Source organism: Arctopsyche grandis, chromosome 3 (genome assembly GCF_051622035.1).
Source record: "Arctopsyche grandis isolate Sample6627 chromosome 3, ASM5162203v2, whole genome shotgun sequence".
NCBI classification, from domain to species: domain Eukaryota; kingdom Metazoa; phylum Arthropoda; class Insecta; order Trichoptera; family Hydropsychidae; genus Arctopsyche; species Arctopsyche grandis.
In genome coordinates this window covers 4,466,326-4,754,683 of record NC_135357.1, presented here as the reverse complement: position 1 = coordinate 4,754,683, position 288,358 = coordinate 4,466,326, and the positions used below count along the sequence as shown (strand labels likewise).

Sequence of the window (288,358 nt, the reverse complement as noted above, 5' to 3'; positions counted from 1 at the left end):
AATTTCTTATCGATCAATTTAAGCTTAATACCAAGTTTTGTATAAAATCACAAAATTTAATAAACCGGAAGTGGGATTTTTTCCCTTCCGGAAGCTTCCGGAAGGAAGGTCAAAAATGTTGTCGCCTGGATCCTGACAACACCCCTGAACGTATTAAGCTGAAAAATTATATTTGTATTCTTTATGTACTAACTTAGATTTGGTAACGTTTTGGTCAGAATTCGTAAACCGGAAGTAGTATTTTTTTTTAAAACAATATTTTATTATTTTTTCATTATTTTATTTTGACCTTTTAAATTATTTTAAGCGTCTTGATATTTATTGTGTATAATAAAGATAGTGATTTTAAGTAAAAAACTAAATAAAATCACCAAATCTAATGAACCGGAAGTGGGATTTTCTCCTCTTAGAAAGGTCAAAAATGTTGTCGCCTGGATCCTGTCCTAACCCCTGAACGTATTAAGCTGAAAAATTATATTTGTGTTGATTATGTACTAACTTAGAGTTGCTAACATTTTAGTCAGAATTCGTAAACCGGAAGTAGTATTTTTTTTTAAAACAATATTTCAATATTTTATTTTGACCTTTTAAATTATTTTTATCCTCTTGATATATAATGTGTATAATAATTATACTGATTTTAAATAATAAAAAAAATTTGAATAAAATCCGACAACCGGAAGTAGAACTTTTATCTTGTGCAAGTTTCCATATATTTGCGCTCAATTTGTATCGCTATCATAGTTCAATATCGAATTTTGTTTTGTAACCTTCTTATATTCCTCAAATACATAGATAAAGTCATGGGTTGGTCACACCCGAATTTTTATTATAGAAACCACCATATATTCCACCAAACATCTATAAATACGCCTCGTTTTTACACCCACGAAAAGAGTCTATCGTGCTAATTTAACGGTTGATTTTTAAAAAAATACGAAGATACAAATATAGAATATATCTTTCTCATACCGATGATGATTTTTTTTTAAATTGTTCCAGTTTCGGAGGAGAAAACTGGAGAATGCGAAACCTCGCTTTTGTCGATTTAAACTATGTAGGTATTATCTGGTCGAGGCGCAAATGTCACATTCACTCAATATATATGTATATCGAAGAAAGGAACGGCAACAAAATTAAGATTTCGGGTATCCAGCCCTCTTAAATCAGATCGAAAACAAATATATGAACTGAATCGACGGATAATGAGCGTGTAATAAAGTAAGAGTCGGCTTACACCTACCGCACTTACGCTCGGACACGATCGATAGACAAACGAGCGCACAAACAAACAAACAACCCACCCACAATAATGTGTTCATATTGTTTATGGAGTAAAAAGTGTGTAGTACTCCCAACCGATCGTTGTTACGCATCTCACGACTCGTACGTAATGTGCGCCCGGACCTAGACAAATGAGAGGTTTCACGTGGTTTTAGTAATGATTAAAGGGCAATGATGCCTGGCTCCAGGGGTGTAACCCCGAAGGGCACACGACCGTCTAGCCGGCGGCGTGTGGGTGGGGCAGTTAATTCCCAAAGGGCAGCCGCTAGCGCCGGCCGCGGGCCGCTAAACACCACCTCTGGCTCTCTGACACACCTACTAAGAAAGCTCCACTCTCAAAACGGTTAAACGAATCTATTGTATGCCTGTTATTATTAGTATTACTGTTTTGGCATCATTCGGTGTCGTTATTTTAATTTAATTTTAAGTTTAAGATAAATTCTTGAAAATATTTCCTTATACTAATCTTATATTAACTTATTAATATCCATTAGCTAGCAGTATGGCCCAGTGGATGCGTTTATGTTTAGCACCGGGAGGCTTACCGGGTTCGATCCCGTGCTAATCTTTAATGCTGCTGGTCAGACTTGGATGTTTGTGACTCCAAGTCGATCGTTTCCTTTCAGAATTTGCTAAATAATAGTCAGAATAAATAATATTACGTTAGTAACACACATTACTAACAAACAAACCAGTAGATTCTATAACAGAATCACTAATAAGTCTAAAGCCCGGACCCAGAGGGTGCCGCGTTTAACAATGCCTTTAACCAAAACCTTTAACAATGCATTTACAACATTTGAATAATGAACAGCGCGCTCTGGGTCCGCTCTTTACTAATAACTAGATAGTCACAGTGCTATCCATTGTTCGGCAAACCTTTAACAATGCATTTACAACCTTTGGACAATATACGGCCCCCTCAGGCTCCGGTGACTACTAATAACTAGTCACCGGAGCCTGAGGGGGCCGTGTATTGTCCAAAGGTTGTAAATGCATTGTTAAGGGTTTGCCGAACAATGGATAGCACTGTGACTATTCTACCTCTACTAATAACCGTACTAACACACTTGTGAAAAGTCTCGGTGATTACAACAAAATGTCTATACCCTTCAGGTTAACAAAATCTGACCTAGATTGTCGACTTTAGAGAATCTTTTATTAATATTATGTGTTAGATGTACATATTATGAGCATTTATAAGAATTGTAAATTGGTTTTTGAGCTCTTTTTCCTATTATGCTGTACATTAACATTATAATAATATAATACGATGATTACTATTTAATAACTACTGATCAGTAGATCAGTAGCTATTAAATAGATATAAGATGTAGTGTGAACATAATTTAGTAATAATAAAAAGCATTTAAAAATCAATCTGATTGTTGAAGCGTTTCTCTATCAAATTGGCAACAATAATCCTACCCTCCACAAATATCTGAATTTTATTTACGTGCAATATGTAAAAATGTACGTACAAGTCTAAAAAAATCTATAGATGTCTATATGGATTAATTAATTAATTGTTAATTTCGTGTTCTTCAGCCTCTCGAAAGACAGTGATTTATGTAATAAAAAATGCTGCAATGTTTGTAATTAATTGTCTAGGAAGGCTCATTGGGTTTACCTGTTAGGCCTTCTTGGTATATATCTTTTTAAAATAAAATAATATGATAGTTGATCAAATGCAAACAAACACCGGTGATTTAACGCTGGATAGAGAGGTGTTATAAAGAGTTAAAATATTTAAATACCTGGGTACTTAGTTAAATGAAGAGAAGGACCCAGATGAAGATCTAAGAAACAGCATTGAGATGGCTAGAACAGCGTTTATGAAAATTAAGGCGGCACTTACAAACAAGCATCTCAATCTCCGTACGCGTTTGACATTCGCGAAGAGCTACGTCTGGACAGTTGCTACATGGATGTGAAATGTGAACTCTGAAGACCAGGATGATCAGCCGCGTCGAAGTTTTTCAAATGTGGGTCTACAGACGTATGCTGAAGATCCCATGGACTAAAAAAGTATCAAATGAAGCTGTCCTCGAAATGATAGGGAGAGGCATGGAACTTGTTTCTGTCATCAAGCGGAGAAAGATGGAGGATCTCTCGTTATGGATGAATTTCGTCGATAAATGGCGTGTTTTCTTTCTCTCTTTGGTATGTCTGAATTTTGGATTCACTTTACAATAAATCTAGATACATACATAAACAAGGTATGTATGTATGTATGTATGTATTTTCGCTCATTCAAAAAAATAACGACCAATAAGTTATTTTGTGAAATTAGATCAAAGAAATTACTCCTAGAATTTTGTACAATTTTAGGTAATGAAGATTATTATTATATACTAAAGTTGATTGTGTATGGAAACTTATATATGTATATCTATTGAGATTTGGGAACACGAGTCATTTATATAACAAAAAAATGTTTTAGAATTGAGTGTATCATCATCATATATATTACATAAATAATAAATAAAACAAAGAAAAACATTCAATTGTCCAAATATTCAGATGTCTTCACGTATACGACGTTTTCATCTACCTTTATGTACATGGGTTCAATTCAATGTCCAAAGCTCTCTATAGGTGGCCGTCGAAAATTTTCTCACGTTTGCCGGCACTTTTCACTGTGAAAATAGAATCGAGAGAAGGGGGGGGAGGAGGAGGAGGAGAAGAGAATCAAATAAAAAAAGGGAAGAAATAATTCGAAGAAACACGGCGACGCTAAACGTTCGGGGTAGGACAGGGTTAGACACGAGCTTCAGATGATTATCGGCCGATTGAAGGTTAATGAGGGACGCGCGAGAACCTTTCCCACCCCAGCTCGTGTCTGGGGGAACCTGGGGTCGTGACTCACAGCGCGTGGATAAGAAAAAACGCCACTAATTTATTTAGATATCGAGCATGTGAAAAAATGCACGAGACGGAATCTCAGACATCCACGTCGCATCATCCGCAGGGTTGTCGAAACGATTACCGCGATTACGTACATTATTATTAGTATAAAAAAGTATTCCAAACTATTATGATATATAAATCGTATTTAAAAGTAATTAAATTTTGGATTAAAAATTGATCATATCATAATTGATATGAGTTTTTGTCTACGCAAGTTTTGAACCTCGAATATTTAATTGAAAATTGACTTTAAATTTAATTAAAAAATAGATTTACACGTCGTCTTTACTGATTGTTCAAAAAAAAATCACTTTTATTTAATAATAATCATTTTTTGAATCATTCGACGATTCAAAAAATGTATGCTGAAAATACGGTACATTTTCATGCATTGTCGTCAAAAATTTATTTTAACATATTTACTTATTTATGTTTTTTCTTTAGATGTAGAATTATTGTTTTATGTAAGTTTCATCTTCAATATAAAAAATAAAATACGGTAAATTATTGTTTAAAATGTTAGAAAACTGCGTTGAAAAAAATGATGTACTTCAGCATGCCTATTTGTATCAAATCAAGTTGTATGTATGAATGTATCGATATGTAGTCAATTATTGTAAAAAAAATTACACTCTACAATATTGATCGATGAATAATACATATTTAAGGCTGCGGTGTACCTTTTCGATGACCTTGAAAATCGTACATATAAATTACCCGCCGTAGAGTTAGGCTTTCGATTATGATAAATGGCTGCCTTTATTATTTACCGATTTAACGAGCTACAAATATTCGAACGGGTAACAAGTTCACCTTCGCGAGCATTCGCATGAGCTAATCGTCAATGTGTAGTGTACGAGATCGGTTTTAAGCATGTATGTATGTACTCTTTGGCCACGTCGGCCGGTGTGAACGCGCCTTAGCCGGGGTTCAATTTCACGTGAATGTTCACGCGTACATTTAAATGACAGTACAAAAAACGCTCGCGCATTAAATTAAACGCGGTTAAATTTATACGCGATCCGAGGACCCGAGAAACCTGTGGTTAAGGCGTGCCGCCGGGTCCATGGGACCCTGGGTCTTTCAGACCCCCAAAAGGACCGCAAAAGGGCGCCGTGGAAAAAAAGGATAAACCGCAACTTGAGCGTGTGTAAATATCGTAGTATTTTTCTCTATATACATATATATATTTTTCGATTTTGTGTCGAGCTTGTTCACTCTTTCTCTTGCTTTGGAAATGTACACTACACATGCTTCATATCAGAATTTTAAATTGATATATTTGACGGTAGATAAGTAAATAAATTCCCACAAAAATTCTTAAACTACGTATATACATAAATACATATGTGCATAAAGTATGAGTAGAGTAACGATTTTTCCATGAGAGATCTAACTCTCTATCAATCTAATGATAGACAAATGGATGACCAAAGGTAAAGGATATTATTTTTGTTTTTATACATACATAACAGAAAGGCCTAACAGGTAAACCCCAATGCGACTTCCTGCCTAATTACAAACAATGCAGCATTTTTTATTACACAAGTCGCTGAATTACGAGACACTGAAAAGCTCGAAATGAAAGAGACATCTATGAATTTTAAGCTTGTAAATATATAAATCATAATCAACGGTTCCCGGAAAGATGCAACAAATTGCACTGAATGGTAGCGCAGTTTCGAAAAGTCCTTATTTTCAAAGGCGCTCAAAAATAACTTACGCAATAGAGTTCCACAAAAAAAGGTTATCACCCTCGGACAACATACAAATACCCCTTGACGCATTTTTGTGTGCGTTTGTTCTCCTTCAGCATCTTTGAAAGTTTGGATGTCTCGAGAGTGCAACTATCTCGAGTTTTCCGGTCATGTCAGTGGTGACATAGCAGGTAGGATGGTTTTTAGCGAATTTAATGGAAGAACCGTTTCAACAATGAAATCAGAAAAATTGGCAAACTTTGATAGGAAACGATCGACTTGGAGTCACAAATATCCAAATCTGACCAGCAGCATTACAGATAATATACTCGGAATAAATTCTTTTCAATCGAGGTCGACTCACGGGATCGAGCCCGGCACCTCTCGGTGTTAGACAAAAGCCCAACCACCAAGCCGTGCTGCTGGCTGATAAAAATATGATCAAAAATACCTAATGGTAAGAATATGATCAAAAGTGCGGCGCAGGACGCGTAGGTGAACTCAGACTGTGATAGGCGAATCTTCATGTCATTATTGATTCGTGCGATCTTATTATTTATACAAGTTTCTCTTACATTTCATAAAATATCAATTGGAATCATTGCATCGATCACTGTCAAACCTAATAAAGAAAATACTTTACATACTAACAAAAAAATTGTAAAATAAAAAATGATCAATAGGTTAGTAACTATTGGAATAAATCTAAGATGTATTGCTAACATAATTATTTTGTGAACAATAAAATTTCTTATCAAAAGTTTCTAGTTTCCCTACAACGATGTAGTTTAATAGGTCACTAGATTTCAGTAGAGTCAGTACTATTAACGAAATAAACAGTTTTTGTGAGTAGTCTGAATATTTCAAAAATATTGTAAGTTGAACTTTGAAGCTTATTCGATCACTGGATAAGCTTTTAGAAAAATTGACGTGTTCAATAAAGAGTACAATTTTGTACATCTGTATTTAAGTATTGTATAATATGTATGTATAAGTATTGTATAACATGTATGTATGTATGTATGTATAATAATTTGGTTGAATTTAGGAGATCATATATGGTATGGATGTATTTATGTTTATGTTTAATTGTTATTTTGTTTTTGTGTTATATTTTTTGACCATTGTGGCGCTTTAGGAATTCCTGTTATGCCACAATGGTCTGTTTAGAATAAATAAATAAATAAATAAATATATGCATATATATTTCGATATGAATACATATATACAGATACATGATTTTTCATACATAGATATATTTATGTATATTATACTTCGAGTGTCATAACGAGCTTAAACAAAGCGATTGATAGTTGATACTTACGACGAAAAAGTGAAAGGAGAAATATTTACATTCCTATCTATAGTTCGATTTTTTTGTTTTGAAATTACTGTGTAGCTGCAAAAATATACTAGTAGTTACAAAATCGAACAGCATTTCCATAATACATAATATTTTATTTTATTTTATTGTCACAAATCAATACACACTCGCCATTACAGATTTGCTCCAATGCGACGGGTGTACGTTAATGAAATACATAAACAATCAGAAATCAGAAATACAGTAATACATACATATACAATCAGAATATATAGAATATAACAATTAATCAGAAATAATAATCATAGTGACATCTATGGATTTCAGATTACTGTGTATAATTAATACAAATTATACACAGGCAGATTTTTGTGACAACAGGATTAGATTTTTTTTAATACCAATTTTCAGGAACCGTTTCAGCAATGATCAGATAAAATTGGCAAACTCTGATAGAGAAACGATCGATTTGGAGTCACAAAACCCCCAAATCTAACCAGCAGTGGCGAGGACACGAACCTATGACCTCAGTGATGCTAAATATATACGCTATCACTAAGCCAAACTGCTAGCTGATATCAATACATGTTACACCGAATCCATTTTCCAAGAACATTTATGCTCAATTATTTAAGTGCATTCAGCAGCTAACTTGCTCATTTGATGAATCAAGCAACGGGTTTGCACTTATCATGAATTCGGCAATTTTTTGCCGATTTCACGGATTCGGTGTAACATACATACAAACATGGATTCATTTTGAAGCTTTGGGCTAAAAATAAAATAGCTAAACTTATATTCTGAAGCAATTCCATCACACGACAGGTGATCATAGCCAGGTGCATTCAAGTATTTCAATTAGTTGGAGCACTTGAATGGAAGAACGGAATGAAAACATTTAACATATCTTATTTAACTACATGTAGTACATAGGTATTCAATTAAATCGAAAAATATTAGAATATCCCACTACTCCATGGGGTCGATAGAGCGTGTCGTCTTTCAGAAGACAAAATATCAAAAGCGTGTAGCACATAATTATTATTGTGTTCACATTTTGGTCATAGTAAACCGATATTGTTAATTCGCGGACCCAAAAGTTCACTCGCATCTCGCTCTAACCAACACAAGCAATCACGAGAAGGACAGAGATGAAGATGATATATTCTGTTGTTTTTTTTTTGGCGAGGCTTCGCGGCCGGGTATCGTTCAAACGTGAACGCGTTTGTCCCACGTTTTCACCTGACCCCGATACTTTACAGTGCCACCAAAGCTAGAACGTACTCTACATAAGTCCATCCATAGTATAAACACCCACTATTGACATTCATCTATGAAAAGTTTGCGATTTATTGAACAATTTTTTTTTTATTTAAAAAGTTTTGTATGAAATTTCATCGAATATTGAAGTTTGGATTTATGATGTCGATGGTCCGTAATCCAGACTGTATTTCGTGCTAATTTATTATATTATAATATTTTTTTGTGCCGAAACAGAGTAACGTTTCGGTGCGGTCCGTGTGAACCGGACCTGACGTGTGTGTGCTCAGATAACTGGGGCTAATCTGTTGGGGTTTGTCGATGTTCTCGAATATGATACATTCTCGTGTGTGTCTCTAGGTTGTTGTCGGTGGTTTTGGCCCTCTAATTTGGGGCTTTACTGAACAGGGGCAAGGCCAAGAGGAAAAAGACCCGAGGCGCCAAGTCGCAGCCAGTGCCGTTCGTGGAAAACGGACAGCGCATCATAAACGTGATGCTATTTTTTTTCTCTTTCGTTTCAGTTTTGATCTTTTTATTACACTTCGTTTGGCCATTTTGCTACAATTCTCACAGTGCCTCGCATGTGGGTTAAAGCTCGTATTTTTTACTTTTGATATTCAGTTCCGTTTTGATACAATTAGAATGCAGTACACGTTTGTATGAGTGATAGTTTTGTTTGAATCTCGATACAATTACGAAATAAAACATTCAATGAATTTTGTTGATATAGGAAATCATTCTTGACTTTTTTTTATTTTATATACATAATAAGATTGAATTGCTAAAACTGTATGAGTTTTTATAATAATATATTCAAGATTAATGTATAAATTTAACATACAAAAATTTTATGTAAATTAATCACAGATAGTCACAATTTTTCATGATACGTATAAATTCGATATATAGTAGGTATATTCCTTTATTGGAGTTTTTTGCACGGCACTGGATTTAGACACCTTGCGGTTTCTCGAAAGATCCCGATTTGTTCCCAGTACTTCTTAGTATTATATTTTACACACAAGTTAAGAAGACGATATAGCGCTAACCGCTTATTAACAATTAATGGGATTTTCTCAAAAAATATACAGTCGAACCTATCAAAATTTTAGCGCTCTTACAGTGACGCCTATTTTTTTTGTTTACCTTTATAACTGAACAGTTTATTAGGCACGATTAAAAAAACCATCCAAACTCTCACACAGATATGTACATGTATGAGATTCGATCAAATTTAATCACACTCTTTTCAGCAACCTCAGTAGGAGGGGAAGGTGAATATTTTTTAAAAGGATACTAATTTATCTTTAATAGATCGTGCCTCGTTTTAAAGGACACGCCAATCCGTCCTAGACGTTTAAACCTAACGACTTTTTACCGAGCGTATAATTAATATGACATTATCCCCTCACTTTTCGATTTTTTCAAGGGGAAGGAAAAGACATCAGGACATAATCTGCCGTCTCGAAAGTCCTGCAAACCCTTCCGAGAACGGACGTTTAATTTAAAATAAAAAATACTGGACAAACGTGTTATTATATTAATATAACTGAAGGCACGGGCTTCTATGTCAGCCATTCGAAAACCACACACATAATGGATAGACATTTGAAGAAGATGAAGTCTTGATGTAAAAATGATGACTTCCTATTACGTGTGTATTATATTTTTTCGTCGTTTAATGCAATAATCGAGTCGTCCATTTTTTGTAAATAAATTTTGTATTATATAATATCTATATATAACGCTGTGGGTACAAACATTATATAAATCGAAGTTTCTTTTTAATTTTTTGAGTCGATTTATATCATCGAAAACCTGTCGATCCATATGAGTAGAAACTGTTTGAAAAAAGGACACGTGGGCGAGATGAGGATCGCGTGATGGTGAAATTATGGTGTTTGAGTACCCCATAGGCACGCGTGCCCAGTAGCTCGCGTGCCCATTGCACGCTACCACTGATCGATAATAATAACATACCATTCGGGATAAAAACCCTCATCGATGGACCATGATCATTTCGAATCGTCTGTATTGAGAATTATTGATTTTCTTGACTGTAATTGCCTCGTCAGTGATCAAAAGCATCAGATTCTGCCATCAATTTACAGTTTTAATGTAAACAATAGACAGTTAAAATGTTGATTTTTATGTTAATTCAATGATTACATGCAATGAGAGAATAGTTGTTGAACGAATCTTTCATTACTTGAATAGAAATGTTAAAAGTGTGGGGAATTTCTTATAAAAATGCGTAAAAACTTTTGGCGTCTACAAAACATGTAAATTTTCAAGACTTAATTCTTCACTGCTTTAAGTCAAATAGTGTTGAATATTGCATTTAATGATCCTGTGGCGTTTTGGTGTTAATTACCCGTCATCTTTGTCGAGCTAGTATGCAAATCAATTGAAAATATGACATTTCGGAAAAGTGCAATATACCCGTACGTCATACGTGTTCTCACTCGAACATTGGTTGCAAATATTGTTCATAATATTTTGCAACGGCGAATGCGCCTCTTTTAATGATGCGATGATTGATGACGAAAAAGTGAAACAAGACACACATACTACATCTGTGGGAACTTCTCCTCGAGTACCGACTTACAATTCACCGTTTCAATAATCTAATTATTCCTCGGCGAGTGATTGATGGTTGTGCGCGACCGTGTTTGACGAGAGCATTTGTCAAAATAAAAAATTACCGTCAATTTTGACGACGTTGACGCTTCAATCGCACAATCAATCGGTTCTACTACTACTAATTTTATTTTTATTTTTTTTTCATTGATCTTCTGACATTTGATGGCCAGAAGTGCGAGTGTATCGGTGTACGTAGTTTTCAGGTGCAGTAAACCTTTGTCAGTAGTCGCGTGACAGGTGGGCGGTTTTTATACGACTTTTTAAATAAATTAACATATTTCTTATGAAGAAATTGATAAATGAACTTTTGTGGTGTTTGCAGGCGTGGTCAACCGTTGGCTTGTCGATTGTGCGAGCTCCCTTTCGATGACTTGCTCATTTTTACATTAGGCATTCAACGAACGCTGACATGAATTGGACAGTTATATTTCAACAATAATGATTCATTTTTTTTTTCGGGCAATTTAATCATGATATATATCTTTACGTATTTTAAAATGACAATAACAATAACACACTTTAAATCAACCATCATTGGGATTTGAAAACTGACATCAAATAATCACATTGGAAATCAAAAACTTACGTACATATGTATATGTAGGTAAGTACTGGTATTCGTACTTTGCATATTATTTTCAATCATTTTTTTCTAATATTCAATTGGATTAATGTTACTTAAAAAAAATACGCAGAAAGTATACGATTTAAATAACGAAAGATTGAAAAGAATGAATCTCACTAAATTGGAGACGAGAAGAACTAGAGGTGACTTAATCGAAGTCTATAAAATACTTAATAATCACTATAATTGTTATATGTCTAATCTTTTTACATTCAATGTAAACACTCACCTCAGAGGTCACTCGCTTAGACTCCAAAATGAAAAATCTAAAAAATTGATCAGACATTCATTCTTTTCAAACAAAGTGGTTTCAGTTTGGAATAGTCTTCCCAATGAAATAGTAACCTCTGATAACGTTAATATAATATTTTTAAAAATAAGCTTGATACTTTTTTTCAAACAAAAGGATTTCTGTAATTCTTCTTTCCCATAATCGTATTTCTGTTTTTTTTTTGTTTATATTTTTTTTCGCTCTCTTATTTTTATTTTAATATTGTTTTTTTTATGTATTTTAACTTTTCACATTTTATTTGCATATACAATGTATAATTTGTTAAAATATGTATGTTTGATCAAACCCCTTGTGTCTATCGGCTTTACCGCCTTCCCCAAGTATATTAAATAAATAATTACTTTTAATATATAGTTATAATATTAAATCATATTTTTAATTTGGGTTTTATTGTGGCATATGTTTTAATCGAATCCAAACAATAGTTGATGCTTGATGTCCCTAATAATTATGTGCGTGGTAGACATCATCATTTGATGATTGTACCTCCTGCTCGCACAGTTCCTTGTCGAATGGCTCCTATTAAAAGAGCTATCCGACTTCTCAATGAAATCGTTGCTACTGAGCCTGAATGTGATATTTTCCACCTCAGTAAGTGTTGGTTATCGGAGATTATTTTAATTGTTATTATTTTATCTGTCTGGTAGACTGCGCTCATCATTATCTTCATAAAATGTGATGTATGAGTGGAATTTTAATTTTCTCTCTTCCATTTGGGCCTCGCACGGATGTTTTGTATATGCGACTAGTTTTTATATGTACATTGGTGCAAAACATTCCCTACTTTGTGTCATATTATTTGATATTTTTACTTTATCTGCTATTATTATAATGCTATTATTTTTATGATCATGTATAAATGTATTTTTTGTCTGTGTATATATGTATATATGTATGTATTTTTATTTTTCTCATCTCTGTGTATTTTTTCAACCATTGTGGCGCATTAGGGACTGCTGTAATGCCACAATGGTCCAAACTTAAACTTAAATTAATTAATAAATAGTTTGTATAAATATAGATTTAACACTAATGAAAGATTTTCCCTAATACGATAACGAGTAAGTTATGTTTTAAAGAATTAAGGGAAATTTAAAAAACATATTGTGGAATTGATTTTTGATAGTGTTATTAATTTTTTTGAAATTTTTAACGAATGTAAAAATATATTAGAACATCTTTAAATGAAAATTCATATGCCAGTTTACACATAATCCTTCTGTCAAATTTTTTTAATTATTATTATTTTTAATTATCTCTCTTAAGAAGCACGTTAATGAATTTGAACTTGAAGTCAATGTTGAAATATTCCATTTTGGATTGAATATTAATACGGGGAGAGATTTTTCTCGTTTCTTTGAACGATGATTTTTCTCGATAATTTATTATATATATTTCACCGGTTTCGGAGAACTTTGGGCGCAAACTGGAACCGACTCGCGTTCAAATTAATATGTTAATAAGGCAATCATTCACTTTAAAACGACTCGAAAATTGTATACCGCGAACGCATTTAACCAAACATCGGTAGCAAAAAGCCTCCCGTCTCTCACTTTAGAAACGGACCGCATATTTTCGAGAGCTTTTGAATATGCATGAGCTTTCGGAATACCCGAGAAAAAATTACAATGCGATGTGCATTCTTGCGGATATCTCACTGTTTGTACTATTGTATGTTGTTTGTGTGTTTGTTCTGGTAATAAATCGTCGAAGGCGAGCCCGTTTGATTGGCAGCTGTCCATCAATCGATCTGACGGTAGACATAATTGGCCAATCATCACTTCAGACCGCAAAAGCTTGGAATTGATCGCGTGATAGACCGATTTTCGGCGGGAAATTGTCTACCGCAAAGGAAGCTTTTCGCCGCGAGCGCAAGACCCCAATTCCTAAAGAGCTTTGCCGATAAAATTTCAACATTTTTTGGTCAGAAGAAGGTCGTTATCGATGAATTTCAAATATTCGTCAGGCACGCGTCCATAAATTTTATGAATATCTTCCATCAATAGGTTGTTCTATTATGTATAGGTACCTACATTGATTTAGATCCAACATAATCGTTTTATACATATGTATGTATATATCTATTATATATTTAATTTGGTTTTTTCATCTACATATACATACATAAGTACCTACATATCATCAGATTTTTAATTTTATTTACACAGTGTTTCGATTTTGTGTCAGACAATCTATGTATGTGTTTGATTGTAAATACATTTCAAATACCTACTTCTATTTATATGCACCATTTTTTTCTACAATTGAACTTTAAGGTTTTCAATATATAAGGTTATCATTTAAATCACTGTCATTGTATATATGTACTGCAAATAATCCAATTAAAATAAAAATAAAATCATTAATACTTACCTACCATTTTCGATCAATTTTGCTGGAATATTCTACAATTTTTGGTATATAAAATTTCTTGGTTTGAATAAAATAATATCAGGCCAACAAAATATACATATGTATGTATGTATGTATATATTTTGATTTTTAAATGCTTTTTATTATTACTAAATTATGTTCACAGTACATCTTATATATATTTTAATAGCTACTGATCTACTGATCATTTTCTATTTATTCTAATGTTAATGTACAGCATAATAGGAAAAAGAGCTCAAAAACCTATATATACATATGTATATATGATTTGTTTGCTTGTTACTTTATTGGATGCATTTTATTTTAATATTTTTTATCAACAAAGTAGAAATGAGCTTTGAAAAATAATGAAAAAAATTCTTCGAAATTCTTTTTTCAGGATTTTTTGTTTCATAATTTATACTTTATTTATTTTTAAGACATTCAGTTACTCGGATATAAAATGAAGTACCTCTTGAATGAATTTTCATCATAAAAGTAACAAAAATCAAATTCAAAATTGATTTATTAATTTCTCTTACACAGAGACGCGATCGTCGCTTCTACTTGTACGCGTTCGATTGATTAATACCACGTCGCGGACCGCGTCGTTTCTCAAAACGGCACAATGAAAGGCACCATCATCATCATTATCATAATCATCGTCGTCGTTGTATTCGTGAACATATCGCAAAAAGGATTCCCGAAGGATATACGTACAATATAATATATAATTGCGGCTCTAATTCAGGAATCGTCGAACGATGATTATGATTTATCGCGCGCTCAGCTTCGGTTATTTACGACTGACGCGCGCTTCAATCGTCTTCTCCGTAAAACCACCACAAATCAACATCATCAACCCACCCGATGAGCACAATCCTCCGAACTTGAAACCTGGAACGTCGGATCTACCACCACTCTCGTCGCTGCAATCATTTTGTACCGTTTTCGCGACGACACAATGGCGTAATGATGCGAGACGCATCGGATCGGACCCATTGTTGATGCGACGTGTGCAAGAGATAATTATCGAAAAATCATTCTGCTGGTAAGGAACAGCATTGTAAGTACAATTCAAAGATCTCACATTGCAATTTTTGAACCTTTCATTATCACAATTTAATAATAATTCAAAAGTTTTCTGTTGCATTCGCATCATCTTTTTTGGCATGTGGAAGAACTCAGATTTGAAACATAATCTTCGACTTTTTTCACTGCACTACCGCGTTGGTCCAATCACAAATCCATATATCAAAATTAATTTTGATTAGAAAATGAGTTCAGATTTGTGGGCAAATCGCGTGATAGTCTCTCTATCTTGAAATGCTTCGACCTCGGATTTTGATCTAATCGTTTTGGGATTTTACTTAATTCGATCCCGAAATCGCATTTAATTGCGACCACTCAGTCGGCGCATCATCATATATCACATGGAAATGTTCTCGTGTGTGAAAATTCTCAATACAGGATCATGCCTAACATTAAATCTACATTAAGATATTCTTAAACGGCGATTCTATTCAAATGAATCCCAGATTTACTGACGAAAACTCAATATAGTCAAATTAAAATAATTATGTATGTGCATATATTTTATGTCAATATAATAATCTCCATTATGTATGTACATACGTAGATGTATACATAGATATTATTAAGAAATTGTAATTGTATTATATATTTTAGATACTATATGTTTTCTTTATGATTATATTAAATTAATTAAAGAAACTTTATGCGTTTAAATTAAATATTATTACCCAATGAAGATTACATATTGTATCATACTTTGCCTTGTGTTTTTTTTTTACTATTGAATTGCATTTTTTCGATGATAAATTGTAAAGAATACTGGTGAATTTTGTGGTTTTTATAATATGAGGCTATTTTCGACATCCCTGTGATTTATTCTATTCAACAATCCGATTCTTGATTTGATATAAATCTTTCAAATTCGTCGAAATAAATTCGACCCGAAACAATTAGAGACGGGCCTGCGTAAAAAAGGCGAGAGTCGAAATTGAGGGTGATTTTCTGCGTTTTTTATCCCCCCTTTAGAACAAATTGTTCGAAATAGCGAACAGGATAATTTCAATCAATCAAATGAATCCAGCTCAAAGCAATAATTTACTGTTTTTATTCTTTTTTTCCAACTTCGAATACGTATTGACGGTGCATGCGTCTAATAAACGCGTCCGTTTTCCCTCTTGTTTCTACAGAACAATATATTTTTCGTCTAATCATTTTATAATTATTTAATTCACCTGAAATTAATACAATAACAAAAACGCGTATTAAATATCGACCTTATCCATATAAAAGAAATACTAAAAAAATCTCCATTGGAAATACAATACTTACGTATTGTAAGTTCGTGTATGTATTTCAATACATTCCCTTCATATTTATTATTGAACGATACCTGTAATTAGGGATAAAATATTTAAATAATTATTCAAAATTTATTATTTACGCATTGGGTTGCGCTAGTGTTTTTATATAAAAAATGTATTATAATAATTATTTTAATATTTTTTTAAACGGCGACATCCTTTGGTGACATTTTCATGATGCGTAATGTCGCCATTAGATGTCACCACTTATCGCAAAAATATTTATATGTATATATAATTTTAAATTTGATAATTCGCGAGGTCAACATTGACGTCAATGTTTAAATAATAACAGTCAAGTAACCTATTATTTAAGCTTTTTTACTTTACTTACTTTTTTATAATTTCATCAAAATTTCTTATACTTCAGCATATTTTTTAAGATCTGTTTACATATATACATGAATATTATATTAACATTAACTGGTTGTTGCCACATCCATTTATTATGAAAAACAATGAATCAAAATATGTATGTACCTCCATAGATAGTTGGTTTCGTATGCGTATGTGTGATGAAAAACGGTTATAAAATTTGTTTCTCACGGCCCTTGAAATTTATAAGTAATGTAATTCATACTAATAACTGTTGATTATACTAAATGAATGTTTTTGTTTCATTTTTTAATATTTATTAATGTAAGGAACGCTTAAAACGCATATGTGTGTATGTAAAGGAATGGGAATAAAACAGCACTGTTATGTATATTTGATTTTTTAATATTTATATTTCTATATTTCAATACTTAATTTTTTGGTTTACCACATCAAATTTAAACTTAATTACTAAATACAATACAATTTATTTAAATATACATTATATACAAGTCTTAATAATTTAATTTATAGAGCATATAATATGATATAATACAATCAAATATAAACTTATCGATATATTACAATAATACTGTTAAATTGTACTCTTTTCGCATTGTTTTATTACAATATAATAATAATTAATATGTTCATCTTATAAATATTCGAATTCGTATCCTAGAGAATAAGGAACCCGTAAGTAGTAAAAATTACCATCTTTTAAATACAAACTATAATTTATAAAATATTTATCTGTATAATTTAAATTGAACTATGTTGAGTTTGTATAATATAATATAATGTTTACAATTAATTATCACAAATCAAAAGTGGTTATTTTCGAGGTTACGGTAACTGTGCATACATTGCATAGGTCGAAATAAGCAAATAAATATTAAAATAACTTTTAAGGAATTCTGCAGTGAAAAATTAATAAGCATAATCAGTCTTTGAGATTAACCCTTCCCTTCAACAATAATACACTTTTGATTCAAGGGTCAACAAAAATAATACTTTCGTTTTGATTTCTTTTCGCAATCAGTCAGTATGTAAGCAAATTTATCTAAACAGTGAATAAATTATAAGACAAGATCTTTGGCTATGATCTTAGGATACGGATATTATTTAAAAAAAAAAATGGAATCATTAAGGAACGTATCTACTATATAATAACATATCGCGTGCGATCATCGTAGGCGAACTTCACATTTTTTTTAGTCCAATAACGTAAATCATTAATAAATTATTACACATACTACCAAAAAAGTATTTTTTCCTCTAATAAATGGTAACCGCCGATTAATAAATAATCCGAATCGTCGTCGCCTATTGTACGGCAACAGTCAATAAATATTCTCAGTTCGCTCATTGTAATTATTATAATTGGGGAGATATCGAAAGAGAGAGAGAGCGCACATCATCTTCGTATATGTGTCCATATTATAAATTATTATTGAATATTTTTGCGTCGGTGGGCGTCGCGACGCCCCTGGTCCGAGGCAGGTGTGCGTAGGTCGGGGTCACTAATTTATGTACGGTGACCTCACAAGCGGACAACGAACGTATGAGGGCCCCGAGGACATGAACCGAGACACGTGGGCAGATGCTGCATCTATCTCCTCATGATGTCCTCTATTGAGAAACCAAGGGCTTTCTTGGGGGTCGCTGAAGTCGTCGTCGGTTTGTGTTCCGATTCAACGTTCGGAGATAAGGTCTTCTGGGACAGGTCCAGGAGCGTCGGTGGCGTCTCTACGCCTTGACTCGTCGAAGTCACCTCAGGGCATCCGTCCATCTGCGCCAGGTGGTGTAGCTGCTTGTTGTGCTCCGTGTGGGTTAAAAGGTGGGTCTTCAGGTTCGACCTCTGGTTGAAGCTCCTGCTGCAGATAGGGCACTTGTGGGGCGATTCTTCCATGTGGAGGATCTTGTGGACGGCCAGTGTCCTAGATTGGCAGAACCCTTTGCCGCATTCGCTGCATTTGAACGGCTTTTCTTTCGAGTGGATGTACCTATAAATGGAATAACTTATTAGTTGACAATTACAACGATTTAATTTGCACTATTATATGAACTTGTTGAAGAAAAGTAATTGGATGGGCAAGATACAAGCATAGAAGACGAACTTATTGCTTCAAAAATGGATACTGTTGTATGATACAATATTATTTGTAAAAAATGTGAGTATTAATATGAGAAATATTCGGTAAAGTGAAACATACATTATTTTTCTTTTCAATGATAATATCTATTCAATATGTATAAGAAAGAAAAAGATTGAGGTAAAAATGTAATAAATTCCAGCTGGAAATTTTAACCGAAGTTGATATAAAATCTTTTGGAAAGTAGACAAGTATAAGAATAATGAAACTTATTAGAAAATAATTAGGCTAGGCTTTCAAAATTACATAATAAAACTAAATGTTGCAAAAATTGTTTTAATTGACGTTTTCTTAACAGAAAACAAAACGTATCTATATATAAAAAAATTGTTTACCACAATAATTATGAATAATGGAAATCAAATTCTTATATAACAGTGACGAAATTTCTAATAAGAATACAAATAACTAACACCCGAAAATCACACGCACGTGTGTGTTAAATTTCGCTTATTGTCGGAAACTCTCCACAGAGCTAATATTGATTCGACAATTCGGCGAAAAACAAAAGTGTTACTCGTTCTCAGTACCTACTCGCTTATTCTTGTCTCGTTGTGTTAACTTGGAAATACTTCAAATAAGAATTATTCCGACGACAAGCTAATTCTAAACCGGAACCGATTAGATATAATACTATCTGCGGTATTGTGCCAATGATTCATTAGGAAAATGATACCTATTATTATATGTACAACTTCCAGTTAAAACGTGCCGCTAAAAATAAACTTCCGAGAATCGATTTAATTCTAGGAAAAAATGTTTTAGAAACCCACCTGTGATCTCTCAGGTGATCTTGTCTTCTGAAGGCTTTGCCGCAAATGTCGCACGAGTACGGCCTCTCATCGGTGTGGGTGCGTTCGTGGATTAGAAGATTGTACGACTTAGTAAACTGTCTGTGGCAGTATTTGCAGATAAACTGCTTCTTTGGTCTCGCGCTGGGACCTCCCGGCGGCTTTCCCGGCTGTCCCGGAAGTCTTCCAGCAGGATGCAGCTTCTGCATGTCCATCGAAGGGTGATATCCAGCTCTGGAAGCCTGATGATACAACGCAGCATTCCTGATCCATTGATTCATCAAGATCGCCGGTAGGCCGTTCGTGTACGTAGCAGTTGGAGGTAGTCCCATCTGAGAGTGCATGTACGCAGCTAGAGATGGATGATTTGGATAGGCTGGATGGGATAATTTGGTTGATTCATATGTCGGGAAGACTGGTAGGTGGTGGTGTTGATGGTGAGTTGATTTGTTGTACATTAGAGGGTGCGGGGGTGGGATGGGATGCTGCGTTGGGTGAATCCAACTGTGGTGTGGTTGGCTAGTGCAATGCTGCTGCGCCAGGTCCATTTCCGGTTCCAGGTCTGAATGCTGGGTTTGGTGACGGGATTCCGGAGTGCGGGGTGGGGTGGGCAAAGCAGGGCTTCGAGGCTCTCTTTTGACGCGACCCACAGTTACTTCCGGTTCGTAATCTACTCAAACAAATAAAAAAATATATGAAACAACTTTTAATTTAAACATCCTTCATAAAAAAAATATTTTAGACCAATTAAAAATACATTTTACTCGAGAGCTAACAGTTTACATATATTGTTACTGATAATTTTAATTAGAATTAATTTTAAACAATTCAAAAACTGCACATTATAATTAGAGGTAGGACCGGAAACGCGCCGTCTATTGTTCCATTATTGCAAATGCTTTGTAAAAAAGGTTCGGCAAACCTTGAATAATACATTTACAACATGTGAATAATGGACGGCGCGCTCTGGGTCCGCTCTTTAATTATAATTAAAAAGGAAATACAGAAAAAAGTGAATATAAAAGCATTCAAAAACTTTACCGATTGAATTACAAGTTGACTGTTATGTTATATTGATAATTAATTTTTTTTATATTATACTAAAAAAAATTAAATTAAAATTATATAAACAATATGAATTGAATATGTCTTTTCCAAATTTGTTTCATTAGACAGAGTATGGCTTGAATACAAAAAAAAATGGATTTCTATAAATTTATAACGTGTTTTTTCAATATGTTCAATATACAATGTTGAATATATATTTAAAATAATGTAATATTATATATTAAAAACGCTTTTTTATTGCATATGTACAACGAAAAAAGGCTTGACAAACGACGGCATGCTAAAATTAGGCCTAAAATTTCGCACAAATTCAAACGAAACAAATGCCGATAACCAAACAACATACCTGTTCTTTTCTCGATCCTCTCCTCGACGTGCAAAAGCTCGGACGCCATCGAAACGTACATCAAAATAAACAAGAGACGTACACCAAAGGCAAACAATGCAATAAAACGAGGAACACACAAAATCACCAACAACAACTCATAGTCCTCGAAGGCGAAAAGACAATGAAAATCAACGGTCTGATAAATTCACACACACGCACACTGCTTCGTGATATATTGTTGATTTGAATGGTCGGATTTGAGAAACATCGACGTGAGAAAACGCGAAAGTGTTGACAATGTACGGAACACAACAACGATAGTCCGTCGGCCGCTGGAGCCAGACTCGAGTGATGTTCTCGAAGCTCGTATCTGGCTCGCTAGACGCAGATGCAGTGGCGGGGGTGAACAAAGCACTCGCCGCACCAATAAGAAGCGAGTCACGCCTCAGAGGTGGTTCTATGGTTTGAGGGGCAACGCCTATTAATGCAGTGCGATATTGTGCTCGAACGGCTATGCAACAACAACGGAGACTGCACTCATTTCCGTTACTTTCATCTGCAATCTCAAATGCATGGCTACAATTCCAATTTTCACCCCGAAAATTGTCTTGTATGTAAGCTATATAATAATCTACTTCTACAGGCGTTAACCGCCCACTGCTGGATGAAGGCCTTTACATACATACATACGACACGCTTGCATTCGTCTCTGTTTTGAGCAACTGTAATTCTTATTTCATCCACACTTGTCCTTTGTGGCCTTTGTTGCACCCTTTAACAAGCTCTCGGTTACCACTCGAGCACTTTTTTCGTCCATCTTTCGTTTCAATCTTATTATTAATGAGATAATGTTATAAATACACATATCAAGGATTTGGGAATTACTTTTTCAAATATCCGGAATTTTAATTCTCATATCCAAGATGTGTGCAATAGGGCTACAAAAACTTTAGGCTTCGTCATCAGAAACTCACGCGCCTTTAATAGCACCAGAGTGTCGCGTTTACTGTATACCTACATTGGTGCGCAGTTTGCTTGAATCTGGTTCGGCCATATGGAGTCCTAATCATTTAAGGTACACGCTAATGTTAGAGAGGGTGCAAAGAAACTATCTCTACATGAGAGAGTTTGGGCGCTATCCCTACTTATTTCCCAGTAAGTTTGTCATGGGCTCCTTGGGCTTTGACTCCTTAGCTTCACGTAGAAACAATCATCTTGGTAAGCTTTTTCTAAAAATTCTAAGGGGTGAATGTCATCTTCCTGAAGTTCTGTGTAATCTTAAACTTAGATTACCTGAGAAACTGAGAGAATCTCGCTCCAGAACTCTATTCCTGCCTATTCGGGCCAGAACGAATGTGCTCGATGACTCACCCCTTTCAAGAGCCATTCGACTATTTAACCTGCTTTCTGGGAGCCTTGATGTTTTTACTTCATCATACAGTTCTGTCAGGCATCATATTTTAAATGACTTCTAGCTACATACATATTTACACATGTTGTTTTCATTTTGTAATTTTATTATTTAGCATAATGTGTATGTATGTTGGTTTTATCTTTATTTATATATGTATGCTATTTTTTATTTATATATATATATATATGAGTAATTTATCTTTGTGTATGTGTATTTATGTGTTTATGTGTATATGCATGTATAATGTTTGTATGTTTATAGATGTATGTAATGTATGTGTATATGTATATGTATATGTGTATGTATGTATATGTGAATATATATATATATATATATATATATATATATATATATATATATATATATATATGTGTGTGTGTGTAGGTGTGTATGTATGTATATGTATATATGTGTATTTTTATATTTATGAATGTATGTATGTGTATTTGTGTATACGTGTAAGAATTTGTGTATATATGGATGGTGTACATATATGTTTATATAATTGTCTTTGGCCAGGGAGGTGCATTGGGTTTACCTGTTAGGGCTTCTTGGTGTAAATTAAATAAAAAAAATAAATAAATAAAGGTTGTGGCTGTTTGCAGGTACTATATCTGGAAATTATTGGGTAAAAGTGAGAACGCTCGACAGGAAAAGCGGGGCTAGATGTTGGTTGCCATTATGCCGGTGCCAGACATGATTTCAAAGAAGTGTTTCAAGTGTTCAAAGAAGAGTTTATTTCTATTTATTTATTACATTTACCAGTAAGGTAAGAAGGCCTTACAAGTAAACCCCAATGCGCTTTCCTGGCCAATTACATACGACACGCTTGCATTCGTCTCTGTTGAGCAACTGTAATTCTAATTTTTCATCCACATTATTGTCCTTCATGGCCTTCGTTGCACCCTTTAACGGTGACCGGAAAATGCACTCGAAATAGTTGCACTCTCGAGACATCCAAACTTTCAAAGATGCTCAAGGAGAACTAACACAATAGAAATCCACAAAAAAACCCACGGGCAGTGGTGTAGTCAGGCCAGGTCGCCGCCCTGGTACTTTGATATAAAAATTGTTTTTTGAGTACAATTAAAAAATATTTTTGCTTATATTTCATATAAAATTTTGTATACCAAATATTGTGAGCAGACTCTCGTTTTGACATTTGGTGATTACCAGAGATAGGCATGAAAATGCGCTGAAACGGGATCCTATTATTAATTTCTATTGTTACGGCAATGCAACGAAGACTGCACTCATTTCCGTTACTTTCTTCTGCAATCTCAAATGCATGGCTACAATTCCAATTTTCACCCCGAAAATTGTCTTGTATAAAGGTTATATAATAATCTACTGCTACAGGCATTAACCACCCACTGTTGGATGAAGGCCTCTACATACGACACGCTTGCATTCGTCTCTGTTTTGAGCAACTGTAATTCTTATTTCATCCACACTTCTCCTTTGTGACATTCCTTGCACCCTTTAGGCAGTGGTGTCACCCCAATTTCGGAACAACGGGTTTCCAATTTTTTTTCGGTATATATGTATAGGTATCTATTAGTGCTTCCAATCCCGGAAGATTACTTCAGCACCGGGATTGCGGTGTTAGGAATTTCCAATCCCGGGATCCCGGTGCTAGCACCGGGAAATCAAATGAATAACAAAAAAAAGGAAAAAAATGTTCAATTGCATATTTCAAAACCGTTCAATTGCATTTTGCAAACTCTTCCGATGTTTCACGCAAAAAATACTCCTCATATTGGCGTTCTTGTTTTGAGAGTTTGGCTACATTCTTTAAATTTTCGGTTCGCATCCATAAATTTCTAAGATTGAATAAAAGACATCCTTTTTAATGTAATCAAATGAAGTAAAAAACAACACTTTGATACATTGATTCGTTTTTTACAAATAGTTTGTACCGTCTAGTAATTATTCATCGAAACAAAAGAGTGTGGATAAGAATCCAAATATTGTCATACGAAAAAATCAAAAGCAAGCTGAAAAGAGATTAGTAAAAAAAGAGCACCTATAATGGGAGGTACCATTTCCGGTGAACTTGAAAATTTGAAAAAAATTTACGTCGTGATAATTGATAATCAATGATAATTTCAATAACCGATACTAAGTTTCAGTTCGATAGGACGAACGGTGTTCAAAAAATCCCCAAAATACACTGACGTACAGACACACATACAGACACTTACACAGATACTCACACAGACACTCACACAGACACTCACACAGCCACTCACACAGTCACTCACACAGACACTCACACAGTCACTCACACAGACACTCACACAGACACACGTGAAAACGTGATCAGTAGAGGTAGGATAGTCACAGTGCTATCCATTGTTCGGCAAACCTTTAACAATGCATTTACAATCTTTGAACAATACACGGCCCCCTCAGGCTCCGGTGACTAGTGATCAGTGATCGATTCTGAGTTCGAATCTGAGTCAAAATATGCTACAAATATCATTGCTGATACCATTTCGTGGGAACGGCAAGCCGGCGTCAAAACGGATCAGAGAAAAAAAATGGACTATGACTGTCATTGCTCATCCCACCATTGTTCATTCTATAATGTTGTTTTATGTTTTTTCTTATTATTTTTATAAAAATAATATTTTTAAAGATATTTTGCCAGCACCGTAATCCCGGTATTCAGACTAGTTTCAGCACCGGGATTCACGGTACCAGAAAACACCGGGATCCCGGGATTGAAAGCCTTAATAGGTATATATACCTATATATATTGTTTTACGTTGCTAATTAAAATTTTTGACACTGTTCTAGTATGTAATTGTTCGCAGTCTTCCAAAGAGCTTGAAATTTTAAAATCTCAAAACTAAAGTAAAATCATACCATGTAGGTATAAAAGAACCTTTAAAATACTCAAAAATATTAATATTTTAAATTAATTAATGAGTCGATTAATTTCAAATATCTACATAATACATAATTTATGAATCTACGTATATTTTTTTATCTAGCTTTTCTTTGACTATTACTAAGAAGGATAATTCCAAATGCAGACTGCAGACAACTTAAGCAGTTCATTTTGTTATCGATCACTGTCAAGCAAGGACAAATACAAGGATAAAATTTTACCTAACACACCCAGGGGGTTTATTCAAGGGATGCCCATTTTTTTCGCACGTTTAAAAGTATCTAAAAAAAACTACGTACCACGTCCCGCGTGTTTATTTGCATAAACTATGTGTATTTTCGCCCTTAAGGGCGAAATCAGACAGCGGCGAATGTGGCACATGGTTTTTTTAGATATGTAGTTTTAAACATATCGAAAAAATATGACGTTCATGACTCATGAGACGCGTGCATGGGATAGTCCTTTCAAGACGACACATTCGACTTATGTCGTTAAATTTTAGGGTAGAATTTATCCTTGCTTGACAGTGATCTATACCAAAACGACCCGTTGGATCATTTTCGGTAAAATTGTATCATTGCTTTACAGTGATCGATAACGGTGCATCCCTGTCGAAAAAAGGGTTAGCTATTGTCAATTACTATTTTCCTACAAAGCTAGAGAACAAAAAAAGAAAGGTTTACCGTTAAATTTGACAATGGTGAACAGCGCCGATCTCTGCATATAACTTTAAGGACAAAATAAAATCATAAGAACAACATTTTTCAACTTAATTATAATTTTGACTTTTTTTGCGAAACAAAACGCTTCTGATACTAAATATATTCGTATTTCTATCAAGATGGTTTCAAGATTTGTAAAATTTTAAAAGATTTAAGATAAATTTCATAACTATACTAACGTGATGATGGCTATGCGTTATCTTGGCTAGTTTTCCTTGACTAGGTTAACTTTAATTATCTTTTACCATAATTTTTTTACCAATTACCGACTTAGAGACCAATAAATTACCGAAATTTTCAATTAAAGAACCTAGCTGTTCTCCATATCCTTTATCTATGAATTAAAATTTGCAGTTGCAATCAAATATTGGCGTTCGGTCAATCCTTTTCACACAAAAAATGGTTTACTATTGTTAATCATGCTGTTTTTTTCGCTTGGAGCGGTCTATTGTTATTACAATCTATTTTGATCTATAAGACTGGTTGTAATCTATAAGACTAGTCTATAAGACTATCTTACAATTTTGTTAGTACCTATATCTTAAATAATGTTTCTGAGAAAAGCTGGTTTTTTAATGAATCCATTGTTAAATAATACTCTATGTATATTAATTATATCAGCAACAGTCGGTGCTCTTGCCGACAATGGTGTTTTATAATTACTGTTATTTCAAGAATTTTACCTTTTTAACTATAAATTTGATAAGTAATGGGCCGCAAATTGTTGCAACATTCAGCTCGGCCTGTCAGGTGCCATTAAATATTTTTTAATTTAATGGCACCTGAACTCCAAAACTCTTGTCATTTCGTGAATGTTTCCTTAGGGTTTGATACAGGTCGATTCATCCTCATACCCATCCCATATATGATATGCTTGCAGACAGAAATTGGGGGCAATTTAGGATGATGATCATTTGAAATCGTAATACTATTCAATCGCCAAAAATTATACCAATAAATAAAATATACACAAGAATTTATAGTGAATAATGAATTATCCTTCATTGGGAGTAATAAAAATGTGAATTATCACCCAATGTCAATGGTAGGCTTGCTGAGTTGAAAAAGTGAAACGCCTGTAAAAATTAATGTTGGTTTTCAAAAGCAAGTCGAGTAATTTTGGTTTACTGTATTGTGAATCTACGCATTAAAATTTAACAATGATAATTTTAACAATGTTATCAAATGTATGTATGTATGTATATTATGAGAATTGAGGGTGTGTATCAACGTATTACGTATGTTTTCCTATCAGCCATGAATTCCGGTTAGGATATGCAATTAATTTACAAGCCGGTATATCTACATACATATGTATATGGAAGTTTCTATAGAATCAAGTAATCGCTCCAAGTAGCAAAAATAAGATGTCTTTCATCAAATATGTAACATTGAGGTCATAAATCCCTATAAATTAACCCCATGATCTTGGAATGTCTTAAGAAAGGTTACTGAAAATAATTCTCTTAGTAATACCAAGTGATTAAATACCAATGGGGTGACCTGGAAAGGGTTGAAAATAACGGATGAGTTCAATCTATGATGCCTCCTTTGAAACTCAAGTGGAAATAGATTTTAATAGCAAGCGGAAAAATTTGAAGATGTTGACAATCCAATCTTGGATAATCATGCTTGATAAACTGCTGTTTTTCATCTTATTTAAACAATTATTCTCAGGGTAAGATATCACCCAGTATAGAAAAAGTTTGACTAACGCGAATTTTAATATAATATATATAATATTTAATATAATATATTTAATTAATATATATAATTTTAATATATATGTACAGCGAGTATTGATCTAAATTTATAATTCTAACCAGAAATTAATCCAAGAGGACAAAAATGGCCTTATTATCTAGCTACAGTGAAAATTGTCAACTTATCGGCCGTTTGAAATTGTTATGCCCATTTGAAATTGGAACATCTACTTTATGACTTATGTAGATAATAGTGTTCAGGTAAAGACTAAAGACAAACAATTGGGTTCTTTAATAATTTCAAATCGATTATATTGTGAGAATCATAAATTTCACAGATACATCTCATATGTAGGTCGTTACTCGAAACAATTTAAGATTGGTTATACATATATACAAATATAGGTATATTTATACATATATGTATACGTATTTAATTTATAAATGTTTAATTAAGTTAATCTATATGTAAGATAGACATCTTAGACCAGAATCATTATTTCCTCGAAATCAATTATACAATCATTAATTTGCTACTTCACATAATTCGTAATTTTCATTTAGAAAAATCTAAGTTATGATATCAGACTTATTTAATACGTTTAATTTAATTTCGACTTTGAATGGTAATCTTATATTTTGAATTTTAACTTCAAAATAATGGTCAGTTATTTCAGAGATTCTCAACGCACAACAGGTACAACAGAAGAGTAAAAAATCTCAATAAAACATTCTTTACAACGAATCTTATAATGGGGATCGTTAATTTTCTTTGAAAGCTCACTGAGCAACTCAAAAAAATAACGTTAAAAGAATCCGTCTTTCTTTGTGTTCATAACAAAAATGCCATTGTATTTTGTAGATACGAACTAAAATGGTTTCAATTTTGAGCCGATCCTTTCAATCTCTTATTTAGAGGGGGATGTAAATTATTTTTCGAACCAATAAACGCGGATCGCTATCGCGCAAAAACGATAGCGTCATCATAATAATTCAAACGACAGACGGACAGACGCGCTAATAGTACCATTACACGTACGTATGTACATATATGTACATACATATATCCGACAAAAAATAAAGTGTAAATTTTGAACAAACCAAACGGGCAAATTTGGTAATTGATTTTATATCTTATCAATTTCGAGATAGCGACGGCTGTTCTTTGATGTCTGGAACCATTATCGGTCCACTGAGGAACGCGAACCTACACCTGTTGACTACTGGAACACGTCCCTAGAATTAGACCCTCCTGACCCCTATTTCCTTGTAATGGGTGGCGATTTTAATTCGCAAGATATGTATACAAATACCGCGAATTAATACTACCCGTGATCGACTGTAAATGGATGATCGATTACATAGCATAGGCACTCACACAGAATGTGTTCCTGCTAATGTTTTAAATGTGTAGTTATTATCGTATGCCGTATTGAATCGAGATTGATGGGAGCGTGCCAAAAATTTCACCTATGTATGTAGGTATCGTTAGATCACGCAATTTTATTATTAAATCTTATCGGCAATTATCTATAGAAGTACTTAAAATATTTTGATGTAGGAATATTCTGAATAGATCGTAAACAAATGCACTATCTACTGTTTAGATAATGTACGTGATAAATATTCTAACGACTCATTTACCATTCATGAGAGAAAATTGTGTAAATTTAAATATTTACAGTAAATTGCAAGGTAAACACAGTATGAAACAAGTTCAATATTTTTTTATGATTATTCCTCACTTGAAACTAAACCTTCAAGATAAAATAAAAATGATATAAAATTACATCTATTAATTGACAACAATCATTTAATGAGAAAGATGTATCAGTTTTATTGAAGTTTTTGTATAATTTTAAGCTAATGTCATGTGTTACAACTTAGTTTAGATTTACTTCTGACATTTAGAGCGAAATCACACAGCGTGGGATGTGGGACGTGGTTTTTTTTTTAGTTAGTTTTAAACATATAGAAAAAAATGTGGTGTACATGGTACCATACATTGTATCTTCTTTTCAAAAAGAAACATTCGAGCTGTATTCTATAGTAGTGTTTATCCTTGCCTAACAGTGATATATACCAAAACGATCCTTTGGATCATTTTCGGTAAAATTTTATCCTTGCTTGACAGTGATCGATAACGGTGTATCGACAAGTTCTTTAAATATGGGATACACCGTTATCGATCACTGTCAAGCAAGGATAAACACTACTATAGAATTTCAACGAAACAGCTCGAATGTTTCCTTTTGGAAAGTCGATACCATGTATGGTACCATGTACACCACATTTTTACTATATGTTTTAAAACTATCTAAAAAAAACCACGTTCCACATCCCACGCTGTGTGATTTCGCCCTTACGGATTCTGCGCGCGCACATTAATACGGGAGGAAAAGCCTGTTCCTCTTGTTCCCGTTGTATCCTGCTCGCGCAAATTACGTGAGTATGTACCGTTTACCATGCAACATTTTATCTTTAGACTTAAGATCTTTCGATTTTCGATCTTTGCCTTGCGATATTTGCGTTTTCTGTCGTTTAACATTCTATATATAATATAATTTCTATATATAATATAATTTATGTCAATTCTATTTTTTTTTTGTCTAATCTGTCTAATAGTAAAAAAACTACTGAAGATTTTGTATTGAAATAATAGATATCTATGTATACTTCAGCATCCTTTATTCTTCTTATCGATAGTTATTTTGCATGTTAACATCTTCCATAGTTGCATGTTTTCAAAACATCTAGTAAACTGTGTAGTAAGTAGCAAAATATTTAATAAAACAATTTCATGCTTTCATCTCTTGGAGACTGAGAAGCTTTAGTTACTTCTTATTACCGTCTGAAACAGTAAAATCTTGTATCTTTCTGTTCATAATTAATAATAGGACATATCATCAAAAATGAAAAATATTTATATAGATCAGATTCTTTCCATTATATGTAACTACTTGTGTAATTGTGAATTTGATCAATAGCGCTCTGTCGTATCCAATCACATAGTCGGTATATTTAAAAAGTTCAAATTTAGTAGCTCGAGTACATAATTAACTACAAAATTCACTACCAAGTATAAAAAATGTAGATGAGTCATCATCATCATCATTTTCTTTTTATTTTTACCAATTTCAATTATTATCAATAAGATACACATTATGCTCCCAAGCTCACATACACATATTCAAAAATCAAAATAAATCGTATCATTATAATAAACGGTATGATCATACACACATACATATGCATGTTAGTTAATTCGTGACGAAGTCGTGCGCACAATATGACTGAATCAATACGCGCAACAATAAACAAGCCCCTCGGGCAGAAATAAACAACCGAATGTTTAACACCTCTGTTTGCTCGGCGGCTCTTTGATGTTCTTCTGCCAGTGACTCTTAACCTTTTCGAGAGACGACTGATTTGCAATGAAATATAAGCGCATACCAATAATACTTCATACACAAGTATAGTACATTAAGTGCCATGCAAATTTTCGGAGTGTTTTACAATATTGCTAAAACTTTAATTTGTAATATGCATATTAAGTTGATGATTGCATTTGAACATGGTTGGCTTTTACTGGTTGCGTCAGCAAATTGTGACAAAACGTGACATGTGTCACCTTTGGCTTCTCTCTCGTTATCCTTTGATGTTTGTTCTCGTTCCACAAAAGCGATGTGCGATAAAAATAAACGGTTTTTAATTAATTTAAAGCTACAAATGGTTGATTTTTATATACTGAACAGATATGTGCTATATTTTCACTAAGACACTGATTAAGTATAGTACATATTTTGTTATGATAACAGCACCCAGCAATTAAAAAATACATACCTTTGGGTACGTATTTTACCGAGTTTTGACTATGAAATATGAATATGAAACATTCAAATGCATACACGATATTTTGAAAAGATGAACAATGTATAATAAATACACTTTGATAACATTGGGCAGCAAAAATAATTAATGGAACGGAGACTGATCAAAACTCACTGATTTTTGTTTGGTTTCTTCTCGTTTATGAGATAAAAGCGATTAAAAATTTCACAATTTTTACATATGTTTGGCTTTTGCAGGCTTTAACTTAAAATCTAGTATTGTTGTGTCAAAGGTGAAAATTAAAATCAATAGTCGAATGTTTTTTCTATTGATTGTGATGTTTTATTGCTTTAAAATAATTAATTATCTAGCGAATTATAAAAGTCAATAGAAAAAACATCTGACTATTGAATACTTACTTTTAGCACAGCAATATCAACTAGATTTTGAGCTAAAGTCTTCAAAAGTCGAATATATGGAAAAATTGCGGATTTTTTTAAACGCTCATATCTTATAAACGAGAAGAAATCAACAAAAATCATTGGCATGTTAAGTGGGTTAAATTTATTAAATATCAATTTGTCTTCGCTTCGGTAAGTAAAAAACGTGATTTTTTATTGCTCAGTGTAATAACTAATAACTAGAGGTCGGAATCTGAAGGGGCCGAAAACGCGCCGCCTATTGTTCCATTGTTGTAAATCCTTTGTAAAAAAGGTTCGGCAAACCTTTAACAATGCATTTACAATCTTTGAACAATAAATAGCCCCTTCAGATTCCGGTCTCTACTAATAACTCAGTGTTATTACTAATAAGTAGAGGTAGGATAGCCAAGGTGCCGCTCATTGTTCCATTGTTGTAAATCCTTTCTAAAAAAGGTTCGGCAAACCTTTACCAATGCATTTACAACAATTGAACAATACGCAGGCACCCTCTGGGTCCGGGCTTTAGTAATAAGGTTAAAAAATATATAGGATTAAAACAAGTTGATCAGTACATACATATGTATATAGTACTATTATATTTTTGAAATGGTATTACATATTTTCCCGATGAAATAGCAAGCTATCGCGTCTTATGTCTAATTAATTTCGTTCAAGGAATTCTAAAATATGATACCCAGTCGAATGTGAGTCGACCGACAAAAAGAAGGTCAATTTTCTTATTATTTTACCATTTGACGGAACAAATAGAATCTTTTGTTTCAAGCCGAGAGAAACACGAAACTGCTGTACGTACTGAGAATAATTATTATTTTCGAAAGTCGAAGACGACAATCCAGTGACTTCAAACAGTTTCACAGCGGGTCCGGTAAACACGCAATAAAAAAGCGGTGAACATGAATCGAGAAAAAGCCGACTGATTTAAGCCGCTATCGGATCATTTTAGTGTCGCAATTCGATACAAATCGAGATCTTGATTACTATACATATGATGATGGGAATACATATTTTCGAAATCCGACACGATCTCTCGTTCCGTTGAAAAGCTTCGTCTGAAAACCGCACATTAATGTGCGGCTCACTTTATCTATCTACGACCACCCTGATGGTTATTTATTTTCTAGCTGGCGATCGTACTGTATCGGTTTCGTTTTCGATGGATTCTCAAGTATGTGGGTCAACTATTTATGACAAAAAAAATGTATGCAAAACCGGCTGAAGTGTGCGCTGGAGATAAATATTGCTACGGCAGCTGTTTCACATCGCAGAAAAAACTCATTCTGCGGTCAATAGGCGTTGCCAATGTGTGGTTTACGAGTTGTATTGTTTATCTTAAGCTTTGATCTTATTTAAAATAACAAGCGAAAGGATTTGAAAATTTCAACTTGCTGCTTGAACTTAAGTTTTGAACAAAATTGGTGGGTTTCAAAAGTAGCTCTAGTTTATAATCCGTTTTGTAGCACTTTAATATGAATAGTCTTCAATTCAAATTATATTTTCATCCATCATTTTACCGGAAAAATGAATGAGCATACACATCCTCAAATACATAGGTACAAATTAGAAGGAAATGTTCGAATGTCAATAAGGAAAATTAAATTTACATAAGAAATTCACTGGAAATATACAGTATGTATATATTTATCTAGATCTGTGTACTATTTACAATGCATCCAATAACTTGAATTAAATTTTGATCAAAGAATATACATATGAATATTTGAAAGTGGCGGAAGTCCAATTTTCAGTTCCAAAAACACTATTTCTATTTGACTTTACTTACAAATTGTTATCACTTATTTCAATATGACCAGAATCTCGGAAAAGCTGAATAAACGTATTAGGCCACCAGTATTTTTAAATATTATTAAACGCAAAACACTATATATGTAGGTATTTCTCGAAATGAAGAAAAGTGTACTAATGCCAATTTCAAATATAACGGCACATATGTATATGTAGTTAATGCAGCTAAGAAATTATTGGGCTCGTAATTCACCAGTGACTAGATGATTGAATGATCTCGCCGGTTACAATAACCAGTAGCTTCCGAGCCAAGTATCGATTGATTCTATTGTGCAAAGGCGTGTGTAGAAAATCACGTATGCGCGTAATTTGAGCACATTGTAGAGTTGTGGGTGGTCTTCGAGGGCTCACGAATGTTTATTGTAATGGCGGTTTTTCAATGTAAACATGGGCCAAAAATCGTCGGGGCGCGCAAAAATGTCGTCGTTGCGTGCAAACAGCACGGATTGCGCGCTCCAACAAACATCCTGGCGTCACTTTCGCAAAACGTTTGTTATTTAGGATACCAACCGTGGAGGATGTTGCCAAATGGTTTGGTAAACACTCGCACAAGTTTGATGTTTTGAGTGTTTCGGAAAAACTGAGGAAATCCCCTGCGAGCTTAATGAAGCACATCATATTACTAATATGATCTAATATCCTTAACACGTCATCTTCTATTAAGGATCTTGGTGTAATACTCAATAATAAACTAGATTTCTCTGAACATATTTCTTTTATTACCAACAAAGCATTTAAATCTCTTGGATTCCTACTCCGCTCAACAAAACCCTTTAATGATCCTTATGTACTAAAATTACTTTATTTTTCCTTTGTAAGGTCTCACCTTGAATTTGCCTCAATTATCTGGTCACCTTTTTATTTATCCCATATTAATTGTATTGAGAAAGTTCAACTTAAATTTATTAAATCCTTACGCTACCTTTTTCCTACCTATACCCATTCTACTGTTTCCGACATTTTAAAAATCCTTTCTTTTAACAATCTTTCTGTCAGGCGACGACATTCTGATGCTATATTCTTCTTTAAGCTCATAAATGGTTTTCTTGATTGTTCTGATTTACTGAATAAGGTTAATTTCAGAATCCCAGTTCGATACTCTAGACGCGTTGCACTCTTTTCACTTGATCCTTTCAATACTAATTCCCAAAAATATTTTTATCTGCAGCGCGTTTATCGTATGTTTAACGGAGAGCTGAATGAGGTTGATCTGTTTGGTATTTCCCTACATCAATTCAGGTCTAACATCAAGAGAATCTTGACCGATTGATTCATTTTTTCTCCTATTCTATTTTTTCAATATTTCCATTATTTTTATACTTTAGTTTAGTTATGTAATGTGCTATTTAATCATATTATAGCTTTCATTCTTTTCCTTTTCATTTGTTTATTTTGTATTTACCTTTTTCATTTGTTTTTTATATTTGTAAATTTCAATTTCTTCTTATATTCTATCTTATAACCTTTTCCAAATATTTTAATACTATAGTTTAATTATGCAATGTACTACATATTTTGTCATGCCTTTATTCTTTACTTTTTAATTTGTTTTCCTTATATTTATCTTTTTCATTTTTGTAAAAATCTATTATTGGACTCGGATGTTACATATATTATTTATTTACTTTTTGTTTTTTTTTATACCTATCTCTGTACATCCTGTCTGTTGATTTTTCAATTAATAAAATAAAATAAATATGATATTAGATTTGTGACGCAAACACTTCCTGTACTGTATGGCAAGATATTGGATTTATAATGATTCAATATTAACATCCTAAATATAATACTTTCCTTAAATAAATGCAATAATATTACTTCCATTAAACACAATGGTAATACTGAAAATTATAATAGTAGATAGTAAATACTTATATTGAAGCAATTTTGTGTTATATAAATAGATAATGATAGTTTTGTACGATTTTCATGAATTCATCTTTGATAAATTTGCTTAAGAAGTTCTGTCAACCACCAAAAATATACAAATATGTACGTATATAATTAAAATTTTATATTACATAGTAATTACGTGGAAAATGAATTCAGATTGAGATGACGCTTCAGATATGATTATACACGTATCTTCACCACACGTTTCGTCGCCAGTTGCCAGGAGCATCAAACTCCTAAACTAGATTTACATTAACTTGGATTTGTTTAATCTAAAATATGCTGATCTGGTTGAGAGATTGTTTAATTTGAGATCGTAACACGTTTTATTTTACATTCATCTTATTGTATACTTTTTATTTTTGTTTAGTCATAGTGACGACTTAAAACTAATTTGTAATGTCACTGTAGTTTAATTGTAATAAATAAATATAATTTTTAACCAATTTGAAGTACTTATTGTATATTTTCAAGTGTTAGAATCGTTTTTCAATCCTTCGTTTATTTTAATTTTTTAATGGTAGAATAATATTTATGTATTTTGCTTAAAATGTACCGCTACGTTTACGCAGAAAATTATCTCACTAAAGACGCTATTATCTATAATTTTTGAGCAAAAATAAAATGCATTCTTTGAGCTTTGAATGCCATCTAACAAAAGCTTTAATGGGGTGTGTTCATTGTTCACACAAAAGACAAGCATTGTTTAGTAACAAATTTGAGCCATTACACCATATTGTTGTACAAAACGGATTCGATACGTTCAAAATTTACAAATCACATTATATTTACTCAAAGGAGATATGGTGTCATATTTCGGAAAATTGGCATTTCTCAAATTTATACTGAAATTCACAAATTGGATCGATTTTCACCTTGGATTTTCATGCAAGATTGAATCCCTTTTGAATGTCTCCAAGGATACTTCGCCCGAAATCGTTAAGCACCTATTCTTTTCAAGGGTACATTGCCTAACTGGATTCCCACAGTTGTGTGTGGTGTTGTTTCGGTTTTTATTGATTGGAAGTCGGTCAAACAATGAGGTTTTGTCCTCACAACATTGAGGATATTTATGCGTTTACGGACAAGTTGCTGACACTTCATTGAAAATTACGCTTTAGTGCTCTACGTTCCAAGAATTTATTAACGATTTCTACCACGTAGGTAAAAACCTGTGACGAATTTTTGTACTGTCATATTTTGAATAAAACTATGCAGAGTATTGCTTGAATACAATACAACACAAACACTGAAAAAAAGTTGGAGTGATCTGTTTAATTTAATCATTAGCTTAATTCACGAGCAAAATTCAATTTTTCTGAAAGATTTTTTCCATTGAATATGAATTTCATAATTAAAAATATATTTATAGTTTCAAACTATTGAGAATACGCCGCTTTTATTTCGTTGTGAAATTCTGCTATTTCTGAAATGAAATTTAATAACTCCGTATAATACGGTGTTTAAAAATATCATCAGATTATATACTTAGGCAGGTATTTTATTTATCAAAATTTCGATATTTTCCATTGAATATGAATTTCATAATTAAAAAAATTATATTTATAGTGCAGTTTTTTAGTAGGTACCTACATATAGGTACCAGTGAGCGTAAATTGTCGGAAATTACTCTAACCTATTTATCTGGTAGTCTGCGCTCATCATTGTTTTCATGATTGATTGTGATTTATGAGTGAAATTTTGATTAACTCTCTTCCATTTGGGCCTTACAGGGATGTTTTGTATTTGTAGATGTTTCTTACATATTTATTGGAACTGGCTGTAGGTGCAAGGCATTCCTTATGCTTTATTTTTTATTTGATATTTTTACTTAATCTGTTATTATTAAATGCTATTTTTTATGTTTATGTATGGATGTATTTATGTTTATGTTCAAATGTATTTTTTTATGTATAATTGATGAGTATATTATTTTCGTTATGTATTAATATATTTATTTATTTTATTTTATTTATTTGGAAAATTTACAGTTTACAGTTTATTAGATTGATAGTAAAAAAAAATATAATTATGTTAAGTAAACCATTAATAATTTTCACATATAGGTAAAAAAAGAAAAGCTCAAACATTTAAAATAAGAAACAAAAATGATAATAGAGTAAGATAGTTAAAGAAAACAAAAAAAGAAAAAAAATAGAAATAACAGTATAATAAAAATATCAGAATAATAAGAATAATAATATGATAAAAATTATGAAATAATATAAAAAATATAATATATAACAAAAAACAAAAAGACAAAATAAATACATCAAAATAAAAATTCATAATCATAATCATAAACTTTCATTAAAATTAATCATCGAAAAACAAATTTGCAATAATTAGTCTAGCTTGTATAGCATTAATATTAAATAAGTCAAACATAGAAATTGTTAAGATTAGTGTGTTGACGGTGGAGCTTGCACGCCAGATGAATGAGCTTCTTCCATAATTAGAAAAAGTATTAGGTATGTAAAGGAGCTCATTACATCTAGTCATTCTATTTGGTACACGCAATGATAGTCTGCTCAATAATTGAGGACAGTCAATCGAGCCGTTAAGGATGTTCAAAATTGTTGAGATGTCAGCTATCTCCCTTCTTTTGACAAGAGGAAGTAGATGCTGACACCTACAAGCATCTTCATAGGAAGTATAGGTTAATCCAAAACGGCTACTGACGTACCTCAGGAATCTCTTCTGAATGCGCTCCAATCTGTCTCTTGCACCAGAGTAATCTGGGTTCCAAACTAGGGATGCAAACTCAATATATGTTTAATTGTTATTTTGTTTTTTTTGTGTTATGTCTTTTGACCATTGTGGCGCTTTAGGAATTCCTGTTATGCCACAATGGTCTGTTTAGAATAAAATAAATAAATAAATATTGAGGAAATGCCTACTTTCTTTTACTATATGACATAGTACGATTTCTGAAATGAAATTTAACAATTCCGTGTAATACGGATGTTTAAAAATATCAACAGATAATATATGTATACTTAGGCAGGTATTTTATGTATCAAACTTTCGATATTTTCCATTGAATATGAATTTCATAATTAAAAAATATATATTAATAGTACATATTCTGAAAATGCCTACTTTTATTACTAAAGCCCGGACCCTGAGGGGGCTGTATATTGTTCAAATGTTGTAAATGCATTGTTAAAGGTTTGCCGAACCTTTTTTACACAGGATTTACAATACACGGCACGCTTCCGGTCCTACCTCTATTTATTACTATGTGACATTGTACGATTTCGGAAGGGAAATTTAACAATTCCATGTAATACGTGTGTTCAAAAAAATTATGAGATTATATAGGCAGGTATTTTATTTATCAAACCTAATTGAAAAAAATAATGAAATACTTAAAATTTTAAACAAATATTCATAATTAGTACCTATATGTCGTTTTTAATTATTTAACACCATTAATTTCTTCATATTGAAGTTCGGTGTTAATTATTTAATACACAAAATCAGTGTACAGGATTGTATTATTTAAATAATCTATAAAAGTTTGAGAAGCTGAATATGTAAACGATTTATGTCCAAAGTTGAGAAAGCGTATGTTTAGCGCATTCGTACGTAGCACGCAGACTTCTTCGGAAGAACCGCAATAAAATAATAAAGGCACAAATGAATGCAATTCCAGAAACGGAAAGCAATTTAAACCTTCAGAACAGTCTCCCTCTCTTTCGTATCCAGCATCTCTGAAATTTTTTTGTACCGGTCGTACGCCATGTCTCAATGCCGTTTTGTTTTTACTGTTACTGCGATAAGTCTTTACGTAAACACATAAATTACAAAACGGATAGACAAAGGGAGCGTCGCTAAATACGTGACAGCACTAGAGTCACTCATTGTCCTTTGCAAATATCGAATGATTCGTAGAACAGTTTTACTGAATCCTTGTATATAGTGAGTGAATATAATAAATATCCTTTCTATTGGAAACAAATTCCAATGTTTTATACAGCCCCCGTATAAAATCGCCATAAAATCGAATGAGACATCTCCCATCGGTTGTTCGGATAATCCGAACGAATTTACTACTGTTTAATTAACGTGTCGTAAAACTCTATATGATATAGCGTCGATTGTGAGTGGGTTTTGTTATTATTATTATTTTCGCATAAGGTTTGTCCGTGTTGTAAAACGAAACTCATTAACATTTATTGATATTGTGTTGGTGAAGTTTGCATGAACCAAAAATGTACAATTTTCCATCAGGATTTTATTCTGAATATAAATGTATTAGTTTTTTAATTGTTTAAATATAGTAATTCAAATTCGAGTAATCTGGGTGTAAAATAATGATTAAAATGCAAGTGAACTTATTAATAAAATCTATATAAACTCGGTGAGCTTTTCGTGTAGATTTTCAGAATAATTTTACTTGTAGGAAATAAAACAAAGAATTTATTTGAAGTCATAATGATAACATATCGTTCTGAATATTTTCTGAAATAGTCTGATACTTCAAATATGTATGTAGTTAATTTTAAATAAACTTCATAGATTCACTTTCCGTTACTTTTACCCATTTGAACTGGGTTAATTAGACGTGTCTAATCTCTCGTTCCACATTTTCGATTTTATTTTGAAATATTTGTACCTCAAAAGGGACGAGCTGTCGACAGTCCATTTTGCACGGCAGCCTCTCGTAATAAACACAAAACAAAATGAGAATTTGTAAAGACCTCGTCTTTTGTACAAAACGGACAGCTTTGTTTAGTCCTTTGTCGGGTGTCCTTCATTTTGTCTTTGGCGCTGCCGAAAACGTTGTTATCGCAATCGACAGTGAATAATAGATTGTACTTTATTGCCAACCATTAAAACGAAAAACTAAAATTATTGTATAAAGCTACGACAGCGTCACGAATTCTACATTTTTGCTCATCATTTCATGAACAATTTCATACATTTTTGAACAAGTCAAAATCAATCGATGTTATTAAAAGTATACATACATCGTTTTTTTACTTATTTATAACCTTAAAAGTCTTTTAAATATGAACTATACCTACTAGTATAGGTAGATATGTACCTAAGTGCATACAAATGAATTAAATACTGAGCAAAGGTTTCATATATTTCTTTGACAAATATTTTATATAAATTTAAGCGAGGAGTACTAAAATTAATTCAACAATTCATAGAATATTTTAATACACATTTTATATATTTTTATATTTTTAACTTACAATTACAAGCGTCTGACGCAGCTATTGTAAATCTTCAAATCTTGCAAAGGGTTGAATTGTCGTCCTTGGGCGAAAGGGTTGTTCTTATCGCCCCTTACAAATACGAACTTCTTTCTAAACGGTAAAATTGAAAGGAGACAGTTATTTGAACGGATCCGTTTGACGAAATATATTGACTGCAATATTTCATCTCGTTTCGATTGTGTCGTCTCGAATGTAACAAAAGGCTTAGAAAGTAAATTTTACCGGAACGAAAACTGTACATGCAAATGAAGGGCGATATTTCGACTAAAGTTTGTCTTTGACTAATATCGGAAGATTTCAAATATTTTACGTTAAGATGTATATATGTATTACTATCAGAAATGTCTTAAATATGCAAAATATTCTAAAGATAATTTTAAAAATTATATATTCATACATACTCGTACGTTTCTAGGTAATTAATCGTACTAATTGACGGCAAAATCATTTTAAAACGTGAATATTTGAAAAAAAAAATTGGAACCATTGGTTATAATATTCTAGACGAGATAACCGAACTAAATGTTTAAGGTTTTGACCACAAATCAAACGAAAACGAACCAATTCAATGTATAACTTTCACCGTTATGTATCCTTGAGCGTTACAGAATGTAGAGGTAATTCTTTGTACCTTTTGCATGTAAGTGAAGCATATAATAGGTAAAATAACTGAAAAGTATTTTTCAACCATTGTATAAACGTATAAAAGCGAAAGCTTCGTATAGAAATTCTACGTTAATAAAGAAACTAACATTAAAATATATTTTCATTTACTTTTGGATTTTATTTGTATTTATCTTTCCAAAAATTCCAATACTGCATACTACATCTTTGAAATTCAATCAGGGGTCGTCCAATAAATTTACATTCGTAGAAACGAGGACTTCTGTAAGTCATCATTCATCGGAAATGATTCTTAAATGAAAACACACTTCTTTGGGGTCGAACGGTTCTTAAGGGTTTCCTGGAATACTTAAGTCCTTTAAATTTTTACAGGTTGCGGAATTTGTACGGTATTATTTTTTTCTCCATTTGACACTGATCGTCAACTATAGAGCGAGCGTGAAACCAGCATACATTGATATTACATACATACATACATTTGTAATTATAAAAAACATAATTCAGTACATTATTATTATAATATTATTTATAAATTTCATACGAAATACATAATAATTATGTAGCACAAATATATATTCTATTTTAAAACTAAAAGGTTGATTACTGCTTTTCCTCTTCCCTACTCAATCTGTTTCGAATTTAGACCATCATTTGAAGGGCTATAAATTGCTCGAAGTTTTCAGCTATTTAGCTAATTATTTGTGAAATAGGATTCGACTTTAGTTTGACAAGTCTGTCCATCTGTCACGCTTCCTTGGAATCGAACGAGACACGTTGAGAGCTTCTGACATTTCCTTGTCTACATTATTGTACAGTGCATTTTTATAAACATATGAAACTGATTTTAAAAAATGCATCATATAAATTCAATGCTATTAAGCAATTATAATATCAATTTAAATTTATAGATGAACGTTCAAACATTCAGTATTGTAATAATACTAATAATCAATTTTTCAACAGTAGAATTTTGATTCGTACGTAATTTTTTGCTATGTATCATTGTGGGAGGCTGAACTTCTCGCGTTACATGCTTCTGGTTATGCGTCAGTTCAACTTGCATAACCAGACGTGGCATTTGATAAATATAAAAATAACATGAAAAAATATCCATGAAAGTATCCAATTTCGTTAACCAAATTTATACTATCGTACGATCTGCACAAGTATCGAATAGACGGTATTGAAAAGGAAGCACCTCTCCCCTCTTTGCAGTAATCGGGGGTGAGAATTAACGAAAGCTCTGTTAATTAAACTCACCGGTTTTGGCACGTGAAGTCTATAAACAAGCAGGAGTCAAATTTGGGCACATTTGGCAACCGCAGACTGGTCCACGTGTGTCGTTTGTTGGCCTGATTTTTTGTAAGCGATTAATCGCAGGAAGGGGCGTCGTCAAACATGTCAAATTGTGTTTATTGGTATCGGCTGTTTAACATTTATGGTGTTTGTGTGTGCATGTTATATTTAAAATGTCATGAATACGCTTAGTAAAAATTGATTAATTTTTTTCACGTGAATAAAATTCATTATGCCAATTTTCGTTGTTTACAGTCATACATGCATAGGTACTCATTTTACGTACATATGTAGTTCCATATTTCTTCAATTGATTTAAAATATTTTAGAAGGAATTGTTCATCGAAATATTTTATTGTACATACCAGTTGCGTGCCGTCATTGGACTAGAAGTCCCCTAAAATCTTTTGCCTAAAATTTAAAAATATCAACAATTCAATTACAATAAATTCAAATCGTTGCCTATATTGATATCGTTTACTCGGATAAGCTAAATTCAGAAACCGGAATTGACCTAACCTGAGGTAATGGTAGTGGATTCTTATGGTATGGTCCACCGCATCGTTCACTTGCACGGACTCGCCTTCTTAATTATGTTCCCTTCGCGGTACTGGCGAATTGTAATGTATATGTTTACCGTCAAAAAAGACAAAATATTTTTTGGAATTTTGACTAAGAATATTCTGATTTGTGTCTAATAAACATCAATCTGATCTTTTTTGGAAAAATAACACATATTTACATCGAACTTTTTGAATAAAAATATGGCAAGGGACTCGGCTCAGGAAACTATTCTTTCTGAAAAAATCAATGCGGAGTGCGCAAAATGGGCATGGAATTTTGCATTCTCCATTGATTGTTCGACAAATCATTCAGAAGATAAAGTTTTGAAGACAAATAAGAAACATAAGCTACTCGAGATATTTCTGTTTATCAAAAATGAAAAAATATACTCATCAGTAGAGGTAGGATAGTCACAGTGCTATCGGCAAACCTTTAACAATGCATTTACAACCTTTGAACAATACACGGCCCCCTCAGGCTCCGGTGACTATTCATCAGTCTCATCAGTCATCACTTCAAAAACAGATTATTATAAATAATTAAAAATATATATTGTCTACACCTAGCTCCACGTTTTAAAAGTCACGGCCCGCCATTGGTACATATGTACGTATGTATGTGTTACTTAATTTGAATATTTGTTACATACGTACATATATTAAGTAAATACGTATGTGTTACTTAATTTGAATATGTTTTTCCAAGTCAAAAACTATAAATAAATGAAATGATGTGTATTTATTATTGAATTTTTTGTTTATTTGTTCTAAATAGGCCGATCCAAGCTAACTCTATGAACTCTAAAATCTACGAACGTTTTTTTAACTGTTTTTTTTTAATGATGATATAATGATAATGATAATTTAAGTCATCTTCGATTGAAATTATTCCATCGTAATAAAAAATAGACTGATTTTATTTTGAAATTAAATAAAATAAGATACCAACGTTGTTACATATTAACATATGTTACATAGGTCAACAACATTGTTACTTACTTTTGATCAGAATTGCATTTTTCGTAAATATTATATTATTATATAATACATGAACATGAGTATGAAATATTATTTTTAATTTAAATATGCATCTACATATGTATAACTTTCCAAACTTACATATTGTACATTCATATGCATATAAATGTTTGTTTAAAATAGATTTTAACCTTCCACAATATAGAAGTTTTTAACCAGTTTTTTAATCTGAAAAAAACTCAAACTGCAAATTTAATTACTATCTAATACTAATAAGAGCCTTGTCAAGAGAATCATAATAAACATTCATCTTGTTCAAATATAAGCAAGTACCTACATATTCAATGTTTTTCTACCAAACATCACTCTTTATCTATCACTGACAAGTTACCGATTCTAATTACACATTTCCTAATATGCACATATTTATTTATACTCACTGAGGATATTTTAAAAAATTCGTAGGTATACGTTCGATACATATTGATGTTTGTCAAACGAAAAAATCCAATTACTCCCCGTCAAAAGATACACACAATCAAAGTGCCGCTGTACAACAAAATTAATTCGACGTTCGGAATTATCTACAGATACGTCCCCTGTTATTATAACCGAGCTACTTAATGCTCAGATATTATTGACATATGCCACGCACGCACGAGGATCCGAATTTTTTCCACAAAAATAATAATTTATATTTTTAAAGTGTGAATTTCATAGAACGAGGCGTCAAGTGGCATTCTAAAATACCTATGCTCAGTTATGCATGTATTATGCACGGTTAAAAGGGGCACACTTGTCAATTTTTGGGAAATACGCAAATGTGTGAGGTCCACGATAAGCGCTTGAGTATAACATGTACATATAGAAAAAAGTGCAAAATATTAACAAGACGTCTGTCGAAGCGTTTATCTTTCGCACATGAGCGCAATAAACGAGACGAGACTGATAAAACTGTCACAAGTGAAAAGTGGGCGTTTCAAGAAAAATACATACACATGCATACGAATTTATCTATGTATGTATGAAATTGAGATATCAATATTTCCGAGACTAAAAATAAAATTGAAAAAAAAACCATTAGAGCGTTATCTTTACGATCACACTACCAATAGTACTGCATCATATTTTAAAATAAATTTACAACTGTATTTCATACAGAATACTGATTAAATAATGCGATTGCCTTATATTTATTAAAATCAACGTTTGTTTTCAAATCTAGAGCATTTTTACATTAAATTCGTGAATTCAAGAAATTTCTAATCTTATAAATAGAGGTAGGATAGTCACAGTGCTATCCATTGTTCGGCAAACCTTTAACAATGCATTTACAACCTTTGAACAATACACAGCCCCCTCAGGCTCCGGTGACTACTTATAAATCTTTCAATGCGTTCGCTCACTTTTCAACGGCAATGATTTCGACTTCCCACGAGATAATATCGAGCGCACTTTAAGCCACACTTTTTATATTTTGGAAGTCGAAAACTGACACTTCCAGTGTCAATTAGACGTTATCTCCCATCTCTGAGATGCGTGCTCACGAGTGGCTACTACTAAACACATGTAGTGTCAGCTGAATGGATTTGTCTCCGCTTAGTGCTTTCCATTACTTAAATGCGTGCATAATTATCGAGATGAATTAGGATCGTTTGCAAAGTAACGCAACCCCCAAATGTAAAGCTCGGAAAAAGGCCGAGAACTTCAGATAAATTTAAATTGGATTTATTTAAAAAGAATATTCCATTATTTTTTCTAAAACTATGTCTATTCCGTGGTTTTGTGAAAATATGTAGCTTTTAAAAACGATATAAATCCTAGATTATCTCGCTCGCATACCAATTATAGTTACATCGTTTGAAATAGCGATAATAACGCTTTTTAAAAATAATAATTATATGATTTGATGACTCAAAATCAGTCCGTATTATTGTTTCAAAATCACTATAATATAAACTAAAATGCACGAAGTTCAATGATGTTCACAAAGTATTATATATATCTAGTATTTTTATTTTTGCAAGAGATCTTAAGCTAGGGCATAAATACATATGTAGTGCTACATTTTATTTTGTATTTACCTTTTTCATTTGTTTTATATTTGTAAATTTCAATTTCTTCTTATATTCTATTTTATAACCTTTTCCAAATATTTTAATACTATAGTTTAATTATGCAATGTTCTACATATTTTGTCATGCCTTTATTCTTTACTTTTTAATTTGTTTTCCTCATATTTATCTTTTTCATTTTTGTAAAAATCTATTATTTGACTCGGATGTTACATATATTATTTATTTACTATTTGTTTTTTTATACATATCTATGTACATCCTGTCTGTTGATTTTTCAATTAATAAAATAAAATAAAATAGGTATTTCAAATTCGGCTTTAATAGTTTTTCTAGGCAAGTACAGGTGTAAATATGTATGTAATTGAGATTTAATTTAGAATTGTTGAAAGGATTCTGTATTAAATTTAAAGCAATAAAGACTATCCACATAACCAAAGATCAGCGTTTGATGGATGCTTTTCGCGCAAAACATGGTTCACTTTTGTCAATTTCTTAGAAAAACCATGCTTTTTCACAAGCTTTTTATTTGCTATCTGGCTTTGAACATTAATTGACCGACCTATTGTTTTTTGAAAGGCATTCATCCAACGCCGATCTCTGCAAATGACAAATAACTATTCATTTCCAATATCGCCATTCTATACTTTTACCATACGAAATCAATAATGAAAACTCAATGATTATAACTATAAGTTAACACAGATTACCTAAACAAAATCTGCTTTAGGTCATCGACTTTAGAGAGTCTATAATTAATATTATGTATTAGATGTATGTATTATGACCATTTATAAGAATTATAAATAGGTTTTTGAGCTTTTTTCCTATTATGCTGTAAATTAACATTATAATAATATAATACTATGATTACTAACAAAATTAAACTAAAATTGTAAAATAGAAAATTATCAGTAAAAATTGTAAAATAGAAAATGTTGCTGGAGCAGTTGGGACTTCATGTCCCTAATCACTATGTGCGTGGTAGACATCATCATTTGCTGGCTGTACCCTCTGCCCGCACAGTTCTTTTTCGAATGGCTCCTATTCCAAGAGCTAATCGACTTCTTAATGAAATCGTTGCTGCCGAGACTGAATGTAATATTTTCCACCTTAGTGAGCGTAAATTGTCGGAAATTACTCTAACCTATTTATCTGGTAGTCTGCGCTCATCATTGTTTTCATGATTGATTGTGATTTATGAGTCAAATTTTGATTAACTCTTTTCCATTTGGGCCTTACAGGGATGTTTTGTATTTGTAGTTGTTTCTTACATATTTATTGGAACTGGCTGTAGGTGCAAGGCATTCCTTATGCTTTATTTTTTATTTGATATTTTTACTTTATCTGTTATTATTAAATGCTATTTTTTATGTTTTTGTATGGATGTATTTATGTTTATGTTCAAATGTATTTTTTTATGTATAATTGATGAGTATAATATTTTCGTTATGTATTAATTTATGTTTAATTGTTATTTTGTTTTTTTTTTGTGTTAAATTTTTTGACCATTGTGGCGCTTTAGGAATTCCTGTTATGCCACAATGGTCTGTTTAGAATAAATAAATAAATCACTAGTTATTAAAATAGATATAAGATGTATTGTGAACATAATTTCGTAATGATAAAAAGCATTTAAAAATCAAAATCAAATGATTATAAGTAGAGGTAGGACCGGAAGCGTGCCGTTCTTTGTTTATTGTTCGTTGTGCATTGTTCATTTTTATGATGAACCTTTGTTAAAGGTTCGCCGAACCTTTTTTTATTGCACTCTAGCTTTGTGAATAGACCCAAAACGCCGTGTTTCCTGGAAAAAGCACGCTCTCTATCCGCCCTTTAATTATAAGTAGAGGTAGGATAGTCACAGTGCTATCCATTTTTCCATTGTTGTAAATCCTTTGTAAAAAGGTTCGGCAAACCTTTAACAATGCATTTACAACCTTTGAACAATACGCGGCACCTTCTGGGTCCGGTGACTAATTATAAGTTACAATTTATAACAAGATTTATATACTCTTCAGGTATACCTACACACAGATCACTCAACCAAAATTTGCTTTAGATCGTCTACTTTGAAGAGTTTTTAGTTCAAAATGATGCACTATGAACATTTATCAAATATAATTTTGAGCTTATTTCCCTTTATACTTTCTTGAAAGCAAAGACAAATCATTATTTAATAGAGATTAATACATATGTTCATCACGATGTAGTACATCGTGATGAATCAAGACTCTGGTAGGTAGGTACATTAAAACAGTACCGAATTTTAATACAAAAAATCAATAAATTCATACATGTAATATAAAAAATTTCTATTTTGCTTTTATAATCCAGCATATACCAATGACCCGTTGGGTTGCGTTTCTTTTCGAACATTACCAAAAAAAAATTTTTTTTGTCATATAGCCGAATCGATCCGATCGGTGGCGGTTATGCCCTTCTGACATCGGTTAACTTTTGTCATTCGGCGTTGTGAGTGGCAGCCTTGTCGGTCGCGGCCTTTGTTTGTCGGATCAAAGGAGCCGCGCCGCGCTTATCTCGCGATAAGCGCGCTTCGACCACAATAAAACTGCTCAAGTCAAGCGCGGCACCCTTTATGTCCCCGCTCGTTTCACTATTCGACACATATTGCACTGGAAATGTGTCGTCGATTTGTTATGGCATTATGACTCATATTATGTATGAGAAGCCAGCGACATCCTTTGGCAGATTGGCCAAGTTTCGTTTTGGCATTATCAATATTTTCAAAAACGCAACAGAAGGTATGGTAATTGGCTTCATTACATTTGCTATTTATTTTTAAACTATCCTACTACTAGTTTGACTATGAAGGAACCGTTCTATGAGGCTCGATCTCAGGTGATTCCCATTGCATTGTATAAATCGTTTCATCTCATTTCCTACTTATTTTTACCTGGAAAGCAGTCTATCCTGTAATACTTTTGGAATCCTTAAGAGCTTTTGACTTTGCTCGGGTCATCTCACGGTACTGTTTTTATTTTATACATGAAATACTGCATAAAGTAACTTTTCAGCAATCTTCAATCAACTATTTTGAAGACTTGTTCTATTCACATTCAATTTAGAAGTATCTTGCCCACCATTTCTGGTAAGAGTCTGGATTCAATTCTATTATTCATAATCCAAAATTGTCTATGTAACGATCAATATTATTTTGCAAATCTGTAGACTGATTTAAATATGGAAGAATTTCCCGTTATCTGACTGCAAAAGATATCCCAAATTTTGATACTTTTTTTAACAACGTGATATAGTGTAAATTGTACCGGATTATCCGGTTTGCGGATTATCCGTACTTGAAACTAGCTATTTTTTCTTTTAATTTAATTATTTTTGAATGAGAATAATGTACGTAAATAAATACGTAATAGTGAGTAAATTTGCAGTATTGGTTGATAAATATGATTTTTTCATTAGATACGTATATTCAGTTATTTGTTTAATTACTTTTTGCATTCTATTATAATCTCTCTTTCCCTCATCTCATCTCGTGTTTGTAACACGCAAAAAAAATGATTTTTGGTCTTACGATGGCTAAATTTTTACCACATAATGTCGAACTCAACTTATGGACCGTGCTGATCTTCTCAAAACTCTTGCTGAGGAAGATGATGACTTGATCAATTTCTGAAAAAAAATTAGTATATTGGATGCTATTCACGGAATAGCAAAATTTTGGTTGAAAATAAAACCAATTACACTGGTTTGATCGTGGATAAAGATTCTTCCTGACGTGGAAATACATTTATGTATCTGAGCATGAAGAGATAAAGGCAAGTGATATATCGGAAATGCGGTTATTAATGGAAAATTTTAAATGATTTGAAAATTTTGCATCGGGAAAACATCGAAGAGTGGTTTGATCGCGATTCAAATGATTTGGGTTTTCAATACAAAGTGATGCAGATTTTGTTTATATTCTATTTGTCACTAAAACACTTACTCAAACAATAGAGATAATATTAAAAATTGGTAGTTCGGATTATCCATATTTTTCAATTAACGAGTCCCGTGCTCCCCAGCATTAGCCCTGATAATCGAGAATACTCTGTATAATAAAAAAACAGATGCTGACAAAAGAGCGGATACACTTAAAATCTATCTCTAAATCGTAGCTTAAATCAAAAAGCATTTGTGTCATAAAATTGTATTCATTTGTTAATAATAATAAGTTGAGAATATAAACATATGAAGCTTTGAGCTCACCAAGTTGAAGTTCGTACGATTGAAAGTATATATTATATTTTGATTTAGATTTAATAAGAGATTTTTAGCAAGCATGAAGACTAATTTAATCATATTTGAATAACTTTATAACTCTAGATATTAAAATAGCGAGAAGTAAAACAACTTTATTATTTATTGAACAACTTTATATGCTGAATGTTTATACACTATGTTTTTCAGAATTACAGTCATTATTCCCGAGTGTAATTGAAATTTTATAGACACAATTTTATCTGTTGCAAAATTTACAGCTGAAGCAAATATCGCAATCTATTCCTAGTTTTCAGAATGAGTAGTAAAATGAAAACGACAGTATTTATCTAGTAACAATATGCGTAACATTCAATTCAAGCGTCAAACAGTTAACCCGCTTACAAATGAATATTTTCTGTAGGAATAAATGAGATTTCGAAATCCTTTGATTTTTATGACACACGGCCACTTAAGATTAGTTCAGTCGTGAAATTTTTCAGCGGAAACCATTATTCCGCTTAATTAATTGCTCGTTTTATTGCTTCTGCTTCTCATAAAGCACGAGAGTGAAAAATTGTATGATATCGAAAGGAGTCAAATTTTCACCGAAAAGGCAACCGTGAAGTCGGGGAAAAAAACTTTACGATTTCAAATATTCAATGTTGTAAAAACGCATTCAGGGGCCTTTTAAATGCTCCCAATTTTATTGCATCGGTAGTGGGTCTGTTTGAATATTTTACGATTCGGGTTCGGATTCATTTTTTCCCCCCATACAAGTATTGGTACATATCGCATGAGAGTGCTTTATATTTGAAACTGAATCCTTTGTCAGTTTCGCACTTTACAATTTCTTGACTCTCAATGTTGTGCGCAATAAATAGATAAAATCGGCGTCCAATGAAAATGCGAGGAAGCTGTCCAGGCGCTGTAAATTATCCTTTCAAGATTTTATTGGGGTTTTTCGGCCATATATTTTGATCAATAGCGAATTTATGTATGTATGTTGGTACATATATTATAAATATAATACATCAACTTAACAGAGTGTTATTAAATGGTCAAAAATGTTGGCAATTAGATCAAATTGTAAAATTTTAATCGAGGTCGATGCTTATTGACATACTGTAGAGGAGTTTAAATCAATTTTGAACACAATTCATGGCGAATATCTAATATAAAAGATAAAATTCAAATCATCGAATACGTGTCTACTAATTTCGCTCGTATGATAAGCAAGTACATGCAAACACACAGTAGACAAGTGACAGAACGGAAATCTTCAGATTATCCTTATCGCAAAATAATTCAGTAATCTCTTGCATCAAATTATGTATTACTGCAACGAAAATCAATATGACAATATGTCGCGATATTATTCGGCGGTGCATTCGCGGACAACTGTCAAAACGAAAAGGCAAACAACTGACATTTTCCCCGCTTGTATAAACAGTTGTCTTGTAAATCAAACGACAAAATTCGACGATCGTAGATAAGTGCGAGTTTCGATTGTCAAGATAACGAACCGTTTGGTGCTACTGCTGTTTCGAAATTAGCACCCATACATACATATGTATATGTATGTATATTACAAATGACAGGATGAAACTATTACATACATTAAGTACAGTCGATTGTGTGTGTATCTTATCGTGGCGCGCTTATAAATCCATCGAAACTATTTGCTTTGGCCATAGCCGGTAATTTTATCTGGTAATTTGACTGTAAAACTTGACGTCTGATGTGAAAATACAATGTCGAATATGCGAACTGATGAATTGCATGTTCCTAATCGCGAACAAAATATGGTTCACTGTCAAGGAAATGAAATAGATATTTGACAAAACGGTTTTTTTCTTCCTTTTTGTATTTTTTTGCTGTTGTAAAAGAACAGTATGACTAATTTGAATGTTTCCTATCTACGTGGCATCACTTTTGCTTTCCTTGACTAGTTTTTGCATAATTTATGTTTGTATCTTTTTTTTCTCCCATTCGGTCAAAATGCTTTTACTTTTACGTCTACATTCATTTATGATGCAAACGCGGTGCATCGACGTATTTGAAATGTTTGTTTTTTTAATCACTCTTACGATAGAATAATACTAATTAATCACTTACGATTTCAAATAGTATCTCCAAACATATCAATTATATATTTTTTTAAATAAAAATAATATACAAACCTGCTTTTGTAGACTATGAGACTAAATAAAAACAAAATACACTTCAATTTGTTAGAGTTGCTTTTCAATTAATTTCAAAGCATATAAATAGAGAGTAAACACCTGGGTGTAGAGATAAATAAAAATCCTCTTCGTTGACAGATTTGAGTCTCTCACAAATTCCAATGCTTTAAAAGACTGTGAGAAACTCAACGATTTTATTTAAATGTTTTGATTTCAAGAAAAGGAGGATGCCAATCAGAAATCTGGAGAAGAATAAGAATGGGAAAGACCAGTTTGAAGATATGGAAGAACCGTTCTACGTACAATGTCGAATGTGGAAGATGAAACTCCGTCCGGTCCGATCTTTGGTGATCCCGTTTGCATTGTATGGAGTCGAGATATGGACGCTGATAAAGAGAGAAAAGGACATTCTAGATGCCTTTGAAATATGGTGTGGATATTGCGCATTCCATAGATCGTAAGAAAGAGCTGACAGTTTCATATAGACTCTCCACAACATGTAGAAAAATGATTGCCAAGAAGAATTAGTCATTAGAATTAGTAATTAGAAGAAGAGTGTTGAGAAACTGGTGGTCACTGGAAAATTAAAGGGAAGGCGAGCAAGAGGACGGTTTCCAACATCTTTGGCACTTGACCGGGAGGAATGGAAACGTATTATCCAACGGATCCCAGATGACAAAAAATGTATACAATATATTTAAAAAAATCTTGATAAATATTAAATATAGAACGTCTAAGCGTGCCGTAGTAAAATATCAGATATGTATCTTCAAACTATAGCAAATGCAATTTCAATGCCAATTTTGCTATCTACTTAACCCAATTAAGATTCTGAAATGCTATTGAGCATTTATTGCCGTTTTGTATTTGACGCGTATCGGGAGTTAAAAGCGTCTTTGTTCGTCACTTTTTTCCCCAGATCCGTTTATGTTATTATTAGTTGAGTTTTCGTTAGTTATTTTTTGTGATCCGAGTAGGTATCCACTAAATCACTTTTGTCGGATACCCTCGAAAATGGATCTGGGTCCCTTCTTGGGTAAATATTTATTATTTCACGTTGCTCCATGCTCGGCGGCACGGTCCTCTCGCATTTTGTGCAGATTGTCGCGTCCCCTGCGAGAGACGAGGCAAACAAAGGACACGCGCTACGAAGGACAATGATCGACAATAACGGAGAATAATCTTACTGAGAATCGTCCTGCAGGATCATTAACGTTTTGTTGTGACTTTTTCGGTGTAAGCAAGCGATCACAAAAAGCGGCACGAATTCGTACGGCCATTATGTGCACAGCGTGCATGCTGAAAGCGTTCATCAACTTCGAAGAACCGTTTGGACAATGGTTCGATTGTGTCGAAACATGATTTTGTGTGCAAAATATGTGATTATCACACTATAAGTAGACCTGTCCATACTGAATTCATAGGTTAAATAATCGACTAATCGATTCAAACTGTATTGACTCTACCGTGAAAACGAATCGTATGACTTTTGCCAACATTTTAATTTAAATAAGTACTCTTGGAAACAAAAAATCAATTAATGATATATTAGGTTTTATAAATTAGACTACAAATCGACTTAAAATTCAAAAAGTTCTCTATAAAAAATCTTAGCACGTGTGTGTATAAATACCTATATAAACGTGCTTGACAACCTGTCTGTATAATCCTGTCAACGATCAATCACCTGTCAAGTGCGAGAACGATAAATAAAATCTACAAATCTCAACTCCAGGATTTCGCATATCACAATCGAAACGACAGTTTTATAGCTGTCGAATCCAATTTTAAATTCATTTTTGATCAATGTTTAAAAGTAATATAGACACTCTTTATGTGAGTGACACTATAATCACAACGATACAAATTGAAATCTTTATCATTTTATAATTATGTATGTACATACAATATTGAAGCAGTATCATAATAGGGTATAGTTGATGCAAATGTTCATTAAATTTAATGCTTTTTAGTTACATAAGTTAGCGCAGAATTTATGCGAGCAAAATTAAGGAATTCCCAACGCTCTATCTAAGGGAATGCACACGTACTTAAAAGATTTATGTTGATTTCATTTGTAATTCATTCATTGCTTTTTATTTTGAATATGTGATTTGGTGTGCGTATATTTGGTCTGTAAGTACCTATGCAAATAGTACAATGTGAGAATTTATTGTATTGCGAGTTTTATAAGCGATTGCGTCAATGGGTTTTTCGAAAGTAAACATGATTTAAATCAAACATTATAGTAAAATATACAGATTTTTTTTCAATCAATACGATCGAGAAGTGTCACTTTTTTCGTATGAGGAAATGTTCTGCAAGATATACAGAATACACACACAACGATATCGGTAAATACAGATCTTGTTAGTCAACTCGTTGACACGTTCCCAGATAACTCACTTTAGATAGAGAATATACATATATTTCTGGTAAGGTATAAAGCTATATATATTTCTATTTATTTATATATTATAATTGTTCCATAGTGATATAACAGAGTAGTTCTAAGTCATCACTGAGTATACAATAAGATGAAAACGAAATTAAACACAATAACAAAAAACAAAACTAGCATAAATATAAAACAAACACCAGTAGAATTAAAATTTTGAATTATCTCCTACGTTTATCCGTATTTTTTTTATGTTTTTAGTATAAAATCTATGAACATAAGAATTCCGACATTTGAATCGGAGATGAATTCTAAATAGCTATAGATAGGTTTAAATACTTTAAATGTCGAAATTCAATCACACTGAATATTTTATATATACATAAATTCATACATAAATCAAATATATATAGATATCTACTCGTAGTTTGATTTCTTCATATGAAACTTTATCTAGGTATAGGTATTAATTTTGAATTATGTAAGGATGAAATTTTAGACCTTTAGAATGATTGATTACTCAAGGTTTTAATCCTGAAGTATCCATTTCAAACAAAAATAGTCTATTTCCGTAATTTTAAAGTGTTGTATATATGTATATGTATGCAATTCTCATTCCCACACATTATTATAACTTATAATTTATAAGATTCTTTTGGCTTTCTTTTTTTGGAATAAACAATATTTTATTCAAATTGTGCAGATACTAGTTTCTCTAAATGTAACAACAGTGTTCTTGGTAAAGATCGACAGGCACGCGAGTCGGCAAACCCTCAAAGGTCCAAAAGGCGATTTTATGACGCGTTGTAAACGGTAGTCCGAATTGAATAGGCGAATTGTATGAAGAAAGTTGTGTTGTTTTACTAGATGTAAGAAAGGCGTTTTCTAGGACGACGGCACTTAAATAAGGATTATTTCCAAAGTCGAAGCTGTCCCAATTCCGAGCACAAAGACGAGCCGCTCCCAAATAACTTTTAAAACTATAAAATATTCCATTGAACGAAAGATGAATTATTGCAAGACGGAGAAGCTCCGAAATGGCCATTTTAATTGCCTCCAAGTGTCTTATCTCCAAATACAAATAGACGTTGGATTTTTCAGGTATAAATTATGCTGCTGTGTCGAGATAATATTTTCCCATATTTAATATCGTCGGTAGTTGACTTTTATGATCATCGGATGAGGCACGTGAATTCGCGTGCAACGCTGCACTTCAGCGCGAAATGCACAACATAACCGCTTTATTAATGCGCTTATTTTGGCACAAGCACGTCGGGGGGTCGATGCCGAAAAAATGAAATAAAATTAATAAATTTATCTTGGTGGCTGCGTGCTAAAATCTCCTGAGATCTGTGTTTTCACACGCACGCGTCGGCTCCCAAAGTGCGCGCTCTCGATTTATTATTATTAATATTGTTATGTTGTGTGTGCAAGAAAAATGCGAATTGTTCGTGCCGTGTGCACTTGCCGACATTGGAAATAATGAAATAAAAATCCTTTCGTGAATTAATATGTCGATAAATCGTTTCGTTTCGGTGGTGTTGTGAGTGCGAATTCGTGTATGTTGGGATACGAAATATCAACATTGACTTTGGAATTAATGAAAGCGAAACATGCGATTCGATTTTATTGTATGATGATTGATTTAATTTACTGTCTTTTGTCTCGTACTCTTAAATGAATTAGAAATATGTATAAGTACATATGTAGGTATATGACATTCATTTATGAAATTATTATCAAACGAAATGTTTAGTCGGTTGTGAATTATTTTGCATACAATTCCGTTTTGGCTAAAATAATTCATTTATTTAGACTAAAACCGTAATAAATTAAAATCACTATTAAAAAATATTTATTTTCATTTAATAAAACGGCCTCTGTTGTGATCTATTGACATTATTGTGTACATAAAGAACCTTTTAGTTATTTTTATTAGATGTCCTACTATATATACATATGTAAAACTGTACTATTATTACATAATCATTACTATTAAAATAACAATAAAGTATCGTCTTTTCAAAATGAAATAAAAAATTGATACAATTCATTGATCGATAAATCGATATGAACATATATAGAGACATCTATTGCCAGAAAGTGAAAGCTTTAAATTAAAATAGATTATTAAATTATTTATTATTGAATCTTAAAATTTAATCTTTTTGTCTGAATCTTAATTTTTATTTTATTTTAATCTTTTCAAATTATTTAAACATATTTGAATCTTAAAGCTAAAATTTAATAATTTTATCGATTAATTTATTGACCAAAATGATTTCGTATGACGACATCTATTGATATTATATAAAATTAATCTAATTTCATAACCGTGTGCTTTGGATCTATATTTGTAGGTGACGCTTTTTTAATATTTAAATAATAACAAACTATATATGTAAGGTGTAAAAGAAAGTATGTCAATAATGCAAATATTGCATTCAATGAATCTCCGCTAAATATCGCTCCTGTAATTTTAATACACATATTTTAACAATTTTTAATCAACATATGTATGTCATAATGTAACGGAAAATGTTTAATCCAAGTGGAGCATCTCATATGATTTAATTCTATCGATCGATATAACTTCGAACGTATGTATAAATGAAATATAAAAGAGCCTTGTAAAAAAAGACATGTATTGATATTGACGTATTTTTAATAATTTGAATTATAGTTTAGATCTATATCTGTAGATGTCTCTAATTTTAGCATTTTTATTATTAAATGCAACATTATTTATTTTCGAAATGCATGCAAAGTGGAAAACTTCAACTTTTGCGACAGAGCAGATTGCAACATATGTACATAAATATCACAGTTTATACATTGGATCTTTATAAGATTTATGTACATAAACGACTCACCCTTGCCGTTCGCGAAGCCAGCATCGCTCAAGGGGTACAAAACTCATCCACCGGTCCCAAATTGGATTAAAGAACTCCATTAGTCCCGCAGCGGCGGCAGACACACTTCAAAGTAGAAGCGACCGTGGCTGAACGACAATTCGCCAAAGTGCGCCGTCGTCGAAGTGTCGTAAGCGACACGATTTCTGTCAGAGAAATTTCATAGGCACGTTCCTAGTTCGTAAGGGTCCTTTGGGCAGACGGGATGAGACGGGTTTTAAGCCCGTGATGGGAAGCGAAGCGACTTAAAAGTTTAACCTTTGATCCGTCGCTTCTGCATGCAAATTTTCGTGGTAGTTCTGGATCAACCGACTCTGCCATTCATCGCTGTTGAGTGAGTGCTTTGAGATATTTTAAAATATATTTAAATTATTTTTGAATTATATTTTTTATTTGAACGTTTTGTTTTGTTTCTTTGGGTATAGCTTAGGTACATACATTTATATACATAATATATAATAGTAATTAAAATATATATATTTTGATCGTTCTTTGTTGAAATTTCTACATAATAAAATGAAAAGTGAATAAACATACAACTTTTATTATTAATAATGTTAATTTAGAGTATTTGAATATTGCATTTATATGGAAAGATCAAAAGCAGAACTCGCTCATACAAAAATTCAGGCTGCGGGCTACTCCCTTTGTTACGTACCACAAAGTGATTTTCAACAAAAGCGAAGATGGAAAATATTATGTAAAACATTACCGAAGTTTTTCATACAAAATGGATACATCAGCTCTCAAACTTCAGAAGATGATATGTTTTGAAAATATTTGCACAAATGAATTCGTGACGAAATGAAATAACCAGAAACATCAATCGGCGGTTAGCAAGTGATGTTTTCGATTGTGTGGTCACAGGTTCTATCCATGGCTTTGTTGCTGGCCAAACATTGGATGTGACTCCAAACTCGATCGTTTCTCTTCAGAGTTTGCCAATTTATCTGATTTCATTGGAAACGATTACAACAAATTGGCAATCCTGTCCTATTTCTCGCAAAATTTGAGTTTACAGCATCTCATGATTTGTTAATATTTAAAATGCTGCAAAAAATTGCCCATAGATGTCACTATGATGATTGTAATGTTTGATGTTGGTCATGTTTGTAATTGGTCTTGAATGATGCTTATGTTGAAAATAGATGTCGTGTTAATAAAATGAGTGTATACCTGTATAAATACATAAATAAACAAATGAAAGATATGAAATTAATTCCACTGGCTATAAATCATGTACCTACAGCAAAAACGCAATTCATTTAATATCATCACTAGAGGTAGGATAGCCAAGGTGCCGCTCATTGTTCCATTGTTGTAAATCCTTTGTAAAAAAGGTTCGGAAAACCTTTAACAATGCATTTACAACATTTGAACAATACGCGGCACCCTCTGGGTCCGGGCTTTAGTCATCACCAGACTTAGGCGGCCAGGATGCTTTAAATAAATAATGCACGGTTCATATGTATATAAAACATTCATAGCACATTTTCTATATAAAATCAGTTCATATAAATATAAAATCTTCGTGTTATATGAGAGTTATTGTATGTATTTGAAATAATTACAATTGAACATCTATGATTATATTTTAAAATGATTTAAGTTTTTAGTTTAAAATTTAAACGCAAGATGTCTCAATTTCTATTGACGATTTTTATGATCGATATTTATATGAAAAATATGTAAATTTGAATTATAAAATTTTCTCACGATGTTATGACGCAATAAAAAATGAAATACACACTCGATTTGCAATCTAGAAAGATAAAACGACAATTTGGTAATACAAATCGTTTATTTTATAGTCGTTTAATTTTGAACGATTGCGATTACTTCATTTCGTACATTTTATTCGTCGATATCGAGCGAAAAAACCCACCGTTGTAACAATTAGCATAATACATTGTATATATACGTAGAATGCGAATAAATTAAGTGGCATTTATCTTAAACGATGATGAGAGAATTCAAACGAACTAAATAATGGCTTAATTATCATGCCGAGGGCTTACAATCAAATTAAATGAGTAATCAAGACATGTTGTGTGAGGATTTTGTGTAATTTTTCGGAAATTTTAAATATGATTACGCTCGTGTGTATTTATTTACACGATGGCGAGATTGAAAAAAATGATAAATTTTGCTTTCGTTTGTACACTTTCAGTTATAAAATCGGTAGAGGATAAAGCAATATGGGACGTGTACGCAATTTATACGAAGCTTTTACGAGTGGTCGTTAAATTCACAGGTTTATTGTGATCGCCGCTTGCTTGATGACACAAAGCTTCTTAATCAGTTTCATTATTGTGTTTGCAATACAAATACAAAGGGGAAGTTCTGCACGTTTCGCCATAACGAACTTCTCGTACAGTTTGCGCGAATGTCACGATTTTTTTTTAAACAATACCGGCAGTAGTCATTGTCGTCGGTGAATTTTCACCATCATCAAACATTACTCACGTGGGTCTTTTGTATTTGAATGTTTAACCGTAGTGTTTTCCTCGAAAGCCTCATTGATAATCCAGTACGTTTCCGTTGATACGGTTGATTCAATACACGTACGTATTCAATGCAATACTTTGTACCCGATTTTTGCGATGATTCACTTTTCGATCGTACAACGGAAATCCTCGATTATTTCTTTGATGACTTTTTTTACGTTTTTGGCAATGGATAGTGTCACTTGTTCTGTGAAATTAATCTGAAATCATACACTGTTTGAAATTGCTGAGTAAACATCGCGCAATAATTTCATTCGAATTTATATTCAAAATATAAATATAGGGCAAAACAAATAATACAAATTATAAACGAATGTTTTTTTTATAATATTAAAACAAATTTTTATTAAAAATATCAAAATTAATATTTATAAACGATTTTTCAGGATAGCATTATCGCACACTCAATATCTTTTGATAAAAATTAGACTTGCACACTTTAATTGCCCGATTTCTCGTTTTAGATATCGCCGAGGTCCAAAACGAACATCTTTTGAATTTAATGATGTCACACAATCTATACCAGATTGTTAAAATACAATTTTTACATTAGTTTTGAATGGAACAAACCAATATTCCACTTTGAAAAAGTTTTTACGAGACGATAAAGTGACGTTGTAAAGATCAAATCAACAACATCTTTAATGGATTAATTTTTATTGAGTGGATTATAGCAACTCCAGTTCGATTGAGAACACCAGATTTGTGCTGATATATATCTTGATCTTTCACATCATCATTTTTTTACACTTTCCATTAATATCTGTTCAGTTTGAAAGCATATATTTTTCATAGAATGTTTCGATTATATCAATTGCTGGTTTAGAAAGACATCGTCTTTATGGACATCATTGGAATCAACAATCATTTAATTTATTACGGTCATTCATTTAAGAAATTTCAAACATTTCAAACATTGACGCAATTCCAATACCGGTACTACCGAAAATGGTTTTGCCGGGCTATGGTCAAAATTAGATCTTTGGTACTACTGCTAGTACCGGTAAGTATAATAATTTCAATTTGAAGTTAGTTGAATTGATTTGAATTAAGAAGAAAACGTTGTATCGGCTAGTTTGTAGTCGAAGAATGAATCAACAGTCAACATAATTTTTGACCTGCTATTCAAAGGACAAACGTATCTATATCATATGTTCCATGACAGCAATTATCCTTGGCGACACATATGGCTAGAATAATGTATGCAAGTACCAATAATTGAACAAACATTACAGAATATAGAATACAAATAGAGACATTTATGGACAAATTTTTGATACATAGCACATTTGCAAGAAATTCATTTGTAGGTAGCTTTTATAATAATCAACAAATTCGTGACGTTAATAACTTGAATTTGCGAGATACTAGGGGGGGGGAGAGGATAACGATTTATTGAATCCGTCACAGTAATTAAGCTAGAAAAATCGGAAAATTCTAACAGCATACAGTCGATCTGTGTTTTTTTAATAACCACAAGACCTCGCCAGCAACGTACATACATATTTGGCCGGGACTTGAAACCACAACCTATCTACTAGTATGAATAATTACCAGTGAACTACGCTGTGGCTTTGAAATTTACTTGATTTTATTTTATTAATTCAATCGAAAATGTACGCTCACTTTTACAGATCGCTCCAAAGTGACGAGTGTATTAATACAGATCAAGAAACACTGGATTATATATAAATACATAATTATTATTATATATTTTTACATTCTATACGACATATATGGTCAAACATTGCAAAACAGCATTGGAAGCATCATACAATTCGATTAATACAAACATTTGTACAATGCGAATTCATAAAAACATTATCCAGAAAGACATTTTGCAGCATTTTATTATACAAATCGGCGAACTTCAAGTCGCTAAATAACTTAATAGCTGAATAAAAGGAAAGGAAATTCCAATTTTACAAGAACCGTTTCAATGAAAATCAGAAAAATTGGCAAACTCTGGTAGGAAACGATCGACCCGGAGTCACAAACCAAGGTCTACCCAACAGCCACCAGTGGGACTTGAACCGGGACCACTCTGCTAGAAAGCATAATATGCTAACTACTAGTCCACGCTGCTGGTTGCTTGTACTTTTACAAAGAGCATGGTTACAAAAAAATACTACGGGAACAAATTAACACACCTAAAGGCAGTCGAGTTAGGGCGAAAATTTTTTTATACTTTTAAAAATGCGAAAAAAATGCAGCACCCCTAGTTCATATACATACATGGTACATAATCCCAAAAATCACCCCCTGGAGTGTTTTCGGTAATATTTTATCCTTGTATTTACCCTTGCTTGATAGTGATCGATAACGGTGAGTCATATTTGAAGAAATGAAGGAGAAACTTGTCTTTTCAGACCTCCCAAACGACGAGTCAGAATGTTAAATTACAGAAAACACAAATATCGGAAGGCAAAGATCGAAAATTGAAAGATCTTAAGTCGAAAGATCAAAATAAAAAGGGTGCATGGTAAACGGTACATACTCACTTAATTTGCGCGAGCAGGGTACAACAGGAACAAGAGGAACTCTTCCTCCCGTATTCTGCGCGCGCACATTAATACGGGAGGAAAAACCTGTTCCTCTTGTTCCTGTTGTATCCTGCTCACCCAAATTAAGTGAGTATATACGTGAGTATGTACCGTTTACCATGCACCATTTTTTTTTATCTTTCGACTTAAGATTTTTCGATTTTCGATCTTTGCCTTCCGATATTTGCGTTTTCTGTAATTTAACATTCTGGCTCGTCACGGAGACCGCTCCCAAACATATGCATTCGGCATGTGCAACTTCACCCGAATTCGGTTTGGGGAACCCCCACTGTGAAACGGTCACAGCGGTGAGCCAAAGGACGTGATGTTCCGTACCACTCAGTGTGTTTTCGCCCTTACAGTACACGTGTACATTCAAATATGGGACTTAAAGATTACCTAAATATAGAGGGAAACGCAACGGAAGTATGGATGTATGTTTATAAAAAAATCTGATATATTTACATAATGATATCGAATCGAGTCGGCTTTTCAACCATAACGGAAACTTATCGATATGACACGATCAAGGGCATCCCACACTACGCACGGGTTTGGGGCTTTGGGGGTTGGGTTATGGGGGTCGTGGGGCTTTGTTGTCGTCGTCGTCGGGGCGTCGGCCATCCCGCAATAACGACGTTCGCCATTTACGATGTTTGCCAACGCTGATGTGCCAAATTGCCGTCCAAACATAGTGGGGTTAACGAGGGCGTCCGGAACCTAAAACCCCGACGGGCGTCGGTAGGCGTCGCGCCTTTTGACCGAAGCCCCCAGATTGATTATAAAGCTCGATTGTTTGCTTTGCAGCTTCACGCTCGTGTGCAATAAGCCTGGCTATTTGCTCGGAGAATAATTAAAGATTGTACACGAGGGAGGGGACTCGAGCTTGTGTCGCAGTGAGGATCTATAATGTGGCTGGTAAATATATCGAAATCATTCCATAAAAAACTATTTTTGACTTTCTGCGCTATGTCTATATTTATTAATTTATTTTTTAATTATACCAGGAAGGCCTAACAGGTAACCCCAATGCGCCTCCCCAGCTAGAAACATTGTACATTTGATGCAAGTATTATTATACAAAGTAAATGCATATCGATTAACATACACGGAGACATTTATGGTTAAATTTTTAAATTTGTAGCATTTTATACAATTCAGCGAAATCAAAGATTGCTGACAATTCGAGATTTGCGAGAAAATGTTGCGAGGTTGCCAATTTGTTGGAACCGTTTCAATGAAAATCAGATAAATAGGCAAACTCTGATCTGAGTGGGACTCGAATTCGTGACCACTCTGTTCAAAGCATTATTTATTTATTTATTTTATTATATGCCAACCACTATTCTGTTGCACATATGTACATTTTTTTGGGTTTGGATGAAAAGCTTTCTTACTTCTTCCGATATTACGTCGTCATCGTCATCGCCCAGCCTTGCAAATATTCCATCGATGACTTCAAATATCGCACTCCGTAGCTTTCTCGACTATCAAAGCTTTTATGTACTGTCGAAATTGTGCTAAGTCGTCTTGGTGACTGTTTAAAGATATTTAGATGCTCCAAAAATGAGGTAAATACGTATGTATATCTATATGAAAGCTTGGTTATTGCCCATATTTATCTCCGAGTGAATTTGTAATGGGCTCTTTGGATTTCGACTCTTTAACCTCGTGTAAAGCTTTGTGTACCAGATAAGCTGAAAAATCTCGCCCTAGAGCTAGGTTTCAGCCAATTCAGGCCAGAATCAATGTGCTTGTTGACTCACCCCTTTCAAAGGTCATCCGACTGCTAAACGTGCTGTCTGAGTGTTTTGATATTTTCGCTAAATAATATCTATAGCTCTTTTTATTGTCCATTAGTTGATTGTAAACATTGTATTTATTATTATTTATAACATTTTTTTCTTGTTAATCTACCTACTATTTAATATATGTACATATGCGTATGTCTTCCTGGTATAGTTTTATAACAGGCTACACAAGTAGATTATTCGGTATAACTCGATTAATGAAATTTTGATGGTAAAAATAAAACTTTTCCAAATTTTTGTATGAATAGTGAAATTTATGCAATAAATCTTAAATATTTAATGATTCAAAAATAGTACAAGAGTTTTTCAGAGCATATTGCTATTTGTTATTGAAAAAATGTATCATCAAGATTGTTTCAATTTTATTAATTTCTATATATTTTGCCTTCAATTCAAGAAGTGTCCATATTAATTGAACAAATCAAGCAATAACAACCATTAGACATAATAATAGGTATTCGGAAAACACGCGATCCCAATAAAAAATCGTGTGAATTTATTTTCGTTAAAAGTTTCACGCTTTAACGGCCAGATCACTTTAATCAAAAACATGTATAAAATCAACTTATCGTTGTATTACAATTATTTGCCAACAATTTGCAGATTGTTTCAATATTTGATTATATTTTTTATGATAATTCAATTCGAGGACAAGTGTTCGTACGGTCGAAAACGATTAAATGAGCACAGGAAGATGCGGCATTTAACGATATTCCCTATCGGGCTCGATAATACGAACACACTTTCCCATGTCCATTTTTTTACTAAAACTCATCAAGGATCGCCTTGTTTCACTTTCGAGGGATCAATTAAATGGGACTATAATAGCGCTGGGGTGACCAAACTTCGATTGAAAAATTACAATGGAATGTTTCCTGTGTGTATTTATTATTATATAATTATACGGGTCGGGTATACGGAGTTGATCCACGGCAATAACAATTTGGTCACCCTACGTCGTCGGATAAGCGATCCCCTAATGCTGAAATGCAGGGTTCGAGTGCCCTGTAATTTGGCCATGGGTACGGCACCGTTTTTGCGCTTTATCTCCGGTCTCGCATCTCAGATTGCATTTCATTTTCGGTAATGACATTTTAATGCAACCCTTGCGCGTCCCGATTGTACAAATCAAAGAACGAAAAGAACCCATTGCGTTTACGTTTTATCATTATTGTTATTATTATCATTACGATTTTTGATGAGAAACTTCGAAGCGTGCGCCTGTGGCATTTTGTGGAATTTGAGGTGTCTGGTGTGAGACATTGACTTGGCAAGGTCATGAAATCAGGTGAAAATCATCTGTAATGAAGTCAAACTTAAGAATACACATTTAAGAAGTAATGTTCTTTATGTAAGTATTAATTACTTCGCTCCTATGATAGAAGCAATTTCATTTCTTCTATAAGAAGTACTTATTAGAATAATGTATCGTCGTATGACGAGTATTTAATAGTAATTTTGTTCATCACAATAGAAAAATTTCAAGAAATTAACAAATTCTGCGAGCTGCATAATTTAATTTTGAAAATATTGCAACGTAGAGATTAAGCGATTGTTACTAGCGTTGATCATCTGATCTCGCATTCGCCTAGGAATTAGCTGTAAACAACAGCCAACCTATGACCTACATATCAACTGATGATCTAACTGTGCGAAGAGTACCCAATGGGTATAAATATCAGGCGATTTTGGTCCGTGTTTCGTTTGGAGCTGGCAGGCCGATGGATCAATAACAATAAACTACATCTACCAATACTGCTGTCTCTTTCAGTCCGATCTCGGAAACTCCTTATTCAATTAATTTTTAATCATTTTCTTAGAATCTTTTAATACAACCTAATATCATAAAATCTGGATCGATCATCTGTGTACAAAATTGCAATATATTTAATAAGTATGCAATTTAAATTAGACCCGAATTTTGGCGCTTTTAAAATACGATTGATTTGAAATATGACCAATAATAGAACTCCTCTATAAAATGCTTGAGAAAACGAAATAACAAATTCGAATCGTTTTTTTTTATTTTTAAATGCTTTTTATTATTACGAAATTATGTTCACAATACATCTTATATATATTTTAATAGCTACTGATCTACTGATCATTTTCTGTTTTACAATTTAATTTAATTTGGTTAGTAATCATAGTATTATATTATTCTAATGTTAATCTACAACATAATAGGAAAAAGAGCTCAAAAACCTATTAACAATCCTTATAAATGCTCATAATACATCTAATACATAATATTAATTAAAGACTCATTAAAGTTTAAGTGAGTCTTCACGAATTGTTTAAGATTTAGGAAAGCTACTTAAACAAAACAATTAATAAGATAGACAATGAGACTTTCGATCGAAACAAATAGCACATGTTCCGTCTTTAGAGTATAATTAACATTAAAAATCTTCACATTTTGATGGCTTTTCATTATCAACGATATTGAGAGCCGCATGTGGCTCCGCAGCTGCCGATTATTGATCAATGCAATAAAATAATATAATATTTGATCCAAATGCGTGGTGAATATTTGATCGATTTTCCAACCATCTTATAAATTAAGCCATGAGTGGTGCCCCGACTTAAGCGCGACAGACTTGACTCTAACTTATCGTCTCGGTTTATGTCGGGGTGGTTACGTCGGGGTGCATTTGTACAGGGCGATTTTAACTGGAGACCACCTTGAGTAGTCTGTACTAATCATTTTCTCAATAGAAAATTATAATGGTCTTGTATAATGCATTAAATAAAAACGATAAATCTATATTTTCGAGTTACGTTAAAAATAATATAAAAAAATGTTGAATAAATCACCAAAGCAGTTACTAATCGTAAACTATGTAATAGAATCAGATGAAAATTTGTCATTTTAGTTGGATGTATTAAAACAGCGGCAAACGCTTTAAAATACAGTAGAACTCATTTTACATTAAAATATCAATATGAATACATTTCATTTAAAAGCACAATAAAAATGACACCCCTGTTAATGGACCGAACTTTCAATTACAAGCCGAAAGAGCGAGACAGCGCATACAACTAAACAACGAGTGCGAAAGAGACGCACACACGAGCGAGTGCACGTGAAGAGGGCCCCGTATGTTTTTTTATTTACTTTTTATATCGGGTAATAAAAATAATAAAAATTAATTGAAAAGTTGTTCGTCAATAAAACGTACGAAATTTCACAAGTCGCCGGTAAAATTTATGATCGTTTTATATGTTATATTTTATTCAAAGGCGATTTTTCCGGATTTTTTGCGTATGGTATGTATATTCACGACACTGTCGCGACTTTTTTTCGCGCGTTTGTTTAACGACATTGTCTAAATCATTTCGGACGTGTTTTAGAGACAACTTGATGTGTGATTTTATAGATTGCGCAATGTTAATTCGACGAATGTATTCGTTTTCGTTTATGTATGTCCAATATATGGATGTGGTGCATAAGTACATACATATGTATGTATTTTGTATGTACGGTGAGTGCATACTCGTTCCGGGGAACAAAACGAGTGGTACACGAGCGGTGTCCGAGTGTCTCCCGCACAATGCCGCAACTAAATGCACAGCCTCGTTGTCGCAAGGTGCAGTCAGGAATTGTCTGTCTTTTGTTGAATTTACAATGAAAAAAATAATCAATAAAATCCACCCAGCAGGCCACATTATAATCGAACAATTAGAAAATGTCACCATGAAAGATGTTTTAATAGCTCTAGTTGATTTATTGTTATACTTAGCATTATGGTATACAAAATTGTAAATATTTAGTACTATACAACTATACAAGCTTAATATATTTTTGACCTTTAGGATTGACAGCTGCTTTAGATGGTATTTACGAACGCTGAGTTACGAAAATATAAGTTAATGTTTGTATCATTAAGTTTGATCAACTTTAATTTAAAATTGTGTTAATTGCTTTTTACACGAGTGCTTATTAAACGTCGATTTTAAAAGTGATATGAGGCAACTTTTTTTAAATAAACATTTTACATAAATTGTGCCATTTAATAACTATTTATTTCAATTTATATTGATATTTTGTAGTAGGTACTAATTAAGTTATATTCATACTAGAACAGCACGTAACAGCAACTACATGTAACTAGCAATACAAAGAGTATTCTTTGGTATATTTATATGGACACATTTATGTTTGATGTGGTGTAGACGTAGCAGCAAGGAACAGCAGTAGCCGACAAAATCTACTCGTACTATGCAGCAGTACATGTCACCGTAGCGTATTTCGCAAAATCGTTTTTCTTTGGCCACTGTGTTATATATTGCTGTGCAAATATTCACATACTACGTGACGTCATATTGGTTAGTGCACGCGTACTAACGAAGGTGTGCGTATAAATATTTTTGGAAACATCATATTGTGACAATAGGACGCAAGCAATATTGTAATAATGTCGGATCAATGCGCCACAGGTGAAATTCTTATATAAATTAAGGTTCTTTTCAGAGAAATGTTATATTTTTTTCAATAATGTATAATATCATGTTTGTTTCAATAACAGTTTTTAGAAAAAAGGAGATTGTTTATTTTTTCCAATGTTAAAAGATTCACTTTTACCGGTCTCCGTGACGAGCCAGAATGTTAAATTACAGAAAACACAAATATCGGAAGGCAAAGATGGAAAATCGAAAGATCTTAAGTCGAAAGATAAAAAAGGGTGCATGGTAAACGGTACATACTCACTTAATTTGCGCGAGCAGGATACAACAGGAACAAGAGGAACAGGCTTTTCCTCCCGTATTAATGTGCGCGCGCAGAATACGGGAGGTAAAGCCTGTTCCTCTTGTTCCTGTTGTATCCTGCTCGCGCAAATTAGGTGAGTATGTACGTGAGTATGTACCGTTTACCATGCACCCTTTTTTTTTTATCTTTCGACTTACGATCTTTCGATTTTCGATCTTTGCCTTCCGATATTTGTGTTTTCTGTAATTTAACATTATGGCTCGTCACGTAGACCCCACTTTTACATATGTACATATGAGCCATTGTATTTGAAAGTGGTGGAAGTCCAATTTTCAGTTCCAAAAAAACCACGTATGCTTGACTTAATTCACAAATTCTTATCACTTATTTTAATTAGATATGTCGAGACTCTCGGAAAAGCAGATTTTTTTTTTTAAATATTGTTTTTTTTTTAATTTTTTTAAATATTGTTAAACTCAAAACATTATTTTTAATGTTTTACGATATAATTCTCGAAACGAGGAAAAGTGGATTTCAATTATAACGACTCATATGAACATAGATTTGTAGCACTTTTTCTGAGTGCAGGTTTGAGAGAAAAATTCGAGTGTTGGAATAGGATCCGAAAGGAAGTTGATTATACTCAGATTGTCTGCAAAATCAGCGAGATTATTTATGTTACATACGTATCTTTCGGTTGAAAAATATTTATATAAAACAAAAGTTATAAATTCTGGAAAATATCCCCCTTCAGACTAAGGATGCGTGTACCAACATTGAAAAACATCATACGTAATAAACGTTCGATACAGATATCATCGCATGTTAAGACGATTCATATGTATAAACTGTTATCTGATTATAGGAATCACATATCGCCCGATCGATTGACACTATCGCAAAGGGTCCATTACGCCGAAGCTGAGTGACATCTCGTCCAACATTTGACAGCACACTGCACGGTGGGTACAAGAGACGGCTTAAAAGTCACCTGTGGGTAAACGACCTCAGCCTCTCCTGTGCCTACCAAGAGTCGAACCCATCTGTGGAGCAGCGATCGGAAACCTTTCTACGGCAGCAGCAGCAGCAGCAACAGCAGCAGAAGCAGCAGCTGAGGAAGGCCACGTCATGGGACGCCATCGCCATCATACGCCCTATCGCTTTCACTGCGTCGAATTAATGTTAATCGACACCTCTTAACACACACGCTAGAAACATAGACATTCAATCAACGCAGAGGAAAAACTGGTATGATTTTCGAGGCATTTTTCTTTAACGACCTTCAAGTGTGATACAGTAAGTATAACCTAGTCAGGAATTTTTCTAATTATACCTATATATGCATTTTTTATGGAATGTAGTAAGATTTTTTTTGAGCTGTCTCACCATTGGGTAATAAGGGTATCATGCATACAAGTATTTGAAAGGGATGATGATTTGGAGGAGGAATATTTGACGTTTTAAACCAGTCAGATTGTATGAATTCATTCAATTTCATCTAAAATTGTTAAGGAATATTTCAATCCATAGGAAAACCTACTTTAGATAAGCAAAATAAAAAAAATATAGGTGTGAGCCTGAGTGATCTAATAAGGATAAATTTCTAAAAATTAGTAATGTAACAATAGTCTTTCAGATTCTATGTTATATAAGTGTGATTGGAAAAGTGGAAGTAGAGAGGTGTTTGAACTTTTATCCGCCTCCCTCCTTAGAACACTTATGATCCGAGTCGTCATTATTATTCAGATTTACGAGGATTATACATTTAAATATGTGATTTGTTACACATTGAATCGGCCAGTGTGTGTTGTGTATGCAAGTACAAGTGTATATGGTGATGCGAGGCGCTATCGTCATATTCAATAGGGTCGGTTACAAATCGTCATGAAACGGACCCAAATGACGATTTGTGGGTCTCCATTGTGCGTGAAGAAGAGAGGGGAGGGTGGGGTGGTGTCTTTTTCAAAATAAAATAAAAATGAAAATAAACCTGTTGGCCTTAATGCGCCGCTTGTCCCCCGCATCTAGTTTTGATTGAAGATACGAGATAGTGTGTATGTGTATCTATTTTTTTCTATCTACGCATTGTGTTGTGAAAATATTGTATGCTGGGCGTTAAGGTGTTATTCTTTTTTCCCCTGAGTCTATATAAATATAAAATAATTCATGCTAAGTAGTAGTTTTATCACTTGAAATTTAGGGTTTCGGAATTATTTCGTGTAATATATGTACATATGTTTGTATGGTACATACATACATACATATATAGTCAAGTAAAAATAGTACAATCCATTTAAGAAGATTTAATAATTTCTATATAAAATATGATTTTAAAAAAGTTTTCGCATATTTAAGTCGTTTATATGATAAAAATACCATTGAAGCAATATGTATTTATTTAATTAAATTCTGGGACACTCAAATCTTCGTGTATCAAATCTTAACATCACTATTGTTTGGAAAAATTGCAATTTTTCAAATCAAAATCAAATTTTCGTTTATGTTGATAATTTTATAGTATTTTGAATATATGTGTACTAATTTATATATAGGTATTTATGCTATTTGAATAAAATACATTAATTATACATATCTCAAATATGTACAAGGAGTTGATCAGATTCCATGCACGCCGCTTGGAAAATTCGCATTTTTCGACTCGCCTCCGATTTAAATTAAATCTTTCGAGTACGTGAAACAGTACCCGGTGGTACTGTGCATACATACATACATTTACACTCCGGTACCTGTACTTGTATGGGCGTAATACAACGGAGACAAATCCAGAAGTCTCCTGCAGCGTTCGCTCGTACGAACCGTACGGCATGAATATTAAAGGCAGCCTCCGCGTCTGCATTGTGCTCCACGACGAGATTTATCACCGGCTGTGACAATCTTAGCGATGCTAATTTATTTCACGGATTACGTGTGCGGTGAGGTACTGGTGTTGTGTTGGTTATTTCGCCTTGAAAGAGCTGGCTACGGCGGAAAAGTTTGCCCACGGGTCGGAGTTCATTGTGTGCGAATTTTGGCAAATGCATTTTATCACTCGTGATGCTTTTAATCGATTCAAATTTATCTATGGATAATGGATATGGATCAAAAAGGATATGTAAGATTATTTGGAATTATTTAACCCCACATAATAGTCAGAAAGAGCCTTAATAGGCACATGCAATATATTGCATATTTTAGTGTATTAATGTTATTTGATTTTCCCAATTTAGAAATAGCAAATTGTATAATTTTATCATAAAAGTATAAAATATTTAATATAACACACCATTTTTCAAAAATATATATGAGTTTCACTATGAAAAAATGCACCAAATCTCCCGTCAAAATTTGCTTATTTACTTGTCATGCTCAAATTGGTTCTAAATAAAAATGGTGTTATTAACTGTCGACCCATTTTTTTTTGTATTTCATTATGTTCTATATCTTACGGTAGGTTTACAAAAATTATTTGGTGACACTTTATTATATAGCAACAAACGTCTAGAAAACATTCTATAAATATACAAAATATAAATAAAGCTATATATAGATGTCATATTTGCTGTAAAATTAATTGTAACATTCTATCTACGAGTAAACGATATGTGAAGATAATATTATAATTTTCACATATTTTATAGTTCTGTTTATAAAGCAAAATACGACTATTTATATTCAAAAGATCATTGTTGATATTTGATATATGTACATAAATATCAACTGGTGTAAACAAATCACATGATAATATTATTCTTTCATCTAAATTGGAATTCAATTATTATTATTATACAACTAGCGGATAAACACATATTTTCCCGGGTTAAATTTGGAACGTGTGCGAATCCTTAAAAATATAATAAATCTTGCTCATCAAACATTTTTCAAATATTTATTAAGCAAATTAGTACTGTATTATATGTATGTGCTTATGTTAGCATTGTTGATACATACATCTTTTTCACAGTTTGCTTTTCTTCTATGAATATTGTCTTTTTTAATAAAAATCAACAAATATCGATTCATCCGACCTTGATTTATAAGAATTAAAGATTATATACATGATTTTATGTTGCGTATTTTACCATACATTGAAATTAAATCGCTTGTAGCCAAACCTCAAATCGTTCGTGAAAGATTTGAATACGGCCATTTATCGATTGCATTACAAGCACGATAACAATAACCGAATTAAATATTACACCTCCACAGGCCCACGACAGGTCACAATACGCTAATTAATTTAAAATTTTGCACAGTATTGCGCAACAACACCGACATTTGTAAAATATGACAGAGCCGTTGATGAATTGGAAAACGGCGAACGGCGGCCGGCCAATTATTAACGGTCCACGCGGCGTCAGGTGCTCTCAATCTTCAGTCGAGAAGTGTCCGAGATGAAGTGTCGGGATAAAGACCGACCGGCATTGTCGAGATTGACCGGCCGATTCGAGATCTTCGGTGGAGATAGTCACAATGTAAGCTCTCGTCCGACATTCGATACCACTGTCGCAACTAGTTGTCACTGAAATTCAAAACACCTGTACCTTCGAGTCGGATTTCGGTGAATTTTGTACATGAGTGGTATATGATAGTAAATACAACTGATCCTAGATAGATCATATCGCTCTTGGGAAAGTTGTGTGGGTACATTTTAAACTTTTGTCGAGTACATAAACAGAATCAAATCAGCTGTACATATGTAGAGTGATTCACGACTAGTTGAATTTATTTTATTTTATTTTACATAGATATATAACAGGAAAGCTTGATAGGAAGATCCCAATGCGCCTTCCTGGACAATTAATTACAAACAATGCAACATTTTTATTACTAGATAAATCACTGTATTTCGAGAAGATCAAGAACACGAAATATCAATTAATAAATTAATCCATTGAGACATCTATGGATTTAGATTTTGTACATAATTTTTACAAATTATACACACAATAAATACAGAAGATTTGTGACAGCAGGAAAGATGATTTTTTGCCAATTTTGAGGAAACGTTTCAACAATGATCAGATAAAATTGGCATACTCTGATAAGAAACGATCGATTTGGATTCACAAATACCCCCAAATCTAACCAGCAGTATAGCGGATCGAACCCACTGATCACTTGGTGCTAAATATACACGCTACCATTGAGCCATACTGCTGGCTAATTGTAAGGGTTGATTGGACTTACATAAGTTCGGAAATTGGTAACTTTATCAAAGTGAGATTTGGGGAATGATGCTGAGTTATTGTAGCATTATTCTATTTTTCATACAATATTCACTATACCTAAATAGTGATAGAATTTTCTTATGTATTTTATAATACATATATAAAGATGGAGATATTCTTATCGTATTATATAGCATGTACATACAATATACTATAACCTGTGAGTGCAAACAAGTTGCATTGTGACAGTAATGGAACCGCCTTCACAATTAAGTCAGATAAAATCAGTACAATCTGGCAGGAGATGGTTTTATAATCATCAAAATCTCTGCAGCATATGTTATATACAATCTATGAAGTCGATTTTTTCAATTGTGATTTTTGTTGCTGTATCAAAAGTTTAATAGCACCTTTCAAACGTGTTTTGAATAACATAAAGTTATTTTTATATTTGAAGTAAAGAGATGGTTGTTAATTTTGTACTACACGATTTACCACATGAAGACTTCACTTCTCCATTTTGATACAATTGTCCTTATGATACAACTAATGAGTACATATTTAACTATTTCAGTGATTTAAATAGTGAAATCTGCATTTTTGTAAATATATTTTTCACAATGAAATAATTTGTTTAATAAAAGTTGGTCAATTGATTTATCTCTAGGACTTTTATCCTTTATTCATCGATAGAACCTTTATCTAAGATCAATATCCTTGATCTCGATAATAGTCGTGGTTTATTGAATAAAGTAATCAAAGATGTTTGAATACAATTGCTTTTAAAAATGCCTAAATATTTGAATTATGCTAATATCATTTTTTTAAAACAATCGCAACGGGCGCACCGTACAATTAAAAAAATTTAATTAATATAAATAAAGATGTATGTATGCATTATAGAATTTTTATGCAAATTTGCCAAAAATATTTATATTATATTGTGTATTATACTTGACTATTGGACGATCAAATAATTAGCCGCCGATAGTAAATTAGCCGGTTCGTTAGAGAACATTAAAAAAAATTGTTGGACGTTAATTTTTCCTCCGTTATTCACATTACTTATCTCGTGTGGGTATATTAGTTAGGTATATATCAGTAGAAATTGCAATACGTCGAATAAATTCCTGATAACGACACACGCTCTTGACCTCTCTCTCGATCGGTCTTTTCTCATTATAAAAATCAGATCGTAAATCATAAACTGTTTGATTTGGGCGTGCTTTGCGAATAAAAACGTATAATTATATACTTAGGTATGTATAGAATCGTAGAAAGGCCGCTGTTCTATTCAGCTACATGCATACATACCTACACGAATAACGTATACTTTTTTATAATTTTATCTACGTACATGTAAATATCCGCGTATATCGTAATAGTTTTGTATAAAATGGACCATTGTTGGCTTTTGTATAAAATGGCTTTACACAATGCAAGTAAAGAGACAGTTTGGGTCCTTGCAGTTTACTAATTTAGACTTTTTCTATTACGAAATATACAAATCACCCGATTTTGTACCATATAACGATGTGTTTATATACATAAGGTGCATCTAGAGACATACATATCTGATTAGGATTCAAGTACAAATATTAATATGAAAGTTTAAAGTACATGTATATGATTATGATTTTTGAAGTGAAATTTTATTTAATTCTCATATAAAGAAACTTCAATATATTATCTCTATTAATTCAATTCCGATTCGTGTAAATACGAGTAAATACTAGTACGAGCTCTTAGCTCGTAATTTTACCGATTTAAAATTCAGCACACTTCCAGTTAACCCTTTTAAACGAAAATAAAAAATACTGTGGCCAGAATACTATTCCAATTAACATGTTTTAATAGAAAATACTCAATATAAAATAGTATTAACAGTGGGAAAAAATCCCAAGTGAAAATACGTCTTTTTGACTTTTGATTTAAACTGGACGACTACTTAGAGAGATTTGAAAGCTGAAAAGTACTACAAATGAAATATAAAATACCCGACTATAGATTCTAATATTCATTTTGAAGGGGAAATTGATAGATTTTGAGACATCGACCGAACAACACCAAGATATAGAAAAACCGCGCATATATCTCCGAATCTCGAGCCAATCAACATTTTTTATTACCAGATTCGTGTTCACTGGGCATAGATCTACATAGTATAAGAAAAGTCATATCTCGTCTCTGAAACAAAAAAATCGTCATTTGTCGAACAGTGTTATTGCACGCTACAGATACACACATACTTTGAAAAGTCCAATTTGACGTTTAACTTCTCATCTCACTTGCGTTTAGTGTTAGAATCTACCTTGGAGTGTTGATTTCAAGCGAAGTTGACAAACCCAAGCTCTGTCTATTAATATTGTGTAATATAGTGAAATGATTAAGTGAATGATACGTTTATTTTTGGTTTGGTTATTTATTTTAGTTTACGTTTGGACTATTGTGGCATTGCAGGAGTCCCTAATGCGCCAAAATGGTTGAAAAAAATACAAATAAATGAGAAAAATAAAAATATATACATATGTACAGTGGCGGACTGGCCATACAAGCGAACATGCCCGATGGCATGTGGGCCCCACTATCAGTTAGAAAATATGGGCCCTCAGTAAAAGTAAATAACTTTTTAACTATTTATAGTATATTGCAACTTTGGGACCTAAAGTTTGGGTATTTCAACAAAACAAATTTCTTACTATATACACAAACAACTAATACCTGCTTTAACAGCCCAAGGATCGGTTAACTTTTTTTATTAGGCTCGAATCGTGTAAGTTTCAAAATTTGCGTGGGCCCATTTCCAACGTCAATATTATGTATATACCAATACCTATGTAACAACTAACTACTGAAATATAAATGGGAATAAACAAATTTTCGTGAATAATATAAACAGAACTGCTTAAAGGAATTTTGATAAGACGATTAATCATCAAACAACGATTTAAATTTACTCCATACTTTCAAAATAACATTTGATTATACTTCGATGATATAGTAAGATTTAAATACACAATTTTAAACAGTTTCCGAATATAAAATCTATTCTTAATCTAGACACATCCATGTAAATAGAAATATAGGATAGGGGCCCCCTCCCCAAAATCCCGATTTTCGATTAACATTAATTGAAAATATTATGCATTTTTTTCAGGGACGTAATTTGGGGGGGCCATAGGGGGGCACTTGCCCCCCTAAATTAAGGAACAGTGTGAATTTAGAAAATATTATGAATTTAATGATTAATGAGATACTATGGATCTATGAATGCTACGTTTATTTCTTATGTACATATGTTATTTTTGGGTAACTAATAAAATAATCGCTGTTATGTGCTTTGAAGAAAAACAAAACAAAAATTTATCTATTGTTATTACGTACTTACATATGTACATAGACAAAGTGAAAAGACAGTTGGTAGAAATTAAGTTAATTGATAGTTTTTTGATGACTCAGTTTGATGGTCGATTAATGTTGACCATGTGAAGATTTGTGGAAAAAAATTTTCGCCTGCGGCGCTTTTATCTCTTTTTACATAATATTTTTTTATAATTACTTTTTCAAAAATAAGTTCCTTTTTTTTATATTTTATAAGTCAATAAGGTAAAGGATATTTTCCATTTTTATTCTGATATAAAAAAGATTTTTTGAAAAAAAATTCAATTTGACCAATCTTTGCCTGCCCCCCCCCAAGAAAAAGCTGAAATGACGTCCCTGATTGTTTTCTACCGAAAGTAAAAGCCGCTTTTATGCCGCATTATATTTACCCAGGACAAGGGTTAAAACGAAATATCTGCACAATGAAATTTGTGGATCTATTTTGCTTTTACCATTTTTCTTGTACCTGAATTTGTTTATTCCCATTTTTGAAAATTTCATTTATTTTTTTCCCTTGATTTTTAGCGTGGTGGAAAGAAGAAAATTTTGTTATATGGGGGGGGGGGACAAATTTTTTTAACCCTGGGGGGGCCCCCTTTGACTCCTGGCATGCACTGATTTCAGTCCCAGTCCGCCACTGCATATGTACATATGTATCTATGTATAGCGGGTTGGATGATTTTTGCCAATTTGATGGAGAAACCGTCTCAACAATGAAATCAGATAAATTGGTGAACTCTGTTAAGAGACAATCGACTTGGAGTCACAAATATCCAAGTCTGACCGGCAGTATTAAAGATTATCACAGGATCGAACCCGGTAACCTCTCGGTGCTAAACATAAACGCAACCACCAAGCTGTATTTCTGGCTGGTTTATTAATATTTATTTAAGTTTAAATTTGAACCATTGTGGCATTATATGAGTCCCTAATGCGCCACAATGGTCGAAAAAATACAGAGAGATGAGAAAAATAAAATATATACATATATACATATATGCATGTATATATTAACAAAGAAAAAATACATTTATACATAATCATAAAAAAACTAAAGCATTATAATAATAACACATGAAGTAAAAATATCAAATAATAAAATACAAAGTAGGGAATGTCTTACATTTATAGCTAGCATCAATATATAAGAACCAGCCGCAAATACAAAACATCCCTGAGTGGCCAAATGGAATAGAGAAGATCAAAATTTTACTCATATATCACATTCAATTATGAAAATAATGATGAGCGCAGACTACCATATAAATATTTTTAAATAATCTCTGATAATATACGCTCAATGAGGTGGAAAATATGACATTCAGGCTCAGCAGCAATGATTTCATTGAAAATTCGGATAGCTCTTGGAGTAGGAGCCATTGGATAAATAACTGTGTGAGCAGAAGGTACAGACATCAAATGTTAAAGTCTACCACGCACATAATCATTAGGGACATAATGTCCCAACTGTTCCAGCAACGACGGGCATGACGTATTACCACGTAGAAGCTGGAGAACAAAACCAATCAATAAGCAGTTTCTCCGAAGTTCAAGGAAATTATACCCAACCATGCCCAAACGGATAGAGATATGGGTAATATGTACCTATACTTCTTACCTATATAGAAAACGATGAAATGCTTTTTGCACTTTCTCAATCATTAGAGAGTAATTTACTTCATGTGGATTCTACACAATCGCATTATACTCTAGCTTGCTTCTCTCAAGCGAGTTGAAAAGAAAGCGAGAAGACAAAGGTTTGGAGAATAACCCAGCATATCTCGAGAAAAATCCGATTATCTGGTTATATATTTTGCACCACTCTATGTAGGTACATACACATAAATATTCCACGATACTATGTAAGCAAGCACCTCGAAGGTACTCGAAGCGACACACATCCGATTCGGATTAATATAATCGATTACAGTACACGTAGCCGAATCTACGTCTAATGTGCTTCGGCACGGCAAATCATTCTGATCGCCTACGAGGCGAGATATGACACATTCGTAGGCGCTTACATATCGGTCCATTCAATCCATGGTGGTCTCTTATCGAGACCGCATACTAAAATAAAACCGTACCGAAATCGGTGCATGCACCCCGCGGGTGTCTGATCACTGCACTATGCAATAAATGCACCTTTTGTCCCACACGCTCGGATCGCGTCACTTTTCGCCACAGTTTACGCCTATTACTAGATATTTATATGTATGTGTGTAGATTTTTCGCAATCGGCACGAAAGTATGTATATTATGTAGTGTTTAACCTAGTGGTGGTTCCAGTTCCAGTTTTTTCGGTTTCGTTTTGTGTCGTGACCGGTGCAGTAGAAGGTTGTTCGCAATATTTCGATCGTCACGCAGGGACCGATATTCAAAATCTGGCATAGTGTGCTTCAAATGTCGTGGCCGAAGGCGAAACTATCGCCAGCTCGCACGAGGACTTTCTACTTAATAAATTGCTATGCGCAGCCCTAGGAGACATTTTTGATCCGTCTTATACTAAAAGAATGAGAAAGAGTTGAAAACACTATGTGACAACTAGGGATCCCAAATCCGAATATTCGAATACTTTTATACGAAATTATTTTTTTAGTTGCAATCTACAGCACATTTGGTTATATTTGATGTTCCGGATAATGATTCTCTTAAAATTTTAATAATATCTTGAACTTCTTAAAACTTCAAATAAATAATTTAAAGGTAACTATATTCGATACTCGAATCCTACTACTACTAATTCGATATTCAATATTCGAATATATTTGAATATTTGGGATCCCTAGTGACAACCCCTGCCACTCAAATCTTCCACTGTGAAAGCTGCTATAGCAGCTTTATCATACGTACATGCCTATTCCCAATTCATCGAGTAAAACTAAAGAATTGATCGAAGTACGCCTTAATATTGCTACAGCTTCACTCAATTCAACCAGGAAGGCTGACTGTCCCGACATTAGATCGTCATAGTCATCGTATTTAAAAAATGTTGAGAAAAATGAGTTAAGGAAGTCGAGGATAAGGATTTACATACATATGTACATATGTTTGGGTTTGTCTTCATTTTACTGTACTGGCGACATTGACCGGTTTGGTCAAATGTGAAGTTTATTTACTGTGCAATTTTAAGTACTTAAACCAGCTTAGCAAGGATTTTTGCCGCCCCCAGTTTTCCTTTCAAAAACGATGATTTTTAATTTTCAACGGTGCTCGATTATGTGTATTGTTTAATAACTGCTATTTTTTAACCATAAGCGAACATAAAATATTAAAATAATAATAAATTATAAATATTAATAATAGTAAAAATAAATAACAATAATAAGAAAGTCAATTTATGGCGGTCGGTGAAGGAACTCCACCCACCGAATATAAAAAGACGAACGGAAATGAAAAGGCGCGGCAATAAGCAAACAATTTGACGATACAAATACACGACGACGTAGGGAGGCCGCTATCATCCTGATAATAACCTCAAAGTGAAACACGTGCCCATCTACAAACATCTGCGACGTGCTGCAACCCCTCAGTAGCTTGAAGAGAGTCCAGTAGCAGTTGCTGGATTGTACCCTTATCCTCTTAATTGTCTACTGCTTATATTTCGTCCATAGTTTACCAGTTTAGAGATTAGTACGAAAGAACACTTATAAGATTGGCGCCGTAGGCGATTTTTAAAATTTTTATTTGTAACACTTTTCATGAAAAATACATTTGTCATTTACAAATGATGTATTTTTTTATTAATAACGTTCATATGTATAATAGATTAAAGCAGCAGATATATTTTATGTCTAAAAGTCAAAGTTGTGTCACAAAGTACATGCTAAGCTGGAGAAAACATTGTGAAGGGTTTGCATTAATTCTGCATACCTACATACAATTTTTATTTCTGAATTACCTCTGAAATTATTCATTCATTTTCAAAAATACCGCCCTCAAAAAACTACCCCCCTCAGGCCTTAATTTAATTACGCCTTAACCCTTATTTTTTTATTTTCCAGATCAAGTAATTATATAAGCACATATGTACATATGTGCGAATCAAATGTTATTAAACATTTTTTAAACGTTAGTTTGAAGGACGCCATTAGATTGTTAGTATTGCCCTTTTCTTTGATGATTCGTCAAGTGTATGGAATCATCTGATTATTATTTATTTTTTAAAAAAGATTATTAAGATATTTTTAGAAAAATTTAAAAAGTTTTGACGTAAAATACGCTTGATATGAAATTGAACATCACTTTCGAAACTACTGTGGATTTTTACGACGAGGTAAGATATTATATGTTTATGATATGATATAATATTTATATCGAAATCATATGATATGTACCTATATATGTATTTCTTAAAAAACCAGACGCGATAGTATATTATGTTCTTTCAAATTAAACATTTTGATTAATGTATTATATGTATTATTTATGTATTGTCTATTTGTATCGCACAATTAAAAAAAAGGCGAAATAATTTGTGCATCTATCTACATATCTGTATATTGACATTTTTGTGAAACGAAATGAGCATTTTAGTTTGCAGAATGGGCTTATAAATCATATATCCAAACAAGTCGTATATAATTATGATTTTTATAATCGAATATCAAATAAAATTAGCGCGACAAAATGGTGACCTCGTCGTGCGGCTTCTACATTGAATTAAGCCATTAGTGATTCGGTACAAATTCGGTTGGAAATTAATTAAAAACTTAATACGAGTCACAATATAAATTATTTATGTTCACTTTCACCTGCGTTGCCGTAGCTTAAAATTAAAAATGACACTAAATTCGACTTTATAGCGCAGTTAAATTAACGAAACGAAAACAACACAGACACGACCGGTATCCGGTGGAATAATATATATTTTTAAAATTTATTTATTTGTACTTTTTTTAATCCGAATCAGTTTAATATTTAATTAGGTGTTAATGTATTCCATATACGCGGTATGTCCACGGAGACGTCGATATAAATTAACCGCGTTTTTTTTCCACTCCTTATCGACTGCTTTTTAACATTTCAATGCAGCTGAACGTTTCACGGGTGAGAATGATGGATACTCTCCGTGATAAGATATTTCCATCTTCCGTTTCTTATGTGTACGATCATTAAAAAAGTACGATCCGGATTTGAAGTGGGAACCGTTCTCTAGATACGAATGATTTTTTATTTTTTTTTCGTACATTAGAAAATGTGTCTCAATGTTACGTTTCGATACGCGTCATTTTTTCGAGAACGCTTTTTCGAGATTAAATTTCGGTTCGTTGATCCGTCTCCCTCTCTCTCGTTCTGCCAAATGTTTTATTTGAATAAAAAATATAAACACACATATGAATATACAGCGGCGGGTATCTCATATAAACAATGTTGTAAATCATAAGAAGGGTCTTGATTAATAATCGAATCTTTAATCAATACTCGAAGCAATTGTTTAATGTTTTTATTGAGCGTTAATTAACAATATCCCAAGTGTGTAGTAGGGATTTTTGTTCTGTTTGTTCACAAAGCCATTCCAAACATTCTTTAGAGATTTTTTTGACTGGTTTGTTTTTACTTACGACCGAATCAGATTTGTCGGATCGACTAACTAAAATAATGTATTTATATCAAGATGGAACTGCCATTAAATATATCAGAAAAAATAAAGCACGATCAGATAGCGACATATGTAGAAGACCGCGTATTAAATAAAAGTAATTTTAATATCGAATTAAATGCTCAAAGTATTCTATTTTAACATCTCGTATATACAATTTAAATTATAATATAAACTAAATTATTTTGAAATAATCTGTTTGCTTTACTCAACCTGTACTTACTACAATAATGATTGTAAAAGCGTTCGTTTTGAAAGTCGTTTTCACATCGATAAAGTACACTTTATACATATAAATATGTATAAGTGCTTTTATTTTAATAAATACTTTTATAATTAAATTGAGCTATAAGATTTTAAAGTATGTATATTTTAGATATGATTACTTACAGTGAAGCGTAGGCAGTAAAATTTTTGTACAATATAATGCGTTTGCTGAAAAACTACTATTATTAGTTTGTTTGATTAACTGAGATTTTTAAATATACATTAAAAATGTATTTTAAATCTATACATGTGGCAGATATTTGATTAAAGTTAGTAAAAGGCGATTTAAATATATTTTTTTGCAAGCGCGTTATACTATATCACGTTCGTGCGCTAGACATTGTATATCATTACTAAAAAAAATAATAATAAATATATATCAACTTGTAATAATTTTTAATGAATCAACACTAAATTGTATTCTCGCCACCGTTACTAGTTATTTATTACCGAACGTGTAATATTTTAAACTTTCTAAACGATTCGACCGAAACTTGCACGGCGGCAACTCGAAAAGTGTATCGATTCAATTTCAACTATCGAACGAAAATTTAATACAACATAAAATATACGCGGTGCTAATGAAGACGATCTGGATGAAAAATAAGAGTGAAGTTTGTCCCTCCCATATACATATAACTATATATATTATATTATATACCTGATGGAGCTATTTGTGGCACGAAAGCTGCAATAGTACGGTGCATACGTAATGGAGTAACCGAAGGGCTTCGGGTGATTTATAATAGCGCTCCCCTGAGGTATTACCACTTGATAGAAATCGGCGCCCAGTGGCCCAAAAAACGACCCAAAAACAATAAAAACAACCTCCCAAATTGAACAGAAACTTCGATTTGCCCTCTCGTCCACCAAAAAAAGTGCAGGGATGCGCCCATGCGACCGAAAATTACCTTCTAAAGCAGTCAACATTCGATACGTTTAAAACAGTCGTCGAATTCACAAAAAACATCTAACAATTTCAACAAATTAGAATTGCCTTAATTAATATGTTATATGATATTACATATATTACATTAACTCAATTTGTTACATTCTAATTATTTTTAAATAGACAAACATGCTTTAAAGTTTTGTTTCAATAAACTTATAAACACTAACAAGCGAAGATTTGGAGTTATATTAGTCATACTGTTGAATGACTTTATCTTTGGTTTTAAGTCTCGATATATAGAAATTGACAAGATTTAAACATGAAGTCGTCTATTTTAAGTATATATTTAATATTTCATGTGATTTTTGATGAAATACACAATTCTGTGGTACTTTTTCATTTTTTATTTTTTTTCTTCTCTTACTAAATGAAATGAGATATCTACTATTTAATCTTCAAGTTCTGTTTTTTATATTATTAAATAAGCATACATTTTTATTTTTAAAAACCCTTGAATTAAAAAAATGATGGTTGTCATACAAAAAAAAGCATAATATGTACGTATATGTAGGTATTATTAGTAATTAAATTTTTAATATATGCATATTGAGTAATCAATTTATTTTTGCATATTATATTGGCACCTGCTTAAGCATGACTAATATACATACATACATACTTAAGTGTATATACTATTAGACAATACTCGAAAGTCTTCACTATGAAATGTTGTCAAAATCCAAAGAAGAAACTTTTCGATGTATTATTGGGATTCTTTCGATTAACCCATTGTATGTCTTATGAAATTATTATAAAAAGATAATTTCCAAGGCCCTGCCTCAACATGAATCATACGCACGCACCAATTTCTAAATAGTTTCGGGGTAAGAAAGGTAATTTACTAACTATTATTTATTATCTTCGGCATTCCGACGCTAATACAGTATCAGTGGAATGGTAACACGGAACACTCACCCCCCCCCCCCCTCCATTAAAAATTCTAACATAATAAAATACAATAATACAACTCGTTAATTATGTAAGTAATGCGATTCGATGATATTTCTTCGGTAATTTTATGCTGCGTGTGCCGAATTCGCAAATCTGTGCATTCATTTTATTTTTTATTCGAGATTTTATCTTGCAATCGGTGTGTGAAGATCCTGGTTCAATACTCACTGTTACATATATGTGTGCGTATCTGGATCGGAAATTCTTCTTATATGTTGTATGTAAAGTAATTACATCATCAATACATTGGCAGGTGTTGGAATGTTGCGCGCACGCCATGAACGTTGACCCCAAACATTCAAAAAATTATTTAATAATATAATATAAAATAGTAATAATATATTTTTTCATATGTGTAAATTTATAAAATACTCGAATACTTTTGATGTTAATATTTTAAAATTACAAAATGGTGTTATCACATAGTATAAATATGATTCATGCGTGCAAACACATCTAGTATTTTAATTATGTACTATACCAAACAGATTTGCATACAATCGATTTCATGAAAAGGGTGTGCCTACGTTATTAAAAATAATTGGTATAATTACAACGATCGAAGTGTAAGAAATACAATATTAAATGAATATATAATACTTGTTATAAATTAATACCTACGTATGAAAATCTGGAATGAATGCATTAATAAAAATGTATTCTTTATAAAACATTTATAATGAATCAATGGAAGTATTGTTAAAATCGATTATTATGAGATTCGAGAGATAAATATAATTTCCGCGTAATAGTCGTAACATCAATAATGAACTCACACGCACGTTTCTAACGAGATGGTTCAGTTTTACCCAATTATACTGCAAAAAAATGTATTGATATATAAAAATTTAAAAAAATTGCAGGTTTGGTTTTATCAATATGACAATTTCCCACAGAAAAATATTATCCACAGTAAAAATATTTTTTTATAATTTAATAAACATAATTGTTTATGAACGATTCTAGACGCTTTTGTAGAAATTATGTTTTTCCATCACTGTTTTTTTTTAACGGAAAAGTATGAATAATGTAGTTGACATAATGGAGAGAGTAAAGAGATTGAAATGGCAATGGCAAGAATAAATGAAAAGTGGACAAAAAAAGTGCTGGAATGGTATCTCATAAACTATGAAAGGGGAATAGGGAATCCTCAAGAAATATGGGTGGATGAAATTACAAAAATGTGTGTGGTAAGATGAATGAGAGTTGTGCAAAACAGAGATGAATGGAATCTTATTGGTGGATGGTGAATGGCTGTAAATGGTGATGATGTTGATTATGAAGTGACAAAGGTTAAAATATCATACGGCAAATCCAAAAATAATCCTTTAGATTGTCTATATTATCAGCAATTTATCAATTTGATTGGATAGATATACATATCTATCCAATCAAATATATTTATTTATATATTTACTTATGTATTTATTTATTTATTTTTTGTTTACTATTTTTCAATACTTTTTTTATTATCTATATATTATTTATATGGGCGTTGGGGATTGCACTATTCTCCTCATCGTCTGGAATAAAAGCTATTATTATTATTATTATTATTATATCTTCCGATACATTAGCCGTTAATAGTGACCTTAGCAGTAATTGGATTTATTAGTATTAGTGATGTTGACTTTTTAGAATTGTCTGTTTGAGTTTGTGACTCGGGATAAATCGTAAAGGTACGTACGCTGGGCGTTGGGTCAGCGCGCGTGATCGGAACTGTACAGATTTTTTTCGGTCGTGTGACCAGAGTTTGCTCACATATTTCTTGGGCCGCCGGTGAGTTAATTGCTCTCCGACTTTTTTAGTCCAAGACTGGTTTGTCCAACGGAGAAAAACAAGCCGGCGACCGACAACTGCCGGACGAGAGAGGAGGAGGAAGCGTAGAGGGAGGTGGGGCCGTTTCGATGCGAGATGGACTGCGTTTCAATAGATCTGTAACAGATTGATTTATAATGATGATAAACGGGTATATCATTCGAGCCAAAGGCAGCTGGAGAGTTGACACAGCGTCAACTACTTGAACAATGTATTTACAAACGAAATTTACATAGTATACGACAAGTGACATTCGGATAACCGGGTTATTTCGCCCGTCCGTCATTTGCATACTAATCCGCTCGTTTTGGCCGGCTCATTAGTAGCTGCGATATCCCAAAAATACAATCTAAATTTACATACTTACATTGTGTATCTATGTGTGTATCTTCACCTTACATGCTCGATCTTGTATGTGTGTGTGTTAAGAGATGTGAAGTATCCGTGTACGTTAGAAATGAGCAGTGTTATTCCTCGGTTTTGATGTACATTTTAGATAAGGGGACCTCTCGCTGAGTACTGTAGTATTTTAATTTTTTTTTATTTTCATCTTGGACAACATAAAAAGATGTTTTACGACATGTTCTAAAAGTCGCATTTGAAATAAAATATATAAACCGATCATAAATATGAGATTTAAAATGGGTTTTGAATATATACCACTAAAGGTTGACACAATTTTTTATTATATATGTATTTGCAATGATTTTTGCTCTTAAAATCAATGTATCTGTTTTTAAAAAATACATAGTTGTAATAATATGTGACATTGTGCATTAAAATTTTACAGCATTATATTAAATAAAAATAATTATTATCAGTGTGTAAAAATAACGAATATTGTTGCATCGTTGCAAAATATTATGCATCAATATTATGTGTGAAATTTTTCGTTTTCATATTTAGCCAATTTTATATATAAAATATTGTAAAAATATACGTATTCATACCAATAGATATAAATAATAAGAATCTATAGTTGAAGTGACTTAAAGAAATGGGTAAATTTTGAATTAATACTAATTTATGATCTGATGAAATATGATATTTTTCTGCGATCAATAGATTCGTTTGTATTATAATGTTGAGATTATTCATATAAGATTTGTATGATATTTTTATTTGATTTTCATAATATTTTGAAGCTCGAAGTCAGTGGTTTTTACTGATAAAAGGCAACTTTATTTATCAATAAAATTAAAAAATATTGAAATGTAAATTTTTGAAACGTACCTGCTTAAAACGTTTCGGTTCCAAAGAATCGTCTCACGGTTTATTTAAATTTTTAGTACAAAATTATTAATCGGATTATATACTCGATTTCCTAATTCAATTTTAACACGTTACCCGGCCCCATAAATTATTGAAAATGCGGTGAGATTTACAGGAAATTCTAATGTTGACGAATCTCTACGAAAGAGGATATTGTCATTTGATTTTCCGCTCACGGTAAATGAGTAAGTAATTGGACTACTTTTTTACTGGTTTCGCGCTAAAAAAGTATTTACAGTTTGTCGAGAGAATTTTTCTAGGATGAAATACATACAGAATGTGTGTCACAAAATGTCTGGATACAATTTTTGTTGCAATGTTTTTGCCCGATGACGACATTTTTGTGCATTTTTTAACAATAAAATGCGCTCGTAAAACATTTCAAAACACATTGTATGAAAATTTATTTGGCGTGGTCTGAGGACACCGTATGAATGCTGATTCCAGAGCACGAGGAAACCGTCTCTAGAATTTTTCCTTTGAAGACGAGCCGAAATGCACTCTACGTTCCTCGAATAGAAAATCGACGACCAGAATATTAAAATATTCGAAAAAGCATCGTGGGAAATCGTCCAAGGGGATTTTTTCAAAAGGATGACGTCAATCGTTTTAAGAACTAAATGTATCACTCTATGAAAGTCTAGCATTTCACCGAAGATTCAAATAAAAATTTGAACGATTAAAATCACGTATTGTTGATCGCCTTTTTGTATATTGATTTACATAAAAAAAAATTGATCCCTTAGAGCGGCGAGCAAAATATCATCGGATGAGCTTTCATGTACATGCATGTATGTAATTTCATAATATTTATATTGTGCAACTAAATATAGTAAATATCTTAAGCTTATCATCAGTGCAATCAAAATGTATAATATTTTAGACAAATACATAGTAACTACATTAGGTGAATGAAAATTTTCCGTTGATCATCTTTTATATGAGAAATAAATTTACGTTTAATTGAAATGTCTTATTTTCAAAGTAAAAAAAAGTTGTTTATTCAAGCTTTGAGTATAATCGTCAAACATTCCATTTCGATGAAGCTTTTATAAATATTTTAAGCTAAAAGTATTTGAATAATATGAATAATTTCGAACGTTCAATTATATGAATAAAATATTAATAAATATCCTGTTAAATCATCAGCAATGTGTCATGTGTGTAAATTTCATTTCGTGAGCTATGTTTGCTTTACGTTTGAGTGTATCTCAAACCCTGTCATTTCAATATCGAATGTTTGATTTGTGTATTTTCCTCTCTTATCGAAAATTTCCGTCATATTTTGTCGTATATATGTACATATATATTTATAAATAAAAATATTTTTTTAACTTTAAAATTACAATTCATGTCATATCACTTGACAATCTCTGATTGCGATTGTTTAACCTGTCACGTTTGAGTTTCAAATTCGCAGTGAATCGTTTTGTCGAAAGCAAAACCGCAAAAAGACCGCAATCGGCATGCCAATTTGGGCTTTCAAAAGTTTGAGGAAAAATCATGACGAACAATGTTTGTGCTGCGTAATTGCAAGTCTGGTGTTTAAAGTACCAAATAAACAGAAAGAAATCTTAAAAGCTTTTTTCAACTTGACATTGAGGTCATTTTAATAGCATCTTCTTACTAAATTTAGTTCATAGTAAGACGCGGTGTGATTACTGATTAGCTATGCTACTGTTAACCTGCGAGTGATTACACCTGATGATGATGGGAATGCTTCGAAATCAAATTTTGGAGGCTAGTGTATTATTATGTTTGATTTATGAAATACAAGATAATATGTATGTAAATATAATTTTTTTCTACGTGTAATTTTAATAGCGTGGGATACTCATTAGTAAGACAAATAATAATGCGATTTTCTCTCATTGTTTGATCTGTATGTATGTATTTAAATGTAGTTTTCAAATTGAGAAAGGTTCATGAACAGAAAAAAACTGGATAATATATTTAACATATTTATTTTCATATTTTAAATTACATGTATAAAGTATTGTCGTACAATATTATTAAATAATTGATATAAAAAAATCACATTTCACCTGAATACATCATTGAGATTGATTTACAATTAGAGTTACTCTTTTTGATATTTTATTGTGTTGTAGTTCGACTTCTTTATACACAATAAATTTTTTTTTTTTTAGTCATTTGTACTATAAAGACAATATAGGAATAAAATTCAGAAAGAGACACCCTTTTTCAACAAGTCGTAAGTTGATTCAAATATGAAAATATAAAATTTCAATTCACAAATTCATATATGTATATGTAATAGTTTTTCTATTTACACAATACTAATTAATAAAAAAAGGAATGTTTATATTAGGAATTTGTACATTTCTTCGTTGTTCTTATTTAAAACAAAAATTATATTCTTATACATACAAAGTTAAAATATTCACTCGATCAAGATCAATATTCAACAAATAAATATACGAAAAAAATATTGCATTGCGGAAAATTCTTAACTTTTTTTAAATTAAATAATATGTACATTAAAAATTCTAATCATCCCAAAAATAATAATATTACATAATCAAAAATAACGATAAAATTAACTAAAAAAAAGAATAAAATAAAACACTATGTAGGTACTTAGTTCTAATAAATAATTAGATCCAGATAAGTGCTGCAACAAAATGCTACGATATACGAAATCGTGTTTTTTTCACCGGCCGTCTCAGAAAAAATGCAACGCACAATGATCTACACACAATAAGGAACACTTAAAAGAGTATACAAAAATAAATGACCCTAACGTGACCCTAATGGGACTCCTACGTACAAAAGCGGTAAGTAGACAGTCGCACTGTATGTGTGTGTCGGGAACAACCTACGCGAGATGCTACTAACGATAACGATATTTACAAAACAATACGGAAATTAACATCACTAACTTGATTAATCGCGTACAATAGTTAAATTTATTCACTGAGATCTTCTTAAATAGTTTACACCGCACGTTGATAACATCAACACCCAAACAATGGCAACCGTTTTCGACGAAATGATAAATGACCCTAACGGTGGAATGTACATACAAATGCTTACAGTTATGGATAAGAATACATACAACATATATCAGACAACCTGCTTATTTTCAATGCATTTCAGTACAACAATACTCATATTATATAATTTGTTCTACCTTGATTTTTGGATGGATTTTTCACATTAATAAGGACATGTAAATAAAAGCTTTTAGATACAACTATGAAGTTAATGAAAGTTAGAAATCTACGTCAAACTTGATATCTGAATATATTATACAACAAAATAAATAGTTACAAATTGATCTTCTTAGATTATTGGTTATTTAAGTTAACAAAATGTAATGTTCTTATAAGAGTAAAGTATATTAAGAATATTTGTTTGAAATTTTATATGGTCAAATTTTAACGTAGAATTACATGTGTTCGATACAAGTGATACTAACAAGTGTTACCTTTAAAATCACTGTAAAATTGAGATCATCTCTCATATCGTTGAACAGAGCAATTGAACTGGTGAATTAAAGTAAATCTGCAGTATTGTGTCAAAATTATAATAAATTTTGGATATGTGTAACCACGAAATTATTGTTAATTCCAATTATATGGACAAATAAAATTTACAAGATAATGATGACAACGATGAAGTAAATGGAGCATTGTGAAATACTTAAGCATAATGGATGAATCCACTTCAGTCTGTTATTTTATTTATGTAATTAGATATATTAATTAGACAATAGATGTATTTCGTATTTAATTTAAAGTTTCATCATATGGTAGAAAAAACTATGTAATTTTGAAAATCTGCAAGGTGTCTAACGGTTAAGTTTACATAATCAATATAAGCACATGTCACACATCAGCCTTTATAATTTTTGAACCATACGATTCGTTCTGTCTTTTTCACCGTCTCATGATATCTTCGATGCTGAATCCTTTCTTCGGAGGTGGATTGGCACCATTTTGTTTCGAAGGAGGCGGTGGCTGTATCCCGACCATGTTTTGAATCCCTAAACTTATACTACTCGAAGGACTGTCTTTTGATTCTGTTTTGGAGGGTGTTTTAATTTGACTCGTCAACGACGTTGGCGAATCTTTAGGGTGCAAATGCTTTATGATCAAATCTTGGGCTACCATCGGCGGTGGATTGAGGCGTGAGGATGAAGATGGCATATGGATGTGAGTGTCGGGAGGTTTCATCAAACCTTGAGGAGGTGGGGGAATAGGAACCATTTTGTGCGAGAGATTCTGAGTAGGCATGCTCAGATTTGAAGCCAAGTGTAAACCGCTTCTTGGGAGTGTGAGATTCGTCGGACCGGGAGATGGTGGACGTGTTCTATATTCTCCTGAAGTAGACGGTCTACTCAAGTCGGATATATCAGGTGGAAGAGGTCTCTTTCTGAACGAACCCAAATACATTCCGTGCGCACTTTGTATCATTGGAATACCTGTTGATTTGTTTGAATGTTCTGGATTAACGTGGTGTAAATCTCTGCGGATTTGAAGCTGAGGATGTCTTGTAGGACTTTCACACATTGGTTTGTCTGTTGGGGCAAATCTATTCTTATCAGTTGGGTTCATTGGAGTGTAGTGTCTCGATTGTTCCATTTGATAGTATTCGTGGCAAGGGCGCATTGTGTAAGGACTTGACGTAGTTCTGGGTTCGTTGTGGTGACATTCTGTTCTTTCAGGTGTTGGCGATGATCGTCTGGGATGCGGTGGTGGTGGTGGTGGTGGAATGTACTCCTCTTGTCTGATCCTACCAACGCTTTCGTTCGATGGTGATCTCGGTCTTCTAACTGGCGAATGATCTGGAGATGTTAAATCGTCTGGATCGTCGTCGTACATGGCGTCGTGATGGGGTGAAATGGGACGATCTTCTTCTCCGACGTCTAAAACTTCCGGTGGAACGTCTCCTACGGCGTGAGTCAAAGCGTGTCTTCTCAAGTCGCAATTTCTTCGGAAGACTTTCCCGCAAGAATTGCACTCGTAAGGTTTGTGATCTGTGTGGGTCAAAAGGTGCGTCTTCAGGTTCGATCTCTGATTGAAGCTCCTGCTGCAAACGGGGCATTTGTGAGGAGACTCCTCCATATGGAGGATCTTGTGAACGGCCAGTGTCCTCGATTGACAGAATCCTTTGCCACATTCCGTACATTTGAAGGGCTTCTCCTTGGAGTGTATATATCTGTAGACAAAAAAAGAAAAATGATTAATAAAAAATAATATTGACCTTCTAAGCCACGTGTTACGATCACGAAACGTCAATGCTAATTATACACACGAGCAACTCAAAATTTTGTTAGGATTCATCACGTAAAATGGCATCATTTCAAAATATATAATTTTGCGCAGTAAACTGTGTGTAATCATTGCACAAATAATAAGGATATCGCATAAAATGCAGTTAAATGCATAATAATAGTTGATTTCAATGATTGATGCTTTTTCACGATACATATATTTTTTACAATTTGCATTCTGCAGTTATAGCAAGCGTATTACAGATTACATTCCTGTGCTTTTATAACTTCTTGAAGGAAAGATTTTTAATAATTTCTACATTATATTTAGATTTATAACATAAGTATATATATGTATATAGAACCATGTCAAAAACAACTTTTCAACGTCAGATTTATACCATATTTATAAAATAATTACGTTTTTATAGATATATTTATATATAATAATTTTAGCCAATCACTTCAATCATGATTTAATTATTAAATATTTAGGAATGTTTATCGTATATATTATAAATATGCATATGTACATACTACGCCCCGGTTTAAAACGTATGACTTTCTAGATTCAATGTGTCATATGCTCGTAAGTGTAATACGAAATCAATACAAATCATGGTTGTATTGTAATGCGATTAAATGGTACCTATGTGTATGTGTATGTCTAATGGTATCATATGTATGTATGTATTAAATCTAATAAGTGGATGATCAATCTTATGAATAAATATAGACGAATTTGTATTATATAATTGTTAACTGAATTTGTGTTTTTTATACACAATATTTATCGAATAATTTAGCTTCGTAGACTTGAACGCACGAGTAAGACGCAAACCTCCTCGCGAGCTTTGAAGTGCAATATTTAACGCAAAATTCGCCAAAAAAGCAAAAAGCACATTCAGAATGTACGGAATCCGAATATTTCCAACGCTGCGATAGTTCGAATAGCGTCAGATTTTAAAAACCAGCCGAGCAGGTTTTCGATAGCAAACCGAAATTCTAACTAAACGATACGATAAAACGACTTCGTGATGAAGAGTCGATAACATTAGTAGTATGGAGAGTCGGCCAAAAAAAAAAATCGTTCCTCAACAAATTTCTATTATCGTAAAACGCCGATTTGTTGCAATCGGTCCGGAATGATATCGCCGACGTTTTCACTAAATAAGATATGCATGCGAATATCGTCTAAGTAAAATCTGAGTCGGTTTTTTCCCTTTTCGAAATTTCGTTATCCGTGCGGCGCGTCTATATACATTTCGCGTCGATCTTTATGGATATTTCAGAAATGCTTTATAAAAAGCAGTCTGCACGCGAGACGATAATGATCGAATGCACACGAAACTATAAAAGATATCACACACACACGACACAAAAGTAAACCAAACCCGCCAGAACCCGTTCCAGGCGAATTGTCTTAGACTTGGCTCGCTTTTGAGAGGCGAATTTATTAATTATGGAACGCCATGTACGGGGTGGTCGCCATTTATATAAAAATTACCTTCGGCCAAGTGTATATTAATATAATTATACACGGCGATATTTTAATGCGAACCGTGCTGTTGGTCGGCGAGAACAGGATTAAAACGGCGACAAAAGTCAGCGGTCGCCAACTCGTTTTCGTCTGTAAATAAACCCCTTTTAACGCCTCGACCTCGAGATAAGAGACTCGAAATGGTAGCACGACAGGTCTCTCAATGCTCGATTAAATATTTGACCCTTTCGGAAACGAGTCTTTATTTTCGGATTTGTATCGCACGCTGGCCGAGCGCGCAATAACCGATAAATTATTATTTTGCGCGCATCATTAGTGAGCAAAAAACTTTTCAAAAAAAAAAAAAAAAAGCCGGACAGGTACGGAATGAGACCTCGGGGATATTTGACACGGTTTTTTTCGTTTTAGTCGAGTCGATCATTAGGCCGCGGGACTATGAAAAATGATCTGTTGTGGCGAATTCTTCTCTTTCTTATACGTATGTGTGTATTCGCATAACGCTTCATGGAACACAATGTGCGGAATAAATCGCAGTGCGGCAACTCTGCAAGAAACGGAGGCGTTGGTTTACCTATATACTTTTTTTACTTTATTCAAATTTTAAGACGGAAAAAAAATCGGCGGAAATCCTGTAGTAAGCTTAGTATGAATCATACTAGTAATGATACATATTGAATGACTACGATATTAATTCAAAGTTTCACCAAACACTATCGAATTAAAAATTAAACAATTTAATAGTTAAAATATTGAATTGTAAATGTCAATATACTTAAGTCAAATGTTTTATCATTAGCTGACGATTTCAAAATAAAATTTATACTTAAAATTCTAATGGAAGTCCTCAAATGTACATAATACATATGTATATTCAATGGTGGAATAAATCACATAAAATTTTATTAATATTGAATACGATTTTGCATTAAGTATCTATAAATGATTTTGCATGGTATCTGTGAAAATTTACGACAATTGTGCCCTCAATAGGTTGATAATTAAATATAACATTATTAAAATTAATTGAGCTTAAATGTATGTATAATATTAATATAACGGCAGATCATGTGAGATTAGACTAAGTAAGTGAATAATTTAAATAAAATTAAGAATTTTTAGCCGTAAATTCATACGAATGATAGCTACTTATGTACATTAAGCTTAAAATGAGATTTGTTAATCGTAAAGACGAAATAAATCAATTATAATAGCGCTCAGTAGTATTTAATTCTTAGATTTGCAAATTCAATCGTGTACATACTGTTGAGCTCGATAATTAAAGCGTGTCTTTAATAAATATAAAACTATAAAGCTTTACTTTGAGTCACATAACAACTTCAATCGAAAAAAACATCAACTTGATTAAAATGCAAAGTGAGTTTTATTATATGAAAGCGCATTATGATAAGACTGAATGGTTTCGGTTAAATAGTGAGAATGATTTAAATTGAGTGTTGATTTAATATTCAGAACTTAAAGGGGAATAAATTCAAAACGATAAATTACTAACCCATTCGATACAAGACAGGTCGAAATATATAGGAAAAAAAACCCAATTAAAATTATACACTGCTAAGTTTAATTACTTGCAAGTTGAAAGCGCTCAATCAAATAGCCTACTTTCAATATAATTTAAATGCATTGATTCGTTTAACGAAACACGATTTACGATAATTTGCAACGTATCAATAGTGTTAACCTTGAATATGTCGTGCCTTTTCATTAAAATAAACGTTATATTTGAATTTCCCACACGTTAAATAAATCGAGCGTTTAATGCCGGAGTTATATAAATGCAAATATTTTCATTCCGAGTTTCGAGAATTCGCGATAAAAAAGGAATCGAGGCGCGAGAGGTTTTTGCGAAGATGGTCGAAAATTGTTCGAGGTCGCCAAAGGCGAAACTCGTATAAATAATAAACAAAACAAAAAAATAAACATTAGTGGGATGTAATTAGAGGTACCAGACTCGGCGCCAAAAATGTATTAAAAATTAATACAATATGTCAACGTCGCTTTTGTGCAATTATCTTTCAGCTTTTATTGTATTTATTTTTTGCTTTTTCAGTATGGCGTTTCACGCATCGGTGCTGCAATTATGCGTGTAAAATAAAATTATGGTAATGTAATTAACATTGCACATTGCAGCAAGTAGCTTTCGATTGTCGGATAAGAAAAAGCCGAGTGCATTTTTATTCAACCTTGACTTTTCTTTCGCTACACGCTTATTTAACAGGTTATCATTTTCTTTGGTTAAGTGCAAATTTTCTCCCAATGCAGTTGTTGTGTATTCAATAATTGAAAAAATCAATTTTTAAATTTGCTTCTATCTATGTACGTATGTATTTATTTATATAAAAAACATTATATAAATAAATGCAAATATAATATTCAACTTACTATACACATACATACTCGTACATGTTATGAAAGAGTTCAAAGTTGAACTTTTTTGAGTTTTTTTTATATACAGTTTCATATAATCTGATCATATACATTAACACATAAAGATAAATCGATAAATAGGTAGCTAATGCAATCATCCAGTGGAGTTTCCAGGGATTCTGGAAACCCTTCGTTCAAAATTTGTAATTGCTAAAAACTTATTGTCAAATGTCTTCATAAATTAACTTTCACTTACCAGCAATGATTTTTTAATGTTTGCCAATGGAATATCGTTAATAAAACATAAATGCATGATTGGTAATGAAATATTATTGAAACATAAATTCAAGTAGCGAATTATTGAAAGGGTTATTTCCTATCCCCGAAGCAATTATACAATCGTATAGCCAATTCTATATAGCATTAATGACCATATATATTTAAAATACATTGAACCCATAAGAAATCCATAAAGCATCATATGTGATAAAAAAAAACATTTTAATAATTAGAAATTATATGTAATGTAATTTAGTTGCAAAAACATTTCTTTGCAATTTTAGTGAAATTGGTAGAATATTTTTTTGAAAACTGTTTAGTGGTTATTTCCTGATATACATATTATAATTAAATTATTTCACATGGTTTTAAAGAAATTACTTCTTATATTATATAAATATTACATAGGTATTCATATTTGTCTATATGAACAATCCATTAGGATTATGAGAAAAAAAGTTTGGTTTTTTTCCTCGGCTATCTTTCGTAAACGTTCGATTGTAAAAAGCGGCGCGTTCTTATCGATAAATTAAACGTTATTTATGCAACGAGACGCAAACTGGTCACATTCATCTAAATCTAATAAACATATGTAGATACGTATGCGAACGCAAATTTTATCCAAAAGTAAGTTTCACAATACTTAAACGAATGCAATCAATTTGAACGCGCACTAAATCCGTTTCGTTTCGCATTCCTGACCGGATTTACGATTTTTTTCCCCATTATTTATATTTATTTGTATCATTTTGCCGTTCCGATAAACGGTCCGTCGATATTTCTTGAATAAAGGCGACGGAGTCGTGATGGCCCGCTATCGAGAAATTAATTAATAACGCAATAAATAATTTAGCAAAATGTGCAACCGGCCGCGGCCTGTATAATGAAGACATTCGTTTTGGGGTCGCTCGCGAATTCGAAAAACGAAAAATAAATCAATAACAAACAAACGTTTGTTTGTTCTTTTAATTAGCGATACTGCTTACGATTTTTCCAATGCCTTTTCGTTGGTCATTATATACCGACTTGTTAATATTGCGAAATGCATTTAAAATCAAACGAATAAATGTTTCCGTCGACCATGAGCGTTCTTGTGCCACAATTTTAATTATACATATTTTCAGACAATCAAACAGTTTTATTCGATAAAAAATTTTGTCACTTAAATTTACATAAATCTTTTGACATTTATTTTTAATTATTTTGAAATAAACACTACTGTATTTAAAAATTTAAATGTACACCTAATCTACATAACCCATTTAATTACAAAATATTCTTAAGCTTAAGCTGTCTGCAGACAAATCGGCGCACATGTTTGTGTGTTGTGATCTTTTCTCAGCTTGACGTTTCAACGGTCGTTTCAACTTGACGATTATGCTTTTACTATAATACAATACAATTCTGATCAATCAAATGATCAGTGGTTACTATCTTTTAAAGATTGTTATTTTAATTTGGGTCTGTCGTAGCGTCTTAATCATCAGAACATATCCTGGCCAGAGAACCTGCAAGATGCTTATTTCTCTTAGTATTTTCCAAAAATATCTCTTACAATTTCTATATGGCATATACATATAATATACTACTGTTTTTACCCGGCTTTGCTCGGTATTTGGAATATAAATCGCTTAAACATGGCCAATCAAAACCGCTTGAACATGGCCAATAACAATATAAACCGTTTAAACATGGCCAAACATTTTATTAAATTTATTTGTATATTCATTTGTTCGATGACGTCATGGATTTACGAACCAACAATAGTTACATACATATGTACATATGTAGTAAGTCTCTTTCGAAATTATATATTAGATGTAGGTACAATATTTAGGATTTAATTTGATATAAAATTCGAGTAATAAATATAGACTAACTCGGATTCACCCTTTATATTTGTAATGACCTCACGCAAGTACTTATATGATATAATAAATACTGTACGGACAATAAAATTTTAAACAGGCATTTTACGAATGCATCCGGCTTTGGTTTCGGATGCACCTTAGGCAAGTCGAGGGTCTCCTATCTAGTAGTAAAATTCATCTCACCGTGAAAACGAGTCGTTAGAAATTGGGCCGTTGTCCCACGCGAGAGCAAACAGTGGTCGGACACTGCCGGTGTTTCGAGGACAACTTTTTTTTTGTCGTCAAAGATGACATTCGACGATAACGACCGTGTCGATTCGTCTCTGTCCCCTCCAATCGATAACAATCGGATCGCATTAATTACGTACCTTCTCCCCCCTTTTTTTCTTATTTATATATAATTTCATATGGAGATTTTTGACGGGATTGGGCGGCTCTCTGGTGAGGTTTGAATTCCCAGAGATCGTATGAACAAATTGTAGGTACGTCGCTTGTGCAAACAACAATAGTGTTTGCAGAGGTCTCGGAGACGAGTCAACAAGCTAAACTGGATCCTACGCGTACGCACTCTTCACATAAGACGTCCAACTTTGACAAAATGTAAAGAAAATATGGGTATTCGAAACTTATAAAAACAATAAGCGACATATACATATGTATGTATTTTGACGATGTCGTTCTATATTTGGTTTTTTGAAAATTATTTATTTTATTTTTTTTATTTTTTATTTTACATATATACCAGGAAGGCCTTACAGGTAAATCCCAATGCGCCTTCCTGGCCAATTACAAATACAAATGCAGCATTTTTTTATTATAAGTCGTTGAATTGCGAGACACTGAAAAAACTCGCAAATTAACGAGACATCTATGAATTGTACATAAATTTTTATTGTACATCCATCAAATTTCAAATAGTGGTGACATAGTAGGTAGGAAGGATTTTTAGCCAATTTTTTTTTCCGGGAACCGTTTCAACAATGAAATCAGAGAAAATTGGCAAACTCTGATAGGAAACGATCAACCTGGAGTCACAAATCCAGGTCTGACCAACAGCATACTCTGAAAAATTCATTTTCATTCAGGGATAGAACCCGGCACCTTCTTGACGGAGCAGAAGCTTAACGTCCGAGCTATGCTGCTGGCTATATTATATGAAAGATCTAGGAGAAATATTTCTCCAATTGATAATATCTATGCATATTTAATATTATACATGCATATCTATGTATGTATATTTTATATGATGTCAGATATTTTTGTATACTTTTCTGTTTACTTGAATTCTAGTCATGACGTTTTCACAACTTAAAGCGTTGTTTTTATATAGTTTGTTATTAATCAATGAAAAGTACATACATATGTATATTCAAATTGAAAATTAATGCCTTGAAAGTAAGACGTAATCATTAGGATCAAATTTCAAAAATATAATTTGTTTAAGAATACGTAGAAATTATTTAAAACTTCTATTCCAATTTATTGTTAAGACTTTCAATTTTAATATCTTGAATTCAATTAGTGACACATTACATACATATACTAGCTGAATTGCCGGGCGTTGCTTGGGTGGGTGAAAGTTAAAAGTGGACTGTAAAAATGGAACTTTTCTAGACTTTTTCAGTTAGAATACTGACTGCTTGATAGTAAACTGTATATGACGGGTCTTAATTGAAAATTGTAGGTTTGTCTAAAAAACAAACATTTACGTTTATATATAAAATAAAATATGTATTTTTGCTTCAATAATTAATAAGAATGATGGCCTCTATGTGAACTAGAAACTCACTATAGCAAGCTTCTTTAGTTGGGTGCGAGATCATATCGCATGTTTGTGTGGACATTGACATCATTATCGTTACATCAAAACGTAAAATGAAAATTTAAAGAACCTTCTTTGACGTTAACCTTTATTTATGGATGTAGGAGTGACGGAGATTCCAACGCGTGCATTGAATTTAAAGCTATTAGTGAGAGCAACATAAAATTCCATTAACGCAAGTGGACGTAATGGCTTATATTCTACAGCATCTTAGTGTATGTGTATATCTATGTATATATGTACATACACATGTGTGTTATTTCAAACGATTAGAGTCGTTAGCAATAACGACAAAAATCCAATAAAAATATTTCTATTTTAATATAAATAATATGTAAGCAAACCTCATATATTATACTTAGTGGAATATATTATAAACGAGTACTTTTTATATTATGCATTTATTTTTTATTTAATTTTATTCTTCGAACAAGAAGTGGACTCGAGGAAAAAATTAATGCAACTTTATTACGGGTCCGTCTCGATAGTAAAATACGGAGAAAAAAAAATACCTTTAACTTCCCAATATAGAATCTTAACACCTTCAGCGTCGACCGCTAATACCGTGCGGGTAAAAAACGGGTCGTTCAATTTGAACTTACATGAGAAATCGCCTTCGTATTATACAAAAATATAAGCTAAAATTATATTTTGAGAAGCATAGCTCGTCGATACGTACATATTTTATTATTATTAATAATAATCAAATTTAACGATCAATCAATGGCCAATCAGTGCATCGATCGCGTCGAGTCGCGAACCGACTAGACCCCCAATCGAGTTTTTATTTTCATCAAATCTAAAAAAACATATAAACGCGGTTTGTGCAAAGTCAACGGATGATTTACACCGGCTTTTAGCATGCAAATTAATCCATATAATATGTTTCGCAAATGTGTAATGTTCGCTGTGCAAATTAATCGCATACACACATACGAAAGCGGTCTAACGGAATCGATTCGATCGAGTGATATAATAATGTTCGGGTGAAAGGAGGATCATAATTATTATTTTGTTACCGGTTATTATGTTCTTTTTTTATTATCAATAATAATATTTATCTGCACAATCATGTTTGAAATCTAATAAAATTAATTTGAAGTGGGAGGATAAATTAAAATACGATCAAACATTGAAAATGTCCATTTTGATTCGAGGAAGTCGAATCTATGCAGGTACATACATATGTACATAAAAACAAACATACATAGATATGTACTAATGCGTGAGAATGTTTTATTTTTTTGGCAATAAATACATAAAAAGTGAATTGTTTATTATTGTAATTAATATTAAGGAAATTATATTAAATGTATGCGTATGACAAATAAATATTAATTCGAGTGTTAATAAAAAATTTCACAAATCTACAACGCATTTTATTTCAGCGTGGTCAATTGATTATATTAAGTATTTCTTAAGAATTTTTTTTAATTGAAAAAAGAATAAATTATAATCTTAAATACCTCCTAATGTATGTGCTTTACATTGGATAAAATCGTAAACTTTTGAAAGTTGCATTAAAATTGGAATTACTCAAGGATAAGCGAAGAAAACATTTAAACATAAACGATACATTGATATAAAACGAAGAATTTATTATTGAAGTCAATATAAAATTATATTGAAAACTTCAATCCGGAGATATTGAAACGTAAATAAATATCGAAAATCGATGATGAGTCTGTGTTTGTATTGTTTGAGATTTTAAAAAGTAATCCGATGACTAAAGAATAGGCTCTGTTTTTCTTTTATTTTGTATTGGGAGTGTTTTCCGAACGTTTGATGGGCATTTTCTTCTTGTTTTGTCATCGCTCTCAATTCTGAGGTAATTTAAATTTTAAATTAGGGTCGTTTTGCTCCCACTGCCGACGACCAACACCCTCATGCTGCTGAGGAATCTGCTCCAGTTTGTCCGGTCGGGAGCGGTTCGTAAACCGCAGCACTGTTGAGGCTGCAGCGGTTGCCGGGGCTGCGGTAGAGTGGTTTGACCGGTTCCTTCGACCCGAACCACTCATGAGACAGTGGTGGCTCAACAACATAAACTTCCATTACTACTTATACGTATAACTTCGAAATAAAATGGGTCACAGGGAATGAACTGATATTTGAACGATGTTAATAATTTCACCGACTTACTCAACACTCATAAGAAGAGCAATTTGTCAATTAAAAGTGCATTTAAACACATCTGTATATATGCGATTGATATCACATACATATGTATATGGAAGTAAGAGTTCGTAGAAAGATGCATGTCTTAAATGGCAATTTGTATTGTTATTGAAATAGTATTGTTATGTACGCCACTGGATGCTCTTACCTGCGCAGGTGAGCCCCACACACATACACACGTGTAAAAGAGAGAGGGAAAAATGCCGAGTATTAGACAGAGAAAGCGCTATATATAAGCAAGGCTTTGCGGCAAAGTTGAAATGAAACAAAAATAAACTCGGAAAAAAATAAATGTAAATTTAAACGCTAGTGACATCGACGAGCGCAAATCGCCAAGTCGAACTTTCGACACCGAAAAAAAATCGTAGCACTTTAATTTTCTAACAAAAACGAATGCCAACCGATAGCTATGATCAAAACTAAAGTTATTTCGTTTGGAAAACGTTAAAAAACTGATATAAAGGTCGGAAAATTTGAATAGTTCCAAAACGCACGCCGCATAATGAGAATTAAACATGGGCGTGTGTGATAGGCGTTCGAATGTTTTTAATTAATCACAACCACACAAAAAAATAATAAATAGCTTAGAAACAACGACGACGATCGAGCCAAATGAAAAAAATAAGCGCGTAAAATTAATCCGACATAGCACACCAAACCATAAATCTTAGCGTTTTTACCGGAATATGCGGACTATACGGAAAATCGTTTATTCGGCGAAGGCGCCGGGCCAAAATCCGGGCCTTAATTACGCGGCACGTTCGATCAAAAAGGTCTCTTTCCACTAATACGGGGTTACGAAATAAAAATAAAAATGAACGGACACTTCGTCTCGACGGTGCGTGCGAATTAATTTCGATGTAGATACAAGAAACAGACGAAAAAAGCGAGCAAAAAGCTGCAATATAAAGTTTATTCGATTGGATTTGCATTTTGTACACAAATCCTTTGTATGTATGTACCAAAAATACATTCGCTATAAACAAGTTGTAAAATTCAAAAGCATGCTTCGTTTATTGCCAGTTGTAATGTTGATTCCACTATCTGGAAAATCGAATTCAATTATTTGCACCTGCAACTTAATTGAAATGCAACCCTATCCGACTATAAAAGCATTGAAATACAGATTTATTAATCGACAAAGATTTTCAAAGAACCTCATGCTTAAATATAAAATCTTAGAATATACCACAATTGGCTAATTACAAAGTTCGCAAAAGCAATTACGAACATTTGTACATACATACATACGAATGACCGTTCCTAGAAAAATATTTTTGCATGAGCGATAAGATTGATGTACGTTTTTTCCTCATACAAAGTTTGGTATCCATTAAGTTACTGTCGTTTTTTTGTACATTAAAAAAATATATTTATATACATATAATGTTGGTAAAAAGTTTATGGATCACAGCGTGAAACTGATCTAAAAGTTTGTGTGTAAAAAAATTGATATCAGATCACACGGTTATAACATCTGTTAGCTTTAATACCATCTGTGTCGATTCGAATTGATATTTTATACTATTATAAATTCACAGTTATGTTTAGTTAGTATGTGTCTATGACGATTTGTTGTGGAAGTAAAATGAAATGGAAAAAAAAGAAACGGACAGGGCTAGTGTTATTTTATGACTAATGTTAGAGCGTAAAAAAGCGCATCTGCGGTCATCACTACTAGGGTTAGTTTTGGCTACCAGTGACTACTTAAAAATAATGATAATAGACCCCAGACCCTTATTTAAATGGGCTACTGATTAGGGTTTGAACAGGCGCAGACAGACACGACGGTAATAAAAAAATTGTTTATTGATATGAAATATTAATTATGAAGGAATCGATGTGAGCGATACTCAATATAATAATAATAAAAAAGGTTTCTTTATAACAATGTATATACATTGAATGGAAGATAATATTTTGTCTGTAAGCTCATTCGCTGATCGAAAAGTAAGAAAAAAAATAATAATTGTAAACACATTGTCCTTCGAGCCGGATGCAAAGTACGAAATAATTACACATTAAGGACACGTTCCGGCGACGTCATTTCTCATCGTACGGAATGGAAGGCAACCGACCAACGAAAAATAATCATAAAAAAATAACAGTCGGAGGCTCCAGCTCGCCGAGGGAGATGCAGCAGAATGAGAAGAAAAAAACACGAAGAGCTGGGCATTAATCAAGGCTGGTGTCTGACGGTCTTGGGCCATGGTGGCGTCCGTGATGCCTCATTTTTGTGACATTAAGCCGTGTTCTAAGCACGTACCCCAGGAATGGAATTTGGGGCTCTCGTTTGAATGGGACAAAATCGACTGAGAATTTCGTGAAGGCACGAAAAAACATTTAAATAAAATTCTGTTATGTAAAAAATAAATTTCGGGGAAGAATTGTGGAGAAAAGCGAAACCTAAAAAAGCGTTTACTAGCATTCATCGCATCTTTAGGACAAGAGGATTCGAAAAAACTGGTAACGTAACACCATCGCATAACCTGTCCATCGCGAATGTAAAATTCAACACTTTACTGTTATTAAAAGCGTTGATAAACATCGATAGTACGGCGATAAATTAAGAATTGATGTCTAAATATTTTCAATGTATGAAATATCGAATGGAGAGTAATTTAATATTTCGTAATCTTAAGAACTATCTATTATTATTTTTATGAGGGAAGAGATAAAATAAATTAATTTTTAAATATAAATATTACAAAGTGAGATAAAATTTTTCCTAAACTTATCAGTTAAGTTGTCAGATCAATTCATAGCGAACCCATCCATGGAATAATACTTCACAATATTAGCAATAGTGATGAATGTCACATTACCTTATAGAGGAATTGTCACAGAGGGCGCTAATTATGGTGGCAATTATCCAAGGTAGACATTCGAAAAAAGAGTACCGTAGAGGCGTTAGCACACCCACGCAGCAAATATTCGCCAACGTCGCACAAAAGCATTGAGCGTATCAATTCATAAGATAAACAAGAGACGAGTTTCGATGCTGATGAAGAAGGAAAGAAACTGTCAAACGGACAAATGACGTACCGAAACTGACGACGTCGACAATGAAGTTATTCTTGGAACGTTTGATTATCTAATTATGTACGTGTTGTATACATTTTTTCCACATAATATATTCGATATTTTTTTATATTGTATTATACAAAGCGTGATCAAAAATCGCGGTAGATGTAAAAAGATACATATTGGAAAATATAAATCCATCGGTCGGGAAGAGTTCTGAAAATGAAGTTGGTTTTAAAGGTCAAGCTAATGAAATTTCGAGAATCGATATTAAAAGCTTATTAAGTTTCTAGTTTACAGATCTCGAACTTTTAATAATATTACGCAATAGTAACAATATAATATTGTTTACTATCATTAAATTTTGTGAGTAGTATCATATTTTACAAATAAGCTTCATAAAGTTGTGGATATCAAAAATCGACTCATATGGGTGGGTTTCAGTTGGCAAAAACTACATCCCGTTGAAAAATCTTATTAACTTGTCTCCTGCAGATAATTTGCAATGACTATGCAAATACCCATAGATCAATCTTCAGATCTATTTGCAAGGATGACAACGATAATTTCCAATCATTGATTTTGTTATGTGTGCTTAGTGAGTGCATTTATCGCGTTTTTTGATCGCACCTACGTAAACGCGAGCTCTACTGCACACACTCATCTAAAATTACACGTTTTATTTTCTCTGGCGCGTTTTGTTTGTTTGCGTGCAAAAAAAGAAACCGCAGGCGAACACCGCCTGGCGGTCGACGTCATCTGTGCAAAACCTTTATTTTATCTTTTCGTCAGTAGCGACAAACCGACCGGAAGGCTGTTGTTGTTGTTGCGAACCTGAAAACGAGGCGGTCGTCGAAATTTGATGGATAGGTGCATTAGCTATTTTGACACGGGTAATATTTTTTGTTTGTTTTGTTCTCGAACTATGCTACTTTTTAATTGAAGCACCGTTGTTCATTTGCACGTCTCTGACCTAATGCTAATTTTCAATAAGTCGGCGGGGATTTTCCTACTTGAAAATACATACGAGCGTATTATAGACAATAGGTCAGTGCGGTTCAGCATATTTATGATGCAATCATTGGTTAAAGATGTACTTGGATTTCTAATTGTAATTCACTTTTCTTATGTTGATTTAAAGGTATATTTGAATTGGATATATTGTCCATTTGGATATGTATAAGTCTCAAAGGAATATGAATAGGTACATACGACCAATTTAACAATTACTTTTAAATATTGATATAATAACCAAAAAATGATGATGATTCACTATTAAATGATAAATTTATTGATTTATATTTGACATATAGTTCAAATCTATTAGGTTAATCAGTGGAGCCATGTCACAATGGATTCGAATAAGCTGTTATAGTAAATATTTAGCTTCTAATATATAATATGTACTTTGGTATGTTATTATCAGGTGATTGCATAAGTTCATGCCCGTTTAATATTAAAAAACGTACGAAAATCGGGCATAAATTTATGTAATCTTCCAAGACATACTTAATAAATACATTAAGTAAGTACTCAATAAATTCATATAAGTACATATATATATATATATATATATATATATATATATATATATATATATATATATATATATATATATATATATATATATATATATATATGTATTAATAATATTAAATATAAAAGCATGACACATATATTATGATAATGGAACTATGTATTAATTTATACAAAAATTATATATGGGTGTGAGCTTTCGATATGCATTTTTAAGCTATTGTGATGAATATCGTAAAGAAAAATTTCGTATATTTTAATTGTATGATTGAGGTATGCCTTGTTATTTTTAAAATACGAGTATAACACGTTCCGTGTGAAAATATCGTCAATATTTTACGTTTTAACGCGATGATTGAAACGTATTTTAAATCATGTTGAAAAATTTCGTCGCACTGCGACAAGAAAAAAAACATCGTTAGCTTTAATTTAATATTAGAGATTCGAAATGGTATGAATAAATAACGATTTTGAGCACCACTGGGGCGTAAATTTTTTTTAAGACGGCGATATACGTCACTTTATATGCGATTTTAATATAAATTTATCGGCTAATTAAATTTCTTTAAATTATTCAAACGTTTAAAAGTCAAGTTTAAATCACGATTTGACGTGGCCTAGTGTGCAAGTAGACGACTGTCGAAACACAATTCGATTGCCCAACCTAAAAGCTAAAGCAAAACTCGTTGAGAAAGAAAATAAAGTGCGCATTTTAAATTTCTCACGAGTTTTAAAGTAAACGAATCGAATTTTAGCATAATACGGCCGCTGTTTTTTTTTTTCGAACATAAATAATACGATTAATCCGCTTAACTTACGTTTTATTATAAGCGATAAAATATAAAGCGAGTGATTTCCTGCCGAAAAATTGTATTTAAGTATGGAAACACTTTTTGTCGAAATAACAGCAATTTTGTATGAAGAACGTTAATTTTGTTTTTTACAATTTCTTCGGAGATATCAACGAGCGAGTAGAGCGGAAACGGTGGCTACCGTCTTGAAAAAACATTGCCTCTGTAGGTGTTATAAAGCGGCTTCCGGTTGATTTTTTTAAACATAAAATCACCTGCACAACCATCAGTTTTTTATGTCGACGATTCAAATGAAAAGAAACAACCGTTATTACCCATAATGGATTTTCAGAATATGCGCATAATTGTATTTATTATGATGAGAGCGCAATTTAAGTAATCGCCGCAATGTTTGATTTGATATTAACACACTGTTCAGAAGCAAATTAGTATCGATAAGAATCTTAAGAACACATACACGACCGAAGCAAAAAAAATATGTCGCAACCGTAAAATATAGGTATATTTCACCGTGGTGTAATTATTGCGTTAATTGCCGTGCGCTCGTGTCGTGCCGAGCAATTAGCATAATACACGACCCGGTCTTGAAGTTGAGCACTTCCACTGTTCTTGAATTAGATGCTGATATGATCTATCTGTATATCTATCGGCCAGGTGGAAGATCGGAGATCGCATTCGGAACACTAATTGCGGAAGATCGCACCGGCAGATTGCGCAAATGGAAGTACTCGCGATTCCATCGATTATGATTCAGAGTAATGCAAGACACGGAAAAATTAAATTAATGTTATTTAAGCACAACAAGCTCGATATTAGAATTCGAAAAATATACACAAGCGTTTAATTTGTATGGTAAGTAAGTGCCTAAGTATAATTTATACATTTTTTTCGCGTTAATGAGAATCAGCAGAGTCTAAATGTGTGGGAGTCCGATCCGGATGCATTAATTAACAAAGCTGGCAACGGAATGGTAGCAAAAGTTGGCAAAGCCAATGCTCAATAAATTATTCATTATGTCTGCTTAAATTGCTCAAACGAATGGTAGGTATATTATTGCTATTTTATTGGCCGGAATCACCTTGCGCTCGAAAACGACACAGCTGCCGCTCTCGTAAAATATAGGGTAATACAGAGTGTATGTAGGTGATCAAGTTCAAACATATTAATACCAGGAACACTTCAAGGACGTATTTATTGTTAAAAAAATGACATTTTGAGATCCTATAAATCAATATTTATTTAATTTCCGAATACTTCATTTGTGTTAAAGCTTTAAAATCACTAATTTTCTACCAAATCTACCAAAAAACCTCAAATAAGCTTTGCTTACTTTGGTACATAGTTTGAATATGTACATACATAGGTACATGCAAAAAACATATTATTTATTTATTAAATTTATATATTCTAATTGCAATTTCAATAGTGGAATAGTAGAATTTTATATATATATATATATATATATATATATATATATATATATATATATATATATATATATATATATTTTTTTTTTTTTTTACGAAATCAGCTATCCTATTAGTTACATATGTATGTACAATATGAATACTTTAAATATCATATTTCGTACCTATCCAAAGGTTGAATAACTAATTTATTAACGTTTGGTTACATACATTTCTATTTCCAACACCCTAAATTAACATATGTATGTGATTGACACATATTCACTATAGTAATAATTAGTGGCGTTTTTTCATACTCGTATATAATTTCAGAATGCATAAATAAAATTAATTTATAAAACACTTAGAAAATACCATTAAATAATATAAAGTACCCACTACTACATTGTATATCGTTTAAACATACGGAAATGCATTAAATTTGTTACATAATTGTTTAATGCATTTAAGACCTAAATATACTCAGCATAATTCAATCGTCACGAAAAATCAATCAATCAATATAAGTTTCCGATATTTATTATCACATTTATATACTCAAAGCTTTTCTTTTTATTTTTATATTTCTTATACGCTAGCGAGAGAGTCTAAAGAAACTCATACGATTTCTTATACTATTTAACATGTGTTGTACTCATTGTCATCTTCGTCGGTCTAACGAGCCTATTGTTGGGTCTATGACCAAACGAATACACACACATACTTTCAAAAAGCGAAATAAAGTACTAAGAATATGATTGATGATGTTCCCGTTCGTCCGTAATCTGGGAAAGCGAACCAGTTTTAGAGAAACTGGATCCGCGCGAATTAATCTCGCCGGTACGATCTAACTCGCGTTTAGATGTTAAATTATCATTCGCGATGATATCTGCAGGTAATACAAGCCAGTTCCTTATTGGGAGACGACTGTAAATTGATTGTTGCTAGATGTACCGCAGCTCGCCGACCGTCTGCAGATGGCTCTAATTGCGCTACTGCTACTGCACACAAAGATGCATCCGTTGTGCAAAATCCGTCGCATAGATAGTAATCTTGGGGTTTTATGAGGGTCGATGCTACCGGTGCTCAACGGTCGTAAAGTGGGGAACAAACCAATTACAAAATTCGAAGTGTGTTCCCACGAGCGAATCGCGAAACGCGACTGGAGGTCGCGAATAAAATGCACAATTTATGGTACAATTCAGCGAAACGTCAATTACCGAGAGCATGTGGTCTTTTTCCAGATGACAGTGCTTCAGATTTGGATGTTAAAAATTAATTTCTTTAAAAAATATATTGAACACTGTTTGAGGATTAAAATTACAAGAAAAGTCGAAGAGTTTATTCGATTATTAATTGTTTTTTATAATTATTGACATTGTGTATCTGAACATTGATTCAATCAAATTAAACATATTTTGCTAAAATTTATTGATTGTATCTGACTTTTTGAACTGTATTTATGTTTCCATACAAAATTGGTACAGCCATCATCCTTTTATTTTCTTTTCCAATCTCACCTAAAAGGCAACAAGAAAATTAACAAAAAAATGCTTTACACTTCAAAAATGCATTACGATAGGTAAGTTTATTTAAATCTTACTCATAGTCAAGATAAAATAAATTTGTTTTTTATTGGATATATATTTTCTTAGACGGTCAAAGCCAATTATAACTTTAATTTAGAAATCCTGTTCTAAATCAAGTATCATAAGATGATTGTATTTCGTGCCCGAAAATTGAGCATGTGAGTACTTATTTTTTTTTTTTTTTATTTTTTTTTTATTTTTACATATATACCAGGAAGGCCTTACAGGTAAATCCCAATGCGCCTTCCTGGCCAATTACAAATACAAATACAGCATTTTTATTATAAGTCGTTGAATTGCGAGACACTGAAAAAACTCATCTATGAATTGTACATAAATTTTTATTGTACATCAATCAAATTTTTCAAATAGTGGTGACATAGTAGGTAGGAAGGATTTTTAGCCAATTTTTTTTTCCGGGAACCGTTTCAACAATGAAATCAGAGAAAATTGGCAAACTCTGATAGGAAACGATCAACCTGGAGTCACAAATCCAGGTCTGACCAACAGCATACTCTGAAAAATTCATTTTCATTCAGGGATAGAACCCGGCACCCTCTTGACGGTAAGCAGAAGCTTAACGTCCGAGCTATGCTGCTGGCTGTACCCAATATAGTAAATACCAGTATTAAAATATATAAAAATTTGATATTCGACTTAGCAGTTGCTTCTATTTGTCATCATCATCATTTACAGCCATTTGCCATCCACTGCAGAATGAAGGCATCTTAAATACGTCTCTTTTTCGGACACCTCTCATCCCACACAATTTTCAATTCATCTTAATAAGCATGATGTTATTTGATTAAAAAATAAATCAAAACACTCAAATAGATAAAAATTATTTTTATGTAATATTGCGCAAAATGTTTAAAGTTGGCACAGACCACCGCGATAAGACGGCGATGATAAGATTCGCATTTGGACAGGTAAGCTACCGTATTTGCGTACGTAGACATTATTTGCACGAAATAAAATCATCTCGGGTACTACTGCCTATATACATATAAGCCAACAACACGATAAAAGTTCGTCATGAGTCATCGTGAGGTGCGCCAAGCGCGTTAACAAACGACAGAGCAGTAAAAGTTAAACGCATCGTTTTCACACTCGCATCGCAGCCCGCCTACGCGCGAAGTACCAATGAGTGCGATGCGAATGTGCCGAGAGCTTGGCGCGCGGTTAAATGTTGAACCGCTTTACGACAACGCCATTAACGTCTCGAGAAAAACCCACACACGTCGCGTCTGAAAACAGTAGTGGGACCTCCTGTCCCGCTGTTAAATCTACGACGCCATTACAAGGCAGTAGGTTTTGAAAAGCGTGCGATTTCCCGGAGACGGAAAAAAATTTAGACATAAATGCGCAGTGGTTGCAGTGTCCACATATCGGAATTAACTAATTTTATAAATCTAGTATTATTTATTTTAAATGTAATAATCATTATATCTACTTATATAACATTCATTAATCTGTGACGTACCTTCAATGTTAATATTAAAAAAACTTTGTAAAACAAGAACGCTGCAGTCATACACAGTACTTTCCAAACAGTATTTTTGTATGAATATGTCGCAATGTACATATGTATGTAAATAATTATAAATAAATTTATTTCACATATTCTGAAAATTCTGTATTTAAAGGAAGATAAAAAATATAATGACTGCGTACTATATATAATTTTGAGTATTTGTTCTTGTAAAATCAATCTTTAAATGTGTCACATATTTTTTTCTGGCAACTATTGGGGACAAGCAGAAAGAAAGAGGCGACCTAATAAAAGTTTAATTAATTATAAATATCCATTAAAATTGTATTATCATTAATCTCCTATTGTTTAACAAAAAACACACCTGAGAGTTTATACACTTAGGCAAACAAAAAAAGATATTCTCTAAAAAAAAAATTAAAGATTCCTTCTTTTAAAATAGGGTGGCTAAAATTTGTAATTTCTAGTCACCTAATTCATCTTATGTACTATGTTAACATCTTAAAAAATAAACTTTCTTATTTTATTTCCTCAAGTTAAAGTTTTTGTCTTTATTTTATTGTGATTTTTGTTTTAAACATAAGTCCATCGGCTATGTCATCTAAGTATTTTAATAAATAAATAACTATGTATGTATAATACAAAATATAGATAAAAAATTATATTTCATATTGATATTTATGACTTTCTTAGACTTCTTGATGTACAAAACTACAAAAATCCCATTAAACTTATTATATAATACAACTATATATTTACATCTGTACAATGAATGCAATTTGATAAATTTGAACTTGCTCGTGAAAACATCTTCAAATTACTCAAATAATGAACTACGTACAAGGTACATACATACATACATATATTAAAGTAGTTTGTTAAAATTGAATAGTGTGATTTTTACTTTATCGATGTGTAACATATATGGAGTATAGATAGATAAAGTTTTGTGATGATGAGAAAATTTGATCTCGAAATTATGACCGATTTTTAATTTTAGGGATGTACAAACATATGTATCATATATAAGCCCCGAATGGACGTCACTGTTTATTTTCTTTAAAATATATTTAATATTTTGCCTTGGAGTTGAATGCATCGCGCCCACTGTGCAACAGGTCTAATAAAATTATTCACGCGGTGGCGATTTTCGCGACGGTATTCTAATGCGATCGAATGCGGAATAAGAAAAAAAGAAGCGCACAGCAATAAAGTGCCTCTGCTCATTTATAAATTATATTATTATATTACGTGTGCAATATAAAAAAGACAATATAACGTGGGTCGTCCGACGTAAAACACGTCAATTAGCGGCTGGTATATGTCACAATGACTTTATCTGTCGTTGAATGTACCCAACGTATCGGTAAGGTGCTAATAAACTGTATTATTTTATGTATTGATCGTCAATCTTCTCGATTCCCACTTAAATAGTCACATACTGCTATAAATTCCGATGCTATTTACATACCAATACAATTTGCGATAAAATTAAATGGACACTTTTGTAAATTGATCTTTTTATGTTAAATTGAATATAAAATGAGCGATCTTTAAGTTCGATTCACACTATTTATAGACTAGGCCAGTTATAGTTTTAATAATATTCCTTGTGAAATATGAAATTACTTAATCATTGGATGCACACTATAAATTGATTTTATTCAACATTTCAATCAATATTTCGATTACATATATTTAAATATTATTATATAAAAAAAATGGATTTGAATGTCTTAATTGAAAATAGTCGAAAAAAATGGATTTGAATGTCTTAATTGAAAATAGTCGAAAAAAATGGATTTGAATGTCTTTCGAAGAATAAAATGTAATAAAATTTCAAATCACGTGAAATTTTTCAATTTCTTAATATTGTCGGCCAAATTATTTGAAGATATTTATAAGTGAAATGCTAATTTTCAATGTCCATGCGAAAAAAAGCACTAGAATAATATTCCAAAGACAATTTTTTTGACTGTAAACACAAGCAAGTTTTCTCGAGATTGAGTTTCAAGTATTATTTCAGTTCTTATAAGGCAAAATTTAAAGTTCAACTACCTCTGGGTGCAAACAATCTTATACGAATTTATGCATACATTTTTATATTGTACACACAAAGTTGAATAGACTCTCACGATGTTTATTGACTACTTCAGTTCCGAAAATGGAAAATACATCAGAAGCGAACGTTTTTTCGTGACGACTGTCACTCAGGCGACGAGACGCTATTTTTTCCCCATCTTATTTATTTTTATTATTGAAGAAGAATAAAAACGACAAAAAAAGAGAAGACATTTTAATGCATGCAAATCTGCGGCACAAAACAGACACTTGTCTGATTCTCGCTACCTGGTGTTTGTCGGTGAGCATAAACGTTCATAAATATTCTAGCATTGCCGACTTCAAGAACGAATAAAAAATTATATGTAAAAAAAATACATACATATATGTACATATGTACGTATACTGCATAAACACTTCTTATTCGTACACATACACACATATCAGATGATACGCTCGAATAAATAGACTTTAGACCAATTGAGAGTCATATTTCCATGCAAATAATCGTGTATGGAAAACATCTACGCTGTGATAAGTGTATTTTTTTTATGGAATTCAGAATTTTTTCACAGTGTAATTGACCGCTAAGATCCATCAAAATTAACAAGAGATGGGTAAAATCATAATAAATTCAAAATAAAATCATTCTTAGCATACTATATGTATATACATATATAAAATTTGACTTTTTGTAATGCAATTATAAAATTTATTATCAGTATCGTTATTATTTCGAAATAAATTGGTGAAAATTCTAACCGTAACGATTACTCATTTTTATGATGCCTTAATTTGAAGAATGAAACATGAACTCATCGCCTAAAAACAATACGTTTTTAATGCTCAAAAAATCAAATTAAGTTCAAAAACGCGAGAAAATTCGTCTCAACGCTAAAATTTTGCACTGTTCCATTAAAATCCAATGAATAAATATGCAATTAGCGTGCATTACCGACCGAAGCCAAAACGAAGTAATTAACATGGCCGCCTATCCGTATAACTGACTTAGATTAAGCCGCAATTAAAATTCAACGTTAAAAAAAACTGGTACGTACACATAAAAATTAACGACGTATCAAACGAAAACCATTCGTTTTAACGTTGTCGTTATTATTATTTTACAACAAAAATATATATACATATGTATATTACATATAGATAGTAACAAATTAGATATGCATTCGTTTCAAATCCCGTACCGAGAATACAACCGTGCGATAAATCAATTCGAGACGGGACGACAACCGTTCCAATTAAAAGCCCGGCACCAATTTGAGCTCGACTTTCCGATCACCCTGTCGATAGTGGGTCGTCGACGATTGGACACACTGTATGTACATATGTAGTATGCATACATACAGGAAATTGTCGGCGACGTGCTATATACTAAAAAAAATCTCGTTAACTTCCATTGTTACGTGAGACGCGTTGCACAACGACGGAATTGATAAAAAGTCCTTTCAGGCGCTTCTCCGAATCGTGATCGAAGAAACTGGCTTATATTGTCAACCCCGAAGATATTGTAGAAGCCGAGACAAATTCGATTTTAACCTCATTTCGTACCAATATGAACTGTGAACGCACCCGCAAATTTCAATCGATTCCTCGATCATGCAACATTTCGATAATTAATACCGTTGAATTTGAATACTAAAGTAACTATTTTATCACAATTTTTACAATTAATACAATGCTTACAACGTCTGAGAATAATTTTAATGCAATCACAGAACAATCGCACGAGTGTGAATTAATTTAAAGCATATAAATGTGGATAGTATCGTTTTGTAAGCGTTTAGGTGAACACGTTATAAAGTGAGCGATCCATCTATTATGCAACCTAGAAATTTTATACTTAAGTGAATTTATAGTGTAAAATATCGTATAGTTTTTATATCTAGATCAAATCTATCACATATGTTATTTAAATGGTGAATTATCATCATTAAAAATCTTTATATGTAACACGTAACGAATATATATTTACTTGATTTTAATTATTAACGCTTTCCAAACTATAAAAAGGATTTGGAAAAAATTTGCAGTTAAGAAATTCAATAAAATCACCAGAGCAAACCCATCAATTTTGATAATTAATTCAATTTTATTTCATACTCATCTAAAATGGCACACTTTTCAGTCCTTTTTAATAAAAAAAAATAAGAAATAAATTACAAGTAGATTCAATATACGTCTATAAAAATGAATGAACGTAAAACTAGTCTATAATCACCACTTGGAAGACATTGCTTTAAATCAATATATTCATGATATTTTGTGATCATTTCGTGGCCTCTCCTGAACGATCATTAGGAATCACTTGGAGCGAAAACGCATCACACTTGACACCGAGTTTTCACATCACGCACGTGTCACGACGTCTCCATTTCCACATGGGTCCAAAGAAGGGCCCTTACGATTGACCTCCTATTTTTATGTATACTCGAGAGTTCAAGAGTCTCTCCAGCGTCTGAGGAAGGGCGTCCGGGTGGACTGTCGACCAAGGACGACCGGTTCGAGCGGACGTTATCAATCGGTTGTTGTTCGCGCCTCTTCTCCTACTAGCCATCTTCTGTATAAGATTCTGTATACGTATATGTATGTACATACATATATATTCATGTGTGTGAGGCTTATCGAATGGTATGGTCTGGGACTGTCCTCTGATTTATAGACCGAATTCCATAGCGTTGTTGCAACTGCTGTCACATGACAGTTAAATGTTGCTAGATAGGCGATCGTCGTGATCACGCGTACCCCAAATCCATTGTATTATAATAATTTATTAAAATTAATAACGTACATTCAAAATCAGAAATAGTTTGTTTTTTCATAAATTTAAAAGTCTTTGGTTCAAATTTTGATGAAAATCAGAAGGTTTATTCAATTTATAACTGTTGTTACTATTGAATTTGAGAAATCTTTATGACGAAGTAACAGTTGTAATTTTTAGTGATTGATTTTGATAATTTTATTTTATTTTTTATTTTATTTTACAAAATCAATTAATCAAGCATACTCGTCTAACAGATTGCTCCAAAGCGACGAGCGTGCTAAAAAGATTAAGAAGTACAAAAGGAAAAAAAATCAAGTTAAATAAACAAATTAAATAAGGAAAGGATAAATAAATAAATAAATAAATAAATAAGAAAATCATAATTAAAAACACTAACTCAACCTATCTAAATGGTCGCGAACTCCATAACTTAGGAAGTGGTGCAGAGAATGAAGAGAGACGTGACAAATGTCAATGGCACCATCCAGTGAATTTAAGTAACGGAGGCCGCGAGGAATGGGAGAATAACTAAATGCCACAGTTCAAGCCAAAGGAGTGTGAAATAGGGGACGATGGCGGGTCCATATCACACTCTCTGGAGCACGAAGGCCCAACTCTGCCAGGATAGACGGGACAGGAGATACAGCCTCTAAATATGGAAAACAAGAACTTGATGAGGGCAACACTCCTCCTGTGGTCAAGCGAAGTGCAGCCGACCATACCCATGACGAATTTTGAAGGAAATAAGTATGGGTAAATCCCATATTGCTCCTTATAAATCAGTTTGAGAAATCGTCTTTGGACAAGTTCAAGCTTCACAGATAGAGACTTAGTGTAAGGATTCCAGATCATAGAGACGTATTCCAAGATACTCCTAACTAGAGCATTGTACAGCAATCTCAAAACAGCGGGATTATGGTAGTGTCGAGAATTACGAAAGACAAAAAGTAGATACGTTCGAAATTGAATGATTGAGTCCATTTTAATATCATTTACTATTAGTCCTGTTATTTGAGATAACGGTTTAATACAAAAATCACATCACCTACAGTTTGTATGGGCAAATTTTAAATATGAACATATATGTACATAGTAAAGTACATCATCCAAATAAATATTTCATTTGCATATAGATAACTTCTAAATGTAGAATCAAATGAATAGAATGTACTGTTATATTGACAGTTTACTTAAAAATGATAATAATATTTCAAAAGTCTCAAATACATACATACATACATACATACATACGAAGTCAAGCAAAAACGATTTATACAATTACTAGCTAAACTAAGACGCAGAAACTGCATCCATTTTGTATCTCTCTTTTACATACTTTTAACTTATTATGTACTCTATAACTCATATAAGTCAACAATTTCAAGAAACACAGGTACATATTATATTTATACGATATGTTCATACGTATTCATACATACTTAATACAATAAACATTGACGAATTCGCTACCACACCAGACGATGTGCGCTCACATCAAAGCAAGCAAACAAGCACACATGCATTCAAGGTTGAATGTCAAAAAAAGGACGAGATAAACATGACAAAGTTTTACAGTGCAATAAATTCACTAACGGCACCTTTTTGATGCTTGGATGCAATAAAAATTTACGCGATTAGTGCCACAGTATTACACGTGATAACGATCAATTGCCCCAAATTTAACATTTTAACCCAAAAATGAATGGCAAAAAATCAGCAGATATTTGAGAAACGCTTCAAAGACAGCAATAGCTTAATCTAGAGAGCGTATGATTAAGAAATAAAAGATCTTGTATTTAAATCATGTAAATCGTAAAATAGATCCATGAAAAAATCTAAAATCGTTCAACATTGTAAAGTAGGAGTGATCAAAATCCAATATACTACAATAAGAAGAAGGAAGTGTGTCACAAGTGGCACTAGAACGGTGTTTCGCGTAAAAAATACACGTACCAACTTAAAGTTACAGTATATGATTGTATCGAAAAAGCAACAAAAGTGTAGCTTCGGGTCATCGTTTCGCCAAAACGGAATTTTATTTTATCGATCGAGATCCGTCGAAGATGCGAGGAACCGTTTGAGAAGCGCAATTCGCCATTGCACTCTGTGTAGGGTGACCGCGGTTTGACGCGATAAAATCGGCTCGCCGCGTATGTACGCTCGATTAATTTGACGAGTTCGGATACATTTTTAAACAACGTGTATACATATTATATAGATGATATGCAAATGTATTTATTATAAAATGTCGATCGCAAATTGGCGGTTCTCTCGTGCCCGCGAATCAAATTAAAAAATTCGGGTTCGATAAATTCGCTTTAACGATTTTCGTTGTTTATTATTATTTATTATGTACGATGGAATTTAATGCATATTTAAGTTTTGGTCGTTGTTGTTATTATTGATTGAATTTAAATTTAGATGCATAATGAATAATTTAGTCGTTAGGACAGAGTGATTGATATTTATACTGCGATAGAAAACACTATCAAAATGATGAAGAGTTATTATGTTGAACGAAACTATGCGGAATATCTTCATTTATTTGAAAGCGCCATACTTATTGTATAAATATATTTATTATTAATGTTATTAAACATCAAAATTTGCTTAAAAATGTCGTTAATTTTCAATATTAAGTGATTTGCTTTCAACATTAGGATATCTTTATATATATATATATGAGCGGTTATATTTGAAAGTGGCAAAAGTCCACTTTTTTATTTCGAGAAATACTTAATTAAATACAGAAATACTTAAGCAAAACATTAAATACTAGTGGTTTTACCTGGCTTCGCTCGGTATTTGTAATATAAACAGCTTAAACATGGCTAATCTATGTAAGCATTCATTTGTTTTTTTATTGAATTTATTTGAATAAAAAAAATAATATTCAACAATATCGATATCGTCGTCATAGAAAATTTGATTTGTTTTCGATGCTCTCACCCAAATCTTATATACATAGTTACATACAAAGTCTCATTCGAAATTATATAATAGATAATGTTTTACGTTTGACAATATTAATAATAAGTTTATTCTATTTTTCCAAGAATCTGGACATATCGAATAAAAATAAGTGATTTGTGAATTAAGTCAAACGGAAATAGTTCTTTTGGAACTAAAAATTGGACTTCCCCATTTTCAAATATAACGGCTCATATAATATATTATATAGTAAAAGTTGCGTAAGAATACAATAATAATTTTACACAATGATATGGTATAAATAACTATGCATTGTAAACACAAACTACGTATAAATAACTATACACTTGTGGATCTTCTAAGTATCCAATTTAAATATTGATCGCCTAAACGCAAAATTTATTCAGCAATATTACGGATACATTTTTGATACTATGTATATTAAATACCGAAGAGACGTAGCTCTAATCTTGACTAATAAACTTCTCCAGACCTAACGCTCAGCGCAGGCGATACGTTGCAAAATTTACACTCGTCAATCTTCTAAGTATCCAATTTAATATCATCCATATTTAAATATAGATTGCCTCCGCAAAAAATATAATAATTCAGCAATTCTTATGCCAATCGTGAGATCATCTCGTCAACCTTTTTTTGGGTACATCTATATATGTAATAATTGTTTTTAACGACGGGCATGCATCCAAATTGACGCATAGGAATCCACGAGCGCTTAGTCACCCTAATCCGCCATTCGCGATTGCTCGACATCTCCCGTCTCTTTTCCACGAGTATGTGGATTTCCGCGAGAGCGAACGAGACGCACATGTTTCGGTGTGAACGAACTGAGAGATCTGCGATGCGCTGACCAGATAGCAGATGTGGTCCACGCCGGAGGAGAGAGAGACAGACCCCCGACATGGACCCGAAAATATTTTATATACGATATACATATAATTATTCGCGGCACAATTTACATATCTATGAATATTAAATAGACGGGGCATTTAAATCGATCCGTCGACCCACGGGGCTCAAACCGTGGCTTTTTGTTATTCATTACCCGACACACCGACGATGGGTTTCCGATCGAACCAATTGCTGGTTGAAAATAAACGAGCCCCGGATAATTGATTCGCCGACGAAATAGAGCCCAGTGGGAAAATTTCGGGTCGCAATCCAATCATTCAGTGTGTGAGTCGCACGCTTTACAATTTTCCCTGTATGGAAAAATCAACGCAAGACTGCGTTGATCCAAAGTTTAGTTGTTATAATCAAGGTTTGTGATTTGAAGTTATATTTGGACAGTAAAGAGTTTAAAAAATCCAGCCCAATTCAAACTATGAATTTTCAAAATAAACCAGTATAATACTTTGTTACATTTCATTAAACTTTTCCACGGAAAATTATGAATTTTCTTAGACTTGATACTAATTAAGAATAATATAATATATACTTTCAGGCTTGATTTATTTTCCAAATAATAGCTAGCCCTTACAGGTACTTTTTTTGTATTAAAACTATTTTTTATAAAATTTTATTACATACATTATACTTACTTGAACACCCACTTTTCTGAATAATTAATTGTATTGAAAAAAAATACGCCTCATGTAATTTTTATTATATAATATTAATGAAATAAAAAAATTACGAAACTTTTGACTAATAATTAGAAATATTAAAATAAAACTACATAATTCCACATAAAATTTAATCAAAATTTTTTTGAATGCAAAAAATATAGATATGTCGGTACTAAAAATTGTGTACGCAAAAGTACATTCAGATTTCATTACAATGAACTTCTGCAAACGTATTAAAATACTTTGTTTATAATGAAACTGGAAAAACTGAAAGATTTTTTAACGCTGCCAGTAAGCTATTTTTATCAGGTCTGCGGAAATATAATAATTAAATACACCGGGAATTGTTTATTATAACAGAATTTGACTACAGTAAATAATATTTTTAAAAATTAAAATTTTATTGCATTCTTCAAATTTAATTCAGTAAAAAGTATAACTGAAACTAATGTAGTTTTTGTTATATGTATGGTAGGGAAATTTATACGTGGTGAAAAATTCATCAATCAAATCAAAGTTCAATATTCATTATTATTTGATTCGATACTTCATGTCAGACGGTCACAATCGACGCATACATAAAAAAGCAGAGGTTCTCAATCATCGCACGAGGCAACCCATTCGACGCACCTGATTTTTTTCGTTAATTATTAATGCAGATAAGATTCCAAACCTAATGGACCCTAACAAATTTATGGTAAACAAAAACGTAACCGACCAATCAAGCGAGTAATAACGTATGTCCGACTACGTCTCGTCTCACTCTCGCATGTGAGATCGAACCTCTTTTAAAGAGGGACGCAAAGTATCGATCGGTGAAGAACGATGTTTTGTCGAGAATGTACAATTGTGGAGATAGTAACCGCTGGCACTTAAGACGTTAAAATAAATTTTATAAACGAAAAAAATAAATATAAGTAGGTATATAGTATATATGTATGTATGTTAATCGTCCCTGTTATTCGATGACATAAGTGACATCTTCATTACAATGTTTCGTCTCGGAAACAAATGTATTTTTTTTTTTAAGAAATTCTACTTGTAGTATTAATCATAGGATACGGTCGCTGTGTTGACCATCCGTTCCGACTTGGGAAGTGAATAGAAAAAGTAAAAAAAATAACGTAAAAAAGACAAATAGTTTGACGTCACCAAATAGACTAATGTCACCGTCGCGTTCATATGTTAATTCTTGAAATTTTTCCGAGTACCATATGAGCAGTCGATAGTGGTCTTTACGCACATCGTCGCAAGGACGAGATTCATCTTTGCGTAAAAAATAGCTCAGGGAACGAAAGCATCCCAAATAATACTAAAAAGATGTGTCGATTGTGCGATGCACACAAAACACTTTCGGTAAAGATTCTCTCTCTCTTGGTCGGATGGGTAGGTAAGATCTCTTGTCACGTGGAGTTAATAGCCGTTGCAAAGTTGGTCCAGCACTCTTTGACTGTTAAACGCCAATGGACAATGGTGATGGACGTGAACTGTAGAGAAAGCACACGCTCTGATGCACTCGAACTTTAATTGCAAGATCTACCCGGACAATTTTCGAAACTAAAGAGATAAATACATTATATTGTATATGTCATTATTCTTTTTAAAATATATGCTTTATTCGTACACTTGAATACAAATATATCATCTATTAAGTACAAACTCAAAGCAAAAGTTATAAAGAGATGATTTTAATTTACTTGTGTATAGTAGTATTATTTGTTTTGTATTGTGTTTTAATCTAATGTGAAATTGTTAAGGTGATAAAATAGGCATTGATGCTAGACAAATGTGATGAAATCCCATAGGAATTTAATGCGATTTTGTATGAATATCAAAAGGATGACATTCCATACAGTATTAATTTTTTTCCTTCGCTGCACTTGTACGACGTAAAGCCATCAATTTTAGCTCAAAAGGAGAAAAAAATGACGATAACATACGCACAAAAGAAATTCGTCGAATCTCTAAGCTGGGACCTCATCTTTTGTCGCGTATGAAAAGGTAGCTGAATCGTTGCATTTTTTTCTTGTTTTGAATGCACAGGTAAATTCGTGGGAGGGATACGTGTAAAATATTCATAAGCTCGTATGAGCAATATAAATAATGAACAATTCGAATAATATTGCTCCGAATGTAGGCACATATGTACTTACAGTGTGTAGCGGAAATGGCGAAAGCACAACCTTTCTCGAACGCGGACCAATTTCGCCGTTGTGCAAATTGATTTTTGTTTTTTTTTTTCGTTTTTTCTTGGCCGGAACGAACCGCAAAACTTTTCTATCTGAGCTGGTTCGCTTTTCAGTCACACTGTTCGTCGTTTAACGGTTGTTTTTTGGGTTTGGCGTGTGAGACGATGGGATTTCGGAGACACAGAGAGCGCTCCGGCGGCCATTAGTACCATCCCGGACCGTTTGAAAAGAAATCTGTTTAAAAATCGTGAGTGTGCAGAACGACGGCCACCGGCCACAACACCTGAGCCAGAATTAATAATAATAGTAATAAAAAAATGTAACTAAAATGCCTAGAGCGGCCCTCGTGTACGACGCAGAGGAACGCAACCGATAGTACTAGAATATATGTACATATGTACATGCATACGAGTATGGTAACTAAATATAAATATATACATACAATTGGATCATTTTTAATTTTAATCAATTAAAAAATAATGCTATTTTTTATAGTAGATCATATCTTAACCTATAAATGGTATTTAATTAAAATTTTAATGAATTCGATTTTTATGTTATGAATTACCATACAACAGTACTATTACAACAAATATGCTTCTACTATTAACAGCCTAAAAAAAAACAATAACGTAATAAATATTAAAAACATTTTATATACATTTATAATGACGTATGTAGGTACATATGTATACGTATAACAACTTAAAATATAAATAAACATATGAAATTAATTAATTTGTTGATAATTTTTGTCGTATAATCAGCACGTTTGTCTCAAAAATCGCCTTTTTATATGAAATTCAATTCATTTTCAAACATTCATTACATAGTAAACACAATTCAATCTGGCTGGAAATATTTACATGTATAAACTGTCAGATAGACTATGAAGATAGTTTCAAATTAATTCATGAAATTTAAATAAATAATAATATTAATTGGGTATCGCGTGCCAAAGGTGGTCCATCGAGGCAAAATGCAGTTCAAAACCTGCAGATCACCTCTATATAGATCATATGCCATTATAAGAATAATAGCGCTATAATACAGCTGTCAACTGAAAAGGACCGATCGAGTGTCCAATTTAGGAATTAGTTTTAAATATGAAATTTAGGAAAATTGAGAAAATCGCGTGACGTCTCGAATTTGCGAGACTGTCGTAGGTATATACAAAAAATAAAAGGCTTAAGCTCGAGTTCTGTACGATTTTTTCCACTGATTTTTTGTAGCTTTATTTTGTTGTGATTTGAAAGAAGGTGCATCACGGGATTAGTAGCTGGAGGGACGGTGAGACCCTTATCTGGTCGAATCGCATGTGTGATCCGATGGGACGGGTCGGCAACAAACAATAACACACATACTATATACACCCACACAGAGTATTACTGGTTTCGGTAGACGTCATGCCATGCATTATAAACGATGCCCCCGAAGGGTTAAGTCGAGCTGGGTGCGTCTGGCTTATATCGCAACTGAAGGGTTAGAATGTTATACATATCATACATAGCGCAGACGTACGGTCCAAAAATATTCACCGTATTTGAAAATATTATAACAGTTTTGATATAAATAATTTTTGACTTTTTTAACTTTAAAATGAAACTTTAACATTAGGAAATTATTAACATAATATTAAAAGCAGTTATAGTTTTCATAATTTATCAAAATTATTATTTGAAATTGAACGATTATAATTTGTGAAAATTTCATATGTGTGAGTTTTGATGTTTGATAATTAAATTAAATGTTAATATTTATAACCAAATAAAATATTTAAAATTAAGCTCCAGCCCTAACAATTCAAATGAATAATTCACTGAATTACAAACAGTATAAAAATATTCAGATAAAAAATGCTCAAAGTAAGCAGTGAGCAGAATCACGGTTTAGTGAAGAAAAATTCGAACAGAAATTTAATATCATAAAGCAAAAGGCATAAAAAATTACCACTTTTTTGCGGTCGATTTGCGAAATTGAATACGTTTGAATATTTTCGCGATGCGCATGGTTTTTTTCCCGAACCGGTTTTGCGGGATTAACTTTTGTTATTGTTGTGTGCAACCCTAAACGGTCGCCCGGAGCACCTGTGCAGGTGAGGGGATTTCAAATTTGATTTATTGTGATTCCGGAGAGGCTCGAGAGCTTTTCCTTTTACATTTTTTTTTTTGTACTTTGACTTTTCAATAGCCCACAGCGAACGATTCACAATTAGGAAGGGACCAAGGGTTGGTCGTAACCCGAAACGCTAATTTTGTAAGATACACCTACACGTACATATATGGACCTACATGTTTATGATAATGTGAATAAACTCAGAAATCTCTAAATAATTAATACATTATCTAATTTAAATTGTGAAATAGGCATTTTATTGTGTGAACAATACAACTTTCTACCATCAATTCAACTTAACATTATATAAAATAAAAAGAAAATATGTATATCAATTAATAAATAAAGTGATTGTATCTTGAGATTTGAATTCTATTATTGGTAAAATGCTATAATCTAATTATTAATAAAGAATTAAATATCAAATAAATTCATTAATATCCTGGATTTACGCTTAATATTATCAATAAAAGATTGTAGGTTCAGCATCCAGAAACACATCTAAATCTAAAGATAAAAATTTTCCTTGCAAATCAAGCTCTCCCAATACTTCGATTAAATGAGTAATAACTTGATATTTGCTACACGCTTTTTATTAGTTTAACTAAATTTTAGTTCGTTTAACATTGAGTATTTTGTTGAAAATGTTTCTGAAATGATTAGAAACATCTTGTGCAAAAAATATCATGGGAAATTTATCGACGTATCCTTGAGATTTAAATAAGTATCGGTATTTAAAATATGAGAGAATACAAGTACATAATATGCACGTGAAATTGTCGCTTAAAATATTCAAGACGGCCAGCGTATAATTAGAGGTACGTAAAGGGTTTTTAGCTGTGGAGATTTTCAACACTGAAACAACCGACGACAAAAGCAAAAAAGAACGCGGTACGTAATACTTGTGGGATAAAATTTACATATCTCTGGGGCAGGGCCATATAAGATAATTAAATGATGCATTTTTATTCGGGCAACCCGTCTTGTGTCTCGAGAGATACCATCGACGAAAACAACGTAGACATTAATCAATACTCGTATGTACATATGTATGTACGTGTGTAATGGAAAATTTCAACCCTTTCAATTTAATTTTTTTCGCATTGTTGCGATTGATTGACGTGCGAGAAAACTTATATTGCGAATAGTTAATGATGTATGTATGCCGTGCAGATCTTTCATATACTGTCGGATGATTGCGACGTATCGATACAATGTGTACGCGTATAAATATTTTAATAACATATTGACATTGATTGTTGATTGCTTTCTAAAAAATGGATTAACTCCGAATAAAATGGCGTATCCGAAGAACAGAGATCGACAGAGGGAGAGAGGGAGACGTTCTAAATCAAGTTTTTGTATTCAAAATAAATATATTATTACACATACGGAGAACGTAGAGTTAGTTGGCTTATCTCACAGCGCCGGTCTAAGAGAGTAGTCAAGAAAAAAATCTCCAGTCCAGAGACTGCTATCAATTCTCCTGTCCGAGACATTAAATTGTAAAAGAGATTGATGGAGCTCAGAAGTGGTTTAATGTATCGTTGCCGGAGAGTAGTTCAGATCCAGTTGCTAATGCACGGGCTGTGAACGAATTCCTGAACTTTCAATATATACCATTACCATATTAATATACGTACGATTGGGTTCAAAGACCCAAATTAAATTTATTTAAATTTACATATACGTTTTTTTCTTACTTCGTTTTAACCGCGCGCTTCTCCTTAACAAGATCGATAAATAAAATCGAATCTAATCTTATCAAAAACGTTTCACACACAAACACACACATACACACACACACGCACTCACCTATGTCAGGTTTTCTCGCATTCAAGAAAAATTGAATTCGAACCAGGCAGCTTAACACTTCACCTTGATTATATTTCCGTAATCAAGACTAACATATTTTTAATTAAATAAACTAGTTTTTCAAATAAATACGCATTAAAATAAATGCCTCTCATTTAGTAGATACTATTACAATAGCTCTATTTATGCACATATCGATTCCTTAAATAAAAAGCATGCAAATAAATAAAAAAAATAGTAATATTGAATGAACAAGATCCCAATCAATCATTTGTTAAATGTATAATACTACAATTAATTGGTAAATACATATGTAAGTACATACATTCTCATTGAACACTCGCTAAATTGCCCAGTATTGTTTGGGGGGGGGGGGGGGGGTGTAGAAGTTAGTAAAAAACGTATAAAATTCCGACTTAAGATCTTTCGATTTTCGATCTTTGCCTTCCGATATTTGCGTTTTCTGTCATTTAACATTCTGTCTCGTCACGTAGACCCCCATACATACATATGTATGTATAGTCGAGCATTAAGTTACGGAATTTATTTGACACAAATACACTATTAAAAAGCGATATAAAACTATATATATTGAAAAATAGCTAGATTATACCATTAAAGACACATTTGATCAAAAACATGTGTTAAATTTAAATCAGAATTTTTTTTTTTATCAAGGAGTCAATTTACGATGCAAATAATTCACAGAACTAGTATAGCCAATAATTAAAAACTGTAATAAACGACAGATTTAAAGCATCGAGCGAAAATTTATCGAATCACATCTCGAATTAAGCGAAGATTTCGAGCGCTAACCCTTTCGGCGCCGCCGACGAGTGCCACAACCGGTCGAACATAATGGACGGTTTTCATCGATAATGGACCGGACGAATAACCGTGAAGGGGTACAAAAAATATATAAAAATGATCATCACCACCACCGTGGACGTCGTACAAATTCCATCATATCGACAATTTGGAGCACTTGCGGCGTATCTCTCATATATGTGAAAATACTCGTGCATACATCAAGATCGCTGTTAAACCGAATTCGAAGTAAGTATGCATCGCTTAAAAGCCATGTATCTGCATGGGTATAATTCATTATTATTATGCTTTTTGCGCTTTCGCCGTAAACGAAATTCGCATCTCGCCGTCTTAATTGAAGCCGGCGATTTACTTAAGTACACAATTACGTTGTTTTTTTTTCCCCACTGAGGGTTGATGATTATGTGCTCTTGTAGGATTTTATCTCATCGATATCGCGAAAGTTTGCTTTGAAAGCTTCACTACGATCGAACGGTAGGTTGTTTTGTTTAATGTAACTATTACCATAGCCTCGAGGGATTTTCGCTGTTATTTATAAGTCAAAATTGATATGTAGTCGTTGGATGCTAAGACAATATCGAGATTAGATCGTGCCTTGTCCGGATTGCTCTGTTGCAAATTTGAACACTGAGACAATGTTCGAAAAGATGCACAACTCATGAAAAATCTCTCGTTTAAAATACATAACAAAATTTGCGTTCACTTATATGTAAATGCTACTGACTATATGTATGTATAATGTATTGACACTTTTTTTATACCTGGCATGCATTGCAATGCCAGAATAAGGCATGCAATTCCCGTTCTCGTTCCCTTTCCCGTTCCCGTTTCAAGTGACGGTTCAAGTGAACTAACGTCTCTTCAACGCTGTGTCGTCATAAACCAACTGGTAACATGGTTACTAACGAACACATTTCCTTGACTACACAATGGCACTTCAAACTTTCGCGTCGGTAAAATCGTTATTACGAATATTATTATTAAGAGGTTTTTTCCCGTTTCTTTTTCACAGACATGCATACAGCACATCCTGAAAGTTCCATCGTAATCAGTTGGGCGGTTTAGGAGCCTATACGAGACAGACGGACAAACAGCCATTCAATTTTATATACATACATAGATTTTGAGTTGCGTTTCTTTCCAAACACCATGTACATATATTATATACAAAAGGTTTATAAACGTATCATAAAATGGCACGAAATCTTTTTTTTTTTTTTTTTGATAACTACATATAAAAGTTTAAGAAGTGATTCAATACGTAAATCGTAATAGTCGGCTACTTATAATCTTGGCAAATTTTATTATTATTTAAATTTTATTGGTATTATTTTGTATGGGTTATGTATGTATGTACCTGCTACGGAATATGAAATAGTATTTCCATTCGGCAAAACAATGATATTGCAATGGACCGATTTGTGCGTAGTATTGTATTATGAAAATGACGCAAGTCTAGGATATTCCGACCGCTTCGAGGCTCGACTCGAGTCTCGATATCGCTGTGCAGATAGAGTATTAGATAGATAGATCGGTCCAGCTATATGTACTTTATCCACTAGTATCGTAGGTACAGCTGGCAGTTCTGCTCTTGTTACTACGCACAAGAATGTTGCGGCCGGCCGGCCGGCGTGGACCAAACGAACCAATTACGCGGCAGCGATCGCCAACCGGCGAAAGGCGAGCTGTGGGTGTAGCCGGGCCCTCGTATTTCATTTGCCCGGTCGGAAATCGTGTTGTGATAAAGTTTGACTCGTCGGACTGACACACTCGGACACGAAAACCAGCTATGTGTGTAAGCGAGCGTGAGAGTATCGTGTTTGTTGCTAATGTCTTACGAGCGGGAAATTATTCGTCGGCGTCTGTCTACACCGATTCTCTTATCGCGCGCAATTTGTACGGTTTAACATTTTTTTACAATGTCGTTCTCTTGTGCGGCGATCAAAATTTCAGTACTAGAAACAACAATACATAAATAAAAGAGAAAGTTGAAATTGATTCTAATTAATAAATTAAATCGTACGAGGTTTGAAGTCGTCGATTAAAGATACAAAGAAAGCTGCAGATTAATCGATACCCGCATCACGCAATTGACCCAAAATTATAATGAAAAAATCAATATAATTGGATGAGCGTGATGAACAGGTGTTTTTGTCGAATACGCAAGATTTAATAAGTATGACTGGGTGAATCGTAAATTTTCCTAAAAAAATTCATCTAAAAATTTTATCCATTTTATTAGCTTCACTTCGCCTTTGGTCTGACACTATTTCCTACATTCTTCCGATCGGATTGAAACTGCCATTTTGCGCGGTTTGGTCACCGATAGAAATTTAAATCACTTCCGATTGTTCGTTAGTGAAAAATAATTGTAATAAACACGTTTAAAAATGCAAAAATTTTAGAGACGATGACGTTTAGTGGCCAGTAGCCTTATATGTTTAACTTTCTGCCACCCACTCATTTTATCAAATTTTAATTGTTTAAACGCCTATACATATTTTTACTTTTACATACATATATACTTTTGCCTGAAATTCCTTTTCACATTGATATTTTGGATGTCGTGGTGGAAATAACCCGTAGAAACGTTTGACAGGTCATCATTTGAATTCATACATAACCTCAAATTTCTAAATCGATCTGTGTCTAGTTTCTGATTGCTTTGACCAGTTTCAATTTTTTTCTTGTAATAAAGTTCAATTAAATTAAACACACCGAATTTGTTTAAAAGTAGACGATTTTTGATGGAATTTTTCTCAAAAGAGTTGACAAGTTTATAAAACCAGTCAAAATGTCAAAGCACAATCAATGAACATCAGAGATATTTTATCTTTACGATATTTCGTATACAGAGATAAAGTCAAATGCTTTCGAAATCAACGTAAAATACAAAAACATCTGAATAATTCTAGCGATTAGAAAAAAATATAAAAATATCACAGCGTGTCGCGTTAATTAATTGAATTAGAAATGGATACTAATTTCAATTCGTACATTAGCGTAGAACATTAATTACGATCGTGTGTATAATTCGGCCGTAAAAATGCGCAATAACCGATACGTTGAACGCACGAACGTAAAAATTTGTATTTGTTATTATATGTTCCCGGTGTGTTTATGCAAATATTACACGTGAATAATATTTATATACATATGTATAAAAAAAATGCTGCCAAGATGACATAAATTAATTATCGTTTGCGTTCGACCAATCAACGCTACGCTGTTCTTCACCAACCGAATGGCAGAAAGCGTGCGACACTTGCTATCTCTTTCTCGCACGTCGATTTTTTCAAGTTTGAGAGAGAGATAGAAGATGTTCACTTGCGTACACTTGGCGGGGTACTAAGTGCGCTTTTGATCTTAGTCGAGCTTACATAATTCGATACGAGTCCGTTCAAGCATAACGAAATTTAATACAAATTGCATGACGGAATCATTTTTCTTTTTCGATTTATGAAAATGTCCGTGCGTGGAATGAAAAAATTATAATAATTTTATTTCGGTGGTTTTACTTTGCGGAAAGAGTGTCGAAATACTTCGCAATAAATATTAAGATAGTTAGTCCGTGGAAGAAAAAAAATTACGTGGAAGAAAAAAAAATAGCGAATCCTAAAATATACACGCAAAATATGTTATGAAAATGATAGAGTTGGTTTGGTATTTGCACATACATATTTCACTCTTCTCCAAACACATTAAAATTCTCATTAACTTCGCAGCGAATCGTCGGAGAATTTTAATCTTACGATTTATGGACCTGATATTCTACACACATTTTAAACTTAGATTTGCTATATTTGAACGAAAATTTTCGAATATTAATACGCATAACATACTCCTTCAAAGTATAATATAAAATATGTTATAAAATTCAAGGTTGACGTTAAAATTTAAACCTAAAATATATTTTTTAATAAATTGGGAGATTTTATTTTAAACGACGTACTTTATATAATTTTAAACACTAGTCTAAAGATTGTAATATACATACATACATATGTACATATTTATGTATGTAGGTACATATGAGCCGTTATTTATTTATTTATTTATTTTATTTTTATTTATTTTATTAATTGAAAAATCAACAGACAGGATGTACAGAGATAGGTATAAAAAACACAAAAAGTAAATAAATAATATATGTAACACCCGAGTCCAATAATAGATTTTTACAAAAATGAAAAAGATAAATATAAGGAAAACAAATTAAAAAGTAAAGAATAAAGGCATGACAAAATATGTAGTACATTGCATAATTAAACTATAGTATTAAAATAATTGGAAAAGGTTATAAGATAGAAATATTTTATATTTTATTTTATCTCGTTATATTTTGAAAGACGCATAAGTCCACTTTTCTTCATTTCGAGAACTATTTCGCAAAACATTAAATATAATGTTCTGCGTTTAACAATATTACAAAATACGTTCATTCTGCTTTTCAGAGATTCTGGACATATCGAATTAAATTAATTGATAACAATTTGTGAATTAAGTCAAACAGATAGATATAGTTTGGAAGTAAATATTGGACTTTCCACTTTCAAATATAACGGCTCATATATATTTGAAGAACAGGGTCACATTTGGTAATAATTTTTAGTTTTCAAGTAGCTTTTTAAATTCATTGAATTTATTATGAGATGTAGTTCTCACGAGGCTATTTCAGTTTGTTTTGGTCCATTCCATGCCCATGTTAAAGTCGAATCTACCAGATCCTACCCAATAGGCTCATTTGATTAGATTAATAAGAAACGAGCATATTGCTTTAGTATTATATTGTCTAAATTTGATTTCCAGTGTAATAATTAGTATTTGGACTTTACAATGTTTGGGTTTAGATTATCGAGCGAGACAAATCCGACCCTGTCCACGGCGAAAGTGGACCAGCGAGCGAACGATAGCGAATCTTTGTGTTGCCGCCCCCGCAAGTGCGACGCCTGGGGTGACCGGCTGGTTCCACCATCTTCCGAGTGAGATGAGGGCCAGGGGAGAGATAGAGGAGGGACAGGGGAGGAGGTGGGGGGCGGTTCGTGCATTAATTAAAATGGCCCCGCGCCACGCGATATCGATTCGCCATAAATCTGCGTCGACGGCGAGATCAATTCCCCTCTCGCTCGCCGGGGATAAAAAACCCCTTCGGTGTATCGTCGACGATGCAACGAATGCACCGGCAGGAATGTTTTAATAAGAGAGTCGGTATCGAGAGGTTGGAAAGGATGGAGATGCAGGAGGGGAGGCAAAAAAGAAGACGGCGAGAACAGATTCGAATCTTCTCCGACGGTCGAACGCGCTCTCCGGTAATTACTTCGGTAAATCGATCGACTTCTACGGAGAAATCCAATAAAAGACGCTTTCGGTAAAAACCCGGTTCGACAATTAAAACTCGAAACGAACGGAACGAACGCGTGCAAAATGATTCCGATGCTGTGTCTGGGTCCGAGAGACAGAAAGAGAGAGAAAGAGAGCGATACAAAAATCACACTTGATTACCTTCGACCAAATGAACAATCGATATTATTGGACACCTAAATCTGTGTTCACGATTTTCGCACAAAAAGTCATAAACGACACAATTTAAAATGTTACAGATACTATAATAAAACCAGTTGAAGTTTTACTTCTATGTAAACAAGGACTAAAGAAGAATAATTAGATTATACCAAATTTTTGGATAAATTTGAGTCGAGCCTTTAATTTTTTATAGTACATTTTAGCAAAGCCACTTTTTGGTTAGCTATGTAGGTTTAAAAAAAGTTCTCTAAAACATTCACACAATGAAAGTAACTCAACTAAGAAACTATGCTTTAATATCATACTGAAGTAGAGGCGAGTCATATAATATGACATATACATAGGGTTGCCATACGTCCCGTATATACGGGACATGTCCCGTATTTCACTACTCGGTCCCGTATTACAATTTGTCTCGTATTTATCCCGTTTTCTCCCTAATTTTTCTCCAAAAACAGACTGTCGATTTCTTTAACACTGCTATGGAATACATTGATAAGTGGTCCCAAGCATTCAAAAAATTTAATGCTTTCGATTGGATGACTCTCAAGCAAGTTCCTGAATGGGGGGAAATAGAACGAACCGTTGAATATTTGCAAGTAAGGAACATCGATGTTGGAAACAATGAGCTTCTTTTCAACCAGTTCGTATATTTAAAATATTATTTAAATAAAAATAATACCAACGAAAACTGGGAGACAACGCTGAAATTGAGTATGGAAGAGAAATGGCTGAAGTTTTTTAGAGATACCAAGCAAATTGAACAGAAGTCATGTTTAATAAAACTATGTGAGTATATATTTGCCATTCCAGCTCACAATGCCAATGTGGAGAGAATATTTTCCCTGATGTCAACACAATGGTCGGACGAAAGAAATAAGCTGGCAGTTGAGACAGTTGAGGCAATTTTGGTTTGCCAGTTTAATTTTAAAATGACTTGCGCCCAATTTTATCATCATGTAAAAGAGGAAAACGATTTAATTAAAAAAGTTAAATCATCGTTAAAATACGATTGGGCTAAAAAAGACTATTTTTTTAAAATAAACTAGTATCTACCTACTTTTCCATGTTTTATTTATGTAGCACTTAAATGTCCCGTATCAATGCTTGACAATTATGGCAACCCTACATATACATACATACATATATGCACTAGTAGGTGATGTTTTTGGAATTAATAGTAGGTACTCTAGTACATTTAAGTTCAATGATTTTCATTTATATGTATGTACATGTATTTGACCATGAGTTAGAAGGTATTAATAAGAATTACTGATAAAGAACAAAGTCTCCAGTAACATTAATTTGACATAAGTTTTTGATATTATAAGTATAATGCATACATAAGTCGTTTCCATTTATATTTGAGTAAAATAAAAACGAAATGACAATGTGTGAGGAAGCAAAAGTTTTCCACGAATACTAATAATAACTGAGTATTTACCTGTGGTCTCTCAGGTGGTCTTGTCGTCTGAACGCCTTGCCGCAGATGTCACAAGAGTACGGTCGCTCATCTGTGTGGGTGCGTTCGTGGATCAACAAATTGTACGATTTGGTGAATTGTCTATTACAAAACTTGCAAATGAACTGCTTCTTGGGCCTGGAAGCTCTTCCAGGAGCACGCAGCAGTCTCCTATCGAGATGTGCGTGCAGTTGATGTGGCGGGAGCAAAGCACCGGGGTTGGGAAAGGCGAACGGTGCTGCTGGACTTGGTCCAGCACCTGACAGGTAAGCAGCAGGGGGTGGATACAGAGCTCCCGGCTCGCTGGGCAGCATCATAGCAGCCGCTGCTTCCCTCAGAGCCAACTCCTTACGCTTGTCTGCCATCATGGCCATCAGTTCGAAGCTGGAATTCCTCTTTTGGGCCGAAGCACTCCTCTCCGAACTGTCCTTGTTCGAGGGGTCCCTCTCCCTGTCTAACAACCTCTCCCTTTCTAAGATGTCCGCCGATATGAGGGCGGGATGCATTTCTCCCGGATACAACACAGGGTGTAATGTTCTAGTGGGTACGACGGGAACGAAAGCCGAACTCTCTCTGTGGTTTGCCGTTAAGAGATTTCCACCAAGGCCAGCTGCTGCTGCTAAATGCTGCCTATAGGCAGAAGCTTGAGCATCAAACCCACCAGACGATGCTCTTCCTTCTGAGGAGGTTCCACCTCCGCTTAGGAACTGCTCCTGCCTGGATCTGCCAACCGAAGTCGGACTCCGATCTTCGGCTATAGTGCTACCTCCGTCCGAAGACATCTCGCACTCAGATCTGCAAAAAAACAGTAAAAACATCCAATTTAAACTTTGCCACACACATACACGTACTACACACATAGAAAAGAATAACCGAAGAGTATTTTATCATTAAAAATCCATTACGGTCGATCTGGCACGGTCGAGTTTCGAGAGATAAAAAAACGAAATCCATTCGTACGGAATAAATACTCCGTTGAGAATCAAACTTGCATCTTCGAGTCGCTCTTCTCCACCAATGTGGAGCTTTTATTGGGCGTTAATGTACCGAAAATGAATCGGTGAAAAAAATTGTACAACGTCGAAAAGGCATTAGGGTAATTACCAAGTCGAAAAAAACACACATACATACATACATACATACGCACACGTTTGGTTATTTAACTAGAATGCTAGATAATAGATTTGATATATTGCCGCGTCATTTCTGGACAAATTATCATACTGCGGCTAGGATGAGGTCTTCGGCTCTAATCACAGGTCGGAATCTAAAGAGGACCGGTAGGTAGGTATTATACATATATACATACTTACATACATATACATATATATATACGAAATGGACCAGACCAGTTTGGCGAAATGCGTCTCTTTCGATCGATGTGAACTTAAAAAGTAATAATAAAATGGTTTAATTTCGATAATGACGCTTTTTTGTGCATTGGTAGGCAAGTTCGAGTTACATGCAAATGGTGATGAGATTCGCAACGGCGGATGTTGAACGATTTTCAATGCTTTTAGTGCCTTCATAAGGCGGGGCGGGGTATATTGAACGATCGGACGAATTGCCCACCAGGCCAATTTATTACATACCTAAATTAAAACAAATCAAATAAAATGTTTACAAGTACCTACATGCCCCTCTCTAAGTACGTATTGGTATAATTTTTTTTCAGTGTATCTAAACTGTTCGAAAGTTGTAAATTTTATACTAAAGACATTATTGTTTTGATTTATTTTTGATTATATTAAGAGTATTAATAAATTGGAATTATGTATAAATATTTTTATTTAAAACATTGATATGAGAATTTGTATATGAAACTATATTTCAATGTTAAATACAATGTTAAATTCAAAAAATACAATGATTTAGAGTTTCGGGTCAAGTATTTTACGTTTTTTTTTTCTATAATAAGCAGTTTATAAACATAAGCTTATAATTCAATTAAAATCGAAAGGCGCTGATATACATAAAAATATGTACGTATGTATTTGAATCATATACAATATGCATAGATTTCCATTCTTAAATTTAAAAAAATATATATAGTATTAAAAAAAGTAACTGTTTATATCGTATGGTAGTACGAAGTATATATAAGTTAGTATGGTGTGTAGGAAATTTTTGATTGAAAAATTATAACTTTTCCCACCCTAATAAAATTACACACGGCCAACCATCGAATAGACCGTCATAAAACAATAAAATTGAAATTAATAATAAAGAAAAAATCAAGCATACAATAAATTTTATATTGATATGTTTACAGCGCGTCAGTGTGGAGCACAAGTCGCACACATCCGTGAATCATCTTCACACTGGTGTGTTAAAAGGCTTTCGAACCAGAAACCCCTCGTATGTTAACCGACAAATAATAATAATCCCAAAAATAAAATAGTAACAAAAAACACCTTGAAGAATTCCACGATGATTATACGTAGTACTAACTAACACACGCCGATATTTTTTCCATCGTTATTTCATTACGTATAAAAATGTACGCGCGAGAGAGTAATGATTTTTTCGTGTGCGGGTCAACCGCGACTCGTGTACGTTTGTCCGTCTGTCCGTACGGACTAAATAAAAGTAAAAATGTCGATTTATTTTAAATTCGTAGTGTGAGTGTGTGTTTGAATGTGTACGTGTAAAAAAACGAGTTCTCGCGGTCGGGCCTTTGGTCGTAGCGAATCCACGAAACTAATCAGTAATTACGATACAGACTGTCGGTAGGTGTTTACAGAGGCGAAACTTTCGGTACAGCCGTATATGGCGGTATTGTTTTGTATTTGAGTTAAACAAGTTGAAAAAAATTGTTTACCTGAAAGGTGTAATGAGTGAAAAGTAGATTGTTCCCTTATATGTATAGTTGCAGATACATTTGTCTCTTTGATACACGAAGAAGCAATAGTTTAATAAGAAGCACCCGTTCGACGCAATAGTATAAATAATCTACAGAATAGTCTTCCCATTTTTAAACCATGTATATGATACTATTTCATCTAAAAATGTACATACATATGTATATGCATTGGGTAAAAATGTATCAGCTTAGCATACATAGTATTAAGGTTGACTTGACCCTTTTAAAGTACCTGTAATGTTTGTATTAATAAGAACGGTAGAAAGGTTCACCAATTTGAAGTATCGATTATACTTGAAAGTATTGAATACTAAGGCCTACATATAAATACGGTGATTTGTTCTAGCCATCAGTTGGGTACTTTATAATGGTGGTAGTATGTATGTATGTTTGTATTTCAGGACTCAAAATGTTATTCAAAATTGAACCAAGTAATTTAGTTTTATTACTATTGATTGCAAATCAATTAGTAGTCCAATTTATTTACAATCATCGTAGACCTAAATCTCTATGACAGACAAGTCGGGTGACATATCGCTTTGTCTGTCAGCCCTGAAGGGAGATAAGATGGAAAAGTGTATTATTTGACGTTTAGTAGGTACTTAAAGAATACAAAGCTTAAATTTATTATTTTGCAGCAGACAATTGTAGATATTTTTGACATAACCCAATGGCATATTTGGAGATAATAGACACTAGTTAATAACAGTTATTCAATATGTATTTATATAAAAAAAAATGGTTTAAATATATGTATGTATGTATATCGATACTACTCTAAATATGGGGTAAAATTTGTGATAGACTATTTATTGAGCAAAAGAGGAACGACGGATCAGAATCGATTCGACAACAATCATTCAATTGAAGAGTCTACGAATTTCCAGAACATTCTCAGAAGTCTAAGATGGGAATGTCAAATTGAAACGTATAAAACCATATTATAAGAATTTGATGTACAATTGAATGGAACACATGCTCCATCTTCGAATTTTCGCACTGGAAAAATGTTCAACGTCACGATGACGTCAGTCAGTAGTCGACAACGTCGCTATCAACGAGTACCCACAAAGATCACAATCACACGGTTGAAAACTTGTCTAACCTCAACCATTAATCAACCGAATTCGAAATAAAATACGACCCCGAAAATGAAAAACAAAAAATGCATCTCTACGTATCGGAAAGCATCTTTTCATCGGTATTTACATTTGGATAAGATTGTGGATCATCAGGGACGCCGACTCCGGGGACCGGAATGTTGACGAAACTACTTATTTGGATATGCATTATATACCCATCGTATATGTGTATGCATGTATGCATAATATATGTATGGACGTACCGATGAGTTAGTGTGTGCACCGGTATACGGTTTATATTTATATTCTCGAGATAAGCTCGGCTACCTTCTCCGGCGTGTAATGCAGTATAAATGCACGCGCACGCTCGCAAAGTGGAATTTTCTCGTTCGATGTTACCATAGCGACAGTCAAGAAGGTTAAAATACCTTGAAGATGGCTTAAATATATTAAAAAGTAAAAGGAAAATTAAACTCGTGGAACAAAATGCATGGATTGTATGCAATGTAATATACAAGCTATTGAAAAGTTTCAGTTGTACAATTTTTTCAAGACTTCAAATAATGAAAGGAAGTTTAAATTTAAATGAAAACATTTAGTAAGAATCCTAATGAATAAATAGTGTACTTTGTATGCCATGTTTTCTGGTTTTTTATGACCTTGTAATGCTTTGAAATGCACGTATATATTTTTCCTTTATGTAAAATGGACGACGTCGAATAATATAACCCTACATACATATGTAGGTTTCCATTAAAAATTTAAATAAGGAATCTTTCAGTATGTTGACTCAAATTTACAGCTACATTTTATAAATGAAGTAGTGTTCATTTATCGTAAATTAAATCATAAAATAATTGCCCTTTGACTATGTAATATGAAAACACTCTTTCAAACTATATGTCAAAAAATGGTTTCACATTATAAGAAAAAATATTTGTTATATCTAAAACCATCAAGTATATTTGTGCAAAATTTCAGTTCATTCACATCATATTTGACGGAGATAAAAAACATAAAGCGCAAACTTACGATGTTTCGACAATTGCATAACCGTGAACCTATTGCCGAAGTCGCACAACAATAATCCAGATCACATTATTTTATTGAATATACAAATACGAGACGAAACGTTGGATCTGACCGCATTTGCATAGCTTTTTTTTATTTTTGCAAGCGGTAAAACTCGCACAAAAGCCGACAGCTACTTACAAGTGTAGTTTTGTTTTATTGTCCGTCTGTGCATTGTCGAAACTTGTAATCGTAAATCCGTTTACGGCGGTTACGTTCGTGAATAATTTCCGTAATTTCGAACGAGAGAGCACATCCCCCGTTTTACGCATCTACGTATATCGAGACACTGTGGTCCGCCATGCTGCGGTGGCTGTCGTCTTGCTTTCGAAGAAACGAATCTCGAAACTATCAAGTGTCTCGCTCTTTCAATTCCTGTTGCTTCCGGTGTAAGAGAGACGAATATATGTAAGATTGGAACGTGCAAGACTAATCTCGCCGAAGGAAAAACAACATTGCGTACAAAAAGTATGCACAGTTATATTATTTAAATTATTTTAAGGTTCGGAAAATGCAATCCACAAAATGATTTTTTTCAACTGAAAATTTAATCTTAATCTTAGTTTAACGCATGATAACTCATTATAATAGGTCCACATAAAGATACATTAATATTTGATTAATGTATCTCTATATGGCGATAAATTAGAGTAGTGATTGACAATTAAACAGTTCATATCCATTGTATTTTTATGAGCATATTAAGCTCATGCATTCAGAGAAAAATAATAATAGATGTCTACGAACTGATGTGTGCATTTATAGATAAAAGCAAACATGTTGCTAAGTATTGACGATTTTATATCAAGTCAATGTTTAAGACATGTTGATAATTTGGAAAAAAGTGTCACAACTCAAAAATTCGGCAAAAAGATTTCTGAAAGGTTGTTAAAGGAGAGCCGTTAAGTCATTCTGCGTTTTCGTTTTAATAACACTTGTTAGGACTCGTGACCAGGACTTAATTTTATTTTATTTCTCCAAATATACTGCATGTAGGGTCTTCAAATTGTATGTATTCCTCATCAAAGCCTCTATGGTTCGTAATATACCATTACGAAATAAAAACATTGATCAACATCAACAGAAATAATTATTTTCGCGCGTAAACAGATGCGAGAGAGAGAATGGGAATTCAGTAATCGCCGCGCTCAACAATGATATCCGCCTCGAAATGTGGGCTCTGATTCAGCCGTCATATTTTTCATATCGTGAACTTATTTTATATTATTCGAAGTTTATTACTTGATAAAATTATATGTATAGCTAATTATAATAATTGACCTCACAGATTTTGCATTATTTTAACTTGACACAGACATTTATAACTGGACGCTTGAAGTCCAGCACAGTGACTAGCGGAATTTTTAGCACAGTAAGGCAAGTGTTGAATAATACAAATATACTATTGCGAGGTTATTAGCTGACAAATTTGAAAAACTACAATGTAGTACTATTGTCACTTATGTGATTTTATAGAAGTTAAGCAAAAAATTGATGAAAATATGAAAAATAGATATTCTTGGATGCCATCGCTTATACATCGAGTATAAGAATTTTTAATTGGTTACATGATTTGTAGTGAAAATTAAGTTTTACTTAAAATCTTATGATTTATTTATTATTGAAATATTACGATTTATTAATAAATCTTGTTAGAGCATATTATAATGAACACAAGCATAAAATTAGCTTTATATTACATGTATTAAACTTATCAAAAAGGGCTGTTTATATGGAAATGGACACCGTCGAGAGAGCGTTTGCGAACAATTCGCATTTTGTAAAAAAAGCTTTGATGGGCACCTGTCTCGTCGTTACGAAGCGTGTAAACGTTGCGAGGATCAAAGGTTGAGAAATCCTGTATTAGAGGACCTCAATATTGAACACAGGTTTTCACAACCAGACACTAGAAAGCCTTCATTGAATGTTTTGACTCTAATATAGCGGGGGTCGACCGTTTCATTAAATGACCGGTGAATTATCGTGTCAAAAGAGTAATTAATTTAAATATGAAGCTCGGGTGAGTTTTCTTGAGCACGCTGTAGAATCCGACGGGAGAGAGGAAAATACAGAAGTCGAGACAGTAAATGCAACAGAGCGTGTGTGGGAGAGAGATGAAAGCAGACGCCGACCTTAAGGTAGACTTACAGATGAAAAAAAAAATAGATCGAAAGAAATTACATTAATTTTACCTTCGACACAGTTCGACAATTCGACTTTGCAAGGATTAAAATATGCTTTATAACATTGAGAGATAGAACTGTGGAAATGTAGTAAGCAATATGTATGCGCTAGTGCTATTTTGTATCTCATTTCCAAGATAATTATGCCTATATTATTAAGATAACGAGATTATTACAATGCATTACAAAAGTCGGCCATTGTTGTCTCGCACAAATTCTGTCAATAAATGTCTTATCGTTGTCAATAAAGTGTTCTGCTCGAAGTTTTACTGTATCAACAAACAGTGACTTACTTATGTGTAACGCGTACTTTCAAACGGTTTTGTTTGAATACGTTCAGATAAAGATATTAATTGCATGCGAAAAAATAAATAAAATACACTCGCTCGATGACTCATTGTACACGCTGTCGTCGTGCGCACAAACATCGACTTTAACCCTTCATGGAACATATTTTGCATTATTTACATACATAAAAATAGTAAAAAAATATGCAAAACATTGTTTTTCACTTATACATGATATGTACTGTGGTAAACATTAAACAATAGGTAAACAACAAGGTAAAACATTTCAACGAATACTGAATATTACAGAAAAAGTCGAAAAATTTTAGTATACCTTCTATATATTTAATTGAATTGTGATTATATGTACATAAATGAACAATTGAAACTGTATAATAAACCACATATATACTTAAAACCAACAATGATGGCTAATTTAGTTACACTGAGCAACAAAAAAAATTACCGGAGCGGGAAACTAATCAATCTTTAATAAGTTTGACCCATTGAATTCGTATATGACAATACTTTTTACTGGCTTGCACTCGTATAAGAGATATGAGCGTTTAAAAAAATGTGCAATTTTTACAAATTTTTGACTTGTGCCAAAAGTGAGTATTATGTGGATTCAATAGTCGGATGTTTTTTCTATTGAATTATTTAAAATTAATTTTCTAGCGAATTTTAAAGTCAATATACCTTTTTTCTACACATTTTTTTCCCGTAATATTATGAATAATTTCGCTAATTTTTCACTTAACCACCTTTATAAGAGTTGGTTTTCAATTTCAATATTTTATTTTTATTTTATCTGAACGTAATAATTTCAGTGGTAAATGATTTTAAATAAAGACTGCAAAAACCAAAAATCTGTAAAAATTGCACACTTTTTTAAACACTCATACCTGTTAAACGAAAGTAAGCCAAGAAAAAATATTGGCATATTCGAATTCAATGGGTCAAACTTAGTAAAGATTGATTAGTCTTCACTCCGGTAAGTAAAAGACGTGATTTTTTGTTGGTCAGTGTTATTTATTGATAATACGGTTTATATGCAATTCAAATATTACAGAAGTTAAGTATATTTTATTTAATTTTCTCTCCAATATTTTTTTATGAAATGAAAATTATGCATATTTACTTAATTTATCGTTATAGTTGATATTGATAGATACATGAAATTATTCCATAATTCTTGTCATATTAGTTCATTGGAAAATCTACACTTTTTAAGAAACTTTTTTCTAATGGTGAATTGAAAACGTTTTCAAACCATTTCTCATTTTATTAGTAACTTTGAATCAAATATGTATTTAACAGGTAGAAACTAGTTCTGAATGTATCTATCTATAGACTTGGAATGCTGATTGATGACAGAAGTGTATTAGTCGAATATTCGCATTGAAATTTTCAATCTAAACTCAGAGCACATTTTTTTTATATTTATTTCGCTCTAAAGGAAATAAATGGTACGCTCTATCCGAGTACAAAGCTGTCGAACGAGCGTTTCGAGAAAATTAATGTAGTATCGGCGTGACGCCATTCTCTCATTCACAGGTCTACGAATTTTTTTTTTTAACTTGCGTATAACCAAGTAACGGTCTGTTCCTACGAATTTTACATATTTTGCGCGGGCTTTTTGTTTTCAGTTCAAATTTAATGTATTCGAATGGTAGCAACGGTCGAACAATGAAGCAAAAGGGGGATAATTTTCTATGAGAGCGGCTCTTAGCATCAGATAGCTTAATTGGTTGTAGTACAAGGCACGCGGCCGCGTCAAGTTTGCGGTAATTATGCGCGTCGTTCGAAGGCATCAACCTCGTAGCTGAACCTCGTGGAAAACGCAGCATCCGAGGTCTATACAGAAATATTATACACAAGTGCCTGCGAGGTCTAGAAATCGCGTAAAAGGAGAAAAACGAACGCTAGGCAGACGAAACAGGTTCCGTCCGCGCGCGCGAACCGCGGTGATTCAACCCGAAAACGGCGGATAAGAGAGTTATGCAAACTTGTAGAAGGTCGAAAAAACCAAAGTCTAACTCCACTACATTCCTCTGGTTTAGTTAGTGTCATGTTAATTGGTCGTTAACGCAGAAGAAGAAGACATCTTGCGCGACGCGATGCTCATGCGATTGACGCAAGATTGTATTGCGCAAAACAAAAATTCAGTCAACACATGAATCTATTTCAAGAAAGTCATAATTGAGTTCCCACAAAGAAAAACAAACATTTAATCATGTTTAAATAATTATAAAAGGGCCAATGTAACACTGTAATACAAATAAATCAAGGCTATGTAGTAAGTGATCTAATTTTTATGTATAAGATCATAATAAATTATAGGCATTAAAAATATTATGGTAGTATTAGGGTTGATAAAAGTCTAAAGAAAGATCATTGGCTGTCTCTACAGGGTGTCTAGATTGATAAGGCAATTAAAGAACCGATTATTTTTAATTTAAAAATTCGACGTGAGATATACGCAAAATTTGAATACAAATGCGGTAATATATCGATTGACATCGAGCTAAATCGAAAAATAAAATGTCTAATTATGCGAATGAAAATTATTCAAATTAAACGACCTATCATTTTTTTTAAATACCCCGACAGCAAATCAAGGGTTGAAAATTACAAATACTATTAAACCACTTTGTTTAAATAAAAACACTACAATTAATTTTTCAGCGTTATATAGTTACATGCGTTTATTGCACTCTGTATGAAAATTTAATTAAATTGTATACATTTTGTAATACGATCACAATAAACAGTTGATTAATAGGTGGGTGTTATACGATACACCGACCGTATGATCTAATTTTTCAAAGCTAGGATTCCCAAACTATCGAATTTCAAATTTGATTAAAGTATCGGTTACGGACTATTGCTACCAATTTTTATCGATTTTTTTTATTTATATCAAAAAAGAAAAATAAAAAAAATAGTTTAACCACACATGAAAGTTACATATACCTAGCCAATTGAAAATTATATTTTTTTCATAGCAGAATGAAAACTTAACGCATTTTATATTTATCACTTTCATTATGCTTTTTTTAATCTAATTTTTACTTTTATGATTTTAAAAGCTGTACGCAAAGGTGCAGAGACATTTCTAAAAACCGCCTACGGCCTTAGTTAGAGTACTATGAGATTAAAGTTTGGTGAAATTTACCATAGTGTTTGCACTCAACTTTAAGTAATAGAAAACTACATTTAACTAATAACACAAATATTGGAAGTTTGATTGAATTGCAAATAATTCGAGATCGGAATCGAAAGCTGTCGATTGTTCAGTCTCGAAACATTTTCCCAATTTCTGTAGGATGCAAGTGAGTTCCATATACGGTTTTCTGGAGTACAATCCAAATTTCGTCCCACACTCTCCGGTGCGATTTTAAATAATGACAGTGCGAGGGTGTCCCTTTGTTGTCGGCGAACATCAAGTAGGCGTTTAATGCCTCTTGTAATGAGCCAAATCTGCTCCCATATGGAAGCAGTGACCTCCCACGAGACGATCCAACGAGTATGGACCATTTCAGCCAGATCGATTTAAGAAGCTAGCGACAGGTGCCAAAGAGCGTAACATCCCATTTTCAACCGTCAAAGCGTTTGATCGCCATTTTTTTACGTTTCATTTTGTTTTTTATTCCCACGGCTTACACTAATCAAAAGTTAATTAGCGTCAAACCACGCCCGCCGGTTGTCAAAATAATAAAACAATAGTAAAGCAACAAAAAAAAAACACAACAAACAGCAACATAATAATAATCGTGAAGTATCTTAACCCTCATCTTGATAGACGTGCGATGAAAATTCATCGCGATTTATTCTATATGTATTATATTGATCGTAGACACGCAACGTTATAAATATATAAATGATCGTTGTTTATATTTGCCAAATTAATTTGAGGGTGCGCCCCGCTGTTTGAGAACTTCAATTCGACAATACGAAACGGGCGAAAAACATTCGCCATAAATGTCCGATGCGAAACTAATACGCATCAATCAATAAAAATTTAAATTCATAAATAAAATTTGAACATCCGATACAGATACACGAAATCTGCACAAAATTCCAATACGACTGGACCGATTTGGCTCATAAGAATCTGAAGTTGAACGCAACTTTCTAGTACAATTTTGCGCAATTGTTGTACGTTCTAAATGGAACATTATTTGAATCTGACGAGAAAATTGTATGTAAATATTGCTTTGCATTCGATTGTGTTTGTTTGCAAGAGTGGAAAACGTTTTATTAGAAAATAATAATGAGTAAAAGTTTAAAATTCACTTTGAAAGTCATTTCTGAGATAACGCTATTTTTAGACACTCACACAAAGTATCATCGTTGCATCCAATATAAAATTATGCATAGTTTTAATAATCTCAATCTACTAATTAAGTGATTATGAATGTAATAGTTATTCTTATTCTAAATAATCCTCGTTCGTTATGAGAATTCTTCTCTGAAAATCGATTACGTTAAAAACGAATACCGCATTTCAAATAAAAAAGGCATTAACAAGCAATGGAATGCTTCAATGGAATGTTTTACAAATCGATACTACGAACAAACGCTTATCTATCCATCAATTTCTCATTTTACAGCCCAATCAAATACAATTTTTTCTCATAATCATTGAATGCTTCCCATTACGAACAGATACTAAAATATCACCCGTTATAACAGATATTTTCAGATCATATCTACAAATCTTAGCAAAAAAAATCTGGAATCATCATAATTTCTTATCAATTTTACAAACATATATAAATACATATATGTATGTCGATATACGTATTTTTACAAATTTCAAGAGAGAATCATTTGGATACTGTTGCTTTTCAAACAAAATTCTAACAGTGAATATTTCCATCAAGATAAATCTTGTTAAGTATAACTGCGGTTAAAGAATGTGATTTTATAATATTACTTTATCGAAATATTATAAGAAATCATTACATATTTCATTAAATCTTATTTAAAACGAGCTCAAATTACAACTATATATCATTTGATACCAAATTCCTGAAATCAAGATTGCTTTTTCAATCAATGACTACTAATTGCAAGTAATTTTTTTTCTCTACATGTACATTTTACTAGCAATAAACAAACTCCATTCGTTATAACTGTAACAAGTACAATTTGAATATTCGTACAAACTTAATACATCAAACTTCAATTAGCTAAAATACATCATATAACGAGCAAAATCACATTGGTTCGATAAGACGGTATATTTATAAGATTTTTTCTTCTGTTTTGTCAAATCTGATTTCATAAAACCATGCCTAAAACTATAAACTTACTTACAACAAACATTTTTTTTTAAAAAACAAAAATTTTCCTTACAAAGCAAATACACAAAACCTTCACGAATTTTAAACGATTATTCTTAGTCATATCCAAAATCTTTCGCACACAAATGCAACGATCATCTTCAGCGTACAACGAAAATCCATTAACTGTTACATTTTGTGAAATTTAATTATTGATTTTTCATTTTTTGTACAAGAAACATAATCGTTTCAATACATGAAACGATTATGCAATTTTGTACATGTCCCTCATAACTCAAAATTAAAAAAAAGTTATTGTTATTATTGTACTTACATACCGAGTCTTAATTTTATCACCATATACAAAGATTATAAGATTAAGATGTATGTATAAACTGATTCTAGGACATTTCATCGCACGGCCATTAAATCGCGGGGACAACTGGCCCACAGGTTTCATGCAACTATGTATTAATTTTTTAATCATACTACACGGCAATAAAAAATATATAATTTATTGTTTTGTTGACAAAAGAAAGATAGAAAGTTTTCAATTCATTTTATTAATAAAGATTAACTACATATCGATGGCTTGGTGCACAGATATTGTATGTCCATTTTTGAATTTGAATCGAATTTTAAGTTTATAGATGCTGGAATAATTTAGATTTTTCCTTTCAAGATAATTTATGTGGTATACATAAATTACCTTGAAACGAAAACCCTATATTATACAATATACATATGTATGTGCACCAAGCCATAGATATGTATGATTTAAAAAATCATTTCAAGGGGTTTCAATATAAATTTCAAAACGTACAGTCAACATAAAAATTATAGTTGTCCCCTCGATAAAAAGCCACCTCCCGGTGAAATAATCATGCGATGAAATGTCCGGACACATTATACATATTTCTTCAGATGTGGCTATTTGTAGATACAATATCGACGAATTATTGACTATTTGTAGATACAGTATCGACGAATTATTTACTCTTAAACACATAAATAGATTTTTATAAACTGTCTTTTATGAAACAAACAAACTTGATTTATAATTGTAATATTTGATTTCTAAATTAACTCCAAAGCATATACAATTCCAAAATATTAAGTGAATAAAAGGTTTCATACGTACAGTACCTACAAATAGTGATACTGTATCTAAAAATAGTCAACAATTCGTCGATACTGTATGTACGGTTCCCGGAAAGATGCACTGAATAGTAGCGTAGTTTAGAGAAGTCATAATTTTCAAAGGCGCTCAAAAATAACTTATGCAATAGAATTCCACGCACCCTCGGATACATACAAATACCCCTTGACGCTTTTTTGTAGAATTGAGCATCTTCGAAAGTTTGGACGTCTCGACTATCTCGAGTGCATTTTTCCGATCACCGTATCTACAAATAGCCACAACCAATTTTTTCACAATCAGAACCTTAGAGCGTTTAATTCAGTTAACGAACTTCCGCTCTACACAATTCATCCAATGCGAAAAAGCTTCGGTCACATTATAAATCCAAAGATTCGGTACGGGGGGGTTGAATCGTCGAAGGCAGAGGGGGGGGGGGGTACGAGGAGGAGACGAGGTCTCCGTACAACGCGCAGTTCCGGTTCGCAGAGCGGGGTCCGGCACGTAGATAGATATATATTGTATATATATATATAGACACGTAAACACACAATCCGATGCACAAACACACAAACAATACAGATACGTATACCACGTGACGCGGCGTATGCGCGCGCCGTCGGAACGAAACTCACATAACGACACTTCCACGGGGGTTGGGAGTAGCGGTCAGAGACGCAGCAGCATCGCGAGATACGGGGGTGGCTGGGGGGTCACAACTTCAACAAATGTACACGAGCATTGGATAGGGGGTTGGAGGGGGGGTTTCGCGTTAGTGGGTTGCGTGAGCGGTGTTGCGGTGCGCGTGCGTCAATGCGCGCTCGGCGACTGGCCGGCGGCCGCGGCACGGGGGCTCAGGTAGTTCTGGCGGCCAGCAAACGTAGCGCTACCGTCGACACACACACACACTCGCACACACAGACACATGCACGCACGCAGATGGATCTGTGATCGCAGATGGATGCAGATGTGTGCGGGCAGACGTGTGCGCTTGTGTGGACGCGGGCCGCCCACGAGCGCACTGGCTGCGGCGCGGGGCAAGAGCGCTTGCCGCCAAAACGATCGCTTTTTTCAGGATGCTGGAAATTTCACGCATGTTGATTCAAACCGTCCAATTGGAGCGCATCCTGAAATCACCATCTAGTGCTATTTGGCCCTTTAAATGGTGACCAACGCCGATCGGCGTTTTGCCAACAAGTCCGCGAGCCTAAAATACGCTCCAATATTAAGAGGGCTGGACAGCAGCGCCTTGTCCATACAAACGTACTATACTTCTCCCTACCTCAATTATGGCACTAGAGAAATTATTTTTCAATATGCTATGGATATCCACCATTGGGGTGCATCTATCGTTTTATTTTTTTGATTAATTATTTTTTATAGGAGCTAGGAGCCGCCAAACATCTATAAAATCGCCTCTTTTTTACACCCACGAAAAGAGTCTAGTGTGGTTATTTAACGGTCGATTTAAAAAAAAATACGCCGATAGATGCACAGAAAATATCTTTCTCATACCGATGATGATTTTTTTTAAAAATTGGTCCAGTTTTGGAGGAGACAATAGTAGAATACGAAACCTCAATTTTGTCAATTTAAAACACGTTTTATCTGGTCGAAGCACAACTGTCGCATTCACTCAATATATATATTGATATATATTGTCGCATTCACTCAATATATACATACACTCAATATATATATCGAAGAAAGGAACGGTAACAAAATTAAGGTTTCGGGTGTACAGCCCTCTTAAGAGGGCTGGACCCTAGCGCCTTGTCCATTCAAACGTATTAGACTTATCCCTTCCTCAATTATGGCACTAGAGAAATAATTTTTTAATATGCTATTTATATCCACCATAGGCATGGTTCTACTTTTTTGATTAATCAAAAAATCAAATTAATCAAAAATTAATTAATCAAAAAAATAAAACATAGAAGCATGCCTATGGTGACGGTCTCCGTGACGAGACAGAATGTTAAATTACAGAAAACGCAAATATCGGAAGGCAAAGATCGAAAATCGAAAGATCAAAAAAAATGGTGCATGGTAAAAGGTACATACTCACGTACATACTCACTTAATTTGCGCGAGCAGGATACAACAGGAACAAGAGGAACATGCTTTTCCTCCCGTATTCTGCGCGCGCACATTAATATTTACCTCATCATCTTAACGTCTTGAACTCTGAAAGCCACTATAGTGGCTTTCGGATATTCGGTTGCCAGCTCTGAAAGCCAGTATAGTGGCTTTGTTAAGCGACTACTTTGAAGCTTTATTTTTAATATTAATTGGCAAATTTTTGAAGGTTTTATTTTACAATAGTGTACTTAAAGGATACGAGATGCTAGAAAATGTATAAATAGGATAATTACAGTAAAGGGTTAGCGTCTATATTGTTTCTAAGAATATTTGAATTCTTTACCTGCTTCTACATTTGAGTGCGCCGTTTTATTTGGGCGGTCGGTATCGATACATTGTGCTCTAAGGAGGTATTTTCGGTGGGGTGACCATAATTTTACGACGTGTTCGGTAATATTAGTGCATATGGAGAAATAATAAATACAAGTGTTGGCAACATTGAAATTTCTGTTTTTAAACTGTTAGTTAAAATCACATTTTATATTCGTTACCTACTAGAAAACTTTCAAAACCTAGAAGACTTCCAAAATGATTGTGATAATAATGAAAGCGATAGTGAAGGTGATATCAGAGATACAAACAGTGATAATTGGTCGATTTTAAGTCATCATATTTTCAACCAAAACATTTTTATTTTTCGGTTGAAAATATGATTTTTAAGAGTGTCTTCAAAAGAGATCGGTTTCTACAAATATTTCGGATATTACAACTCAAAAATAATAATGTAGAACACAATGGCTTTTTGAATCATTTAAATGCTGAATGCAGACAATTAATTATACCGTGCAGAGACATAGTGGTCGATGAGTTCGTCGTGAACTTCAAAGGCAAGATTTGTTTGAAAAGTGTAAAAAAATAGTGATCAAAAACACCGTGTATCTGTTAAATCTAATCTTTTTGTCTTTGCCCGCCTTCTGGGATGATCCAACTTTTTTTTTCGATGTGTCCTATAAGTAGGTAACGAATAGAAAATATGATTTTAACTAACAGTTTAAAAACTAACCAATAGACACTTTATGAGGGTGGGTACGCATTAAAATACAATGAGTAAATTTATTATACAAAACTGCTGTCATAAATAATACAAGAAATGTAGAACTTATCATTTAGTTCGATTTAGTAATTATGATGGTTTGAAATAATTGAGTTTAGTGACTATATTCGAAAAATGCTATCCTAAATCAACATCATGTTATTATGGTCACAATTGGAGACGAACAGATAGTCCCAAAATAACTGAGCATAATATTTAGTTTTTATCTAAAAAAAAAATTGCGTATTTTTTGTTAAAATGAATTCACCAATTTGATCTTCGACATAATTTAATAATATGAACAACTAAAATTAAAAAAAAATCATATAATTTTTTCCATCCTAGAGTAGACTAGTGGTGAAGAGAAATTCCAATAAGAGTGCAAAGTGTTAAGAGGGCTGGACCCTAGCGCCTTGTCCATTCAAACGTATTAGACTTCTCCCTTCCTCAATTATGGCACGAGAGAAATTATTTTTTAATATGCTATTTATATCCACCATAGGCATGGTTCTATTTTTTTGATTAATCAAAAAATCAAATTAATCAAAAATTAATTAATCAAAAAAATAAAACATAGAAGCATGCCTATGGTGACGGTCTCCGTGACGAGACAGAATGTTAAATTACAGAAAACGCAAATATCGGAAGGCAAAGATCGAAAATCGAAAGATCAAAAAAAATGGTGCATGGTAAAAGGTACATACTCACGTACATACTCACTTAATTTCGCGCGGAATACGGGAGGAAAAGCATGTTCCTCTTGTTCCTGTTGTATCCTGCTCGCGCAAATTAAGTGAGTATGTACCTTTTATCATGCACCATTTTTTTTGATCTTTCGATTTTTGATCTTTGCCTTCCGATATTTGTGTTTTCTGTAATTTAACATTCTGTCTCGTCACGTAGACCCGTAAAAAATAACTAGCCGCCAAAACGATCGCTTTTTTCAGGATGCTGGAAATTTCACGCATGCTGATTCACATCGTCCAATTGGAGCGCATCCTGAAATCACCATCTAGTGCTATTTGGCACGTTAAATGGTGACCAACGCCGATCGGCGTTTTTCCAACAAGTCCGCGAGCCTGAAATACGCCGATAGGCGTTGTATTTTGAGTAAATAGCTAGAGTGAGCTCCAATATTAAGAGGGCTGGACCCTAGCGCCTTGTCCATTCAAACGTATTAGACTTCTCCCTTCCTCAATTATGGCACTAGAGAAATTCTTTTTTAACATGCTATTTATATCCACCGACACGTGGATGGCACGACAAATCAGCGCAAACCGACTTAGCGCTGACCTTTTGGCGCAGACAACTCAGCGCAACGACAACTCAGCGGATGACAATTCAGCGCATGGACTATTCAGCGCAAAATCAATTTTTTCAATAAGTTTCAAATGTGTTTTCAAAAACATTTACTGTATTGAAATTGTCGGTCATATCTACATGATAATTTCATAAATGCGAATAAATTTATTTGATACCCTTTGTGTATCCAACAACATTACTCCAACATCAGGGAGTAACAATCTTTCCAAGATACTCCCTGATGTTGGAACGAGTCCAAAGAAAATTCCTCAGATGTTTATATCTGAATGAAATTTTATCCATATCTGTTCCCTAGTGCCTTTGTCTTGGGATCTTTGAGGTGCAACTCCTTGGCAAAGCCAAGAGATTTATTTATTGGGAAGTATTTCATTAAATTACGGAGAGAGATCCCCCTAGCCCAGAGAAGCTAAAAATTTTGGCCCTTAAAAATCATAGAGTTTTCCACAAACGTGAGATCTTGTTGCCCATTAGGGCTAGAACAAACATGCTCATGAACGATATCATAATTATTTTTTTAAATACATATATCTGTTACATACTTTATATATTTTTATTATTTTTGTTATACTAATAAAGTATTCTAACTACAGTGACTCATTTGGGCTACCTGTCAAGTCACTGAAATTGATTTAAAAAATAAATAAAAAAAATATTCCACACTTATCGAGTTTTTAATAACATACTGTCGAAATGGACATTCAAAAATTCATTCTGACTCATAATTAGATGAATGGAATGAATTGATGATAGAGTATAGGGTTTTTTGGATGTTAAATATTATCGTTTATTTTATCCCAAATATCTGAAATAGTGATAATTTTAGATTTTTTCCCTCATTTACATTTACTATTTTTATCATTGCATGTATGTAATAAAACGCAGCAGAACTTATAAATTAAAATGCATAGTTCCATAGTAATTCCCTACCCATGTATCTGGTTGCGTTGAAATAATTCGTTTCATTTTTTTTTGACGAACGTATACGTCTTAAAATGTATTATTATAATAAATAAATTAGGTAATTAATCAATAAACGAAGTAGTAGAATGATATCAACCAATTATTTTCTATAATTAAGTTATTGAAATTTTAAGAGGAGAGTGGGTCCATTGGACCCACTTTATTCGGATTAGCATTCAGCAATAGATAGCAAATGGCTGTAAATGATGACGATGATATTTTTAACTAATGACTTTTTATAGTCAATAAAGTCAGTAGTGTAATGCATACACGAAACTAATAAAATGTGCGCATTTGGTTTTCTTGATTATCAAATCTCTTCTTAATTTCACTCAAACATGAGAAAAAGACAAAGATAGAAACCCTAATCTACTTACATTATATTATATATCGTTGAGCCACTTTTAATTGACAATTAAATATTCAATTAGATACATTATTCGATATAAGAATAAGTGCGATTTAAAGTCTATATATGTATGTAGTACATAAGTCGAGTTTTTTCCCCAGGAATGTTTCTTCTATTATTCAACTCGGGAAGGATTTTTTCATTTATATCAGTATAAGTACACATAATTAGATACTTACAGAATTTAAAAGATGTACATATGTATATAATAGATATGCCTATGTATGTAAGTATCCAAGTACGTAATACATATAAGGTTTGAATGGCATTGATCAACTTACATATATGTTTATATATTATAATATTTACCGAGACAAATACAGATGTGTAAAACAATATATACAATATTTGAACTTAAAGGCTTCCTTTTTTATATTTGTAATAAATAGAAACATATATTGAATATAATCATTTGACTATTATGTATATATTTGGAAAGTCTCAATTTTTAATCTTAATAAGTAGTTCGACTTTTGAAATTAGATTTTATGTGATAAATTTCACAGAATTGTACAAATATGTAGGTATATACATATATATGTATATATGTATGTATAGAACGTTTCATTTAATCTTAAAGTTAAATATTTACAGTATCCATCACACACGTGCATAATGAACGAAAAACAATACGTGGAGTGAGATTCCATTATTGCGATTCGCTTTAATTACGATTTTTTTATGTAATCGTGTGAAATGCTAGCCAATAAAGCGTATCGATATTATTAATACGTGAAAAATCATGGCGTGTCGTAATAAATCATCCTCGTTATCGGAGTGTTCGTATTAGGAATAATTACGTTATATATCGGTAAATGTGAAATCGGAAACTCGACTCATGAGCATTAGGATTACGGAACGAATAGTAATAACGAAAATACTGATTTGAAACAGGCGCGGGCAAACTGAATAGAAAAAAAAACGAAATCAATTGTATTTTTAATTTCATTTGCATTTAAATTTATACTGTTTGAATTTTTCGGGGCGACCGGTTTTTTCTTTTTGATTTTTTACTTTGAAACCGGCGACACTCTCGCCGAATGCAATTAAAATACACCCATTTTAAAACAGACGTATCCGTATATACATATATAAATTGTACGTAATCCTTTTCGATAAAGTTGAAATAATAAAATGGAGTTTTAATTATGCGTATGTTAGAGCGAAATTTATAACTGAGTTAATTGAATATATGTATAATGTACATGACGATAGTGATTTATCGCCATTTTCGTTCTGCAAAATGGCGTTGAGCGATTACGCTGTCAGTGTGAATTTAATTTATACTAAAAACAACAAAATAATTATCGTTTAATTGGTCTAATTGATTGAATACGTACAAGTTTGTTTGGAAAAAAAATTATTTGTATGTAAACTATCTAATAGGACACGTTTTAAACTTGCCGATGGTAGCTATGTAAATTAAATACATACACATACAGACATGGGTACTTCATATTTAGTCTATTTGAATAATAACTATGGTTATATATTTTAATTTCAAAATATGTATATAAAATTGCATCTAAAATAATTATAATAAAAAAAATTGCAATGAAAATCAGTTTCCAACTTACATATGTATGTACTTTTATTTGTATATAAATAATCTTTTTTACCATTATTCAATTAATTTTATAAATTAAATTTAATTTAATTTAATTATGCTAAATTTTAATATTTCAAATTAATTTCATTACATGTAATTTAAACCATTATAAAAAAATGGTTCAAATCATTTTCAACCAAAATTTTATCAAGAATGTGCATTTTATATGTAATTGCATACATTTAAAAAACCAAACCGTCACATTTTCAATATAACTATATAAATACATAGCCTTGTATATAAATATAATTTCGGATAAAAAAAATATTGAAATATTGATTGAAATGTGGTTTAAAAATGACCTTGAATCAGAGCCAAACGCTAGCCGTCGAACAAATCAAAATTGCACGTTATATTTCACCATTTTAACAATCGTTTATGCAAATTTTACGTTATTAAAATTGATTATTAATATATAGATTTCTACTAAATTAATTGGTCAGATATGCTTTCGCTCCAGATTGATTTCGCGCGTAAGGCTCGCATTCGAAAGCGTTGGTTGGCGACACCTGATTTCGACTCAATTGCATCGCATTGATTTATAGGTAGGATCAATTGTTATATTGTAGCAATCTTTGGCGGTTTTGCGATTGAGCCTGGTTTTTCGGCGTGCAAATAGTGTTGATCGGCCATATGGTCTCGCGAGCGCCACAACTGGCGCGCGCTCCCGAGCACTTAATTAGAGCTGATACTAGGGCAGATGCCCAACACGATAATGCTATTATTACGTCAACACGATTGAGCCAACACCCCCATGGACGCCCCCCCGGCGTGGAAAAGTCGACGATGAGTGCCGACAATAAGCGGGTGAAATTCGAGTGGGTGCACTTAGTGCGACGGAAAATTGTGGAAAACGTCGAGGGCACTCTGCTTCGGCCAGAATATGAAAAGTTTCTTTTCGGCTATAAAAGTGGATGGCTTTGTATAAGATACTAAGGTAAACGCGTAAAACCGACCACTAGTATTTGGCGGAAATATGGATGTCCTTCTACGCACTAATTTAGTATGGTGGTCTAATTGGTTAGATCATTAGAGTGGTTCTTCGTTAATATAATAAAATAAATTTATTTTATTAGTTTATTAGGGTTCAAATAAGTATAAATATTATCTTACTCTTTCCTTTAAATATGATATATTAGTTTTTAAAATAATCTATATTTTATTTTATTTATTTTATTTTATTGTCACAAATCAATACACACTCGCCATTACAGATTTGCTCCAATGCGACGGATGTACGTTAATGAAATACATAAACAATCAGAAATCAGAAATACAGTAATACATACATATACAATCAGAATATATAGAATATAACAATAATATGTCAATGCTTACTTTATGCCGATGATCTTAAGGTTTTCCATCCTATCAATAGTGAGTCGGATTGCTTAAAATTACAATCCGACATTGATATAATATCTGAATGGTGTAATGTAAACCTTATGCATCTCAATATTTCTAAATGCTTCTCAATGACACTTTCCAGAAATCGTAACCTAATTGACTTTACTTACAATATTAATAACGTAGATCTTACAGCAAAAAATTGTGCCAGAGACTTAGGTATACTTATAGATTCCAAACTATCATTTAATGAACATATTAATCATATTGTTACTAAATCTTATAAACTCTTGGGATTTATTTGCCGAGTTGCGAAGCCCTTTAAGAATCCCCATACTCTGATTCTACTCTATTACAGTTTAGTTCGTAGTAATATGGAGTATGCCTCAATCATATGGTCTCCCTATTACCAAACTCACATTGAGCACTTAGAAACAATCCAGAAGCGTTTTTTGCGCCATTTATCCTATAAGACTGGTCTTAAAAAACTGTTACCATCTTATAATGACAGACTTTCTTTTTTCCATATTGCAAGTTTGTCTCAGCGTAGAAGGGTTTCTGATTTGTTAATTTTATATAAGATTGCTAATGGTATTCTTGACACATCTGTTTTAAGCGAGATTAATTTTAACGTTAATGCCCGATTCACCAGATGCACAAATCTTTTTTATCCACCTATTTGTCAAAGCAACACCTCTTTCAATAGTGCAATCGTTCGTATATGCCGTATTTATGATAGCTTAGATGATTGTCCTGACCTCTTTAGTGACTCTTTTAGTATTTTTAGGACAAAGGTGAAGAAAATAATATGTGGTTGATTTGCTTCTTCACCCTTATAGTCTTTCTTTTTCTTTTTTACTTTATCTGTATCTTTTTCTTTATCTGTTTCTTTTCTTTTTTTTAAAATCTTGATGTTTTTGTAATTTTACTTTTTTATATCACCATGTGGTGCTCACTGTAAATGGAATATTATATTTTTATTATTATTTTTTGTCTCATTATACAACTTTCTTTTTATATTTTATTCTGTATGTGTGCCTATTTAAATAAAATAAAAAATAAAATAATGAAATACATTAACAAATCAGAAATAATAATCATAGTGACATCTATGGATTTCAGATTACTGTGTATAATTATACACAGGCAGATTTTTGTGACAACAGGATCAGATTTTTTTAATACCAATTTTCAGGAACCGTTTCAGCAATGATCAGATAAAATTGGCAAACTCTGATAGAGAAACGATCGATTTGGAGTCACAAAACCCCCAAATCTAACCAGCAGTGGCGAGGACACGAACCTATGACCTCAGTGATGCTAAATATATACGCTATCACTAAGCCAAACTGCTGGCTAATATATGTATAATATATAATATATGTATAATAGTGATCTTTTTATTAATCTAGAAAAATGCTCTATTTTAAATTTCACTAGAAATAAGTCAATTATCACCAATCACTATCAATTAAATCATTCAATCCTTAACACGTCATCTTCTATTAAGGATCTTGGTGTATTACTCAATAATAAACTAGATTTCTCTGAACATATTTCTTTTATTACCAACAAAGCATTTAAATCTCTTGGATTCCTACTCCGCTCAACAAAACCCTTTAATGATCCTTATGTACTAAAATTACTTTATTTTTCCTTTGTAAGGTCTCACCTTGAATTTGCCTCAATTATCTGGTCACCTTTTTATTTATCCCATATTAATTGTATTGAGAAAGTTCAACTTAAATTTATTAAATCCTTACGCTACCTTTTTCCTACCTATACCCATTCTACTGTTTCCGACATTTTAAAAATCCTTTCTTTTAACAATCTTTCTGTCAGGCGACGACATACCGATGGTATGTATATTCTTCTTTAAGCTCATAAATGGTTTCCTTGATTGTTCTGATTTACTGAATAAGGTTAATTTCAGAATCCCAGTTCGGTACTCTAGACACGTTGCATTCTTTTCACTTGATCCTTTCAATACTAATTCCCAAAAATATTCTTATCTGCAGCGCGTTTATCGTATGTTTAACGGAGAGCTGAATGAGGTTGATCTATTTGGTATTTCCCTACATCAATTCAGGTCTAACATCAAGAGAATTTTGACCGATTGATTCATTTCTTCTCCTATTCTATTTTATAACCTTTTTCCAATATTTTTATACTTTAGTTTAGTTATGTAATGTGCTATTTAATCATGTTATAGCTTTCATTCTTTTCCTTTTCATTTGTTTATTTTGTATTTACCTTTTATATTTGTAAATTTCAATTTCTTCTTATATTCTAATTTATAACCTTTTTCCAATATTTTAATACTCGGATGTTACATATATTATATATTTACTATTTGTTTTTTATACATATCTACATCCTGTTGTCTGTTGATTTTTCAATAAATAAAATAAAATAAAATAAAAATAAAATAATATGTAATGTATGGAAAGTATGTAGTTAAAGAATTTAAACGAATGAGTATTAAGTATTGATATATAGACATGTAGGTGTTCATGATTATTCCAAACATTTTCCATGTAACAAATAAGCTATATACATATATGTATATATATATATATATATATATATATATATATATATATATATATATATATATATATATATATATATATATATATAATATTATTAAATTTAAACTTTATGAGTTTGGATATACATAAATATTAACCGCTATGCTAATCTATACACGTTGGACTTTTGAAAATGTTTGGTAAAGTTAAGCTAACCCTTTTTGACTTTTTCTTATAACATTATGACTGTATTGAGTTGTAATTTTGCTTTACACATTACTCTTATGTTATTAAGAAGGAAATTGTTTTCGAAGAATTTATAAATTCTAAATAAACTTTTTCTGTTGAAAACTACTATAATACTACGATGAACTTTTATCAAGCTAAAACTTATTTTTGGATTTTTTGTATTACGTGTATTTAATTACAGATTAGTATTAATATAAATAGTACTCTGCAATTTACAATTCAGTTATCATAAATATGATTTTAAGTGGAAAAAATAGTACATATGTACATATTGTAGATCACCGTAATAGGTATCTAAATATAGTTTTTATTCATATTCTAAATAAATTCCTATTCATAAATATGATTATTTAAATAAAAAAATAAACTTTTAAAATACTGCATGCATGTGTATTTTTATTTGATTTTCTGTATTTACTATATCTCTTCTCATAATTGACAAGGGTAGTTTATATAGTAGATAAATTGAAGACATTAAAATGGCAATAGGTGGGTCACGTAGCCAGAATAGTGGACAAAAGAAGGGCTAAAATGATACCCGAGAGAATGTAAAAGGGTGAAAGAAAAGCCGCAAGGTAGTTAGGTGGATGAAATTAGAAAAATGTAAGTGGTAAGATATGTACATATGTAGAGGAGAGTTGTGTAAAACAGAGAAGAATGGAAGCGTGTCGAAAAGGCCTCCATCCAACAGAAGATGGTAAATGGCTTAAATGTTGATTTGATATATTGTAGGTATATTCAATTAAATACAAACATATTTTTCGTATGTTATCAAGTATGTTTTGTATAAAAAAATATAAGCGCGTTGATGTCTCCAAATGCACCAACACTTTCTATGTAGATTTACATAATTGAAAATCTGTTTGCGTGTGTTATGAAAACGGATTGCATGGAAGTAGTTTCAGGCAGTATGTGATTGATAATGTTCTACTAATTCCGTATAATGGATGTGCATGAGTGGAAAATGGAAAAACTCTATGAGTGTTGTAAATGGACCGATAACGGATCGATCAGGTCGAGTATCGTTTATGAGATAGTTTTGGAACGACGCGACGAGTGGCTGTCGATTAATCATCATACTCGTACAAGTATGTACTATACTGTAATCGTAATGGATATGATCGATATAATTTTTCCGAAAGGGAAGTGTAAGAATAATAAAACAACACGTTCCATAGAATCATTCGATTGATTTATTCATATTTAATTCATACATTTTACACAAAAAACACATTCATATGATTTTTTTTTTCAATTACATTGATCTTTGACGTAAAATGAACAGCATTATAATAAACTACATGTATCACTTTTTAATATAAAAAACACAGACTTTTTCCTAGGATATTGCAAAAGTCACTTTTGCGTCATTTTATTATTATTTATTTTATCGTGTGTATGATTTACATTTTTCGTTAATATTCATTTTAATCGCTAAGCTGTTTTTAAAGTCTTTTTATTTAATTTGTTTAAGTACATTTGAGCTTTTATTTATTTAGTTCACGCAATGATTTTGCTGCATAATACAAAGTGGCGTAAATGAACGGGTGAAATGTTTAAGGATTTAAATGAATTATATTTATATGATTATTATTATTAAACGCCGATCGAAATCGTTCGAATGAGTTTTGAAAACGTTTCTATCAAAATTTTAAAATTCTTTCAATTACGCCACTAATACTACACATTTATTTAAGTCACCTTAAATGGCCCAATTTATTATAATTTATATTTATATAAATTATCTAACTTTAAATGGTGTTTTTTATAATTTTCTTTTATTCAGTACATAAATCATTTATCTTTGCAACAAAATTTTAGAAGTCATTCGTTTAAACAATTTATTTATCAATACACATTTTAATACAATAAGTCATCAATGTAATTTCTATGATTTTAAAATGTAAAACTTTCGCAAGAAAGTTCCACTTTAATTGGACATAAGATTTTAGATCAACCCTTTAATAACGATAAAAGTTGATACTTTCAATAATATGCATAGTATTTCTAAATCTGATCGTTTACATACATATATAGGTGTTAATTCAATACAACATCTAATAATGATTTTATAAATAATAATATATAATATAAGTACAACATCGACTGGCGATTACCAGTTAAATCTTGTTGTTAAAATCTACCAAATTTTGCAACAAGCATTACATTTTTACCAACACGTACATACATACAATACAAATCAGTTTAGATGTTGAATTGGTTCATTGTGTAATATTGAATTCTAAATATAGATATATTATTATATATTAATAATAAATTCATACATTGATAACTTCTATATAATATCGTTCGATATCGTTGCTTATAATTAAAATAACATACATAATTTTATAATATACATAATAAATATCATTTTCATAAGTGTCACTTTAAAATTTATTTTTAAACGTTCAAAATGTGTAATCGAGTGAAAACTATATGTTAAATATAGTAAAATGTCGTCGTTATATATTATTATATTTTAATATATGCGTGTATGTAGGTAGGTATATATTTAATATAAAAATTTGGCATGTGTATATCAAACTCCAAATATGTTGTGTATATGTCATATTGTGTTCTCATGTCTTATGGGCTAAAATTCAAGATGTCACTAGATCCAACGCTGGTGTTGGTGTGGGTATTGGTCCGTCTCCACCATGGGGATGCTTGATGGGGTCATGGCTATTCGTCACCCTGCCTTCATCCATCGATCTATGGAGTATTCGAGGGCGGCCACCCACCTGAATCAAATTAAAATTGACGAAATTTTACTCGGTAAATTTAAGTCTGCATTTTTCGTAAGATATTTTATAGAAATCATACCTCTTTTTGTCCATTTCCGATTCGGTATGGAAGTAAAAGTGTCGTTGTTTCGGTTCAGGTGGTAATATTTCAAAAGCATATTTTTTACCACCTGTATTTGATTGTTGAACTCTATATCCATGCAAACACGCCATTCCTAAAAAAATAAATTAAAATATATTTATCTTATTTTGAGACATCTATTGATGAAAACTAAAACCGTCTAGAAATTGTGTTAATATAATAATATCTATGTAATGACGCAAGCGTCAATTGAAAATTTACCAGCAGATGTCTCAATATTATTTGAACAAATAGTTTTTAGTTTAAGGTTTTCGTCAATAGATGTCTCAACATTTAATTTAATTTGAATTAAATTAATTAATTTAAAAATCTGTAAATATAGCATACCGAAAGCATTTTTACTATTTCCATCTTGATAAAAATAGAGACAGGCATCCTTCAGCACGCAGTATCGCTTCGTCCACGATTTCCACTTATTACCTAATTTCATGAGATACCCAAAACAGTCAGGCCTCTGAACTTGACTTGGAGCCACTTTCATGTTCCTAATGGTAGCATCGAGCCATCCGTCGCGCTGTAAAACGATATCAATCAATATAAGAATTTATAACTCTAAATATACTCGATGAATTCATTATCAATACCTGCGAGCATTTTTCGACGGCGTGGCTGATTACGGCTATCCATCTCGTTGTGGCCTCTTCATTTTCGGCCGCTAAATGTAAACCCGAAGCTCCCTCTTTGTGTATCCGGAAGCTGTACGGTCTGTTCGATTGGTCTGGCATCACAGTTCTGGTCACTTCGTATTTTATGAGCATCAAAGCTCCGACGGGTTGAAGATCCTGCAAGCGAAAACATATAATCAATTAGTGCCAAATTTCTACCATAATTTAATTAAATTTTATTGAACTAATTTTTAATCCTAAAACTGAAGATATAAACAATAATTTTGCATTCAAAATTCATTAAAAATCTGTAAACTTTTTAACAAATTTATTTTTTGAAAATTTTATTCATATGTGAGAACGTACCGAGTCAGTCTTATAGTAATATAGGCAGTTATCTCTTTTGAGACAGAACCATCTTCGTGTCCATCTTTGGGTAGTTTGTCCACTCGCATGTCCAGCCTGCTTCCAAAGATACCCAGAATATAGGGCAGCAGTGGTCCCAGCACCTGCCAACGAAGCTACCACATCACACGTGCGCGCTACCTGTAGAAATATCACTTTAAGTACAAAAAATATTTATATTTACAAAAATATCTATGGAAGAATCAACTCACCTCTAATTCTAAGGTATCAGAACCGGCGTGGGCGATTTTCACAACTTCAGAATGAGATTTGTCTAATACATTTATACCTGAAATAAAAAAAAATAATCGATATATATATACGTTCATAAGTACATAATTGCTAGTCTGTACATATGTTTTGATGTGTAAATAAGTCCATTACCATTGACTGCTATGACGATATCTCCAACTTCTAGTCCTGAAGTTTCAGCTGGAGTATCGGGCTCTATGGCAGAGACGACCACTGGTTTGCTGCCATGTATCCTAAATCCAAACTCTCCACTTTCTCTACGTACTATCACAGTTTTGTCGCTTTCTAAATACAGAAAAAAATCATTACAATATATGTAAACGCATACGTTGATTTTATGTTTTGAAATAGTGTTATAATATTTAGATTTTCAATCTTAAAATGACATATGTATATAATTTGCACACCTTTGGTAACAAATAATATTAACCTTTTGACCTTAAATTTCGACATATGTACATATGTACATATGTAAAAATATACTGAAAATGATCTTACATACATTTTAATAAACCTAATGTGAAAAATAAATTTTATATAATAAAATCTCAAAAATAAATACGGGTTGAATTTTAATGTTGCACAATTTGATGATATTTTTGTATAGAAAATTCTTTGGTATTTTTTCGCGTTGGTATATATATATATTTTTTGGCATGTAAGTGGCTAATTTTTGTTGTAAATAGATTTAAGATAAGACAACGAAGTGAGTAAGGCTATTGTTGAATAATAATTATCACATTTTTCATACAACAACGTATTAATGATCGCGCGTATGTTTTTCTTGGCTTGCGCGCAAAAAAACATTACGATGTTCACATTCATTATTTTTTTTTTGACGTTTCGGTCGCTTACAGGCATGACGTAAAACTGTGTAATATATCTTTCTCTCGTATACATGTACATATATATTTCTTTTCGAATATTTTCTCCGTGCCCCGGTGAAAATATTCGGAAAATTGTGAAGGTCGATCGAAACGATGCGATCTGAAAATATTCGCTGAAAATATTATGTATGTATGTGTATGTTGTCGTCCGAATAAAAACGTGAAGTCATTATTTATTTGAATGTCATGAGATCGAATCGACTGTCTAAATATGAAACGTGAACTACATATATGTATGTATACATATTAAGCAATGCGATGTTATCAAACTTTCGTATAAAAATTTAATGCTAAGACATTATGATAAATGTACATATTATATTCTAACATACATTATACATAAATGTATAATGTATTAGCATGTTTATATACTGTCAGTGGTGATAAAATATTTAAATTTTGACAGTAATTCAATCAGAAGCTCTTATCGTTTTACACGACAGCTAAAACTCAATGCCTCAAAAGGCATAAGTTATTAAAATAATTTAATAAAGTCATAACTAAAATATTGAGGTTTTAAAATGAATTTACGGCCTAATCATAACGGGTAATATTTAGATGATTATTTTAATTTAAATATTAATTATTGTAAATACGATCATTAAACGAATATCTAATCGTCTAATATGAACAATTGTAATTCAGAATATTTATTAAATATATTGTACAAATGTACAACTTACTCATTAAATGTTTTCATAACTTTTATGACACTAAACTTTCATAATATGATACTTGATAGTAATATACGAATTGTTGAAAATATCTCCATTTTGAAGTACGTCGTCGGTGAATTTTTATATACGAATACAAAATATGAATACAAAATTTTTTTAACTATGGAAAATTTTATAATAAAAAGTTATTTACAACAAAGTTAGTACATAACTTTATAAATTTAAAGGAGAGTGCCCAAAAAAAATTTGTTTTGCATTTATGAATATTTGTATACATTTATGTATTAACTGTTTAGTTAACCAATTGTCTAAATATATGATATTTTATATTAGTAACTTAATTAAATATTTATATATTATTGGAAATCCATTGTAAGCCATTTCATATTATTTGACGCGTGGCGCCACTAATTCTAGTATAAATAAAAAAAAAACTCTTGTTTAATATAATTTTAATTTATATCTTAAAGATAAAGATATGAGCTATAAAATGAAACTAAATATTATTCACTATCTAAAGATTTAGACGAATAAAAAAACCGTGAAAAAATGTCACAAATCAACATCAACTACGAAGTTTTGAAATGCAAACTGTCACATACATATTTTAGCAAAAAATTAAATACCGAATTTGAATTTTAAGCGCAGTAAATACAGTAGCGTGTAAATTATACATTTCTTTACACATACCAATATTTTCAAAAGCGCGAATTAATTAAACTAACGCGAAAATAAACGTCATGTGTCAAAGTACCTCGGCGAGTTACTAACTCGAACTCGTTGGATGCGATCCAACACGTCTGCGAGTTACACTTTCGAAGATGACTACGAGACGAAAAAAAAAAAGAATAACCCCGTTGAAAATGTTGGAATTTCGAGAGTAAGGTTACGCCATCGTGTAACCGAAACCAGCTGGTAATAAATACAACAGTGAATGAACGACACGTCAACGTTGCCAATCATTGTTACCACTCGGTTCTGTCGACACGATCTTGACAGCTTGGTTCTCCCTGCACCAAACCATCAGCATAAGCCTGAAAATCTCCTCCAGGCTACGCTTCAAGGACGCGTGGGGATTTTCCTGAGCTGTAGGATCAATGCAAATTAACTCACTTTAATATTTAACCAAAACACTAGTCACTTCCCATTCAGATACTGCATGTACGGTATATATATGTACCTGTGACCATTTTCACGGTTTCGTATACATCGATTAGTTTCGTTTTTTGATTATTAAATATATATATTTATATAAAAAAATAATATGCACGATGTGCGTGGTCGCAGACCGGCGTCGGTCGCAACACTGATGAGAGCTTTTGGCGCAAAAGATAAATAAAAAGCTCCCCGTGGACCAGACGCGCTTTTCTCGCGCAGACCACGCGGGTCGGACTAAAATAAGTTTCGAATTTTTTCGACGATGCGTAGCGCCGGAAACGATCTCGATATATACATACATATATACGTATGTACATATATGCATAAGTGTACGTGATAGTCTGACTTTCGGCTATGCTGTATAGCGGGTATCGATTTTGGGGATCAATGTCACGATCGAAAGTGACAGCTCGGTCTTGCACTGTAGAAGTAAGGCAAGCAATAAATGTTAAAGTGAGCTGTCTGTCTTATTTTGAATCAGAATGTCAGAAATGATTCTATTGTTTTTTTTTTTGAAATTTTCTGTATCATAAAAGCTGATATTTTTGTCTATATATTTTATTTTTACATAGATATATGTACGAGGAAGGCCTAACAGGTAGACCCCAATGCAATTGGTAGACAATTAATTACAAACATTGCAGCATTTTTTATTACATAAATCGCTGTATTTCAAGAGCACGAAATTAACAATCAATGAATTAATCCATAGAGACATCTATGGATTTAGACTTGTACATAATTTTTTACATATTGTACATAAATCAAATTCAGATATTTGTGACATAGCGTGTAGGATGATTTTTGCCAATTTGGTGGAGGAACCGTTTCAACAATGAAATCAGATAAATTGGCAAAAAATGGAAAACCAACCCTTGCAAACGTAGTGAAGTGTATAAATGATCCAATAAATACATTATAGCACGAGAATAAAATGTTTAAAAAAAAATTATACGTATTTAAAAGCAATAAAAATCCCAATCAATAGAAAAAAACATGTGGTTATTGATTTTAATACTCATTTTTGACACAGCAATATTAGATTTTGAGTTAAAGAATGCGAAAGCCAAAAATATACAAAAATTGCGCATTTTTTTTATATCTCATAAATGATAAAATGAGACAACAAAAATCATTGTCATATTTGAATTTAGTGGGTCAAACTTAGTAAACGTCGCTTAGTTTCCCCTCCGGTAAGAAAAAAACCGTGATTTTTGTTTTTTTGTTCAGTGTTATTAAAGCTGCTGAGAACTTCTTTGGGTCTCTATCAATTTTAAATACAAAAGTGCCAAAAAAATAGATGCGGTGCATCCGCTCTAAAATCGCCAGACAAATTGAACGACAGTTTAACGGACGGCTGCTTTAATTAAATGCAATTCTCGTCTTCTCGAATGATAGATTGCACATCAGATGACGGGTAACCTTTCGATGTGCACAGATGCAATTATTAAAATTGAGTTGGATCTTTCAGGCGAGTTTAATAAGGGAAGATTCGATAAGTTCCGAATCTTGCCTTATTAAACTCGCCAGAAAGATCCAACTCAATTTCAATAATTGCATCTGTGCACATCGAAAGGTTACTCGTCATCTGATTAGCAATCTATCATTCGAGAAAACGAGAATTACCTTTAAAGCTGCCGTTCTCTTAATCTGGCGATTTTAGAGCGGATGCACCAAACCCCAAAAAAATATACGAATTTTATAAAATACAATTCCCGTTCCCGTTCCCGTTGTCGTTCCCGTTCCCGTTTCCGTTCCCGTTTCCGTTCCCGTTCCCATTTGTCAGAAAAACGCAGGCAGCGAACACATTTGAAATTATTGCGTTGCAATAATACTCATTCCCGTTTTTCCCGTTTCCGTTCCCGTTTTTGGCGATTTTTTTTCACAGTAATTTTCCCGGACACACATACAACAAATCCTAAGAGTTCCATCGTAATCAGTTCAGTGGTTTAGGAGCCTATACGAGACAAACAGACAGACATTCAATTTTATATATATGTTACACCGAATCCGTGAAATTGTCTATTACACGCATTCGGCAAGAGAATTGCCGAATGCGTGAAAAATGCAAGCATGTTGCCCAGTTCACGGATTTGGCAAATTTTTGGGCGAATGCGTGTATTCGGCAAGAATTTGTCTGCTCAAAGCATGGACTCGGCAAATAGACAGCAGCGCTCCGGTGTTGTTTTTTAGAACTGGACAGCGTGGACAAGTGTCAAAGTGACAGCTGAATGAAGATGTTTAATTTACATATTATTATGTATAATATGACTACATACATATGTTTCGATCACCTCATATGACTTATACATAAATTAATGCCATTTTTATACATTCTGATCAATATTTCAACAGTGAAACATATGTATGTAGTCATATTATACATCATAATATGTAAATTAAACTAAATTAAACATCCTTATTCAGCTGTCACTTTGACACTTGGTTATAATATAACACGCTGTCCAGTTCACGCATTCGGCAAATAATTTACGGAATCCGTGAACTGGGCAACGTGCTTGCATTTTTCACGCATTCGGCAATTCTCTTGCCGAATGCGTGTAATAGACAATTTCATGGATTCGGTGTAACATATATACATATAGATAAACACGTCAAAATATCACATTTCGAAATATAAGTGCATGTATCGCATGCGATACGATCAGTCATATTTTTTTCTATTCATCTTATACGTATATTCATATCTACATATCTACATATGTATGTATGTGGATCAATATAGAACTAAAAAGCTTTTGATAAACTGTCTATTATTTTAGCCCAGAAGCACTCGAACTTTCGAGTAGTCGAATTACGCAAATGCATCTTATCTATGCACGCGTTCGGCGGTGATGCAACTTTCGGTGCACTTGCGGTTTCGAATCAACTGCGCTTATTGGCACAAAAGCGTACCGCGGCGCTATAATTAGAGAAGCTTTCGCAGAGAAAGCGGCACGCGATCGACAGTTTGGGAAGAGCTGGCGCAATTGTTACTCACCGAAAGTATTCGACGACTGCCTCTTGTACATTTCTATGCAGGACTTCCGGTGCACCATCCGGTGGGTGATAGCCTGGTACTTTTTGCGAAATTCGTGCTCGGATTCTGTAGAATCTCGACGCGGGTCCTTCTCGTCGCCATCTTGACTCCTGTCATCTTTAAAAAATAATAATAACGAAATATTTCAATGTCATGCTTTGAGAGGTGGCTTAAGATTTACAATTAAAGTTCTAGAAGACACCGAAACTCAATGTCGTAACTTTCAATGGGATTTCATTTCATTTCACGAGTTAGTAAACCTTTCCAGAGTGCGTTGGTGCTTAAAATTCTTTATGAATCTCTAGTACGTAGCATTCTAGAATTTTTTTCCATTATATGAAGTCCTACCCATATAACTCATTCATTGAAGATTGAGAGAATCCAAAAACGGTTTCTCAGATATCTGTATATGAAACGGTATGGTTATTTTCCTTGGCTATATCCTAGTGCATTCCTATTAGGGGCGTTGGGTTTCAACTCATTGGAGTCTCGTCGGGATATGTTACTGGGAAGGCACTTTTTTAAGCTGTTGAATGGGATAATACACAATCCTCAGGTTCTTAATGAATTTAGATTTTATGCACCTAGTAAATTCAGGGACCTGGGGAATCGTGATTTGTTTGTTATGTATGTTGGCAATGGCTCTTATATCTAGGGCAATATATCTGCTCAACCGGATTGCTGGTGAAATTGACCTCTTCAATATAAACTATGCTAGTCTGGTTGAGTGATTGTTGAGGAACACCAATAGTTGTTTTTAACAATTGTAAATGTTGTTATTATTATTACGTCATTGTAATATTATAATTGTATTGTGATGATTGTATGTATGTGACGCGTTGAAGCTCTCGTTAATGTCACTGTGGCTAATATGTAATATGTAAATAAAGAAATAAATAAATCAACCTAAACATATTACAAAGCTACATATGTATTATATATTAAATTCACATTTTATATACTTATAGATGTCATCATGAAGTCCATTAAACTGAATTTTTTTTTTAAGTTCAATATATCGTAATATGTAACTTCAAGAGGGTAAATAATAAAGAAATTGATGTGGATTTCAGCGATAAAATTTCTAGAGATCATTTAAATTATTTCGTCATGTTAAATATACATATGTATGTATATGCAGGGCTTTTTTCCTCATGTAACGCGGTGGAACGGCGCTCCGGCACCTTTTTTCTCGGCATTTTTTATGCTTCAAACGAATATTCTATGTAATATAATTTGAATATAATTTTTTCTAATAAACCACTTGAATAAGTGAGTTCCGGCACCTTTTTTTTGTCAAAAAAAGCCCTGCATATACATACATATATATGTATGTATGTTGTTCGTTATACTGAACATTTCATTATTTCGGATTTCGTTATATGTATGTATATAGCTAGATTTGTCTTTAGGGGAATTTGTAATACAAAACATTCAGATAAAAATACATATGTATTTATACGACATTTGTTTGATATTTATATATTTTATTAGAGCTTTTATTTAAAATGATATTGAGCTTAAATATAACAGAATATGTATTGATTTTTTTGTTAATCAAAATGGGGTCATATTTGTGTATATTTTGGAATTCATCGTACGTCTAACTTGTATCAACTCCAAATTAGACCCGAGTATGTGACTGAATTGATAACCATGACATAATTAAACATGGCTCACTTCAACACTTTCCAGATTGTTTACATAAAATATTGTACTGAAAATTGTGTGCAATTCAAAAAGTGGAGCGAGGAGATTGAAATAAATATGATTTGCATCAGAATTCTATTCTACTGCAAAAACATATTTAAGTGTTTATGGATTCGATCGAACTCATATTGGTATGCGAATTGCGTATGGCACGCTTCATAGCCTCCAAGTGTATTGAATTTTTATTTTTATGGCACGTTTTGATTTTGAAGGGTTTCCACGCCTTTTTGGCGTTCAAGAATTTCGCAATTGGCGTATCGATTGCGAGATTTGTGACAAAAATGTGTGACGCGCGGTAGTCTGACGCCCTTGAAACGTCCACGCGGTTACGCATTGTCTTACGTCACGAACGCTCTCGAAATGGGTCACTTCTCGCTATTCTCAGGCATGACTTGGACGAAAGTCTGCGGACGTTGAGCTGACGATAGCTCAAAGCCAACGACAGTGAAAAAAATCAGCGATAAGTACGCTCTCGGCGATGATTATGATTCGTTCAGCGACAGATGTCGACGCAAGTGGGAGAGAGAGTTTTTCTTTCACGGCCATTTCGCGGTCTATTTCAGGCCCCGTGACTAATGTGGATTCTTGAGCTTTTCTCGTTTTCCTTTCTGTCGGGTTTAAATATTATTTAGCGCCTATCCCAACTTGAATTACAATGCTTCGAAACGTTTTAAGCCGGCGAGATGGTGGGTGTTTGATATTGTGACTGCTTACCATCTTTGTCCGGTCTTTGCCAAGCGGTCATCTCTTCGTTGTCACCAATGTATATCCAGAAACTGCTTCTGTAGGAGTCTGCATACACGCCAAAGTCACTCTCTGGATCGTCGGCATCTATAAGGCATATTTGGAAACTGATTTGTTTATTTTGACATTTGCAAATCGGGAATTTGATTTTTTGTAGTTGCACAATGAAAAATTTGATTGCGTTCGCGATATTGAAATTAAAACAAAAATGAACATTTATTTATACATTTCTTATACCAATAAGCTTACTTGTTGACATTTTGATGATTTGGACGGTCAAAAATGCGATTTTACTGTAATTATTATTATTGAATTAATGAGTCTGTATACTGTATGTCGGGTTTAATTGGGCGCGATTATTTGTTTTCCACTCAAACTTAACAAGCCCAATTATAGATGGTAATCGCTTGGCCAATTGGACTCATTCCATTAGCTGATAGTATCATATATCAACCTTAGAATATTCATAGGCGTAGCTTGGTTTGTATAATGTTGGAATTTTCAGCGATCAGCTGATAGTTTAGAATCTGACAGCTCTGCGGGTTTGTTTTTATAGTAGTAATTTATTTACTTTATATAAATAGAATATTAAATTATTTCATTCGCCAACAATTCATTAAGCAATCAAGTAAGTTATTTGTACTATCAACAAAATATATATAAATATATGTTCAAATTAACATCAGTAAAATGTTTATGAAAAAATATATCGTGAAGATATTTACCATCACCTTCCATGTTCGGACTCGACTCAGCAGCTCTCAATCTGTCCAAACTTGTACCAGTCGAACGAGTCATGGGTCTAGCATCGTGCTTTTCCAACTCTTCTTTTCCCCTTTCCTCGGACTGAAAAATTCAAATATTTTAAATAAAATTCAATTGTTTTTCGACGATTGAAAACAAACATGTCTTCCAAGCGAACCTGTGTGTTAATTTTCACAATAATAACATTGTTTATAACGCCAAAAGGACAAGAAATAAGTCCCAGAGTGTTCCAAGACGTAGCTTTCTATCTGCGTTCATACAAATTCAACGAATGGGATGCGAATACAATATCAGGCGAGTCTGATTATCCCATCCATTCTTATTTCCCTGACATGAATTTGCTCCACTGGGAAGTGAGAAAGCACTGCTCGAAGAATTTTCGACACTGCATCAGCTATTTGCATGATCAAATCGACAATTTACCATTAGACAGACTCGAAGATACTTCAACAGTTCTGAATCGAAACCCTAGTGAGATCATCGAACTAGTCGAAAAAAAGTGTAAAAAGAATTTGAAGAAGGAAATCGAGGATGTGACTCAGTTTGAAGACCATCAAGATAGGTATCAATGGGTTATTACAGCCATGTACTACATGTGTTGGTATACAATGAAAGAAGAAGAGATGCTAAAGCATCTGAACGAACGATGTGATAACTTTGCTGCTTGTTTAGATAAAGATTTTGGCTTTAGAAATAACGATCCAAGAGCTGACGATGAGCTTCCATTTAACTGTGCTTCGTACAGTTTCTGTCCTGATCCTTGCTGTCCTTCGAAGCACTTGAAATCGAAAGAAGAATGCTTGAAAGATGATTCGAATCCTTGCTATATCGAAGGTAGTCATCATGAGAGTTCATGTTCTTTGAAAAAATACAGAAATACCAATTTTGAAAGTATCATAGCAAACGAATGGAACGTGAGTTGCAAGTGTCGCGAATCGGGTTTTAAATGGAATTCGCAATTTGGAATTTGCGTAGACGTAGACGAATGCTCTACGGAAAGATGCAGCTCTTCTCAAACATGCGTTAACACTCCGGGGAGTTATGATTGTTTTTGTGATTTTGGATACTATTGGAATCAGAACCGAAGCGATTGCGTCCCGTACGTTTTCGTGACGGATTATAAGCAGCCTGGGTTGGTCGAATCGATTGCAGTGTGTTTGGAGTATCTTTTGCATGTGTTGATGAAGTGGTTCGTTCAAGCGTTGTTTTGATTTTGTTGTTTATTATTAGTACCTTGGCTCTGACGTCTTGTCTGTACCGATGGTGATGTCTCTTCTCGGCATGTTGTCTCTCCTCAGATCTGAACCTCTTCTCCAACTTTTTGTATATTCTGGTGTGTTTGGCGATCGGTCTTATTCCGTTCGGTGAGTCGGCGAAGCCTGCTGGAGGCTGGACAATGTCAGGTTGTTCTTCTTGATATGTACCCTATAATTAAATATGAAATATTATTCAAAAAAATATAAAACTGAATAAAATATTAATTTTATATATTAGTACCATCTAGTGGCGAAAATTTTATTAATACAATACGCGTAGTATTTATTTCGACAATAGATGTCACTATACAAATTGATTTAATAAAATTCAATAAAAATATTTTAATTACATATAAAATAACATGATGCTTCTTATTTAATGTGTTTAAAATAAATTACTTTAAAATGTGGACTGGAAGCATCTTCAGCCGTGATAATATCCACTTGTTTCCCGCAATGATGACAGTGAACACTCCTTTGGTCGGCTGTTACAACTCCAGCTCCGCTCAAATCAGCAGCTTCACTGTAAAATACACTGTCACTTCCAGGACTGACAGATCTCAGCGATTCAGCCGACATTGCCTTAGGCTTAGTATCGGGACTTCCTAAATTAACAAAAAAAAGAAAATGCATAAAAAGGTTGATAGAAAATATTGTAATCGGTATTAGTAAAATAATACCTTTTTTGTGGATTCTTTGCCTAGCGGGCGATTCTCCGGAAGCAGTCACATAACTGAGAGGACTCAATCTGTATCCGGCAGATGTGAGTGACGTTTCTGTATGATAGCATACTTATAATTAAACTGGAAGTGTATCGTAATAAATAATTGCAAATGAAATTACCGATGTCTTCAGCTTCCAACGAGCTGACGATTTTCGTTGGTTGAATTGAAGATCGCCTTCTGGGTAAACTTCCAGGCAATGAAACACTTTCGTTTGATCCACTTTTCTTCCGCATTCTGCTATAAATATGAATGATTATTTAATTCAGTATAGATTGGTGTGAAGTACATAGCTGTGATAAGAATAACGTTTGTACCTGTGAGATGAAGCACCACATGTAAAAGCAGAAGTAGGAGATTTAACACCTAGCATATTGTTTCCAGTCTTTCTTCTAGGACTCTCTCTAGGTCTTCTATGTCTTCTGGGTGATATGCTTCCATTAGTTCCACTTGCTGAAATTGTGGTGTTGAATAATGACTTAATAGTTCTAAATTTACTCTTCGTTTTTTAATAAACAAAATTTTACCTTCGGCTCTGTACTGCTCGCTAGAATCATCCGAAGTCAGTACGTTCAATTGAATTTTTCCATTCTTTCCAACTTCTTGTCTTCTAAGAGTTTCCATAAGGAGGCCTTGACCTCTAAGATGTATCGGAGTTATATCCTTACGACTGCCTTGAACAGGACTTCTACTTTTCGACTTCCTTTTAGCGAATCTTTCCCTGTCGGCTATTCGCTTAGCTTCAAAGTCCCTTTCTCTCAAAGATTTTTCGACATCCACTTGACTCTTTGGAGACAGAGCCGTTTTGCTCTTCTCTGGAAAACTAGGACTCTTTTTCATAAAAATGGATGTTTGAGGCTTTTGCTGGTCTTCCAAGCTCTTATCATGAACTATGGGACTCCTTTCCGTTTTGATATATCCTATATTTTCAGCGGCCAAAGATGACTTTCTGGGCCAAGATTCTTGAGAAGGCGATGCCACGTCGTCCGGTTGGGACTTTGAAAAGTCCAAAGTGAAGTTTTTTCTTTTCCTTCTTCTCTCGTCCGCGGTCCAGGGCCTGCTCGAGCTTCGATACTTCCGCGAATATTTGTACGCTGAAAAAAAAATTCACAATTTAAAACCCGCGCTGGGTCTCATATGCACATTGAATTATAACATTTATACAATAAATTGATGACGGACTTAGTCCTCCATCGTCTTCGTCGTCTTCGACAGGACTCTCGTAATAACCAGAAGATGAATAGTGGCCGCTTCTCTCATCCTCAGATATTGACTCCCCCTAAAAATAAAATCACTTTAGCATTTCACTTTAATTTTCAAAACTGCTAAACTAAAACTATTCTACGGCACTAGGCTACTGATACCACTCCCAGTAAGACGAATCAACTATCCGATTTGAAATAAATTAATCAATTATGCTATCTTTCACCGTTGTCCGTACAAGTCAATGTTTCACCTTTGCTCAATGTCAACTGCTTATTTGAAAATTTCTATATAGTATGCTTAAACTTATGTATAAATTTGCCACTATACATAAGTTTTAGATTAGTTCTTACGTATGTATATTTATTTGCTTTAACACTCCTAGTATAGAGGAACCATTGGGATCATTTAAAATGCTTGTCAATCGGATGGTACAATGCGTCCCACTGAGCCATGTCCAAATTTGAAAGTTCTTAGAACTTGCTACCTATCGATCAAGGCTATAAAGCGTGCATACCTTGATGACAGGAACCATTTGTTCTAATTGTGTTGGACTCGGTATGGGGGGTCTTTGTGCAACGACCGGTTGTTCTACCGTCGCCGGTACTTCAGGCTCAGTAATATCAGTCTCTTTTTCAGAACTCTTCTTTTTATCGACCAGATCCGGCGCGCTTCCAGTTAAGCTGTAGCTGCCGGAAGAGCTACTGCTACCTGACGGCGAAGGTATATCCTTACCGGAAGAAACCTGAAGGGTTTTCACACACACTTTTAACATCTGGGGTCTTCAAGATCACGCATTTCAATCGCTAACCACCGGGGACTCACCTTCGGTTTCCCGGGGCTGGCTGTCCTCTTCTTGTGCTTCTCTGGCTTGGGTTTGGTCTCTTTGGGCATTGTCGATTGTAGTATTGCGGCTGCCAAGTCTATACTACCGGTCTCCGGGTCCAGCGGCTCTTCAACTATGTGAGACGGTGGTGAGAACGAAGGCACCACCATGTCCTCCGATATGGCTTCGACGCGAGCCAGGGAATAAATACTAGAGGCACTTTCAAACGAGGACCCTTCATGATTTTTACATTCAGGCGCTGAAAATTTATCATATATTAAAAAAACTTTTAGCATTTACAACGGTTTCCCAGGATTAACTTACTGCATTATCTACAAAAACGATACAGTTATTTAAAAAATGGGTACCATATTTTGTTCACCTTGATTAACGTGTTTACCGCTTCCACTTTTCTTCGAGCTGTCAGAGTTGGCAGTGACGTAGTCGTCGGTTGTAGTAGTAGTAGTGCTTTCAGACACATCCGTCGTGTTCGTCTTTCCAGAGTCAGTTCTGGCGAGCAGCAGATCGGGAACCACTGCATTTGGTCCTTTGCCATTCTCCGGAGAATCCAACGACCTGTGCGGAGTGTGACTGGGCGTCAAGTCAGGTGTCCTTCCATTACTGCCAGGACTTTTCCTTTGCAAGTCCCTCCTCCTCGAAGGGCTCAGAGCCCTCTCCCTCCTCTTGGCCACACTGTTCATAACAGATGGTCTTTTAACATCCTCGTCAGGCAGGTCTATGCTCTGATCGTACTTGGTTATGGCTATCGAAGGAGCGTGCATGGCTCTCGGAGGAGATGTTGCCATCTTTGCCACAGTGTTTGTAGACGTTGGTTGTTTGGTTATGGGCATTGTTGCAGATTTGCTCGTTGATGCTATAGGAGATAAAGGATGCTGCTTTTGAGGCTGGCTTGAGGCCACTCCTGAAGAGTCCACTTTGATCCTTGGAGAAGATGGTGACTGTGGAATAATTCCTCAATGAGCATATGAAAACATTACAAGCTAGGTTTTTTTTTGAAAACTGCATAAATGGATTGCATTATTATATTGATAAAAATAATACTTGAGCGTAGTCTAGTTCTTCATCGAGAGCGTCAGTATCCATAGAACTCCTCTGTTGATGTTGCAGCAATAGTAAATGCTTCCTTCTAGAGTTTGGAGTCAACAGAGATAAACTTCCGGGTGTTGCCGTCAATGAACTCATGTCAGATGTGCTGTAAATTAATTTTTTATTACAAAATATTTAAATATTTTCATAAATTGTTTGGTTTTTGAATAAGTACCTTATAACCGTGCCATTGTCTGTGCCCGAGTCTACTTGTAGGACTGTTGCTTGAGATTCGTTCCATATTCCGTCAGAATGGTCCCTGCAAGAATAAAAGTAATCCTCGTTTGAACAACAAGGACTAAAAACGGACAAATTAATCGATTGGGACATTCAACACTGATGGGATATAAGCCATGCAATTGAAAAAAAAAATAAACAGTTTTCTATTATATACATATGTACATATGTGCAATAATGCTTTACGTGTAATAAATAGGAAAAATCATATGCATTAAAGTGATTAAATGAAAACAATTACTGAAATAACGTCTAAAGGTGGTAAAGCATTGTATATGTATGTATTTTTAAAAGAAAGAAACAACACCGAAGTGCTTCGAAATTAAAGACCTAGTTCCAAAATAAGAAGGTAAATATAGAAAATGCTGATTTTGGATAGCAAAGCAAAGCCAAGCATCTAAAAATTATAAACACCTTGTCAAATCGTTCGTGAGAGAATCACTCGAAGCGAAAGGCGAAGCCTTCTGATCTGGAAACAAATAGGAGGTGGGCACAACACTGTCCCCATCGTCAGGACTTCCCATATCCTTTTTGCTACGTTTCAGCTGCTGATGTCCTTTTTCAAGATCTGACTGGGGAGATGTGGGTGTCGACTTTGCGATAGCGCTAAAAATTATAAACGATGTGAGTTGAAATTTGCAACATCTTAGTTTGAACGGCTTCTCCTGAAAAGGCGAATCAAAGGACTGGGATTCACAACACCGAAAAGACATGTATAACCATTTTAGGGCATACCGTCCTTCAGGTGAGTTGTCCTGTCCGTCACTACCGGCACCAGAGCTAGGCTCTTCCAAGCTAATGCTCCTTTTTCTGAACATGCCCTTTTTGTAACAGATATAGTTCTCGTGAAACTCTTCGTCGATCGACTCTTGGGTCGGCAAAGCGCCGGTAGAACTAGAATTTCGCAAATTCGTTAATGCACTACCTTCTATGATTAAGTCCATGTGATTTATGGGTCTCGTTTTACCTGAATATGCCGTTGGACAAGGTCTGTTTGAATATGCCCTCATCTTTGATTGGCGTGTGCTGATAGTAGTCGTACTCGTTTCCAAAATCTACGTCACTTGATACCTTGACGTTTTCGTGGCTGGTGGACATCACCAATGGTGCATCTTTGATCGAGTCAGATTCGCCTGAACTTTTCAAAATTTCGTGTTTTCTTCTGGAAAATAGTTCGGAAAATTTTAATTAAATTTTCATGATTAAAATTTTTTTATTTCATCTTGTATATGGATGTGAATATAATATTTTTTCAAAATAAAACCGATGAAAGTTTATCGAAAAATGTTTGTTTTCAATTAAATCTTTCACCATAAAATTAAAAATAAATCAAGTACGAATATATGTATGCCTATCGGAAAATATCAATTTCGTTGACGTGCTTTTCCTTTTGAGTTAATTAAAAATTCAATCACTCATAAAAAAATTAAAATATGTTCGTAAGAACTTTTGCCTCTAATAAAAAAAAAACTGTATAAAAAGAAATTTAATGTCATGTAAAAAAATTGTTCAAAGTTATGGATAAATTATTTGTAGTAAAACGTGGAATTAATTTGCATTTATGTATAAATAAACTACATTAATTTATATTCAGCAGTAAATTTAAATGAAATTACATATTTAAACAATGGAATAATTAGCATAGTTTTAATACAAAGTTTAGTCCAATGAATTAAAGGTACATATGTATATACATACAAAACTTTTTTTTCATTGTATACCATCTAAATAAATACATTTGCCTAATACAAATTTTCATTAAAAAATATACTAACCTATCTAATAAGATCTCGCCTTCTGAAAGTGTCTTTTGAAGTACTCGTTTCTTAGCACGTCTGAGAACCAGCGGCGAATCCACATTCAACTGCGGTTCAAAATCAATAAAGATCTCTTTTTCCATTTTCTCAGTGTCAGTCGTAGTGGTAGTGGTTCCTGAAGTTTCAGTCGAAACAGAAGCCTCCGATTGAAGAGTGGAAGTTTTTGAAAGTTGTCCCGAAGTGCCTTTGCTCTGAAACTTCGGCCCCGTGATGATCGGAGTAGTAGGCGTAGTCTTCTGATGATCAGACTTCAGCATCTGCTGAGCGGCTATCTTCTGCTGAAGATAGTCTAAGTTCTTCTGATTTAGCTCCATACTCTGCTGGATCATCTGCATGTCTTGCACCAGCGATTGCTCGTCTATCGTATCGTCCCTGTCGTCTGTGTGGATGAATTGGAAATTTTGAAGGAAGAACTCGTGGGCTTGCTCTCGTAGAATCTTGGCTTGCTCCACACTTGGGGTGGATTGTCTGCGGCTTATTGTGCCACATGGTGTAGATTGCCTGGAGGATGCTTGAGTAGAAGATGTGGGCGTGGGAGAGTATTGTACGATAGGTTGGTCCAAAAGTGTGACTTGCTTCTTGGGTGTGGTCTCCGGTGGTGTAGCCATCGGTCTGGGAGATCGTGGTGGCTCTTCAGATTGGGTTCTTTGAAGGCGTTCGTGGTCGTGGTCGCTGAAAAATAAGACGAAAAAATATAAGATAAAACCTTGATTGCTACGAGCGAGTTCGCTATTTAAATTTATTTCACTCGGAGATCGGTCGTATTTGCGTGAGATAAATAAACTCGTAAACATTAGCGGAGAAAAAGCTGAATTCGCTACGAAGGAGAAGATAAGACCTTATGGGATTACGTGCACACGGGAGCTTCGCAAATTGCGTCCTCTAAAAATACTCAACGCACAAAATGAAAATAAATCTGTGACACTCAAAATGATTTAAAAAAGTATGTATATAAGCTTAGAAAGTACCACTTTGTATCTACATACATATATAAATATGTATTTTGTCTTGTAAAATTAATTTTTTCCGTGTATTTTAGATGAAAATTTTATTTTTCTTTTTAGATGAAAATTTTTTATGTTCAATCTACATATACATATATATTCACCTTTTCAAGAAAATCTTTTTATTCGATAAAATATATGAATATAAAGTCTTAAGATTTTACCCCACTTAAGCACTAACAAAAAAGAAACATCATAAATCATACTAATAGTAATAATAAAATGTGTAAAATCGATAATGACCTGTAGCTATTAGAATACGTATGTACGTATATATTTTAAATAGGCAACAAAGTTTTTGGTCAGTTAATAAATACATTAACGTTCAGTAACTAAATAAAAACGTCAGTAAGTATTCATAGCCTGTCCTATCTCTCGAAAAACGAGCTGATGGTATCTCGAATTTGCTGATATATGTATGTATATAAAATGCCGTATAAATATTTGTCAAAATTTATCCATAGATGTCTCTGTGATGCTCCAAGCACCACTGTTCTACTATACCAAGACTAATTTTGGTATATCTGGTATATAGATTTTTTTAACACTTTCAAATAATTCCATTTTATTTTCTACCTTGAAGCTATTTTATAGCAATATATCATGTATTTTTTTCATGTAGGAATTTTAAAATCGTGTTTTCCGATTATCTTAAAGACACATCATCGAACTGTCCTTATTTTAAATTACTGAATATTTAATTTGAACACTACCATTTTATATAAATTACTGATTATTTAAATTAATTACAGACCGTTAAATTTATTACCTGACTACGAAAATACTGAACATTTGATACTGACAACTTATTTAATTAACTGACGGAAAAGGGGAATTTGACCATTTAAAAATACATATTACTTATGAATATATGGACAATAACGTTTTTGAAATCCAAATTCCAAGTATACGAAAAAAGTTTTAAAGAATTACTGAATGAACATAACAAATATAATACATAAAATAAGAAGTTAAAATTAACTCTCCCTCAGTGGGGTGGGTATGCAAGTGCCCCAATTTTTACGTTTTTCGTAATAACTATGTGGTTTTCAAAGCTATACACCCTATATTTCTTGTATTTCTAGAATAAACTACAAAAAAAATATTTTAATTTTTGTTTGATTGATAAAAGGGTTGTATCGTAAAAAAATACATTCATACATTTCTACGTTAAGTATGATTTAAAGGCGGTAGCGATAAGTCGTGTTTTTGACTGTTTGCTTGCATATTCTTGTTGATCGATGAATCAACGCGAGAGAAAGAGACAGCTATATTTTCGTAAGCTATTGTTTTCATCGCTTTTGGCACGTGGCTATTGAGTCATGCAGTTGCTTGTTGGCCTTACTTATGTGCGTTTTCGTGTTGTTGCTTTAACATTATTTTTTAACCTTCCAGCGGGCGCGCTGTCGTAAAATTTACGACAAATGCGCTTTATCGCATCTCCTACTTTAACCACTTAGTGATAAGCATCGAGCTTCGAGCTATTCGAAGGTAAGTGTTTCCCGAAACTGCAGGCGAATCGGTTGTGCTTAGAAGTTTTTGTGAGTCATCATATTTGGGAATTTCCATTGAGCGTTCCGTTGAGTCCTTTACATGCAAGAAGCATTCTGCAGTTGAGGTGGTTTGTAATAATTGTAAGGATGAAAATATTAATTCTGACAAATAGGTAATATTGATTCTGATTAATAATTCTGACTAATGATCGAATGGGTCGATAAAATATTTTGTTTTGAAATATTAGCATATTTAGAGTGTTGTTTTGGTTTTTTGTTTAGAAAGTAAAATATATATTTTTTTAAGTATTATCATTTATCATTTTTCATAACCTTACAATATTTCCTTAACATTTACATAAAGAAATCACCATTTGTAAAAATAAAACACTATTTACATGGAGAAAACTTGATGATGTAAAATTTACGACAAGCGCCCGCTCAAAGGAAATAACTCCGCGCGCCCGCTGGAAGGTTAATACAAAAATAGTCAAAAACATGCTACATTTTTTTATGTTGATGTATAAAATGATTAATAAGATATATATTGAACCCATTTGTATTGAGAAAAGCTGTATTTTGATTAAAAAAATACTGGGGTCTTACTCGACCCCAGTTCGGGACACTCGTTCCATCTCGACATCCGAACTGAATCTTACGTATTTGACTAAGAGTATTCAGATGGTTACATTCAACTTAAACATCCACATGCATAAGCGGCTATTTGAACAATTTCAAATGGCTATTAATAATTACGTGTGTAATTTTCAGAACGAGTAAAATTCGGCTTCAAAGCTAAAAAAAGCTTTTAAATCCGTGACATACTCGTACGCATTTGTATACGTGTACATGAACCCACTTAGTCGAAGCATGAGTTTGTAGAAAGTAAAAATAAAAAATAAAAAAAATTACACATGGTGAGAGTGCGACAAACAATGATGGAGCTGTAGAATTTCACCTGTCAGTGAAGGTAAATTGCGTTTGCTGGGGAAAGTCAACTCCGGTGGCTGGTACAGGAACATGGTGTTGCCCCGGGGGATCGAATCTGCCAGCTCCTGCCTCTGAAAAACTTTTCAGGAGCTTTCTCCCGTTGCCGCCATTGAGACCGCCATTTGTCTGCACGCCCTGAGCCACCATCTTCACCTGAAAGCACACGAGCATTAATAAAATCCCCGCAGAAGATTCCACACCCTCAGCTCTTCTGCTGACAATAATGTAATACGGTATAGACAAATTGAAAAATTCCCTGGAACGGAATTTGGATGGATTCTTCCGTTATTCTTTTACTTCTTTTGAGCGTGAGGAAGGTTTTAACTCGACTTTTGTACATCTCTGAACATGGTTCGTTTAGACGAGAGAAACGTGAGTCGATACAGCTTCGGCGTGTTCTATTTTGAGCCACTAAACATTATGGAAACCTTTTGGAAATCATTAAAATTTGATGTCGTCGCTAGAATCATTAATGTCATCCGCAAAATGTTGCTCCTATTACACATTAAATATTAATACATTTCAAATTAATTTCACCAAAATAGATTTATTGGGCTCGACTACGCCAGCAAAAATAGTAAAAGTATATTGGACAAATTACACTGAGCAACCAATAAAAATTACCGGAGCGGAAAATAATCAATCTATACTAAGTTTGACCCGCTAAATTCGAACGTGAAATTGATTTTTGTTGGCTTCTTCTCATTTATAAGAAATTTGTGTTTAAATAAATCCGCAATATTTGAGTGTCTTGAGTGTATGATTGATTGAATATAATAATACAAAAATTAGAAAAAATACAATTCTCTTTGTTCGGAGACTTACAAGCGAAAAGGTGACTTTGAATTCTCGTTTATCAGTCAAAACTTATTATAATTGACCTGAATAAACTTCAATAGGTGAATATTAAGCTTTTATTTTTTTTAAATAATAAAAAAATCGTTATGACTGTCGAAAAAGGTATATATGAAAAAAAAATCTTTTTCGAAATTTTGTTTATATAAAATCAATAAATTTTTTTAATCAACTTTCTCTTGATATGTCGAAAGTTTTGCATTAGGTAAATTTATGAAAATCCAAAATTCACATTTTTCTCACGTACCGTTCCTCATTTATATGATTTCTTTATATCGAATGGCTCCTATTCCAAGAGCTATCTGACTTCTCAATGAAATCGTTGCTGCTGAACCTAAATATGATATTTTCCACCTCAGTGAGCGTAGGTTATCGGAAATAATTGTCCGGTATATTATTAATAATTGTCACTCAAAATTCAGCAACCAATTGAGTGTTGGAATAAATAGTCAGATGTTTTTTCTATTGATTGTGATATTTAATTGCTTTAAAATAGTTGTAATGAATTATCTAGCGAATTAAAAAAATAAAAATACTTTTTTTCGAGCTATAATGAATTTGGGTTGGTTTCGAATTTGAATATTTTATTTTTATTTTATCTGAACGTACTGATTCAAGCGGTAAATGATTTTAAAGTGAATACTTAAATATCCTAGGTCATTTCCCGTTAGTTTCTTTATGCAAACGTGAACGAGTGAGATGGAGTGATGCGCTCTCCATTATTTATCTTGCTTTTGACATACGCGTATGGTCTATTCTCTAGCTCAATTTAAAATTTAGCTCATTTATCCCTCGAATTAGTGCTAATTCTTATAAACGTGGTTAGGTTACAATCTAGTGAAAAAAGCATATAATATTACGGAAAAAAATCACAATCAATAGAAAAAAAAAACATTTAACTACGGATTCCATCATTCACTTTTGGCACAGCAATACTATATTTTGAGTTAAGACTGCAAAAGACAAAAATCTGTAAAAATTGTGCATTATTTTAAACGCTTATATGTCATAAATGAGAAGAAGCCAACACAAATCAATGTCATATTCAAATTAAGTGGGTCAAATTTAGTATAGATTGAATATTATTATCCGTTCCGGCATTTTTTTGTTCGTAAATAAAGAAGAGAAGAAAAAGACATGAATAAAATTAAGGTACAGTGCATTATATTAAATTAACAACATGATTTATTTTGGATTTTATATAAACATCATCAATATGGTTTCATTTTCAAACGATATAAATTTTTTGTGTGGTTTAAATCAATTTTTGATCCAATTTATAACCAAATTAATTATTTTGAAATTTCGCACACTTATAAATTTCCAACGACAGTATGATATTCTATCAAAATCTAAGTTAAATTGCTATTTATAAATTATGAGAGTTGAATGTCAATAATGTACCTTAAAAAATGATTTTTTGCGATATTATTACATACATTTTCAAGCCTACAAAAACAAAACATAAATATTTATACATTAAGGGCTATATTTTGTCAAGTCAAAGGATTGTGTACATAAAATAGTATTTATTAGATCGTTCTCTATAAAGGTCACGTGTCCCCTGAAGTACGGTATTATTACGTTTCGATGAAAATGTGTCTTTAGTTCGCATTATTCATATTTATTTTTGATCAAACGTGTGGCTTAGTATTGAAGGCTTCGCGAGATATAAGTAATAATAAAATACGACAAATAAACTCGAAAAACACGGCAATTTTGCGTATCGATCTGCGAGATTGTAGCGTGGGCGTAAAGGTCAAATATTTAAATTCGAATAATAGAGCACAAACGAGACAACGAGTGGAAGAGCACGAAAACGAATTTTTTTCCACTCGAGTACGGCGAAATCGTATTAAAATATTACACGCAATTTCAAAAGGTAGTAAAGTGTGCGGAAACAAACAAAATAGACAGGGCGATTCTAAAGCGAAGCTCATTTGCGAAACAATAACGCAAAATCGGATAACAAACGCTCGGTTGGAGAGCGTTCGCAATAGGATTTCCATTGAAAATTATAATTATTAATTCCATACACAAATTTGTTATGGAATATAAACAAAAGAAAGGCCCGAATTTCTGATTATACCGTTCTATATATTTTTTAATTTATTAATATTTTTGTACTTACTCTTTTTACCGTTCTTGGACTGAGCGATAAATAATTAGGCGGCAGCGGTTTTCTGCCCAAGCATACCTCGGTTTGGGTAGCTTGGGTCTTCATTGGACCCCTTTTTAACTTTTCTGGAAAATAAAATCATATGAATTATGTAGGTGCGTGTCGGCGATATGTTCTTATTTATGTTCCTCAATTCGCCCCTCAGCTTGACGCCAAAGGAAAGAAAAATACGGGAACGAAAAAGTTTTTCAATATTTTTTCCCGTTAGTGCTTGGTGTGTCGCAGCTGAGAAATTGTTCGAATACAATTGTTTCAATAGGGCGCTATTTTTGGATAATTGGATATATTAATAAGCTTTAGCTACAAATAAAAAAAACGATTGGATATCCTATAAACAAAGAATGAGGAATTTTATACTGAAAAAATCACTTCTTTACTTGATTTGGAATCAAATAATCCATCAACGATTTTCATACCCAATTCGTAAAGAAACGACAAATTTGATAAGAGAAGAAGTAATATATTTATAACAAATACATCCCATACATAATTGAATTACGAGATATAATCCAAAATATTACAATATTTATCCAAAATACTATAATTGAATTCATTAGACACGCGTTCAGTTTCTCCTCATTACACCCATTGATAAGATTGCCTTATTTAAGATTTTATGACACCAAAGTTTCGCATTATGTAAAAACGAAGGCATTATAATTCAAATAATAATATAAAAAGCACAAGTGAGTTAATTAGTGTATTATTAAGATTCTGAAGCGCTTAAATATTTATTTTGAACATTATATTAAAATTGGCTGCCTCCTGTTTCAGATTTTTTTGATTTTATGAGACCCTCAAATTGACGAAATACGATATTATATTTAAGAAAAGTCATTATGGTGTCGCTGTAGATGTTTTGCACAGTCTGTTAGTACTGGAATTGATTTCTGCTAGCTTTTGAAAAAAAAACCGATTTTTTTGAAAATAATGCACTTTTCACTCATAAAACAGCAGAATAGACTAGTGGATAGCATAAAATGCTTTCAAACAATATTCTGACGGGTTCAATCCCTCTAGTTGCTGTTGGAGAGACCTTGGATATGTAACTCAAGGTCGATCGTTTCCTATCAGAGTTTTCCAATTTATCTGATTTTAATTGAAACGGTTCTTTACAAATTGACACCCTATCCTATCTCTCTTCCAAAATTCGATTTATTCAGCATCTCGATTTTTTGCCGATTCATGTAAATGTTGAAAAATTGTCCATAGATGTTGATCGGATTTGCCTTGTGTGTTTACAATTCTTTTGTACAATGTATGGCGCGTTTAATGTAAAATATATAATAATTATGTACATATTTATAAATTGATATTTATTGATCTGTATAGTACACTCGTCGCATTGGAGCGATCTGTAAATACGAGTATGTATGACTGATTGAATATAATAATACAAAAATTAGAAAAAATAAAATTCTCTTTGTTCGGAGACTTACAAGCGAAAAGGTGACTTTGAATTCTCGTTTATCAGTCAAAACTTATTATAATTGACCTGAATAAACTTCAATAGGTGAATATTAAGCTTTTATTTTTTTTTAAATAATAAAAAAATCGTTATGACTGTCGAAAAAGGCATATATGAAAAAAACATCTTTTTCGAATTTTTTTAATATAAAATCAATAAATTTTTTTAATCAACTTTCTCTTGATATGTCGAAAGTTTTGCATTAGGTAAATTTATGAAAATCCAAAATTCACATTTTTCTCACGTACCGTTCCTCATTTATATGATTTCTTTATATTGACGGATCTTATACATCCTTTAAGGTATCTGTTCCTGCTTCTGTCGCTGGCCTGTTATTTTCTGCTGGTTATTGGCCTGCTGGTGTTCATTTTGGTAGATTTAAAGATTGGGGAATGAGCATTAAGAATATAAAATCGAATACTAATACTACTTCTATGTCTGCCACTGACGTTGTTTCATCATTAGAGCTGCGCCCAAGTGTTTCATTTGCTGATGTTTGTACGGGAGCTGCTAGATGTTTGAAGCCTGATATTAAAACTACGTCTGCAAGTATTAGTGAATCTTCTATGGAAACGGTCGCAGTGACGTCGATGTTTGCCTCTTCTCCTACATCTGCCTGCTCAAATGGTCCTGATAGTCGTGATTCTGTTGTGACTGTGTTGGCTTCTTCTTCTGCTTCCTCTTCCGTTTCGTCTCCATTGGCTCAACCTCCGTTGGCTCAACTGCCATTTCTTGTCTCAAAGAAAGTCACGCGCCAAACTGGGAGACCGAAAATTGGTTATTTATTACCAAAATGCACGAGGTCTCAGGACAAAGCTGGCTGCGTTTAATTCAGCCGTTTCTACTACATATTTGTGATGATATGGTAGCATTAACGGAAACATGGTTGACTTCATCATTTTTTGATGCTGAACTTTTTGATTCTTCCTGGAGGGTGCATCGTCGCGATAGAGTTGATCGACGTGGTGGTGGTGTATTATTTGCTTGTCGTGATTGGTTTCGGTCAGTCCGGATGACAAATTTTGAAACTCTATCTGGTGAGGACTTATGGAATTCATAACTTGAAAATCATAATCGAGAAAGAATATTACGAAATACAAAAACCTTGTAAACATAGAATGAATTCAAGACGATAAACGATATATAATAATAATAATTATTATTTTTAGTTGTTTGTGTATATATATGTTTTGTTTTTGTTATGTCTAATTTATTATTTTGTTTCTTGTCTTTTCTGTTATATTTTTGACCATTGTGGCGCATTAGGAATTCCTGTAATGCTACAACGGTCCAAACTTTAAATAAATAAATAAATAAATAAATATATATAATTATTTATCAGTTCTTTATCGAATGGCTCCTATTCCAAGAGCTATCTGACTTCTCAATGAAATCGTTGCTGCTGAACCTAAATATGATATTTTCCACCTCAGTGAGCGTAGGTTATCGGAAATAATTGTCCGGCAGCCTGCGCTCATAATTATTTTCATTTTTTTCGATTATGAGTGGGATTTCAATATTCTCTCTTACATTTGGACCTTGCAAGGATGTTCTGTATTTGTGGGTGGCTCTTAAATTATCATATATTGGTGCTGGCTATATGTACATAGGTTCAAGACATCCCCTACTTTGTAATTTATTATTTGATATTTTTACTTTATTTGCTATTATTATAATGCTATTTTTTATGATTATATATATATACATTAAATTGAGCCCGAACAATTTCCTGTAGCTGTAATAGCTCGAAATCGACGTTTACGACGAAAAGTGTATTTTTCCTATCGGATATTATAAAAACTTTTCGTGCGATACGCTCTCAGATAAGATCCGACGTTATTTTCTTTCACGCTCGATTAAATGCATTCAATTGGCCGGTAAAAGGAAAGGGCTCGTTAGACGGAGTTTCCGCGAGTTTTCCCGTTTGTTTCGACGCATCGTGCGACAGTGAAATATGGTGCGGAGGAAAACGTGCGTTCGCATCGCTAGTTATCACACACGCGCTGTTTGTGCGTTCATCGTAAAACGCAACCGGTGGACGACGAGGCAAATCCTCTATCGAAAGACTTTGGATAGATATAAATACACTGGAATAGATATATATATATATATATATATATATATATATATATATATATATATATATATATATATATATATATATATATATATATATATATATATATATATACACATATTTATATGTATTATAAAATAAACTTGTTTGGACATCAATTTTGAACGTTTTGGGTCACGTAATGGTGCTGCTTCGCTGCAGGTAGGCGATGAAGCTATTATTCCGCACGCAAAGTGAATTTATAAATACATAGATAAATAATGCTTAAGATATTATATATTTCTAAATAATAGCATATTTATTATTTTATATTTACTTTTTTTATAGCAATAGCAATAGAGAGTAAATGACAAAATTTGTATCGCTTGTTTAATTTTTTATTGAAAGTTGATAAAAAGCTTTAAATTTTAATCAAATTGTGTTAATTAAAAAATAAAAAAATGTTACATAAATATTAGAATATTATGAAATATATATGTTACAGTGAAAGCATATTTCAAGTGAAAATGTATAAAACAGTGAATTTACAACGTTTAACTCTATTAATTTAACCCTAACAACCCAATCTTAAATGAATAGGGCCAACCCTTACTTAACCTAACCTATCCAAACCCTTAAATAATACCAACCCTAACAATCTAATCTTAAATGAATAAAACCAACCGTGAAAATGTAACTGGTTATGATTTCACTGAAACGCCAGTGAAAAGCAGTCAAAATGTATAAAACAGTGAATTTACAACGTTTATAGCTCTATAAATTTTATTAATTGTGTGTATATGTTTCAGTCGAAGTGTATTTTCAGTTGTAATATATTCCAACTGGCGTTTAAGGTCTTTGATATTCGAATACAAATCAACTAGTCAATTATACGTATCTTTTGCAAGCGCAAATACACTTTCAACAATTTGCGCCAGTTGTAATATATGTACATAACCGTTGAGTTTTGAAAGCTCTGAATGCTTTAGAACTCAATAATGCGTTAATATTTGCTGGATTTTACGAATAGACGTAATGAGTTCCGTATTAAGATAACTCTAAGAATGTGTTCAAAACAAAAAATGTTACTTTCAACTCAATTTACTAGTCGAGTGAAGTTTTTACGAAAACTTAGCCTCTCCATTCTACCCGGTACCAACTTTAGTTGAACTGTATTTTCAATTTTGATATAATTTGACCAGTTGGAATGTAATCCACCATATGAATCAATTAAAATGGGTTAGACGGAATATATTTCAACTAGTCAAAATATATTACAGCTGAAAATAAACTTCAACTATAACCGTAGTTGGTACCAGGTTAGATGGAATATATTCCAACTAGTATAAATATATTACAACTGCAAGATAGATTTCAACTGTAACATATAAATATATAGGGAGTGGCTCCAGGCACAATTTGAATCCTCCACCCCAAAATAAATAATGCAATTTTTATTAACAACTAAATATATTTACTGAATTTAAAAATATTTTTAATATTTAAATGCTTTATTGTATATTTCCAGGTCTTTTGCCCCCCCCCCTCCCTTCCCAATTAATCGGCGTCCTAGGCAAGCGTCCAGCGCGTCTGTTTAATGATCCACCACTGTATATATTTTTTTCACAAAAATACTTCTTCAGTGTATTTTCAATGAATTTTATTTATTTATTAGTCTGTTATGAGAGCATTAAATAAATATAATTTTAAAATTTGAATATATAATTTTATAAGAATTATATAAATAAAATATTATATAAAATATGTATACCTAAAACGACAACTTTAGTAGAATCCTCCTGTGGAACTGGTATCGGATGACTAACGGGCATATGATGTTGACTCTGCATTGAAACAATGTGACCTGGTGGAAAATGGGTCACTATGGCCGGATGCAGTTGACCATGGACCGGAACCGGTCCGTTAATTGAAAACACCTGACCCTAAAAGATAATTTTCATTTACTATGTAACATATTTTTTATTATTTATTTTTTTACATATATACCAGGAAGGCATTACAGGTAAACCCAGAAAAATGTAATAATAATAGAAGTGCCCTTACGAATAAATAATTGTTGTCAATATTACGCGGTACGTCTCTATAAATACGCTACAACGAACGGAATACAATCGGATCAATTTACTTATCCCAATGCTGTTTATTGTGTGTTTTTGAATGCATTGTGCAATTTTTATCGATGCTTGTCCATCTTGTGTTTTATATCGGACATCCTCAAGACAAGCACCAAACATCAAATACGACTGATGCTAAAATTATTTAGGATTGTCTGTGGACAATCGTCACTTGACAACAATATCACGCCTAAAGCCACTTCTATTAATATAACATTTCTCTGGGTAAACCTCAATGCGTCTTCCTGGCCATTTACAATGCAGCATTTTTATTACTAGTCATTGAACTGCGAGACACTGAAAGACTCGCAAATTAACGAGACATCTATGAATTGTACATAAACTTTTTTATACATTAATCATACTCAAATAGTGGTGACATAGTAGGTAGGAAGGATTTTTAGCCAATTTTTAAACGGGAACCGTTTCAACAATGAAATCAAAGAAAATTGGCAAACTCTGATAGGAAGCGATCGACGATTACAGATATACTCAGAAAAATTCTTTTCAATCGAGGTCAGCTCATGGGATCGAACCCGGCGCCTCTCAGTGTTAAGCAAAAGCTTAACGATCGAGCTATGCTGCTGGCTATGTATATGTATGTATTCACTAGTATACATAACTAATATGTATACACTGGGCTAGGTTTGTGAAGTAATTTATAGAGAATATATATATTTAGGGGGAGAAAAGGAGATGGGCAGATAACCCGGTGTAGTTCAACGTGGAAAGAAGTTGCAATGCAAAAATGCTTGATAAATATTTGCAGAACTCACCTGTGGAAAATGACCCATGGGTATTTGATTGGGGAACGTCTGTCCCACCTGAACCGGTTGATAAGGTGGAACAAACGGTTGCGGGGTCATTGGTATGACCATTGGTTGCATCTGTTGCTGCTGCTGTTGCTGTTGCTGTTGCGTTTGCTGTTGCTGCGATTGCTGTAGTTGCGGGTCCGACTTCTTGCGTCCATCCAACAGTCGTTCCGTGCTGTCGTTCGGTCTCAGTCTTCGAACCGGTGCCAGCGAACCGGTTGACGTGGCAGCATCGTCGAATGACGTCAGAGTGTGGGATCTGGCGAAGCTGACGTGCTTTTGCCTGTCGAGAGAAGTTTGGTTATTCATCGTGGAGCTCTAAACATTAACGACACATAAAGGAAGCGCTGACCCAATTAATTTGTATCGATTCACGTGTGTATGTCATGCACACCTTTGGGAACCATCTATAAATATTTTAATACAAAATACACTAAAATAAAATATATTATGATGAAATCATTGTTCTTTTCTTAAATTCTATCCATATCTACATACATACATATGTATATACAATGTACCTAAATCGATATAACGTTATTAAAGAAACAAACCAGTAGCGTGGTCTAGTGGTGAATGTTGAACTATCTCGTACTTGATGTTACGAGTTCAATTCCCGCTAAGTCTCGCTATTGGCCAGACCTTGGTTTGTCAAGGTCGATCGTTTCTTATCAGAGTTTGCTAATTTTTCTGATTTTCATTGAAACGATTCCTGTAAAATTGGCGTTTCCTTCCCAATTTTCTGTTGCGAACCTTTAGTTATTGTTATATCTTAGGTTTCGCCATATTGCTCACCATAGATGTCTCTGTGGTTGCTTATCGAATATAAATTTCGTATTGTTACATGAAAGTTATTCATCGTTATTTATCGTATTAATACGATGTTTGTAATATCTGACCATAGATGTCAGATATTGTTTAGATTTACATGTATCTATGTAATAATTATGTGGACCAGGAAGGCGCATTTGGGGTTTACCTGTTAAGCCTTCCTGGTATATTTGTATATATGTATGTAAAAATATGTATGTAAAAATAAAAAATAAAATAAAATAAAATATTAGTTTCCCTTTATAATTTGTGGTTCATTTGATGAAATATTTATTTATTTAAGTTTAATTTTGAACCATTGTGGCATTACAGGAGTCCCTAGTGCGCCACAATAATAGAAAAAATACGGAGAGATGAGAAAAATAAAAATATATACATATATACACAGACAAAAATACATTTATACATAATCATACAAAACATTATAATAATAGCAGATAAAGTAAAAATATCCAATAATAAAATACAAAGTAGGGAATGTCTTGCACCTATATCCAGCACCAATATACAATAAGAAGCAGCCTCAAATAAAAAAAAAGGCCCAAATGAAAAAGAGATCAAAATGCCATTCATTCATCACATTCAATTATGAAAATAAAGATGAGCGCAGGCTACCGGAAAAATAAGTTAAAATAATCTCCGACAACCTACGCTCACTGGGGTGGAAAATATCACATTCGGATCACCAGCAACGATTTTGTTGAGAAGTCGGATAGTTCTTGGAATAGGAGCCAACGAACAGAGAACTACATATATATAATTATTATTAGACATAAAGTTTAAACTGTTTTAGCAACAACGAGCATGACGTATTACCACGTAGAAGCTGGAGAACAAAACGAATGAATGAGAAGTTTTTCCGAAGCTCAAGGGAATTATACCAGAGCATGCCCAAATGGAAACGAAGAAATGGTTTTTGCACTTTCTCAATCATTAGAGAGTAATTTGCTTCATGCGGATTCCATATAATCGCATTATATTATAGGTATGTATATTAATTTATGTTTTTTGTAATATTAACAAAGTTTCTTTAAAAAGTTGTTAACATGATACATATTTTGGGGGCATGTTGTAGAATAAACAGAAAGCGTCTCAAACTTCTATCAAGTATTTATATACATGATAAATTTATCTTGTTATATGTTCGTGTTTATGTATATAGGGTCTCAAATATTCATCTTTACAGCCAAATTATCATTTTTTTGTTTTTTTTAGATGAGATAAATGTTGAAAATAAAGCAGGAAGGAACTTTTAGGAAGATACATTACTAAATTTGTATGTATGTACGTGATGTCTACGTAATACGAAATTGTTTGTCAAGACGGAGTAGCTGAAGCCTTATCCGAAAAAAAAACAAGAAGGATAGAACTTATCACTTTTAACGACCACGAATCCTTCCATTTCGAGCAAAAACAAATAAAAACAATTACCGAATTAGCCGGTGAGTGACAGGCGAAGGTAAGGAGAAAAGCGAGAGACAAATCACCGACGGGTTCCGATAAGCCTATAATCTCTTTCGGCCATTTTTTCATACCTAGCCCATCGAATAAAAGTCAAACAACAACGAAAACCATAACGGAGCTTCGGAAAATCATCGCACAATGGAAAACGAAAAAGTTTGACCATTAAATTTAATATTATGAAACAAAATGGCGAACTCCAAAGCTTCATCACGCCACATGGGAGTTCTTATTTCTGACACTTTTTTTCGAAAAAATTTCGTATTTCGAGATTCGAAATATAATAGTTGACATTCCCAAGAGTTAAAACCTACTTGACTTTGATCTTTATCTCAACACATACCACTAACAATAATATACGATATAAATATTGTACATATAGTGGTGAGGAAATTGTTGACTGCAATTTTTCGAGACAAACTTTGAATGTTTTACAAACTTTGCATATTTGCATGTAACAAACTTGGCAAATTTTTACTTTATCTATGTACGTAGTAATATTCCGTTTGTTACAGACATTACTAACAAACTAACCTGTAGATTCTATAACAGAATCACTAATAACCATACTAACACATTTGTGAAGAGTCTCGGTGATTACAACAAAATGTCTATACCCTTCAGGTATAAACACAGATTACCTAAACACAATCTGCTTTAAGTCATCGACTTTAGAGAGTCTTTAATTAATATTATGTATTAGACGTATTATGAACATTTATAAGGATTGTAAATAGGTTGTTGAGCTCTTTTTCCTATTATGCTGTAGATAAACATTAGAATAATATAATACTATGATTACTAACCAAATTAAATTAAATTGTAAAATAGAAATGATCAGTAGATCAGTAGCTATTAAAATAGATATAAGATGTATTGTGAACATAATTTCGTAATAATAAAAAGCATTTAAAAATCAAAATCAAAATATGCTTTTGCGGAATTCATTGATTTTTTAAATACTTTGAATTTGAATTTTAGAAATTCGGCCAGCTCTTAAGAATCTTCTACCTGTTTTCTCAATAATAAGTATTATAAAACTTGTTTTTAAATTTTTTATTTATTTACAAACAAATAATAAATATTTTTTTTGTATATATACGATACAAATCGTATATAATGAAAATGTTGAATATTCCGGGAATATTTATTTATAGAATATCTATCCAATCAAGTATAATAACCACGACAATGCACAAAAAAAGAAACATCCATTCCGGAGGATTGGATATCGCTTTCGATAAGAAGCGCATCATTTGTGTTCCACTCGCGGCGACGTGGCCTGATTGAAAAGCTTCCCTCTCGAGCTTTTCCGACTTATCTCTAGCGAGGAAAACACACACACACCGGTCACACTAGGTACCCATCCACCTCGAGAAGGGGCTTTCCAATTACTGCGATAAGCTCTAGAACCAATTTGACGCCTGCGGCAGATATAATATAATATCATACTCACGTATGTAGAGAATATGCCAGCACGCGACCAATATTGTCCGCCCAGTAGGGTTATAATTTACCACGGGGTTAATGAGCTGCCTGTAACATCACGCCGATGTGCCTGTGCCTGTGATGTCTTGATTACGAACATAATAAAGCCGAGTGCACTCATATGTCGTTATTTTAAATATTTTTTGAAAATTTTATTACATTAATGTTTATTTACATTGATTCAATTTATTTTACGTGCAGATTCTAGCTATTTTTCAGTATTGTATTATATTTTGCTATTATTATGTAAAACACTATTCTGTCACAAATTGTTATCACTTTTTACCTACCTCTTATTAAGTTCACATGGTTTTCGTGTTAGTGGTCATTTTTTATATCTCTTATCTCTTATCCGATCGTTTTCATACTTTTCTATATTGCTCATTTTGGTCATCAATATACGTTAATGTATCGTCTGCCATTACGTTGGAGATAAAATATCGTATACAATGCGTATCAAATATCCAGAATCTCGGGTACGGTGACATCTATGACGGTACGGCAAGCTACCATAATCTATCTTCAACCTTTTCACCTTGATATGGCCATTTCAGATTTTAATTGTTTAAACGCCTATAATTCACTTTATATTTTATAAAATTTGCTCTATAGGTACTCGTTATCTCTAATATTTAAATATTTATAGTTTTAACTCTCATATGTATATATAAATTTCAAATTTGGCGTCTAGCTTCATGTAATGTAATACACGATATGTAATACACTATATGTAATACACGATATGTAATACACGATATGTAATACACGATATGTAATACACGATATGTAATACACGATATGTAATACACGATATGTAATACACGATATGTAATACACGATATGTAATACACGATATATATTGATTTATGGCCAAATATGTCAGATCTGACATTTCACGGCTAAAAGTATATCTCGTCTCGTTTTATCTGCGAGATAAGTATTCAATAAGAAGTTATGTTGTATCTAATTGTTAATATGATTTACAATAAGCTTACATACATTTAGTTTTTTACAATAAGTTTACATACATACATCACATACAATTATTTTTAGTTATCAGCTGATTTAATTTATTTTAATTAGATATGTCCAGAATCTCGGAAAAACAAAATAAACGTATTTACAGGCCACCAATATTTTTAAATATTGCAAACGCAAAACATTATATTTCATTGCGATATAATTCTTGAAATGAAGGAAAGTGGACTTATGGCATTTTCAAATATAGTGCCTCATATATTCGGTTAATGATAAATATATAGGAAACAAATACGTATATGTTCATTAAAAGATATAGTCGATTTTTATATTGGGAAAATTGTAGGAGATTTTTTTAAGAAAAGAAAATACTAGTACGAACTTTGGATTTTTATTGCCAGAAACATGCTATTAGCACTGTTATAAAATCAAAATTGAAACCAAAAAAGTTCGAAACCAATCAATAACATGAAATAGAGACTTTAAAATGTTCAATTCAACCGTATATTTTAATTATGTAAATAATAAACGATATATTATAAGAAGCACTTTAGGTGAATATAAAGAGACTGTAGAACTTAGAATAATAAAATAAAGACCTAAATGAGGATAAGAAGTTAAGAAATGGTTTAATGCAGGCAGAAATGTTTTTTAATGAAGAATAGGATCATGATAGAAAAGCATTTACAGGAATATTTGTTTTCACATGTTTTAAATTGAATAATTATGAGCTACATCTGGAATATTCTGGAGCGAAATCTAATTTTAAATATTCAAGCTTACTATTACGTAGCCGGCTTATAATTATATTATAATATAGGTAAAATATTAAAAATGTAAAAGAAATTGATTGAAATTGAAGCCTCAAGAGATTTATTACACCAACGTCAAATATATAAGCATTGAATTTGAAATACAAACCCATTACACAGAGGTTAGCACGACTTTGGTACACATCCTAAGCCCACCGTTCAAAATCTATCACAAGCATGTGTAAATAATAAACCACAAGACGTTTCACAGCTTATCATCAGAACTATGCTTGTGTGTGTTTATTTTGCTTTGAGGGTAATTAGCGTCCTCCCATAAGTGCGCTCATGGTTTGATCTATCTCAAATACTAAACACTATTCGGAACATTTGATACATTTGCCTCGTATTATGATAAGATGGGCGTCAGCAAATATTTGCAATGGTGGATGAATATCGTCGACACTCGGGCTGATGGCGGTTTGACGGTTTTATATCGAGTTTGATTGATTGATTCATTGATACCTGTGAGGAACACCTTCCTGGACAAGGGCGGGTGGGGGTGGGGGTGGTGGTAGTTCTGGGTGTGCCGGACACTGATACAGTCTGAAACAATCGAATGGATTATCACTTGATTATGGTCTGTGTGTACATACTTAGGTCGGTTTAGAAGTCAATTTGTTAAATTAAAATGGTCGTTCGTTAGGGTGAGTGGTGAACCATGTGCACGCGAGACTAGGGGATGAAAAAAGATAGATAGGGTTGTAAAAGTATGGGGGGGGGGGTGTTGAACTCCTCTCTGAAATGTGTTTTTTATTTTATTTTGCTTGCCTTTATGTCTGAGATGGTTTATTTGCGTGGAATTTTACTGTGTGTAATCTTTATTTATTTATTTTGTATGCGTGGGAAAAATGTAAGCTGCTAATAATAAGCTTTATTGTTTCATACATTTATTATACATACATAGACTGAATAGATAAATAGACAAATTTTTAGTCAAACATTATTTTATTTTTATTTTATTCATACAAGGAAAGCAGGTAAACCCCAATGCGTTGTCCTGTCCAATTACAAACAATTATACAGTATCAAAGAGACAGTTACGTATTTACTAAGTTCATATAACACCATTGCTGCTATAGATAGTACTAGTAGCAATGTACCTAATATAATTTTATTTTATAAAGATACTTTTTAAATTATAATTTAACTGATACTAAAATATTGATTGCATAATTTCATACCAAAGTATCATAAAACACAATCAATTTTTAAAATTTCCGAAAAAAAAACGAAATATAACGAAAAGTTACCGGTTATCGTCATCATTGCCGATTAATTTGAACCGTTTCCTTTTCGGTTATGTGAAAAATGAACGGTATTATCGTAAATTTGCGAACCCCGTCGTTTCGTTAAAACGTAAATCAAACGAAAAGAGAGCCGCGACCATTACGCGTCGTCATTTTTTTTCAGCCATTGTATTATTCTCGATTGTTTGCATTTTCAGCGGTAACACTAACACATCAAAGGTCCAACGTGGGGTGGGTAAAATAAAATACAGCCCACCTACTTCCCCTTCCACGTAAATAAATAAAAACTGAGAGCGCGCGAGGTCTGATAAAACGAAAATAGCGCGAAAAATGGACGAGAAAAACGGGAACTGGGAAAAGTCGACGCCGTAAAATACGCTGGCAAATGGAAAAATACGGTTTTCCGATACGTTTTATGTCAGTGTTAAATATCGACTCTGATATGTACGCACGTTCGTACGGAATCTGTCTACCGATTATATTATACCTACATATATTCAAACGGTTTAATGGAGCGAATTAAATTAAACTGTGACGTGTATTATTTCGTCTAGCGTCTGCCGCTGATGGGTTAAATATTAACTTGTATTGTAAGTTCCAAAACCTTAAATTAATCTGATTTATAATCGTATGTGTATGCTCGTAGCGGATATTCCCTCCAGGCAACAATCGTATCAAAGAATATCGCTCGTAATTAAAGGGACGTGTTGCCTTTGTTCAAAATGTAAAAAAAATGTATATATAGCTTAATAGTAATAATTAAATTCTGTTAATTTGTTAACAAGGGTGTGAAACACTATATGAAGTATTCAAAAAAAGGGATGAATAATGTTAAAGCAATTAAATAAAAAACATTAAGTGAAGTTTATCGTATATTATAAATTAAAATTATTTCTACATCAACTTGTAGATGAAGGCCTCTCCAACCAGATTCTAATCGTATTTATTCTGAGATATATTCATCCACTTTATGTACATATGTATGTATGTACATACATATATATCTCATTTCTAGAATTCCTTGCACTGTTTTGCACTCGCTTAGGAACCATTCTAATCCTATTCATTTCAATATATCATTATGCCAATTTCACATTTATACATAGATATGTATTCGTATTAAATTGATACTTTGTTGATTTATTTATTAATACATATATTCAAATGTACGTATAAATATAGGTGAAAAATCCACCAGAAAAATATCTGCCCAGTTTTGATGGAATAATAATTTTTCGGCATAATAATATTCCTTGTAGACGGATGGTAATAGTACTGTCAGGGCAAAATCTATTAATTTGAAAATATTTCAAATATTTAAGCTTTAGCTCCTGGCCTTCATTGCTTTAATTATAAAAATCGCAATTGAAATTAATAATGTCAGAAATGTAATAACCTGATAATAATTATTAAATTATACCCAAATTTAAGCCCGAAAATAATTAGAAATTTTAACTATTTATATCATATTCCAATATATTTGGAAATTTAATTTAATATTTACAACGTACTAATGATTTTCTTACATAATTCCAATTAATACGCGCCCAATATATAATCAATATATAAACAGGCCAACGGGCTCATGTACATATATATATATATATATATATATATATATATATATATATATATATATATATATATATATATATATATATATATATATATATGCTAAATAAATTATATTAAATTATGAACTAAGTACAAAGTTATTGAAGTTCGATTTCAGCATACAAAACATATATAAATATATTACAATATACACAACTAAATCTAAAGTTTTTCCATTTGAGATACGGCAAAAGTACCGTGCGGGCTTATTCACTTAAACTTTGACGGCTCTATTTATAAACCGAAAGCGTTTTAATCTATTCATTATTAATTTTAAATTGAAGATAAACTTCTACATCCCGATCTTATTACTAAGATTTACCTGTGCTGTGGTGTTGGAGTGCTCAAAAATTCATTGCTGTAGCTCATAAATTGCATTCCCGAACCGCCACTCATGTTCGATTGCCGCGAAGAAGGTCTCGTTCTAACATCGAATTCATCCTCGACTCTTATCGGTCTGAAAAATAATAAATAAATTTAAAATAAAATCCTTTTAAGACTTTAATCCGCTTCCCTTCTGTAAAAACAAACAGTAAAAAAGAGAGGAGTGAATATTGCCAAATTAACATATTCAAATCAAGTCTCGGCCGCATACATTATGGCCGTCGATTCCAGTATCTGAAGGACCACCACAATAAATAGGCTTTGACCCCATTCCGGGGATCTAAAGACTCCAAAGTATACTCGAACGCCCCTGGAAAAGGTGGCCGTGGTGGCCTTTAAGTATTCGGATTGGAATTTGAACGATTTAAAGTGTAATCGAATGAACAACCTGGGTCTTTCCATCCTCGTCGAGTCTTCGTCTTCGGGCATCCAGGTGTATCTTTTGGGATCGGGCTGGCTGCACACCGATTTAGGTCGTCTTCTGAAGTAGGAACACTCGAGGTCTTCATCGTATTGGTATAATTCGTCCGGGGGTGGTGCTGGGGGTGGGTATCTTGAAAGATTAAACAAAAGCTCGGTCTAAGACGTTAATTTATAAGCTATTTTTGGTTTTTAAAAAGTGGACTGAAAATTAAAATGAATTCATATATACGTATATACTACATATATAATAAAATCACTATATTTGAATAGTAATATTATTCATATGGTGCATGCATACATAAACGACTAAGTTAACGAAAGTGAAATCGAAAAATGAAGTATTTAAGACAGTGATTTATCGTTTGTCGACTAGTATGATAGATTGCAGGTTATCTGCAATAAATCACAAAATTTTCTTATTGTCGTCCGTATGGAAATATAATACGTTATCAAAACAAAAATCAACAGCTTTCATCCAAGCACAATATAATACATACATACATACATATTCATACTGTTTACGTAAGCAAAATCTTTGCCTGAATAATTTGCGAGTTGATTTCTTGCTGTATTTTATACACACACCCGTAGCAGGTACACGTTTCAATAATATAATGAAAGGAAATGGTAATTAGGTCTTATCTGGCGAAAGCCTTTACGGTTGAACCTTGTTTCCACCTTTGTAACGTTATTATACCTTTGAATACGTTATCGCAATTACCTTACATTATACATGCGAACCGCACACTTCGATAGTACCTATTAAATGTACATATATATATATATATATATATATATATATATATATATATATATATATATATATATATATATATATATATATGTTTATAAATATACGTGTAGTGAAATACGCCATAGATGAGATTTTGTGCGCAAGTTTTCGTAATCTTGTGGTAAATTTTTTCCCCAGCATAATATCGATAAATCAAAGTTGGATTTCGCGAGCGAATGGGTCTCGAACGAGACTTTCGACCGAATCGACAATTTATTCGAAAGAGTGAATTTAATGGCTGTAAAATAACGCCATATATATTCTAGAACTTTCTATGATCAAAACGATATTATGTTCGACATAAATTACACGAACTTCAGACCCTCGACGCGAAGCCATCTTTAATGCGTTACTATCAGAGACATATCAAACATTTGCATGCACATTGTGATATTTTATGTACTTATCAAAAAGTGGAGAATTTTACAATTGAATTACATATATGTATAGGTAAATACACGTGTAGATATTCGAGATTCGTACGTTTTTAATCCTTAAATTCAATGTGCAGTAGAATTTATTTTGAAATTTGTCTGGCAAGCTTTAAGATATCGATTTTGCCTATAAAAACTTATATAATAAGCACCTTTCTTTTATGGTTTTTTTATGAAATCAGTATCGTTTTCGTTTAATAATATCCATTTTCTTAAAAATATATTTTTTTATTGAATTATTATAATATTTTCCCATGATGTCATTACAGGTTTTACCCCTGGGTGACATCTATAGTATTTAACTTGTAGATATATATATTTGTATATTAAACCAGCAGCGTGAACTAGTGGTTAGCATATTATGCTTTCGAGCAAAGTGCTCGCGGTTCAATTCCCAGTAGTAGCTGCTGGTCAGACCTTGGTTTGTGACTCTAGGTCGATCGTTTCCTATCACAGTTTGCCCATTTTTTTCCGATTTTCATTGAAATGGTTCCTGTAAATTCATTTAAAATCTCAAGTTATTCAGCGTCTTGAGATTCGCCAATTTGTATAATAAAATACTGAAAAAATTTCTCCATAGATGTCACTGTGGATGATGTTTGTATGAATTCGCATTGTATAAAATGCTTGTATTGATTGTTTTGATCGTATTATATCCCTACTATTACACTCGTTGCTTTGCATCTGTAAAGGTGGGTGTTCATGTTCGATTAAAATGAAATAAAAAAATATAAATTTGAAATCATATTTAAAAGTGGCGTTTCAATAATGATTAATTAATTGGCACACTCTGAAAGCAAACAATCGAGTTGGAGTCACAAATATCCAAGTCTGACTAGCAACACTATTTACAGAAATACTCGGAATAAATTATTTTCAATCGAGGTTAACCAAGGGATCGAACCCGGCAGCCTCTCAGAGGTTAGGTTGAATTTGATTGAACATACATACATATTATTGAAATGAAGTTAAGTTAACAAAATCGTGAAACATATTTTTATTGTATTGCTGTACTTAATGTTATTACATCTGCTTTTAAAATGTGTAATTTTTTTGAATTTAAGATTAAATACGAAAAATTTGATGTTCGGGAATTCGGAAATTTATGTATGGGAGGATTTATTTAAAATTTATGTTCTTTCCCTAAATTTTTTTCTTATTTAAATATAATTATACAACCTTGGTGAAATTCTTGCGGATCGAGACCGAAAAAAACTTATTTAAAAGTTTGTTCCTTTAACCGCATCTTAATCTTGAACCGAATACCGAGGCTTCACAATTTAATTAAAATCATTAAAATCTTTCATTCCGATCATTCCGGAGCGCAATGCGACATTGTAAAATTATCCCAAATCTCGAATGCGACTCGGATTTATTTCGCCTTATTAAATAACTGCGCAATTCCGCAAGCCGACACACCGAAGCGTAATAATAACGGATATCAATTTTCGTCGACATAGTTTCGGCGAGTCGTCTTATTTAAATTAACCGTCAGATTTATGGTTAACTGAAGCTGTTTGCTCGTGACAAGACAAATCGGCACCCCCATCGATTAGCCGGTGTTATTTCCCTCCCATTCGCTTTCAAATTCAGACGTTCTCCGGCGCTACCTAGTCTAACCGACATTAATCTAATTTCTATGACACGCCATAATATTCAATTGACCGAAGAGTTCAAAACAATTGACCGTCGAGATTATTATCACTAACTGAACAAATTCGATGATATGAATTATTCATGAAATCTATGCTATAACATTTTAATAGTCAATCCAACAAAGATGTATGTAGTGACTAGGGTTTCTGTATTCCCGGACTTTTTCAATTCCCGGGACATAGCATGGAGTCCAGGACCGTTCCCGGGACACATGTCAAAAACTCTTTTTTTTTCTTCAATTTAATATTTTATTTATTTTTTATTACATTTTATACCAGGAAGGCCTTATATGTAGGTAAACCCCAATGCGCCCTCCTGGACAATTATAAACAATACAGCATTTTTATTATATAAGTCGCTGAATTACGAGACACTGAAAACTCGCAAATTAACGAGACATCTATGCATTGTACATACATTTTATTGTACATTAATCATACTCAAATAGGGGTGACATAGTAGGTAGGAAGGATTTAAGCCAATTCTTAATTGGGAACCGTTTCAACAATAAAATCAGAGAAAATTGGCAAACTCTGATAGGAAACGATCAACCAGGAGTCACAAATATCCAGGTTTGACCAGCAGCACTACAGATATACTCAGAAAAATTCTTTTCAATCGAGGTCAGCTCATGGGATCGAACCCGACGCCTCTCGGTGTTAAGCAGAAGCTTAACAACCGAGCTATGCTGCTGGCTATATATTTTTTATTAATAAAAAAAATATTTATTTATTTATAAAATATAAAAAAAAGTAAACATTACATAATATACATATCTATTAACTGGAAAAAATGTAATTGTAACAATAAACTTATTTAAAGAAGCTTCTTAAAAATACTAAAATATTTAAATGAGATTCCGAAAGCCTATTTCTTGATTTGCTACAAAATTTCCAACAATGGAAAAAACTCTTTCAGTTTTGGTTGAAGTTGGTTTTACTGTTAAAAGGGACGAAAACATTTTTTTTAAATTATCGGTTGTATTTCCTGTCAGCATTTATATTTTAATTTCTTTTTTAAAGTCGAGGTTATTTTATTTATGTTATTTTGTCTATTCGTCTTTTATAACTCCTTATTTAACTTATTAACTTCTTCATTCATCGTCAAACACAATTGTTTCATCTTCATCCGAATCTAAAACAGTTTCTTCCATTTTGGAATCGTCAATACAAGAAGGATATACTCGCTTGATAATAGTTTCACTGTAGGATCTGCATTCGCTTTTATTAGAACATTTAAAGAATGTTTTGTTTGGTATAAAATTAGAATTATTAAAAATTTGTGTTAAAAAAATCAGTTTTAGGCCTCTTCTTTCTTCAATTTTAATTTTCAATTCTCGGAATAATTCATCGGTAAGGTCAAGTCCTTCGGTATTTAGATTTTCCAAAAATAGAATTACAAGAAACGATTTTGGCTAAACGCACAGAAAAACATTATGCTCACAAAACTTCTACGTTCGGGGAACGCGCTGTACTTATTGTTAAACAACAAACCTTTGAAAATATTTCACTGCCATAGCTTCATTTATAGACAATTACCCGAATTTATCGTAATTTAATGAACATTTTTATAGCTCGGATATACATAAATATGTTTCGGTTTGAATAAGACAAGTGTCGCCGTTTGCAGATCTGCCTATATAGGCACTCATTTTGATTTAAAAACGCTGTATCTCAAAAACTGTAACACATAATAAGCTGAACATTTATTTTCGATGCATTAATATAAAGGTTAAGATATTGTTAGATTTTAATACAAAGCCATGAACCGGAAGTGATAGTTTTTTCCGCAGAGAATTGAGTTTGCATTGCATTTTGCATAGAAAAAACTATTCGATGGATATTGTATGTATGAGCCGTTATATTTGAAAATGGCGGAAGTCCACATTTCTTAATTTTGAAAAATATTTCGCGTTTAACAATATTTAAAAATACTGGTGGAATGAATAACGTTTATTCTGCTTTTCCGAAATTTTGAATATATCTAATTAAAAGAAGTGATAACAATTTGTGAAAGTCAAATAAAAAAAATAGTGTTTTTGGAACTGAAATTTGGACTACTGCCACTTTCAAATATAAAGGCTCATAGATATATTTAATTATCATATTCGTATTCCGTGGGAAAAAATATATCGGAAAAGTTACAGTAGGTATACAAAATGGTGTAGCCGTTGACAAAATAAAGATACAAGTTTAACGTGAAAATTAAGATTTTGCGGTAATTTTTGGCAAGATATTTTTGCAGTTTTGCAGTTTGATTTTAATATTTGATTAAGATCCAAGCGACGTCAATTAGAAGTCTACTTTAAAAACGTAAGTGAAATTTTTCAATTTTTACAAAAAATATCAAACTTGGACGTGAATATTCTAATCAAAATTTCTACAAAAACAATTATATTTTTAGTAAAATTTTAAATGATATTTTAAAAATTCATTTTTGAGTAATATTAAGTGAAAATTTTATCAATAAAACTTTTGATTAGACCACAATTGACCTATAATCTGGAAGTCATAAACGTACCCAGTGCAAATATGTATATTTATTTTCATATCATAAGTCACAAGTTTGATCAAGTATGATGGACTTTTGACACGACTAAATATAATTGAATTAACAGTACATCAAAGGGTAGATATTGAGCAATATAAAACGATGATATTTTAATAGTTTTTCGGAAAATATTAATATCGTGAATGTCTAGGCCGATCTGGAAACTGTTTGAGTCATCAGATATTATACTCTATATTGCGCATGAAATTCAACGATTGTATATTTTCCGCCAAGATAATGTAATTTAACTTCTTTGAATTATTACCATTTTCTTTCAACAAGTAAGTATTGCCGAAAATGCCGCCAATACGCTTATTTGGGAAAATTTATTTGGATGTTCACTTTATATTTGTGTATAATATAGAAATCGCAGTGTTATTTTTTAAATGATTTTTAAGGAGATTTACATATGTAAATTATCGGTACCTTGGATATCTCTGGATCGGTGCATAGTCTACGTTGAGGTTCTCATCTGACGGTACACGTCGTCTGACACAAACGGAGAGGAGTGATGATCTATAACAATGTTGAATAAAATTCGTGAAAATTTTTAAAGACATTTCAAACAACATGCATACGTCAAAGAACAGTTCAAAATCTCCAATATAATATACATATACGAGTTTAATATCTGCAATAGATACAAGTTGTGCGCAATACGTATCATAGTGGTCTATTTTAGCATCGTCTGCAATTGAGATCGATTTTCTACGCTTCTAAGTAAATATTTACGTACATTGTACGTATATGTAGAACATTTTCACGACTATCGACAAGTCAAAGTGACAAGACAAAAGGTAAGGCGTGCCTTTGTCACATATGTTGTGACTTAAAGTGGAATATGTGACAATAGTTGAGACTGCTTTAAAATCATATTCATCAAATAATAATAAACGATCGAAGTTAGTTATCTTTTGAGTTTACAATCGATACATTTTTATGTTAATTAAAAGTCAGATTAAAGTATCAGTCAAATATTATTATTTTTTAGTAAATATATCTAAGCATTAAATATTAACGTTGTATTATAGAAATATTGTATAAGCACTGAACCTTCAAATAAATATAAATATCTAGTAACAAACAAATTGAAAAGCAAAAAATAGAATGTATTTAGTAAAAAAAAAAGTTAAACAATACAAAAGAATTTTTTACATTTACCTACTGTTTATATGGAAACTATTCGAATTTATCATTACATTCTCTAAGAAAATACATTTGAACTGACAGTAGCTCCATTTTATATGAAGATACGGTCTACTTACGACACCAGTAAAGTAATACTAAATCAAACCGAACGAAAAATCGTATATACATACATACGTATTGCTATTTAACAAAGGAATTTTTGAACTGTTTGTTCTACGCCAGTATAATATACATATACCTACAAAAACATCGATATGTTTGAGAGTATTTTATTTTATTGTTGAAGTTTTTCGAACATAAAAAGCAACGATGCATGCAAAAGCTTTCCGTTTATTTGAATATGTACACGTATATGTATGTATGTATGTATGTATTTGGAGACATACAGAGAGACAGAGAAGAGAGAAAGTAAGACACACAGATTGATTTATTGAAATGGAAAAGCCATCTAGAAACATCGAGCCGATTTTGGAGACGAATGGGGATGTGAAAAGGTGAAAAGAGGTATATCATATCGTATACACAAATAATGTGTGTTTAGTGTTTTTTGAGATGGTATGGTTTTTGATGAAGGATGGGGCCAAACATCGATCGATGGTGAATGTTTAAGAAGTGTTAGGACGACGATGAAAGCAGACAAGAAGCAACCCCACTTGCATCAGTGACAACGACCATATTTTACCTTTTGAAATCATCAGACCTGCTGACATGATGTTGGGGAAAGGCGAAATGGAGGTCGTTGGGTCTGAAACAATGTGAAATTGCATACAGAATTAATTTGCACCGGACGTCCGGGAAAATCGCGACCACGCAGCACTAAAATATATAGATTAGCTTCCTAACTAATACATTAAACATACATATTTACATATGTATAATCTTTAGATAGAATACAAAAGCAGAAGAATGATATCGTAATAGTGAAAACATAACGCTTTGAAATAGGCATAAATTTGGATACTAGGAAAAATCATATGTACCTATCAAAGGCAATTTATTTTTAATTAATACTTTTTGATGGTCTATTTACGCACCGCTTCGTCTCGCATTGCCTTTGGTTGTTGAGTCGTGATGATATAAATGATCTTCATGAATCATATTTTTAAATTATTCCACTCGTTCATACAATATCTTACACTTTTTCACATAACCCTATCTCCTACATCTTTAAATCGGTTGATGTTAGAAATTTGGAAACCAAGGAAGATATTTTTTCACTTCGACTGTAAAACCAAGCTGAAGTTGGATTTATCTATATTTGGTGTGTAAGTATGTGACTTTTTTACAGTACAAACATACATACTTATGTATACAGACGCTATAAAACTTTTTGAGTATATAGTTTTATTGACCATGAAAAAAATGTAAGCTGCTCTTTTTTAACCAAAAATGCGTGTTTTTATCAGGCTACAATTTTTGGTCTGAAATTGTATGAAAATTATCTTGATTTGCAAACAAAATATGTCCTCAAAATATATATTGAAAGCATTGCTAAACCAAAGTCTAAAACTTTCGTAGTGAATTCAGAAATTAAATCCGATAAATATATAATAAAAACTTATAGTTTTTCTTTAAATTGGAAAGGTTTTGGGACTATATTTTCAACCTATATTTTCGATAAACTACAATATTTATAAATGTTCTTTAAATATATTAATTTACATTGTACATATATTCTATAATCCAACTGTAAAGCCTTATTATAAGCCTCTTATAGTGTGTTAGATAAATAAATACAATAATTTTCTGTTCTTTATTAATCCACAGAAGTTGCTTTTGGCTATTCGTTTTAAGCTACATATGTATGTATAGTTTGAAAATTTTTGACAAAAATAATGACCTAGAGTGTTGATTTTAAACACAAATTGCCTTTGTTTATTAATTTGCTATTTTCTTAGTACGATTAACATGCCTATAGTGTTCAATAATAATTCAAAAATATTAAAAACGTTATTGAAGAAGTATGCCTTTATTCTACTAACATAAAATAAGCTAAATACACAAATGATAATTTACTAAGCGAAATAAATTCTACATTTATACTCGTTATAAATTTTGGATTACTTATTTGGTTTTAAAATAGTTAATTAATTTTTTTCTTTTCTTTTACGGAATTTTTCATAAGAAATGCGTCTATTATATATACTTTTAACAATGATAGTGTCTTACAAGATACATACTTCGTACTATCGCTAAATCAAAATTTAATCTTGACTCTTCAAACCAAGTATTTTTTAATGAAACGATTCTAAACATGCTGATTTGAAATATTTATATATATTTTCTTGTTTTAATTTCCATACCTGTTTCCAGTCCTCGAGCAGGGACTCTCGATGTGGTAGTGCGACAGGCACCCGAAAAAGCGCTCTTTCTTGGACTTTTCCAACTCGAACAGGTCCAGCTGCTTGTTGGTGATGCAGTACTGCTCCCTAAACTCCTGTTTTGAATACAGGGTGGTCGTGGCCTTCTTTGCCGACCTGCCAGCAAGTTCGTTCGAGACCACCCTGTTGTGGCGCCGCCCCATGTTTTCGTCCTCGGACTCGTAGCTCGTAGCCAGGTGCACTATGTCCGCCTGTACGTGGTATTAACAGGTGCATTACTATTTTAATTAAAAGGTCTCTATGTATATGTGTAAATTGTTCGCAGCTTACCTGTGTCGAGACATCTAGGTGGCTCAGAGAAGCTGCATGCCCTAGCGGGTTAACCCGCACGGAACCGAGCGGAACTGAAACAAAAAAGGAGAAAATTTAATCAAAATCGTTGTGGTTATTTTTTTTCAAATATTTTTTTTTTATGTTGAGAACCTCTCAGAGGGAGTTTGATACGCTGACACTTAACGCCACTCATAAATATAGAGTTTTTATTTTATTGCATTACACATCTAGAGGGGCCTTAACATACGAGAGAAACTTTATTTCGCATATTTGCATACGATGCCAACTTTTCTTCTAAACGGGTGATTCTAAAATATCATTCGAATAAACAAATATATTTATTTCAAAATAAAAAAATTAATAGCGTTAAACATACACAGGTACTACTGATAAAAGTATCCATATGAATATGTCTACAATAGCTGCTCTACATATGTATGACATGTAGATACAGTTTTTATTAAATATAATTAAAATCATTAAAGACATAGTTAAGTTTTTCCGATTTAACCGTAATTTTCATGTTATCGTAGAAAGTAATTTCAAATACATATTAGTTTAAAATTTAAAAACCATGGATATAATTGCGAAAAAAATAATACTGTATTAATTTTCATTCAATAGTTTTCTTTGTTAAAAGTTTATGTAAAGATATGATTGATGTAACATACTTTTTATTTTATTTTTTACATTAAAAAAGCAATACATGTCGTCGTAATAATTTTATACGTGCAATACGTGAAGAGTATATAAGAAAATTCGAATATAAAACGAATTAGTAAAATATTGCATTATGTACATTATATATATCGAATATCGCAAGAAGTACCCTAATATTTTCTTATGCATATTATATGTATTGTGCCTTTTGAAATTGTCGATACAATAGGTAGGTACGTTCTCGAGGGGTTTTTCCTTCAGTATTTTTCTATCGCCGTATGGAGAAGAAAACATGAAATGTGGAAAAGGAAAATTCTCCGCTAGGAAAGGATAGTGAACCTGTTCAAGGAAAGGTATCTATGGTTCTTTAATCCCATTTCTATAAAAATAAATTTTGTTCCTCGTCCAGTAAGCTATGAATATTTTGGATAATTATTATTTCTTTAATATTTTTTCATAAAATAAAAATAAATATATAAATGCAGTACAGTCACCTTAATATTTTTGGTTTCAAACAATCATTTCAATATGCGTAACACTATAGAACAATTAGAATTTCATATGTGAAATTCCGAATCAACTACTACAATAAACTGACTATTTACTTTAATTACTGACCGTTTTACTACTGACCCGAGTTTACCGACTTCAAAACAATAATATATTGTACAGCCGTTGATATTATATAATATTCAGATGTACATATCTACGAAATTTTTAAATGTTTTAAATATCCAGCCACACCTGTATACTGCAGACGAGTGCACATTCAAGTTAATATCATACGGTATTTCACTGAAACTTTCTGACACTGCTTTAATTTTACTGTTAATACTCTTTCGACTACAAATGCTAAGAGTGGTGATACAACTATGTCTACTGTCGCATCATCGACTATTTCATCTGTTCCTCAGTGTCGTGATTCTACAGTGACCGTATTGCCTTCTTCTTCTTCTTCCGTTTTATCTCCGCTGGCAAGTCTTGCGACTTCAAATCAGTCATTTCTTGTTCCAAAAAGACTCACGCGCCAGACTGAGAGATCGAAAAATATCAATCTACTACCAAAACGTACGCGGTCTCAGGACCAAGGTGGCCGCGTTTAATACGGCGATTTATTCTATTGTCGATGATATGGTGGCGTTAACTGAAACATGGTTAACGCCATCATTTTTTAATTCGGAGTTCTTTGATTCTTCGTGGACAGTGCATCGTCGGGACAGAGAGCAACGACGTGGTGGGGGTGTTTTATTTGCTTCTCGTGTCTGGTTGCGGTCTGTCAGGTTGAAGAACTTTGAAACTCCTTCTGGCGAGGACTTATGGGTGAGAGTTGATTTTGTATTTGCGAGAGTTTTTATTTGTGTTGTTTACATTCCGCCCGCTGCGAAAGACGATGTATATGAGTTATTGTTTGCAAATATGATGAATGTACGTGATTTCATAAATGAACGTGACATATTATTAATAATGGGTGATTTTAATATGCCTAGTGCCAATATTCATGTCCGCAATAAATTTAATTTTGTTATTTCCTATTGCGACCTAGTACAGGTTGGTTCACCCATTAGTCCAAGTAAGCTTGATATTATGTTGGTGAATGAATCCAATGTGTCAGCAACGATGATCCTATGCCCAAAAGGAACTGCGATCATCCCTGAGGACCTATATCATGATGCATTACAAATTGAGCTTCTGTTTTTGTCTTCTGTGAGACCTGTTTCAGCTTGTTCATCTGTTGGGATTCCTTCATCACGGTGGAATTTTGCTCGCGTTGATTCTGAATTGGTTTATAATGAGGTTCGTTCTATGGACTGGCGCCAAATGTACCTCATGAATACTGGTGATGCTGTTGAATTTTTGTATAACACACTATATAATATTTTTGACAGTTATGTTCCTCGGTTCATCAGTTATCCTAATTTAGAACTACATCGTCGGGTTTTTCCACCGTGGTTTGGGTCCAAACTTATAACTGATGTTCGTGCAAAATGGTTGTCTCATAGAAGATGGAAACGTAGCCAATCATTTCGTGACTATGAGAAATTTCGGATTCTTAGGAAGATCGTGAAACGTGGTGTGAGTGAGCGTTATACCCTCTATCTCAAAGAGATGGAGAGTGCTATCGCTAGTAATCCTCACCACTTTTTCAGATTTATTAAGAGTAAGCATATTTCACATGGCCTTGAGCATTCGTTCTCATTTAATAATAAAAGTTGTGTCGGTCCTGAGATCGCTAAAGCTTTTGCTAGTTTTTTTAGCTCTGTATTTGATCAGAGATCACCATCCCTTGATGCTAATTTGGCTTCCCAAATTGGTACTGAAGGTGTTATTATAGACATTCCGCGGGTCTCGCTTGGAGATGTTAGGATAGCAATTTTGAAGCTGAAAGGGTCTGTTGGGCCTGACGGTGTGCCCCCTGACGTATTAAAGGCATGCTGTAATTCGCTCTTAGAGCCTCTTCAGTTTATTTTTAACCTTATTCTGGATTCTGGTAATTATCCTGAAAAATGGAAATTATCTAGAGTCATTCCCATTCATAAAAGTGGCTCTAAAAATGAGGTTGAAAATTACAGACCTATTGCTATCATCTCGGCTATTCCCAAAATTTTCGATAATATCCTTCACCGTTTGATTCTTTTGCAGTTCAAAAGATTGTTGTGTGATGAGCAGCATGGTTTTTCACCATGTCGTTCCACTACCACTAATCTTGCCTGCTTTTCATATTATACCATGTCTAAAGTTGACCGTGGACAACAAGTTGATGTAGCCTACTTTGACTTTCGAAAAGCATTTGATCTTGTCAACAATGACGCTCTTATGATCAGATTAGCTGAAGTGGGCTTTTCTCCTCGTCTTCTTAAACTCTTTGCTTCTTATCTTAGTGATAGGAAGCAATTTGTTAGATATGGTATTTATGAATCTCCTTCATTTTTTACGCGATCTGGTGTAACTCAGGGGTCCACCTTAGGCCCTTTACTATTTACAATAGTCATTAATAACCTCCCAAAAGTACTACGCAATGCTTCATGTCTCTTGTTTGCTGACGACGTTAAACTATTCTTTGCTGTTAAGGATGAGAGGCAAGCCTCTCTCCTTCAAGCTGATATTAACGCTGTTTTAGAGTTCAGTTCCAGTTTAGGGCTTGAACTGAATACTAGTAAATGTGCTATTATGAGTTATGGACGTGCGAATTCGCTCTATTGTCACGGATATTCCATTGGATCCGTATTGTTGAAGCGCGTGGAATCAATGGTCGACTTGGGTATCACTTTTGATCCTCAATTCACCTTTCACAACCACATCAAGACAATCGCTGACGTTTCCTTTCGTCGACTTGGATTTGTCTTGAGATATGCTAGATTATTCTCCAACCCCTTGTCTTCTCGCTTGCTTTTCAACTCGCTTGTTAGAAGTAAGCTAGAGTATAATGCAATTGTGTGGAATCCGCACGAAGCAAACTACTCTCTTATTATAGAAAAAGTGCAAAAAGCATTTCTTCGTTTTCTTTATAAGAAAGAGTATGGGTACTACCCATATCTCTATCCTACTCCTTTCCTTTTGGGCATGCTTGGGTATAATTCCCTTGAACTTCGGAGAAACTTCTCGTTAATTCGTTTCGTTCTCCAGCTATTGCGTGGTAATACGTCATGCCCGTTGTTGCTGGAACAGTTGGGACTTTATGTCCCTAATAATTATGTGCGTGGTAGACATCATCATTTAATGGTTGTACCTGCTGCTCGCACAGTTCTTTTTCGAATGGCTCCTATTCCAAGAGCTATTCGACTTCTCAATGAAATCGTTGCTGCTGTCCCTGAATGTGATATTTTCCACCTTGGGGAGCGTAGATTGTCGGATATTATCTTAACATATTTATCTGGTAACCTGCGCTCATCATTACTTTCTTAATTTGAATGTGATGAATGAGTGGAATCTTAATCTACTCTCTTCCATTTGGGCCTCGCTGTGATTTTATTTTTTATTCATATTTTGTTTTATTTTATTTTATTTTTTCTTTCTCTTTTGTACATTTTTATATACTATTTTAATTTTGATCAGTGTAAACAAAGAATGGGATTTATGGATTTTATTTTTAATTTTTACACTTTTGTTATTTTTTTTTTTCTCTCTGAATGATGTATTATTTTCCTTTTGTTACTTTTTTGTAATTTTATTTTACCATGTTTTCTGCTTTTGCTTTTTTCCTTTATTTACAGTTTACTTGTTTTTATATCATGTTTTTATATATTTTTCAAATGTAGGCCATTGTGGCGCATTAGGTTCTTCCTGTAATGCCACAATGGTCCAAAACTATTAAATAAATAAATAAATAAATAAATTTTGATATACGACGTATGCTTCCAAAAAATTATTCGAAATATAACACAGCTCGAAAACGGCACTGGGATAATAGAATTTAATTACCCTCATTAAACACGGACTTAACCTAATTAAAAAATAATAATAGACACGACCTTTATTGCGGGGAAAAAGGTCCTTGATCGTATTATACGTATATGTATGTATATATAAATATATGTATGTATATAATATATATACGTATAATACGGTGTTTTTATACCAACATAAAAGTACAACAACATTCAGGATATCGGACGATTATTCGCGTGAATAAATCAAGCGCTAATTAGCCATTAACGAACGTTACGCTCTTGAGAGGTAAACGCCTGTAAGTCCCTCTGGATTGTGATAGAGGGTTCGTTTTAAGGATGGGCAAATCCTTCTAGATAATACTAGCCCGGGTTTATTCATATTTCGTCAGATAGAGGAAAATTAATTAAACCAGACGACCTCGAAGTCAGTTGTTCGGACGCGTCTTTGGATTAGGGCGTGGTATTGTCTCGGTGCATTCGACTGTTAAGCGAGCGTTGGTTTGCAGAATTGGTGGAATTTTTCGTCTAGAATACCTCGCAAGATTTAACGTTGATGATATTAAAGTCGCCGGTGAAATTGTGCCATCTCTAGAGCTGGCGGGGAGGAGAGACGCGCTCTCGCGTTAGGGAAATTGATGGCTGTATAATAAATTTCACAATAGTGCTCCGAGAAATGAATAATGGACGAGATAATAAATCAATACTAGGCCTGTTTGCCGGCGAAAACCTCGAGAAAATGTCGATTTATATGCAAACTTGAATCGATACATATTGATGAGCCTTATTGCACGCTAATGGGTGCATTTATTATACAAGTGCGTGAAAAGCGCATGGAAACTACCATAATCATACTTAATCTCTATTATATATATTCAAGTTGTAATATTTTCGAAGACAGCTTTTTGTGCGAAGGTCGCCGTTAAAACGAGCAATTTTTCATCGATGAAAATTTTTTAAAACTCGATTTGTTTACGGTTCGTTTAATTTCAATTTTAGAACGCGATCACTTTAGCCGTTTGGCAGATACGCTTTGAAGAAGTTTGCATTGCACGTGTTTCGGCGCCTGCGGTAAATTTCAGCAAACACATTAGTCGTTCCGAATTGTCTTTTTTTATTTTCTATTTTATTTTCCTTCCGGCGAATTTATTGCCAAAGTGCGTGAAACAAAATCAGAAAACTTAGCTGCGATGAAAAAAGTTTTCAGTCCGAAAATAAAGAGGCGAAAGCTTCGCACGACTTTCGGTTCAAATTCCGGCCTTCCGCAATTCGATTGTGAATAATTAAGCAAAGTTTTCCACAGAAAGCGTCTTGAATTATACACACGTGTGCATGAGGTGGGTGTGGATTTTCCGAATCATTTTTTCCAATCAAAATTTTACGCGCCTTACAAACCTTTTTTTACGATAGAGTTTTACGACGGTGAAAGCTCGAGCACAATTTACATAAAACGTGATGGACATCTGATCGGAAAAACCTCACGAGAGCTTATAAGCTCTCAGTCAGTATGTCAAAAGCATACGCATACGAGAATCCATCATAGACATACATATGTAAATACGAATGTTAATTCTAAGAGATTTATATAAAATAATAATTGTATTGAAAGGAATACTACTACAATTGACATTTGCATCATTTATAATAAGGTTTAACTTTGATTTTATTAATTTTATTTTCAATTTATATTTGTATTATTAAAAACATTTCCAAATTAACGTGCACGAATCCGAGTTGTTATAAAATAAATAATTTATTTGAATAATCGGATTACATTACAGAAAAGTTTCATTTGATAATGAGATGTCTGAAAAGTGACGAATATAAATTACGACGGATATTTATCACGATGAAAAAATGTAACATAAAGGAGATTAATCCTATACTCCCTCTTCTCTCTTTTATCTAACTTTCCTCTCTTCCTACACATCCAATTGAAGAGAAGGGATTTCCATTGTGTAATATAATACACTCTGTCTAAATGAAAACAAACATTACAAATGAACAGAATTGAGTCTAAATTTGATAATTAGCGTAGAGATTTGTCCGCAGACAAGTCACCAGAAATTTATCTGTCGGGGTTGTTTATAAGCGACTAGTAACTTGTTTGACAATAAGTGAAGCTTTTATTCGTACAATGGGTTGGGTGATCTAAAATATTCTCAAAAACTTAAAATTTCAACGAAATTTAAATTTTAACATATCATTTATATTTATACACAACGTTGAAGAATAAAATGGTAGGCACTTACATGTGTATATTTAGAAACCTTCATGAATCTTTGTATAATATTTATGAGTGTCAAATTGTAGATGTATAAACCGTTGATTTCAGTTGAATCATTTTAGATCAATTCTTTCGATATGGCTGTAGGATTTGTCACGACAAATAAAGCCATAAACTATCTTAATCAAATTATACACTACATAAGTTGAATCAGATCAGCATCCAAATAACAAAATTTAATCAAACGAATCTTATAAAGTCCGAACACAGACTCATTTACTCCTTAAAATGAGCCAATTTTGTTGTTTCATTTTTTTTACTTCAGTACTATTTTTTTTGGATTTTTTTATATTCGTCGTCTTTACGGTCCGAACAACGTTACCAAGACCAAAGATGCCGACAATGGTTCCGGTTCCGGTTGTGAGGGGTGATTTATCTTCTTCAGCAACCAAGAATGGGGGATGACGCTCATCAGAACACTATTTATTCAACGAAACCGCATTAAAACCGTATTCTTTAAAAAAAATGACAATTTTAATACATAATAAGTAGTATTTAAAAAAAATATATCTACTTTTGGTTTAATTTGCGTCTCAAAATGAACTCGATCTAACATATATGTATATGTAGTATATACATATGAAGTAAGGGTTAATTAGCGTCGAGCTATCGAATACGTATATATTATGTATGTGAGGCTTCTTTATGTGAAACTAATGAGGTTTTGGTGTCGCAATATATACGGTAGAGTGTGTCTTGTTTCTATATACATATGTACATACATATTTAAATATAATATATAACATAATGCTATATTTTATCGCATTAAATATTTGTTTAAAAATAATTATGTTTGCATACATATGTAAATATGGTACGAGTGATGCGATCGGTTTGGTTTTAATTATTATTATATTACGCTTACGTACGGAAAATTCGTTTGGTTTGTAACGGATACGTTTATTTTCCCTTTGAAGACATAATAATTGACAATATTGTATTTCAATTATGTATTATAAAGGCTCACTCACACAAATTCAATATAATGCTGTTAAATTAAAAAATATACACTGCTTTTCACATCCATATTACATAAATACATATAAACAAATTTTTGTCCGTTATTCAAATTTAATGTTTGGTCTACAAATTTGGATAACCATCTTATTATAAGTAAGATCGTAGACGATTTTCGGAAGAACCTAAAGCCCAAGGTCAACGGGCTTCCATATAAAATTTAATCACAGCTTTAATTTGACCGAGCAACGCTGATTAGTTCAGCTATATACCTATGTATATATTCAATATACATTTATGAGCATGCCAATCCTAATATATGTATGTATGTACGATAGAAATTAATTAGTGAATTTGAAACCTTTGAAGTATATGAATAAAATTTAACTTTTGACCATTTAAAATTCATATATTCATAAAATGAAATTACAAGCCGAGCCGTTTGTTGACTTACTGGAAGGAAAGAAAAGTTATGGAATTATGAAATTTAATAATTATAAAAGTTATAGAATTAAGTTTGGTAATTTCATTTGAAAATGGCGAATTTGATTCGAATCAGTATTTAAAATCAAAAATTAATAAATGCACAAAAGTATACACGTGCATTTGAAATAAATAAATATATTTAATTCACTTTTATTCAATTTCAGTCGACGAATAACGGTTGAACCTAATATTAGGCAAAAATTGTAAGTGAATATTTAACGTTTCAATCGCTTAAATTAAATTATTAAAAATATCAATCCATACCACGATATGGTTCGTGAACGGAACTGAAAATTAATCACAATTCAAATGTTGACTCTTATTGAATATTAATAAGGTAATCTGCGAACCCGTTCTTCGCGTATTTTGTTAATATAAATCATTATTTGCATTACTAGCGACCATATAATAGCTACGTACATATTATATAATAAAACATATACTTACATTATGATTTTAATGATTTTCTGGTGTTGAAATTTTCTTTCGCGAGTGATAAATAAATTCATTTGTTTTTATATAAAGTGATTTTAAATTTTAAAAATAATTATTATAATTCCAAACGATATAAACATAATAGTGTTTGTAAAATTGAGTGCAATATTTTTGTATATTGAAGAAGATGATTCGCAAAGGTCCTTCGACTGTTGCTATGGAGACTACATATGTACATGCAGCTGGTGAATTTTCACGTTGTTTTATGTTGATGTGCAACTTTATTTAATAATACCTATATATTAATTTTAAATATTACATGTTACTTTTTAGGTTGCAGCAAAGGTAGGAGATTTAATTTAACTCGCGGAGATTATTTACCAGAAAGCGTATTTTATTTATTTTTATACAATATCAACAATATAAAACGTCTTTCGGTTTTATTCTGGCTCAACTGTTTACATTTTGGTTTACAACTTCATGTCATATTTTTTTCATATAAAATTAGGTTATTAATAATTTGTGTATAAAATTATTATTTTGAATAAAAATACCAATAATTTTATTTTACTACCGCCATCTACATATATTTAAAACTAAAAACTGGATAGACGTCAGGCACTTTTCAGAAATTCAAATTTCAAACGCGTCTTACACGATATTTTTGCACCATCGTAATGGCGGAGGATCCATTTACTAATATTGATGACCAAAATGAGCAATATGGCAAAGTATGAAGACGATCAGATAAAAGGCAAATTTTTTTCTGAATTGTAATCGTAAGTGAAACGTAAAGGAGGTATGTAAAAAAAGTTATCTACGGCACATTTTTACAAGGCTTTTTTATGCTTTATTTAATTTATATTTTTTCAATTTCTCTCTGTATTCATATTGTTATACATACATATATCTAAAAAAAATTGCGAAAGACGGAGGGAGATATTTTAAATTCTACCATTGATAACTTGTATTTATGAGACATCTTTATATTGTATATATACAGCATTTTATAAATCAGCAAATTCGTGTCAAGGACAAGGTGGTCAATTTGTTGTAACTGTTTCAATTAAAAATTTACATTTTTTTTGTAAAACAATTGGAAATACCCTAGTACCAAAATTATCGTCTTTTTTGTATGTACATATTTTGATTGTATTAACCAAGTTCGACTGTACATACATACATACATGCATACATATGTATGTATAGGTATATAGCGATGTGTGTAAATATTAGAGTTCGTTCGTTTTTCAGACGTCGCCAAAAACATATGTATGTATGTATTACGTGGTATATCCTGAACTGAATTTACAAAACAACGATCCATTAATTTCGGCGATTCCATAGAAATATCATGCAAAAGGAAAAAAAAGAAAAAAAAAACGAGTCTACAGATTACTGTACGTTCATAAAAAGCGGGAAACGGAAATCGGCGGGAAAATGGCCAACGGCGAAAATCCTCCTTTTCCGTGTTTGTAAACCGGACAAAAACCGCCTATCCGAGATCTGTCCTAGGATACGAAGTCTCCGACTTGGGGCTTCGCCTTCGGGGTTTTTGCCCTCTGAGAGAAACTAAACCCTCAGATGAACGCGCACCTACATACATACCTATCTGCTTGATATATTTCGCACGCTTTGACGTGCCGTAAATACTCAATATCTATTGTGCGATGGGGTGATTTAGGTTATGTGATTTGAAATTCGTAATTAGCTGTCGATTCGCGATTCTATAGAATTCAACGAGTTAATATTTCACGTTCGCAGTGCGAAATTCGTCAAAGGAATCCGTACAATAACCGAATACGGCAATCGGCCACATATCGCGTCTCTATAGCGCAATTATGAGAAATCCATGACTTATTATTAAGAGGGCTGGGCAGCAGCGCCTTGTCCATACAAACGTACTATACTTCTCCCTTCCTCAATTATGGCACTAGAGAAATTATTTTTTAATATGCTATGGATATCTACCATTGGGGTGCATCTATCGTTTTATTTTTTTGATTAATTATTTTTTATAGGAGCTAGGAGCCGCCAAACATCTATAAAATCACCTCTTTTTTACACCCACGAAACGAGTCCAGCGTGCTTATTTAACGGTCGATTTAAAAAAAAATACGCCGATAGATGCACATAAAGTATTTTTCTCATACCGATGATGAAATTTTTTTTAAAAATTGGTCCAGTTTTGGAGGAGAAAATAGGAGAATACGAAACCTCGATTTTGTCAATTTAAAATACGTTTAATCTGGTCGAAGCGCAACTGTCGCATTCACTCAATATATATATATTGATATATATTGTCGCATTCACTCAATATATATATCGAAGAAAGGAACGGTAACAAAATTAAGGTTTCGGGTGTACAGCCCTCTTAAGGTAGTGAAAAATAATAATTTAATATTTATTGCATAGTCTTGTGTCTCAACTTTAGCCTAAACATCGCAATGAAAGGCGTACATTATGCTATATTTCTTTTACATACCTCTTTTACCTTTCACTTACGATTACTATTAAAGAAAAAATTTGCCTCTTATCCGATCGTTTTCATACTTAGCCATATTGCTCATTTTGGTCATCGATATAATTAAATGGATCCTCCGCCATTACGATGGTGCAAACATATCGTGTAAGACGCGTTTGAAATTTAAATTTCTGAAAAGTGCCTGACGTCTATCACATAGATGGCGGTAGTAATATAAAATAATTGGTATTTTTATTCAAAATAATAATTTTCACTAGCCTTTTCTTACTTTCCTTTCTATTCTTACGTTTGATTTCGTCTGAAGAAATTTGGGTTCTTATCCGTTCGTTTTCAAACTTTGCCATTTTGATCGGTTTGGTCATGAATATATGTGGAAATCAAGTCCGCAATTACGATGGTAAAAAATTATCGTAATAGACACGTTTGAAAATACTCCATTATCTTTCTCGGTGACGTCTATTATCCACATTGCCGGATTTATCCACACTATTCCGATAGCTTTTTGTCCCTTTTCGCCACCAGGGGAATATGACGAACAAAAACACGACACTATTCTATGTTATATACAAAATTCTATGTACATAGTCTATTCTTTACAATTACTGATCCGGGTATCGGTATTTTTTATACATTTTCGTTGTTTATATATCAGCGTTTAAGGTATAATATGATTAAAAATTCGATGTAATATAAAGACCTTCGCTGTTTTTGCATAACGAACGACTTAGTCAAAGCAATTCAATAAAAATAATCAGTTATGCGGGATGGCGTTTGGTGTTCGTTTGAGAAGCGTTCCAACTGTCCCAATTATTCTTTGTATGAATATTTATCGCTGGTCGTTTTCAGCATTCGAATCGAATCGAAATTTAAAACGGGAAAGCTTCAGAAATCGAGACGCATCCAAGTGAAGTGGAACGTATATATTCATGAACCTTTCCGAGGTATAGGAAAAAATATCATATATGTACATAAATGCCTCTAAAAGAAGTGTGGGCATTAATTGTACTGAAATAAAAAAAATTGAATTTATTCAACATGAATTTTTTATAACGTGAAATTTTGGGGGATTTCAACTCAATGGTTTGTTATTTTTGAGTCATTAATTTGATATTTGTATTTTCTAATTATACTTGAGGTATACTCAATGAATATTTAAGAAATGCCTGAAAATAGTCAATTTGATATATTATGTAAGTTAGGGTTCCCAACAGGTCTCTTTAAAGGAACATGTCCTCTTTTTTGATAAAATTCTTTTGTTAAATCTCTTTTATCAAATATGCCCATGATTAAATAATAAATTACGATTTTTTTTCCAATAAAATAAGCTGTTTAATTTGGAGCGCTTGAATTGCATAGTTATTGAATTTTACTAATTAATTGCATAGAATTGCATGGATTATTGAAAATCTACGAGCGCGTTTTAAGCATCTGTGTATTAAAAACATTATAAGAACGTTTGAAAAATTTAAATTTAATCTAAATGTCTCTTTTAAATTTTCAGTCTTAGCTACATACATTTACATATGTATGTACATATAATTCACTATTTTACCAGCAAATATGCAACGCGGTTTCAAGAGTTAGAAAAAAAGTACAATATTATTTTAAGACAGAAATTCTTCTAAATTTGAGTTTGTATTAAATTAAACTGGCACTTATTTTTATTATTATTAAAATATGATTTTTTTAATTTTTAAATTAATTTTAAAATTACCTACGGATGATTTCATATGGACTTAATTTATTATTATATTTAAAATAAATTAGTGGGGGGGGGGGGGGCAATTTTCAAGCTTTGCATCAGGGCATATATTGTTGATGATAAATACGCCACGTAGTGCATTTCTTATAAATAAAATTGTAGTTTTCTAATCATTATTTTACAAACATATGAATCTATATGCCGTTTTCAAAAATTCATACAGTGGTCTGTGGATTTAAAAATTATGACCACTGAATTTAAATTATTAACATTCGGAATTTAAAATTATAACGATCTTTTGTTAAATTTTGTAACTAGTTCTTAATGTCGAGGCTTTATTGTGATTTTTTAATAGAATTAAATATTTTTGAGATATCCTCTTTCTTTACCTTCAAGTTGCCAACCCTAATATGTACATATATGTAAGCTACCCAAAGGATATAAATAACAGCTTTAAATATTTAGATAATTCATATTTAGGTTGATCTCCGACGGGCGAATTGCCAGTTGTTATAATGATTTATGCAATTATAGATATACATATCAACTTAGTTTGACTTCTTTTTTAATAAGAAATTATTTATAATAAAATATACTAGTAGTTTTACCCGGCTTAGCACGGTATTTATAATATAAACAGCTTAAACATGGCAAAACAATCGAATAGTAAACATTAATTTGTTTTTTTATTAAATTTATTTGAATTGAAAAAAAAATAATGATCAACGATATCGATATCGTCGTCCTAGAAATTTTGATTTGTTTTCAATGCTCCCACCCAAACCTTTAAAGTTTAAACCTTACATACAAAGTCTCTTTCGAAATTATATATTAGATATAATATACATAGGTATTAAATAGTGTTGATTGACGTAAAATTTATAAATCGATACGGAAAATAAACATGTACTGCGTTTTCAATTCCAAAGTTTACTTACGAATGTGTAAATGCAAAAAAATATATACATATATTTAACTTCAAAAACTTACCTCAAAGTGATATCACAATTTTGGATGAGTGAACTCTATCGCATAAGACCATCCAATTAAACATTAAACGTGCACTTAAGCCTTTGAACTTTGTGGCAAACCCGCCAAAGTTAGCACAATATTCATCCAGTAGCAGTCTCCAAAAGTAAGATCACTTTGATATTGCGATAATTAATTAACTTTAGAATATCAAAACACGGTTCCTATTTTGAGACTGGGAGTAGAGACCGAGCGGGGGTTTAATCTAACCCTGTCTGGCAATCGCAGCATCCCTACGTACATACGTACATCCATACATGTATGTATAGTGTAAGTACACGTACATACAAGCAGTCAAACGGCTTTCAAAGACGCTCGACACCAAAGGGTTAAATTATGCGAGTGTGCCGCGTTCGGATTACCATCAGACACAATGCGCTTTTGTGGATATGAGGATAGTCGGATATGTGTGGAGACACAATGTACCATTGTCGCGTGTGGATGAAATGGATCATAGGTATGTATGTATGTATGTACCTGTGTGTATGTATGTTCTTTTTTGTTTTTGGGATTTAGCGTTGTTGGATTTTGGCAATTGTTGCCACGTGTCGTTTGGATCGATGCAGAGGACAACGGCTCTGTCTGTTTATCCCATGTACGATAATGACTTCTGCTTGGGGTTGTTGTAACGAGCGACGGACACGATGGGCCCTTAGCAGGCCCTATATAGTTCGCTTTATTGCAAATTCCATCGCAGGATTGTCCTGTGCATATTTGAAACTAAAGCAATTGTCCACGCAGTACATGTATACGTGGATGTAATATATGTATGTATGTATGTGCCAACTCCAAGGTTCTTAAGCTATGGATTGTGATCAGAAATTGGGTCGATTGGAATTAGAAATGTTTGAGATTTTTACGAAATTACGATAGTGCGCTGAATTGAAAATTTTGTGGTTTTTGAATTGAAAAAGGTAGATTTGTATAAAGTATTAGAATGTGAAAAGGGGGTTTTGGTGCATCCGCTCTAAAATCGCCAGAATAACGAACGACAGATTAACAGAACGGCAGCTTTAAACGTAATTCTCGTTTTCTCGAATGATAGATTGCACATCAGATGACGAGTAACTTTTCGATGTGCACAGATGCAATTATTAAAATGGTAATTATTAAAATTGAGTTGGATCTTTCTGGCGAGTTTAATAAGGCAAGATTCGGAACTTATCGCCTGAATTTATCAATCTATCATTCGAGAAGACGAGAATTGCATTTAAAGCAGCCGTCCGTTAATCTGTCGTTCAATTTGTCTGTCGATTTTAGAGCGGATGCACCGCATCTGAAAAGGGAGACAATAATATCAGATTTGGTGGTTCTACAAATGGAATAATTTGTATATAAAATTATTACAATATATAAATAATTAAATAAAATTCAATTAAAAAAACTCAAGTAAAAAATAACGAGTAAAAATTTAATTCCGTCAAATTGTCCGCCAACCGAATTTCAGCTCGGCGGAATGTCTGTTTGGCCAAATGTCCGTCAACTACATATTTTATATTTATTTTTACATACATATACATATACGTATACCAGGAATACCTCACAGGTAAACCTCAATACGCCTTCCTGGCTAATTATAAAGATCGATATACAATTGTCGAAACATTTTTAAACGAATAACCGAATTCAAGTTGGTGAAAACTCGAAAAATGCGAGAAATGATAAAGGTAAAGGTTGCTGGAACTGTTTCAATGAAATTCAGATAAATTTGCAAACTCTGATAGGAAACGATCGACCTGGAGTCACAAACCGAGGTCTGGCCAGCAGCAACCGTGGAATTCGAACCCGTGACCACTATGTTCGAAAGCATATCTGATAACTACTAGTCCAAGCTGCTGATTAAACTATGTATATGATAACATACAAATATTAGTTTACATTTTTATCATACTTATGTATATACATACATGTATATAAATGGTACGATATTTTCACAAATATTTCAATATTGAAACAGAACTATTATAGAATCGTATCGTTTATAATTTTCCGTTGAACAGTCTCGGTAAATCGAAAAAGATACTCAATTTTTCCAAATCAGTACCCTGGAAAATTTTCAATCAAAGTCTTCTTGCAGCTCTTTAATTATTTATATACAATACATTATATTACATATAAATAAACGACAGTTGGTGTTCAAACGCTTCAACATTTTGTAAATTTGATTCGACTTGCACTAGTGTCTAGTAATAATCAAAATATGACAAACCGTGGACCTGTCAAGCTCTAAATTATATATATATATATATATATATATATATATATATATATATATATATATATATATATATATATATATATATATATATATATATATATATAAACCCTCGTTAGAATGTGTATCGATCGCATAGCGAGCACTAGTGAATTACACAAGTGGGTATATGTACATACATATTACACTTGATCCAATTTCGCATGTTTCTCGCGCAAAGTTTCGCTCCATTAACAGTCGTTTCTCGATCATAACTTCCGGTATAAAACGCGCACTGGTATACATAAATATGAGCCGATTACGAGAGCGTCGCATTCTTCGTCCGGAATTCGCGACTAATTCGTGCCCCGCAAGGGAGTGTCTTCCGAATGCGAAATAAACCTGTCATTTTTAGGCGAGCCCCGGGGACGGGGGATGTAAAAGTCGTTAAGATCGCTCGTCAACGCACCCAAAGCCTTCGACCGGAATAATGGAGCCGTTCGATGTAATGAATGATCCTCACGCCACGTATCCGATGAAAAGAGCCCACGACGTCGAAGTTTCGAGGGGGTCGTAAACCATCCAGACTCCGAGCCAGCCGCACGAGAGGATATCCCAAGAAACCCACGGCTCCTCTCTCACTCTCCTCTGTCTTTGGTCTAACTTCATCCCCCCCCCCCTATCCGGCGTAAACTTTCATATCTGACTTCCCAAACTGTCAGGGGAGGAGGGGTGGAAAACTTGGCGGAAAAACGTGACGTTTGCTGCTCGTTTCGTTCACGACGAGGGTGAATCTGCGAGTTCCAGGAATAGTTTCGCTTAATTAATTTAATTTCGTCGGGAAATTTTTATCGTCATCGGCTAATTTTTGGTTTGACAAACTAAAAATTCAATATTTATTTTAAACTATTTTTGTGGATGTAATTGAACATAGCCAGCAGTTTGGCTTAATGGTAGCGTATATATTTAGCACCACTGAGGTCAAAGGTTCGAGTTCTCGCCAAATCTGCCGGTTAGATTTGGGGGTTTTGTGACTCCAAATCGATCGTTTCTCTATCAGAGTTTGCCAATTTTATCTGATCATTGCTGAATCGGTTCCTGAAAATTGGTATTAGATCTATTCCTGTTGTCGCAAAAATCTGCCAGTGTATAATTTGTAATAATTATGCACAGTAATCTGAAATCTATAGATATCTCTATAGACATCTCTATAATTTCGTATTTATTATATATATAAAAATTGTACACAAAAAAAAAATCTAAAAATATCTAAAATATCTAAAAATAATCCATAGATGTCTCTATGATTATTATTTCTGATTAATTGTTATATGCTATATATTCTGATTGTATATCGCGCTGGGGGGGCCGCCGGATTCTGGTATACATATAATTTCGAAAGAGACAGTATATATGTTTGTTTGTTCGTGACAGTCAATTTAATAAAAACAACAAATGAGTATTCAAATAAATTTATATAAAATAAAACTATTCAAATAAATTTAATAAAATGTGTACTTTTAGATTAGTCATGTTTAAGCGGTTTATATTATTTTTTTTTTTGTGTTATATTTTTTGACCATTGTGGCGCTTTAGAAATTCCTGCTATGCCACAATGGTCTTTTTAGAATAAATAAATAAATTACAAATACCGAGCGAAGCCGGGTAAAACCACTAGTTATTTATAAACAATGTAGAAATATTTAAGTTCAAATTAAAATTGAATTAGAACGGCTTATACTCAAATTTGAAGTATGAATGTATTTAGAGTATTTAAAGTATAAAGTAATGTTGCAATTTTTAATGCCTAAAAATTATAAGGAAATATGTAACGTGATATTTTTTCCATTTAATATTTTTTCATAAACATAGAATAAAAATAAACTAAGGAAAATGGTACAAATTTACATTTTTCGTAAACATAGACAAGATATACTTTTTTATTTTTTCGAATTCCACTAAAATACTTTTCAATCTATACGTTTTAAAATGCCTGTAAATGTATGTGCAATATATGTATATATGTGTATTCACACATACAGATGTATTCAATATCATTAAAGAATTTTACTCTCTGCCTTCCAATCTACAAACATAAACCATTGAAAAACGTGAATCCATCCGTTGAAAACGAATACCATTCAAATAATAATTCAAATGAAAGTACGATAGGCCCAATATTTTTAATTACGCAATATTTCATCAACCGAAAATGTAAAAAAATAAAATAAAAACATTTTTTACGCTCGAGCGCAGACACGTATACAAATTTACATACTGTAATATTGATAAAATACGCCGGTCACAAGTAGATTTTATTCCCAAATTCCCCCAAAGCCCCGACATTTGGGCACCGTCGACGATAAAGATCCCGAGGGGAACGGGAAACCGGGAATATTTCGGACCGCATATGGCGCGTGAACTCTGCGACGCTTGACAATTCGCGGCACGTTCGAAAACACTGTATTTATGATTCGACGATCGCTTTTATAATGCGATTTCCATCTGACGAGGTCCCAGCTTCCGTTTTTGTCCCGGTTGGAGGATGTCTGTTTAGCTTTTCGGACGCTTTTCTGCAACGTTAGGGTTTTGCGCCCCATTAGCGAGCCGTGAGCTTTTACTCGGCGAGATTAGATCGCTGATAGACGGATTCGATGCAGAGCGCTTTTAAAGCTCTGGAGCTTTAATTTTATATATTTATCGAGATGGAGAGACTCGGCTTGAGTGGTAAGCGAAAGTAAATTTGATCCTTGCTGTAACGACTGGTCGTTGTATTAAGGCGTACTATCGCTTTAGGTGTATCTTAGGATTTAACCTTAGGACGTTTTGAAAACAGTGTGATTTTATTACAACAAATAATTTTGAAAATTCAATTAAAACGTATGAAAAATTGCATGTATGTATTTAGTCAATAATAATGTTTATATGAGGTACAGATGTAGTGAGAAAAAAGTAATCGTTATAACTGTTTAACTATGTATTCCACTTGTGGCTACGTGGCCTTTTTTGGACGTAGTTCATTTTTATAAACCTCCTTTACGTTTCACTTACGATTACAATTCAGGAAAAAAATGACACTTATCCGATCATTTTCATACTTTGCCGTATTGCTCATTTTGGTCATCAATATAAGTAAACTAGTGAATAGCCCGATGAAATATCATCGCATGGGTGTAAAATTATTATATACCCGTATAAAACTAAAAAAAAATCCGGAACCGGAACCGTTATTTTCGTAGACTCTCATAGATAGTTTTCAATTCTTTATTTGTAATAATTTTCAATTCTTAAAGTTAACGTTAACAAAATGTAATATTTTCCGATTATACACAAACGGTCATTGACCTCGTAACGTTGAATATTATTATTACACATAACAAATTACGTGCATATACATATGATGTGTATTTACAATACTTGATGATGTGTATTCTGGGTGAGAATATGGCATGCGACGCGAGCTCGTGAGGGCCATTGCGTTTGGATCGGAGGGTCCGAGGTTCGATTCCCGGCGCCCGCGGTGAGTGAAATCAATTTTTTTCTCGAATATCGTCAAAATATAAATAATTTAAATTATAATTATAATTTAATTGAAAATAAATACATAAAAAATGGTTCAAAACCTCGCTAAATGAAATAATTAAAATTACGTATTTTTATATGGCGAGAAGGAATATTTCAATTAATGTTTAAAAAAAAAAGGCGAAATGAAAAATTGGATTTGGCGTGATGTCCGAGACCATTAGCTCAATTTAGACCCATATTCAGGCTATTTGGGGTGATCGGTTCGAGTCGCGACAATGTCGCCTCGTCGAAAAATGAATTAATCGATTTTTATCGATTCGTTCATTATGTTCGGCGAGAGTTAGGACACACACACACACACACACACACACACACCAACACACACACACACACCAACACACACACACACACCCACACACAGACAGATTACCGTCTTTATATATACATATGATGGATCCTTCGCCATTATGATAGAGATAAAATATCGTTTAAGACGCGTTTTAAGTTTGCAAATTTGAAATATGGGTTACGTCTATGTAGTCTTTAGTTTTATACATAGATGGCGGTAGTAAAATAAAATTATTGGTATTTTTATTCAAAATAATAATTTATATATCTTAATATTATATACAAAACTAAAAAAGAGGTTTGTTTTTAAAAAACTTTTTTTTATAATTAACATTAATTTCAGTATTATCTTGTTGGCCTATTTTTTTCTGTAGATGCATTTTGCATGGGGTTTCATTATAACATGTTTTTAATAAAATAAATAAACAAGTAGTTACTATGTATTGTAATAAAATAAACTATAGCAATGTAAGCATTTTCGTATTAAATATTTTAGATAAGATCTTTTGTTTCCTTTTTCTCTTTGTCGGGGAGGCTTAAACCTACTTTTGTATTTAGGCTTGCACTCACATTTAACGACATCGGTCCGTCTGTCCGTAATATACATTATTTCCTGCTTTTAACTATTCGGTTCCTTTGAGAGTATTAATTTTAAATAATGTGAACATTATATCTTGCTTAGAGAACAGTAATTTCAGTCAAAAATTGATGTTTCTGACGTTTCAATGAACGGGCATAGGAGGTACTAATATACAATAAGTATTCATTTATTTCCTTTCAAAATATGCGAAAACAATATTAAATTCTAAAAGATTGACGTCCAAAATATAAATTAAAGCGGAGGTGACGAGCTGGCGCATTTGATTGTATTTGTTTGCGCAGCTGTCATCACCTCGATCTGACTGTTTTTACGAAGTTTTGATGATTTATTTAATGATTTAATTTCTTGAGCGTTTTGTCGGAGACCTTTGCTAACTTTAATTCGAGTTAACCCCCGTATGTTGGTAAAATATCAAAGCTATCGAAAAAGTGGAAGTTGAAGTGGATCAAAATCAATGAATCTAATAAAAAAGCACTTTTTATAAAAGGTATTTTAATAATAATTCAAATCTAGTACAACGAAATTTTTTTAAAGTCACAAATTTAAATACTTAAGATCTTAGCTATAAATCATTGCACGCTGTTTTCAGTAATGAAGAATATTTGCAATTCTTATCGATTTTCTTAGATGTATTGACCGTTAGGAATCGCGTTTTTGAAATTTTCAATTTATAACTAGCCGAATTGTAGTGCACAGGTAGAGCTATTGCATATCAGTAGATAGGTTGTGGGTTCAAGTCCGGCCTAAATACGCTGCTGGTGATGGATCTTGTGGTTATTAAAAAAAAAGATTGACCGTCTCCTGTTTTTCTAATTTAATAGTTATGACGGAAACAATACATCGGTATCCTTCCCCATAATTTCTCGCAAATTCATGTTATTAGTATCTTATAAAAGATACCTACATATGTTTGTACATAATATATTTTTCGTGTATTAAAAATTTGTTAGCAATTAAGCACAAAAATAATCTAACCATATGTGTCACCTTGAGATAATACCTGTGATGGCACATATTATGTATGTATGTATGTAATAAATAAATAAATAACAAAGCCTTTCGCTCAGTATTGAGAGTTTTTCCACTGCAAAGACTATTGGAATGAAATATGGAGCAGAAAATAGTTTACTAAAATTGGTGATACTAAATTAAAAACTGTAGATTTGCATACGGAGAGACAAACAGGTGTCTATCTTTACATATATGTATATAAGAATATATAGTCTATACATATACATATGCTTTATGACATACAATTAGTAATATATGACCTACATATACGTAGTATTACGAAAACAACCAATTATGTATGTTGTAATAGAATATAATTTTGTGACCGTTCAATATAAATTTGCATTCAAAGGAATTCATAGCTCAATTTCTCAAAAAATGTCAGTTAATGGATTTTCATTGTATGTATGTTTTCCGACGATACAAAACGAAGTCGTTCCGTTTCTTTCACACGCGCGATCGCAAGTACAACTGCCCCAAAATTATTTTATTATTTGAACCGAAGAAAGAGGCAATTATTATTAATACAGCCTCAAAGAAAGATCCGAATCGTAAAAGCCGGGAGGGGGAGGCAATTCCGTCATCGGCCAAAATTAATTTCGACGAGACAAAACAAACTAAAATAACATATTTTCGTCCAAATTCAATAACACGCGTTCGAATGTAACCGATTCGATTACGCGAAACCCTCTCTCACCTACTCATTGCCGATGCAGGTCAAACCCGAAGGGTCAGAAGAACAAAATCCACACGAGGGGATGTTCCAGCTAGACAACCCTCGGGGGACGTGGGATGTTCAATCGGATCGTAGGGTTGTTCCAGAAAACGGAATATGAAATATGCGCGAGTCCGCCAGCCAAGCGTGCAATTTATAAAGGGGGAAAAGCTCACAGACCCATACTCCGACGACCCGAACCCCTTAAAAACCCCTTGTCAACCCCAAACTTCCCTCGACATTGTTCCGAGGTAGGTCCCCGACCTCAAACAATCGGATTAGGCTTCGTATTTTAAATCGTTTTACAACCTCGCATAACGTCGTCCGGCTCATTATGCGCGATTTAAAGCTTAAGCGATTATGCGTTATAAAAATGTCTGAAAAAATAAATAAAAAAATCAAATTATAATGTTTCATTATTATGTTTGAGGGTAGTTACGTTGGTTTTTTACATCTGAATATTTTTGAAAATTTGTTTAATTGTATTAATTTTTTTAATTAGTACAAAATATTACTATTCGGTGATGTTATAAAATATTATGTTATAAAAAAATATTTTGCTTATTAATTTAGTTTAAATTTTCACGTTTATATTAAATCAATAAATGTGTTACTTTATTTATTCGATAAAGAGATAAATTTAATCAGGAAAACATGATTTTCTTTCTGAAAATTCGATTTCATACAGAAAACATAATTTGATATTTCATTTTCATTATTTTTATTTCAATCGAACATGTACACTCACCTTTGCAGATTGCTCCAATTATACTAATACAGATACAATACAATAATACAAGTATTTCATACATTGCGAATTCATACAAACATCCCATCTATGGAGACAGTTTTGCAGAATTTTATTATATAGAAATTGTCGGACCTCAAGACGCTGAATAACTTCAGTTCTTGAGAAACATCGGCAAACTCTGAAAGGAACGACCGACCTGGAGTTACAAACCAAGGTCTGGCCAGCAGCTACTAGTGGGAATCGAACCGTGACCACTCTGCTTGAAAGCATAAAATGCTAGCCACTAGTCTATATGATAACATACGATTTTAAAAATTTGATTCTGTCTTAAAATGCGATTTTATCCAACATTTCTCATTCAGTACTATCATCTTGCCGTCCACAAAGATGTTTCATATTGAATGGTCCTGCATTTCTAATCATTTATATTATATATTCTCGAAATGTTAAAAACAAAGCCGAAACACTTAAATATACATCCATTAACGTCCGAAATTCTGCAATAAACAACAAAACCGTGACGTGGTAGGAAAAAAAAAGAAAAACGCACCCGCCTAGCTGGCAAAAATACGACTCGGAAAAAGTATTTTGGGGGCGTTTTTCCCGGGAAAATGTTTACGGTCGGGGTGCGTCCGTTCCGACTGAACACCACTCCGAAAAAAGGGGTTTAATAATACAGTGAAAAGTCATAAAGATGGGTGAGGTCAAAAAAACATCTTATAAAGGCGAGTGGACTAACCATATTTGTATGAAAAATATTTAATATTCAGATTTTTTTTGCAAAAACCACCAACAAAATAGGTATAAGAATCTTAAATTCAATTGTTTTTTTTTAAATTAAAAATAACCAAAATCCTCTACAAAGAGGAGAAAATTAATTGAAATCGATTATCGAAAACCGCTCATATTTCAACGTAAATTCTAGACATCTGCGGTTTGCTTCAAGCTTAAGTATTACGAAATTCTAATTAAACAATCCATCATTGAATTTTAGCAATAAACAAACAAATATATTAAAAATCTTAATATGATTCGACTCATTTATTAAAACAAAAAATTCCATTTAATCTTACGTACACAAGTTCCACCAATAATTATTAAATTCATTTTCAAAAATAGCACAAGAAGGGTTTAAAATCATAAATTTTTGAGAGTAAAACGTTTATTGGAATAATCGCATAAAAACTCTTATTTAAATATAAAAAAAATGTTGTTTAAAACCATTTAGTGTTGTAAACACCTTTTAGTGGTTAAACACTTTAAATAAAAATAGCATTAATATTATTTAAAATAAAACGATATTTTATAATGGGTGACCGTAAGAGGGTTTGACACCAGCGCCTTGTCCATAGAAACGTATTACACTTCTCCCTTCCTGAATTATGGCACTAGAGAAATTATTTTTTAATATGCTATGAATATCCACCATTGGCATGTTTCTATCTTTTTTTTATTTTTTTGATTAGTTATTTTTTATAGGAGCTAGGAGCCACCAAACATCTATAAAATCGCCTCGTTTTTACACCCACGAAAAGAGTCCAGCGTGATAATTTAACGGTTGATTTAAAAAAAATACGAAGACACAATTTTTTTTTAAATTGGTCTAGTTTCAGAGAAAAAAACTGCGCAATACGAAACCTCGATTTTGTCGATTTAAAATAGGTATTATCTGGTTGAGGCGCAACTTTCGCATTCACTCAACATATACATATATGATATATATTGTCGCATTCACTCAATATATATATGATACATATTGTCGCATTCACTCAATCATCATCATCATTTACAGCCATTCGTCATCCACTGCTGGATGAAGGCCTCTCCAACACGCTTCCACTCGTCTCTGTTTTGCGCAACACTCATCCATCTCATTCCGCACATTTTCCTAATTTCGTTCACCCATCTTCCTTGCGGTCTTCCTTTTACTCTTTTGCCTTCTCTCGGGTACCATTCAAGCACTTCTTTTGTCCACCTTTCGTCCATCATCCTAGCTACGTGACCCGCCCATTGCCATTTCAATCTCTTCACTCTATCCACTATGTCCACTACCCTTGTCATATTTCTCACCCACGTGTTCCGCTTCCTGTCTTTCCTCGTTATGCCAAGCATACAGCGTTCCATACTTCTTTGAGTGCATTGGATTTTATTTTGCATCTTGGCGTTCAGTGTCCAAGTTTCACATCCATACGTCATCACTGGCAAAACGCATTGATCAAAGATCCTTTTCTTCAGGCAGAGTGGCATTTTTGATTTAAAAACAGCATTCATCCGTCCAAATGCACTCCACCCTAATTTCATACGTCTCTTTATCTCTTCATTTTTACTACCAGACATGTCAATTATTTGACCTAAATATAAATAATTATTTACTACTTCTACTGGTTTATCATCTAAGGGGATGCTATCAGGCATGCAATAACTATTGAACATTAGTTTAGTCTTATCTACGTTAATTTTTAATCCTACTTTTCTACTTTCCCTGTCCAGCTGTGTTAGTCTGATAAGTAGGTCAGCTGAATCACGAGCTACTAAAACTATATCGTCTGCGAACCGAAGGTGACTCAAAAAGCGACCATTGATGCTTACTCCGGCTGTATCCCAATCCAATTTCCTGAAAACTCCCTCAAGCACCGCATTGAATAACTTGGGCGAGATTGTATCTCCTTGTCTTACTCCTTTTCCTATGCTAAATCTATCTGTACCTGAAAAAAATTTAACCGAAGCTGTGGCATTCTTATATATTGCAGCTAACAGTCCCACATAGGGTTCCGGCACTCCCTGTGTTTTTAGAGCGTTAAGTACTGCATTATGACTAACTGTATCGAAGGCTTTCTCATAATCGACGAAACCTAGGCACAATGGCCGTTGATATTCGTTGGCGCGCTCGATTAGTTCGCCAACTACTTGGAGGTGGTCCATTGTGCTGAAATTTGCCCTAAACCCTGCCTGCTCTATAGGTTGGTTCTCGTCGAGGATATTCTTCAGCCTTTCTGTAATAACCTTCGTGAAGAGCTTGTAGACCGCTGAAAGTAGACTAATGGGTCGGTAGTTCTTGATATCGCTTTTGTCGCCTTTTTTGTGTATTAAAATGATAGTTGCGTTATTCCATCCTTCTGGTATAACTTGGTTCTGGATGCATTTGCTGAAAAGCCTAGCTAAGATATTAATTAGGGGGGGGCCGCCACATTTTAGTAAGTCAATGGGAATATTATCTTCCCCTGGGGTTTTACCGTTCTTTGCAGTTTTTAGCGCGGCCTCTACTTCGCTAGGCAATACTGCAGGAACCCTTTGGCCGTGTGTCGATTCCAGAGCGGGGAATTGGCCGTTGTCGTTCTCGTATAGTTTTGCATAGAACGTGTAAACTCTGTCTATGATTTCTTCTCTATTCCTAATTATTACTCCGCTCTCTGATCTGATTGCGATCATTTGGTTTTTGCCTAAGAAAAGATCCTGTTTGCACTTTTTCAGGCTACGGTTATTCTTAATGGTATTTTCTATTAGCTTGCTGTTAAAATCCCTGACATCCCTGACTATTCTCTTTTTAATTTCCTTATTTACTAGATTGTATTCTTGCTTATTATTATCCCTATCTAAATTCCTTTTATGCTTAATTAGGTTTTTTGTTTCCGCTGAAATTTTGCTTAATTTAATCTGTTTCCTGAATCCACCTAATTTCTTACCTGTTGAGGTTAGAACCGAACTAATTACAGTGTTCAATTCCTCGATGTCTGCTTCTGGGTTTAATTTCCCGTATCGATTTCCAAGTTCGAGTTCGAATTCCTTTTTCCTAGACCTTAGTTGAGCGAAATCTGGAGAGTTACTGCATCCTTTTATTAATTTCCTACGTTCGCAATTTATATTAATGGCCATCTTGGCACGGACTAATCTGTGATCGCTACCTATATCTACTTTACTTAAAACACTAACGTCTTTAACGGAGTGCAGGGCATTTGTTAGGATGAAATCGATCTCGTTTCTGTCTCCTTTAGGACTCTCCCAAGTCCACTTATTGTTGGTGTTTTTCCTGAAAAATGAATTAGTGATAAAGAGCCTGTTGTGTTCTGCGAATTCTATGAGGCGATCGCCTCTGTCGTTTCTTTGGCCGGTACCAAAATTGCCTACTGCTCTTTCAGTATTTGCCTTTTGTCCTATTTTTGCGTTAAAGTCGCCCATGATTATTTTAAAGTGGTGACGGCTATTATCGTATGCGTCCTGTATTTTTTCGTAGAAGTCTTCTATTTCCTCGTCTGGGTGGCTAGATGTGGGGGCGTACACTTGGAAGATTTGACAAGTGTACCTGCTCGAGATTCTTAATACTATATAGCATATACGTTCCGATATGTCGCTTATTTCTATAATATTTCTTTCTATTCTCTTATTGATAAGAAACCCTACTCCTCCTATTCTACCATTTGGTAGCCCTCTCCAGTAGAGACAGTTACCACTTTTTAGGATTATTTGGTTTTGCTGTTTTCGTCTTACTTCACTAAGTCCTATTATATCCCATTTGATATTTTCTAATTCATTCTCTAATGCAAGCACACTTCCTTCACTCGATAACGTTCTTACATTGTACGTGGCTAAATACAGGTTTCTATTAGCTAAGCTATCATCCATCGTCACTCTTACCTTGTTGGAGGTTTGGATATTATTTTTCTCGCATTTATCCAAGATGTGTTGAGAAAAAGGCGGTACTTGAGAGAGATTTCCATTCAAGGAGTGAGTTCTTACCGCCATAGACTCTTCTCTGTGGTCAGCTTTGACAGATAGTCATCCTAGGTATCACTTGGATCACTTATGAGTTATTACATGCCATTTAACAGGGTTACTTTGTAAGTGAAAGTAGTTAGTTATGATAATAATAGATTAGCAATTGTTATACTACTTTTTTACAGATCTTTATCGTGAGACGCCTCTTTGGAGACAACGGATTTATATATGTGAGTGCGGTTTGCAATTTAATATTTTAATAATAAATTTAGTAAAGAATATAAAATTACACGAATTACTTTAATATAAATTAAATATGAAAAAGAACTATTAGACAGTTGGGAAACACCGTTTCTGTTTGCTATTATTCTATTAAGTAAAGTTCGTTAAAAATTTTTGTCTGAAAGCAATTATGTGGAAGATTTATTGCTTCTGTGGGACCGAATTTTGACTGGCGACCCTTATTTTTTTTGTATTCAGGTAGGGAGATGTATCTCGTTCGTATACGCTTTTGTAACTGACACAAAATTAACACAAAATTTTTCGCAATCACTGATATTAAAAACGCTGTTAACGGCCGATCGTCTGTTTATTTTTACACTTAAATTATACTAGGATGCAATTAGTAAAATAAGTGATTAGATGGTTAAATTTTTAGATTAAATTTCGTGCAATAGCCGGGTTTAAGCGAGTAATAGCGGGAAGAATGCAGAAGCACGTCTTCCCCGCATGACACGAAAGACCGAACTCCATTCACTCAATATATATATATATATATATCGGAGAAAGGAACGGCAACAAAATTAAGGTTTCGGGTATCCAGCCCTCTTAAGATTCGCATTTATATAAAAAAAAAAAAAAAAAAAAAAAAAAAAAAAATATTCGTGCAAAATTTAAGAAAATACATTTGTATAAATTTATCGATTACAAATTGGTGCCTTTCGAGATAAATAGGCGTTATTGTATACGTCATACAATTTATCAAGATGGTGAAAATATGTTAATTAGTTTAAAGAAAAACGGATGCACTCTCAAAGAGGCCACTCTCGTAGTGACAGTATTCTGAAAAACCACCTTTTAGGGATGAGACTCAAGGGGGCTATGGGGTGGCCTATTAATTCCTATCGAAGCTTGGGCCGCATGGGCAATTACGGGGAGTGTTGCGGCCAGTCGTGTTAACACGGCTCTATAATAACGCAAACAACATTATGTTAATGTACGGCTTTTCAAGAGCCAGTTCAATTTTACAAGAAAACCACCTATCATCAACCCACTTCTTTCTCCCCTCCTCTTTACGTTTTATCTCACCCCCTTTGTCCCTTGATTAAACTTAAACGAGAGCTTTTCTTGTCCGACGCCGAAACTGCGAACAAACGTTGACCTCTACATATAAATATATAATAATAATTATTAAACATTGACCTCTACATATAATATAATAATAATAATTATTATTTTTAGTTGTTTGTGTATATATATGTTTTGTTTTTGTTATGTCTAATTTATTATTTTGTTTCTTGTCTTTTCTGTTATATTTTTGACCATTGTGGCGCATTAGGAATTCCTGTAATGCTACAACGGTCCAAACTTTAAATAAATAAATAAATAATAAATAAATAAATAAATAAAGTAAACGTCTATCAAAAAATTACAAGGGAATTCAAATATTCACAGAGACATTTCAGAATGTTTAAAATACATAACACGTAAGGATAATTCGTTGTTACAAACATACATACTAATTCATAATCATATTATTATTTATTTATTTAAAGTTTGGACCATTGTAGCATTACAGGAATTCCTAATGCGCCACAATGGTCAAAAATGGCGCACCAACCAACTTAGCGCAACACGCAAACCAACTTAGCGCCGACCTTTCGGCGCAGACAACTCAGCGCAACGACAACTCGGCGGATGACAATTCAGCGCATGGACTATTCAACGCAAAATCATTTTTTTCAATAAGTTTCAAATGCGTTTTCAAAAATAATTACTGTATTCAAATTGTCGGTCATATCTACATGATAATTTCATTAATGAGAATAAATTTATTTGATACTCTTTGTGCCCTGAAATATTACGCAAGCAGGGTTTCTCAACTAAGGACCCAACAATTTATTTTTAAGCAGGGTTTCTAAACCGGGCACAAAGGCACAAAGAGTATCAAATAAATTTATTAATAAACAACCGACAATTTCAATACAGTAATTATTTTTGAAAACACTTTTGAAACTTATTGAAAAAATTGATTTTACGCTGAATAGTCCGTGCGCTGAATTGTCATCCGCTGAGTTATCTGCGCCGAAAGGTCGGCGCTAAGTTGGTTTGCGCTGATTTGTCGTGCCACCGTCAAAATTATAACAGAAAAGAAAATAAACAAAATAATAACTAAAGAAATTAGATATAACAAAAACAAAACATATATATGTATATATATACACAATACAACTAATAATAATAATAATAATTACAAATTATAAAAAACAACAAAGAAGGGAATGTCTTAAAAAAGAAAAACGAGAAAGAAAAATAAATATAAACATATGTATATACACAGACAATAATAAATTTATATATATAATCATAAAAAAACAATAGCAATTATAATACCAGATACGTAAAAATATCAAATATAAAATATAACATAAGGAATGCCTTGCACCTACATCCAGTTCCAATCAATAAGAACCAACTGCAAATACAAAACATCCCTGTGAGGCCCAAACGGAAGAAAGTAAATCAAAATTCCACTCATAAATCCCAATCAATCATGAAAAAAATTATGAGCGCAGACTACCAGATAAATGGGTTAGAGTAATATCTGACAATTTACGCTCACTAAGGTGGAAAATATCACATTCAGTCTCGGCAGCAACGATTTCATTAAGAAGTCGAATAGCTCTTGGAATAGGAATAGGAGTGATTAGGGACATAAAGTCCCAACTGCTCCAGCAACAACGGGCATGACGTATTACCACGTAAGAGCAGGAGAACGAAACGAATTAATGAGAAGTTTCTCCGAAGTTCAAGGGAATTATACCCAAGCATGCCCAAAAGGAAAGGAGTGGGGTAGAGATATGGGTAATACCCATATTCTTTCCTATATAGGAAACGAAGAAATGCTTTTTGCACTTTCTCAATCATCAGAGAATAATTTGCTTCATGCGGATTCCACACAATCGCATTATACTCTAGCTTACTTCTCACAAGCGAAGCTTAGCTTATTATATATTGCTGCATGCTAGTGCTGTGTAAATTTCTATTTTTTCGAGTTGTTTGTATGATAAATTCATTGTTTTTAACCTTTAATACAATCCGGATTTTATATTGTTTACTTTTTTTAATATTTGCGCAGTTAGTCGCCTAGGCAACAGCGAGGGTATTCATAGGGGGTTGAAATTGATAATTATTTCCTCTAAATTAGGTTTTCAAGAGTCGACCTCTAGTTTAATTGTTTTTTTTTGTAACTGAAATATAATATTTGGTATAAAATTTCAAATAAGTGTCAAAAAATACTGTAGTTTTATTCAGAGTAATTAAGAGAAATTATTCAATGTTTAAACTGTGTGTATGGATTAATTATTTAATTAATTATTATTTCGTGTTCTTCAGCTTCTCGAAATATAGTGATTTATGTAATAATAAAATACTGCATTGTTTGTAATTAATTATCTGAGAAGGCGCATTGGGGTCTTCATGTCAAGCCTTCCTGGTATATATCTATGTAAAATAAAAATAAAAATGTGTATGTATGAAAGCTCTGTAACTAATGCGTATAGAAAAAATGTTATTATTATTAAATTTTGAGAGTTAATAAATTTTTAAAAAATGTAAATTCTTTTTATTTTGCCGTAGAAGATTAAAACGATGAAATTTTCCGGCTATAAAATTTTCTTCGTGCGATTTTTCGACGTAATTTCTTACGTAACTTAAACAGTGTATTAAATTGTATACATTTTTTATGTATACAATATTATATATAATAATCATCAATTTTCATTGTATTTGTATCACATACATAGTTAAGGTAATAATATTGATAGCGTGCTTTATACTTGACCTTTAAAATTTTTGAAAATACTACACACATTTATATGTATAACCAGCAGCGTGGACTAGTGGTTAGTATGTTATGCTTTCGAGTGGTCACGGTTCGATTCCACGTTGTAGCTGTTGGCCATACCTTGGCTTGCGACTCGGGTCCATCGTTTTCTTTCAGATTTTTCCAATTTTTCTGATTTTCATTGAAACGGATCCTGTAAATTGGCATCTCCTTTCAAATTTCAAGTTATACAGCGTTTTAAGGTTTGCCAATTTCTATAATAAAAAATTTCTCCATAGATGTCTATTTGGATGATGTTTGTATGAATTCGCATTGTATAAAATGCTTTTATTAATTATATTATTGTATTATATCTGTATTAGTACACTCGTCGCTTTGAAGCGATTTGTAAAGGCGAGGGTATATAATGTTCGATTGAAATTAAAAAAAAATGAATCTGGTATATACTAGATAAGAAACAGGTTAGATTTGTGAGATATTGCTCAAGATAGGAGGGGGGGGGGGGAGAGGCGAATAAACTGAAATGGGGAGGGGATTTCCATTTCGTCGTCATAATGTTTTAAAGTTTGCAAATTTTCAGTGACACTATACCGTCCATACAAAAATTGTATGCATGTAAATATAAATATACCCATATATGTATGTAGATATATATTCATACATATGTACATTGTATATGTTCATAATATAATATATGGATATCGTCTCATAAAGAGGGCTTTTTACGCTTCGGACGCAAACTGTCGAAATTATTTTAACCCTTTTCGCGCGTACAAAACCATGGCAAATTACTATGCAAATTGGGACGTCCGAGTTGAATTACATAAATTATCTTCAAAAGCGAGCTTTTCGCACTTTGAGGTCTATTTTCGAAAGCTCTTTTTGACGTGGACGCAAATGTCCCGTTTAAATTTTCACACACTCGATTCGTTGATGTCAAGTTTCAAAGGTATGTACAATGTATATATGTATGTATGTATATGAACATACGTACCTTGATATTTGAATATATGTACATATTATATTACATTATTCATTTATAAAATGTAATTAAATTTCTGTTTATATGAAAAAGTACTTATGTACATATGTATTGAGTACTAGTGGTTTTACCCGGCTTCCTCGGTATTTGTAATATAAACCGCTTAAACATGGCTAATCTGATCTGAAATTTTTTTTCAATTTATTTGAATAGTTTTATTTTATATAAATTTATTTGAATAGTTTTATTTTATATAAATTTATTTGAATAGTTTTATTTTATATAAATTTATTTGAATATTCATTTGTTTTGTTTTTATTAATTTTAACGTCACGGATTATCCCAACTAAACCTTACATACCTTAAGTCTATTTCGAAACTATATATTAAATGATAAAATGAAAATATATTATATTGAAACATGTGTGTATATTTAGAAATCCTGGTTTTAAGATTTCACGTAAGTATAAAAATTTATGTTTGGTTCCTAATAATTATCATAATACATTTTAATCGCAGCCAATAATAACCTGTTGACGGCTCAGTATAAAGTGAGAAATCATTATTATCGGGTTGTCTTCTTCCTTATATATATTAATTAATTATACTATATATGTTACAGTGAAACTGTTATTGTCAGTGAAATTATAATTTCAATAGTGAGATTATAATTTCACTGACGGATATAACAATAGAATTACAAATTCAATTCTCAATTTTAGTGAATTTGTACTTCGAATTACAACGTACTAACACCCTAATCTTAAATAAGTAAAAACAACCCTAACTTAACCTAACATAACATTATATAACACCATCCCTAACTTAACCTAACCTGACCTAACCTTAAATAAATTAGTGTTGGCTGCTAAGATTGTATGATGTGTTTTTGCTTTCGCATTCAGTCTCACATATGCGGCATCCAAAAAAGTCAAATCGAAACAGATAGTGGACCATGAGAAGAGTGGACAGGAGGGATCGGAGTGGGAATGGAGAGGGACGGGGTTGTGACGTGGGGTGGCACGATTCGTATCGGCGACGCACTATCATCCAACTGTCAAAAATTATAATTTCACTGATAAGGGCCATTGAAAATGTAATTGTATATAATTTCACCGAATTGTACCCAGTGGAAATGTAACTGATTAATATTAATTCACTGAAACGTCAGTGAAATTATAATTTCACTGTGACATACATATGTACATATAATTTTTATATGCGGATTTCCATATTCTGGACGTTTCAGAAATTTAATCCGGTTGAAACTTAATTATAAACTCAGCTTAAAAAGTGGATAGGGTCACACTGAGAGTCTTGCTAAGAATCTCGCCATAATTTAACAGCGGGCCGCGAAAAGCAAAGCGTAAAAGTTGCTCGAGAGGCGACAGGATCTTATCTGGAAAATTGTTTGCAGGGGCAATTTTCCCGAAAAATGGGTCGTAACTCGGGCTTGCTTAACAGGAAAAGCGTGCGTACATATATCGTTCAAGTCGAGATAATTGATTAATCGCGTCACTCAAATTGTTGAATCCTCTCGTTATTATTTTTTCATAGTTTTCATCTTATTTGAAAACTGTGTTTGCAAACAAATATTCGTCTTTATATATGTACATACATATATGTATGTATTTGTCTATATTTATGTATCGTAGTTTGTGGGGTGAAATTGGAAAGTCGAAAGCTTCAACTTTAAGACATATGTATAATATGTATATACATATGTTGTATGGTATAATAATCAGGTTTTGAAATGCGTAAAACAATTATTTTTTTCTTTATAATGTCTTATAACGAAATCAAGTCGATTTAGTACACAATTCGAAATATTTATACGTTATACAGGCGTGCCGTAATTAACGCCCTTTCACCGTTTTTATCTGGATTAATAGGCAATCTATCCGAAAGCTTGGACGAAGGTACATAAATAAATGAGCCCACAATTTACACACTTTGAAAATCTCCGAATTGCCGTAGCCAGTCACTGAATCAGTCCCTATCATGGTGTTACCTTTTGAACAATATAAAGATGGTTCCCAAAGTGTTTACTCAAAGCACATTTTTTTTATTAAGATGTTATTATTTTTTTTGCTCTGAAATTTCAATTGGTTTACGAATATGAATTGTTTAGATGACTAAAAATTCGACTTCGGCGTATTATTCGAGGTCGAAACAATTCAAATCAAGTTAATAATTCGCTTATTTCATTGCAAAGTCATTATATATTGATATAGGTATGTACATTAATATTTGATCGTTTATTGATTCTAATTTGTTTATCAAGAAAATCTTTAGGAAAGGGCCAATTTAAATTATATAAATGTACATAAAATTGAAAATATATTTAAAATCGATATAAAGCAAAACCTTAGCAACACATAACTTAACAGAATTAGGCTTTGTTATGAAGAAATCTAATTTTAATTTGAGAATCTCCATATCGACTTGACGGTGACAATTCAGCGTTCGGATTCATTGTACCAAGTATCGTAGCACTTGTACGAGTATCGTAGCACTCCAGGCGAAGCTTTGAATGCCTCTTGAAGGTTTCCATTGTTAGATTCGAACGACAAACAATAGGGGATGACATCTCTATAGGGATAGCTAAATTTCATCCTCAAACGTGAATGATGGTGCACTATCGTTGTGCGGTCTATGATCCTTATTCTGCGAATCGAAGTTCGATAGGCGTGCATAAGTGCATAGCGTGGTATTCAATATCCGGATTTAAATATTCACACTGTATTTATATTGAATTTTTTTTATCCAGAGTAGTGAGAGTATTCCAAATGTATTAGAAAGCATTAAGAATAATTTGAAATACATATCATTTATGTGAATGCATTTTAAAAACAAGTACAAAAAATTATAAAGTTACATTCGTCGAGCGTATGGCTCATACATACATATGGAGATGCACATTACAATAATTATAATTTCACACATATGTAGATTTACAACGATTCTAAAAATAGCTTTAAAATATTGTATTTGACCAAAAATAACGAAAGTAAGTACAATTTGTCAACAAAAGATGGCGTAAATAGGTCTTATACCCTAATAATATCCGTGCGTTATATCAGGTTTAGTCAACGTTTAATTAAATAATGACATATTTTCCATTTAGCACATAGGGTTGTGTAGAAATATACAATTATATATATATATACATATGTAGGTCGGTCGAAAGCAGTAAATTTGCAGAGCACAGCATGTGCTTATCTCGTTTTCTTGAGCTATTAATTCCGATATCTCGGCAGGACGTGCGTTTTGATTTATTTCAACGTTTGTCGGGGTACATGACCGGTTGCTGTGTATAATGAAATCTGCGATTGCGATGTGCCGAAAGGGATTATTCAATTTCACTCAATTTGCATGCGAAACCTTAAACATCGTTGTATTAAATGAACGTGTGCATAGGGAACCAATGGCAGTTTAATTTTCGTTAATTGACCCGACCTCGTGGCTTATTGGAAATAACGGTGTAATCCGTTTGGCTTATTTTTACAATATCCGAATATGTATGTATGTACATACATATAAGACATATGTATGTACATACATATATGACATATGTATGTACATACATATATGACATATGTATGTACATACATATATGACATATGTATGTACATACATATATGACATATGTATATACATAAGCAATGATCAGTGTATGTATGTAAATATGTGAAAGTAATGTGTGTAATATTTGAATTATAAATGCGTGTTTGTGTTAGGTTAGGTTAAGGTAAGGCATGTTAGTTTTAAATATAATATATACTACGTAGTCGGTCTATTAATTCATATTGATATACCCGGTAGAAAGGTGCTTCTGTTGATAAGAAATGATTTATACCAGGGGCTCTTAACTTGCGGGTTTGGATTCAAAATTTAGCTGATTTGAAATTAAAATCAAAGCGGATTCTTCAAGGAGCTCATCTTATTTTTTTTTTTTAATAAACAACTGACATACTAAAGATTTTTTAAATTATTTTAACTATTGCGATATTGCCCCAAAGCGACACCTATGGCCAACTCTGTACATGTGTAATGTATATTCATTTATATATAAATTTGAAATTCAATTAAAATAATGGTGAAGAATAAGGGTAAGAATAAGTGGCTAATTTGGTAGGAATCGTTTCAACAATGAAATTTATTTTTATACATTTATACAATGTAAACAGCCACAGTTTATATTGTAAAAGTATTTTCTCGGTTCGCGAAACTATTATGATATGTGAATCAAAAAGGTTAAGAAAAAATATATGATTACTGCATCGTCTATGAAGAATATTTGAGATTTTAAATTTAATCATTGGTACATATTTCAATGTGATAAAAATTTTCTTTATTGTTTTTCAATATATTGTGATAGATATAATAAATGCTTCTTTTAGATACGTTTGGTATTGTGTAACTTTGCTTTCAAGTGATCGACAATGGCTTAGATTCTTTCAAAAAAAGCTTTTGAGCTACCTTTTTGTTGTTGTGGACCAATTAGAGGCTGTCGTAATTGAGATGAAATGCTTTCATCGCAACTAAGTAAAATGATAATAGTCGATCGATATTTTTCTCAATGTTCATTGTTGTTTCAGGAGATTAAATTGCTATTCCCAAAGGTGTGAGGAATTGTGCTGGGGAAATTGCCGCAGGGTATTCCCGAAAACAATACGCTTTTCCACATATGAAAAACGCGATAAGAATACATTAAATGGCGCAGACAGTTTCATATTATTGTTATTTATTGAAAGTAATATTATTTTTTCTTGTCTTCAAGATTAAATTGAAATCTGAATCTTAATCATTCAACATCCTATCATATTAAATTTTAAATATAAGATTCAAAATACTTCACGACGGTAAATTGGTATTAATTATAATGTGAATAAAAATTGTATTTCAGTTCAATGCCATCTGTTGGAGAAATTAAAAATTTAATGTGTAAATGTATAATATTATATGTAAATGCATGTTTTAACTGTATTTCCTCATAGGTACACATGAGCATTTCATTTATGAAATATCGCTAAATATTAATAATAAAAATATATATAAGGAATGTCTAACACATAAACCCCAATGTGTCTTCCTGGCCAATTATAAACATGTATAAACAATTTCTAGAGTACTTTTACAGAGCATCATAGTCATCAATAGATAAATTTGACAAAAATTTTTGCATTTTTATAAATCAGCAAATTTGAAATACTGAAAACTCGAAATTTTCGAGAAATAGGACATGTTTGGGAATTTGATGGAACCGTTTCAATGAGATCAGATAAATTGAAAAACTCTGATAGAAAACGATCGCCCTGGGGTCACATATCCAAGATCTGGCCAACAGCACCGGGCAGGTATTGAATCCGTGACCATTTGGTTGCTGCACCGCTGATCTATGCTGCTGGTTATATATTTTATTTTTACATCCATATTCATGTATACCAGGAAGCCCTAACAGGTGAACCTCAATGCGCTTTCCTGGCTTATTACAAACATCGATACACAATTTTAATAATAATTTTAACAAAGCATCATAGAGACATCTTTGAATAAATTTTGATAAATTTTTGATAAACTTATATTTTCGGAGCATTTTTTGTACGTCAAATTTTGAGATGCTGAAAAACTCAAAATTTGCGAGACATTTATGGACAAATTTACAGCATTTTATAAGAATCAGCGAAATTCGAGATGCTAAAAAGTTGAAAATTGCGAGAAATAGGTAAAGATTGCCGATTTGTTGGAACGGTTTCAATGAAAATCAGGTCAATTGGCAAACTCTTATATTATATACTAGTGGTTTTACCTGGCTTCGCTCGGTATTTGTTATATAAACAACTTAAACAAGTCAAAACAATGTAATAGTGAACATTCATTTTTTTTTATTAACTTTATTTGAATCGAAAAAAAAATAATATTCACGATATCGATACCGTCGTCATAGAAACTTCGATTTTTTTCGATGTTCCCACCAAACCTTAAATACACAGTTACAAAATCTCTTTCGAAATTATATATTAGATTTTTACATTTAACACGACATCTAATATCAAAAATTGTACAGAAATATAATTTACATTATAAGCATTTACACAGGGCAAATACAATCAACATCCAGAGAGACATCTATTGCCAAATTTGCAGCATTTACAAAACCAGCGAAATATCGAGATGCTGAATAACTCAAAATTTGGAAAAGAGAAATAGGGACGGGGATGACAATTTTGCAGGAACCGTTTCAATGAAAATCGGACAAATTTGCAAACTCTATTCGGAAACTTCTGAAGGAAACGATCGACCTGGAGTCACATAACCAAAGTCTTGCCAACAGAAACTAGTGAGACTTGAACCCGTGACCACTATCTTCGGAAGCATATATGCTAACCACTATTCCACACTGCTGGTTATTGGCTATATATATATATATATATATATATATATATATATATATATATATATATATATATATATATATATATATATATATATATATATATATATATATATATATATATATATATATATATATATGTATTTCAAGGTGTTAGATTGGGATGTAAAATCCCCATTGAATGCTGAAAAATGATGTGAAAAGCCTTGCACATTTTCCAACGAATCGAACAATCCCTACAATGCACTGTCTCAGTCGTGAAATCTCTTATCGTCTTCACGATGCTGAAAAAAAATGGGGTCTTGTTAAAACGAGTCGTGCACATTGAGTCTACCTACATAGCTAAAAGGGGACGATAAACCACCCCTCGATAGGGTCGTTTTTCTCTTCTACAAAAGACAAATCATCAATCTCCCTCAGGGGCTTCGACCCCTGCAAATCTCAAGAATTGTACTACAAAAGAAACTTTTCCTTACTGGCCATTGTGCGTCTATGAATTACGTAAAAGCGTAAGTCATTTAGTTAAATTAATATTATATAATATAATCATGCCTGTATATAACAAAGTTAAATCAGATTCACCCGTGATTTTACTATATGTACATACGTATGAGGAGTGTAAGGGGGTATCAACATAATATTCACGCAATGAAATATAATACAATTTTTGTATTTCTGACTGTGAATTTGGCCATTATATATGATTTTGATTTTTAAATGCTTTTTATTATTACGAAATTATGTTCACAATACATCTTATATCTATTTTAATAGCTACTGATCTACTGATCATTTTCTATTTTACAATTTAATTTAATTTGGTTAGTAATCATAGTATTATATTATTCTAATGCTAATCAACAGCATAATAGGAAAAAGAGCTCAAAAACCTATTTACAATCCTTATAAATGCTCATAATACATCTAATACATAATATTAATTAAAGACTCACTAAAGTCGATGACCTAAAGCAGATTATGTTTAGGTAATCTGTGTTTATACCTGAAGGGTATAGACATTTTGTTGTAATCACTGAGACTCTTGACAAGTTAGTGTGTTAGTATGGTTATTAGTGATTCTGTCATAGAATCTACTGGTTAGTTTGTTAGTAATGTCTGTAACAAACGCCATATTATATATGGCATGCAGGTTTTTCAAGTAAGTATATATGCAGTGCCGGTTTTAGGGGGGGGCTAGGTCGGGCGGCGCCCGAGGGCGACAAATAAGTTAGGGCGCCGAATGATGCGCCAAAGGCGCTTTAAAATTTAAAATTAGAGCGCCAAAAGCCATTCACAATTTTAGATTCTTTCTAAGGGTGTTAAGAAAAAATTGCCCAAGGGCACCATCGGGTGTAAGGCCGGCACTGTATATATGGGTGTATTATAAATTATTTTTAGGGATTTATTTTGTATTACTTGGAGCTTGGAAAGGTTAGTATTCGAGGCGTTATTCCATACAGGTGAAGCATAGGTTAATAATGGTAATATGAGCGCGTGATATAATTTTATTTTATTTTGAGTTGATAAAGAACTATGGGATTAAATATTGGATATATTGAGGATATACCCCGCATCGCCTTGCATTTCGCTCCTTCAATGTGAGGTGCCCATCTCATTCTTTTATGGCCATTATATATGTAACTCGACATAATAGTGATTTTGAAATCAAATGGTAACTGCGAGGATATATTGTATATGCAGAATTAACTATACATATGTAGGTATAATATAGTTAGTGAACCCTCCTTTCAATACAATTTTACATAAATTGCACAATCATTTAATGTATTTTGCAAATATATTGGAAAATTATTTTGGGCGCGTATGTGACTCTTTGGGCCAAGCGCTGCTTTACTCCTCTCTCCCCACTTCACTATCCAAACAGCAGTGACAGTGTGTGGATACCAATGCGAAAATCACTTATAAATGATGTCATTACGTGCTAATAATAGAAAGTAGAAATATATGAAGCTAATTTAGCTTTGGAATCGTCTATAATTCGAAATGTATGTATGATTTGTTTGACTTTATCTGCCATAACCTGCAAAAATTTGCTTAGCGATTTTCCGACTGCATACACTATATGTATGTATACACTGCATATATTATACAAATGAGTACTATATATTGCACATATAAAATATACTATGATACTGGTATATGAAAACATAAAATGTTCATGATCGAGAAAATAAGAATATTTTTAGTGACTGTGTCATATCATTGTTGACCTTGGAATGAGGCGAGAGGCACCGTGTGGGTGTTTTTTGTTTACAATTAAAATCAATACACATATGTATGTGTTTAAAGTGTGTGATCAAATGGTCGAAAGTTTTAATGAAATAACATATGTATTATATTATATGTACATATATTCAAGTGTTTTAAATTTTTATTTTTTTTCTTAAAGATCTGCTGTCGTATCTACATATCTCTGTACATGGCTTATTTAATTTATCCGCATCAATGATTCTCAGTGGTATGTAAGACAGTTACAAAATAGCTTTTATTTAGTGATAAATAAAAATAAATATTTTTTGCAGTGTTGAAAAATTGAAAGAAATTCAGATAATAATTTATACAAACGATGGATAGCACTAAGAGCACGCCCACCGATCTCCAAGAAAGATTATTCCACTTTGCCAGAAGTTTCGTCGCAGAGTTAGAGGGCATATTGACACATCACTATGACATTTTAGAAGGCAATATAGAAAATTCAGGGAAATTCATAGAGATTCTTTCGGAAATACCGATTGTACCTGGCATAAAAACAAAGGTATTGCTGAAACCTCTCGAAAAACCTATGCAAGTGGTTTATAAAAACAAATCTTTAGAATTCTACAATTTGGTGTACGATTTTAAGAAATCTGAAGAAAGAGCAAGACGCGACTTTGTGAAGATCGCTTTTGACGTATTTAAATGTTTCGAATTGCAATTTAGCGGTATCACTTCGACGCGCGGTTTACCAAAGGCTATGCAGAGATTGGGTAAAGATGCAGCTCATAGGTACATTAACAGTTTTATACGGGATCAAGAGGATTCGCTATCAAATGAAAAAAATATCGTAAACAAAACTAAAGACTACTTTAAACCGCATTTGCCAACTTCTAAGGCAGAGTTCGAAAAAAAGTCTGAAAGAGTATTCCATGGAAAATCAAAGTCCAAAAAGATGGCAGGAATCATTTCTATTCATAAGAAACTCGTAAAGCCTGGATACGATATTCAATACATCTGCCAATTTTGTAAAAAATCACACGATGACTGGAATACGGCGAATCTATACGACGAAGTCGGAATTATAAGTAAAAGCGCTGATTCTGAAGATTTTATAGCACATGTCAAAGACAAATCTAACCATAAAAAATACGGCTTTCGTCGCAGTTTGTCTAAAGAAATTATAAGTGGATATAAACAATTGGGTAAATACATAATGACTGAAAATTGCAAGGAGACTTGTATGTGTCCAAAATCTTTTAAACCTGCCGAATTCGGCGAGGAACATTATGATATGATTGTGAGGAAAATCGATGACGATGATGATAAAGCAGTTAGAAACAGGATTTCGAAATCGGTTGACACATTACACAACGAGCTAGCAGACGACATAGAAATTTTAAGCAACCTGATCGAAAGTAATGGAGATAGAGCTTTCGAAATGTTCTTATCAGCACAGAATGATCGAGATAACAAAGCCGATGATAATAGAGAGAGTCATGCCGATTTGAAAATGAAGGTAACAGAAGTCAGTGAAAAGGTGACGGAGGTAAGCGAAAAATTGGATAATTTCAAACATGAATTGACCGACCAACGTAATAAAAAACCTCGTGTTTTGTTCCGTTTAAAAAAACCGGTGAAATACTTCACTGGGAGAGACGCAGAATTGAATAAAATCTACGAAGCACTGAATCAAAGAAAAACGACAATAATTTCCCAAACTGCATCGATTGTCGGTTTAGGTGGAATCGGAAAAACCGAATTGTCCAAAATGTACGCTCAAAAGCACGATAAATATTATTTAAATATTATATTCATTGACTCTGAAAAACAAGATACTATATTGGAGTCCTTTAAAGAGTTGGCGCGAAATCTTAAAATTGATTTAAAGGACGATAAAGAAAAGGAACGGGACATGAAAGTTGTTGTGGAAAACATTTACGGGATGTTCAACGAAACTGGAAATACGCTGATCATTTTCGACAATGTAGAAAAATATAACGACATAAAAAGATTTATTTTCGATGACGTGGCAGAAAACAATTTCATATACACCTTGATTAATTCTAGGCGACAAGATTGGGAAGTAGGAGGGAAAGGTGACATTGAAGTGATTCGTTTGAATATATTTACCGATGAAGAAGCAATGAACTTTTTGGAGGAATCATTGATGAACGAGAATAAAGAAGACCTTAAAATATTAACGAAGTTATTGGAAAACTTCCCCTTGGGATTAAAACAATCTGTTGGATACATTCAACAGCAAAACAGGAAAAAGAGAAAGATTAGAAACTTCACTGTAAATGATTATCTATTATTGTATAGAGAGCAAAAGGAAAAGTTATTGAATGAGGGCTTTAGCGATACAGATGATATTTACAATCGAACGGTTATGACTACATGGACAATCACACTAAAAAATATCGAAGAAAATGAAGACTGTGGAAAGATGGCGATTCGTATGTTTGAAATTATGGGCTACTTATCACCCGACAATATTCGCATTGAAGATATATTTAAAAGCCTAGCGAAGGACGTAAATGAAATATGGGATGCTGTAGAATTACTTGAACTATACTCTATGATAAGTATAGATGTTTCCAGAATAGCGAACATTCATCGCCTTGTGCAGGAGGTCACTAGAGTAAAACTTCGTGAGAAAAATAGAGAAGAAGTTGTTCTGAAACTCGTTTTAACATTATTACAAGAATCTCAGTTAGAAGAACATGTAGTCAGTATTTGGGAACATTCATCCAATTCTTCTGAATTAGTTAAAGACTTTTTTTACAAATATAAATATGGCGGGCAACGAGACACTCCTCTTCATTTATTGGCATCTTGTCGAAATGATACTGTTGCTATTTCCAAGATATTAAATCACTTAGGAAACATTAGTCTTCTTGAAAGTGTTAACGCTGCATTGGAAACACCATTGTATAAAGCAGCTCGGTCTGGCAATTTAATTGTCATTGGATATTTGGTAGATCTTGGTGCTAATATATATACGACCGGACGATCATATCAAACATTATTACATCTAGCGGTATTTAATGACCGCGAAGATATTGTAAGATATTTAATTGGAAAATACAGTAAAATGGTATATATAACAGATAACTTTAAAAAAACTCCCCTGGATTATGCAATTTCTGAAGGTCATTTAAATTTAATTGAGATTCTCATGCCAATGAACAACGATTTCCAAATGTTTCATGCTCGATTAAATAATGCGATAAAATCCAAAGACTCTGAAAAATTCATGGAAGTAATAAATAATGTCAATGAAAATAATCATGATTTACTTTCGACGAAATTTAATGGAGAATCTGCTTTGCATCTTGCGTGCTGTAGTTTTGATAAACAAGTAGTTAAATGCCTTATAGATAGGAAAATTCCTTTAAATGATTTTAATAGTAGAGGACTATCTCCAATCCATTTTGCTTTTCACAGTGGAGATATTGAAATGTTGGGTCTACTATTAGATAATGGAGCGGATATACAATTGAGGAACAGAGATGGAAAAACATCACTGCATTTTGCATTTTCCAATGTGGAAATTTTAAAAATGCTACTAGAACAAGGATTCAACCCAAATGAACCAGATAAAAACGGTGACACACCTTTTATTAATGCAGCCGGTTGGAGTAATACTGAAGTACTACAACTAATGCTGGATTATAATGCCAATCCACATCTACTTAACAAAAAGGGCGATTCATCACTTATTGCTGCTGTAAAACTTGGTAACATAGAAACAATAAAGATTCTTTTAGAGTGTTGTGTCGATATAAATAATGTCAATATGGATGGTAAAACAGCACTTTATTATTCTTTTTCTCATGGTACAGATGAAGTCTTCGATTTACTTTTAAAAAATGGTGCCTATCCAACAATAGGCAATAAATACAATGAGTTTATTCTTGTTAATATCATATTAAACGGTAAAGTTGATATTTTAAAATTCATTTTAAAGAACGGACCTAAGCCAAGTAATACGTCATATCATTCTTCATTACTTTACTACGCTGTCATAAGCAGAAATATTGAAATAGTTCAACTTCTGTTGGATGAAAATTTTAGCACAAATATAGCTGATAAATATGGCGAAACACCGATCTTCCACGCATTGAAGTTTGGTATATATGAACCAGTTGAACTACTTTTGACGAAAGGTGCTGATCCAAACGTAAGCAATAACAACGGTGATACGATTCTTCACTACGCAGCAGCATCGAATAAAGTTAAATTATTTGAATCAATTTTGAAAAAAAGTGCAAACCCCCATGCTCGAAACCGAAATAATGACACTGTGCTTCACCATGCAGCAAAAGGCGGCAATATTGAGATACTACAGCGGATTTTAGATGAAGGCTTTGACTTAGATGTGACTAATGCTCAAGGTGATACACCACTTCTTTGCGCTGCGTTTTCCGGACATTCAGATGTAATAATGGTACTCTTAGGTAAAGGTGCAGATCCAAAAGTTATTAATTACAACGGTGATACGTTGCTTCATCACGCTGCTTTCAAATTATGTGATAGTTCACTTCAAAGTATCATCGAAATTGGTTTTGAACTTACAATTGTAAACAACTCTGGTGCATCGTTATTGCACAGTGCCGTAATAGGTGGAAATATATCTGCAGTTAAATTTCTTATGGAAAAAGGAATTAAGCCAAACGTCACTGACATCCATCATCGCACACCATTTCATTACGTTTGTCTAATAGATCTAATTCTTCAAATGAACGAGATCGAACTAAAAATGGCTAAGCTACTTATTCTACACGGTGCTGATATCAACGCTACAGAGAAATTCGGTTGCACTCCTTTGCACTATTCAACAGAAGCCAATAATTATAAATTAACAGAAATGTTGATTGAAAATGGTGCTGAAATTAATGCGCTTGATAAACTAGGTCGTACTGCGTTGCACAAAGTTAAAAAAGCTTCAGAGTATCTAATCGAATTTCTGTTAAATAGCGGTGCAGACGTTAACATATTTGATGTTCATGGTCGATCACCTCTATACTACATTGCAAAGCGTCGTTTTGTATTCATGTTTGATATAATAAATATAATTTCTAGATTTGGTATCGTAAAGATAGATAGAGGAGGTCAAACACTCTTGCATTTTGCCGTCGCACATTCGAAGTATAAGGTAATAAAGGATATTTTTATAATATTTTATAACATCGACGTGAACGTTCGAGACAATGGCGGACGAACGCCATTGCACATGGCCGCTGCGCGAGGCAATGTTGGAATTGTTGCGCAACTCGTTCGAAGAGGGGCTGACATTAGCGCCAAAGACAAAGGTGGAAAAACACCTTTGGAAATCGCCATCGATCAAAATAGAATAAAAACCGTGGAACTGTTAAGAAAAGCACACAGTGAACGAATCGCCCTAGTTTAAGCCATAGATTTTGATTTTTTTTTAATAATAAAAAGCATATTATTATAATGGATATTTGTCTTTTAATTCATTGAAAATTATATACCTATACATTTCAAAATTTCAAAATTTAATATAAAGAAATCTAAAATATGTATGCTCTTCACGAGAAAATTCAAGTATAATCCTTGTATCAATGTGATGTAAATAAGAAATAATCATTAAATTTTTATAAACCGGAAGTGGGATTTTTTCCTCTTAGAAAAGTAAAAAATGTTGACACACGATTTTTCCTACACCCCTGAACGAATTAAGCTGAAAATTTATATTTGTATTCTTTATGTACTAACTAAGAGTTGATAAGCTTTTGGTCAGAATTCTTAATCCGTAATAATAATTTTTTTTAAAACAATATTTCATTCATTGACTTTTCATATTATTTTTAACTTTTTGATATTTAATGTGTCAAATATATACATATGTATATGTATATGTACAGTGTTTTTAAGTTTTTTGTCTTGTCTGACTTTCCCTATATTTGCGCTCAATTTCTATCGAAAATTCATTCATAGCCGGTGTATGTATTATATGTGCGTACCAAACTGCTCTCATTGCACGTGAACGTGTTTGTACTTATGTTTCATTATCGAATTTTGTTTTTCATACTTCTTGGACGAATTCGTGGGTTGGTCAAATCCAATTTTCCAAATCCAAGTCTTTTGACATTTTTTTTAACTTTTAAGACTTGGAAAAAATATTTGGTATGGTAAGTATGTACATCTGTATGTATGTATGAATTTATTCACTTGTTTTGTATTATTTATTGCAAAATAAATTTATATTATTGTGTAATATAGATATATTTTTGCAGTTTTATAAATGTGAACTATGTTGACTTTTATTAATAAAACTACCTTTGTCAATATATTCTAAATTTATATTATTACTACCTATATGTCTCAATCTGAAATTTAAAAATACTAATTTTTGTGTGTCACGATAAAAGCTCCACGGACACTTGGTCCAACGAAATGAAAAAAGATCCAGGCGATTTTAGCTTTAGCTCCAGTCGTCCATTCATCCAAATGAAATGTCGTGTAGATCAATGGACGACTGGACTCAAAAAGTCTAAAATTTTTTTTAAGAACGCTAATAAATCTACGAGCCTTGGAGTGCAAATTTTTTGCCGTGGCGTATTGTCGCCAGACCAAAAGTCGGTTAAGCTTTTGTCGTGGAAATGAATTTATGAGCTCAACGTGCCAACCGATTTTACAAAAAACCACAAAATTTGTAAGTTAAACTGCATAGTTTTCCAAAAATAAATATACATACATACCTTATCAATGCTATGAATTGAAAAGTGACATAATTATCGACTTACTTTTTGAATGTTTTAATCTCTTAGTACAAAATATGTATGATACATATTCACTATTTTAACTCCATGATAATAATACTGTGTAAGTAACTACCTATAATTGTAAATGATACATGTATGTATATGAAGATTATCTGAATATGTACATAATTATCATTGATTACCAAAATCAGCAAATTTTAATACTTAAATATAGTTACCGTGTATTGTTAAGAGGGCTGGATACCAGCGCCTTGTCCATACAAACGTATAAGACTTCTCCCTTCCTCAATTATGGCACTAGAGAAATTATTTTTAATATGCTATGGATATGCACCATAGGCATGTTTCAATTTTTTTAATTTTTTGATTATTTATTTTTTATAGGAGCTAGGAACCACCAAACATCTATAAAATGGCTTCGTTTTTACACCCACGAAAAGAGTCTAGCATGCTAATTTAACGGTTTATTTAAAAAAAATACGAAAATCGAAACACTGAAAATATCTTTCTCATACAGATAATTAAACTTTTTTTAAAATTGGTCCAGTTTCGGAGGAGAAAACTAGGGAATACGAAACCTCAATTTTGTCGATTTAAAATAGGTATTATCTGGTCGAGGCGCAACTGTCGCATTCACTCAATATATATATACATATATTGATATATATTGTCGCATTCACTCAATATATACAATCACTCAATATACATATATATCAAAGAAAGGAACGGAACAAAATGGTTTCGGGTATCCAGCCCTCTTAAGGGAACAAATTATGTATGTTAGCAATTCCGCAAAATAATTTTGCTAAAAATCTGTAACACGTCCATTATAATTAGTATGACATAAAATATCCTAAATTAGAATTCATATTTATGTATATATATTCTCAGTTTTTATATATCACACTTGTGTGTATATGTATTTATATACAAGGTGAGGTTCTTTGTTACACCGTACGAGAGGGACCGCAGTAGTAAAACGATATAATACGAATATCGATCGTTTTAGTTTTGAAACTTTATACACATAACATACATATTCGTTTACATTGACCTAATCATCAATCTTCATTTTGCTCAAATTCGTAAATATATGTATTGCAAAAATATTTTGGGCGCATGTTTGACTATTTAGACCAAGCGTTGATTCACTATTCACTCCTCACTTCACTTCCCGATCAGTAGTGACAGTGTGTGGATGCGAATGCGCAAATCTATTGCAAATCTACGTGCATGATGTCATTTTGACAAGTGATGTGTACATGCTTAAAATAGAAAGTAGAAAGACATGTGGCTGATTTAATTTTCGAATCGTTTTTACTACGAAGTGTACATAACATATGTATGATTTGTTTGACTTCTGCCATAACCTGCAAAAATTGCATCGTGATTTCCCGGCTACATACATTCATTTATCTACATACAAAAACTCATTTATCTACATACAGATATTGGCAAATGAAAATATAAAAATGTTCGTGATCGTGTAAATTAGTATATTTTTGGTGGCCGTCATATTAAATCTGACCTTGGAATGCGACGAGTCGAGAGGCTACGCGTGGGTGCTGATTTTTTTTCATCACAATCAAATTCAGAGTTTGTGTATAAGGCGTAAGTAACAAATGGTCAAATAGTTTAATCAAAAAAATATATACAAAATAAACAAATGGTGTTTAACAATATTATTAATAAATGCTAATGTTTTTGTAATTGTAGTCTAATAGATGCGTCGTTTTCGTCGATCTCTGTGTTTGACCTCTTTACTTTCGAAACAATGATGCTCTGTGGTATGTAAGATACATAGTTATGAAGTAGTTTTTATTTGGTGATGAATTAAATATAAATATTTTCTGCAGTATTGAGAGGAAACCTGAGAAAAATTGAAAGAAATTGAGATAATCATTTATACAAACGATGGATAGCACTAAAAGCGCGCCCACCGATCTCCAAGAAAGATTATTCCACTTTGCCAGAAGTTTCGTCGCAGAGTTAGAGGGCATATTGACACATCACTATGACATTTTAGAAGGCAACATAGAAAATTCAGGGAAATTCATAGAAATTCTTTCGGAAATACCGATTGTACCTGGCATAAAAACAAAGGCATTGCTGAAACCTCTCGAAAAACCTATGCAAGTGGTTTATAAAAACAAATCTTTAGAATTCTACAATTTGGTGTACGATTTTAAGAAATCTGAAGAAAGAGCAAGACGCGACTTTGTGAAGATCGCTTTTGACGTATTTAAATGTTTCGAATTGCAATTTAGCGGTATCACTTCGACGCGCGGTTTACCAAAGGCTATGCAGAGATTGGGTAAAGATGCAGCTCATAGGTACATTAACAGTTTTATACGGGATCAAGAGGACTCGCTATCAAATGAAAAAAATATCGTAAACAAAACTAAAGACTACTTTAAACCGCATTTGCCAACTTCTAAGCCAGAGTTCGAAAAAAAGTCTGAAAGAGTATTCCATGGAAAATCAAAGTCCAAAAAGATAGCAGGAATCATTTCTATTCATAAGAAACTCGTAAAGCCTGGATACGATATTCAATACATCTGCCAATTTTGTAAAAAATCACACGATGACTGGAATACGGCGAATCTATACGACGAAGTCGGAATTATAAGTAAAAGCGCTGATTCTGAAGATTTTATAGCACATGTCAAAGACAAATCTAACCATAAAAAATACGGCTTTCGTCGCAGTTTGTCTAAAGAAATTATAAGTGGATATAAACAGTTGGGTAAATACATAATGACTGAAAATTGCAAGGAGACTTGTATGTGTCCAAAATTTTTTAAACCTGCCGAATTCGGCGAGGAACATTATGATATGATTGTGAGGAAAATCGATGCCGATGATGATAAAGCAGTTAGAAACAGGATTTCGAAATCGGTTGACACATTACACAACGAGCTAGCAGACGACATAGAAATTTTAAGCAACCTGATCGAAAGTAATGGAGATAGAGCTTTCGAAATGTTCTTATCAGCACAGAATGATCGAGATAACAAAGCCGATGATAATAGAGAGAGTCATGCCGATTTGAAAATGAAGGTAACAGAAGTCAGTGAAAAGGTGACGGAGGTAAGCGAAAAATTGGATAATTTCAAACAAGAATTGACCGACCAACGTAATAAAAAACCTCGTGTTTTGTTCCGTTTAAAAAAACCGGTGAAATACTTTACTGGGAGAGACGCAGAATTCAATAAAATCCACGAAGCACTGAATCAAAGAAAAACGACAATAATTTCCCAAACTGCATCGATTGTCGGTTTAGGTGGAATCGGAAAAACCGAATTGTCCAAAATGTACGCTCAAAAGCACGATAAATATTATTTAAATATTATATTCATTGACTCTGAAAAACAAGATACTATATTGGAGTCCATTAAAGAGTTGGCGCGAAATCTTAAAATTGATTTAAAGGACGAAAAAGAAAAGGAACGGGACATGAAAGTTGTCGTGGAAAACATTTACGGGATGTTCAACGAAACTGGAAAGACGCTGATCATTTTCGACAATGTAGAAAAATATAACGACATAAAAAGATTTATTTTCGATGACGTGGCAGAAAACAATTTCATATACACCTTGATTAATTCTAGGCGGCAAGATTGGGAAGTAGGGGGGAAAGGTGATATTGAAGTGATTCGTTTGAATATATTTACCGATGAAGAAGCAATGAACTTTTTGGAGGTATCATTGATGAACGAGAGTAAAGAAGACCTTAAAACATTAACGAAGTTATTGGAAAATTTCCCCTTGGGATTAAAACAAGCTGTCGGATACATTCAACAGCAAAACAGGAAAAAGAGAAAGATTAGAAACTTCACTGTAAATGATTATCTATTATTATATAGAGAGCAAAAGGAAAAGTTATTGAATGAGGGCTTTAGCGATACAGATGATATTTACAATCGAACAGTTATGACTACATGGACAATCACACTAAAAAATATCGAAGAAAATGAAGACTGTGGAAAGATGGCGATTCGTATGTTTGAAATTATGGGCTACTTATCACCCGACAATATTCGCATTGAAGATATATTTAAAAGCCTAGCGAAGGACGTAAATGAAATATGGGATGCTGTAGAATTACTTGAACTATACTCTATGATAAGTATAGATGTTTCCAGAATAGCGAACATTCATCGTCTTGTGCAGGAGGTCACTAGAGTAAAACTTCGTGAGAAAAATAGAGAAGAAGTTGTTCTGAAACTCGTTTTAACATTATTACAAGAATCTCAGTTAGAAGAACATGTAGTCAGTATTTGGGAACATTCATCCAATTCTTCTGAATTAGTTAAAGACTTTTTTTACAAATATAAATATGGCGGGCAACGAGACACTCCTCTTCATTTATTGGCATCTTGTCGAAATGATACTGTTGCTATTTCCAAGATATTAAATCACTTAGGAAACATTAGTCTTCTTGAAAGTGTTAACGCTGCACTGGAAACACCATTGTATAAAGCAACTCGGTCTGGCAATTTAATTGTCATTAGATATTTGGTAGAACTTGGTGCTAATATATATACGACCGGACGATCATATCAAACACCTTTACATTTAGCCGTTGCTAATGGCCATGAAGATATTGCAAGATATCTTATTAGTAGAGATAGCAAAATGGTGGATTTAAGAAATTTCAATAACGAAACTCCTCTAGATCGTGCAATTTCCGAAGGTCATCTAAATATGGTTGAGATTCTCGTGCCAATGAACAATGATTACCAAATGTTCCACGCTCGATTAAATAATGCGACAAAATCCAATGACCCTGAAAAATTCATGGAAGTAATAAAAAATGTCAATGAAAATAATCATGATTTACTTTCGACAAAATTTAAGGGGGAAACTGCTTTGCATCTTGCGTGCTGTAGCTTTGATAAACAAGTAGTTAAATGCCTTATAGATAGGAAAATTTGTTTAAACCAATTTAATAGTAGAGGTCTATCTCCACTTCATTTTGCCATGCAGCGTGGAGATATTGAAATGTTGAATCTCCTATTGGATAATGGAGCAGATATACAATTGAGGAACAAAGATGGAAAAACATCACTGCATTTTGCATTTTTCAATGTTGAAATTTTAAAAATGCTACTAGAACAAGGATTCAACCCAAATGAACCAGATAATAACGGCGACACACCTTTCATTGATGCCGTGCGTTGGGGTAATACGGATGTAGTAAAATTGATGCTGAATTACAAAGCCGATCCACATGTACGTAACAAAAAGGGCGATACATCACTTACTTTGGCCGCAAAACACGATAAAACTGAAACGCTAAAAATTCTTTTGGAGTGTGGTGTTGATGTAAATCATATCAATATGGAATCTGAAACAGCGCTTCATATCATTTTTAATTATCAAAGAAAAGAGGCATTCGATTTACTTTTAAAAAGTGGTGCCGACCCTACAATAGCTTCTAAAAAAATGTCTTCATTTAATGATAAAAAGGCTGCCTCTGTAATTCATGAGATTGTTATTTTTGATGACATAGAAAAATTTAAATTACTCTTAGAGAACGGAATCAATTTAAACATTCGGAGTGCAGATGACTCCTCATTACTTCATTACGCAGTCGTATTCAGAAATATTAAAATTCTTCCCCTACTTTTAGATGAAAATATTGATTTAAATATAACTGATATGTATGGCCAAACAGCAGTCATTTACGCGATGAAAAATGATAACTTTGAAGCAGTTGAACTACTTTTGGCAAAAGGAGCCGATCCAAACATTTGCGATAACAACGGCAATACGCTTCTTCATTACGCAGCAGCAACGCATCAACTAAGACTATTCGAATTCATTTTTAAAAGAATTACAAATCCTCTTATTAAAAATCGAAACAATGAAACGGTGCTTCATTGGGCAGTGCAAGGTGGCAATAATCAGATACTCCAACGGCTTTTAGATGAAGGCTTTGATCTAAATGCCACTGATGATGACGGTGATACACCACTTCTTTGTGCTGCGATGTCCGGTCATTTATTCAAGATAATGGTACTCCTCAGTAAAGGTGCCGATCCGAAAATTATGAATTATTACGGTGATACTCTGCTTCATTGTGCTGCTTATAAATGTTGTAATATGGCACTCGAAGTGATCATGGGCCTTGGTTTTGATCTCACAAGCGTGGATAACGATGGTAAATCACCATTGCACAGTGCTGTAATAGGTGGAAATATATCTGCAGTTAAATTTTTCATTGAAAAGGGAATCGAACCGAACATCACTGATATCAATCATCGTTCACCACTTCATGACGTTGTTTTGATAGAGGACAGTTTTACTTCTAATATCGATATCGAAATTGCTAAACTTCTTATTCAACACGGTGCTAATATCAATGCAGCAGATAAATCTGGTTGTACTCCATTACACTTTGCTGCAGACGCAAATAAATATAAATTAACCAAAATGCTGCTAGAAGAAGGTGCTGAAATCAATGCACGTGACAATGGAAGTCAAACTGCATTGCACAAAATGAAAAATGCTTCAGCAGATCTCATCGATATGCTGATGAATAGCGGTCCAGATCAAATCAACATATTCGATGTGTATGGTAAATCGCCTTTATACTATTTGGCAAACGCAAAGTATGAGATAATATTGTTAATCTCTAAATTTGGTGATGTGAAGTTGAATAAGGAAGGCCATACTTTTTTTCATCTTGCTGTCGCAAATTATGAATACAGAGTTGTAGAAAATATAATTCAGAAATTTGTTAAGATCGATTTGAACGTGAGAGACAATGGCGGACGCACCCCATTACATTTGGCCGCTGCGCGAGGTAGAGTTGGAATTGTTGCGCTACTCGTCAAAAAAGGAGCAGACATTAGCGCCAAGGACAAATGCGGAAATATGCCTTTGCAAAGCGCCATGGAACAAAATAGGATAAAAATTGTGAAATTTTTAGAAAAAGCGCACAGAGGAGAAATCGCGTTAGCTTAAGTAAAAGATTTAATTTTTTTTTATAATGTTAAAATACTCGAAATGAAATTTTCCTTATATTTTTCAATACGTATTCAATTTGCAAGAATAAAATCAGAAAATTTTCTGAATTTATTTTTAAACCATACATATACTTTTTTGTACAATAAATGTTATTTTATATTATTTTTTATAAATTCAACCATTTTCTCGTTAAAAGTTGAAGCATATTTTTTTGTTATCCAAATATTTATCAGGATTTATATACATATATATCTATTTGAATTAGCATAACTTCAATATCCCTTGATGATTTTTGTTTGGTTTTCCAAATCAGTGTTTTCTATTAGGTTATATAACACGACAAATATCTTGAACATTGTATTGAATCTCCCAAGCTTTCACAATTACCAGTCTTTTATATTGAAAAATATATTTTAATTTTAATCTGTGAATATTGAGAATAATTCTTACCCTTTTTAATCCTGCATTTATTGTATCAAATGTTTCGATTAATATATGTATGTATTATTTATAACATAATAAGATTAGATAATTTTATATATAAAAATATATATTTTTGTATTTGATTGAATATAATTGTATACTCATATACATATCTGCTTATGTACATTCATATTTATTTACTTAACAAATTATAATGATTTTTAAACACAAATGTACGTTTTTTATTTAAAAAACTTCCCTCTATATCTTAAAATATTATAATACATATATGTACATACATATGTAGAAGAGTATTTAGGTTTCCAACCACCGGAAATGATAAATAATCCCAACATTTCGAATTTCAATTACCATGTATAATAAAATCGCGGTGATTTTCTTGTAATTTAGTAAAAATGGTACGATCGAGAAGCTGCAAGAAAGTTAAAATGAGAATGGTTATTGTGTTTGTTAATTTTTATTTTTATTTAACAACTTTTTTATTCGAAGGCAGCTTTTACGTTTTTTTTAAATTTCTTGAAAGATATTTATATTTATAATAATGTGATACAATCGTATCACATTATTATAAATTTTCTGTGAAAAGTCGGAAAATTTACTTAATCTCACTGCTGTTTTTTGTTTTAGTACAAAGTAATTTTTATCAAAAGTTTTCTTAGTAGTTTTTAATCTGAGAAGAAATCGAAATATTATCATGTACATTAAAAAATGTGATTACAATTGTAGAAAATTGAAAAACACCCGCCATCAATAATTGAACATAAATACGGACATACAATCGTAATCGAAAAGCTGGGCTTTGGCTGAATTATTTACCTGTTAATTAATTCACACGATCTCTCACGAGCAAATTAAACACGAGGATTATTTCGTATTACGAAGGAAATAAATTACACTCACTCGTAATGTGTACGCACATTCTTTCGATCGATTTATGTTACGCGAATAATTATCTCACACGCGAATAGAGAAAATGTGTTTACATTCATGCATATGTACATACATATGTACATACATACATACAATAATATAAATGGAAAACTAGCAGTCATTGTGGCAACGTTGAATTTTGTATGACGATTTGATGTATCGTAATTGAGTTTCCATTCGATGCCGCTTGTAGACATTTCCGCTTGGAAGTTGACAGAATTAATATTAAGAGCAGAGAGAAAATGTCGTCTCACTGATTGAATTTTAGAGCTCAAACCGAACGGCTTGTCTGGACCGGAAGTGTAGTCTGCACCGGCACTTTTCCGTTTATCGTTTTTCCTTTACATTAGTAAACATTTACATACACATTTTATCCTTACATACTAAAATATAACAATTGAAAAGTAAAAAATTTGGATGTGACTAACCCATGGCTTGGTGACATCTGATTTTTTTTCTATGTATTTGAGGCAGAGAAATTTAATATTAATAGAAGTGGCTTTAGGTGTCCTTTTGTTGTCAAGTGACATTCTGTCCACGGACAGATCTAAATAATTTTAGCATCAGTCGTATTTGACGCTTGGTGCTCGACGTATGTCCGAAAAAAACTTCTCTGTTTGTTTATATTACTCGCAAGATGGGCAAGCATCGGTAAAAATTGCACAATACATTCAAAAACACACAATAAACAACATGGGATACATTTTTATAAGAAAATTGATCCGATTGTATTCCGTGCGATGTAGCGTATTTATAGAGACGCACCGCGTAAAATTGACAACAATTATTTATTCGTAAGGGCGCCTCTATTCTTATTACATCTATCTGATTTGAGGTATATAAGAAGGTCACAAAACACAATTCATTTACAAAAATTATACTATACAGTAGGCCGAACTTTTCTCAGAAAGAGGTGGTTAGAGAGAGAATGATTTATTGTTTACATATAAAAACGCATGTATGTATGTATGTATGTGGGTATGTGGCGGACGCGTCAACCAGTATGGAGATTTAAAAAAAAACAAATTTTAGAATGCCAGGAGTATATATTGTGCCTAGGGGTATTTAATAAAATAAATACACGCGCAAAACCAATCAGCGTGAAGTGGTCCACGTGGACAAAAACGTTTGGCCAATTAGAGCAACGACGATCCATTCTGACGAATGGGTGCATTTTAAGCATCCACTGTAGGGATGTGGCGACCGTGGCCGTGTCCAAGAGACGCGGGGTAGCGGGGTAGCGGGAAAGTGGGGACCTGAGCGTCTGACACGTGCTCCTGATATTGATCATTTGCGTTGAAACGGGTAACGTCGGCGTCAGATGCACTGTACGGGAGCGTACACATCCACAAAGATACACACACACACACACACACACATTCATTCATAATTTCGAACGGGTGAACGGGTTGGATCAGCGAGCGTGTAATGCGCGCACTCAAAATTTTACTATTAATACACAAATATGTTGGCAACGACTCCTATATCTAGGGCGATATATCTGCTCAACCGGATTGCTTGTGAAATTGACCTTTTCAATATAAAATATCCGAATCTGGTTGAGTGGTTGTTGAGGAATGCCAGTGGTTGATTTTGCCAAATATAAATGTGAATGATTGTTATTTTTATGATTTAATGATTATAATGATGTTGTGTTATTATTGTTATTATTATAAGTTATTATTATTGTTATTATGTTTAAATGATTATGTTATTATCATTGAATGACTGGCCAAAGTGACGCGTTGGAGCTCTCTGTAATGTCACTGTGGCTAATATGTTAAATAAAATAAAAATAAGTGCGCATGCCTATAAACTACCTTACATTATACTTTTGGAAACCACCCGTTGAAATCAACGGACACACACTAGTTTTCTACATATTGTTTGGTCTAAGGTCGGGTTTCTTAGTCTAGAAACCATGACTGTTAGTCCAGATCTTTTGTTTGCATGGATTGCATTCTGCTCTCACACATGCAACTTAGGTTCAAAGCATGCATTCTGTACGTTCAGAGATTGACTTGCGTCATCATATTGACTTTAGATCATCATCAATGCATGTACAATATTTCTTGACATATCTTCTAAATTGGATACTATTATGCAAAGCTCAAAACGTAGTACATATGTATTCAGAAGTCCCGGCTTTGAATCGAAAAGTTTAAATTGTCGCAATTTTTCCGGCTACCGTTAACGACGCTCATTTTTCGCAAACGAGTCGACTCCGACGTCGTCAAGGAAAAGTGTTCGAAAAAGTTTCAAAGTGTATAGTTATGATTTTTTTTATTGAAGACTGGTGTGTTGTCCGATAAAAGCGGTGCAGCATAAAAATTTATGACCATCATAAATTTCGCAATTCGCTTCGATAAACGGTCAAAGCTAATATTGATAGCATCGAACCGATGGCCGGCTTTGGATTACGCGGTTCGCTTTTTCTCCTGAAGATTTTCGGTTTACGTGCAATTTTTTATCTATGTTTTTGCAGTTTTTTTTTTTGCGAAATTACGTGTATAAAATATACGACGGTTGGAAAATATCGGGGGAGAACCAATCGAATTATAATAAAAGGAAGCAATGAAAATTTACAACTCCTCGGATGCTTTTAGCGTTAAGGAAAAGTATGCAAAAAATATTGAACATTTAGTACACCATTTTGATATATCTACATACATATGTACATATGTAGATATAGTAAAATTAATTTCGAACAAACATATGAACCGTTACAATTTAAAGTGGCATAAATTCACTTTTCTTCATTTCGAAAAATATTTCGCAAAACACTTAATATAATATTTTGCGTTTGACAATACGCAATATTTGCAATGTTATACAATATTTCACAATGCTTTACCGAGATTCCGGACATATCAAATTAAAATAAATGATAATAATTAGTGAATAAACAATAATAATAATTGTGTAAGTCCAACTGAAATAGTGTTCTTGGAACTGAAAATTGGATTTCCGCCCCTTTTTAAATATAACGGTTTATATTTATTTATTTATTTTATTTTTACATAGATATATACCAGTTAGGCCTAATAGGTAAGCCCCAATGCGCCTTCTTAGACAATTTATTACAAGCATCACAGCATTTTTTATTACATAAATCACTGTATTTCGAGAGGCTGTATAACACGAAATTATTAATTAATTAATTAATCCATAGCGACATGAATGGATTTGGACTTGTACATAAATTTGTACATATTGTACATATGTAAATCACATTCAGATATTTGTGACAAAGCAGGTAGGATGGTTTTCACCAATTTGATGGAGGAAACGTTTCAACCATGAAATCAGATAAATTGGCAAACTCTGATAGGAAACGATCGACTTGGAGTCACTAATAGCCAAGTTTGACCAGCAGCATTAAAGATTAGCATGGGATCGAACCCAGCAACCTCTCGATACTAAACATAAACGCAACCAACGAGCCATACGTGGCTATATGTTTGATTATCCAACTATGAATATAAATTTGAACCTCCAAATTTGATATATTTTACTAAATCGTGGCATTCTAACTTACATTGTTCGTAGATTACAAAATTTTCTGACAAAAAGTTTCATTTGTTCCTTTTTTTTTCAACTTTTACGCACTGGAATAACGCCACACAACTTAAATATCTTCTGTATAAAAATTTATATTTGTTTATCCACTATACAAATATATGGTAATATTTTATTTTAATTTAGAACTACAATTTCATAGTACGTACTTTGATTTAAAAAAGTTCCTTTTTTTTACTGTATTTTTTTCAATTTTAATTTACATGGACAGAGCTGGTCAATTTATATAAACATACATACATATATTGTAGATGGGTTTCAGAAGGTCCAATTTGGCTATACCTGAGCAACGCCGGAATTTGCTCGAAGTTACTATACCATAAAAGCATGTAGTTTTCAATTTATAATCATCTGTTTTCATGATACTCAGGATTACGGAATTTTCTATATAGTTTCAATTTTTTTTTCAAACTTCCAGTGACCCGAGCAACGCCAAGCAATTAACCAATTTTAACAATATATTCACAATGTTTCAAAGCAGGCTGCTGAATATACGCTTACAATAAAAAGAGCACTAAATTACGTTTGTACGTCATCTGGATTTTCCGCGATGTGGAAATTCACCCTGTTTCTTTACCACGGGGATTTTCCGCGCGCCGTTTGCGATAAAGCAACTGATATTTATTTTGCCCAACTGTTCCGTTGTTCCACCCCTACTCTGGGATACGTATACAGATCAATAATCAATGACCGCACATCATCCCCGGGGGATTATTCCGGGACCGGGGATTGCCCCGTGCACAGCAATTCCAAACCGCAATATTGTTGACCGGAAAATGAGAATTCGCAATGGCGTGTTCGAATGCTGCTGCAACATGGTTTTAACCATTTCCATTACATGCTGCTTGGAATGGAGTAACAACTTGGCTGGTGAAACTTATAAAACACAATATACATACATACATACATATGTACATACATATATATCATATGAGACCTTATACACTTTCCTTCATTTTGAGAAATATTTCGCAAAATATAAAATATAATCTTTGCCTTTAACAATATTTAAAAATACGGGTGACCTGTAATGCGTTTATTCTACTTTTTCGAGATTATGGACATATTAAATGATAAAAATTTTAAATTAAGTCAAACATAAATAGTGTTTTAGGAACTAAAAATTAGAGTACTGCCATGCCATGACTCATATATAAACTTTTACTGTAAAAAAACTTATTTGGCTTATTTCATTGAAAATTCTCATCTTATTTAAAAAAAACATTATTGACATAATTTTTTTTTATTTAAATAAAATATTATAGATTTAATATTTTACATAGATATACATAGTATACCAAGAAGGCCTAACAGGTAGACCCAATGCGCCTTCCTAGGCAATTAATTACAAATATTGCAGCATTTTTATTACATAAGTCGCTGTATTTCAAGAGGCTGAAAAACACGAAACTAACAATTAATTAATAAATACACTAATCCATTGACACATCTATGGATTTAGACATGACCATAATTTTTTACATATTGTACATACATAGATGCCAGCAGTATGGTTTAATGGTAGCGTGTATGTTTAGCACCAAGTGATCAGTGGGTTTGATCCGCAATACAACTCGTTAGATTTGGGGGTATTTGTGACTCCAAATCGATCGTTTTTTATCAGAGTTTTTCAATTTTATCTGATCATTGTTGAAACGGTTCCACAAAATTGGCAAAAATCATCTGTATTTATTCTATGTATAATTTGTAAAAAATATGTACAAATCTAAGAATCGATAGATTTCTCAATGGATTATTTCTGTAATTAATTAATTAATTGAATGTTATTTCGTGTACTTCAACTTCTGCAGATACAGTGATTTATTTAATAATAAAATGCTACATTGTTTGCTATTAATTGTGCAGGAAGGCGCATTGGGGTCTTCCTGTCAAGCCTTTTTGGTATATATGTATGTAAAAATAAATCAAATTCAGATATTTGTGACATAGCGGGTAGTGATGATTTTTGCAAATTTGTTAGAACCGTTTCAATGAAACGGTTCCACGTTTCAATGAAATTCAGATAAATTGGAAAACTCTGATAAGAAACGATTGACTTGGAGAATGAATATCCAAGTATGATCATCAGTATTAAAAATTAGCACTTGATCAAATCCGGAGCAATGTGTGGGTTTATTTAATTTAAATTTTTGGTTTGAATGAATCTGAAAAAAATACTGAAACTTTTGGCAGTATATTCAAAAATTATTTCATTTTTCTGATGAGATATAATCTCACACGAAATACTTATATGTAATATTATTTTTTAAATTTGCACATTTTTACATTTAATCTCGCTGAAAGCAAAAAAAAAGGGTCACGACGCGATGTAACGATCTCACTTTGTACACGTAATGATCCACTCGTGAGTCGTTTCACACGATAGTGGCCAAAGCCCGTGTCGATTTAAATATTTTCAGTAACCGGTATCACAATCGCTTCATTTATATACATATGTTTAATAGTATTCTATATAAAATTTGCTAAACAAAGAAAGTACGCGTAAGCGAGTGTCACCGTAGATAGAGAGAGAGAGAGAATTCTTAGTGAAAGCTCCTTTGCAAAGCAGAAGAAGAACCGTGTGAAGTTTTCAGTTTTCAGTTTGTAAAGGCAACTAAAGTCCCGACAGACAAAGCGTCTATTTCAATAATGACTTCAGCTGAAACTCGAACAGAATACTTTGAAAATGTCGAGTTTGGAAGTCAAGTTTTCAACGAGTTGGGTACACGTGTGGACGTTAATGACAATGAGAATTTTTACAACACCTTTTATTTTAACTTCAATATATTTGTATACCGTGTGTTGTTGAAAACACTTTGATCATTATGTAGAGACTATAATTCAATTTGATATTTTCATTTAAATACAATACATACAGATTTGATTACCTCAACATCTTAACAATAGAACGAAGATTTAATTAACAGTATTAAAAATTAACATACATACATACATATATATCGTTCTAGCTTGCATACATACATACATAAATCTTCAATTAGGATGTTTGGTGAAAAGTTTGTCAATATTTTTTAATACCATTGAAAGTTTTTTTTATTTTGAAATTAAGAAAGAAAATAAGAACTTATATATGTATGTATGTATGCTTCATTTAAAATCTTCAGCTCATCTTTATCCAGCAATGTACGTAAAAAATCTTACGGATTATACATACAAACACACGTTCATTGTTTATGTACCTATGTACATATTAAATCGGTCTCCGTGACGAGACAGAATGTTAAATTACAGAAAACGCAAATATCGGAAGGCAAAGATCGAAAATCGAAAGATCTTAAGTCGAAAGATCAAAAAAAAAAAGGTGCATGGTAAACGGTACATACGCACGTATATACTCACTTAATTTGCGCGAGCAGGATACAACAGGAACAAGAGGAACAGGCTTTTCTTCCCGTATTAATGTGCGCGCGCAGAATACGGGAGGAAAAGCCTGTTCCTCTTATTCCTGTTGTACCCTGCTCGCGCAAATTAAGTGAGTATGTACCTTTTCCATACACCCTTTTATTTGATCTTTCGACTTAAGATCTTTTGACTTAAGATCTTTCGATTTTCGATCTTTGCCTTCCGATATTTGTGTTTTCTGTAATTTAACATTCTGTCTCGTCACGTAGACCCGTATAAAATACACTCTGAATCATTGTATTTTGTCATTTTAGACGTGGAAAAATTCTAAATAAATTGCAATGATAAACGAACGTGAGAGATTTTTCCACCGTGCTCGAATAAAGCGGTAAAAATGAGCTTTTTTCGTGGAAAACATTGCGTTTAAATAATATATGTATATACATGTGTGTACGAGTCGTGTGTCGCGAATGAGATACGTTTTGTACGTGCTCGTTATGCGAGTGCTAGCTCCTCGCTATAAGCATCGACTTGGAAAACTACATATAGTAAGAATTAATGTATGGCAATGACGTTCAAGAAATCTTGTGCATTAGTTATTTACCTATACAATGATATTGTCTACAAATCAAATCATCACAAATGATTTTCACAAATTCGTCCAAGTCAAAATCTTTCGGTACCCGCCATTATTGCAATTAAGCCTCTTTAGAAATGGATAAAGCTTGGATATTTGATATGATTTTAAATAAATTGATAGTTTTATACATACGTATATGTATGAGTCCACTTTTCTTCTTTTCGAGAAATACTTCGAAATTATTTATTTATTTATTTATTTTAAACAGACCATTGTGGCATAACAGGAATTCCTAAAGCGCCACAATGGTCAAAAAATATAGCACAAAAAAGAAAAAAAAAACAAAATAACAATTAAACATAAACATAAATACATTCATACATAAACATAAAAAATAGCATTTATAATAACAGATAAAGTAAAAATATCAAATAAAATATAGCATAAGGAATGCCTTGCACCTACAGCCAGTTTCAATAAATATGTAAGAAACAACTACAAATACAAAACATCCCTGTAAGGCCCAAATGGAAGAGAGTTAATCAAAATTTCACTCATAAATCACAATCAATCATGAAAACAATGATGAGCGCAGACTACCAGATAAATGGGTTAGAGTAATTTCCGACAATTTACGCTCACTAAGGTGGAAAATATCACATTCAGTTTCGGCAGCAATGATTTCATTAAGAAGTCGGATAGCTCTTGGAATAGGAGCCATTCGAAAAAGGACTGTGCGGGCAGGAGGTACAGCCAGCAAATGATGATGTCTACCACGCACATAGTGATTAGGGACATAAAGTCCCAACTGCTCCAGCAACAACGGGCATGACGTATTACCACGTAAGAGCAGGAGAACGAAACGAATTAATGAGAAGTTTCTCCGAAGTTCAAGGGAATTATACCCAAGCATGCCCAAAAGGAAAGGAGTGGGGTAGAGATATGGGTAATACCCATATTCTTTCCTATATAGGAAACGAAGAAATGCTTTTTGCACTTTCTCAATCATCAGAGAGTAATTTGCTTCATACGGATTCCACACAATCGCATTATACTCTAGCTTACTTCTCACAAGCGAATTGAAAAGCAAGCGAGAAGACAAAGGATTGGAGAATAATCTTGCATATCTCAAAACAAATCCAAGTCGACGAAAGGAAACGTCAGCGACTTTCTTGATATGGTTGTGAAAGGTGAGCTGAGGATCAAAAGTGATACCCAAATCGACAATAGATTCCACACGCTTCAACAAGACGGATCTAATGGAATATCCGTGACAATAGAGCGAATGTGCACGTCCATAGCTCATAATTGCACATTTGTTTAAATTAAGTTCAAGGCCTAAACTAGAACTGAACTCCAAGACAGCGTTAATATCAGCTTGAAGGAGAGAGGCTTGCCTCTCATCCTTGACAGCAAAAAATAATTTAACGTCGTCAGCAAACAAGAGACATGATGCATTACATAAAACTCTAGGGAGGTTATTAATAAGAATTGTAAATAGTAATGGGCCTAAAGTGGACCCCTGAGTAACACCAGATCGAGTAAAAAATGAAGGAGATTCATAAAGACCATATCTAACAAATTGCTTCCTATCACTAAGATAAGAAGCAAAGAGTTTAAGAAGACGCGTTGAAAAACCCACTTCAGCTAACCTGATCAAAAGAGCGTCATTATTGACTTGATCAAAGGCTTTACGAAAGTCAAAGTAGGCTACATCAACTTGCTGACCAACGTCAACTTTAGACATGATCAAATGTGTGAAGCAGGCGAGATTAGTGGTAGTGGAACGACAGGGTGTAAAACCATGTTGCTCATCACACAATAATCTTTTAAACTGCGCAAGAATCAAACGGTGAAGGATGATGTCAAAAATTTTGGGAATAGCCGAGATAATAGCAATAGGTCTATAATTTTCAACCTCATTTTTAGAGCCACTCTTATGAATAGGAATGAATCTAGATAATTTCCATTTTTCAGGATAATTACCAGAAGCAAGAATAAGGTTAAAAATAAACTGAAGAGGCTCTATGTAAAAGCGAATTACAGATTATAAATATAATGTTTTGCGTTCAACAATATTTAAAAAATACTGTTGACCTGTAATAGGTTTTTTCTGCTTTTTCGAGATTCTGGACATATCGAATTAAAAGTAGTGATAGCAATGTGTGAATTAAGTCAAACTGAAAATGGACTTCCGCCACTTTCAAATATGATTTATTAATTAATTATTATTATTATTATGTATTTTTAATTGTATTATTTTACATACATACATATTTACATTGTGTTGTCATAATTCTAATATCATTATATTATGCTCGTTTGCTTCGTCATTAAAAATTTGTATTATCTATTATCTATGTACATATTATTTATATGGACGATGGGGACTGCACTATTCTTCCTATCGTATGGAATAAAATTTATTATTACTATTACCTACATATTTTATAACAGCTCATATTTACATACATACATATACATATATGTTTTTTATTTTACATAGATATATACCAGGAAGTTCTAAGGTAGACCCAAAGCACCTTCCTGGACAATTAATTACAAACATTGTAGCATTTTTATTATATAAATCGTTGTATTTTGGAGAGGCTGAAGAACACTAAATTAAAAATTAATTAATTAATCTAAAGAGACATCTATGGATTTAGACTTGTACATAAATGTTTACATATTGCACATATGTATATCAAATTCAGATATTTGTGACAGTGGGTAGGATGATTTTTGTCAATCTAATGGAGGAACCGTTTCAACAATGAAATCAGATAAATTCGCAAACTCTGATAAAAAACGATTATCACAAAATATCCAAGCCTGATCAGTAGTATTAAAGATTAGCACGGGATCGAATCCGGTAACCTCTCGGTGCTAAACATAAACGCAACCACCCAGCCATAATGCTGGCTGTATATGTACATATGTAGTTGACTTGAAATAAATAAAAAATCATTACATAATTATTGCGTTGTAAAATCGAAAAGCGTCCCAATTATATTTTTAAACACGGGATTACTCTAGTTAATTCGATCGAGACGGAATTGAACGAGCAAAGAATTTCTAATTATCAAACGAAAGTTTCCTTGATTGATTTCGAACGAAAGTAACGGTCGTACAAAACTCCCTTAATCTCTCTATCTCGGTTTTTGTTTATCCTTTTTTTCCTTTCTACTCCCCTATTATCCCGAAACACGCCTTCACACAAAAAAAAGAAAACGCTACGTCTCACACGACTTTGACCGATCAATTTCATTAACAATAAAAAAAATCATAAAAATCTACAGTTGAGAATTATTTCAATTAACGTAGAATGATATCAAACCATGGTATTAATTATACGGGGTCTTATTTTAGACGCGGTTCGTTCCGCAGGTTAAATCGGAGGATGAAAGTAGCCCCAATTTACCCCCTCGAAGGGGTATACAGAGCAGAGGATAGGAGGGTATGGGGGGTGGGTTATTTCCGGCAAACTTCCGTGTTTCAGCACAGGTAAATTATATTTGTGCCACGTCCGTCAGAGCGTCTCTCGCAAATTATAGCCGTTAACTTTTGCGCTCGCCCTGTGTACGACGTTCACCCGGATGTCGTCAATTTGATATTTTGCCAGCCCTAAATACTCAATATTTACATTTTGATAAAAAAGAAGAATATTTGGAGCGTTCGAAACTTTCAAAGCGAGTCCTGTCTGACAAACTATGAAGATCGTATATAAAAAGTATGCACATATGTACACAAGTTTGTGTTGAGATGATGCTAAATTTTCAGGCTTAATCAGATTTTTTAACGGCAAAAAGGTTTTCCGTTGGACACTTTCATTTTTTATCAATTCAAAAAAGTCCTTTTAAATGATTTATACAAAATTAAAATCAACATGGATAATAATTTAAATCAGAATTAACTAACAGTTGGGCTGAAAAGTTCGGAGGCTAGCATAGAAAAAATCTTTTTTTTGTTAGAATTTGATTTTATTATTCAATATAGTTGCCTTCAAGGGCGATACAACGATTATAACGGTCATACAATTTTTCGATACCATTTTTATAGTACGATTTGTCTTTAGCCTCAAAATAGGCGGGGTATCGACATCGATACGGGGTCCAAAATACGATTTTCTCCATTCGATAACCGTGGAGGAAAATAGAAGGAAACAAATTGATTGGCAGGAAAAAGTTATCCTGGCTTCGAAACATGCGCATTTGGACCGATATGAGCGCCGAAGAACTATTCTGAGTCGCTGAAGACCGATGCGGATATCTTCAAATAATCGACGAGGTGGTCGCCAACGTCCAGATGCGGACAGGGCATTAAGAAGAAGAAGAAGAACTCTATTTTAATTCGTGAACCAATTCCTTTCCATAGACAACCGTTGAAATCAACGGGTGCAACACTAGTTTCTTAAAAAAAAAGGACTCGATGATAAACTTTTTGTTTATTTATGTATGTATGTATATATTCTTCCCTAGCGTTTCTAGCTATGACAAATATTATAGCTTGTTAATTTTATGGTATTTCTTTTATTTATTTTTAAAATTTTATTATTTTAATAGTATAGTATTGTTTTTTTTTTCATTAAAAATTTAAACAGAAAAAGGTGTATTGCAATGTTTGGTTATTGAAAGTTATATATTATAAATAGTAGGTAGGTAGTAGCTTTCGAAACGAATCCGTCTGGTAAAAAAGGTAACAAGCTGCTGGTTCAAATCTTCACACACCTCGGATCTTTAGAACCTGTAGTCATCTCAAAGAGCCTTTGATCAGAGATGGACTGTTTTGAAAGCTCGGCCTATTTCGAAAGCTCGGTCGGCTTGACCCCGTTAGTCAGCTTATCGATTTGCGACTGACTTTTGTTCTCACCACGGTATTTATAAACGCGCGTCCCACATGTTTAGAGCCTCCTTTTTCATGACCCGAGGCCACGTATGACGGACGCTGGAAAAACGATTTACATCAAACAAAAAGCCTCGTCGCGTGAACGAAGTTGTTATGAGCGAAAAGCTCTCAAAAACTGCACTTTTTATTTTACATTTCGACGAGGGACAAGTTTTTATCTTAAGTCATATTTTAAATGAGGTATCAAACATGATGCAAGAAACTAACTGGGAATATGTTATATTATATATACATATGTATTAGGGGTTCCAAAAAACCGCCCGAAAGAAAAAGCAACTTTTCGGTGTTTTACAAATAAAAACCCGGTTTACCGGCCTTCACAGGTTTCAGAAAATTAGTATTTTTTTATGTTTTAAATTTTTATATCGAAAAAATATTGTAAATATACATATGTATATGTAATATATGCAAAAAAAATTAACACAATTTAATTTCTTATAAATTAAATTGCGTGGTAAAAATTATAAACTTTAAATTATACATATATTACAAATAATAAAATTTGTATTATATATCACAGCCGTAAAACGGCAGATCCTGAATACGTACAAATATTTAAATGTTTTAAATAAGCTGCTATCAAAAATATATTATTAAAAAAAGAATGTCTTATCTCGTGAAATAACTATGTATGCTGAGATGAATTGTGTTCGAAAACGTAATGAACTATGTAATATTTCCATCTTTCAAGTTATTTTTCCATACCTGTTATTGCTTAACTTTAACTTGTTGAACCATTGTAATTTTCGGAAACGAATTCACTTACGATAACGTTTTCTATACTTTTATACCTGAACGCGCAAAAACAACAAATTATGGAAAACCCAATTTGCCGAAATTCTGAAAGGCCTTGTGTAGGTTATTGAAACTACTTTCAATAATATTTTATTGTCTTATGACCTGGTCTTCGTCCATTACTAAATCTCAAAGTCACCGCTACACTGTACCTGTTTTATTGTTCAAAGAAATTTACGCCTATTCCCTAAGAAAGATTAGATATATGTACACATTTTTTTTTGATCTTTCATAGAAATTTGAAATTCATGATTGATAGTTTTGAGGAAAAAAAATATTTATTAAAGAAAACATTAAGAAGGCGGTTGATCGAGCCAAAAAGCCGGCTTTTCAGTTTCGGTTTAAGCCGGCTTGGAAGCCCTACATACATACATACATAAACTATGTAAGGCGAGAGCATTCTATAGGTATAATAGCATTTGAGAGCATATTGATTGTTTTCAATACCTCGTGAAACCTTTTAAAATCTACGAGAGGAAACTGAACCACTTCAAAATATAGGCTTAAATTTCTAGAAAGCAAGAGAATATTCTAGTATTTTGTAAAATAATTGATAATTGAATTAGTGATTTTAATACTCTTTTTCCAAAAATTCTACACTATTTCAATATTAAATTATATTGAATTTTCGAATATAAGTATAATTGATATCCGAAAAAATTGTAATCCGGATTGATTACAATATTTTATCCTGAAAATTTTAAATATAACGATTATATTGAATGTTTATTTAAATTCGTAATCAGAGGCACGACGATACCCATTTCATAACAAATAAATATTCCGAAATAAAAACATATTCCCGTTTCGAGAATAATCACAATACAACAAACCGCCTAGTAACTAGTCTTATTTGATCGACATGTGAGCCGTTGAGTGACATGTGAGTGGCAGTTCAATTTTCAGTTCCAAAAACACTATTTCAAATTGACTTAATGCACAAATTGCTATCACTACTTTTAATTCGATATGTACAGAATCTCTGGAATGCAAAATAAACGTAGTACAGGCCACCAGTATTTTAAAATATTGTTCAACGCAAAACATTATATTTAATGTTTTGTGAAATATTTATCGAAATGAAGAAAAGTGGACTTGGCCACGTTCAAATATAAGGCTCATATGTACATATTTATTTACAAATACAAAAAATATAGTCTTCTTTTAAATTGAAATTCACCGATATTTTCCATCGAAAACTTTGCATGCCATATTTTTAGTCTAAAGCTACGAGCTTACGTGTATTTTCACGAATGAAAACTTTACTTCAGAGACGATGCAGTTAAATGTCAGCAAAGCTTATCCCAGAGCTTTATACGCCAACGTGAAAAATCGTTCACATCCGGTTTATCTGCTTACGCGCAATAAACACTGTAATATATGTTTGGTTTTATTTGTATGTATGTATGTTTTCAAACTGGTTTTCTTACGACGAACAAACAAAGCGCATTTCATTCGCACTTGCGATACAGTACGAGATTATTTCCATTTACTTTTGAGTACGCGAGACAAGGGAAAATATGAAAATACAGGCTTTTGTTGTCGGGCGGAAAATTTCTCCGGGGTTTTTCAATGAACTCTGTCGAAAAGTTTATAGTGAGTGTTGCGAGAGAACCTTTGCGAGAAACTTACATACTTACGTACGACGAAAATAGCTATGGCTTGCGAGCAACAAAAAAAGAACAAAAACGTACAAACATACATACATACATACATACATATATGTATGTACATATATACTGGTGAAAAAATACTTTTCACCTGACGTGAAAGTCTTTCGATAAAGAATAAGTCGCAGCACGAAGACTTTTCCATTACGCAAAGTTTTCCCTGGCGAAAAACATCAATTGATATATTATAAAACGTGTACACAGGGACATTTTTATGAATCTTCGTATACGTTTACATTTAATAGATTTACGTTTGTACAAGTTGATGTCATAAAAATGTAGACTTGTTTCTATTTCACAATCTTTGATATAATAATGGAATGAAATTGCGACCTATGTATATATGAGTAAAAACAAAAAATGAGACATTTTTTTCTCGTATTCAGTATAATGAACATCTTGTATTTATCTTTTAAGTACATTTTTCGGAATTCAGAACATCATTACTAACATTATTTAGTTTCTGTAATATAATTTTGGCTTTAAGAAAATATTGACATAATTCAATTGAACATATCAAAATTATATAAATTATTATGCATATGTACCAGCAGCGTAGACAGGTGGTTAACATATTATGCTTTCAAATGGAATGGTCACGGTTCGATTCCCACTAATAACTGTTTTCCAGACCTTAGTTTTTGACCCAGATCGATCGCTTCCCATCAGAATTTGCCCATTTTTATGATTTCCATTGAAAATCCTGTAAATTTAAAGTTATTAAAGATATTCAGCGTCTTGAGATTCGTCAATTTGTATAATAAAATACTGAAAAAATTTCTCCATAGATGTCACTGTGAATGAAGTTTGTATGAATTCGCATTATATAAAAATGCTTGTAATACATATATCATTGTATTGTATCTGTATTAGTAAATTTTGTAGTAGAGATTTTAAATACATACGAATACATTGGGAAATTATTACATAAATTAAAATATGTACGTTTTCATATTTTGCATAAAAAATCATCTTTGTATGTTGTGAAATAATTCTAATTTAATAAAATAATATTATTTATGCAATTATTTGTCAAAATTTAAAATATATAACATGTTATAATTATTCTAGTTTT

The 288,358-nt window shown here is 32.9% G+C and overlaps 7 protein-coding genes across 7 annotated transcripts in view; 4 read left to right on the top strand and 3 right to left on the bottom strand.

Annotated features, from left to right (window-relative positions):
* LOC143909793 (uncharacterized) overlaps positions 1 to 78,737 on the top strand; it is a 514,813-nt gene extending 436,076 nt beyond the window's left edge. Inside the window, exon 2 of the mRNA XM_077427967.1 lies at positions 78,157 to 78,737. The gene's annotated coding sequence lies outside the window, so the exon portion shown is untranslated. The remainder of the gene's footprint in view (positions 1 to 78,156) is intronic.
* Positions 18,029 to 21,812, bottom strand: LOC143909380 (uncharacterized). The gene is made up of 3 exons (XM_077427331.1): positions 21,481 to 21,812; positions 20,049 to 20,736; positions 18,029 to 19,125 (listed from the first exon to the last, which is right to left on the bottom strand). The coding sequence occupies exons 1-3, from the start codon at positions 21,539 to 21,541 to the stop codon at positions 18,732 to 18,734; spliced, it is 1,143 nt and encodes a 380-aa protein (XP_077283457.1). The 5' UTR covers positions 21,542 to 21,812; the 3' UTR covers positions 18,029 to 18,731.
* A 13,048-nt stretch (positions 78,738 to 91,785) lies between the features above and the next one.
* bowl (brother of odd with entrails limited) lies at positions 91,786 to 152,802 on the bottom strand. Its single transcript, XM_077427959.1, has 3 exons — positions 152,608 to 152,802; positions 138,040 to 138,852; positions 91,786 to 94,821 (listed from the first exon to the last, which is right to left on the bottom strand). The coding sequence occupies exons 2-3, from the start codon at positions 138,837 to 138,839 to the stop codon at positions 93,540 to 93,542; spliced, it is 2,082 nt and encodes a 693-aa protein (XP_077284085.1). The 5' UTR covers positions 138,840 to 138,852; positions 152,608 to 152,802; the 3' UTR covers positions 91,786 to 93,539.
* A 13,292-nt stretch (positions 152,803 to 166,094) lies between these two features.
* LOC143909085 (uncharacterized) lies at positions 166,095 to 215,406 on the bottom strand. Its single transcript, XM_077426985.1, has 36 exons — positions 215,339 to 215,406; positions 214,991 to 215,259; positions 211,965 to 212,054; positions 206,071 to 206,235; positions 205,621 to 205,755; positions 202,900 to 202,980; positions 196,832 to 197,150; positions 195,692 to 195,863; positions 190,349 to 190,461; positions 187,331 to 187,515; positions 183,834 to 184,547; positions 183,026 to 183,220; positions 182,794 to 182,952; positions 182,473 to 182,664; positions 181,997 to 182,080; positions 181,777 to 181,927; positions 181,097 to 181,673; positions 180,714 to 180,973; positions 180,406 to 180,633; positions 179,850 to 179,958; positions 179,203 to 179,779; positions 179,003 to 179,134; positions 178,807 to 178,922; positions 178,644 to 178,739; positions 178,363 to 178,568; positions 177,941 to 178,132; positions 176,668 to 176,788; positions 175,913 to 176,029; positions 173,450 to 173,605; positions 167,859 to 168,011; positions 167,687 to 167,763; positions 167,436 to 167,615; positions 167,049 to 167,246; positions 166,792 to 166,978; positions 166,402 to 166,537; positions 166,095 to 166,319 (listed from the first exon to the last, which is right to left on the bottom strand). The coding sequence occupies exons 2-36, from the start codon at positions 215,209 to 215,211 to the stop codon at positions 166,268 to 166,270; spliced, it is 6,846 nt and encodes a 2,281-aa protein (XP_077283111.1). The 5' UTR covers positions 215,212 to 215,259; positions 215,339 to 215,406; the 3' UTR covers positions 166,095 to 166,267.
* LOC143909969 (uncharacterized) lies at positions 176,848 to 177,918 on the top strand. The gene has a single exon (XM_077428293.1). The coding sequence runs from the start codon at positions 176,848 to 176,850 to the stop codon at positions 177,916 to 177,918; it is 1,071 nt and encodes a 356-aa protein (XP_077284419.1).
* Positions 215,407 to 256,930: 41,524 nt separating the features above from the next.
* Positions 256,931 to 263,603, top strand: LOC143923090 (uncharacterized). The gene is made up of 3 exons (XM_077446597.1): positions 256,931 to 257,076; positions 257,481 to 257,549; positions 257,614 to 263,603. Exon 3 carries the CDS (start codon positions 257,658 to 257,660, stop codon positions 262,698 to 262,700), a length of 5,043 nt encoding a protein of 1,680 aa, XP_077302723.1. The 5' UTR covers positions 256,931 to 257,076; positions 257,481 to 257,549; positions 257,614 to 257,657; the 3' UTR covers positions 262,701 to 263,603.
* A 1,574-nt stretch (positions 263,604 to 265,177) lies between these two features.
* On the top strand, positions 265,178 to 271,011 carry LOC143909084 (uncharacterized). The gene is made up of 3 exons (XM_077426984.1): positions 265,178 to 265,650; positions 265,756 to 265,826; positions 265,896 to 271,011. The coding sequence occupies exon 3, from the start codon at positions 265,954 to 265,956 to the stop codon at positions 271,009 to 271,011; it is 5,058 nt and encodes a 1,685-aa protein (XP_077283110.1). The 5' UTR covers positions 265,178 to 265,650; positions 265,756 to 265,826; positions 265,896 to 265,953.
* The last annotated feature ends 17,347 nt before the right edge of the window (positions 271,012 to 288,358 follow it).

Bases quoted from the DNA above. Each gene is read 5' to 3' on its own strand.
- LOC143909380 (XM_077427331.1), bottom strand. From the start codon at position 21,541: ATGTACGTTTCGATGGCGTCCGAGCTTTTGCACGTCGAGGAGAGGATC. The intron at 20,737-21,480 runs GTATGTTGTTTG...TTGTTTGAGTAG, and splicing joins GAGGATCGAGAAAAGAACAG to ATTACGAACCGGAAGTAACT. The intron at 19,126-20,048 runs GTGGGTTTCTAA...TTCCATTTATAG, and splicing joins GATCACCTGAGAGATCACAG to GTACATCCACTCGAAAGAAA.
- bowl (XM_077427959.1), bottom strand. From the start codon at position 138,839: ATGTCTTCGGACGGAGGTAGCACTATAGCCGAAGATCGGAGTCCGACT. The intron at 94,822-138,039 runs GTAAATACTCAG...TTTTGTCTACAG, and splicing joins GACCACCTGAGAGACCACAG to ATATATACACTCCAAGGAGA.
- LOC143909969 (XM_077428293.1), top strand. From the start codon at position 176,848: ATGTCTTCCAAGCGAACCTGTGTGTTAATTTTCACAATAATAACATTG.
- LOC143909085 (XM_077426985.1), bottom strand. From the start codon at position 215,211: ATGGGGCGGCGCCACAACAGGGTGGTCTCGAACGAACTTGCTGGCAGG. The intron at 205,756-206,070 runs GTTGTTCATTCG...ATTATTTTTCAG, and splicing joins ACGAGGATGGAAAGACCCAG to ACCGATAAGAGTCGAGGATG. The intron at 180,634-180,713 runs GTGAGTCCCCGG...AAAACCCTTCAG, and splicing joins CCAGCCCCGGGAAACCGAAG to GTTTCTTCCGGTAAGGATAT.
- LOC143923090 (XM_077446597.1), top strand. From the start codon at position 257,658: ATGGATAGCACTAAGAGCACGCCCACCGATCTCCAAGAAAGATTATTC.
- LOC143909084 (XM_077426984.1), top strand. From the start codon at position 265,954: ATGGATAGCACTAAAAGCGCGCCCACCGATCTCCAAGAAAGATTATTC.